The sequence below is a fragment of the Pleurodeles waltl genome, chromosome 9, assembly GCF_031143425.1.
Source record: "Pleurodeles waltl isolate 20211129_DDA chromosome 9, aPleWal1.hap1.20221129, whole genome shotgun sequence".
NCBI lineage: Eukaryota > Metazoa > Chordata > Amphibia > Caudata > Salamandridae > Pleurodeles > Pleurodeles waltl.
The window spans coordinates 778,808,346-779,096,703 of record NC_090448.1 but is presented as its reverse complement, the minus strand read 5'-3'; the positions used below and the strand labels follow the sequence as shown (position 1 = coordinate 779,096,703).

Below are 288,358 nucleotides of genomic sequence, written 5' to 3'. Positions count from 1 at the left end.
GCTCTTGGGGGATGTACTGTTGTGCCGCGGGCCTCCACAGCTCAGGCAGGGGAACAGGTTCGGGCCGTGGTCTGTTTTTCCGGCCGCGAGACTCGCCGCAGACCTTTTTTCCGGCCGCAAATCATCCGAGCCCCAGGATTGGGCGTCGGGCCTGGTCATGTTCGATGGTGCAGCACAGCCTCGGCATTAGGAATGGGCACCCCCCCACCCCTCACTTACTTGGTGTCTTGCCTTTTTGGGCTAGTTTCTTCTTCTTCCTTTTTCTCTCTTTTTCCTTTTTCTTTTCTCTAGTGCAGCCATATTCTCTTTCTCCCAGCGTGCCTTTCTTCTTGTCTTCTTACCTGCATGCATCTGGTCCCCTTTCTAATATGTTGTCCTCATCTATCTCATTCTATTGTCTTTTCCCAATCTTACATGGCGTTCTTGCTTTTTCCTACATGTCACTTCCTGTTCAGGGGTACTTAAGGAGTTGGATTCTTGTTCTCCTTGTGCTGCAACACTTCCTTGGGTGGTGATCACGCTCCAGTTGTTTTCTTCTGATTACAGCCTTTATTCCTGTGTGTTCCAGCTTTATTCCAGTTATTTTTCATGACTTGGAAGTCTGATATTTTTTTTACATGTCTTTTCTTCTATTCCAGGTAGTTCCTGTCATAGAGGTTTTTTCCCTTAGGGTTTTTTTCCCTGGGACTCCTTCTGGAGGCCATGGACTGCCTTTGATGTACCATTGTCAGCAGCACTGTGGCTACCGGAAAGGGCCACCCTTACCTTGGCCAGAGCAGGGCCTGCAAGAATCAAGGTCGTCCTCCAGTTTCAGCTGACAAAGGTTGTAAGCGAAGGGTAGACCGTGACACTATATACTGGTGTCCAGAGCAAATCTTGGCAATATATTTTCTTCATTTGTTGGAGAACCTTGGAGGTGTAGGGTTACTCCCATGAACTGAAGGGTCTTTAGGTGAGTGCCCCATGTTATGGGTGGAAAACACCCAGAAGTTGTTTTGTATGTTGCAGAGTGTTGAAAGGAAGTGCATTTGTAAGTCAGGTTGGATCCCTTCATACCAGGTTTGATAATGGGCTTGTCTGACTGAGAGCTCCACCCGCCCACCAAATGTGTGTCTCACTCGTAGTGAGTGAAACTTTAGGTCTCAGCATGGAGAGGATAGAGAGCTTGAATGGTTAGAACTCTGGCCTGGGGGTGTTTCTTCTCGCTTTGTTTTTCACATGCTCGGTCCAATTCAAGTGATGCAAGATAAAGAATCTACCCAAAAGCCTCACTGACTTGGCCCTGATATATCCAGGATCAAAGACCAGCCTCTTTCTGGAACAAAAGTGTATGAGAGGAAACACAGTTGTCAACAAGAGTGAAGACTTGAGCGGCCATTTTTTCAGGTACCAGTTAGAAGTCAGAAGCAGCTTCTTTTCCAGGTGAACGTCAGACATATTAGAAGGGAGGAAGTGGAAATACAACACTCATGCACTAATGAAACCTCAGGGAGTAAGATTACTTGGGAGGTAAGAATATCAAACAATATTTTGTCTCCCTTCTGATGAGTGCTTCACACTGTAATAAAAATACAACAGTTCTCAGCAGGGTTCTTCTTTTGGTTCTTCTACTTTTAGTTGATCAGTACCAGGTGTTCACAGAAAGTTTTTACCATTATTTATTCAATTATTTTTAGATTAGTGTAATGAGCTCATGCAAATAGATGGCACCACAGTTTTATTTCGAATGATTTTCATGCAGGGTTGTCATCAGGGGTAGCCCCTCCTCTATAGCGGAGGAGCGTCTCCCTGCTACTAAAAAGACGCAGAAAAAGATTATGATTTTATTTTTTGCTTCCTCATCATAGGGCAGGATGGCTCGGGGCAATCCTCCTCAGCAGGGGGTGGAGGAGTAGTGTGCACTCGAAGTACTCATGCTGTTTTGCCCAGCTGTCCAAGGCCGCAAAACCGACATGTGCACTTAGAACTCTCCACCCGGGCTGTGTTTCACAGCCCATGTGAAAAAACAATGCAAAATCCCAGTCCCCAGCTGAGTGGCATTTCTGGCCGCCTAGACCAATCCAGGTGCTTCTCTCGTGCTGGGTAAAAGCATGAGAGAAGCATCTGGATTGGGTGGGGAGAGAAGAAGCAGAGAAGCACTGAGGCGGTAAGGAACACCAAGGCGGCATACTGCAGGTAAGTGGGTTTTTAAGCATTTTTTTGTATTACTCCCCCCTGTGCGATCATCTCCCCCTGTGCAAACACCCTAAACCCCCACCCCACCAAGTGTTAATACAAACAGCTGCTGCTGGTTGTCATTCTTCTAATGTAACACAACAAGCAGTCACCTTCTGGACGTACGTACAAATAATTGAGCATACATTGCTCCTCTGCTTGACTGTCATGCTTTAACTGGCACGGAGACAAAACGTCTCTGCAAGACGTAGACCTGGGAGAGTAAATCTTTATTTGACTGAGGAAGCTGTTGACTTCATAACGGGGTCCTTCTGGCAGGAGTGTGAGAAGGAACTTAGGCCTTGATTAAAAGTTTGGTTGACAGGTTAGCCAGCCACAAATGTGCCACAAAACCACACTCCTCCCACGTTGTTAAACGTCAGAGGGACTCTCTTCAGTCTGAGAGTGGTGCCCCTGCTATCCCTGCTGTCGGAAGACTTACATCACTGGCCAGACAGAGTAGGGGTCTGTTTGAGTAAGGACATCAGGCTAGCCTGTCGTATTTAAAGCAGATGGTCGATGTCCTTTATTCCTGCTCATCACCACAACGAAAAACCTGGTGCTCTCAAACAGAAAAAAGGAAAATTATCCCACACACCCTTGTAAAGAATCCAAGAGAGTGGGAGTCATTCATATTTTTGTTTTTTACTGGCACACTCTTGCTTTGGGAGTTTGTTCTTGAAAAACAAAAAAGGTTTGGTACTCATCTGCCAGAAAGATGCCTTTGCTTGCAGGGGCTTCAGATTTCCCACTGTGATGACACAGATCCTCTGGAGGTGCACAAATTACCCCTGGGCTGGTGGTGATCTCTAAATAATCTTCTGTCCTCCAGGGCGGAGGATGTAATGTCTTCTACCACCACATGGGCTAAGTAATAACCTTCAGAGGTCCAATCAGGCCTTAAGAGCTAATATATTTTTATGTACATTAGGCCAGTAGTATTGGTCAATGATTTATTATAAAAGGTAGTATTAATTTAAGTACATGCGAAAGTAGGATTAAAAGACCTACGTTACATTGGCAGGCAGGAAGACTGTTCTTAATTAAGGATGCATCAAAGACAGCTAAAGTTTAACACTGCATAGTTCTTACTGCATCCTCAATTTCTAAAGGTAATATACATACCTTTGCAGCAGACCTTCGACCCATTGAGTTGTATGGTACGGGAACGTGAATTGTAGGCTAGCACCATATATCAAGAACTCCTTCGCTACAGATTTAACCCATGCAGTGGTGTCACTTGTAAAATGGACTTTGTATTCTGGAGAATGCACTAAAATCTCTGAAACTGAGAGCCAAAACTTTCGAAGTCCATTAAGCTTTGATGCCTAAATAACATAACGTACCCAGTGGAGGTGGCATTCCTCTTTCCGGGTTTCAGTACTATATTGAGACCAACGCCACCCTAGTACATTTGGAGGTGAAGGATCAAGCTGACCATGCTGCCATCTGCATCTGCTAAGAGGTATCAAATGACTCCCTCTGTAATGCTGGGACCACCCTCCCTAGAACCACCCGTGGAATGTTCAAATTGGTTTGAAATTCAGTACCATATGAACCTGACAGGTTGTGGGCGAGGCATTGCTCTTTATGACATTATTCTAATCATACATTTTTAGTGGCATTTTATCTAGCTACCAAGTAGGACCATGATGACGTAACACCTTACGCCGGTTCTGTGTTTTTATCCAACAAAGTGTTAGAAGCGTAGACTTGGATGTTGCCTTTTGCCATTTAAACGTGATATTAAAAACCTCAGCATGGAAGGTGCTGTTGGAAGAAAAACCGAGGCAGGTAGAAGGAGTCCTATTGGGCCTTTTAGATAAGTTATATCAAAACAGGTACGATAAAGGGTGCCAAGTCACCCTAGTGTATTGGAGGCACTTGACCACATATACAAAATAGTAACTGAATATCAAAAACAATACAATGTGATATCTATGAATCCCTATGGGCATCATAAGGAGTATTCACCGCATAGGAAAAAACACAACTGTGTAATAAAAGTAATCATTAAGTTAATAGGTTGGAATAGGAAAAGAAGATATAATTAAAATCCTCATTCTGGTCAGTACAATTCTGGCACGTTGAGGGCTTCACCACCAGGTGGTGCAACGAGTGAGTGCCAATGTCACATATTAAAGCAGCTAACCAAAATCACCTTTCCACCATGGACCTGTTCTTTAACCCCAGTTACTGCTCTATGTGCCCTCCATTTGTTTCTGGATGTCGAGTGTTCTTGATTAGGTCTTTCATATATTCAGCTGATTCTGCTTTCCCCTGTCGGTTGCTGGTATTTCTTTTTCAGTATGTGTTTTAATTAAAGGGTATATGATCATTCACTCCTTTCCTGTATGGCTGCCTCATCAATGCATCTCATCCTTTGTTGTTTCTAGTGTCTCTCTGAAGAATGTAACAACAAAAATACTTCTCATCCTCTCGCTAAACCAGGGGTCTCCAACATTATCTGTAGTGAGAGCTGCTTCTGATCAGTGAAAATCATTGCGAGCTACTGAAGGCTAAGAAACTTGTTCACTGTTACCAGATACCCAATGCCCAACTTTGTTGATTTTAACCCTAGTGTCCATAGAGTCAGAAAGCATGGCTTGAACAAAATACTTTGCCTAGTGGCACAATGATGCGGCCCCAATGTGTGTCAGTGAGAGCATGGTCTTTTGGGATGTATGAACATTTGTGGTTATTTAATCGGATATATGTGTAGGGGTGACTGCGAGTCTGTGTTGGTTTACATGTGGCATAGGACATAACTCTCGCCATATGTTGCACCGTTACACATATATACAACTATGTTTTTTAATGGGAGAAATGTTAGGTGCAGAAAAATGTTATGCAAAAATTTTCAAATTATGGAATATTTTTGTGCAGATTAAATTTATCCTACCTAAAATAATGGCTTTATTTTAAAATCATAAATATGACACCATTTCTACCAGCCACTGGGGGAATGATGCCTGCTGTGAGTAGAGGCAACACTGAAACTGGTGAAAATTAAACTGAAGAGTTAACTTTATGTTTATATGGAATCCATAAAATTAATCATTAAATTTTTTTAATTTCCTAGTGTCACCTTTATAAACACCAGACACCTTGCTCCCAGGGGCCTGTAGACCTGATGATATATTTATGTCATAAAAGTACAGCCAGTTGTTTAAATTAGAGGAATTTAAAATGAAGAAACGTGCATGATAAAAAACAAATAAGCCGCAATTAGCTTAAGTGAAAGTGGAGAAAGACAATAAGACTTAGGCCATCATTATGAACATGGCGGTCTGGACCGCCATGCCGGTGGTGGCGATAATTGGTGCCAACTGCATGGTGGTCCAGACTGCCATATAATGAAGGGAAAGGACTCACCTTTGGAGACACAGGGAACAACCATGACGCCATGGAACCCGAGCTGCAATTCTTTCCAATGATATTTTGCGTCCTGCTCCACCACGAACACCAACAACAGCGAAGACGACCACAGTGAGTACAGCCGCCTAGCACACAGGGGAGCGGGGGAGGAAAAAGAGAGTGACACACACACACGCTCAACACTCACCCCCAATACCATACACAGAATCAGATGCAGTAAGAAAACATATTGACCCCGTACCCCTCAAGAATAATGCAAGGACAACACGAATGGATGAAAGTGAGTGTAATAATATAAATACAGTAAAAATACGAACATTCAATCTAAAAGTATATACATATGTACAGTTCAAGGGACAATGCCCAGTCCTCAATGTGCATAGGCCACAGGGCCACATAACAAAGTCCAAGGCCCCACTTGTCTCCTGCACCAACACGGAGAAAACACTGCAGGGGCATCAGTTGGAAAATAGGCAGGCACCTCAGGGGGACAGGGAACGAGGGGAACACCTCAGCCGGCAGTTGGAACAACACCACTGGTTCTGGAGGGGGCAACATGCCCTGTGTCTGGTCCTGGGAAGTACAAGGCCACAGTCTCTTAAGTGGGTGACTTGCCCACTTGCTCTGGAGTGGGCAACATGCCCTGTGCTTGGTGTTGGGGAGTACCACTGGTTCTGGAGGGGGCATCGTGCCCTCTGCTTCTGATCCTGGGGAGTGCAAGGTCACAGTCTCTCAGCTGGGTGTCATACCCACAGGATTTGCAGGGGGCAGGCCGCACAACAGCCCATGGAGGCAGGTCTACAGACCGTACGCCGGCGGTGACGGCTGCTCAGTGGTGGTGGTGGTGCTGCTGCTGTTGCTGGTGGTGGTTGTGGGGGGAAGCTCCTGCCCATCCCCTGCAGCCTCAGACGGCTGCCCACTGCTGGTGGTGGTGGTGCTGCTGCTGGTTGTGGGGGGGAAGCTCCTGCCCATCCCCTGCAGCCTCGGACGGCTGCACAACCATGGTTGTTGGGGGCTCCGACTGAGTCCCAGCACCAAGCCCCTTGTCCTTCCTGCCTGCTGGTGCAGGCCCCTTGCCCTTCCTGGCAGCAACTGGGGATGGCACCTTGCTCTTCTTGGCAGCATTTGTGGCAGGCTCCTTGCCCTTCCTGGCAGCAGCTGAGGATTGCACCTTGCCCTTCAGGGCAGCACTTGGGGCAGGCTCCTTGCCCTTCCTGGCAGCAGCTGGGGATGGCACCTTGCCCTTCAGGGCAGCAGCTGGGGAGGGCTCCCAGCACTTTGGGCAGGCACTCTTTCCTTGAGGCTGCCTGGTGCCCTGGATCCTTTACGGCCACGAGTGGGTGTGGACACTACTGGGCCCTTGGACTGGGTAGCTGAGGTGCTTACCTGGGTTTTAGGGTTTTAGCCACCCTGGCCAGACGTGAAGGACTGGGGGGAGGGGTAGGGAAGAGGTCAATGATGGAGAGGAAAAGTTGCTTAGGGACTTTGGGGCGGGAAGAAGCAGAAGGTTTAGGAGTGAAGGAAGAGGGAGTGGTTGTGGGAGGTGTCTGTCTGCTGTGTTTGGGTGCAGGTGCATGGGCTAGATACTGTTGTGAGGTGGATGGCTGTTGAGAGTCTGAGTGCTTGCGTTTGTGTTCCTTGGGAGGGGGGGCAGACACAGTGGGAGAGGACACAGGGGACATGTGCATGGCTGTTGTGGAGGTGTCTGCCAGTGAGGTGTGTGTTCTGATAGGTGTGCTGGTGATGGCGGTAGTGGATGAGGATGTAGTGCATGCAGGTGTGAGTGCAGACACAACTGGGAGGGAGGTGAAGGAGAAGGAGGAGGGGGCCACAGTGGAGGCAGTGGATGTTGGTATGTCTGCATCTGGATGGTGTTTGTGTGAGTGCCTGTGGGATGATGTGTGGTGCTTGTGTTTGCCTGTGCCACGCTTGTGTGTTGTCCTGTGTGTATGCTCATCTGCCTGTGTGTTTGGGATAGGTTGGGGTTGAGGGGAATGGGGTTGGGAAGAGGAAGTTGTGGGGGAGGGTGTAAACAGGGACAATGGCTGCCATCAGAGAGGAGGCCAGAACCTGGATTGATCTCTGTTGGGCCGCCAAGCCAGTGTGAATGCCCTCCATAAATGCATTTGTCTGTTGCATATGGGCTGCCAGCTCCTGGATGGCATTCACAGTGGTTGACTGCCCAACAGAGATGGATTGCAGGAGGTCAATGGCCTCCTCATTCAGGGCAGCAGGGTTTACTGGGGCAGGGCCTGAGGTGCCTGGGGCAAAGGAGATGCCCATCCTCCTGGGTGAGCGGGCATGGGCAACTTGATGAGGGGCTGCTGGGAGGGCGATGTTGGTACGGGGTGGTGGCTGTACCTGTAGCTGGGGTGGTCACAGAAGTGTCTGCCACCACCAGGGAGCTTCCATCGGAGGAGGTATCTGTGTCCGAAGAGTCCCCTCCAGTCTCCCCTGTGGTGCTTCCCTCGCCCTCCGTCCCACTGGTGCCCTCACCATTGGTGGGCTCTGCCTTCTGGGTCCTGTAGGATGCAGCTCCCTCCGTCGCCGGTGCCTCTGCTCCTCCGCCAGATAATGCTAATGCACATAAGGACAGGATGACAAAACAAAAAGGGAGGGAGACAAAGGATACACTGGGTCAATGGCTGCACCAACACCACCGTTTGCGTACATACCACCCTCACACACAGGGAACAGGCCTGCGCACTATGCAATGCACTACCAGTAACAATGCTAGCCACCAGGGCATGAGGAGGGACACATACTGCCAACTGCAGCATACCTGGGACCCACACAGCCCTGCCCAGTAGTGGATGCCTACAAGCTAAGTAGGAGCAATATCACATCAGATCCCTGCCCAACATGGGACCTACTCTGCAATGTCAGGCCTGGCCAAGGGGCACCCACAGACACACATCCACCGCCCGGATACCACCCCACCAGGCGTAAGTTGTAATGATGGGCACTGTACTCACCCCCTTGTTGCTGCTGTGATGCCCTCAAGAGCCCATTCATCTCCGGATAGGCCACCGCCAGTATGCAGACCATCAGGGGGGTCAGGGTTTGATGGGCACCCCTTCTGGTCTTCCGTGCCCAGCATCTCAGGTCCTCCCACTGTTTCCGACAGTGGGTGCTCCGCCTGCCGTAGACCCCCAGAGTCCGCATGTTCTTTGCGATGGCATGCCATATACCCTTCTTTTGATGGATGCTGACCTGCAGAGAAATACACACAGGGAAAGGTATTAGTTAGACCATCCTGCCTGTTACTCTTATGGCCCACCATACCCCTTCACATCACTATTTGCACACACAGGGCCCAGCACACAAGCTGCACGCCGCCCAGGGGATATCCACCAAGCCCCCCACACAAGGCCTTCACACACACCACTCCATGCATTCATGCCCCATGCATTGTGCTCACAGTGTACTCACCTGTTGGAATGGAGGCCCATACAGCAGTCCGTACTGGGGTAGGACCACATCCACCAATCTCTCCAACTCCACTGAGGTGAAGGCAGGGGCCCTTTCCCCAGTCACACGCGCCATGGTAGGTTCCAGACACAGGTCACAGCAGCACATGCACTGTAGGTCCTCTCCTGTTGAAGGTCAGGTAGCAAGTGAGTGAACAGATAGAAAATGGCGGTGACGTCCGCAGCGCTGCATTCTGTCACCGCCGGCGTACATCTCCATTGACCACTGTACCCCATAGGGGCCACTATCATCCAATAAGGTGTTGCACGGCGGTTCCCGACCACCTCCCACAATAGCACACAACGTCAGCGGAATTACCTCACTTCTACCTGTCCCTCCACACAGGACAGGCGGACGCCATTTTAGGGGGGGCAGGCCCTGGATTATAATTGCATCACAGTTCACAATTGGACATAAAGGACAAATTACACTTACACATTTCAAATTAACATCATGCATTGTACTGTTGTGGCTACAATGTTTAGTTTGTGACCGGTTCCTCACTCTTTTGCCACTGCGGATGAATAGGAGATGGAGACATACCCCGTGTACAGACCCCTGGTGGACTTGACAGCAATGGAGGACAGGCACATTATCCTAACCTACAGACTTGACAGGGCCACAATCCGGAGCTGTGTGCTCAACCGGAGCCTGACCTGATATCTGCTATCCGTCACCACCCTGGGATCCCCCTCTTGTGCAAGTTCTATCAGTGTTCCATTTCCTGGCAACTGGTTCTTTCCAAGTGACAGTGGGCTTGGCAACAGGAAAGTCACAGCCAATGTTCTCAATAGTGCTGACCAGAGTGTTGTCTGCCCTGATTAAACACATGTGCAGCTACATTGTTTTCCCCCAGGTGGAGGATTTGGCCAAAGTGAAGGCTGACTTCTATGCAATGGGACATATCCCCAACATAATTGGGGCAATTGATGGAACACATATTTCATTTGTCCCCCCCTGGCAAAATGAACAGGTATTCAGAAATCGAAAGAGTTTTCATTCCATGAATGTCCAGATGGTGTGCCTGGCAGACCAGTACGTCTCCCATGTCAATGCTAAGTATCCTGAGTCTGTGCCTGATGCCTTTATCCTGAGGAATAGCAGCATCCCAAATGTGATGGCTTAACTACAGAGGCACAGAGTGTGGCTAATAGGTGAGCCATGGTTCCCACCCAGTGGATGTTGGTGTATGGGTATGGTGTAGGCCATATGGGATAGTGTGTGGCTAAATGTTGTCCCTCCATATTTGCAGGTGACTCAGGTTACCCCAACCTATCATGGCTACTGACCCCTGTGAGGAATCCCAGGACAAGGGCAGAAGAGTGTTACAATGAGGCACATGGGCGTACAAGAAGGATAATAGAACGTACCTTTGGCCTCCTGAAGGCCAGGTTTCGGTGCCTCCATCTAACTTGTGGATCCCTGTGCTACTCACCCAAGAAGGTCTGCCAGATAATCGTGGCATGCTGTATGTTGCACAAACTTGCCTTGAAATGCCATGTGACTTTTCTTCAGGAGGAGGAGGCTGGAGATGGCCGTGTGGCAGCAATGGACCCTGTGGACTGTGAGGATGAGGAGGCAGAGGATGAGGATGAGGACAACAGAACTGTAGTGATCAGACAATACTTCCAATGACACACAGGTAGGACAGTGTTACTTAATCTTTCATTTACATTTTCTTGTTTATCTTTGTCACTGGCATGTTGTTATTTCCCACTTCTATAGCCACTTTCTGTACCCTTTGGTAACTCATTTTGCAGATGTTGGTGCCCCACTATCGCTCCTGGTGTGATCACTGCAGCCAACTACAGGTCTTTCCAATGTGAACATTACTGTACAGTTGAATTGCAATGTTTGAACCTGGTTAAATGAATACATACTTAAATCATTTGACATACACCATGCGTGTATTTTTTTAAAGGGTGTTTATTTAAGTGCTAAGAATTAGAGGGGCAAGTGCATTGGGCTGGGGTGGTGAAGGAGGAAAGTCCAGGGTATAGGTACAGTCTGTTGGTAGCACAGGTGCATGGTCCAAATGGACATAGGAAGGGGAGCGATGGCAGTTCAAGGTGGAGAGGGTGACAGAGTGGGACACAAGGGTGACAATCAGGAGAGTCTCATTTCCTGGTGGGGGTCTTTGCAATAGTCTCTGGCTTCTGCCTGGTTCGCAGGGAACGTTTTCCAGGAGGTTCACCTTCTGCAGGGCGAGGGGTGATGATGCTTGTTGGTCCTGTGGCGGGGCCTCCTGCCCACTAGCAGCAGCAGAGATGGAAGGCAGTTCAGATGTCTGGCTAGTGGCAAGGACCCGCTGTTGTGAGGCTGCCTCCCTCATAATGTTGGCCATGTCTGCCAGCACCCCTGCAATTGAGACCAGGGTGGTGTTAATGGCCTGCAAGTCCTCCCTGATCCCCTGGTACTGTCCCTCCTGCAGCCGCCTGTTTTCCTGCACCTTGGCCAGGATCTGGCCTAGCGTATCCTGGGAAAGTTGGTATGCTCCCAGGATCTCGGTGAGTGCCTCCTGGAGAGTCGGTTCCCTGGGCCTATCCTCCCCCTGGCGCACAGCACTCCTCCTAGTTTCCCTGTTGTCCTGTGCCTCTGTCCCCTGGACCGTGTGCCCACTGCCACTGACCCCAGGTCCCTGATTGTCTTGGGTATGAGGTGTGCCCTGGGGTCCCTGTAGTGGTGGACACACTGCTGATTGACGTGTCCTGGGGACAGAGTTATGGGTACGCTGGGTGGGTGATGTGGTGGTGTTTCCTGAGGGGGGAGGCTCTGTGGTGGTGTGTGACTGTGGCTGGGTTACCGACTGTCCATAGGTCCTTGATGGGCCACGTTGGTCATCCAGATCCAGGTGACCAGAGTCGCTGTCATCACTATGGGCCTCTTCTGTGGGGAGACTGGATATTGCTGGCACCTCTTCTCCACTGACATTGGCTGGGGTACCTGTGGGGATGTAAATGCAGTGTTATTGTTTCTGTGTGTGCATTATAGTGCATTGGTGGGTTGCCCTTCTTGACTGTATTCGCCCTGGCAGCTTTCAGTTGTGTGAGTTGGTATGTGGTGGGCTAGCTGATTCTCTCTAGTGTAAATGCTTTAGTGATAGGTGTCCATGCAGGGCTGTGAGTGGTGTCCATGCATTGGTGGTGCATGCATGGCTTGGCATTGGGATGAGGGAGATGTGATGGTGGGGTGTGTGTGAGGTGGTGGAGTGATGGGAGTGAGGGTGAGGGTGGGGGTATGTGTTGGCATGCAGGTAGGCGGGTAGTAGTAGTATATAGTTGACTTACCAGAGTCCAGTCCTCCTGCTACTCTTGCCAGGCCCTCATCATGCATGATTGCCAAGACTTGCTCCCATGTTGTTAGTTGTGGGGGAGGAGGTGGGGTTACACCGCCTGTCATATGTACATCGAGTTGATGCCTTGCTGCAATGGAACGTTCCTTCCTTGAAGGTCGTTCCACCTCTTCCTGATGTCATCCCTGGTTCTTGGGTGCTGCCCCACGACGTTGACCCTGTCCACGATCCTCTGCCATAGCTCCATCATCCTAGCAATGGATATCTGCTGCACCTGTGCTCCAAATAGCTGGGGCACTTCCCAGATGATTTCCTCCATCATTACCCTTAGCTCCTCCTCTGAGAATCGGGGGTGTCTTTGTGGTGTCATGGCTGTTGTGAGAGTAGTGTGGCTGAGGGTGTGTCGGGATGTGTTGGGGTGTGTGATGTAAGGTGCGTGGGTGGTGTATAGGTGTAGGTGGTGTGTGGCTGTAGTCTTGTCTGTGGTCGTGGTGTCTGTCTTGTACCAATGGTTTGTAGTCATAAAGGGTTGTGGGTACTGTGGGTGTGTGTTTTATAGTGGTGTGGGTGTGGTATGTGTAGGGGTGTCTGGTGTGTGTTATTTAAATTGACCAATGTAGTGTTGTTTTGCATGTGTGTGTGTGTATTTTGAGGGCGGTGGTGTGTACCGCCAATGGTTTACCGCCATTGAATGTCTGCTGTGGTGATTCGTGTGTCATAATGTGGTGGGCGTAGTTCTGTTGGCGTAACGGTGTGGGTTTTGAACCGCCAGTTTATCACTGACCTTTGGTGTGGAGGAATTGTGTATGTGGCTGAATAGTGATGGATTGGTGTGTGTGTGTCATAATATGGTGAGTGGATGTCCGTGGCAGCGGCGGTAGGTTGGCAGCAGTTAGCGTGGCGGTAAGCGGGATTAACCGCCAATGTCCTAATGAGGGCCACAGTCTTCCCTTAACCTTAAAAGGAAAATGTGAGTATGTGCTTATTTAGAAATGAAATCAAGGCTGACAGATACTCTGAGGGTGTCTGTGAGGTACTGGCAGCTTGCGATTGACTGATTGGAGACACCTGTACTAAACCAATTCAGGGTAGGCGCTGGTTCCCAAAGACGGTAAGTATGCCAAACTCGTCTATAGGGGGGGTCACTAATATGACCAATGGGAAACATTTTGGCCCTCATTACGACTTCAGCGGTCTTGAAAAAAGACCACTGAACCAGCGGGCGCCACAATACTGCCAGTGCTGGCGGCATTGGTGGCACCCTATTTTGACATTTCCGCTGGTCCAGCGGATGGAAACAGCATTTCGATCCGCTGGCCCAGCTGAAAAGTCACATCAACATTGAAGCCGGCTCATAATTATGCGGGCGGCAATGTTGATGTGCAGTGGGTGCAGCAACACCTGTCGCCCAATGTGCAAGGGGGCTGTGCCTGGGGGCCCCTGCACTGCCCATGCCAAATGCTTCCGCCAGGCGGTATAGTGGAGGGGCCAGCGGTATGGACGTGGCTAATGCGCCACGGTCATAATACACTGGCGGAACACCGCCAGCCTGTTGGTGGTGTTACTGCCAGTGTTCCGCCGGCCACCAGAGTCCTAATGACCCCCTTTGTTTGCTCACCCACAAATTGGTGTCAGAGAAGTTTCCCCTTACCTAATCCACATGCCCAGATGCTGGAACCCATTATTAAACAAATAAGTAACAATATAAATTATATATAAACTAACTGCAAATTAAGTAATTAATATATATATATATATATATATATATATATATATATATATATATATATATATATATATATATATATATATATATATATATATATATATATATAGATATATATATAATAATGATAAAAAGCTCTACCCACTCAGTACCGTAGTAAACCAAACAACCACCCTCCCAAAATCTAATACAAATAAAGATTAATTAATAAATATCTTAAAAAAACACTTCTCATCTAATCCCCCAATACAACATAACTCTAAATCTATAAATAACAATATTTACTTAACAATAGGAATCAACTTATAATCACATATGTAATTAAATAAAAACATTTATTAATACAATGACACACCATCACACAAAACAATATTACAATAATATTTTAAGCGTATTTATATTAGTAAAAACATATATTTTTTTAAGTTGTACTTTCCTTCAAGATTGGACCACAGTGCATTTGCAGTCATAATATTTTGCCTAAGGCATTATGGTCAGGTGATATTTTTAGTTGATATTTTGGTAGAGCACCATGAGCAGTTATATATGGCATGACCCACACACATAAGGCCTTACCTTCCCTTATTGTGACAATATAGACACATATGACACACCAGCCTTTAAAACGCAACCCCCAAACCACAGAATTGTTGATGGTAAAAAAAAAATCAATTTAAAAAAAATGATTCTCGTTGAAAAGAAAATTCTGTTTCAGGATGTATCCTCCTAGAACGTATTAACATAGCTAAATGCAACTGCAGCACGGCTAGGCAAAGACAGAGGCTTTACAGCACCAATATTTCCACCTGGAAAGAATCTACCAGAAGAACATTTTCATTATGGCATTATTGAAAAAGTATAAGACCGAGTTGTTTAGTGAAATTGGTCTTAAAGTGTTGGCAGGCATTTTGTTCTGTCATTATATTGTAAGTTACTCGGCATTAGCCCATGCACACCATACGGCTGAAGTGGAGAGCGTTACTGCAAAGGTCTTTGCCTATGTGTCTTGGAAATGGCAAGGGAATTTTCAGATACTAGAACTTACACTGAATAACCTACAGGCCTTAGGCTGTTTGAAGATGAATGTCTGTCACTAGAAATGGTTGAAACTGTCGCACCGAAAACATCTGCCTTGCAAATATATGAACTGCCTCAATTCTTGGGCTTGATTCACAGAGACATCTACGACTATGGCCGAAAATTACTCTAAATACACATGACAGTTACCTACAAAAGGATACATATCACTTATAAACTGTTTAGCGTTGCATAATACTTTATCAGGACTTCCTGCTGCAGTAAATCACACAGAAGATATGGAAAGTCGGAGAATCAAGTCCTAGTTTGCCTTGAAAGTTTGTCAATGCCCGAACAAAGAAGCAGATTTAACAGCCCCTAGTGCCTCCTTGCGCCACATTAGTGTATTTTTTAATGCTAATGTGGACCAAAAATCACATGCCAAATTTACAAAGTGGAGCAATCCATGCATTGTGCCACTTTTTAACACCTTGCGCCATATTATGCCTGCGCCACGCATAATGTATGCAAGGGGGGCATTCCAACTTAAGATTTCTTTGCGTCATTTCTTAGGCATTTTTAATGCCTGCTCAGAACAGGCGTTAAAATATGGCACTGATGTTGTTTTCAATGGGTCCCTATGTACTGTTCAGGGTTAGCTCCAAAATGTTGGCACTAACCCTCAGCAGTACATCAATAGCGTCAGAAATTCTGCCTCTATTGCCCCCTTCCCTGGGCCATGGTGCCCCGTATTTTAAATACAGCGCACACATGGTGGCAGTAGGGTGGTGCAGAGGGCCACAAGAAAAGTGATGCTACATGTGATGTAGCTCCACTTTTCCTAAATCTGGCACAGAATCCTCTCCACCCCACGCCCAAACTGGAAACGGTTGGAGATTTACATGAATAAAGACCAGGAGTAACTCCTCTCTACAGTAGGAAGGTGGGCGGAACAACCTTGGGTGGGGGGCTGGAGTGGAGAAGTTTTCGCTGCACAGGGAAATGGTTTCCGCATGAAGAAAAAACATAAGGATAAAAAAATGCTTATTTGCTCTTTTCACAGTGCGGAATTGTACACTATGTACAACCACGCACTTTTAGGGGTCAGTGTACAAGCGCTCCATCCCTGTTGTAATCTCTCTTTGGGCTTTAAACCACGCTATCACGTCTGTCACTTTCATTGGTTCCTGGGCTTGCCTTTTAAAATTCGCTTGATTTCATTAGTGAAAGGCATGCATATGTCACGCCTTTTCTGGTATTTAGCCCTCCTTGAGCGCACCGGCCAACTACTGAAAACATACGAGGCTCCATGTTTTCAGACTGGTTTCTGCATTACTTTACCTTTTTATCTTCCACGCAGCGCGATCGTGTTGGGTTTTACATAGCCCGATCGCGCTCTTTTTTTTTCTCTTTCAATTTATGCGGCAAGAAAAGTCTGGTTAGTAGTTTACAATGCTAATAGCTCTAACTCGACCAAATGCGAGACCCGTTGCATAACAAATGCTTGTTCTCAATGCTACCGTTTGGATAAATCAGATGACTCTCCTAGCAGTATGTCAAGGCTGCAACTGGTGCAGCTTTTAGGTTATATTACTGCTGAGCTTTGTGAATTGGGAGGTTGAAAATCAACACCTGTGAGAAACAGTACTTCTCTGAATGCACATTTACAATACCCTTTCTAAATCCTGTCCCAAATGTATTGCAATGTGCGTGTTCCCTAAAAGTTAGCAGTAGGGTGCTGTGTTTGGGAACATTTTTGTGGGGTTTTGCTACTAACTGACAATGAGATCTTTTTTCAGAGAAAAGGTTAGATTTTGCAGTTTTTATTCTGATGAATGGTTGCGCCTTTCACTGGTGGTCATGTTTGTTTTCTGTTAGCTGCAATAGCACAGTACAAAGGTATTAATGCTACTTTGGAGACTGCACCAATTCCACTTGCCCAGTGAAGTTGCCATTAAGATTCTGGCCTTCCCTGCTTCTCCCTCCTTCTTCCAATGCGCTATATTAGTGGAGTTGCCTGTTGAAGAGAACAATTTTGGGAGGGTCTTCTCAGATTTCCCTCAAGACTTTAATGTTCTCCAGAAAGGTCCACCAGGAAGTCAGGTTCCTACTCATTTTATTATGATGCATTTTGTCTGCATGTTTATTTAGTGCACCCACACGTGCAGTGGTGATGGAGGCTACCCTTACCAACTGGTTGGTCTTCACATTCCCTAAAAAGGCAAGGGATCTATTTCTTGAGTTAAAACTTAGCAAATTTACTTCACATCAGATAAGGTGGTATAACAAATACTGTAACCATTAGCATTGCATAATACCCTATATAGCAAAATACACACCCATACACTGCAGATACAATAAAGTGACTAAATGTTTTGCAGTGTGCTCATGCGATGGCACAGTTGATGGACATTTAGTTGTTGATGTAGAACGTCTCCTCAAATGTGAAACCTAACAGGTGAAAATCTTGTGGATGCAATGGAAACAGCCTGAACTCTGATTTAATGTCATACTTGTCCTTAAAGGCTCCTCTGCCCAGTGCTAGCAGTTTGTTAAGGCCTCATCAAATGACGTGTACCGGAATGCACACATGCTGGAATCTATCCCATTATTGATCGATAGCCCCCTTAGGAGAGGAAAGGTTGTGGATGAATTTGTATTTGCTGACATTTTTTAAATACCAGACACAATGGGAAGCAGACTAGATTCTATAAGGGCTCAAGAAAGGGACTGCCATCATACCCACCTGCATTTCTTCCAAAATCTTTTCTTTGGCAATGCAAGCTGCATTAGGGCAGACGTTTTTATTTTAAAGGGCGTTGAGGGCTGTGATTTACATTGGCTGGTATGCAGAGCCCATCTTTGAAACCATAGCAGAGGGAATGTGCCTCATTGCTCTTGTGGACGTGCATGTGGATGGGGTACACCGCTTTGGTCAACAAAGGCTGCATCATAATCTTGTTTTGGAGAATATTACCGGGGAGAGGCCTGTCTCCTGAAATCTTTTCTTGCTGTTCAGCATGTGACTATTACTGGGCGAAAAAAGCTTTCTGAGCTGCTTGTGTTAAACTAATGAGGTTTATATGCCTTGTGCCTGGGCTTCCTGAATTTCTTGAAACATCTTGCATCAGGGTGCCCTTGCTCAAGGCAGAAGGAACAGATGTGCTTGAATTTATAAGCAGCCTCATTTGCACATTCTTTCTAGATGAGCTGCCACTATGCATTTCTCTTCTTGCCTCCTTGTCTATTGGCCCAAAGGGAATGGTTCGGTTTAGCTGCATTGTTCACAACTTCAAATTCTACATGCCACAGATTAATTATCCTTTGATCTCGTGTGATTTCTGGGCTGAAAGCTTTTATCTACCTAAACTTCCGGTCGGACTGCACCTAGGCTATCATAGGAAAGTTCGATGCCGCACTATGAATGAGGGAAAAATAACTCATGAGCAAAGAAGGGAAACATCTCTGTAAGGATCGCTGCAGAAATGAGGAATCCTGTCACCTAATTGTTCAGTGATCTCTAAACCACATTATTTTGGGTCCCAAATATCCATTCCTACCTTGCCTCCTCCCTCTGGGAGCATCTTTTCATTAATAGGGTAAGAGACATCACAAAACTCCCCCTTACAAATTGTTTTCTTCATTTAAACTGGGACATGACACACTATGGACTCTGGGGGGCAGACTATTGGGTTAACCCTTCTGAAAACTGCTGGTGGCAAATGGGAAGTCTGGACAGATAGAGGGACTGTTGAGCCCACTGCCTACCCATGCGCAGGCATCTGCTGAGAAGTCAACGGTGCTGACACTATATTGGTGGAAGGAGTCCCTGGAATCAGAATCCAACCAGAAACATCTTGCATTACCTAATGAACTGCCCTGCAAAGCACTGGGTATGAATAGCTGGGCTGTCACACTGGATGCTCCAGGCCCATGCAATACCATAGCTGCTGAGTTGACACTCTGTGCTGGCTGTGTAATCCTGTCTGTGATTCTGTCCTTCCCCATATCTGCAGGGATTGAATTTCCTAGTGCAAGCTGCCGAGGGGCAAAGGAACCCACTGGCTGGGCCTGTACAAGTTGGTCACTGGCCCTGTACCAGTTGGGTCACTGTGCTTGGTTTGTTACCCCATGATCCTGCACCACTAGCGACGGGGCACCTTGACCCCTGAGAGCTAGCAAGCAAGACGGTTGCCCCAGTCTCCACTTGGTTGTGTCAGCTTGTTGGGTAGATGAAGTAACAATTGTTTGCAGTTCTAACACACCCAAATCAGTGTTGCTAATTCCATTCCCCTCGGAGGAACCAAGACTTGTGTACCCACATGGCATCCCTCTACTAGACTGGGTGCAGGCCTCTTACTTCTCTTATTAAATCAGCCAATAAGGGTGGGGGCATTGTTCTGCAGTACCTGACTCTATAAAGCTGAGATTCACAGGCAGTTATCTAATGCTAATCATTACAAGCCCCTGAAATCAGATCCACTTTTAGCTATTCAAAAATAGATTTGCGCCATTACGGTTAAAGCTGAAGAGACAGGCTTTTTAAGCCAACTATAGTCTGACTATTTGAATCTTATTGATCCAAGGACCCTAATTTTCTGCACTTTGCCTCAAATTCTTAAGGATTCTGACTGTCCACCAGGTAGGCATACAGTATCCGGTTGTGGTTCGGTCCTTAAACCATTGTGTAAATACATTGACATTTTTGTTAAGGATTTTGCACTGAATACTCACAGCTATGTGCGAGACAGTGGTGAAATGATTTTTCAAATTGAAGGCATTGATTTTGATTACACAGAGGAGTTGCTGGTGTGTATAGACATAGGGGGGCTCATTACGACTTTGGCGGCTGGCGGAGACTGCCCGCCAAAGTCCTGCATCCGAATGATCGCCTATGCGGCCGTCCCTCCACAGGCCCCATGGAGCCCTTGACACCCCCTTTCTGCCAGCCTTCCCATGGTGGTCCGATTGCTATGCAAATGCTGGCGGAAAGGGGACTCGTAATCCGACGGCAGCGCTGCATGCAGCGCTGGCCTGGCGGATTACAAGCGCCGAGACCGCCAGGCTGTTGACAACCTGGCGGTGCCAACAGTCGGACCATGGCAGCTCTGCCACGGTTATAAGGTGGTGGTCACACTGCACTATGGTGGCGGTCGGACTGCCTCTATGGCGCGCGAGTGTGGCGATCTTGAGACCGCCACACTCGTAATGAGGGCCAGAGTCTTTATACACCAACATCCCTCAGGATGAGGGGATTGAGGTGACCAGAGCAGCAATGGACACTTGGGCTGGTCCTGTAACTGTCCCAATTGAATGTATAATGTATTTGTTGAACATATCTGTAAAACAAAATTATTTTGAATTTGATTGTCAGCTGAGTTTTTTTATGCAAATTAATGATACAACAATGGGCGCTGCCTATGACCCAAATAATCCAATATTGTATGTGGACAATTTTGAAAAGGAATGTATAACCCTTTAATTAGCCCCTTCTTTGAGAATATTCACCATTGGCATGAGTATATTGACAACATCTTTTTTATATGGTGAGGCACAATTCTTTCCCTCAATGATTTTTTTATTTGAACAGTTGCTCAGGGGATTTGAGATTTACATCTCATGCGGATAATGCATCTATTGACTTTTTGGATTTAACTGTTATGGCTCCTGAGGGCAAGATACCCACAAGGTTATACACTTAACCTACGGCATGAAATACCCTCCTGCGCTACACCTGCCATCATCCTAGAAGCTTGAAGGATGGATTACCATTCAGTCAGTTTCTTAGAATTCGGAGGAATTGTAGATTTTGATTATTTCAATGAGGGCAATATTTTGGCAGAAAAATTGGAAGCACACGGCTATCCCACCAGATTGGTCCAACACTCATTAAAGCGTGCATGGTATAACCACTGTGAATTCTTGCTGACTCATAAACCTAAGAAACCTATGGAGCAATTAGTATGTCTCACCATATTTTGTACTCAGAGTAATGACATTACAAAGATCATTAAAAGGCACTGGCCTGTGGTTCAGGCTTGTGGAATTACGGGTAAATTACCCGTATTATTTTTTGGAAGGGGGCGTAATCTTAGTCACCATCTAGTGCGTGCTGATGTCCCTCAGAAGACTACACCTGTTTTTACATTATTCGTGGTAATTGAACAAAATTATTGGTCACTTTAGAGGCGGCTCATTTGTATTCTGTGATTGCACATTCAACATTAAGCACTTAATTCATGAATATATTGTGCATGATTTCAAGGACAACACTAATTGTAATTCGCAAAATGTGGTATATGCTTTTTGGTGTCCCTGTCATTTAAATTATGTGGGACAAACTACGCAGATAGTGAAATCCAGATTGACTCAACACAAGAGTCGTATTTGCAAAAAATGTTGTCAGCACATCTTGTTTCCCATCTGGTGGAACAGAATCAAGATTTGTCAATGTTAACTTATGTTTAAACTGATCTAAACATTGTCAAAAGTAATTTACTTTGCTAACGTGATGTGATCTTTATATGAGTTTAAAACGGGAAAAGGCAAGTCTTTTTATTGTTTTTAATGAGGGCCAATACTTACATTTATTGCCAATACCAAGTTTTCATTTCCTATTCGTTTATTACTGATCTGTATTTTGAGCTGTTTGGTTTCGATCTTTATGAAAATGTGGAAGTGGTTCCAATCTTCATGAATATGTGGGAGTGGTTATAGCACACGCGCTTTGAGGTGTGTGTTGTTTATCATGTTGAACAAATAGGGGCATTCAAGAAAAATATAAGCTCTTCTGGAGTAGTGTCTGCATGTACTGAATTAGTAGTTTTTAAATTGCTATTGACTGCAGGGAGGCCATAGTGTGAGTATTTGGCTCTGGTCTCTTTGTCGAATCAATAGCAATTATTTAGTATATGGTGCCTTATCACGGTTTTTATTCTTGTAGACATATTGTTGTGTGCTGATGATGACCCGTGAACAACAACGCCTTTTTTGGACGAATGGTCACAAGCATGGACTGTTGTGTTTTTTGACTTAATGTAATCTTTGTGTATTCTTTTTTTCCCTCATCCTCTTCTCGCTTCCGAGGGCCCAGCCCATTCTTTGCCACTGCCCACAATTTCATGAACTGGATCTGTGCTGTAGGGTCGACCCCCATCTTTAGTTGACTTGGACTGATGCTTCCTGAGCGTGCTTGCTTAGATGCCATCATAAAAGGTAAAGCGCCCTTATTACTGATGGTACAGGACATGGGGGAGGTTACATTATAGCCTCCCCACAGATATCCACCCTGATACATAGCTAATGATATGATGTCTTTTTCCCCCTGCCCATGCCACAATCCCTGTCCTTCCATGCCCGTCCTCAGTGGTGTGGCACCAGGCTGCACACTGGTCCTGATTACCCAAAAGTTTCCATTCACATGAACTATGAATCCAGCTAACATGGACCACTTCACATAGCCAGACTTTTGTTCCGGCCTCTGGGAGCCAGACACCCTACCTCAGGAAATCATTAAATATTGTAACTGAAATACAACAATGAACAGTTAGCAGCATGTAGGGGATTATCTAAGGCTACTACCTCGCTCCTCTTTGCAGCCCGTGGTAAAATGAACTGACTCACTCCTCTTCGCCCGGCCATAAGGCAGACTACTCCCCCCAGCAAGAAAACAACTACTAACTATATAGGATTGTGCATTGCTGCTCGGGGCTACTAGATGGCGCCAACGCTCCATTTGCATTTGCACATACAACACACATTTTTAAATGCAGACAAGTATACCCTATGAGTATACACACTGCAATGAGGCACCATAAGATGCAGGGAGGTTAAATGTTCAGCAGCCTAAATATTTACCGCGGCCTTAGTGACTCATGCCTAACTTACAAGTTGTGCTGCTAATAAAGCAGATGATTTTATATGAATCTCTTTTTAAATGTCTCTTTTGGGACTTACCAGCCTCTTAAAACTAAGAAGTGCTTTAAATTTCTAACATTTTTTGTTTTCCCCTTTTCCTTTTATATATCATTACCTTCGCCCAAGGACATGAGAGTACCTCATTGAGTACTCCATACAATTTTAAACCAGCTCAGGGATTCGAACCTCGGCGGGCATAAGAGATGGGGCAGCGCAACGCCGCTATAAACTGCCGCCCAGGGAGGTTCCATTCTTTTTTTTTTTAAAGGCTTTTCTTAAGTTTTACAATATATACGACAGCTGCGACAAGGTTTGTCGTTCATCATTACATCATTAATAATCATGCCATGTCAACAGAACAAGACACATCAAAAGCACGCAATGGTTCATACACTGTATACATAGTCCAACGAAAACGATGAAGTAGATGTTGTCACGGGCTGATGAATTGCGCCACTCCCTTGTCGCTGTGTCGCTAACTGGGAGGAAACTAGAAACTGTGGAAAGAAGTAGGCAGGTCGGAGATGGCGGCGGCGGACCAAAACTGTGAACTGTGAGTGAAACACAGGATCAAGGGTAGGTGTGTTGTAAAGACAATGTCACTAGGGGGTACAGTTACAAGCTCCTTGCGCCACCTTAGCGCCGCCATAGTGTCATATTTTTGAACTAAGGTGGCATAACTACTTTCATCTCCTAAATAACTCTGCCTAAGCTCTTCCCTCCGCTTCCACATCTAACTCACCAAACCTCACTCTACTACCGTAACCTCCCACACAACCCTACTAAATTCTCCCACATTTATCTCAGCCTGCTACTATGTTCTCCCTAACCCTTCCACATACTCTTTCTTCCTCCATCCCCCTTTACTCATCCCAAGCCTTTGGGTTGAGTAAATGAAGGATATACTCCCAATTAACACTTCTGGATTTCTTTCTTCCTCCACCCCTCCATTACTCCAGTCAATCTAACTAACAAACTCTCATATACGCGGCTCAAATTAACTCATAATAATACTAAAACTGTACTCATTATTTCCAGATACTAATCCATCACTAATTCTTGTTGGGTTCCAAAGTAGAGTGCTACTCACCGAAAAGTGCTTCGACGCCTCGGCAGGGGTGGTAAGCGCTATATAAATACGATTACAATACAATACAATATTTACAAAGTGGCGCAATGCTTGAATTTTGGCACTTTGTGACCCCTTGTGCCACTTATACCTGCATCAGGAATAATGTACGCAAGGGGGGTGTTCCAGCGCAGGGAGGCCCAAAAACAAAATGGTGCAGTGAAATTTACAACATTTCGCTGCACCATTTTTTCCGTCACTTTTAACGCCTGCTCAGAGCAGGTGTTAAAATGGCGCACCCAATATATTCAATGGGCCTCCCTGTGCGTTGCTGCAATACTGCCAACATTTTTGATGCTAGTGTAGCAAAGCGCCACAATAGCGTCAAAAATGTTGACGCTATTGTTTTAATGACCGCCATGGTGTGCCATATTGTAAATATGGTACAACCATGGTGCCGTTAGGTGGCGGTAGGGAGGTACAAGAAAAGAGGCGCATCATCTATGATGCTCCACTTTCTTGTAAATATGCCCCTAAGTGTGGCTGGATGTAAACCCACGGGCAGGCCAGCGGGGAAGCGAGGGGCAGGGGCGGAAGAGAGAGGCCTCCTGGGGGCGGGGTGGCCTCGCCGTACAATCGAGGGGGCAGAGACCCATTCATCAATCTGGGTTTTGAGACAGTGAGTGTGTACCTGTGTGCACATGAGGTGATGACCACTAGGTTGGCCAGTATATCTCACAGTGGGAGATCATCATTTCCTACCCCTTGCAGAATTCTGTGAGGAGGGTAGCCCATTGGTTCGGAAATAGGGTGGAGGGCTTCCTCCACTGCCCCTCTCTACTTGCGCATCACCCTGTACCAAGCTGCCACCAGTGCAGCCGTCCGTGATCACCATTGGAGGGTGCGCTTGGAGAGAAGGAGTTCCAGAGTCGCAAAAGGAAGCATGCACCTTTTCTGCACTTAAATATGCCAAGGGCACATGTTTCCCACATGTTGAGATAAGGTAGCTCCTTGAGTTCCCCTGGGTGGTGGGTATCGACTGCCAGTAACTTTGTATAGCTGAACAGGACCATATCATATGCGTGAGATCTGCGTCAGGGGTGTAACAACGTGGGCAACAAATCTGTGCATCAGAAAAATACTAGTTCAATTGGGCGGGAGTAAAGTATGCTCCGTGTAACATAGAGAACTGAATATTTTTGACCCGGGATTTCAGGTAGAGCTGCTGGGGGAATTATAATGCTTTGGCCTCTTCCCTATCATGAGGTGCCCTCCAAAAGTCATCTTCATATTTACACCTCAATGCTATAAGAGGAATATCTGCAAGTTTGCAAATGACCTTATTCAGCAATGTGATGAGGTGTCGACCATCGCCCACTGTAAGTATGGCCTGCAGGACAGGGTAAGTGGTGGGTTCCACTCCCGATGCTCCCTAAAGGGTTTGACAGGATAAGGAACTGTCCAGATGGGATGCAGGTTCCATAGTCAATTTGTCAAACGTAAGAGGCTGGCCACCAGTAATAAGTCACCCATCGTGATCAGCGTCCACCCCATCCAGGCTCTCATGTCCCTGAAAGAAAATAAATCCAGGAAATGGGGAAGGATGATCAGGGGAAAGGCTGGGCCATATGCCAGAATCCCAAGTGAGACTGTGTATGCGGAGCATGCATGAGTGAGCAGCTGCCACCTGCAGTGGCCAAGGGGATGAAGGTAGGACCTTTGGGAGAAGAATACCCCGTACTGTGGCCACCGGCATGACTCGTTTATCACTTGTTTTGCCCATATAACTCCCCGCAGTGCAACACAACAGCCATTGCAGCTGTGCTGCCAGATAGTACACTTGAAGGAGGGGGCACTGAGTCCTCTGCTGTAAATTCTTGAGGGCGACCTGACGGCATTTGTTACCCCAGATAAGTATACACAAAAGGGAGTTCAGTTCAGTAAAGAACGTCTACGGCAGAATGATGGGCAGGTTGACAAAATAGTAAAGGAGGTGAGGTAAGATGACTCTCCTTGCCAGCTCAGTTTTGCCAGTCTGGAAAAGGGCTTCCAGGAGCGCATCTGCGATCTGATGCGAGCTAGCACTTTGCATGATGGACCCCCAGGTAATGGATTGCCTTCCCGCACCAGCGAAGTCTCGCCAAGATGTATAGTTTGCTGCAGCTGGCTGGGGCAGAATGGGTAGATCGAGATTTTGTCCAGTTAACCCAGAGTCGCACGACTTAGGCAAATGCAGTCAAGGAATCGCGAAGCAGAAAGAGATCATATGTTATGTCTCTTAGGTATACAATTAGATTGTCCTGTCCTCAAGGGGTATACCTCATTCCCGGCCCTCCCTTCGAAGCTAAGATCAGTCCAAGGATGTACAAATGAGCCATAAATGATCATGGCCACACCCCATCCTCTGGGTAAGTGCCTTACCCTGGGGGGTCCTATTATATTGGGCCGCAAAACCTCATCCAGTCCGCTGGTAATGTGCTACTTGAGCTAAAATATGCTCAATTTTCAGACTATACTCCAGGAAAACTCGTGGTAAAAAACTGATTCTGTTGCAACGCTAAGACCCCTGTGCTGCTCACTACATAGCTGCCTGGTTTTCAGTTCGGTTATGTGTGTCATTTTCATTATTTCAGTGCACGGGTGACACTTTAATGTTAGGGAAAGAAGTAGTTATAATGATGTAATCATGCAGAGGTGACATTACTCTCTTCTATGTGAAGCAATAATCTGGAACATTCATGACTGAAGTGCTCATGCAAGATTACCAACATATTTCCTCAGTTCATTTTTGGCATCATAAAACGTATAATCCCACGTTCACCTTGGAGAGGGAAAAGTGATGAAGTGGACGGGCTACCACAGTCACCCTGGCACTGTAAACATCTCAATGTATACATTTATGAGAGTGGGCAAGATTTCTTTACACGGGAAGAAGGGGCCCTACAACAAAACATGTAGCCAAGTAATGCTGAATCGTGGTAATCAGAATCATAAATAAGACCATAGTTCTTTTACTCTATCGGTGTATAACTGTAAGAACCATTTTATATAAGAGCAGCACGTTGGCTCATTGAGCATAGCACTCTCTGGTAAAGTTATGGACATTTCATGCCGTCTTACAACGAAAAGAAAGTAACATATGTTCTACCGCTTGTTTGGAGAACACATACCATTGCAAACTCTTCGGTCTATATTTGATAACAAATAACTCTCACTGTGAAGCAATGCTTTAACGGTCTCCCGCCATAATGGACCACCCAGCAGACAGTCTGTCATATAAATTACCTGTTGCTTACTCTGACTTCGTCACTGATCACAGAAAGCAATCTGCAGCAGCGAGATGAGTTTGCTCAATTAAAGTCATTGCTGTCTGGCCTGTGGGGTCGGTCTCCCTGAGGTGCCCGAGACAGGGATACACTCAGTTCTTCCTTTCTTTGCCTTTTGAAGCTCCCTTGCGGCAGAGCAGCCTCTGATTGGCCCATTTGATTACTTCTGTCATTGGTTTAGCCAGGGAGCCTGCAGCTTCAAGCAAGCTGTCATTGGCTGAAATTGTAGCCACTAAAATAGCTGTTTTAGGAGCAAGATGAAATGCTGATTGGAAGCGGTGCACGTTGACAAAACCCAAATCTGAATGAACATTTTTCTAGCTAATGCGTCAAGAATTTTAGATTCTATTAAGGACACGGAGGTGAGGATTATGCTTTCTCTTACCTTTACTGACAAACAGCAGCCAATAAACAACCATTAAACTTTTAATATCTCTCATGAAGCCATGCTGTCCAATCACGGGCCACTTCTGCCTTCATATATAGCTCCAAAACTGTAGTCCTTCCTCTTTCTTTGCCATAACAGGAATAACAAAAGTCAGTGTAAAGAACTTGCAGAGCAACCGCTTCAGCCATCCAATCCAGAACTTGATGACCACTTCTGTCCCTTATTCTCTGGCGATGTCCTTGAATTCAGGCGCTCGGATTCTCCATAAACACTCTCTCTAGATCCTTTAAGATACAGAAACGTTCATCCCTGAGGAAAATGAGAAACAAAACTAATATCCAACTCTTAAAGGGCTGGGTAAGTCAACAATAAAGCAAGTGCAATATACATAATAAATACATGTCATGCTTAATTTCAAACAAGGGTGGGATAATCCTCGCCTCCGTGTCCTTAATAGAATCTAAAATTCTTGACGCGTTAGCTAGAAAATTTGTAATTCTATGTCAGGACTGGAGGCTTTGGATTATGCTAGTTTAAAGATCACTCACCACCCCTGACACCACATCTACTATTGGTTTCCGGTAAAACACTGTAAAAGTAAAATCACTGGACCAGTCAGCTGCGTTCATGATATTGTCCAAGCTCACACCTGTTGTTAACACCTTGGAAGCCATGGCTCCTCTGACAGAATGAGCCTCAAACATAGAGGTATGAATGCCTGCTTCTGTTAATAACCAACAGACCCAACGAGCCAAAGTTGCCGCTGAAACTGGTCTAAAAGGCTTTTGTAAGGCAATGAGTAATTGACCAGAGACTTCACGTCTAAATTCTCTTGTTGCATCTTCATAAGCTTTTATGCACACACACATAATTTTCTATCATTAGGAAAGGAGGGGTAAGAAATACACCTTGACAATGTTTTTGTACGCCTTGAAATGGTAAAGGAAACTCCAGAAGGAGTAAATACTCTACCTGCTAAGTCCAGAGCTTTGACATCCAAAATACGTCTGCACGAAAGTAAGCATAGTAAGCTTATGTTTCCCGGAAAGGTCCTCATTACAAGGCCAAGTTTTAAGAAAACGTAGGACCACATTAACATCCCACAAAGATGAATCCCTTGATTGAGGAGGCTTAGGCATACGAATAGCCCTGAGGAGCTTGCACACTAAATGGTGTTCACCCACCGGCTTACCTTGAATATGAGGATGACTTGCTGAGATAGCTGGATGGCAATTGCTAATCGTTCGATAGGCCAAACCTTGTGAGGCCAAGTCCGATAAACAATTGCCTATGACATGAATCTCCGATCCCACGGGATCCATACTCCTTTCCCCGCACCAACATAGCCACTTCCTCCAGGCTTGCTCATATCTCTTATGAGTGGAGGGGGCCCAGGATTGAGATAGGAAAAACAATGCAGAGTCCGAAACTCCTGGCACTTGCCAACGTCTCCGGAAAGTCTCCACACCATCAGAGACAGTTGTCCGTGCATGATCAGAGGATGAACTCTGTCCGAAGAGTCTAAGAGAAGATCCCCTCTGTTTGGAATGATCACTGGGAAGTCGCACAACAGCGTCATTGCCAAAGGGACACAAGGCTGAGCTCTCCAAAAGGGAGTCACCTAGTTTATCTCTGCCAATTGCCAACTTATTTGAACCATCATCCTCGGAATCATGGCAAATGGTGGGAAGGCATACAGAAGTCCCTGAGGCCAGGGTTGAAGGAATGCATCCGTCCCTGCTGCAAGGGGATCCGGTCTCCAACTGTAATAGACCGGGAGCTGATTGTTCAACCGGAAGGCAAACAAGTCGATCTGACAAGACGGACTGCTGACACATTGTCCATCCTGAGGAGAATACAACAATGCGTTTTGCGGGGGGAAAGGGATTGAATCGCAAACACCCTCGCCAACAGCTCCAGGCAATTGATGAGGTAATTCAACTCCCCTGGTGACCAACGGCAGCCCGTCTGAATCGATCCACATTGCGCTCCCCAGCCTCAACGGCTGGCATTCGACTCTATCACCAAGTCCGGAGCTGATGAGAAAATCGCCCGTCAAATTCCCGGCATCCATGTGAGCGAGCCACTAAGAAATCTCGTTCTTGGCCTCCTCAGAAATCTGAATCAGTTCTGAATACCGAAGGCCTTTCTGGAGATGTAAAATTTTCAATCTCTGAAGTGCCCTGAAATGGAGAGGCCCTGGAAAAATGGCTTGGATCGAGGATGCCAAAAGTCCCACTAGACGCGCCAACATCTTCAATCATATAGTTGGATAGACAAGGGGTCTCCTAAACACTTTCTTGATCATTATCCATTTGGCTGAGGGAAGTAAAAGCGAGGCTCTGACTGAATCTATTTGGAAACCTAAGAATTCGATATTCTGTGACGACATCAAGCATTATTTATCGGTGTTGATGATGAACCCGGGTTTCTGAAGTAATTGAATCGTCCAGTTGAGGTGACACTTGACATTATCTTTGTCCTGTGCCGTTATCAGGATGTCATTGAGGTAAACAATAAGTCTCACCCCTCTTTCTCTCAGATGTTGAACAACTGGACGCAGAATCTTGGGGAAACACCAAGGTACTGATGACAGACCGAAGGGGAGTGCAGTGAATTAGAACCAGTGAGAACCCCATTGAAATTGAAGAAAACGTCGATGTGGTGCGAAAATTGGCACCAAAAGATACGCGTCTTTGAGGTCTAATCTGACTAGCCAATCGCCGTTTTGCAATAAATCTCTGAGGAGATGAATGCCCTCCATCTTGAAATGGTGATTAACCATCCAAGAGTTGAACTGTTTGAGATTCCAAACCAGTAGGGAGCCGCCTCCTGTCTTTGAAACCAGAAAAATTGTGCTGACAAACCCATGAGGGTGTGGAAGAGATTCTATCACCTCTGCTTTCTGTTTCAGAGCAGCAAGCTCTTTGTGTATAAAAGATTGCTCTTTGTGTGAAAAATGAAGGGGGGGTAAAGCTTTTTGGACCAGAGGTGCATAAAACTCCAGGCGAAAGCCCTGAACCGTCTGCAGAACCCAAGGGTCTTGGGTGATTTCTCACCAGGCTAGAGGACAAAGCTGAATTCTTCCCCCCAATACCACTTCTGAAATATGAATAATCCTAACCTGATGTACTAGATTCCTGTCCTGAACCACCACCCGGGGAGCCAGTGTGGTTCCTGCCACAACCTCTGTACCTGGTGGGGTAGAAATTGGAGGAAGCGTATTATTGTCCTCTGCCTCTCTGCTGTGCAATCCTGGAGGTCTGAAAACCTCGGCCATACGCTCGACCCCTGAAATGACCGCCCGCTCAAAAAGAGCATTATTGATTACTTTCTTAATGGATGACTGGGCCTTACCTAGGGCAGTGATGTGGCTACATATTTTCCCAATTCTTTAAAAAATTTATCTCCAAAGAGCATCCCGTTCGCTAGGGACCCTGCTTCATTAGTTGCCAAGTCTGTTAATTTAGGGTCCAGTCTCATAAGGAAGGAGTGACGGCGGTCCGTGGATATGGCACAGTTAGCGTTACAGAGGAGACAAATAGCGCATTGAGCCCATTGCAGCACTGCTTCTGGGTCCAGGGGACAGTTGGATTATTTTGCTTGGATCGCTCAATCCAATATTTTTGTGAGCGGTTCAGATACATCAAGGAGTTTATCTTGGCAGCCGTCCCAAGCGCGGGCGAAACATTTCTTGGGATCTTTTGCAAATTTTTTGAGAAATGTCGCCATGCTTGGATCTAATTCTGGGGTATCCACCACTTTACCAGTTAAGGATGGCCTTCGGCAGAGGGAATTCATTTGGTGGATCTAGGATGTATAATGTCCTCCGGGGGAAACAAGAGGTTGCGCCCGCTCGGAAGCGTCTCCTCAGAAGCGAGGTGAGATTTGTGCTTTTTCTTTAGCGGAGGGGGGAATGTTGAGATTCATCAGACCCCAAGTTAGACTGTGAGAGTACCTGCGCCTCTTCTTGAGGCTGACTGAGGAATGAAAATTGAATTTTGGAGTCACGAGGGGAAACCCCTTCATATTCATGGTCTCTCAACACAGACGCTGCCATTTGCACAAAAATATTCGATGAAGAGGCTCCTCCTGAATGTTTTCTGGGCAATCCTGAATTGTGTAGGGATTGTGAGCGAGTCAACTGACTGCTTTTTCCTAAAAATTCTCTCCTTCAAAAATTGGTCAGTGATTGAGTAAAAGGATTCAGGGCTTTTATTAAGGCCCAATTCACGGAGTCTTGCACACAGTGGTCTAGTGCCTCCACTAGTCTCTCCCCCATCTGGTGTGTCACAGGCACCTCTTGCAATTCCTGAAATTGCTCTTCATCATCGGTGTAGTACGCCATTATTATAATCAAAAGGAATGGAGGAGTTCAAAAAGGGGGGAAATGAACCCTGTGGCAGGTATGGAGTATTCACAAACTCGCAGTAGAAGAACTGCCTGGCAAGCACTTAATATTTGATATGGGAAGGAGCACCTACACACAAAATACGTATTTTAATATAATTTCCCCTGGGCACAGCCCAAAACGCTTATTACAGCCCCATCAGGCGTTCTCAGAGGCCAAACGTTATGTGCTGTGCTGTGCGTGCATGAAAAGTTGATTGGAAAGCGAGAATCCAAACTTCCTCTTCGCGCATGCGCAAGTGGCACAATAGAAAGAGGACTGCGTCCTCTACAAGTAAATAACAGGCCGAAAACTCCACCGGCCTTGCTCCCGCCCCCTGCTGGCCCTGGTGTGGAGATCGAATGCGGTCTTTGAATACACCGTAATTGCACGCAAAATACACCGCACGTGTATAAATGATCATACAAGATGCGCTTAACAGTAGAAACGATAAAGACATAAACATTTATCTGGCTGCTGCAGCAGCAAAGAAAGAGGAAGGACTATAGTGTTGGAGCTATATATGGAGTGGCCCGTGATTGGACAGCATGGGTTCATGGGAGATGTAGTTAAAAGTTTAATGACTGCTGTTTATCAGTAAAGATAAGAGAAAGCATAATCCAAAGCCTCCAGTCCTGACATAGATTCGGAGCTCTGAATACACCCTCGTTGATTGTGCTTCGTTTTTGGGTGTTCGAAGGGGGCACAAATAAGCGTGACTAATGCAGTGTGGTGACACAGAAACGAGCACTAAAATACGTTAGTCTAACCCTGATGCGTGGTACTTGGCAGTGCTGGTGTCACTAACCTGGCAAGACACAAAATTCCATCGGCAACCTCCTTGTTGCAGTACATCAGGGAACAAAGCAGGGGCTATCAGGTGTCAGCCCACTTTTAAATCCCCTTGCCTCGTCCTTTCCTTGATTACCACAAGACCTCCTCCGATCATGTTCCACTTTCTCTGGCCCCCACCCCTCTATGGTGGAGCGATTAATGACGCCCACCCGCAAATGGCAATGGGATCTTTGTCATTCTGTTAGCTGTAATTGTACTGGACAAACTATTTGTGCTGTTTAAGTCCTCTCACAAATCCCAGAACACTCCTATGGTTTCACAAATTATGATTATTCCTGCTTGATGAGCTTAATGTATTTTGTTATAAATACAAAATATTTGTGCTGTTTAGGCCCTCTCATAAATCCCAGTACACTCCTGTTGTTTCCGAAATTCTGATTATCTCTGCTTAATGCTGGTGGGGTGTGCTGTCCTTCCAGGACCAGAAGTGAGTACATCGAAAACAAGCTATTCCGAGAGGATCCATAGCCCCCATACATGTGCACCACAGATGCATGCAAGATTTGCACTAAATAATCCTGATTTGTATATGAGTTAATGAATTCTTCACATGTTATTTTTTACCTTTTATTGTTGGCAGAGAAAGATATCGATAGTGAATGATTGATAAATGTTTGTTAAGAGCAAAATAATCCAAGGGAAGATAGGATGCGGGGGACGGGGGGCGCGAAGGCAGATGTAGAGCTGTGATAGCCCAACGTCTTTCGTGTTTTTTCTTTGCTTCATAAGATGAGAGGTACAGCATATGTAAAGGGTTCCGGACTTGGGAGTGGGGTGAATGGCGGACCATGGATGTAACAGCCCATTGCTTTTTGGTGCTGTGAACAGCTGATGGTCGATGGAACGTGTTGTGGATTTCAGGTGGCTGTTTGGGGTTTCCCCCCCCCCTAATAAATGTATTTTGTTATAAATAGTTGGGTACAGGAGCTTTCAGTCGGGTATGGTAAGGTGTTGGTCGTATTTCACCATGAATGTTTAAACACACAAACCGCATTTTATTCCCTCTGCCCATAAGACCATCTCCTGCTTGTTTTATGATGCTTTTCTACATTATGCGCCAACGTGAATGTTGGGAAATGTGAAGCTTAACACCCCCCCAACACCAATCTAACTGACTAAGCTACACCCCTGGCCAGCTGTGTTGCCCCTGCGTTGATTGGAGAACTGGAGTGCTGGGTTGATGCTTCAAGGCTGAGTGGGCAGATCAGCAATCTGAGTTGCTGCCCCTCCCTGAACCTGTGGAGTGGGCCGCAAGTTGTGAGGAAGAAAGCCCCAGGGAGGGAGGATACATTGTTGGGCCAGTGGTGGAAACTGGATGAATGGGAAAGTGCCCAATATTGAGGCTTTAGCACATTGTGATGACTGCTTCAAGTCATCACCTGTAAACATACACCTGGATATCATTGCTTCTCTCTGGAGTCTCTGCTCCACCTGTAGGGGTAACTGAGAAGCATTTGTGACCGTCTCCTGTCACAATCTGCTCCATGATATGTATAGTCGACTGGACCGATTACTGATTACAGCTAAACTCACAGAAAGGGTTAATACTGCAGAATATCTGGTACAGTTTCTATAAGGATAAACAAATTAGTTTAAGTCGACAGTGCACTCCTAGGTAAACAGATGTCAGTAACTTTGCCTTAGGTGAGTGTACCTCCCGGATATCACCTCTTGGTCAAGGTGTAATAGAAATTATGTAAAATGCACCGCTGCGGCGAGGGGTGTCCCCTAGGGGCACTACTGTGAAGACTCTAACTGGGTCGTATTAGCTCTTATCTTCAATTGAATTTCATGCATGAACCAATAGTTAGGAGCAGTTTCAATGATGAATTTAATTATAATAAGATAAACAAGACAATTTCCACTTGAAACTTCAATCCAATGTATAGTGGAAAAGATTCATTCAAATCCCGATGCATTTCCGGCCATTGCCCTTCGTCAGGGGAATGATCTAAAAATATAAACAGCATATCCGCGGCTCAAATTAACTCATAATAATACTAAAACTGTACTCATATTTCCCTATACTAATCCACCACTAATTCCTTTTGGGTTCTGGAGTAGCGTGCTACTCGCAGAAAAGCGCTTCAATGCCTCATCAGGGGTAGTAAGCGCTATATAAATACTAATACAATACAATACAGTATATCTCAGGAAGTGGAGTCCGAGCATTTGTGAAACAATCTTCATAATTCTACTAGAGTGTATGTGCTCAATCAATAGAATAGTGTTTGTGTCCATCATTAAAAATAACAAGAATCGTCATGCCGTGCCAGTACAGATTTCATACATAGCCCTTAAATGCACATGCCATGGAGTTGAGTTAAAACAAGTTTAGGTGGTGTCCTCGCGCTGGTAGCGACAATAAACATGCTGGATTATTGCAGACCTGAAAACGATAACATGAAACGTACCATGCACAACTGGTTGCTAGAAAGAGAGCCAATAAGTATAAATCCAAGCGTAGTGTGAATGAAAAAGTGACCCCCGGGTGCATGCTGTGCTTTTGCTGTAACAGAACTTAAGGACGCGTGCTGAAGTGAAAGGTGCAGTCTGCATGCCCCCCCTCTAGAGACTCCAACCGGAGGCTCTGCACGGCACGGTATTCCACATGGTACTGTGGGAAATACTGCAAATACAATGTGGAATGGAAGACTACAGTACAACACTTAGAAAGAGAGCGGAGGGAGCTGACGCAGAGAGGCTGGCTGCGCAACATAGGGTATGTGACAAATAGGATAGATTGGACCAGTTTCACTCAAAGAGATTTCAGACAGAAACCCCACAGGGAAGTGATAAGGTGGGTCCATTGCTGGCATTGCTCTTACTGAAAATCAACATTTTCTGCTGTTGTTGAACTTTTTGCTGAGCCCTATTTTTTTTTAGCTATAGAGCGCTGTGCACTTTACCTCAGCTAGCCAGTGGTAAAGTGCTTTCACTCCTCCTTTCAACATGGTAAAATTGGTATACTCCTGATTGACATATTTACCTTACCTATAAGTCCCTATTATATGTGTCACTGTTTCCTTTCCTCGGGATCTGCACGTTGCTGAACAGAAGGCCCACCTTCCTGCATCACCAACTCAGAAAGCTATTATAGCACAGTGTTATGATGAAGCCAGTCGGGGGGAAGGGAATTAGGGTAGGGAACAGCAGGGAGAGAGATCTGAAAAGAAAAGGTTAGAACAAATATACATTTACTCATTCATAGAAATATAACTCATCAATAGACTCTTGACTGAAATGCGTCTTCGATATCTGATGGAGACCCCTTTTGAAATGAGGGCAAAGCCCCTTCTTTGAATCATGGAACAAGAATAAACTACGACCTCAGAACCAAGAGATGGCAAGAGCTTTGGACTATGATTATCATGGAACAAGAATAAACTACGACCTCAGAACCAAGAGATGGCAAGAGCTTTGGACTATGATTATACTCAGAATATCAATCCTGTAACATCTATGCATTCATAACATAAACCTTTGATCATGACCTAGAAAATCTCAAAGAATTAAATATGCTTTTCACATATTATGCTTTCCAAAAAACAATGAAAACTATGATTTGCTCATCCCCAGAAATATTTTCACATTAACAAGTATAAAGGCCAAAAGTTTTACTCATTGAACTTGAAGTGCTTTACTTATGTGGCCTGAATCACTTTGATTGTTGTACCAAGAACCCTTTACTCCTGTGGATTGAAGCGCTTTGATTGCCGTGCCAAGAGCGCTTTACATCTGTGGACTGAAGCGCTTGAATTGCCGGGCCAAGAGCGCTTTACACCTGTGGACTGAAGTGCCTGAACTGCCGTGCCAAGAGCGCTTTAAATCTGTGGACTTGAGTGCCTGAATTGTCGTGCCAAGAGCTTTGCCACAGGGCAGGCGTCGTGGATGGCCACCTTTGGAGCAAGAGGGGATGACAAGTGGTGGGCAGAAAGCGCTGCCAAGCCGCGCAGCGGAGTTTCGGGCGGGACCTGGACCGCGCATGGTTCTATTCCCGACAATATGGTACCAAGATGTACCCAGGGCCTGTAAGTCAATTGTCACAACTGCAAATTCAACCTGTCAAAATAACCCTTTTTGACAGGCCTAAACCTTCATTTTAAATAATTATAAGTCACTCCTGAGTAAGCCTTACTGCTCATTAGGCAGGGTGCTTGGTATTTAAAACTAGGACATGTAAACATTAATGTTAAACATGTTCTACCAGTGACTAGCACTTCAAAGCGATTTTCAAAATAGCAGGTTTGGCTGTTCCATAGGAAACCACTACAATGCAATAGTAAATAGTAGTGCCAAGTCTTGGCAATGGTACTAGAGATAAAAATAATTGAACAACCATTTTTAATAGTTAGTAACAATCTAATTCAATCATGAACTCAGATTTTATCTACATATCATGGAAAAGTAACTTTTAAATGTGAACTGCTCCTTGGACAGGGACAAAAGGCCTTGGCTGTTGAGAAGTGTTGTTGTGCCCTTGACATGATGGCCTGTGGTCTTGGCCCAGGCACTTGATTAACTTCAAAGAGGCTTACCCTGTCGCAAGCAGATGCAGCTAACTCCCAGACCTATGCCCTTCAGTTGTATCTCCAGCCAGACCAGCTCCCACCACTGTGGGTCTCTTATTGTCACCGCTATGTCAGATCCTGCTGGAGTGTCAAGACAGGCTTGACAGGTCTGCTGGTGTTTTCCATATTACATTTAGGGTGCAGTTCAAAAGAGGGAAATAGAATGACAAAACAATTCGTCCTTACCCTCTGTCTAGTTGCTGAAAGCTGACCTTTATCCTACCAGACGTTTGTATCTAAGTGGTACAGGGACTGCATAGAACTGGAGTTTGTTGGTAAATGAGGAAAGATAAAAATGATTACCATAGTGAGAGAGTGTAGTTTATATAATCTATATTAACATGAAATGTTTATGAACTAATGTGTGATAATGCAGCATATAAACTATATTAATGTATTTTGCTTAAACGTGCACCTGAAATGTGACCACGGGGAATGGCCACCAATGTATTTGGGGACTAATGAAAATGACTAATGCTTATGAATCTTTTGTATTAAAGAATGTTTTTTATACTAATTATTAATGATTATGTTATTGAAGTTGCTAAATAAATCTTGTAGGCCTTAAGTTAGCATGAGCCGAAGCTTAGCTGCCTGGCTCTCATATTAAATGTGTTTTTCAAACGTGCAGTGTGCTGACTTGCAAAACGACATGACCTCTTGTTTTCTTCAACTAGAAGCTGAATGTTACCATAGTAGATCCATTCTCATGAAATTCATATTGCTTGTAGAAATGTTTAGTTAAAATGCAACAGTGTAGATTAGTATAATGCACAAGGTCCTTCAAACCGGTACGGACAATGGAGCTACTGACCAAAGATGTGCAAAGAATTACAGAAGGATGAAATCATACTGGACGTGCTACCTCTGAAGACGTAAATCATATGGACCAATTAAATACCTGTAAACTGTTGTGGGGTGACAAATTTGATGAGCTAATTCAAATTAATTGGGTAGAGATAGTGGGGTATAACATTTGACCAATTAGATTTTAGGGGAAGGTACAACGAAAAAGAGATAAAAACCCATGACACAGGGAACAATTTAGGTGGGTTAGGGATGCTATTGATTTTATCCAGAAACTTTGTCACTCTGTTTGGTGACTTATTGGTTTACCAAAACCATCCCCTTCCTTAGATTGCCCATTTTACACTTTATCTCTTTATGAGGGAAGTGCCCCTTTTGCCCCAGAGCTGAGTTTTGACGGATGGCGAATCAACTGATGTCCTGAAGACGAAGACTGAACCTGAGTGCTGACCTAAACCTTGGAGGGTAACTATGACAAAGAAATTGTGATTTGTCTGTTTGCTTTTCCTTTCTAGGTACCAACTGCTTACTTTTGACAGAGACCATAGCTAGATGTTTTCCAAATTGGTGTTCTAAATGGTTTTGCATGAAGCCCAACATGCCAATGCTAATCTGTGGTTAGGACAGGTGTTCACTAAACTGACGTAAATAGACAAACAACTGAATCCATGCTTTGTTAAACTGATGTGTTGATGACACTCTGCTAAAGTTGATCTATGTTCACGCCGTGTTATGTTCTGATGTTTGTGATTCTTGCCTTAATGAAATCTTATCAGAGTTGCCATATCGTGACTATGCTATTTTGTTTCTTGGTTTTGAGATTAACACATTTGCTTTTAGAATTATAATTAATAGGGAATAAAACTCATAAAATTCTGCTAAACTGGTGTGGTTATTCATGACTGCAAGGTCATGGTGGTGTCTTGAGTAGATTAATGTCTTTGACTAAAGTGAAATGCATTGTGGTAATAAATATTGATGATATTATCGATGTATTGATTGACATATTGATTAGCTATCTCATCCTAAGGTGTCTCTCAACTGGGTCAAAAGATTCATTGGCCTAAAACGAATCCTAATGTGAAATAAATTATCATAAAGGGACGCGTTATCAATAGTATACTCCCGAAACACACCTCCAGTCCTCGGAGCCCAGGTTTAGTGCAGCTGAAGACTTCAGCCATCTTGAAAATTCCCAAAGTTGGCAGGGTTAGTCCCTATAACTTTTTACCCATTGGTTAGGGTGTCCCAAGGGTTATTACTACTCACTAGCTCATGTCAGGCATAAATGTGGCATCTCCAGGCATCCACTTCAAAACACGCCTAGACCCCTGGAAGATCAAAAGGGGACTTAACCTGCTGCCTGAGACCTGAGAAGAGCCTAGAAGATTGAACCTGCTTCTTTGCTTTATTTTTACTTAAAACTTTAAAAAAATGTATTTCTGATTCAGTCTATTGGATTTTTGCCATTTTGGTGTCATTTTATTTATTAAAGTTTACTGTATTTTTCTAATTTGTTTTGGGATTTTTATTGTTTTGCTTTTTGACTTTATTACTGTTTTATAATGCCATCACTACTTTACACAATGCCTCTAAGTTAAGCCTTTCTGCTCTGTGCCATAGCTACCAGGGAGTTGAGCTGAGGTTAATTTAGTGATTTTAAGTGGTGTCCCTGACAAGAATTGTGATTAATACTTTAGTTGGGTACCTACCCCCTCAACTAATAACCCAATGTCTTACAGTTACTGAAGAGGGAGCAGTCCCCACCCCTAATACTGGTCCAAATGAAATCAGATGGCACAGTGGTGTTGAGCAGCCGTGTATCAACAAAACACTCTGTGAACATTTATCAGTTATGTGTAGAGAGCTCGTGGCTCGACCTGTGACACAGAGATGTAACTTCCTGGACCTGGTTGATGTTCCTAGGAATAGTAGGGCACAGTATTCTGAGCTGGAGACTGAGCTACAAGGGGAGGAACTGATAACAGCTATTAAAGCTATGCTGCAATGTAAGGCAACGGGCCCCATGGTCTAACAGGAAACTAGCATTTTATCAAACCTACATGGCCCAGCTAGCCAGAAGCCTGTTGGCAATGTTCACTGATGCCAAAACACTGTCATACTTTCACTGTCCCAAGAGAAGCAATAATTGCTATGAAACCGAAGAGGGGGAAGGACCAGAAGGACCTGGGTTCTTAGAGATCCTTGTTGATGAGGAATGTGAATGCAAAGGTTCTGTTGAAGGCCTTGGCGACATGCCCACGATAGGTAGCAACCTAATTGATTAGTGATGACATGTGGTGGTTTATGCCAGGGAGGGGGGACACATATGAACTTATGGAGACTTTCTCATCCTATGTCTATAACCCAAGAGGAGGAGAAGGAAGGCACATTTGTGGCACTGGAAATTGAGAAAACATTTGACACCCTTAAGTGGGAATATTTATAGACAGTACTAGGTCACATGATTTGGACTGCAGTTCTTCGCTTAGGGTAAGGATGATATACATATTAAATATTTGGCCTGGGTGCGTACTGCTGGACAAGTATAGGAGAAATGGGGTTTGGAGAGAGGTACATGACATAGTTGCCACCTTTCTCCACTTTTCTTTGCCCTGGCAATGGAGCCACTGGCAAAATATTTGCGAAGTGAGCTAATGGATTAGGGAACATTGGTGGGAAACAGGATTCACATTATTTCAACCAGACAGCTGCCACCAACACCATCATCCTCTCTCAGATCCACTGCGATGACCTTTAGAACTTTTTCCACAACAAAATTCTCAAGACCTACTCCAACTTTGCACCTCAGCCCACCATAGAGGGTATCATTACTCAACGCCTCTCCACCACGACCAGGAGCACCCACCTCCAAGGAACTGGAGCCCCCTCCCTACATATGACACCATCAGAATCATGCAAACCATCCACTCAGGGTCCCCCTTAGACCACTGCCCTCATCACAAGTACAATCTGAGGAACACATTGATCAGCACCAACATCACCACTATCAACTCTCCATCCTCAGCGGACACTTCCTGGACAGCTGGAAACATGCAGAGGTCACTGCTTTACTGAAGAAACCTTTGGCAAACCCAAAAGACCTCAGCAACTACAGGCCCATCTCGCTCCTACCCTTCCTGGCCAAACTCCTGGAGAAAGAGATCAACAAGTGGCTCTCCACCCATCTTGAACAGCACCACCTCCTGGACTCCACCAAGTCAGGGTTCTGTGACAACCACAGCACAGAAACACCCTCTTGGCAGCAACAGATGACATCCATTCAATCATGGACAGAGGAGAAAGCACAGCAGTTATCCTGCTCGACCTCTTGGCAAGGTTGGACACCGTCTCTTGCACCCTCATTGCCAGACTTCAGAAATTAGGAATCCAAGGGCCCGTCTAAGTTGAATTACCTCCTTCCTCTCCAACTTGGCACAACACGACAGGTCAGACTCTCCACTTTCACCTCTGAACACAAGAAGGTAGTATGCTGAGTCCCCCAGAGTTCCTCCCTCAGTTCAACCCTGTTCAACGTTTACATGGCACCTCTCGCCCCATGATAAGAACCCATGACATCAAGATCATCTCCTGTGCTGATGACACTTAGCTCATCCTCTCCCTTACCAAGTCAAACAACACCACTAGGAACAACTTGAGTACCGGCATGTCTGACATGACCAACAGATTGCGAGAGAAGTGCCTCAAACATAACATGGACAAAATAGAGATCCTGATCTTCAGTAATAAGAACCCCCCCTCTCCCAGGAATCCATGATGGCTACCAAAACCTGGGTCCCACCCACACAGACCATGCCAGAAACATCAGCATGATCCTTGACAACAAGCTTGTGATGAACATACAGATCAAATATGTGATTGCATCCTGCTGCCACATCCTCAGATGGCTTCACAAAATCTTCAAATGCCTTCCCATGCACATGCTGTATGGTCACCCAGGCCCACAGCACCACAAGTCTTAACTACGGCAAAACACTCTACATCAGCATCTCCAACCATCTCAGGCAAAGATTCCAAACCATCCAGAACACCGCCTCAAACTCATCTTTGACGCCCCCAGAAATGCACACATTACTCCCTACCATGCAGAACTGCATTGGCTACCCATCCAACAGCTCTGAAAATTCAGGTTTCTCATCCACAACTTCAAAGCCCTCTACAACACAGGACCAGCCTACCTCAATGACTGACTGCAACTCAACAAACCGTCCAGACAGCTGGGCTCCACCTCTCTCTCACTCGGACAAATCCCTCACATCTGCAGAGGCAAGACAGGAGGACATAATTTCTCCTTCATGACCTCCAAAAGCTGAAACAAACTCCCTCTACACATCAGGGCCCCAACTCCACTCCTCAAATTCTACAAGAAGCTGAAGACTGGCTGTTTAACTAGGAGCACAGCCAGATCTACGCACCTTCTCCAGCACCTGGATACACTCACAAGTGATAGGCTGTGCCATAAAATAACATAACATAACAATGTATGCCAATGACACCCTCATCTATTTAAGTCACCAGCAGACATTGGTACTCCTCCTGCTACAGGCACTGGACAAATCTGCCACTGCCTCAGGACTCTATGTTAATAAACACAAAACTATGCTAGTCTCACACGCTGGATTGGTGGGCAGGGATCTGGTGAGCCTCCCTATGCGGGCTTCTTATACCTGCGCATTCAGGTTGCTCACAACCCAGAAGATCAGTATGCATATAATTTTTTATTTTTTTTTATTTATTTATTTATTTATTTATTTATTTATAGTTTTATGTAAACAACATACAACATAAAATGAAATGCCACCTTGGTCCTTACAGTAATGGATCAGTCAGCTACTTTAATCTATCTTCGGCTCTCCAACTCACCATGTCTCTGTAACTCTTATGAATCAGGCAGAGAGAGACCAAAAAACATTGCCGAATGTCCATATAGTAGTATGCCCCTGCCGGAGGGACCTAACGGGTCATCAAGTCCAAGGGCAGGACCAAACAGATGTGGCAGAAAGAAAGAAAAAAGGGAAAAGAGGAAAGCAGAAACTTCAAAAATAAAGGGAGAGAGAGTGAAGGCCGGGAGGAGCAAGCACAATTCTCAGCAACCATTCTGTACATCCTTATCCCATTGTAGAGTGAACAACACTCATCACCTCAACATACCCATCCGCAGCAGGTTCTTCAGACAGACGCAGATTCAAGATAGGATCGAAGCAGTGCCCAGATGTCTCGCGGCCTGGAGCCAACCGGAGTCAACTCCAAGTAATTTGTTAATTGTTCCTGGCAAAAAGCGGCATCTCGCAGCCAATCTGATATCTGGGGAGACCGGGCCCGGCCCCAACAGATTGCCACCCTGCGCTTAGCTAATAATAACATCATGCCAACCAGGCGCTTCACTGTAGTCTGCACCTCATTCACCCCTCCCAGCAGCGCCATCAAGGGAGACGGAGGAATCTCCAGCCCAATCATCTCAGAGAGTACACGAAAGACCCTTACCCAATAGGCACATACTGCCGGATAGGTACACGCCAAGTGCATAAAATCAGCAGCAGGGGCTCGGCATCTTACACAGGTATCATCCGTCCGCAGCCCCATAGCACATAAACTTCTGGGGGTGTAGTACAGACGGTGCAAAAACTTAAAATGTATGAGGGGTAATCTATAGTTTGGTGACAACTCCTTCATATGCGTGCAGCACATCCTCCAAACATCTTCTGCGATGTTCTCACCCACATCTTCCGCCCATTTCATCCTTACAGACAGCCCCGTCCACTCTCCCTGCCCTTAGTACTGCCATACAGCTTAGTGATTAGCCTCTCAGGCGTCCGTGCACTCCACAGCACTTCCAACGCGCAGCAAGAAGTTGGGGTCGCGGGCAAGCAGGGGTAGTGAGCGTGCAGCATAGCGCATATTCTCGACACGTGGAACCGGTGGAGAGCAGTGGCCGGTCTATCGCCCAGGATCTCTTCCGGGGACATCAATCTGTCATCAACAAACCAATCATCGAGAGTTATGAGATCAAAGTCCCTTAGGAAGCTCCGCAGCCGCAAGTCCTGAAACATCGCCGCATCTCCTGCCGCCACCACTTGCATAGACGGTGCAAACGGCGCACCTATCCCAGAACGCTTCAGCAAACCCAACCAAGCCCGGACCGTGGAGGCCACCGTATCAATGCCCCGAGGGCGAGCTCTGTCCAAATTGCCCAACACTCGCTCAAGCCCATCCGGCCACACTGCGTCGCCTTCGGGAGCCAAGTGTGGCAGATAGCGTATCGGGTTGATCCAGTAATAGGCAAACAGAGCCTGCGCGCAGAGATAATAGAGCTCTAGATCAGGGGCCGCAAGACCACCCAGCTCAAATGGCAGCACTAGTGTCTTCCAGGCTATGCGAGGCTGACCACCCGCCCACACCAATCGGATCAGCGCGGAGCGAATGCGCTGCAGAAAACTGGCTGTAAGCACCAGCGGAAGGTTGAGAAACAGATACAAAACCTTGGGCAGCACCAGCATCTTAGCCACCGCAATCCGTCCAGTCAGGGACAATGGCAAGGAGCGCCACGTCGTGACTCTGTCGTCCAGCCAGGCCATGGCCCTGCCATAGTTGGCAAGCCAGAGTGTGTCAACATCACAGCTCAACCAGATGCCCAAATATTTAACAGGACCGTCCGCCCACACAATAGGGTAGCGGGACCGGCACTCTGCCATTCCAGACGTCAGAGGCAGCACAACTGACTTAGACCAATTTATCGCCACTCCAGATATGTCTCAGAACCTGACGATTTCATCCAGCAACACATCCAGGTTTCGCACAGGTCCCCTACATACAGTGCCAAGTCATCAGCGTACATGGAAATCAGAATCGCTCTCTGGCGGAACAGCAGCCCCCACTCACTGTGGTGCTGTCTCAGAAAGGCCGCCAGCGGCTCCATCGCAATCGCAAAAAGCAATGGTGACAGGGGACAACCCTGCCTAGTTCCACGCGCCACCTTGAAAGGCTCTGACACGCATCCGTTCACCCTCAAGCGAGCCACTGGCTGCGAATATAGCAAACGTATCCAGTTCACAAAAAGACTACTCATCCCCACTCTTTCCAGGAGCGCAAACAGATATTGCCACAGCAATGAGTCGAATGCCTTAGTGGCATCCAAAAACACCGCCACAGCTCCATCATCGACGGGAACTGAGCCAGCAACAGCAAAGATTGTACGTAAGTTTTGTGCAGTGTACCGCCCCGGTATGAACCCCGACTGATCCAGTAGCACCAGTTTCGTCGTAAGAGGCCGCAGTCGTGCCGCGATCATTTTGGCTAATATCTTATTATCAATGTTAATCATCGACAGGGGCCGGTACGAATCACAGCTAGCTGCAGCTTTCCCTGGTTGAGAATCATAACAATAAGCGCCTCGCGCAAAGAGGCCGGGAGCACTCCATTCCGCAATGCCTCGTCATAGACCTCCAGCAGATAGGGCGCCAAAATATCTGCAAACTCTTTATAAAATGCCGAAGTCAATCCATCCAACCCAGGGGCCTTGTCTCCCGGGAGGCTCTGAATAGCAGCCTTCACCTCTTCTATAGTAAAGGGAGCATCAAAGTACTCCCTGTGTACCCTGTCAAACCAGAGGAGGCTAATGTCAGAGAAATATCTCCGGATCACCTTCTCAGGCACCGCAGAGGGAGCAGAATAAAGATCCTGGAAAAAGGTAGTAAAGACCCTCAGAACCTCATACGTACCTGCCACTCGCTTCCCACTCGAATCATCCATTTCAGTCACATAGCACTAGCCCACGGCCTGCGGAATAGAGTCGCCAAAGTGCGTCCGGCTCTATCTCCCTCTCCATATCGCCTGGCCCGTGCAAATTTCCCCCCAAAATGTACTTCTATCAAAGAAGCCTCCTCATACGCAGAGACCGCAGCCCTCAAGGCCGCCAATGTGGCTCCGGACCAGTCCAACACCAGTCGGGCCTCCAGATCCGCAATCCGACCCTCTAACTCAGCCAGCTCACGACACAATGCCCGCAGCACGCCGTGCTGCTTTGAAATGCAAATCCCGCGTACAACCACCTTAAAGGCTTCCAACAGCGTACCAGCCGACCCCACTGTGCCCACATTCTGTTCAAAGTAAAGAGTGATATCGCAACGCAGTTCCTCATGGAACAACTCGTCTCTGAGTGCCCCAGGTGGCAACCTCCACATATAGGCCTGAGCAGGTCCGCCGGGTATTTCCAGCTTTACGCGCACCGGGGCATAGTCAGACAGTGTGCACGCCATGTGATCGACCGAGCGGGTCCATAAAGCCACATCTCGAGAGCCTATCCAACGGTCAAGACGCGACCAGCTATTGTGTACATAATTAACACAAGTGCCTTCCCGTACCGCAGGGTGTTTCATCCGCCACAAATCTACCAGCGACGCATCGTCCACAATCGCAGATAAAACGCGAGCAGCAGAAGTACGCTGTGCCCGGGCCGAACTTTCTCTATCCAAAATGGGATCAAGGATCACATTGATGTCTCCTCCCCAAAGCACAGTTCCTCCCCCCAGAGACTCGATCAGTCGCCAGACCTCACTAAAGAACACAGGATCATCCGAATTAGGCCCGTACACCGACGCGAGGCGACACGGCCTATCCATCAGCACTCCGCTAAGCAGAACATACCGCCCCAATGGGTCAACAATCACCCTGCGAGTGTGCCACTGCAACCTATTGCGTAACAAAATTGCTACGCCTCTAGCATAACTCGAATACACAGACCCGTGGCATTCCCCAATCCATCCGGCCTTTAAATAATGTAAGGTACTCTCCACCAGGTGTGTCTCCTGTAGCATGCATATATCTATATTCTGCCTCTTGACGTATGCCGACATAAGGCGCACCTTCCGTCTGTCATTCAAGCCACGCACATTCCATGTTAAGCAGCGAATCTGAGACTCTCTCATCTGTGTCATCTGTTCTCCTCAGCGAACATACAGCGCAGTTCCATCACTCCTCCATCCCGGCCAATCTCCCAAACCCACAAAACACAAAATGGGAAACAGAAAAGCACACAATACAACAACCCCAAAGGACCACTCCCCCCCACCCACACAGACCCCCCAAACGGGTCAAAGACATATCCCTCCCCCCAAAAACCACAGTTACCCAAATATGCAAATAATGGGGACTCATCCAGAGGGTGGAAGCTAACCGCCCAACCCACCTAGTATCAGGCAGGGAGGGCAGGCGGGGGCCCAGCACAAAAGGAGTGTCTTCAGGACAAGCGGCACAAAATGAAGTGCATCTCACAACTAGTTGCAGCGGCGCCTTCTCTGCTGAAAAAACAAAAATAATCAGTGACGATCAGTCATTATCGCTCAGCGACTCTCGTTCCGCAGCACTCCCAGCCTCCGGCATCACTTCAGGCTTCAGAGGAAGAGACTTGGCATACCTCGCCGCCAGCTTCGGGTCCGTAAAGAATTGTAGAGACCCACCATGTTGCACCTTTAGTTTCGCCGGGTATATGAGCGAGAACCTAGCAGCAGTTTGGGCCAGCGAGCGCTTCGCCAGTAAGAACGCCCTGCGCGCCGCCTGCATGCCAGGGGTGTAGTCTGGAAAAAAGTTCAATTCAGTGTTTTTGTATATCACCGGACGGCGCTCCCTGGCCAGTCGCAGAATCGTGTCACGGTCTCGATAGTTCAGGAGCCGAATAATGATAGGACGCGGGGGAGCTCCAGGCGGGGGCCGTGGCCCCAGCGATCTATGCGCCCTTTCCACCACTAGCAAACGGGACAGCTGGTCGGGGAACAGATCAGATAGCATCTCCTCCACAAAATCCTCCATTCTGCCCATGCCCGTGGTCTCGGGGAGCCGCATCAACCTGAGGTTATTCCGACACGATCGGGCCTCCAAATCTTCGTTCTTTGCCCGGATGACCTCCAGCACCCTCTCCATGCGCAGCAATTGGTCACTCTCACCTCGCTGCGTGTCTTCCAGACCAGAGGTACGCGCTTCCAACTGGTCAAGGCGGGCGTCATGCTCGTCCACCCGAGTCTTGATACAATCAAGTTGCTCTGTCACGTGGTCTAGCTTCCCATCTATTCCAGCCAGGCTGGTCTTGAGGTCCAGAAACATAGCCTTTACCGAACCATCTGAGTTCTCTTCATCCGTCGCAGGCCCCTCCGACTGGGATGCGGGAGCACCCCCCCCTCTGCCGCCCCCCCTCGAAGGAGAGCTTAGCCTGTCTCTGCTCCGCCTTCCCCATCACTTAACCAGTGGGTCGTTGACAACCACACTCCGCTGACCGCCCTGGAAGTCCAGGAGGGGAGGTCAGATATTCAATCCACCTTCACAAGTCCACCCGGCTCCTGCTAATCAGCTTTATCCAGCGTCAGCGGTGCTATGAATCTCGCCAATGTCCGGGGTCAAATAAGCCTCTGCGTCAACGGCACTAGGTCAGAGCACCCTTACACCAGTTCCCCCTCGGACTTTTCCTTCGCCACCACCGCACCTCCGGGCCCCGGCCACGATCCCGCCGCCTCCACTTGTTCGATCGTCCTTGAGTGTGCCGCCCAGGCCACACAATCGCAGGAGAGGCTCTCAGGCCACTCTACGCCCGGCGCCGTCCGCGCGGCCGTCCTACCTCCAGGCCACGCGCTCTAGGCCTTCAAGGCAAGGCCACGATCCCCAGGCGTGGCGAGAGAAGGCCTTCAATCGTGGAGGAGGAAAGGGGGTGGGGGCCTGCGGCATGACACCACTGCCGATAAGGCCCCCCAAGCACCCCAATGATCGATGCCCCCGAGGCCCTCCAGGTCCCCGGGGGAAAGCGCAGGCCAGTCCCACTCAGCGCGGCGGCTGGGAGCACGCCGCGACCTTAAGAAGCCAGCCTGACCCCCCACACTGCACTGCAACTGCCGCCGCTGCAACGGGGGGAAGCCGTCAACATCAGGCGTCCCCCCATCCTCTCATCGCTCGGCCAGCTCCGTCCTGACTGGATAATATAGCAAACTGGGCCCCCGCCGGAGCAGAGCCTCACGGAGTGCCGGCCATCTTGTCGCTGGCTAGCTCCGCCCCCCAGTATGCATATAACATTATTAGAGCCATTCAGGGTATGGGTGTCTATAATACTCCAGAATACCTTACTGTTGTGGATTATGGACATGATAGCACTGAGTAAAATGGTGCTCCTGCCCTGAAGCTTATACGTCATGCAAAAGTTTTTTTTGCATACTCCCTCACTCAATCTTTCTGGAGCTTAAGATGATTTCCATGGTGTGGGTTAGCAAGAGAAGCAGGGCCAACGCTGAGACCCTGAAAATGGAGACGGAGATCTGTGGTATGGGGCTGCCAGGAGATCTGAGGTATGGGGCTGCCAGATCTGTAAATGTATTGCATCGCTGGTCTACTACAGTTTATGGCACAATGTTGCCCTAGGGGCAAATGTAAAGACAAATCCACTGAAGGGCATGCTGGAGGAGGGTGTGCTCCTTAGGTATCTTATGAGTGGCATCTGTGGCGAGGCAGGTCTTGAGAGCTTGGGAAGTGGTCATTTATCCATTTCAGAGACACCTTTCCCATGCTAAATTGCTGACTATGTGGTGGCTGTGGCCATTCCTACATACGCAGAATGTGCTGAGTGCAAGACAGTGGCTTGATGGGGGTTGCTAGACTCTGGAAGACCCTGCTTGCATGACACATTCCTGGCATCTGAAGAGGCAAGGCTGACATTCCAGCTGGGACCAGAGCAATTTCTCCAGTTTGCAAGGATATCTGGACAGACCTCCCTGTGGAGCCACCGAAGTTGCATAGGTTGGGCTGATACTAAATGTGGGATCCAGCAGAGTTATGGCCACGTGCTTACATGTAGCATTCAAAAAGAACAAAAGAAATAGGCCACTTATGGTACTCAGCTTCGGGGATACCGATCTTTGTGACCTACTCATGGGCAGCAAATGGACCAGGGCTTGAGCCCTGGTACATGTTGTGGCCATTAATCTTGGAACTTATACTTAGCAGGGCTGGACTAGGAACCCAAAGGTAGCCCTGGCAATTTTGTCTGACCAGCCCCAGGGTCGGGGGGATGGGCGAGACTGGTGTGCAAGTGTGAGCTTGCGGCTGCTTTTGTTACTAGGGGCCAATAATGCAGCACCACTGCAAAACCGTCCCCCAGTCATGAAACCGGGTCCCACCACTGCAAAACCGTCAACCACCCTTCTGGCCTCCCAGGAAAATGCCCAATGCTGCTGCGGCCAGTCCGGCCCCGATACTTAGCCTAAAAAATAGATTTGAAAGCCTGGGTCAATTTCTAGATTAGTGGCGAATAGCTTCACATTGGCTCTCACAGGTTGCACCCCGATTTCAATCTTGGACTGTGGCTATGCATGAATGGGCTGTGGCAAAGGAACAATGACTGCATCAGGGGTAAGTGGATAAACATGCAGAGTGGCATCTGGGGCTTTGGGAGGAGATGATTGCCTGTTTGCTGGATCCCCCGATTGACTAGGATACACTGGTAGATACCCAATTTGATAGTTTGTCAGTGGGAGATCGAATTGAGAAGTGCATTAGTGGGTGCAGTTGATAATGCAGGAATGAGCCGAAGGACAGGAAATTATTGATGGTCTGATTGGCATGAGGATAGAATGATGTATGCGCTCTGAATAATTTTTTCTTTTAGCCCCTCCCCCCGAACAGAAAACGTAATGTTCTATCAAACTGTTTTAATAATGTACATCCCAGGTGCGGCTCCTCCGCCATGGCAGAGGAGGGTCGCCCCCTGCCAGCAGCATCTGCTGCAAACCTTTTGCTAAAAACGATAATAAACTACATTTATTATAGTTTTTAGTATAGGGGCGGGCTAAAGACTGTTACGAGCACTGAGAGGGAGTGCACAGCACTCCTCCTCACTGCGCATGTAAGTCTTGGGCTGGCTAAACACACATGGGCAGTAGGCTCTCTCCAGCCCAGCAACACAGTTGTTGCGGTGACGATGGCGCAATGAAGGTAAGTTTAAAAAAAAAAAAATTTCACCCCCCTGCGCGCCGCCCTGCCCCTCTGTTACCACCGCAAGCCACTCCTGGTACATCCACTGATCTAAGATACAAGCTGAGCTTTATGTATGTTTTGCATTACATTGTCAGTGTAAAAAATAGATAAGTTTTCAAAAGAACAAAATAATCCACATGATCAACATAATATCGCCATGTTTAATTTGAGCACATCTTTATGCAAGTCTCTGTTGCAGGACCCAATGCATTTTGTAACTACTTGAGGTTCTTCATCAGGGAGAACGTTCAACTGTTGTATCCTGTCAGGAAATCCAATTGGCTATATGCTACTGTTCCACGTGCCCAGATTCTGGAGCACATGACATTGTCCTCCCACCACAGAGGTTCCCCTGCTGGTCATGCATTTAATGACACACCCTTAGCAGATAGGATTCAGAACCGATGCTTACTTAGAGAAGCTCCCCTAGGACTAGAGACCATCATCTAGTTATCTACTTATCCCCAAACTTCTGGTGCGAGGTCAACAAAGCCTGATGTAATTGTGCATATGACTGTTCATCACAAGACTATACTTGTTGGTGTAACGTACACTTTAGCAGAGCTTATCCCCAGGAAATGAGACCTCTTATATTCAAATGTATCTATTTGTGGTTTTGTATAATAAGAACCACACCCACCAGGGTAGCAGAAAACATTTGAATTATCAAGACTGGATACAAAATGGAGGGAATTGTGAAAAACCAAACCCTGGACTAATTTTAATAAGTATGGATGCCATGTTTAATGGGTGTGTGTGATGTCACTGACCATGTCATCAATTATGTAATCTGTGAGGTCATAAGCAGTGAATTAGAAGGGCACAATTTATAGCTAGCTAAGGTAACTAAAACTGCTGAATTTCTATGGTTTTGTATGCTTGAAATGTGAACCTAACTATAACGTCCCTGTAACCTTTGTTTTTTTCATTAAATTTCTATGCTTTTTCTATCGCATAATAATTTTCATTACTATACGTTGCGCCAGCTGGGCAGTGGTTGGCCAAAGGGCCTAGCCAGAGGCCAGGCCATGAGGCCAACCCCTATAAGCACCCAAACTTGCACCGTGCACAGCCTTCACCCGTGCGCGGGGAGATTGCCTGCAAGACCTAGCCTGCAGCCAGACCCTGCAGCCAACTCCCCCTATCCACGGAACCCCCTGCTGTACACGGGCCTTTGGCCGTGTGTGGCAGAGTTTGCCTTCCCCTCTCTGGGTGTGAGAATAGATGAGAGAGTGTGTATCTGGGGTTGAGAGTGGCTGTCATACTGTCTGTCTGAGTGTGAGAGTGCGTAAATCATTGTTTTAGTGGGTACATCAGTGTGTACAAAGGTCTGTGAGTGGGTGCGTGAGAGTGTGAGTGGGTGCGTGAGTGTCCGAGTGGGTCTGTGAGTGGGGTATGACCGTCTGAATGGGAGCATGAGTGTCTGACTGGGGCTGTGAGTGGGTACAAGAGGGGCTCAGTGGGTCAGTGAGTGGGTGTGTGGGTGTCTAAGTTGGTGTGTGAGAGGTGCGTAAGTGTCTCAGTGGGTGTATGAGTGGCAGAAAGAGAAAGTAAGAGATAGAAAAAGAGTGACAGGGACACAGACAGAGACTGTTTTATGCTTTGATATATGATATACTTAAAATGACATATTTTTGTTTAATTTAAAAATGAAAGTGTTTTTTATTTTTAAGAAATAATATAACCTTAATTTTTTTATTTAAACATTGGTAACTTAAAAAAAATAGAGAGAAACAAGTCCAGATGGACTCAAACCCTCAGTGCTTAGTGTGAAAGCCTCTGACTTTCATGCTGAGCTATCTTAGTTTTTCCCACTCTTTTACGGCTATCTGGGACTGTGGGGAGCCATCCAGGGCTCCCCGCGGTCCCTATATGTAATTTTTTTTAAATTTAAAAACAAGCCCTTTGCTGGCTTTCTGCGACCGCAGGGAGCACTCAAGGGCCCTCCTACGGTCCATACTTTTTTTTTTATTTGACAAAAATGCCCTTTACGGACTACCTGACACTGCAGGAGAAGCCTTAAGGCTTCCCTCGCAGTGCCATTGTTTCAGCAAGCACAGAGCTGATTTTACAGCAGCTCCATGCTTGCTGAAGCATTTCATCTCTGTCCCCTGCATGCGTGCAGGCCCCCCGCTCAAAATTCAGTGTAGCCCTGGAGGCTGGTGGTCCCCGGGGCTTTTTCTTTTTTAAAATATTTGCCCCAGGCAGTGGTGGTACCTGGGGCCAGGGGGACCACAGGCCCCCCTGCATATCATTTCTTAAACACGCCAGGGAGGGTGGTACCCGGAGCAGTGGGAGGGGGCCAGGAGGTCCCCCCAGCATTAAAAAAAAATGCCCCCTGGACTTAGTCCATCTAGGGGCTTTATAATAAGGATTTGCGGGAGACCACGCTTCATTTTTTTTATTTTTATTTTACGGTGGATCCGCAGATCTGTTGCAGATCCAACCGTAAAATTTTAAAAATGCTTTTTATCCCTGGAGTGGTTCTTTTGGGACCCCACCACCAGAGCTAAGGGATAAGGGTGTTTCTACCCCACCCATTTTGTATTTTTTTATATTTTTTGGGGGACTCGGCTTCAGTCCCTAGATGGCTGACAATACTTCTGTTGTTGAAGTGTTATCAGACAATCCGATCGCTGCACAAGATCAGGAGGGGTCACAAATCCTTTGCGTTCCTACATATATACAAATTTGGATTTTCTTAAATTTCTCAAAAACTATTGAATGGATTTACAACAAATAACAAAATGGACCAAGAGCTACCTTTCTGCCAAATTTGGTGTAATTCCATCCAGTGTTTTTTACGCTATTGCTGTTCAATTTATCCTATGGGAATTAACAATGGAAAAGCTTGAAAGCCCCCCCCCTTTATCTCGGCCCCCGCTTGACAGATCACCCTGAAATGTTCCAGACAGCAGCTCACGTGACTGTCGAATTGTTTTGAAAAAATTCATGAAGATTCGTCAAACAGCACCAAAGAATAGGCAAGAAAAAAATGCTTTTTCTATAGAAACTAGGTCTAGGTCCTAACTATAACTACCCACTGGCAACTACCAGTAGGTAATATATATATATATATATATATACACATACATACACACACACACACATATATGTATATATATATATGTATATATATATACACACACACACATATATATATATTTATTTTTATATGTATATATAGCGAAAATGCTGCTCCACTCCCACAGAGCCGGTGCAGTGTCTCGTGAGTGTGGACTCACAATATATTAATTTGTGCCAACAAGGATGTCACGCACTCCCAGAGTTTGCTGTGTCACCAAGAATTTATTTTATTATTTAGACACAAAATGTAAAAAAAAAGGCAATATTCATAAATTCATACCTTTCTATCATTTCAATGTAGACATACCTAATTTATCGAGTATTTTTTGAGCCACCTCACACAACTGACACAATTATATAATTCTTGCCCAATCAAGATTCTCAATCCATCAACAGATAATTTATATTATCTTTCAGACAAAACCTATCATGCCCTGAATAGGCTTTTTGTCACTGCTCACCTCCTTTATCACCTGTGTCCCTAGTGACCTAGGAGATTTAGCTGAACCCTAACCAATGTGGGTCCACAGCACCTCATCCCTGTTCAGCCCCAAGGGGTCTTAGTATGTAGTTCGATAATATAACAGGATTCAAGCTGTCTCAACTCCCGAACCCTGTCCCCCTCTCTCTCATCTCTGCTCACTCGACCTATACAGAAAAAACATGGGTGATTCCTGTTGCTGTTCTGCTCAACCTGAAGGCGCCTGGCCACAGGAAAGGTGACATCATGATTTACAATGGCCTGCATGTGTTCCAAAACCCTTTTCTTTGCTGGATGTACTGTGCTTGCCACATATTTCTTTTCCATGTTCAACTCAGACAATATACTACATAGCTTGAATTAAAATTCAAATATTTTGTGATGGACTTCCTTTCCGGATTCCCCAGGACTTTCTAGTCTTTTTCCTTATTGCTGTATTTCAAGCTTTGTACTGTGTAGAGCTGTAAAAGTGCTCTCGCCCACTGGAAGCGGAGGTTTCATCTCTTTCCCTGCCCGCCAATATGTGGGAACAGAAAGAGATGAAATGATTGCTCTTGCACAGAGGAAACTGCATGTTTAGAAGCTCCCTGTGTGTAGTAGCAATGTCAGCTCCCACAGGAGGCAGGCAGCTAGCCGTACCCGTGGGTGCCTTGAGGCTTCCCCCATGCTCCCCATTGTGCACACTGGGTGCCCAGGGCACCCAGGTGACATGGCCAGGCCCTGGGGGCTGGGGTCCCTGGAGCCGAAATCGGCCCAGGGAGGGGCGCCACGTGTCCCCATTCCCCTACTAAATGAAAGCTTGGCCCTGGGGAATGGGAACCCGGGACCAAGATCAGTCAGGGATGGGGGTCTGTGAGGCCCCCCTATTCTATCACTGATCTATTGGAGTGCAATCTGTATGTGACAAGTAGATTCTTTCTTGTCCTCTCCTGGTGAGAGCAGAGTCCATGGTTCTCCCTTTAAATTGCTATGAGTATGCAACTGTGCAAATCATCCGGAAGCTCCGCCCACTTGGCCCCACACCGTCCACCTTTGAGGTATGCAAAGGTCTTCTGGCTTTTTACCAGGATGGTGGACAGCTTACAAAAGGGCCCCCAGTGCATTTGCCACCAGTTTTGGTGGCATGTTCTTGATGCCGAGGGATATGAGGACAGCTCAACAAAACAAAGAAGCACTTATGTCATATAGATAACAGGAAGGACCCTGATTTGGTGAAGATTTACAAATTTATAGTCGTGTTGGCCTCTCTATGGCAGGATTCACGTTATCACATATTTCTAGATTAAGATGCGTTAGGAACAACCATATTGCCAAAATGCACACAAGGTCACTGGTGACATTTTCTTGTGTTCCATTATGCAGCTGCAGTGTAGAATATGTGCTGGAAATTTACCAAAGAGACAGAAAGAACTCCACTGGGTAGATATGTTGTGCAAAACTGTGGACTCTTGTTGGATAGAAGGGCAGGTGAGGTTCCTTTTTGGTCGAGTCACTCACACACCCACTCACAGACCCACTCTGACTCATGTACTCACTCACAGACCCACTTAGACACTCATGTACCCACTCACAGACTCACTCAAACATTCACGCACCCACTCACAGACCCACTCAGAGACCCGTACACCCACTGACAGATCCACTGAGGTTCTCATGCACACACTCATAGACCCACTCAAAGACTTATGCTTGCGGGTTGGGTGGGGTATTGGAGGTTGGCTGCAGGTCCTGGCCCTGCGGCCAACTCCCACTGTGCATGGCTAAAGGTGTGTGTGATGTGGAGATGAGTAGTTATAATGGGTTTACTGCAGGGCCTGGCCAAAGGAGGCCGTGTGCAGCCGTGGTTGGATGAACATACAGTAATTAAAATTACTTTACGTTAAAAATTATAGTTAGAAAATAGAATTAAAAAACTGAAATTGACTTAAAAAACTGAAGGTTACAGGGATGTTATAGTTAGGATCTGAATTTACTCATACAAAGCCGTAGAATTTCAACAATGACAGTTAGCTCAAGAAACTATGACTCGTGCCCTAAGGTAACTATAACTCGTGCACTCACCATGCACTGCTGATTACCCCACATATTACATCACTCATGACATCTTTGATACCATCATTGATAATATTAATGTAACATTTACTGTAACATTTGCAGTAAAATTATATCAGAGGAAACTGTGCATTACGGGGCCGTAGATATAGTTTCCATAGCACACGAGTTATAGTTACTTGAGCAAACCATAACTATAACTGCTGAATATCTATGGTTTTGTATGAGTAAATTCTGATCCAACTATAACGTCCCTGTAACCTTGTTTTTTAGTGAATTTCTGAGGTTTAAAAAAATTCTATTTCCTAACTATAATGTCTCTGTAGCCTTTAGATTTTTCAGTGAATTTCTAGTTTTTTTTTTATGTTAAGTAAGATGCTCATCACACATAGGATGCAGGGTCTGGCCTGGCATTGTGCTACCCCTACCCAATCTTGCTGCTCCTGCCCCCCTCCTACTTGCCATCAATTGTCACTGTCCCTACTCCCTCACTACAGCCCTGTGTGTCCATTGTTCTGCCACTGCTTTTCCTGCCTGCCCTGAACAGTTAACTTGCTGCCCCATCCACCTCCTCCCTACCTTCTCTTGTTTGAGTCCATGCACCTGCCTCCTCCCTCCTCCCCTACATAGACTGTTGCACTGCCACTGCCATCCATTTATCTTGATGTCCCTGCCGACTCCTCCTGCCCTCTGTTGCCCAATTCTATCCCCCATCATTGCCCTTCTGCTTAGCCACAATGGTTTAGGCAGGAGGCAGATAAAATAAAGCCCCTTTGGCTTAAAAACATCGGGAGTCTCATGCCTGAGCCAGGTCTCTTGGCATGTATGGTGTTACTGGTGCCTCTTTCTTCTGCCCTCAATGGACTGTTATATTGACACAGCCTGTCTTGCCTCTCTAGCATGGTTGGTTTGTTGCCTAAACTTCTCTTTCCCCTGCCCTCCATGGTCCATTGTACTCTCAACTGCCTCTCCCGCATGCCCAGCATAGTAATCTTGTTGCCTCTGCACCCTCCTCCATGCCCTCAATTATTCAAGTCTGTACTCCAGACCTCTGCCTCCCTACAGTATCCTGAACAAATAGATTACAAAAATTCTATATTTATTACTGAGTTGTGGCACTGCTAACATCATCTTGATGTAAACAAAACTAATACCTAAAGCATTTCCTTTGGAAATTATAAAAATTAGAGGGTCTGATTCCAGTAGAAATTATGGTTAGTGCTCCAAAAAATTTAAATGAGGACATATCTTCTGAGGTCTCAAATAGCGGCAAAGCACTTTTGATATATTTGCTATCTTTATGTTTTTTTATCCAGTTGATCACCTGATGATTTTTTACACTTAGGGGAGAGGATACAGCATTACGGCTAGAGCTGCAGACTTTGCAACTGTGGAACCAGGTTTGAGTTTCGGCATCAGCTCGACATTCTGTGACACTGGGCAAATCACTGAATCTCCCCATGCATAAAACCAAAATTAATGTTTCCTTGTGTAATGGAACTGATGTCCATGTAAAGCACTCCAATACCTATGGGACAAGTCTATGCTAAATAAAAAAGCAAAAAAACAAAACAAATAAGTGTTTTGCACACTTTTAGATTGGGCTATGCTTGGGCTACCTTTGGCTGATATTTGTGCTACATTTTGGACCTTTTTGTCTCTGGTGGCCATCTTAGAAGCCACCCAGAACAAATGAAATGGAGCATCCCCTATGGGAAACTGGTAAGGGCAAAACGCAACTTCAATCTGGAGAGCGGCTTCCAGAACAAAATGTCTGACATGTTGACTAGATTTATGGAAAGAGGTTACCCAGAATGGGTGCTGAAGAGACCTGTGACCATGGTACTTTCTAACTCAAGAGATGAGATTCTATTTGGTCCCAGAAATAAGGAATCTGACTTCACAATACTATATGCTTGATCACCACATACAAAGGTGAGAGCTCCAGGGTGAGAAAGGTTTTGAATAAAAACTGGAAAGTGTTGAAATGTGACCAGGTGATTGGCAATTTGCTAAGTGACAAACCTCATGTTACTTATAGAAAGAGCAAATCACTTACGGACTTAGCCATGCATGAGGATATAACTACAGTTATACTATGGAGGATGTCAAGGTAGAGGATCTCAAAGGATGTTTTGCTTGTGGAAAATACAAGGTTTGCTCCCACTCCTGTAGTTGTAAGGAATTTGCAACTGTAAAATCACAAAAGAAACAGATTATTCAATTCATTGCCTGTGCTACCAACTTTGTAGTTTACGTGCTGGAATGCCCGTATGGCCTCAAATATATAGGAGTAACGGTCCATCCGGTACCCAAATGCATACTGGAACACATAAGAGCCATTAATAATCAAGATCAACATTATTCCATACCCAGACATTTTGCACAGATACAAGTTAGCAACTGGAAACTTTTGAAATAATATGGGATAGAAAAAGTGGGTCTAAATCACAGGGGAGGAGATGGAAAATTACAGTTATGGAGGAGAGAATCTTGGTGTATCACTGAATTGGATACCAAGACCTTGAATGGTCTGAATGTTGATGAGGAGTTGTTTGTACATCTAGATTGAATTACACCTATAATTTGTATAGCAATAATAATGTCCTTGTTTCTAACGAATTTCTGTTTTTAGAGTTTGGTCCAAGGGAATGTTTTTAATCTGTCTTTTGTTCTTTTGTATTTTTTCCCTTAGAAGGAGCTGAAAGGACTTTCTGACCTTGTTGGGTAAAGTGAGGTTGTCTCAGCTGAGGCAACCTACCCAGCTCTTCTATGGACAAATGTCTACTGAGTGGTCTGTTCTTTTTTCTTTTATGTGATAATACCTGGTTTATGTTTTGTTCATTTCACTTTTTGTTGGAAATAAGTTGCATAACTAATATGATTGCCCACTTGTGCATTATGCCAATATAATATGAGGTATGGGAGAAGGTATGTATGATTTCTGTTGATTTTAATTCAGGGGAGGATGATACATTTATGGTGTTGTCCCGTTGGCCAACTGGGAGAGAATCCCATCAAGGGAATATGTGTAACACTCATTTTTAGCCCACTGGGGCATGATTGGAGTGTGTTGTAATGGGACATAAGTTGGACATTTAATTGTTTGGGTATTGCTGATATGCTAATATTTGAATATACTGGCCACCCAATATTTCATGTGGAAGAATAGAATCACATTATGTATCAATGCAACAGTCCACTTGGACAATATGTCTGGATGTCTTTTTGATATTAATTTTCTGAATTTGAGCCTTTCTGTTGCAGTTGTTTCTGCTCACATGTTTCATTAGACTCATACACACTTCGAGTAATAACACGGTCAAATGGAAGTTACTCTTTATTTCTTGCTACACTAAAATAAGTTGTTTACATTAGGTCTCTACCTCCTAGTAAAACGAATTGATTGTGTCTTTGATAGACTTATATACATGTATTCTAGTATTTTGTATCAACTGCACTCCTAGGTGGCCGAAAGGAAATATGTTATGTATAGTGCCTTGTATTTTGTGTCCATCCTTTTTGTTTACTATTTTGTGGATCCCTTTAAATGGATGATCTGCCATTAAGTTTACAAGCGTGACCAAGGTTGTTGTGTTTCTGTTGGGTAAATATCTTGGATGCAGAGCCCTGAGGGTGCATTTCCTCGTTGTGAAGGAAAATTTGAATGCTTTAGGATTTATTTATTCAGATCTGCTTCCGAATCCACGTGACACCCCTGTATATATATATATATATATGTGTGTGTGTGTCTATATATATATATAGATATATATATATATATCTATATGTGTGTGTGTATGTATATATATCTATCTATCTATACATAAATGTATATGTGTGTGGGTATATATATATATATATATATATATATATATATATATATATATATATATATACTTATGCCGGACTGAAGAATAAAGCAGCGTATCAATTTTATTGGATGCATTCGTGCCTAAGCTTTTGAATTATCGTTTTGGGGAGAGAGAAAGAGAGCTATTTGTGGCTATTAAAACCACCTTTAGTAGACTGTTCACTAGCATTAAGAAAATTCTGATCCAAAATTGGAACCTTTTACAGGCAGAAAAGGGACTTGAGAGGAGCATTGGGGCTGCTCCAACTGTTAATTTCAGGGGAGTCCACTCATTAAAAGATAGTCTGGTAAGGGTTTTCTTTACTTTTGTCGGCATCTAATATGCATATACAGTTGTCAGGGCTCCATGTGTGCCACAACTGTGAGGCTTGCAACTACAGCCAGGATGGAAGTCAGTACACAATTCCAAACACAGATTGTTAAACAAATAAGTATGTTTATTACTTGTTACTCCGTTTGTTGTTTGCATTCTGGAATGCCAATGTACCAAATGGCATATGGGCAGTACAATTTTTATGGTGAGGAAACACATTTTGAAGCATTGAAGGGTAATTACCAATAATGATAGAACATATCCAGTGGTTAGACATTACCAAAATATACGTGATTTAGATTGTAAGACATTGAAATTCTTTGGGGTACATAAAATCATTAATAATCCCAGAGAAGGTAACAAAGCAATGACATTGAGAAAACTGGAGTCTAAATACATCATCGATCTAGGTACAAGTGGTAAAGCGGGCTTCAATTTAGATGAAAAGTGATGCGTTAACAGTATCAACTGGGTTCTTTTTTGACCAGATTGTTAATATGTGTATGTTTTCTGTGACTATTTGTTCTGTTGTTACTTTACCTTTTTTAATTTCCTTCCGGGGTCTACAAGTGAACATAATACTTTGGAGTGACAGGCGATAATATAGCATGAGCTCTAATTTTGAAGTTGCCAGAGCATAGTGAATAGCCCACTTGGGCTTAATTTCACTATGTGTAGCATGGCTTTTCGCTCAACTTGAACAACTTTGGCAGCATGCCCACTCTCTATCCACTGATTTATTCATATACTTGTTATTGGCATACAATTCCATCGAATGAAGATGCTTCATTGTGACTGTTGTTTTTGCCCACTGGGTCTTTATGATACGTTGTGGTGTTTAGTCTTTGCATATTACTTGTAATAATTGTATTTTCCCTTGCACTATTAGAGGCCTAATAGTGCAGTCCCTGTTTCAAACTTTTCCATGTACCATCACAGGGTCTAAAGCCACTCTGATATTGCTTCATTATGAATTGCCAATTTGAAAAAATGATATTTTTGCCTCGTGTTGTGTCCCTTGTCCAGTTTGATATTTCTTATTCAAATGACCTTGTTGCAGTCACTTCTAGGTGTAAAATAGGTGTTTTCTATCCTTTTTGGATCTGCAGTAGACTGTAACATTTTGTCGTAACAGGATGCAACAAAGTTCGAGGTCTAATTTGGAGACTGACAAAGGGTGCTGGTTGCCTACTTAGACTCCATTCCACTTCATGGAGTATTCATTTTTGGATAGCCCGCACCCCACAGGAATATTGTTACAGCACATATGCTATGGGATTTACTTGTTGTACATTGATTTAAAATGGTTATTTTTACAGAATGATTATGCACTGTGATTGCTGAGTTCCCTCCTACTGGGACTTCATGTTGTTAGGATATAAGACTTTCCTGCACAGGCTGAATGTAATAGTTTGGTGTTCCCCCGACTATCGAATTAGCAATATCGACGTGACAGAACGACTGAGTGAATTAATCTATATTTGATTATAAAATATGATCATAAAAGATAAAGACAGCATATAAAAACACATACACATCATAAAAACCATAAAACTTCACCACAATCATAAAAGTCTGCTTTTTGATGTTACAATTTGTCATTTTATTATTTCTATGGCTTGGATTTATAGGGAAGTGACTATAGTGCAACCACTTCCTACTGTGATCAAGGCGTTCTGCCAAAACGTGCTACCCAATGTTTTTCTTTTAACCTAAATAAAATAATTCGTTCATGAAATATCCTTTGCAATGCCACCACCTCTTTGCCCGAGAAGCTTTTTTTAACCATTAAATGCACACCTCCATGCCAATGGTTTCTGCCTGGGGCTCAACATGTCAATTCTCATACTTCTTTTAACTGATGCTAGTCCTCTGACCGAAATGCCCAGTGGCCTTGATCTCATGGCTGTTAACTCGATCCTTGGATCGCCATGTGAAAGGGCCCAGAGAGGGCAAGAGAACTGGAAAGTTAGGATGAGAGCAATGATTGTGTTCCCCTTGTAAATCAGATCCATACACAAGATTGTGCGCAATGCAGCTCCAAAGCAGGCTACAGTCACAATGCCAGACATCCTTCTTCACATAAAATGATTGCAAGAACTGAATGTACTGGTTCACAGCATCGTACCCACTCAGTACAAAACTGGCCCATTGCACAAACACAAAATCCAGCCGAGTATGCAACAAAAACTTCAACCCATTTCACAGTGCCAGTTAAAGTTTGCCTGAAAGGCCTGGCTAACCTTGCCTTGACCGCTCTCCTCCACTAGTTTATTTTAGCCTGGTTTTCTGGTCAAGTGGAGAATTTGGGAGGAACCACTCCTCTTTCCCTCAAGACTGTGATGTTTGCCAGAAGGTTGGATTTTTGCTCCTTTTATTAATTATTAGGAATTCTTGTCCCCTAGATGATATTTGTTTTTAATTTATGTCTGCATAATCGTATTCTGTCAGTTATAATTATTCTGAACAAATGGATGGGGCATAAGGAACTTTATAAATGCTTCAATACAATTATATAAGTCTACTAATGAGCAAAATGTTCCTCTCTCCCAGGGTAGCCATAAACTGCAAAGTCAGCAAATTACATCAACCAACACCACTGCCACAAGGCTAACACATTCCTAGAAAAGGTTAAGAAAATGTAAAATTACTTGTGGGCATGACTTTACATGGCCTTGAGTCTTAATATACCAAAAAAACTGGCTACTGGCGATATTTATGCAATTGTAAGGTTTATCAAAATGGGACCAAGAAATCAGTAATCAGGAAAGCTAATTTGAGAAATTGCGACCAAACTTGAAATACCGAGTGGCAATTTGAGTTTTGCCTATAAAACATTTACGGGTCCTTGAGGTAAGAGATGAACCAGGTGAACGAAGGCTCTTCTCTCCCCTACAGATGTAAGCTGAAGTTTCCAACAGACTGCACCAACAAACATCCCTGCCAACAAGACTTTTCTAGTCAAAGCTAAGAGTAGTAAACTTACTAGATGGCTGGCTCTGCAGTGCCTCCAGCATAAAAATGCTGATAGAAGTAGGTTGCGGGTATAATCTTTTTATTAGTAAAGGTCAGTTGGATGGGACAAGGCGAACAGAAATCAGTAAAGCCAGCCCTTTGCGGTACGACCAGGATTAAAGTAAACAGGGGGAGTTTCATTTCTCCTCAGAAAGTTCCCTGGGGGCCTCAAGGCCACAGTCTTTGGATAAACAAGGCGAACAAAGGATGTTTTCACCCGGGCCAGATGTGAGCTGCAGTATTCAGAAAACTCAGTCAACACACTCTGCTGGCTGGAGCCAGCATTCGGAGAGTGTGAATCAGGAGTGGTCTAGGATTGGAAAGTTGGCTATTCTTTGCTATTACAACATTTTACATGACTGTTTTGGGCTCCCAGTCCAGCTCTTTACACCACTGCTGCTTAAAGGCTGTTAGGTCCATTTCCCCCTCTTTTCTATGAAGGAAATAAAGTGATTGATGTTCAGCCAATATTTGGTCGTGTGCCAAAGTAGGGTTAGAACCAGAGCCTGCTTCTTAGCTGCAAAAGCTCAATTTATCACTGAGGAAAAAAGAGTTGTCCTGTGGTTATGTGCTGAATCTTCCTTTTTAAACAATGGGACATATATAGTAGCGGCTCGAGGAGCGCTTAAGGGGTGGGGCGGTGCGCGTGTGGGGGGGAGTGAGATTAGTCAGGAGGGAATAAATATTTATTTTATTTCATAAAAAATCAATAAAACACTTACCTTTCCTGGCCGCTCCTCTCCCTCGACGGATGCTGCAGGCACAGGCTCCCATGCAGGATTTTAGCCTACTGTGCATGTGCAGAGACAGACGGCCAAACATACATGCGCAGTAAGCACTTCCCCTCGCTGCTCTTCACCGCCCCCTTTACCAGAAAACGATCATAAACAAAGTTTAATAAAAAAACGACTACGCTCCTCCGCCCAAACGGAGGAGCCGCCACACACAATACTTAAAAATAACAAGTGTAATGGGGTGTGATCTGTTGTGGTTCACGTATGAAAAAAATCTAATCACATATTTAAAACGCATTGCTTCTTGAGGATTTCAAGAGCCACGCAAATGCTCCTAATGTTGTGTTTGCATGGTGCGAAGCATTATTTAGTTTTGTTCTGCATACAAAGGCAAGTGGAGGCTAGCAGGAGATTTTTGCTCAAGGCACATCTTTCAGTGTAACTGTCTTTCACAGCAACGACCATCAAGTGTCAGATGTGTAATGCGTACGTTTTGCAAAAAAACAAATATAACGAATGTAAATATCTTGCAATTTCCATTATCTGCACCGATTTTCATTTGGCCGTTGTATTTCACGCGAAGTCAGGTCTCACTTCACCTTCTGGCTGTAGTTGATCTGTCTCTCAGTGGAATCTGCGAGGTATTTGTGATGTCGCCGACCCAGACAACAGGTACATTGTGTATGCACTGTAGAGGTTTCACACTAACCGTCCCAATGGTCATTTAGCAAGACTGATGGACAGGACACCATTATTTGTGCCCCTTAGTATCACTTGCATCGCTTTGCGTCACAGGAGATTCCCCCCAAACCTCTGGAAATATGGGCAACGTTTAAGCACTTTGACTACTGTAAGTGGCAGCAGATCACATGCGTCTTGTAGGCGTTTATTTAGGATTTTTTACAATAAGAGGTGGGCCTGGACTGTCTACGTCCAGCCTTCCTTTGACAGAGATTGACCACGAGCATGAGCTCGGTGGTCCTGGCTCTTTGGTGCTCGAGCCTCAGTTGCTGTTCGTGGGATGTGCTAGGACACGGAATGTGATCTCTGAGCAAAGGGCGGCATTCTGCTCCTCGAGTTTCCAAACGAGCCCTGCAGTCTCGCAAATGAGTAACTGATGCCGGGTAATATAGCGAGCTATGTGTTTGATATTATTTATCGCTTTATTACCAGCCAGCACCCGACCTGTCGTTGCCTGACGGCTTTATAAAAGACTGAGCCCTACCTTTGCCTGAACTCACTCACTCTGTGACTAGAGGTCCTGGCAGGATGCGCTGGTACATCATCCTTGGGGGCGTCCTTGCCGCAGCGGGGGTCCTGACCATTGGCCTGCTGCTGGGCCACTTTGCCATTCCCAAGCCTCCTGCTCCCGAGCCTAGCTGGCTGAAGGATCTCTCCAGGGACATCGACGAGTCCCTGCTCCAGGAGGTGATGGAAGAAATCAATAACCAGGCAATCGGAGAGCACTTGAAGTAAGATCTCATTTTCTCCATCTGGCTCGGGGGATCTGGTGCTGCCCAACTGTTGCCACTCCTTAATTGTTAAAAAATATAAAGTGCAGATGCCCTAAGTTTTTTCTTCAGAGCTCTGCTGAATGCTAAGGTTGCCTAGTTTGATTCTACCCCATAGCTCTTTCTACAGTCATCCTACTTTTCGGCCTCTTTATCTTATTCCTGCAGGTTATTTTTCACCTCAGCAGTCCCACTTTGTTAATGTTCATCAATCTTTCTCCTTCTCCTATCTGCAATTTTTCTTTCATCTTCTGGGTCAAAGTTTAACCTTGACAAATGAGTTCCGGTCCTCCAAAATGAGTGCTGGTGCCCATCCCCCGCAGCCACCAGTACAAATTAAGCATGAGATTCCCTAAATACAAGTGGCAGGCGTTGTGGGTGGTGAGTCCGCCCCCAGAGCTAATGATAGAGGGGTACAGTGAGCGCTAGGGATGCAGAATTACAGTGAAGTACAAGTGGAACCCTGAGATTCCACTAACGAATGCAGAATTACTGTGCAAATGTGTGATTCGGGGTCTGAGTCCCCACTGTTTTTCTGTCATCTTCCTGCATAATACTTCCATAATTTGTGAGTTATGCTGATTAAAGTATTAATCAGGTTTGACTGAATTACACAGCAAGACACGATTTTTGTTGTTTAAATCTGTAAGTAGTGCCACAGAAGGTGGATTATTGGGTTAGTGCAGTAAATCTATAATTATGTGGAAAACACTGCTAGCACATCATTTAATGGTTCGTGTGGCCCAGAATGTATTCACTGGTTGCCACTGCAAGCAGCTATCTCTTGGGCTTTTATATTATGAGCTATTTTTCTATTATTGTTACTTCATGAACTGTTTTTGTATAAGCATGCTACTCCTGCATGGATGCTTTTTAGGCCTGTCGGAGAGCATGTGGAGATATGTTGGAATCCAGAGAGCACTCACCACTGTTTAGGATAACTTTAGTTTCAGGCAGAGTAGAACAGGTCTTTAATTCTCTCATGAACTTCATATGCCTGCCTTCAGACCAGATGGGAACTGAAGGGAGATCTAGACTGATGAGCCAGTGAGAACCACCTCTTGGTGCTGATCACCTGCCTGTCTGTACCTAGTTCCACATACCGAATTAACAAAAGGGCAGTTTTTAAGCAATTTCCTGAATTTCAAATGTCTGGATTGACTACCACCCCTGCTGGCACAGAAGTGCACAGTCAGCCTCTGCAGATGTAGTAGAGTCTTGCGCGTAAGAGTTTGCGCTGCACTTTCGGGATACAGAGTATGTTTCACTGAAGGAGTGTAGGGTGCTGGGGGGATGATAGTAACTAATCCTCTGGCGCACTTTATGAAGGCGGCGCGATACCTTAAACTAGGTGTCACTGGCATCCATTGACATGATCTTCTCACTGCAGAGTTACAAAGGGGCCCACAATGGCTTTGATCTAAGTGGTTCTTGCCATGTTTCTCACAGATGACACTGTGCATCTGCGTTTTACTCATTTGGCAGCGGTCCTGGGCAGGTGCCTGGCTTGGTCAGTATGATTGGGGGGTGTTAGTTTCAAATTTCCCGACAATCACGCTTGCACAGGATGTTAAGGTACATTATAGGACAAGCAAGGTGCACGTAAGGGGCTTAAGAAGCAGTGTAAAGAGAGAGGAATGTGGATTGGTGTGTGTACCAAGTGAGAGAAAGTGCATAACTTTGTGAAATAACCAGCATTTTTGAAGTATTTCCAAACACAGAGAGGGAGTGTGTGTGTGTGTGCAGTTTTGTCTGTGTGTGTAAACATTCCTGGTGAAATTCAACAGATACCTCACCATACCTGACTGAAAGAACCTGCAAACAAATATTTATCACAAAATCAACTTATTAAGGGGGTGTAACACCCCGCACCCCTTCCCCCCCGAAGCTATGCCCCTGCTCCTGGGCCATATTTCTTCTCGCCATCAACTAGTTCCAGGACCCAGAGGCAAAACTCCAAGACTTGACCACATGGTACTCCCCTGCAACATTAATTTCACAAAAAGCACTTTCAGACTGCACAGGCTGTCACACTACTCGTGGCACATGCAGTAGTATTCTTAATGTTAGTGGACTCCAAAATGACCTGACAGATAAGTTCTACCCCCCACAACGCCAGCTGCATCTTGCTAATCTGTGAAAATGTACATTGAGTATGCATCTCTAGCGGCTTTAATCGTGAGGGCATATATTGCGTACAATTTTCAGGTGACTTTCTAACTACATTTTTGCAAAAATTACATATTTTGCATTGAAAATCTTATGGCGGTCTAGGGCGTGAGTAGTGGAGCTGGTATTCTATAACCCTGCCTGTTCTAACCACCTGCCCTGTGAGTTTACCCTACAAGTTGATTTATAAAAAACAGGTAACTGAGTTCAGCAGGTCTATTATTTGTCTGAACCACACGAAAGAGTTGAAGCGAGACCTCAATGAAATAACTTAGGTGGCAAGGACAGACAGTCAGTAGAACTGTGAACTGAAAGGAACTTGAGCCAGGAAGGTGTAGTCAGTGAACTAATTGAGTAATGAATGGAACTCCGTGTCATGCCACTGGTCGCAGCACGACCTGCGGCTCACACAACTGCCTCCCTGGCATCCCGTGTTACACACCAGTGCACCCTAAACACTTATCTGCAGCCTGGGGAGTACTGAAGAGGGCCGCGGAGGGCCATTCTTCACCTCCCTTGTCGGGTGGACCTGAAGCATTCCTCTTCTTGGGGGCCATATTCTTGCTCTCTGTGGCTTCTCCTTCCCAGCATTCCTGGGGAACAGTCTTTACTCACCCAAGCTGTCATGGAGGCTCTAACATGTATTCCTGCCAGCATTTCCCAATCCATCATGGCAGCCTCACTTCTTCCTCAATGTCACTACGGGTATATATATATATATATATATATATATATATATATATATATATATATATATATATATATATATATATATATATATAATAATTATTTTTCTCCTTGTGTTGCAACACTCTTCGCTCCTGCTGGTATGTCATCACTCCTCCTGCTGGTGTTTCCTTGCTCCTGCTTGTGTGTCCGGGCTCCTGCTGGTGCTTTCCTTATTCCTTACAGAACCATTCTGTACTACTGGTTCTTGGCATTTTTACTTGCCTTAGCTACACCTTCTGTGCCTTGCTGAAGTTCTGGTCTTCTGTTTTTTTTAAAGATATGTTTATTAGCATTTTAAAGAAGCTTAACAGTCATCATAATACAACATATTTGTATACACATACATTAGGCAGCATCCTCAACTGTTTACACTGTAGGCATGTATCACATGCATTACTCCAAGCTAATGTGCAGGTACCCTGTCGGGCAGGCTGCGGCTACCATATTCACTATTTGTGTTCAAGACCCCCAAGAGGGGCGAGGGCTGCTGAGTGTTTCTGTCCCCCGTTGTGGAGCCGGCATCTGTTCAGAATGCAACCATGCCGTATCTCAATGCGTATCGGATTGTTATCCAGATTAATAAACTACATCTCCACAAACAAGGTAACTATGTCCTGGTAGCCTGTGATCTCAGGGGTCCATTCGTTCATACAATGACAAAAACCCACTGTCGATCAGCGCTGAGCTAGTGGGTGCAGGCACTGATGTGGGGAGGGGAGGTTGGAGGGCAGCCCCAACTGTTACCCTGGGACACCTCACAGCAGCAGCAGGCGGGATGCCTCGTGACCACATCCAGATCTCCCCACCCCGCTGTGTCAATAACTTTCGGTGCATCTCCCTTGATTCTTCCCCAGTGTTAGGCTTCAACATTCACTACTTCAAAACTAACCTCTGAGGGAGCATCTTCAGCTAGATGGAGAGATTCCCACTCATCTACTACCTCAGACCAGAGGTGAGCCATGGGAAGATGCCTGAGTCCCTTGGATTCCTCCCTCATTAATGCCCAATCCTCTGCGTGGGCCAAGCATGTAACCTCCCATGTCCATGTGGGTAGACGGGGTCCATCAGGGGCTTTCCAGGACAGCACTATTCTGCACTGTGCCAGAACCAGAGTCAGATCTAAAAATCTGTTTCCCACCTGTTTAGGGGGTGCTCTAACCAACAGGCCCAAGAAGCAGACCTCCATAGTCACGGGCAGAGACCTATCCAGGGTCAAATTAAGGCATGTCATGACTTCATTCCAATAGGCCACTTGAGTGGGGATCCTCCAAACCATATGGCCAAAGTCAGCATCTGGGGCTCGGCATCTAGGGCAGGTCTGGGGTTCACCTCCATATATGGTCTGAAGTCTATGGGGGGGTGACAGTTCCCTGCCCAGATCTGTGACCCAACAAGCCCTAAGGGAATGTAATGGCCTGCCCACCATCCCATTCAGTGCCCTGTACAGCCATGTCACCAAGTGGAAGCCTCCACCCATCTTAAGCATTGCCTGAAGTACAGCGTGGGTATGGGGAACTCCCCCCACAAGTCCTGCAAGGAACGAACCAGAGCTTTGTATCTCAAAAACTGACCCTGAGGAAGTTCAGTCCTCTCCAGGAGATCCTCAAAGGATGCCAGTCTGCCCTGTGTATAACAGTCGCCCTCTGAGGTAAATCCCGTCATGGTCCAGGAGAGCATTTGCCCCTGCGTAAAACAGCAAAGGGGGCCAATGAGTGGTAGCCCCATCAGGGGGACCACAGGGGCAAGGGCCACACCCAGGAGGACCCCAGCCCGGGGATTCCTGAGCCGTGGCCTAAACAGTCTGGCCAACAAACTTCGGTGCCCCATCCACCACAGTCCCAGTCCAGTTCCATCAAGCCATTGTTGATAAGCCATTGCGCTAGCCATTGCAACTGCACTGCTATGTAATAAAGTTCAAAATCCGGGACTCCCAGTCGTCCCGCCACAGAGGTGAGGTGCAGAGTAGCAAGAGCGACCCTTTGATGGCCACCATTCCATATCAGTTCCCTAAGAAGTGCATCTAAAGACTTGAGCCATGTCACCAGGATCGTTACTGGTATGCTAACAAAAAAATACGGAAGTCTCTGGAGCATAATCTTCTTAGACAAAGAGACTCGTGCCATGAAGGGCAGCTTAAGGGAGTTCCAAAAACCGTCGCAGGCCCGGAGGGATGGTAGACCTTACCCAGGTTGCCCTCCCTAATATCACCCTCATCATGGTAAATTTCAATACCGAGGTATTTAAATGTGTGAGGTGCCCACGTATCATCTATTGGGCAGGTAGAGGGTGGGACAGTGCCCGCAACCACCAAGAACACACACGTTTTCCTTCTATTAAGTAGTAGCCCGAGTACCGCCCAAAGTCCTCCAGCATTTCAAGCGCCCAGGGTAATGCCCGCTCCCCATCTCTTATATAGACCAACAGGTCGTCCGCATATAATGATATATTATGTTCTGCGCCTCCTCTACGTATCCCCTTGTCGTGGCCCTCTTTTCTGAACCACTCTATTAATGGTTCCATCGCTATAGCAAACAATAAGGGGGGAGCGGGCATCCTTGTCAAGTACCACAGTGTATGTCATACATGTTGGAAACCTGACGCCAAGTCTTAACTCTCGGCGTCAGAGAGGTATACAGCAATCTAAACCATTTAATTCATGCCTCTCCTATCCCCATTTGGTGCATAGTAACTTCCAAGTAATCCCACCTCACTGTGTTGAAAGCCTGCTCGAGGTCGACTGACACTACCACTGCTTGAGAATCAGACAGGTGAGAGAGACCGTACAGTTTAGTATACAATCTGCGGTTATTATGAGAGGAATTCCGGATAGGTATGAACTCACACTGGTCACTGTGCATCAGTGCCTGCATATAAGGCAGCAGCCTGTTGGCTAAGACCTCACTCAAGATTTTAAAATCTGTGTTGAGCATAGAAAGAGGTCGAAAGTCTGTAACCGCTGCATTCCGATCGGTAGTCTTAGGGAGGGGGACTACCAAGACCTCCCTGGCCGCCGGAGGCAGGAGGCCCCTCTCATAGGCTTCTTTGCACATGTCAGTCAGCTTCGGGGCTAACATGTCTACCAACATTTTATAAAATTCTGGGGGAAGGCCGTCCGTTCCAGGAGTTTTGCCTGCTCCCATGTCTCTGATAGCTAGCTTTATCTCATCTTCCATCTCCGTAACACCTAGTGGAGCGCGGGCCTCCTCTGGGAGGACCCCCAGACGCAATTCGCACAAAAGATCACCCAGTCCATCTGGTAAGGGCATCCCTGGAAGGAACACAGCGTCAGATAATAGTCCAGAAATGCTGCGTTAATATGCGCAGGCAAGTGTATCAATGAGCCATCTGATAACTTGATCCCAGTGATCGGTGTTCCCGCAGAATGAGGGCGAACCAGCCAGGCCAGTAATCGTCCAGCTTTTCCTTCCTCTTCATGTACCCTGTTCATATATCCTGTGTAGTTGTGACATCTAAGTCTCTCAATGGCTCCAGCGTACTCCTCATGGATGCTCAATAAATGCAGTAGAGCCATGGGATCTAGTTCCTGCACATTGTCGCGGTTGTGTAACTTGTCCTTGAGGCGATGAAGGTCTTACTCCATGGCCTGCCTGATGCCTACCGACTGGCCCATACAGTGTCTCCATATCACCACCTTGAGGGCCTTCCATTCCACTCCCCTCTGCAAGGCCAACCCCGTGTTAAGAGAACAGTACTCCGCCACAGTTGAGGACAGTGTATCTCTAAAAATAGCATCCTCCAGCACCACTGGCTGCAAGCGCCACGTCGGGATGGAGGGTAGGGACTCCACTGTTTGCAGGTGGATCAGGAGCAGATTGTGGTCTGAGAACGTGCGGCCTAGATATTCTGAATGTCGTATCTGCTCACTGAGTGTTCTTGTGCAAACAAATCTTACTATTCTAGTGTGGCCATGGTTTATGTGGGAGTAATAGGAGTAGTCCCTATCTAACAGGTGGTGCATACGCCACACATCATCCATGGCCCAGTTGGACCATGCGGCCACTCTAATAGGAAGAGCCCCCTGCACAGGTGGGAGGGAACGATCCAGGTCTGTGTCTAGGGCACCCTTAATGTCCCCACCTATAAGGAACGACCACCGAGGGAAGGCTGCTATACGGGAGATTAAGGTATGAAGATAGGAGACCTGATCCTGATTAGGGGGATATTCTGTTCCCAGTACAATGGGCTTACCACGCAAGTGACCTTCTACAAAGACATACCGCCCATCGTCATCCACCACCACTCTTGTTGCTTCCAGCGGGACCCCCGCCCTCACAAAATTCAATGTACCTAGGCGGACCCAGAGTAAGCAGTCGCAAACAATTGCCCCCTCCAACGCCGAAGGAGACAGTCTGCCTCTGTCTGCGTGAGGTGCGTCTCCTGCAGCATTGCTATATGCACCCCTTGTCTTTTCAAGTATAAAAAAATCTTATGCCTTTTAGCCATGGATCCTAGTCCTTGCACATTCTAGGTCATCAAGGTGAGTGCAGACAGTGGCTCAATCATTTGGAAAAGATTCTTGCACTCCGCTGGCAACCAAATCACCCAGCGGATCTGCACTACCCCACCAGGCTCCACAAAGCAACAGTTGCAGTTCCACCAGAGATCACATAGGACACAACAAATAAACAAAGTCCCAACTCCCCATCCAAGGACAGTCTGACAATGGTCGCCCACCCAAACTGTGCATAAGAGCTATAATGTGTAGCAAACAAAACCCCCTCAAATAGGGTGAAGAGACAGGATGAGGGGTGGTGCAGGTCGACAACTGAGGTATCTCCCCTGAGTCTTACACAGCCCCTTCAGGACAAAGTCCAACATGTGCATTCAGCTGCAGCATTCAGTGAGTCAACATAATCTGTCTAAATGATACCTTCGGAGGTCTGGGGCATTCCTTTGGTGTGCCGGCTTGTGAGTCGGAGTCTGATGGGTGTGTGTCTGTATCGTGGTCCAGGTCACTCCTCACCTCCTCTTTGTCCAACACGTCAGCCCCAGTCACTGAGTCCACCGCCGAAGTGCCAGCAGTTTCCCTTCCAAGACTAGATCGGCTTGGGCTTGGTGAGCCAAGTTCGGCGGGCACGACTCCGTGATCTTCTCCTCTTTTCACTATGTTGGGCAGTTGCAACCACCTCCACCCAGGATCTGTCTGTGCCAGATTTGTGTTTTTCCAGCTACATCCATGCTTCCTCAGGGTCCTGGCAGAAATGTATGGCTCCATCTACCATCAGCTTCAGTCTAGAGGGAAAGAGTGAGGCATAGGATATCCCCTCATCCCGAAGTGCTCTTTTCACTGCCAGAAAGGTGGCACGGTTGTACTGCATGGCTGCTGTAAAGTCTGGGAATAAACTAGCCTGACCCCCTCCACTCCAAAAGGTCCAGCCTCACGGAACAGCAGGTCTCGATTGCGGTAGTGAAGGAGTTTAGCCACAACAGGTCTGAGCGGCCTACCACGTGGAGGTCGACGTGCCGGGACTCAGTGCGCCCTCTTGAGAACATAGAAGGGTGTGAGGCCGTCCCCATCCATGAGGGCTCGCAGCCACGGATCCAGGAATTCCACCATGTTCTTTCCTTCTACGCCCTCTGGCAAACCGACAATAAGGATATTATTGTGTTTACTGCATCCTTCCGCATCTTCTGCTCTACGCTCTAGTCGGTCCACTTTGTCCACTGGGTGTGACACCTGGAGTTTCAGTGCCTGATGGGATGGTTGTAGGTCTGTTACTGAAGTCTCCACATCTCTCACTTTATCTGAAAGTTTCTGATGGTCCGCACGTAACAGACCCAGTTCAGCAGTGACTTTGCCTATATCCCGCTGCAGGGTAAGCTTGGAGTCTTCAATGACCCCCAGTATTTTATTTAGGGTATCACGCGTCCCTTCAGTCATAAGATCCGCATTCATCCCTGAGGCTGGAGTGCCCTGCAGGACCCCGGGGGCTGGTCCTTGCTGTCCTTGCGCTTTGGTCTTCGGTTTTCCCATGGCAGGCACCGTTGGGGGTCAGAGCACCTATGTCCTGTCCCCACTCAGGGAATCAGACTCCTAGTGCCTGCTGCAAAGGGCCTCAGTGGAGGGCCGTCTGGCCCACACAGCAGCCGCAGAACAGCTCGTTCTCCCTAGTGCTTGAGGGTCACAGCTCAACGTCAGCTCTATGCACTCATCCCTCTTGAGCCCGCCAAGGGTACCAGTGTCTTATTCCCCAGCCTCAGGAAGTCTTCTCTTGAGGGGGGCTCCTCCAGGGAAGGCAGTCGTCCTTAGTATCCCTCCAGACTTGGAGAGTCCTCGCATGTGGTCCCTCATCCCAGTGAAGTAGTGCAGGGCACCGGTGTCCCAACAGGGCATGTACTCTGTATCACTTTGGGCCATGGTTCAGGGCGGAGGGGAAGCCAAACCTACAGTTTCACCCCATGTGCGCCATCTCTCCTTGTAGGTCGGTCCAACTCAGCCTCTGCAGTGTTTTCAGTAGTCCATGTGACCTGTTCTTGCTGCCTCAGCCCCGCCTTCAACGGGGCATCCCATACCTTCCCAGTGCACAGCGCTGCACTCACTACCAACACCCTGTTCTATCAGGTGGTTTTCTGTGTGTAGCGGGTGCACCTTCGACCTCCAGTGCTGCCAGTCCCAGACCCCCTGCAGGCCTCAGCCGTCCCTGCCCCGGCAGCCACTCACCGTTTCACGGTGCCTCCTCTGCACAGTAAAGGGTCAACTTCCCTCATCACCAACCCTCCCAGTCCTCCTGTGCTCACCCGGACCTCCTGCAGCATTCTCCCGCCTGGGTCAACAGGGCCACATTAGATCAGGGAGACTCCCCCTGCACCTCGCCGTCCCTCCTCTCTGCCATTAGGCCCTGGAAGTCATGGGCTGAGTAGGCCCTAACTCTTGCTGCCTCCCACCCGTCGCCGCACTGCTTCCAACAGTGGGAGACGCTACTAGACAGGCGGCAGGGGGGCACTATAGTTATTTCCTAACCTCTGCAGTGCCGATCACCTTCTGCAGCTGCCGTAATCAATAGGATTTTGTGGGCCGGTGCGGAGCAACGAGATTACGCATCCTTCATGTTGGCTCCCGTGGCCAAGCCCCCTGGAGTTAAGGTCTTCAACCTTCAGTTCTTGAACTCATTAGCCTCTTGGAAGTCTCCAATCACCATCAGAGCTTTTTCCCTTGAGAGTATTTCCTCTTGGGGACTCTTTCTGGAGGGCACTATCTGCTTAGATGTTCCATTTCAGTGGCATTGTGGCTGCCAGAAGGGGTCACCCATACCTTTGGCAGACAAAGACGGCCAAAACCTGGACTTGTGGATTTTAACATCGATCCAAGGCTGCAAAGAAAAGTCAGTTTGCTGAGGAACCTGAATTCCACTGTGCTAAGGGTACAATAAATGCCTAGGTGACAATGACTATATTCGAGGAGCTCATGCATGGAAGTATTAAGGTTTTCTGTTGAAATGAATAAAAATAATTAGTTAAAGAGAGATTGATACCGTGAGCTAACAAACAACCAAATAGGCATAGACTATAGACACACAGAAAGGAATTTATTGAAAAGATGTAGAAAAAAGATGGAAACATGATTTAAAATGCAGTTGACATATTAAAGATAATGAAGCAAAAATGTGCAAAGATGATGCTTCATTGGAGGTACAACCTGTCTTGAATGAACAAGAACTTGAGTTGAGGTTAAGTCGACTGTCTTAAAATAGGTGTCTAGGGTTGATAGTTGTTATATCTGTCAGCTTTGGGATGGTCTTCCCCCTAAAGGTTTTGCCTTCCTCCTTTATTTTTGCTGATCTCGTATTTGCTGGCCTTAGGACTTTGCACACTTTACCACTACTAACGCATGCTAAAGTGCTTGCACTCTCTCTTCAAAACATGGTAACATTTGCTTATACCAAATTGGTATATTTAATTTACTTATAAGTCCCTAGTAAAGTTGTACTACATGTCCCCAGGGCCTATAAAAGAAATGCTACTAGTGGGCCTGCAGCACAGATTGCTCCATCCACTTATGTATCCCTTTAAACATGTCTCAGGTCTGCCATTGCAGCCTGTGTGTGCAGTTTAACCTGCCATTTCAACTTGGCAAGGTAAACTTTTTGCCAGGTCCAAACCTTCCTTTTTTAAAGATCCTTTTATTGAAGTAAGAACATAGTTAACCCACCACATCTCATCATTGTTTTGAATGGACAAACATCCAATTAATTTTAATATACACTGGACACAGTTTCTCCCTTCCCTCCACCCGACCCCTAAGTTAATAAACAGAAATGCTCCTTTAATGATTAGAATGAGGCTAATTCTCCATTGGAAGGTGGAGGGGTGGAGGGGACACACACAGGCATGCTCTGTAGTCATTCCATTTGCCCCAAATTTTACCCCATTTGTTAGGACAGCCCCTATTTCATAAACCACTCTTTCAGCCACCATGCACCGGCCCATATCACTCTTCCAGTCTCATAGAAATAGTGTCATCTCTGTCCCCCAAAGATTCGCAATATGACGCTTGGCTGTTGTCAGACCCAGAGTCATCAAGGTCCCGACGGGGCAATTGAGATCAGTGTCTTCCCAGGTATTGGATAGGCACCACTTAGCTGTAAGGGGCAATGTACATCCAGGTCGGGTGTTCAGGCAATGTGCGACTGAATCCCAATAGCTGTGCACCTCAGGGCATTCCCAGAGGATATGCAAAAAGGTGCCTCTCCGGCCGCATTTCCAGCGGCAATTTTCATCCTCCATTTTACACATTTTCACTAATGCAAAGTATGGCCTTGCAATATCTTGAGCTGCACCAACCACAACGTAGCTTTAATCGCTACTTCCCTCAGAGAGGTCAGGGCCTCAAGCCATTCATCATCTTCCATCCGACCCATGTCAAGGGCTCATTTATCTCGCAACTGTATGAGGGTGTCTGGGGTGTCATTGATCAGTTTGTGATATGTGAGAGATGTCGCCTTACATATCATGTGATCGTCGAGCAGTCCGTCTTCCAGTGGGGAGGAGTCAGGCAGCTCTTCCCCTCGGGGAATCACTGTCTGGAGAGCTCGTCAAACCTGCAAGTAAAAGTATGTTTCTGTGGGGCCATTTGGTAGGCGTGATGCAACTCAGCAAAGGGAATAACGTCTCCCTATGACCAGTGATCACCCACTTTGAACAGCACAATTAGGTCCCATTTATCAAATCCAGGTAATGTTCCTAGAGTGCCCAATACCTCCGAGTCCCACCGGGGCGTGGCCTGAGTTAATCTACCCTTCTATCCCAATGCTACTAATGCAGTGTACCAGAGTGTGATGGCAACAGCAGTAGGGCTTCGGAAAGTCAGGCATCGTGAGGTTGAGTACAGGGCCTGAAAGTGGCACCCTGGTTGTAAGGTTAGTCGATCCATGCATAGCACCAGCTCATTAGCCGGTTGGTGTACCCACTGATTGATGGTAGTGAGTTGGGGCTGCCCAATTATACTTTTGAATGTCTAAGAGAGCGATTCCTCCATTGTACCATCCTCGTGTGAACTTAGGCCCATATTTATACTTTTTGACGCAAAACTGCGCCAACGCAGTTTTGCGTCAAAAAAATTAGCGCCGGCTAACGCCATTCTGAAGCGCCATGCGGGCGCCGTATTTATTGAATGACGTTAGCCGGCGTTAGCCGCCGGCGCTGTCTGGTGTGCGTTAAAAAAAACGACGTACACCAGGCAGCGCCGGCGTAGGGGGAAAATGGCGTATGGGCGTCCAGAAATGGTGCAAATCAGGCTGAGGCTAAAAAATCGCCTCAACCCGATTTGCGCCATTTTTTTACGACGCCCATCCCCCATTGAAATGACTCCTGTCTTAGCAAAGACAGGAGTCATGCCCCTTTGCCCAATGGCCATGCCCAGGGGACTTCTGTCCCCTGGGCATGGTCATTGGGCATAGTGGCATGTAGGGGGGCACAAATCAGGCCCCCCTATGCCACAAAAAAATATTTAAAAAAAAACCTACCTGGACTTACCTTAATGTCCCTGGGGTGGGTCCCTCCAGCCTTGGGTGTCCTCCTGGGGTGGGCAAGGGTGGCAGGGGGTGTCCCTGGGGGCAGGGGAGGGCACCTCTGGGCTCATTCTGAGCCCACAGGTCCCTTAACACCTGCCCTGACCCAGGCGCTAAAATCCGGCGCTAATGCGGGTTTTTTAGACCCGCCCACTCCCGGGCGTCATTTTTGCCCGGGAGTATAAATCCGACGCAATAGCATCGGAGTCATTTTTTAAGACGGGAACGCCTACCTTGCATATCATTAACGCAAGGAAGGTGTTCACGCAAAAAAATGACGCTAACTCCATGAACTTTGCCGCTAGACGCGTCTAACGCCAACGTATAAATATGGAGTTAGTTTTGCGTCGAATTTGCGTCGAAAAAAACGACGCAAATTCGGCGCAAACGGAGTATAAATATGCCCCTTAATGAGTGTTATACCTGCTGACCCGCCATCCCAAAGCAGGGTACAGAGTCTATAGATTTTAAATAGGTCACTGGGACAGGGTAAGGAGCATTGTGTGATGCATAGAGAAAGGGCGGCAGAGCCATCATCTTTAAGAGTTCTGTTCTGCCTAGCAATGACAGGGCGGGATCTCAAGTGTTGTTCTTTGTTCCTAAGGCCTATATTTATACTTTTTTACGCAAATCAGCGCTAGGGCAGTTTTGCATCAAAAGGTTTACCACCAGCTAACGCCATTCCAATGCGCCAGCCGGGCACCTTATTTATGGAATGACGTTAGCCGGCGCTGCGGCCTGGTTAGCGTCAAAATAAATGACGGTAACCAGGCAGCGGAGGCGAAGGGAAGACTGGGGGTTGTGCGCCAAAGAATGGTGCAAGTCAGATTAGAGTAAAAAATATTGGCTCTAACCAGACTTGCGCCATTTTTTGGCACACAGCCCCCATGGAAATGACTCCTGTCTTAGCAAAGACAGGAGTCATGCCCCCCTGCCCAATGGCCTTGGGCACAGTGGCATGTAGGGGGGCCAAGTTAGGCGTACACGTACAAAAAATGACTCAAACTCCATAACTTTGGCGCTAGACGGGTCTAGCGCCAAAGTATAAATATGGAGTTAAGTTTGCGCTGAATTTGCGTAAAAAAAAATGACGCAAATCAATCACAAACAGAGTATAAATATGGGCCATAGTCTCTCTAAGGGTGGATGTAGATTCCTATCGTCAAAGAGGTCTGGGTCAGTAGTGATGAATATCCTGTGATATTTGAATCCCTCAGTGACTCACCGGACATCGCACCCACAAGGCAGTGCAGGCGCTTGGCCATGCAGAAAGTATATTAGTGATTTCGTCCAGTTTATCACGTACCCTGAGTAATGGCCAAAGAGAGAGAGTTATTATATGCATTATTCTATCATGTGAGGATGTGGGATCAGCTAGATATAACAGGATGTCATCAGAATAGAGGGATATTTTGTCTTCCCACTGTGTAGTCCAGGGGAGCCCACGAAGCAGAGGATCTGTCCGAATCCATGATGCCAGCGGCTCTGACATTAGGGCAAAGAGGAGAGGGGAGAGTGGGCATCCCTGCCTCGTACCACTTTGCAAGTTGAAGTCTCCGGAGGTCCCTCCATTCATCTTGATCTAAACAAGAGGTTCAGTGTATAGGAGGCGTATCCACCCCAAGAACTTAGGGCTGAATCCCATTTTAGCCACACTTCAAAGAAGTATGGCTATTCAACAGTGTCAAAGGCCATACAGGCATGCAGAGAGAGTGCTAGGGCATCTTCCCAGATTTGGCTCGCCCAGCCCAGCACCCCATGGAGTCTCCTAAGATTAAATGCAGTGCTGCATCCCGGCATGAAGCCAGACTGATCCGAGTTGACCAGCCTGAAGATGACCTGTATTAACCAGGAGGCCAGGAGTTTGGCAAGTATTTTAACCATAGATTTGAGGAGCAATATTGGTTTGTATGACGGACAGTCATCGGGTAGCTTGCCCTTATTATGTATCTCCACTATAGTACCCACCTGCTGATCTATCGGGAGTATACCGTGCTCTCTTTGAACATCTTTAATAAGTGCGGGGCTAGTTTTTGAGCCGTGAGTTCTATAGGCATCCCGTTACAGCCAACTACCTAACCAGAATTTAGCTTGCAAATTGAGCGAGCGATTTCTTCTTCTGTGAGGTCAACCTCCTTTAGGGTGTAATCACCCTCTGTCAGGGAGGAGAGTGCTATATCTGTTAGCAATTCGTGGGATTCCTTTTCTGTCGCAGTCTGAGATGGGGAGTAAAGATGGGAGTAGTAAGAGGCAAAGCCTTTGGCTAACACTGATCTATCAGTCACCTATATTCTCTCCCCAGAGCGAATTCTCAGTACCCAACGGCTTTCCCTCTCCTTCCTGTCCAGCCAGGCAATGAACTTTCTAGCTTTGTCTCCCATCGCATAGATGCAGTGTTAAGTCGCCCTTTGTCTGGCTCTGCCCACCTCAGTCACCATGTCTCTGTATTCCTGCTGCTTAAGTACCGGACCCACTCTTGGGCTTGGAGCATCAGTCAAAATGTCACTCTACAGTACTTCCAATTTGGCCTTTTTTATCCCTCTGATGGCCTACTATTGAGGAAAGTTAACACACCCTTATAGGTTGCCCACACTGTCAATGCTGAACCAACTGTTTCCTCATTTTCGGTAAAATAATGTTCTGTGGCTAGTACGAGACCCTCTTTCACCTTGGGAATCTTCAGGTACCAGGGGCTGAAATTAATCACCTGTTGGTCCACTGGACCTCCAAACCCATAAATCACCCAGAGAGGGGCATGATCAGAGATACCGGTGGCCAAGTGACGGATCTCACGGAATTGGGGGAGGTGATAAGCTAAAGTTAGTATGAAGTAAATTCTAGAAACACTACCATGTGCCCCTGAGTGAAAGGTGAAATGTCGGGCCGAGGGGTTAAGAGCACTCCGTACATCTACGAGACCCAGTGCAGTGAGAAAGTCTGCCAAAGGTCGATGTGTCAACGTCACTTGTCGGGGGAGCCATGAGTCCTCAACTTCACTGAGAGTCAAATTAAAGTCTCCTCCCAAAATCAACTCTCCTGTCAGAAGACTAAGTAATAGTGAACTAAGTCATGCAGTGCTGTGTCATGCAGTTGAGGAGGGATATACACACTAAGTATGTTCATGGTTATACCCTCTCACGTACCAGTGAGAGCCATGTACCGCCCATTTTTGTCTTGCCAAGTGTTGTGGACAGTGAGTGGTAGTGATTTTTTAACAAGTATACTTATGCCCCTGGAGCGAGTAGTGTACCCTGCAAGGGCTATCATCCTGTAGCCCCACCCATCCATTGCCCTACAAGTCGTGCCCACCAGATGCGTCTCCTGAAGGAGGGCCACGTCTGGGGAGTGTCTATTGATGTACTGCAACACTACCCCCCTCTTGATCTTGTTGCCTAGGCTATTTACATTCCAGGCCATAAGGTGAATAGGTGCCTTGTCTAGATATCTTGCCTTTAGTGTGGTTTGGGCAGGTCCTCAGAATTGGCACGATTCCTGCCTAGTGCAGTCAGACGAATGAGCCAGGGATACTTCAGTGTTTCGTGTAAGTATGAATTTATAGCAGGTGAGACGCAGGTGTAACCAAACCATACATTCAAATGTGAATATTTGTCAAAGTGAAACTTCCCAACAAAACTCACCCTCCCTGCACCCGACCTAAAACTGCCTGCCCCGCCAACACTGCAGAGCATCTGTCACCCCACAAGAAAATCTTAAACAATAGGTGGCAAGTGTTAAGGCCAAGGCCCTTCCCGTCTGTCCCCTTACTGAGAACATAGTATTGTCATCAATGAGTAGTCATTGCAAATGAATCAAGCAATCGTGAAAAGCAGGCAGTCCCAGCAAGTATGATCCCTGGAGGGTACCTCTAGTCACTGATGTTAGTGTTTTCCGTCTTTCACACTCTAGTTGTTAGTCATTTTTAGACAATCCAGAGCAACTTCAGTCATGAGTCAGGATGGGGTGGGGAGTTGTTCTGATCTTCCTAGCTGTCCCTCATGCTCTGTGATTCCATAGTGCCTGTGGCCCATCTGCCGGTCTCCAGCCATAGATCCAATCCCATGCCGCTTCCAGGGTGGAGAAATACCAAGTCTTGCCTTCCCCCTCGACGGCAAGCCAGGAATATCATAGAGCATTTGAGTTCGCTTTCATGTAGAACCCTCTTGACCTCTAAGAAACTACAACGCATTCTCTGCACTTTTAAGGCAAAGTCAGGAAAGAATGTGACTGTAGCACTTTCATAAGTGAGCGATGGGGCACTGTGGGCCATCTGAAATATTGTATCTCATCACAGTATTTGAATAATCATACTATTATGGGGCAAGGAGGAGCTCCTGGCTTAGGCTGGATGCCCTGGATCCTGTGAGCCCGTTCCAACGAGAAGTATTTGGAGAGACCTTGGGTTGGAAGTGTTTGAAGATTAAAGGCCATATGTACGAAAGCTTTTTCCCATAGACACAGAATGGGTAAAATCCTTTGGTACATCTGGCCCTAAGTCCTCTACGAACAGATCTGTTGCTGGCCCCTCCCATCTCTCAAGTACCCCTAGTATGCAGGCATTATTACATCTCGAAAGGTGTTCAGAGTCTTCAAGTTGGGTCTTCAGGGCGGCTGTCATTGCCCACAGCTGAGTAACTTGCATTTGTAGGACAGCCTTAGCTGCTTTTAGGGCCGCTGTAGTGTCCTCCACCTCCTTTACTTGAGTCTCCACATTACATAGGTCTGCCCTTACCAATGTAAGTTCATTAGTGACAGAGTCTATCCTAGCCTCAGGGGATGTGTGTACCCCCAGAATTTCAGCCAGAATTGCCGCTAGCAGTTGGCTCTTTATGGACAGCATTTTTATCCAGTTTAGTCTGGTGTCCCCCTCGGAAACCTTTGCCCCCCATCATTGTTCAAAGGCAGTGAATACTTCTCTCTTGAACCAGCCTCTGATCCGAGCAGTTGAGGGACAGGGGGAAACCCACAGCTGTATTCACTGCCACCTGACAGAGTGACTTACATGCACCACGCAGCCTGTCGGGTTTCCAGCCGCTACCGTCCCCAGTGTTTGTAGTGATAGAGGGGATAGTAATACCGCAGACATTGACTCTAGGGTGTCTGTGGGGGCTATGTAGCTATAGGTGCCCAGCTTCAAATGGGGCCCCACATGGCAGCTGTTCTACAACTACTCCATTCACCCCATAACCACACTCAGGGTTGATGTCATTTAGGGTCACTTGATTTGTCTTAGTCTTCCTGTGTGAGCCACTCAAAATATCACCCGGCTGCTAGGCTGCCCACCCACCTGTCAGTCTGGCCTCACTTGTCTCTGGGTTCAATTTGGGCCAAGTTCAAGCACTTTAGCTTCTACTCATCGTGTCAACTTCACACAGGCAGACTCTGATAATAAAGGCATCAGTATGGGTGCGTTTCTGCTGGCCACATACAGCTAGTGCCACTAGCTGGAAACGAAGATCAAAATCAAGGCCCTCCAGCTCGTTGGCCTCTGTATTTGCGAACTGCCATCTTACGACCATGAGGGTAGATCTGTTTTACCAATGTTGCTGTCAGCACCCACCCAGAGCCTTTAGCCGGGCACCCCCAGCAGGCGTAGAATGTCTAGCTCGGCTGTCCGCCGAGTCATGGAGGCCCAGGTAAGCGGGCTGGATCACACCCGGCCTTGAGTAAGCAGATGAGTCCCGGAGCTGCTCTAAGAAGTGTCCATCTTAGTATGCGTTTGGCCACACACAAACCTTCCTTTTTTATGCACATAAGTCACACCCTAAGGTAGGCCCCGGTTAGCCCAGAGGGCAGGGTGCAATGTATTTAAAAAGTAGGACATGTATATTTTTAATTTTCCATGTTCTAGTGGTAGTGAAAAACTCTTAAATTCAATTGTCACTACTGCAAGGCCTACCTCTCCCATAGAATAACATTGGAGTTAACTTATTACATTTTATAAATACAATTTCCAAATGGGAAACAGTGATCAGTTCATGTTTGGTGTCTCTGGAATTAGAATTTTGGTGAAGTTGGATTTTAAATTACAATTTTGAAATTCCCACTTTCCAAAGTTCATATTTTCCCGCCCAAGCCATTTAGTTCCTGTAGCCTGTCTCTTGTCACATGACTGTATGTAGCTGACACTGGCAGGATGGGAGGGAGGAGCTGTGCAGAGCCCCCCTTACACTTCAATAGGCTATGTCTTGCCTCCATACAAAGGGCTGCACACTCCTTGCAGTTAGTCTGGAGCCATTGACAGGAAGGCAGGGCACCTGTGTACTTCAAAGTCATGCCTCTAGATGTTTCTCCCTACTTCAGAGGTGCAACTTGGTATATTTACTGGACCTCGGACACTAACTCTTCAGTATACTTTTGGGATTGTGGATACTCTGCCAGGAAAAAGAACTGCTGTGCTGCTGAAGGACTACCACTCTGTTGGCTGCACTCTGCTGGATTACTAAAATGAGTGTATCTTCCAGAATCATAAATTCTTTGAATTAATCACTTCTGATGAAAATTGAAATTATCACAGCTAAAATGTAATTTGTGATGCTATTTTAAGACAAGTCTTTTAATTTGGAACAACACATGCTACAAGGCATCCTTCTTTCTACAAATAAAAAAAATAAAGTAGCTCACTTTTTAAAAATAATTCTGATGGAAGACATTTATTTCTAACATGCTATGGGAACATTTCAGTTGTCATCTCAAGTGATTCATTCAAATGGATTTTTGATTTGTTGGATACACTCATCTTCATCAATACTTAAATTAATAAGAAGTGCTGCTGGCCCTTACCTCACCTGAATGGCAAGTTTTCCTCCAACATTGTATTCAAAGACTCTAACAAGGGTATTCACTGATGGGCCTGGAGTGTGTCGTGCCTCCAAATAGAATTCACACTTTACTGGATTACTGCCTTGCTTTGATGCTGCTTTCCTGTGCAGACCTGCTGCTTGTTGTGCTCCTGCCTGGGTGTGAAGAACTGGACCTCCATTACTTGATCCCAGAACCCCAAAATGACTTCAAAGGCTAGTTGGGTGGTCTCCTGACTTGAGCTTCTAGAACAGAAGGCTCCAATAAATCTGCACCTGCACCTAGACTCTGCCATCTGTGAGTCTACCCTGCTAAGTGGTACCACCACAGTCCTGGACCGTTAGAAGTGCGCCTAAGGTGCTTTGCTAGCTTCTGTGGACCCAGTGGAACTGACGCAACTCCTGCTGCGTGGTGCAACCCCAAAAAGAGCTGAAGGAACGCCGCTGCTGAGTGGGTCAGAATCACCATAAGAACCTGCATCGCAGTCTGTCACTGCATTACAACTGGCACTGGTGGATTCTTCCATGGCACAGGCACTGGCATCTCTTGTCAAGGGCAGTCTTGACGACAATGCAGGACTCTGACTCTAAGCTCCTCAGAACCAACAAACTGTGTGAAGCATACCTGACTCTGGACTTCGCATCGCAAGCCCTCGTTGATGGGATTTTCGATGATGCCGCAAAAGGACCGCACACCACATCTTGGAAATGACGCATCACTTCGGATGTGTGAAGCAAGCCAGTATTCAAGGTACTTTGTTCACTGGGCCTAACTGGGCTCCTGTAGCCGGGCTGTGCTCCATTGTGGTTGTCATGAACTTGTGACTTTGTCCCACTCTAGTGAGACCAGATATCCACAGTTGTCTCTTTACGCCTTTTGGTGCTATTTTTACTAAAATCTTTAAAACTGAATATCTCTGGTTCTACTAATTTGTTTTTTTTCATTGTGGTCTTGTTCTATGTATTACAAATTACTCTGCTTTTCTAACTCTGTTGTTGTCTGCTATTATGGTGTGTGTTCCACCTTATCATTGTTTAAAGTATTGTACAAATAATTTATGAATTACCTCTGATTTAAGCTTCACTGTTCTGTGCCAAACTACCAGAGGGTTGAGTGCAGGTTAATTTAGGGTTTGCTTGTGACTTCAACCTAAGAACAATTTAGGTTGCTGCTTGAGTCGGGTTTTACACCCCTCAACCAGCAACCTAATTTCTTATAATAATAAAGTATGACATCATTAGTTCTGGGTCCATTTGATGCTAAACTCTTCATTTTCCCCCCTCAGACAATTGACCATGAAGCCTCACATGGCCACTACAAAAGGAGATGAAGACCTTGTGAATCTAATTTTGGGCCTCTGGCAAAACAAGGAGACTGGACTGGATGAAGCCAAGGCTGAGTGGTACCATGCTTTCCTCTCTTTTCCCAATGCTAGCCAGCCAAACAATGTTACCGTAGGTAAGTACAAAAAGAAAGTGTTGTGTCTCTGGTTTTGTGGAGTCGCCTCTCATTGGTCTTGCACACTCCCGTCCTGTTGGATGATATGTAGGCTTTGGACTGCTCAATACTGAGTAAGCTTTAGATTCCATTGCCTGGGAATTCCTCAGGCAGGTATTGAGGACATTGGGGTTTGTGAGTTGTTCTGTTCGGTGGATACGGTTACTATATAATGGCCCGATTGCAAGGGTGCGCATTGGTGAGACATTGTTGAGGCATTTTTCTCTGCATTGGGGGACTAGGCAGAGCTGTCCACTGTCACCGATGCTTTTTGCGCTGCCAATGGAGCCACTGGTTTTCAGGTTATAGGCAGTTTTGCGGGGCTGAGGCGTGAAAGTGGGCAGGACCACGCATGTGGTCTCCTTATATGCGGACAATTCTCTGGTGTATCTTCACCAGCTGGAATACTCTGCCCCCATTTCACTGGCTGCTCTGTTGGAATTTGGGGAGCTATCTGGGCTCTGTGTGAACTGAATAAAGTCTAAGCTCTTTCAGTTGGATGATCTGGTGGAGGTTCCACTGCAGAGACTCCTGTAGGTGGGTCTTCTGTGGGAAACCACCAGTGTTAACTACCTTGGGATCCCGACAACCAGGGATTCCGGCTCATTTACAATGCTAAGTATAGGCAGAGTGTTAGATGGTTTGACACCGTTTCTTTCATTTTTGACTACTCTCTGATTGTCTCTGATGGGTAAGGTAGGATTGGTGATGATAGGTATCTTGCCCCAGTGTTTGTATTATTTCCAGGGTACTATGAATTATGTTCCTATATTGATTTTTCTCGAGCTAGATAAAATGTGGAATTGCTTTCGGCTACTGGGAGGAAGCAAGTAAGTTCAGCAATGCTCAGACTGACCTGGAGACAAAGGGGAATGGAGGTGCCTTGCATGAAGCTTTACTACCTGGCTGCCCACAGCATGCAGTACATTGCTTAGATGAGGGAGGCAATAGGGAGAAATGGTTGTTGGAATGTACACATGGGTAGGTATGCCTATCTGAACTTAATATGTTGTTGGTGACTGTCCCTAGCTCCATGGCGCATGTCATTGAACAGTTGTGTCAGATTTTTGTGTGTTGCAGTGAGCGCCCTATGGATCTCATTTGAGCATCTGCTCTCAGAGTCCCTTTGCAAAGATTGCAATGGTATTGTCCATAGTTCACCCGCGGGCCAGGGGTTCGAATCCTTGTGTGACCTCTATCCTAATGACTGATTTGTTACACTACAATTACAATTTGCTAAGATTGTTGCTGCAGCAAGGGTAATTTGGCCAACATTCCCTGAGGTGCCTCTGGAGTCACAGGCACTAGTGGCTTTGCTTAATTTGGCAGTTGCGAGGCGGTTGGTTTTTCACATATACAGGGTCTTGCAGGAGGACTTTCCTTCGCCCTCCCTAGAAGGGCAAAGCAAGTGCATTGAAGCCGTAGGAGAACCAGATTTGGAATGAGGGACTATACATGAGGGGGTAAAGGGAACCTCTACTAATTCTCAATTCAAACTAATACAGTATAACTTTGTGCACCAGGTGTACTTATCCCCGAAATTGTTGCACACTATTTACCCTGGGTGGGCATGCCCGCAATGTTTACTGGCTGATGCTTATTTTCTCCACCTGGGATGGCGTTTCCCCACAATTTAGGATTATTGGCAGGTGGTGGGTTTTAGGCTGGGTAAGGCCTCTGGCTGGAAGATCCCCAAGGATATCAGACAGGGTGTGCTAGGACTACTCCTATTACTTGAAATGAAGAAGAAGCTTAGCCAGAAATTCATACTAAGGGGCTAGTGCTTGCAAAACGTATGCTATTGATCCGGTGGCTCTCCTCAGAACCGCCGCTTGTGGCTTACTGAAAGGGAAATACCAAAGTGAATTATGAGGGATGGATGCTAAAATATTAAGTCCACAAAAATATCTTAAATATTATTGGACATAGGTTATTCTTTTAACCACATATATTGTGCCCCGTGTGTCAATTATATCAAACCACTTCTAGAATGTGGAGTCAGTCTTTTAAATTAATTTTTAAGCTAAAGATTTTCTTGATTGTTCAGAGAGATTTAATCTTCTTACAACAGCAAAGTAAATGCATACATGCTCTTTTAACTCTGCAGTCTCCCCAACTGCAGTCAGCATTTGTTGTACCTATAGCATGCAGCCTAGTGGGGGTAACTTGCCACCTAAAAATCAGTTTAGCTATCTCTTCTAGTCCCTGGAAATGGTAGATCCCTCTCACGTATCTTAAAACATTATTCCTTTTTTTAGAAATACTTGCTTAACCTTAACTTCTTACTGTCTCTTAGGATGCCTCAAACTATATTTTAAATCTTAGATAGTGCATATTTATCCTTGGAGACTTTCGGAGTCGGTGTATTCCAGTTAAGGGAGGATCTGGCCTGGTAGTTTTGCTGGACTGTTCCCATTGGAGCAGGGGAAAGACTGGTTTTCATGTAGCTGGGTCCAAACTGAGGTGGCATAGTGTGCAAATTAACAATGAACTAAGATGAGGCCAGAGTATTTGCCAGTGGCTGAGATTAATTCAAACATTCCATCCATCACTTTTTTGTATATTCTAATTTCTCATATGTCAGATCCAATATCTACAGTGTTGTGTGAGTTATTGAGCATATGGTCATGTGGGCTGGTCTACTTTTGCGATGCAGCCACACAAACTTCCATAACTCTCTCTCTGCAAGTGTGTGGTCAATAAAACATCATTGTTTGTGATAGATATCTGAGAAGGCCATTTGCTAATACTGTGTTATATTTGTGATATAGGAGCCCTGCTGTCTGGTTGATCGATAGGTGAATCTTAGAGAGATCCATGTCCTCTTACCTCCCCCTTTGGGTTGGTTGTGGATATGCTGGCGTTGCCTCTGGGATTGAGATGTAGTATTTAAAAGAGAAATATGATTCTAGGACATTGTCATCTTCGTGGAGACGATTCAGCCTAGCCAAGAAACAATTAAGTTATGCCAGCTCTGTACTTCTTTTCTGATCTTGCCCAGAAGAGGTGAGAAATTGTCTCTGTATGTGCTAGCTATGGTTGATACCAGATGGACTCCTGGGTACTTGATAGTTCCAATGCTTTATTTAAATAAATAGGGAGTATGATTTTATTCATTTGTTTAGTCCCAGTGGTGCATTTATAGCAAGAGTTTCAGATTTAGTCAATATTTATTTCATAGCCTGCAACTTTATAAGTAGAGGTGAATGTGATTCTGTGGGTTTAGTAACTGATATCAAGATATCATCAGCAAACAATGAGACCTTAAACTCATCCGCTCTGAATTTTATTATGTGGATTTGTGGTGCTTGACAAATCCTTTGGACCAGGTGGTACCATGTAAATTGCAAAGAGAAGGAATGAAATGGAGCATTCTTGTTTGGTCCCTCACTTTATCACAAATGGCTGTTGAGAATCAGCAATTCATGGTTAGCCTTGCTATTTGGTCTTTACACAAACTATTTTTAATTTAATCCAAAATTAAATGCAAGGTGAGAATACACATTTATACTCTATCAGTATGAAAGATTGTAATTGTGATTGGATTTATATAATGCTTACTACCCCTGGTGAGCGCATTAATGCTCTTTACTGCGAGTTGCACGCTACTCTGGAACCCAAGGTAAGTGGTTAATCTAGTGGTTATTTTTGGTTATTGTGATTAGTCATGTGCTCTCATTGTATTAATACCAAGAAGCCCCCAGGTGAATGGTTAGTCATGTAGATGTGCTGGTGGAGATTAAGCAATGTTAGACTACAGAGATAGGGTTTTAAAGAGGAGCGATTCTGATCTATGAAGTGAGGTATCAACCAATAGAAGAACTGCAATAAAAGGGATTGGGGCATGCAGGCATGAGGCTGAGAGGAGCTAGTCTCAGAAATAGAAGCTTTGCAGAGGATGTATTGTAAGAAGAGGGTTACTGGTGAAAGAAAGGAGGGGAAGCAAGTGGAAGTATGTCAACTGCTGCGCAACAGGTAAAAAACATTGACAAAGCCGGTAGATTTTGCATAGGCGAAACCCATTGGCTTTGCCAGCGCTTGTTTAATACTGCAGTTTATAATACATACCGGCATAAATATTGATATTTAAGTCAGTCAATATTTTCTCTGGCACAAACAATTTTGTAAAAATTATGATTTGCAAATATTTTGTAGCTTCTAAATTGTCTTGTTATGCAGGTGTACAACAATTTTATTGGGTGAGGGTTTGAGGCAATTCTTGTAATGTTAACTGTAGACCTGCAAGACTCAAAACACAACATGTTTTTGGTTGAAACTCATGACTAATTGAAGGTGTCACCTGTAAAATGGGACCACTTAACAGCTTAAAGGTTTCAAAGAATCACATTGCAATTCTTTCATCAACCTAAATCTGATCTCTGGCAAGAGTCCTGGCTTAGAAGATATATGTTTAAAGCTCATTAGAACATCGGAAAATGAGGTCCCCATTGAAAACCATGGAGTGGCAGGAGTCCAAAAAGAGCTGGTATAGTCCTTCTGCTCCAACAACCCAGTGCTTTTCTTCCTGTTTAATTTAGAACATTTTAATGTCAGTGGATAGAATGTCAAAGCCTCAGCTTTACAAGTTGTTAATGGTGCTTTCTTTTGATATGGGCCCTTGCCTGTGGGTTGCTCTCTAAACTTGGAAAGAACCTATAATAACCAGTATAGCTCTTCACTGCAGACTATTTTGCAACATAAGAATGTTAATGTTAACGGAAGATAATATAGTGCCATAGGTCAAATAATAGCTGTTATAGACCCTATGCTCCAACATTCCAACACTTGTCTTTCTATTTTCCCAGCTTATTTTAGGACATTCTTCCCTCAACTGCCATAATAACATTATTGCCTGACCTTGTGATTCGGCGTGTTAAAGGCCCCCAGCCTTGGAGTAGGAGATAGCCTGTTGCTCTCTCTTACACCTCCGATGAGGGCCTTTATCACTGGTGTTTTCCTCCTATTTTGGCCTTTTTTCCCAAGCTCATTCCGCCATTTTTTCCTGGCAAAATATGTGCAGGGAAAACCACTGTATTAGCGAGGTTCCCGCACCAATGGTATTCCCGATTTGGTTGTAAAATGATATCAGTGGCCAAATCCGAATTACTAGTAAACTCGCAGTGAGGCATCTAGCGTCCTTGAACATTAAAATGTGGGTCCAAAGTCCATTACCACGCCATTCGTCTTCCTTAATTTGGTGGTTAATCATTGTGAGTTCTACTGAATAGCTCATTCCCCTCCTCTGCTATATAAATTCCTCACTAAAGCACTGCATACTGAGGCAGATTCTAAAGCCCCTTGTTCCTCCTTCGCCACGTTAGAGTAATTTTTTTACGCTGATGTGACCCAACAAGGCCAAAATCGCTGCACCAGATTTACAAAGTGGCGCAATGCATGCATTGTGGCACTTTATAACCCTTTGCGCTACATTATGCCTGCGCCAGGCATAATGTATGCAAAGGGAGTGTTTCCCCCATTAGGGGAACTGAAAAAATGGCTCAAAGAAATCTAAGAGAATTCTTGGAGTCATTTTTTTCGGCACTTTTAACGCATGCGCAGAACAGGCGTTACAAGTAGGCACACCATTGTTTTCAACTGGTCTCAGTGGGCTTTGCAGGAATAGAGTCAACATTTTTTACGCTAATCCTGCAAAGCTCCGAGCTAGAGACAAAATATTTGACGTTAGTTCCCTAATTATCGTCACGGTGCGCTATATCTTAGACACTGCGCACACATGGTGGTGTTAGGGGGGGCGCTAAGGGGTGCAACAAAAGTGGCGCTGCCATGGGTGCAGCGCCACTTTTCTTGAATCTGGCCCTCTATTTTTTGTCATATGCTGGCGAAGAGGGTATTACTTCACCTGAGGTGCGGAGTCAAGTAGTTATGGGTCCTGTTAGAATGTTTTTCCTTGATTATAGTCAGGGACACAGGGATAATGCGACTCTGGGAGGCAGCATTATTCACATATCCACAAAAGAGCCATACTTGAGATGTAATCCACCTGCTGTATAATTTAGAGATCTCAACCAAAAAATTATTTCTTCCTCAAACATATCAAATGTTGATTTAACAAGCATTTACAATGCGTTGGGTCTCGCGTCTGCTTGAGTCAGAGCTATTTGCATTATAAATTCTTAACTGGACTTTTCTTGGCACATAAACTGAAAATGAAAAGTAAAACAGTTAACATAAGCAAGCCGATTCAAAGTGCCATGGCCGCCACGAGTGTGAGCACGAAGGAGAAACACAAAGAGAAAAGAAGTTCACTCGCAGTCAGATGTATCTGCAATTGTGCAATTATCTATGTAACAGGGTAGATACCCAAGGCTGTAACTAAACTTCCCCAAGGAGGGACAAACGCAAAGCATTTACCAATAATGATAAAGGATTTTTGAAAGGCAAGACCAAGAACGAGTGATAGCGATGAGTGTGCAGTGGGAGTGGTTAAAAGCCCACAGATAGACTACAACACGTCAGAACGCTTGCACATTCGTCCTAAAAAGCACATCTTATGGTCCTGCACTGTTGCAGGCTGTGATCGCTTTTCAGTTGCTAATGCTGCATTGAAATGGTAAACGGATACTAATGGGTAGATCTTTTGCAGAAATAGTACTGATGAGTATTAAAATGCTAAAATAGCAAGACAAAACTGCAAAAAAAGTTCCTCATTAAGCCACATGATTTAGCCAAACATGCCACATAATTTTGTCCTTCGCTGCCCCATAATCCCACTTGCCCTGATTATATTCATTGATGCTGCTGTCCCCGAGAATAACACTGACTGGACCCCACACTGTTTTAAGGATGCTTCAGAAGACCCATTGCAGCCCTTTAGTCAGTGCATCCTGTCCATCAGGCACCCCTCTAGAGTACGAAGCACGAGTCCTCCCACAGTGGACCTCTTTGCTCATTCTCAGACCACCCTGTCGCCCAAAGTCAGACTGGAACAAAACATAGGACTGGGAACCCAAAGAAAAGAGGCCCACATTGTCAGATTGCAACCTTTTGTGAAACATTGCTGTCTTAGGTTGATTTTGAGGCCAGTACACTGGTAAGGATTGCAAACACTAGTAAACCACTGCAGGTCATCTGCCGGTCTCCCGACGCTCTAGAGATAAACTTTTCATCCTCAGATCATCCAGTTCACTGGTCACTCCTAGGTCCTTTCGCCCATGAAAACTCTTAGATCCCCGAATGCCCTGCCCACCATCAGGCTCAAACTCTCTTGCTCATCGTTCATGATCCTCCCTTCCAACTGAGCGACAGGCCTACATGGGATCAGGCACGTCGTTGGGACTGTAGAATTCTGTTCACCATCTGGGACCCATGGATTGTCCTCACAGGAGGCTTCCACAGAGGCCCTAGCACGGGCCCTGCACAGTTTGTGGCATCAGTGCTCTGGCCAGTGCTTAATTTGAAAATAAAAACTTGCCGGTGCTCAAAGCTCTCCTCTGAAACATGCGGCTGCTGCAATTAAATCTCCGAGCACAGAATACACAGGCAGCGAAATCCTGAAGCCATCTCGGGCTTCTTCAGTGCATGTACAGACACTCCCTGCCCCTGCAGCGCCCTCTTGCAGCTTTCTGCTTTCTCCCTCAGCGCTTTTTCGTTTTTCCTCTTCCTCCGTCTTTCCCATTTGTGTCTTTTGCTTGCAGTAAATGTTTGATGCAGAAGAATAAGCGCTGGTCCTCAAAAATAAGTGCTGGTGCTCTGCACCGGAAACAACAAACACAAATTAAGCACTGGCTCTGGCATACTCCCAATTCTCCAAGGCTCCTTCTACCTTCAGGTCTTTGAGACCCCCGTTCATCCTCGGTCCCCTGAGGCTCCTACTCATCCTCCCTTTGTTATAGCACCTGCTAACACTCAGTTTCTTAAGTAGGAGCTCTAACTCCCATTTTCTGGGGGTTCCTGCTTTCCCTTAGTTTCCAGAGACTCCTTTGTACCTTCATTTTCTCAGAGTCTCTGTCTGCACCTTAGTTCCCTTGAGGCTTCGGCTCACTCTTAGGTCCCCAGAGAGTTCTGGCCATAGAAGGGAAGGGCTGCGCATGCACACAGCAACTGCAGGTCAACTCCGAAGAGCTTAGGGAAACCTGTGAGTATGTATCTTGTGTGTATGGAGGTGCACTGCAGAGATTTGTGTGCACAGATTGATTATATTCTTTTGGGAGTAGGGTCATTTACAGAGTTGTGTATGCACAGTGTACCTGCAGCTCAAGGCTGAGGTGCACTGGCAGAGCTGTGTGTGCACTGATTAGGTCAATTTGGGGTTGGGGCCATTTCCAGAGCTGTGAATGTCCAGTGTATCAGCAGGTCAAGGCTGAGGGGCACTGGCAGTGCACTGGATATGTACAAGTCATCAATGAGGTGCATTTGAGAGTTGAGTGTGCACAAGGTATAGACATGTCAGGATTGCGTTTTACTGATGGAGCTGTATGTTTGTCTTGATTGAGGTGCACCTATAGAGCTTTTTGTGAGCACGTTATCCGCAAAGGCTGAGGTGCATCAGCAGAGTTTCTTTGCACATTATAAATGGACATCCGACGTGGGATGCACTGACAGAGCTGTCTGTGCGCATGGCTTTGCTCAAATCTTTCTTGAGATAGAAAGACAGAGCTGGGTGTGTATATATTAACTGCAAGTCTGAGCTGAAAAAACTGTCAGAGCTGTGTTTGCACACACTTGTGCGCAGGTCAGGTTTAAGGCACACTGCCAGAGCTGTGCTTTCACAAGCATTACACAGCTCAGATTGAGGCACATGGCAAAGTTGTGTATTTACGGAATAAATGTAGTTCAGAGGTAATGCACAGTGGCAGAAATCCGTGTGTGCACAGGATATGTGAAGGTCAGGCTTGTGGTGCAGTGGTGAGCTGTAAGTGCACAGTGTATGTGCAGGTCACGGTTGAGGTACACTGCTAGAGCTTTATGTGTACAGGCTGAATATGCGCAGGTCAGGTTACGCCGGCAGAACTGTGTGTGCATATGGTATGTGCATCTCATGGTTGAGGTGCACTGGCATGTGGGCACATTGCACTTATGTATTGGAGTGTAAGTGCATTGACGGAACTGTGTGTGCACAAGGACATCAGGCACGTAAAATCCGATCAGGGCAGTGGTTGGTGTTGGCCAACATTCTGCGTAATATAGTCAGTGTTATACTGTAAGTAAGGCCAAACTTCACAGCATCTCCTCTAAGTAGGCCAATCCCCTATGGGGGAAAGCTGGCATACTGTCAATTTAAAGAAACCAAAATAATGATAACCTCAAACACAAATCTGATACCAAGAAAACTTACAATAATGAAAAATATATTGAATAGGTTCACTTTTTAGCTTCTGATAAAAATGAAATATTATGTAATAAAGCTGGCCAGGGTTATGTTTAGAGCTGGGGGAGTGAAAGACCGTACACTCGCTAAGAAAAGTGGTGATGTGTGCATGGGACCACTTTGGATCTAACCTTAGTCTAGAATACTACGATGGAGCACGTAGTGCTGCTTCCTAGACGGGATCAGAGATCTGGTACAACTAATGAGTTAAATGCAGAGAAACATCAAGGGGAGAAATAATCCCCTGTCGGGGTTGAGCAGCTGAGTGGAGGAGGTGGCCTTCCTTCCTGGGTGTGAATGGGAATTGAGGCATCACTCTTTGGGAAGCGAGTGGCTGCTCTTCATAGGACGAGGGGTCGCCCTTTGTGGAGAGGGCAGGTTATGGAGGGTGAGGGGTCACTATGGGGAATGAGCGACCATTCAATTGGAAGCAAGTTTCCTCTCTTTTTGGGATTGAAAGGCTGCTGAGTGGGTAGTGAAAAACCACACCAATCGGGAGTGAACTATCTCTTTGAGTAGTCGGAATCCTCTAAGGCCACGATTAATAGTTGGGTGATGCGGGCGGGGGTGGGGAGTTATAAGAGCCAGATTTACTGTTTCTGGGAGGTAGTTCTATCCCTGCCTATCTGTGTACAGGTAAAACGGGCTGGAATATAGAATTACTATGTAGACACGATTTTGTTGGTTAAATTAGTCACAGATTTGCCAATTTTAGCTTTTTAGTGCTCCCATCTGGCAACCGGTGGTGCTAAATGGTAGAGCTCTCTACGTGAGGTTGCAGGGATCAGAGAGCTGCCAGGGGTCTTCCAAGTCTGGGGGAATGACTCTGGAGCTGTCGGTGCTACCCTGTGGTGTCTGGTCTGATGGTAGCAGCTTCGTTAGCTCTTGGCCTCGGCCTCTGGCCATGGGGCCTTCTTCTTGTATTGTAGCTTGGACGGTGGGGCCGTTGGAGGTGGTCTACAGTGGACTGGTTTGTCTGCATATTCACCCCTTCGAGCATCTTGAAGCTGAATAACAACGGTTTATTGTTACCCAACTCAATCATACTCATTTTATCGACTGAAACACAGGGGCATTTCCTTCTTGGGGGCAAAAGGGTGTTGCCCCTCTACTAAGAGCAGCCACAATCGTATAATTAAAAAAAATCCCCAAGTCTCATTCCTGGCCGGTGTGCTTCTTCTGTTCATAAGGGAGGCAGGGCGGGGCCAATCTTCTTTATTAAGAGTAGCATGCATCTGAAGTCAAGTGCTTATGTCGACTTGGATAGGTTTCTGACTGTGTCCAACCCATCATGTGCACTTTGGACCTCTGAAACCTATGCTAAGTTCTGCAGCAAAGGCAACGACAGCACAACTCCCCAGTCTCCCTGGTGGGGAGCTGGGCTGCAGCTGGGCAGCAGCTGCAGTCTCCCTGGTGAGCAGCTGGGCTCACCTGCTCACACCAATCCTGACATTGTTCCCATGCCTCTTCAAGTAGTAAAAGCATGAGAACAATGTCTGGATTGGCTGTGGTCAGGTTGGCCTGTCTCTCCAGTCCTGTACTTGGAAACAGTGTAGTCGCCGGCCCATTAAAGAACGTGACCTATCACTGTGGCTTTATGATGGTGCCATACAGTGACTAGTTAGGTGTCCTTAAGGATGGCATCCAATGCTTTTCCACTGGTCCATAGCAGTCACAGCTTGTCACGGGTGATTTCTTGCCAGGATGGAGGCATGGGCAGCTCACAGCAGTTGTATGTCTGGCTCCTGTCAATCTGCTGCGGCCTGGTTCTGGAAGGTACGTGCCCATCTGTGCCTAGTATTTGTGATCCCAGGCGTATTTCCTACCGATGTAATTTTAAAAGCGGTGAAAGTGTTTTGCTGTCACATAGTCACAGATAAAATGGTCTATGCAGTCCTGTCACTAACTGCATGAATATTAGTTCTCTTTCCAAGGCAGTAATGAAAATTGTGAATGCGTTGGTTGGCTTCTATATTTAACGTTCCTACATTTATATTCAACTAACGTTGCATTCTTTTGAGCACCCGGAGGTGTATTTAAAATGCAAAATTCAGAGAGTGCAGGAACACACGCTTTTCTTGAAATGTTATCTGTGCTCTCTGCCAACCTTTTTATATTACTTTGCTTAATGTCCAGGTGAAATTGTATTTAAATTGGCATTTCAGAGCTTTTCACAGTAAGTTTCACTGAGCACGTTTTGCCATTTTCCGAGCCAACGCAATTACCAAATCACATTATCTGCTGGATTCCAACCACAGCTCTTTGGTGTGTGTTTTTTTTCATTTATGTGGTACACCGGATTATTTGCCGAGTTAGTCTTTGCAACATCATAATTTAGACAAACATTTCAGCTCATGTTATATTTTCACCAGTGGCATGTGGTCAGATTGCTATGTTTTTTGTGTTATCGGTTGATTAACAGTCAGCATTAATGTAGTAGTGAGCCAAGAACACAAGTTGGCGACATTAAGTAACATATTAATGCGCCTTGCTTGGCCAACCAGAAATTGGAACTGCGTTTTGGTTCATTTATCAAAGGAATTATTCTGGAAATCATGCCCTTATAAACCATTTTTTCCCACCCCTGGTTAACCCCATCTTAGAAAGTCGAGCTTACTTGCATGGCTAAATTTATTTGGTCCTACGCCCCACCAATTTCAAACTCGACCAGCCGCAACTGCTGGAAACATGATGAAAGGTTGAGTGGACCAACCAGACCATCCATGTCTGAACCCAGATTTCTGGAATGGATCATTAGTCCACTGAGTCAGTACAAGTGGTCTCATGTCATGTGTGACACATTCAGCTGGTCGTGGCTTTACAACCAATAACGCTTTGCATTCTGGTATTTTTTATATTAAAAAAATACACTGTTAAAAGTGAAACTACGAATCCCAAAATGCAATGCACACTTTTTTTCTTTAAAAAAAGACAGAACTGGCTTTCTGAAGGTGTTACATGTAACAACAGGAATGAAAAACTACAGGGAAGGACTGGCCTTTGTACAAAGAGTGGGACAGCTGAACGGGAAATTAGAGACTTTTCTTTGGTCTTCGCTCCCACTTGTCCCCGGCAAGTCAAGTGCTTCGTCGCCCTTCCTACTTGTCCAAAGCTGCAGCCAACCCCTCCTGCCCCTGCAGCTGCCCGTGCATCAGTTGTCCTTAAACGTGCAGAACGCCTCTGTGCTTCAGTGATTATACCTGCGCTCCTCTCTTTCGGATCTGGAGCGAGCATCTGGCTAGTCTCTGTGAATACCCTGGGGAGTGCCATCTTGAGCCCTACCTGGAGAGGCTCTGTGACTACCCTGGGGAGGGCCATCTTGAGCACTACCTGGCTAGTCTCTGTGAATACCCTGGGGAGTGCCATCTTGAGCCCTACCTGGAGAGGCTCTGTGACTACCCTGGGGAGGGCCATCTTGAGCACTACCTGGCTAGTCTCTGTGAATACCCTGGGGAGTGCCATCTTGAGCTCTACCTGGCTAGTCTCTGTGAATACCCTGGGGAGTGCCATCTTGAGCCCTACCTGGCTAGTCTCTGTGACTACCCTGGGGAGGGCCATCTTGAGCCCTACCTGGCAAGGCTCTGTGAATACCTTGCGAAGTGCCATCTTGAGCTCTACCAGGCTAGTCTCTGTGAATACCCCGGGGAGTGGTGAATACCCTGGGGAGGGGCATCTTGAGCCCCACCTGGCTAGTCTCTGTGAATACCCTGGGGAGTGCCATCTTGCACTTTCCATGACCTTGACAGTTGTTATGGGCCTCACTGTCCACCTTCACTGCCCTAGTGGAGGGAAGAGCGGTACTGTTAATAGAACTGCTCAGTATAAGCAGCCCCCAAGTCCTCACTATCCTAGCTGCCGAGTTTCCCAGGTCCATGCATGACGTGCAACTCCAGTCTAGGATTTTTCTTTGAATGTTGGGAGTTGTAGTCCTGTTTTTCCATTGAAGGTTCCTTTTGGGTGATGCTGCTGTCAGGATCGCGTCTCTGTTTCTCTCTAGTATGTTTTCTATAGTGAACGTGGGGATTGTTTTTCTTATCTGCTCAACAGTTTGATTTATTAAAGGCTGAGGTAGTATAAGACTTTAACTAGGTATATGGCACCCCTACCATACATTATAAGGATATTGCAAGCCACAGAAAAGTTCCTTCACAATGTAGAGGAAAGACACTCTAGACTGGGGGCCTCATTTTCAAAGCCCTAGTGGCACACTGCCCACCAGAGCATAATATTTTTTTGGTGGTGCAGTGTGCCGGCCCATATTCACAAGGCCACATAAAGTGTGGCTTTTCAAGGCCTTGTAAATATGGCCCCCTTTCACGTATGTCTCTGAGTGAAAGGGTTGTTCCATTGGGTGTTGCTGTATGTGTTCTCACACAACACCCATGGAACCTGAAGGAATCTGACACATTCCCAGATTTACAAGACTGAGAATGCGTCAAATTCCTATGCCACCTCAGAGGTGGCGTTAAAGTGGTGCAAAAGGGAGAAATAACATTATTTCTATGTTTCTATGTGTGCTGAATTTTGCAGCAGACATTGAAGACGGAAAGCACCATTAATGATTGTTTATGTACCAGATGGTGTCCCTTCCTGCACATAAACAATAATCCTGCAGCGCAGGCACCATTGCACCATGATGCAAGGTGCCTGCGTTAACGCTAAGATTGTACGCCAGAGCAGAGGAAAGGACAGGGATGCCCCCTGCACTTTCCTAACAATGCAGTGCGGCACAGCAAGCTTGCTTGCAGCAACACACTGCACCACTTCCTCGTAAATGAGGCCCTAGATTCCTTAGTAAGGTCATGGGACTCTGAACTATCTCGCAATATCCTTTTAGAGTACTGCACATGGTATTTGTTTCATAATAAGTCGTCACGCCATCACGCTTCCCCAGGCTGCTGAAATCCTTGGTGTACTGCTTTTTCTAGGGATAAGATAGTATGTTGCAGAAATGTAGAATAAAAGTGAACTCTGTAAAGTGAAATTAAACTCACCAAAAAAGTAGTTATTAATTTCTTTCAAGACACTTTATAATCATTTCAACATAGTCCATATTAAAACAAATTATGTACCTCAGAATATGTAGAATATGCAGAGAAATTCTGTCTTTCTTGTTATAGCCTCTAGCATGCAGAAAACAAGCATACTCCTGTAAATATTTATTTTCTGTGGATTACTAGTCACTTTAGAAAAAACAGATCATGAAAAGGAAAAAAAAACAGTTCTCCTTTTCATTCTTTAAACTGCAGCTGTAAATATTCTCTGTGATTATCCTTTCCGCTTGGCTGATGCACCTCAACCTTTATCCGCAGATACCGTACACACAAACAGCTCTATAGTTCCACCTCACTTAAGACATACATATAGCTCCACCAGTGAAACACAATCCTGACATGTCTATACCTTGTGCACACTCAACTCTGAAAAGCACCTCATTGATGACCTGTACATATCAAATGCTCTGCCAGTGCACCTCAGCCTTGACCTGCAGGCACACTGTACATACACAGCTCTGGAAATGACCCAATTCCAAATGGACATAATAAGTGCACCCACAGCTCTGCCAGTGCACATCAGCCTTGACCTACAGTTACACTGTACATACACAGCTTTGGTAATGACTCCAAGCCAAATGAGCATAATCATTGCCCACACCGCTCTGCCGGTGCACCTCAGCTTTTACCTGCAGGCACACAAACCCTCATGCAACAGGCATTAAGGCAGAGGTCTCAAAAACTTTTTAATGACGCGCCCCCCCAGTTGATAAATACAAATCCTTGGGCCCCCCCTCAGAATTCTTCACAATTATTTTATAAAGATTGCAATGTTTAAATATGTCTAGACCTATTTAAACATTGCAGTTAAGTACTGTTACCTTTTTAACAATACAATAACATGCTTCTGCTTAAAACAAAGCCCTGTTATCTGTAAAATGTTTCTTTTGGCCAGAGCCTGGCGACCCCTTGGGATCACTTGAGGCCCCCCTAGGGGGGCCCGCCCCCCAGTTTGAAGACCTCTGCATTAAGGCATTACATTTCGACTATATAGCCTTTTTAGAGTTAAGCTTCTACATCATTTCTTTACTACAGATGACAAAAAATGTCACAACTTGCCTGTAATAAGGAAATTAGAGGTGGGCAATTTGCAAGGATTGAAGGCTCCCATGTATTATGTATGGGGTATAGTATCCTCTGTTGTACATAAGAAGGATAATGCAAGCCACCAAGAAGCTCAATGACCATACAGATGATTGAGGCTCAAGGGAATCCTGATAGTATGAGCTGACCTGTAATGTCCTTTAAGGTACATCAAACGGTATTTTGTTCCTTATAATACATGATAACTCTATCAGTCTTCCCACAGACCTCTTAAATCCTTGGGGCTGTACTACTTCATATAAAACAGATAATGTTGCTGCAGTCAATAAATATAAAAATGGAATATGTGGTATTAAATTAAACACACCAAAAAGCAATTAGTAATTTGTTGTAAAACATATTGGAAACAGTTTATTGTAAATCCGATCAAAAAGAGTTCTAGATCAGATGGATCAGTAACATGCAGAGATGTGTGTTCCTATATTTAACTATGCACAAACACACATTGCCATAAATCAGTCCTTTCTGCTGATCACTACTCATTTTTGAAAAACAGATCCTAAGTTGGAAAAGACAGTTCTCATTCTCATTGTTTAAACGGCAATAATGCTCTTTGGCCTGCCTTTCACGCTGCTGGATGTGGCAACGGGCATTATCACATCACTGCTCAACTGTAATAAGTTATTATGTTTGAGAAGGTACTTTATTTTAGTATTACATGTAACCAGAGACATCCCAATAAGGAAATTAAAGTTGAGCTGTTATACAGGGGCATAGGCTCCAGTACATTATATGTATATAGCTACATATTTTCTCCACCTCCGAGTTTCAATGTTAGTTACGCAATTCACAAGTCGAACAAAAGTCAGGCAAACAATGACTTGCTTAGACTTTGACCATGCACTAAGGGTTGGGCGCATGGCCTGGTCTCTTCTTTTTTGTGGTCTTCTCTTCTTCAAACTTCTGATTACATTTTCATGATATTTATTTAGGTGGTGGTTCTTTGCATGAGAGATGACCAGTTTGTTCATCTCTCATGAACAAATAATTGTTTTTGTAGTTGTTGCAATATGATTAAAACATCTGCAACCTCCTGTCTTCCTCCAAAAGTTCAAGTACCACTGGTAGAACTGTTTCCTCTCCCACTATGTCACAGCTTTTCCACTTCTGCTCAGGAGTACTCATTTGGGTTCATGCTCTTATGTGTTCATCATTCTGGTTGTGTCAAAAGAGTACATACTGAGATGGACATAGCCCCACAAACTAAGTTTCACCTTTGGTGTATTTACTTTTGTCTCTCCTCTCGGTGTCTGAAAAAGTATCACAATTGTGGTTTTAATGCAGAATGCTCTGCTCTTCTACCCTAGGAAGCTGTTAGCCCTTCCACTATATCACCTTCTTCATGTTTGATTGCAATCCATTGGCCTTGATTGGTTCCTACTGCTTGCTGGCTCTGTCCAACTTCTTGTACTAATATTGTCTTCTCACCAGAAGCTTTCCTCCCTCAGTCTCTGAGTAGAAAGTGGAAATAGTGTCCTCAAAAGGGTGGGCTCCTTTGTTCTAGAGGGTGTTGACTTGTCTTTTGAAAGTGTAGATTCTGTAAACGATTAAATGTTTCCTTCCTTTTTTCAGTTTAAGATTTCAATGACCATGCACAGATTTCACCAAAAGAGAGTTCTTCCATTCAGCAAGTCTATTTTGGGTTCATAGCTTTCGCACAGGTGGGGCATCTGATCTGTGTACTGCAAATCCAAAATGAGTTTTGCAAACAGGGTGAATTCTTAAAAAGTTGTGTTTGGTATGAAAATGAATTATAATAGATTGTAAAATGTTGTTAGAAGATAGGGGTTATCCAGCCACAACTTAACAGTAATGCATGTAGTATTACAATTTAACAATTCCACACTTTACACCTAGTGGGTTCCAGGGTCCCTGGAATCCATATGGCGAAACTATGCTTTCCTTGATTCTTTACCAGGATTCACACTGGATCGGCAAATCCTTATGAACCTTTGCGGAGGTTTTATTCGTTCCTCAAAATGCATTTTCCCGCATTTAAAGAGTTCTTGACTTTCTAGAAGTTTGTGCACTCGTTTCCATTGAATAGCTTTGGAGTAAAGGAGGGTTTATTGTTTATTTGATCATTTAATTTTATGGGGAAGCAAACATTTTCCTACTTTTCTGATGCTTTTGCACAAGTTGAGCTTGGTAAGAGAAATCCAAAAGAAGAAGGGAAAGGAAATGAAGAACTGTAAGATGTTCATGTGTGAAGTTTCCAGGTCACTCCCAGAATCAATTATCTACATTTTTTTACCATTCCACAAGGTGAAAATGCCTTTTAATCCAAATATGTGAGGGGGCATTTCGTGTGACAAGGCGCTAGGCAACCATGGAAAATACTGCTTCAGAACCACATTGATGAACCAGCACCCTAACCTACCACTCCAACAGCAGTTCATTATAGAGAACATTAAGAGAAAGACTAATGCCATAGAGCTCTGCAATTCTTTGGCCATCACTGCTGGGGAGAGGATTCCTGAACATATCTTGCTCGAAAAGGAAAAATAAATTGATACCTGTTTCAAAACTGTGGGATTGAATTGCTTGGTGTGTGGTAAAGTAATCTCTTACAGAGAGCAAAGTGATAGAGCTCGCAAACATCACATGGCTTTATTTCAGAACAAGTGCAAAAACATTTTTGGTGCCTTTTTTAACACATTTTCCTATTTTACACGTTGTCCTTTTGTTTTCCCCAAAAAAGAAACAAAAAATTTAAAAAAACTATTTTCAGAACCAACTTTAAAGATTCAAATAAAGATAAAATACATGTTGCTTGTTTTTTTGTGTGAGTAGAGCTAGTGAGAGTGACTGAGAAAAAGTGAAGGTGATGGACACGAGAAAAGTGGATGGTGACAGACTCCACCCAACCCTCTGCGCGAGGATGACACTTGCTGTGCTTTGAGGTTGCATGCAGAACCTGGCTTTTTTCGTGGCTCTGTGTTTCTTCTCTTAAATACTTGTTCGTTATATTTTGATAGCCATTTCCAGTATCTACTGACATGTGGACCCATCACGATCCTGAATTTGGATTTGTGAACTCTGCAATTACAACAACATGGGCTCTTGAATCATCCTGTAGCCTTTTTGAGACAGTGTCTCCATGTGCTGGAATGGAGGTCACAACATTGTTACTGATCTTGCATCAGCCATAAAGATTGCTTCGATTTCACAAACCTGACTTCAGGTTTGCTGAACCAAAATGGGCTACTGGAGAAAAAGCTTCCTGGTCCAATTTTGTTTTTACTTCTGGATTTATGGAGCTCTGTAAATTAACGATCCATATATCTATAAAATGTAACCTCTTTGTGCCCAACCCCAGACACTTCTTAAATACTAATTACTGAGAGCTTCTGAACAGATATACACCAACCCGAGCAATGACACTTCATTGAGTAAAGCTCCAGCTTCATGCCAAATTTGGGGTATTTACATTCAGCTGGTCTTCTGTATTGAGCAGTAAAGAATCCTATAGGATTTTAAATGGGAACTGTCAGTTTTGGGGCTCCTGCTTGAGGGATCCACAATAAATTTACCAGCAAGAACCCAGACGGATGTACTTTGTTTTGTAACTTTTCATGCAAATCTTTGAATGGCCCCAAAGGTATTCAGAAAACAAAAAAATGCCTTGAGGTGGGTGACTAGCCAGCTCAGGGAATAATCACAACCCCGCACTAGTGAACCCTCAAAGTCACCAAATTAACCTGAGATCAACCCAAGGGTACCTATGACAAAGAGCAGACAGACTTAACTTAGGACAATGTGCAAAATATTTATGCAGTGCCAAAACAGGAATAAAGTCAAAATGCAAAACAAATAAAAATCCCAGACTGAATTGGAACATTTAGTAAACTTTAAAAAATGAAAATACACCAAAATGCAAAAATCCAATAAACATAACTGGAGATGTCAAGTTCTAGTTTCAAGTAGCACCAATGATGTTCACTGGTTGTTGTAGACCAGGACCTTGGCGCAGTTTGAGGCTGACAATGATGGAGCGCGGGTTAGATAAACCCCAAAGATTGTACATTTTGATTTAGTCCTGTACATCCCAAACCACCACACAATTATACTTCTAATGCCCCTTGGGACTTCAGGGGAGGCACCAACAGACTGACAGGGTGTGAGACAGAGGCCAACAGCATGGTTCAAGTCCTGTTCCAGTTGCTACTGGTCAGCTGGATACTTCTAGAAAAAGGCCTCTTGCAGCTTGTTGTCTCCCTGTAGCACACACAGCAAGTCAGCCAACTGACCCTTGAAGTCCACTTCTTTGTCTTAAGAGCAGATTCAAGAGAGCAGGTTTAGTTTTTGGGGGATCTCTCAGGTTACAGACAGTAGACCCAGTACTCTTGTAATCTTCAACAGTTCCAGAAAGTGTTTAGTATTCTGTACCTGGAGTTAACACATGTATGCCTAGCATATGCTAGTGGGTGAGAATGACTCCTGGTTAAAATCTAACCAATAGGGTAGAAGTTCCCAGAGTCACCCTACCCACTTTTGGCAATTTCAAGATGGCGAAAGACTTCGGCCACAATAAATGGGTTCTGAAGGGCTGGGTGTGTACTTGTCATGTACTATGGTAATCCTAGTGTCGCCCCATCTAATACTAATATGAAATTTGACGCATCCACTGGTTCCACAACAAACCCAATTACAGAAGTCTTGTAGGACAGACGCAGAGTCCTTCAGCGACCAGCCAGAGGATCCACAAGAATTGTTTACGTATTTATTATTTCCCTTTACAAGTGTATTCCAGGGGTTATATGCGAATCCAGCAGACCCTTTGTGCAGGATTTGACTGTCAAGCAGGATTCAACACTATAGTGTCAAAAATGATGCCCACAGTCACCATCCTGCATATTTTGTGGACTTTAGAGGGGACATCTCTGAAAATTGAGGTCAGCCTAATGTTTGTTCCTCTGATGGATTTCACACCTATTCAAAGTTAACTATTGGCTGGTAGAAACTAGTGAGCCAATGCAAATTATCTGGGAACTTCAGGAAGGGAAAAGGTAGATTTCTAAAAGTTACTTTTCCTCATAATTTATTAAAATCTGACTTCACTATTGTAGGAGGCTGGACTGGCTTGTAGTGAGTACCAAGGGGTACTTGCACCTTGCACCAGGCCCAGTTATCCCTTATTAGTGTATAGGGTGTCTAGCAGCTTAGGCTGATAGATAATGGTAGCTTAGCAGAGCAGCTTAGGCTGAACTAGGAGACGTGTGAAGCTACTACAGTACCACTTAGTGTCATATGCACAATATCATAAGAAAACACAATACACAGTTATACTAAAAATAAAGGTACTTTATTTTTATGACAATATGCCAAAGTATCTTAGAGTGTACCCTCAGTGAGAGGATAGGAAATATACACAAGATATATATACACAATAGCAAAAATATGCAGTATAGTCTTAGAAAACAGTGCAAACAATGTATAGTTACAATATGATGCAATGGGGAAACATAGGGATAGGGGCAACACAAACCATATACTCCAGAAGTGGAATGCGAACCACGAATGGACCCCAAACCTATGTGACCTTGTAGAGGGTCGCTGGGACTATTAGAAAATAGTGAGAGTTAGAAAAATAACCCTCCCCAAGACCCTGAAAAGTGAGTGCAAAGTGCACTAAAGTTCCCCTAAGGACAAAATAGTCGTGTTAGAGGGAGAATGCAAGGAAAACACAAATCAGCAATGCAACAACGATGGATTCCTGTCTGAGGGTACCTGTGGAACAAGGGGACCAAGTCCAAAAGTCACAAGCAGCTCGGAGATGGGCAGATGCCCAAGAAATGCCAGCGGTTGGTGCAAAGAAGCTCTTACTAGGCTGAAGAACTGTGAATACTGCAGGAACGACAAGGGCTAGAGACTTCCCCTTTGGAGGATGGATCCCCCACGCCTTGGAGAGTTGTGCAGAAGTGTTTTCCCGCCGGATGGACGCCAACAAGCCTTGCTACACGCAAATCGTGCGTTTGGCGTTTTTGGACGCTGCTGGGGCCCAGGAGGGACCAGGAGGTCGCAAATTGGACCTGCAGAGAGAGGGGACGTCGAGCAAGACAAAGAGCCCTCACTGAAGCAGGTAGCACCCGGAGAAGTGCCAGAAACAGGCACTACGAGGATGCGTGAAACGGTGCTCGCCGAAGTTGCACAAAGGAGTCCCACGTCGCCGGAGACCAACTTAGAAAGTCGTGCAATGCAGGTTAGAGTGCCGTGGACCCAGGCTTGGCTGTGCACGAAGGATTTCCGCCGGAAGTGCACAGGGGCCGGAGAAGCTTGCAAAGTCACGGTTCCCAGCAATGCAGCCCAGCGAGGTGAGGCAAGGACTTACCTCCACCAAACTTGGGCTGAAGAGTCACTGGACTGTGGGGGTCACTTGGACGGTGTCGCTGGATTCGAGGGACCTCGCTCGTCGTGCTGAGAGGAGACCCAAGGGACCGGTAATGCAGATTTTTGGTGCCTGCGGTTGCAGGGGGAAGATTCCGTCGACCCACGGGAGATTTCTTCGGAGCTTCTGGTGCAGAGAGGAGGCAGACTACCCCCACAGCATGCACAAGCAGGAAAACAGTCGAGAAGGCGGCAGGATCAGCGTTACAGAGTTGCAGTAGTCGTCTTTGCTACTATGTTGCAGGTTTGCAGGCTTCCAGCGCGGTCAGCGGTCGATTCCTTATCAGAAGGTGAAGAGGGAGATGCAGAGGAACTCGGCTGAGCTCATGCATTCGTTATCTAAAGTTTCCCCAGAGACAGAGACCCTAAATAGCCAGAAAAGAGGGTTTGGCTACCTAGGAGAGAGGAAAGGCTACTAACACCTGAAGGAGCCTATCACAAGGAGTCTCTGACGTCACCTGGTGGCACTGGCCACTCAGAGCAGTCCAGTGTGCCAGCAGCACCTCTGTTTCCAAGATGGCAGAGGTCTGGAGCACACTGGAGGAGCTCTGGACACCTCCCAGGGGAGGTGCAGGTCAGGGGAGTGGTCACTCCCCTTTCCTTTGTCCAGTTTCGCGCCAGAGCAGGGGCTAAGGGGTCCCTGAACCGGTGTACACTGGCTTATGCAGAATTGGGCACATCTGTGCCCAACAAAGCATTTCCAGAGGCTGGGGGAGGCTACTCCTCCCCTGCCTTCACACCATTTTCCAAAGGGAGAGGGTGTCACACCCTCTCTCAGAGGAAGTTCTTTGTTCTGCCATCCTGGGCCAGGCCTGGCTGGACCCCAGGAGGGCAGCTGCCTGTCTGAGGGGTTGGTAGCAGCAGCAGCTGCAGAGAAACCCCAGGAAGGGCAGTCTGGCAGTACCAGGGTCTGTGCTACAGACCACTGGGATCATGGAATTGTACCAACAATGCCAGGATGGCATAGAGGGGGCAATTCCATGATCATAGACATGTTACATGGCCATATTCGGAGTTACCATGGTGAAGCTACATATAGGTAGTGACCTATATGTAGTGCACGCGTGTAATGGTGTCCCCGCACTCACAAAGTTCAGTGAATTGGCTCTGAACAATGTGGGGGCATCTTGGCTAGTGCCAGGGTGCCCTCACACTAAGTAACTTTGCACCTAACCTTTACCAGGTAAAGGTTAGACATATAGGTGACTTATAAGTTACTTAAGTGCAGTGTAAAATGGCTGTGAAATAACGTGGACGTTATTTCACTCAGGCTGCAGTGGCAGGCCTGTGTAAGAATTGTCAGAGCTCCCTATGGGTGGCAAAAGAAATGCTGCAGCCCATAGGGATCTCCTGGAACCCCAATACCCTGGGTACCTCAGTACCATATACTAGGGAATTATAAGGGTGTTCCAGTAAGCCAATGTAAATTGGTAAAAAATGGTCACTAGCCTGTCAGTGACAATTTGGAAAGAAATGAGAGAGCATAACCACTGAGGTTCTGATTAGCAGAGCCTCAGTGAGACAGTTAGTCACTACACAGGTAACACATTCAGGCACACTTATGAGCACTGGGGCCCTGGGTTACCAGGGTCCCAGTGACACATACAACTAAAACAACATATATAGAGTGAAAAATGGGGGTAACATGCCAGGCAAGATGGTACTTTCCTACACAACCCCCCCCCAAACGAAGGACAATAAGACTAGCCATTACCTGATGAGTCTTCATTGTCTAAGTGGAAATATCTGGAGAGTCCATCTGCATTGGAGTGGCTACTCCCAGGTCTATGTTCCACTGTATAGTCCATTCCCTGTAGGGATATGGACCACCTCAACAATTTAGGATTTTCACCTTTCATTTGTTTTAGCCAAAGTAGAGGTTTGTGGTCTGTCTGAACAATGAAGTGAGTGCCAAACAGGTATGGCCTCAACTTCTTCAGAGCCCAGACCACAGCAAAGGCCTCCCTCTCAATGGCAGACCAACGCTTTTCTCTAGGGGTCAACCTTCTACTAATAAAAGCAACAGGTTGATCCTGGCCCTCAGAATTAAGTTGTGATAGGACTGCCCCTACTCCTAATTCAGATGCATCAGTTTGGACATAGAATTTTTTAGAGTAACAAGGGCTTTTCAGGACAGGTGCAGAGCACATGGCCTGCTTCAGCTCCTCAAAAGCTTTCTGACAGTTTGCTGTCCATAATACCTTTTTAGGCATTTTCTTGGATGTGAGGTCATTAAGAGGGGCTGCAATGGAGCCATAGTTCTTAATGAACCTCCTGTAATACCCAGTGAGGCCTAGGAAGGCTCTCACCTGAGTCTGAGTGGTAGGGGGAACACAATCAATAATAGTTTGGATTTTCCCCTGAAGTGGTGCAATCTGTTCCCCACCAACAAGGTGTCCCAGATAAACCACCTTACCCTGCCCTATCTGGCACTTTGAAGCCTTGATAGTGAGGCCTGCCTTTTGCAGGGCCTCCAAAACTTTCCAAAGGTGGACCAGGTGATCATCCCAGCTGGAGCTAAAGACAGCTATATCATCCAAATATGCTGCACTGAAAGCTTCCAGCCCTTGCAGGACTGTGTTCACCAACCTCTGAAAAGTGGCAGGTGCATTTTTCAAACCAAAAGGCATTACAGTAAACTGGTAATGTCCTCCAATGGTAGAAAATGCGGTCTTAGGTTTAGCATCTTCTGACATTTTGATCTGCCAATACCCTGCAGTCAAATCAAAAGTGCTTAGATACTTGGCAGATGCCAGTGTATCTATTAGCTCATCTGCCCTGGGTATAGGGTGAGCATCAGTTTTGGTTACCAAGTTGAGACCTCTATAGTCTACACAAAACCTCATTTCCTTCTTTCCATCTTTAGAATTGGGTTTTGGTACCAGTACCACAGGAGAAGCCCATGGACTGTCAGAGTGCTCAACCACTCCTAGTTCCAACATCTTCTGAACTTCTTGCTTTATGCAGTCCCTGACATGGTCAGGCTGCCTATAGATCTTACTTTTGACAGGTAAACTGTCTCCAGTATCTATAGTGTGCTCACACCAAGAAGTGGTGCCTGGCACAATGGAGAAGAGTTCTGAAAATTGTCCTAGGAGATTTATGCAATTATCTTTCTGCTCAGCAGTAAGACAATCAGCCAAAACTACACCTTCCACAAGAGCATCTTGTTCTGTGGAAGAGAAGAGATCAGGTAGAGGATCACTGTCTTCTTCCTGTCCCTCATCTGTTGCCATGAGCAGGGTGAGATCAGCCCTGTCATAGTAGGGTTTCAGGCGGTTGACATGGAGCACCCTAAGGGGACTCCTGGCAGTGCCTAAGTCAACCAAGTAGGTTACTTCCCCCTTCTTTTCAACAATTGTGTGGGGTCCACTCCATTTATCTTGGAGTGCTCTTGGGGCCACAGGCTCCAAGACCCACACTTTCTGCCCTGGTTGGTACTGAACCAAAACAGCCTTCTGATCATGCCATTGCTTCTGGAGCTCTTGGCTGGCCTGAAGGTTTTTACTGGCCTTTTTCATGTACTCAGCCATCCTTGATCTGAGGCCAAGTACATAATCCACAATATCCTGCTTAGGAGCTTTTAAAGGTTGTTCCCAACCCTCCTTTACAAGTGTGAGTGGACCCCTAACAGGGTGTCCAAAAAGAAGTTCAAAGGGGCTGAAGCCCACTCCTTTCTGGGGTACCTCCCTGTAGGCAAAAAGGAGGCATGGTAGAAGGATATCCCATCTCCTGCGGAGTTTTTCAGGGAGTCCCATAATCATGCCTTTGAGAGTTTTATTAAATCTCTCCACCAGTCCATTTGTTTGTGGATGATAGGGTGTTGTGAACTTGTAAGTTACACCACACTCCTTCCACATGGCCTTTAAGTATGCAGACATGAAATTGCTTCCTCTGTCTGATACTACTTCCTTTGGGAAGCCCACCCTGGAAAATATTCCCAGGAGGGCCTTTGCCACTGCAGGAGCTGTAGTGGTCCTTAAAGGAATAGCTTCAGGATATCTTGTGGCATGGTCCACTACCACCAAGATAAACCTATTGCCTGAAGCAGTAGGAGGGTCAAGGGGGCCAACTATGTCAACCCCTACCCTTTCAAAGGGAACCCCAACCACAGGCAGTGGGATAAGGGGTGCCTTTGGAGTGCCACCTGTCTTGCCACTGGCTTGACAGGTTTCACAGGACTTACAAAATTATTTTGTGTCCTCAGACATCCTAGGCCAATGAAACAATGGTACCAATCTGTCCCAAGTTTTCATTTGACCCAGGTGCCCAGCTAGGGGAATGTCATGTGCCAGTGTTAGGAGGAACTTTCTGTACTCCTGAGGAATCACTAATCTCCTGGCAGCTCCAGGTTTAGGATCCCTATGCTCAGTGTACAAGAGGTTGTCCTCCCAGTAAACTCTGTGTGAGTCACTGACATCCCCATTAGCCTGTTTGACAGCTTGCTGTCTGAGACCCTCTAATGTGGGACAGGTTTGCTGTGCCACACTCAGCTCCTCTCTGGCAGGCCCCCCTTCACCCAAAAGCTCAGCAGTGTCTGCTTCCAGCTCCTCTGGTGTAGGTTCTGCACAGGGAGGGAATTCTTCTTCCTCAGAAGTAGAATCCACTGTAGAGGGAGGGATAGTAGGAAGTGGTTTGCTTCTACTAGCCCTAGTCCATTGTTCCAGGATCCAAGCTTCCCTGTCCTTTTTGCTTTTTGGCCTGAGCCCTTGTTAAAGCAAAAATATGCCCTGGGATGCCCAGCATTGCTGCATGGGCCTCCAACTCCACATCTGACCAAGATGATGTCTCCAAATCGTTCCCTAATAGACAGTCTACAGGTAAATCTGAAGCTACCACAACTTTCTTTGGACCAGATAGCCCCCCCCAGTTGAGATTTACAACAGCCATGGGGTGGCTTTGTGTTATGTTGTGAGCATCGGTTACTTGGTACTGGTGTCCAAGTATGTGTTGTTCAGGGTGCACCAGTTTCTCAATCACCATTGTGACACTGGCACCTGTGTCCCTGTAGGCCTGGACCTCAACACCATTTATTAGGGTTAGTTGCTTGTACTTCTCCAAGTTATGGGGGCAAGCAACCAAAGTGGCTAAGTCAATAGCCCCTTCAGAGACTAAAGTAGCCTCTGTGGTCTCCCTAATCAGACCAACCCCAACTAAATTACCAAAAGTGAGCCCAGCTACTCCCTTGGATTGGCTATTAGTAGGTTTGCTCCCACCACCACTGCTATTAGTAGGGACACTAGGTGTAGCAGTAGGGGTTGTAGTGGTAGGAGCTGTGGTGCCTTTCTTTGGACAACTGGGATCTGTTGTCCAATGGCCTTTTATTTTACATAAATAGCACCATGGTTTCTTTTCCTTGTTCTGATTAAAGGAGGATTTGGGCCCACCACCCCCACCAGAGTGTTTTTGTGGGCCTGATGAAGACTCATTTTTAGATTTGTCCCCACCCTTGTCAGAAGACTTACCATCCTTCTTTTTGTTGCCATCTTTGTCACCCCCTGTATGAACTTTTCTGTTCACTCTTGTTCTGACCCATTTGTCTGCCTTCTTTCCCAATTCTTGGGGAGAGGTCAGATCAGAGTCCACCAAGTACTGGTGCAACAAATCAGACACACAATTATTAAGAATATGCTCTCTCAGGATCAAGTTATACAGGCTGTCATAATCAGTAACTTTACTGCCATGTAACCACCCCTCCAAGGCCTTCACTGCCTGGTCAATGAAATCAACCCAGTCTTGTGAAGACTCCTTTTTGGTATCTCTGAACTTTATCCTGTACTGTTCAGTGGTTAAGCCATAACCATCCAGGAGTGCATTCTTAAGAACTTGGAAATTGTTAGCATCATTTTCTTTTACAGTAAGGAGCCTATCCCTACCTTTTCCAGTAAATGATAGCCATAGGATAGCAGCCCACTGCTTTTGAGGGACATCCTGTACAGCACAGGCCCTCTCAAGTGCAGCAAACCACTTGTTAATGTCATCCCCCTCCTTGTAAGGGGGAACTATCTTATGCAGATTCCTGGAATCATGCTCTTTTGCAGGATGACTATGGGGAATACTGCTGCTGCCACCATGGGTATCTAAACCCATCTTCTGTCTTTCCCTCTCTATTTCTAAAGACTGTCTATCCAAATCCAGCTGTTGCTTCTTGAGCTTCAGTCTGGTTTGCTCCACTCTCAATCTATTGAGCTCCCTTTCTAACAATCTGTCATCAGGGTGGGTGGGAGGGACATTTCTAGATACAGAGGTATGATGGGAATGAACAGAAGGAGACCTGTCCCTTACAAAGGGCACCCTAACAGCTTGGCTACCAGCATAATGTGAGAGCACATCATCAGTATGATGTGATTCAACCTCTGTACCAACTATGCTAGACTGTCTAGTAATGGGCAGGCTGAGAAGTTTCTTTCCTGAACCTTTTCCTGGGGGAGTCCCTGGATCAGATTGAGAACCATTAGCTACTTTTTCTACAGATTGGGCACTTATGGCCTTATCCTGTACTCTAAGCATATTAATTAACAGTTCTAAGGAAGGATTCTTCCCTACACTCAAACCTCTCTCTATGCAGAGACTCCTTGCTCCTTTCCAGCTAAGGTGATCATATGCAAGTTTGGACAGTTCAACTTTTTGGCCTGTGCCAGACATTTTTTAGAGAGAGTTAAAGTGATAGCAAAAGATAAAAAAGTTTTCAGAACTTTTTGGAAAGACAGAAAAAAAACTTTTTAAACTTTTAAGAACTTTTTGAAAGTTTAGAAGTACTTTTCAGCACTTAGAAAAGAGTGAAAAGAGGAAATGCAAAACTTTTTGGCTATGTGTATATACACTGACCTTGTTTTGTATATTTTTCTCTTATGAAAAGTACAATGACAAGAGTGGTAAGTAGTCTCAAAGCACTTATCCCACCGCTGCACAACCAATGTAGGAGGCTGGACTGGCTTGTAGTGAGTACCAAGGGGTACTTGCACCTTGCACCAGGCCCAGTTATCCCTTATTAGTGTATAGGGTGTCTAGCAGCTTAGGCTGATAGATAATGGTAGCTTAGCAGAGCAGCTTAGGCTGAACTAGGAGACGTGTGAAGCTACTACAGTACCACTTAGTGTCATATGCACAATATCATAAGAAAACACAATACACAGTTATACTAAAAATAAAGGTACTTTATTTTTATGACAATATGCCAAAGTATCTTAGAGTGTACCCTCAGTGAGAGGATAGGAAATATACACAAGATATATATACACAATAGCAAAAATATGCAGTATAGTCTTAGAAAACAGTGCAAACAATGTATAGTTACAATAGGATGCAATGGGGAAACATAGGGATAGGGGCAACACAAACCATATACTCCAGAAGTGGAATGCGAACCACGAATGGACCCCAAACCTATGTGACCTTGTAGAGGGTCGCTGGGACTATTAGAAAATAGTGAGAGTTAGAAAAATAACCCTCCCCAAGACCCTGAAAAGTGAGTGCAAAGTGCACTAAAGTTCCCCTAAGGACAAAATAGTCGTGTTAGAGGGAGAATGCAAGGAAAACACAAATCAGCAATGCAACAACGATGGATTCCTGTCTGAGGGTACCTGTGGAACAAGGGGACCAAGTCCAAAAGTCACAAGCAGCTCGGAGATGGGCAGATGCCCAAGAAATGCCAGCGGTTGGTGCAAAGAAGCTCTTACTAGGCTGAAGAACTGTGAATACTGCAGGAACGACAAGGGCTAGAGACTTCCCCTTTGGAGGATGGATCCCCCACACCTTGGAGAGTCGTGCAGAAGTATTTTCCCGCCGGATGGACGCCAACAAGCCTTGCTACACGCAAATCGTGCGTTTGGCGTTTTTGGACGCTGCTGGGGCCCAGGAGGGACCAGGAGGTCGCAAATTGGACCTGCAGAGAGAGGGGACGTCGAGCAAGACAAAGAGCCCTCGCTGAAGCAGGTAGCACCCGGAGAAGTGCCAGAAACAGGCACTACGAGGATGCGTGAAACGGTGCTCGCCGAAGTTGCACAAAGGAGTCCCACGTCGCCGGAGACCAACTTAGAAAGTCGTGCAATGCAGGTTAGAGTGCCGTGGACCCAGGCTTGGCTGTGCACGAAGGATTTCCGCCGGAAGTGCACAGGGGCCGGAGAAGCTTGCAAAGTCGCGGTTCCCAGCAATGCAGCCCAGCGAGGTGAGGCAAGGACTTACCTCCACCAAACTTGGGCTGAAGAGTCACTGGACTGTGGGGGTCACTTGGACGGTGTCGCTGGATTCGAGGGACCTCGCTCGTCGTGCTGAGAGGAGACCCAAGGGACCGGTAATGCAGCTTTTTGGTGCCTGCGGTTGCAGGGGGAAGATTCCGTCGACCCACGGGAGATTTCTTCGGAGCTTCTGGTGCAGAGAGGAGGCAGACTACCCCCACAGCATGCACAAGCAGGAAAACAGTCGAGAAGGCGGCAGGATCAGCGTTACAGAGTTGCAGTAGTCGTCTTTGCTACTATGTTGCAGGTTTGCAGGCTTCCAGCGCGGTCAGCGGTCGATTCCTTATCAGAAGGTGAAGAGGGAGATGCAGAGGAACTCGGCTGAGCTCATGCATTCGTTATCTAAAGTTTCCCCAGAGACAGAGACCCTAAATAGCCAGAAAAGAGGGTTTGGCTACCTAGGAGAGAGGAAAGGCTACTAACACCTGAAGGAGCCTATCACAAGGAGTCTCTGACGTCACCTGGTGGCACTGGCCACTCAGAGCAGTCCAGTGTGCCAGCAGCACCTCTGTTTCCAAGATGGCAGAGGTCTGGAGCACACTGGAGGAGCTCTGGACACCTCCCAGGGGAGGTGCAGGTCAGGGGAGTGGTCACTCCCCTTTCCTTTGTCCAGTTTCGCGCCAGAGCAGGGGCTAAGGGGTCCCTGAACCGGTGTAGACTGGCTTATGCAGAATTGGGCACATCTGTGCCCAACAAAGCATTTCCAGAGGCTGGGGGAGGCTACTCCTCCCCTGCCTTCACACCATTTTCCAAAGGGAGAGGGTGTCACACCCTCTCTCAGAGGAAGTTCTTTGTTCTGCCATCCTGGGCCAGGCCTGGCTGGACCCCAGGAGGGCAGCTGCCTGTCTGAGGGGTTGGTAGCAGCAGCAGCTGCAGAGAAACCCCAGGAAGGGCAGTCTGGCAGTACCAGGGTCTGTGCTACAGACCACTGGGATCATGGAATTGTACCAACAATGCCAGGATGGCATAGAGGGGGCAATTCCATGATCATAGACATGTTACATGGCCATATTCGGAGTTACCATGGTGAAGCTACATATAGGTAGTGACCTATATGTAGTGCACGCGTGTAATGGTGTCCCTGCACTCACAAAGTTCAGTGAATTGGCTCTGAACAATGTGGGGGCACCTTGGCTAGTGCCAGGGTGCCCTCACACTAAGTAACTTTGCACCTAACCTTTACCAGGTAAAGGTTAGACATATAGGTGACTTATAAGTTACTTAAGTGCAGTGTAAAATGGCTGTGAAATAACGTGGACGTTATTTCACTCAGGCTGCAGTGGCAGGCCTGGGTAAGAATTGTCAGAGCTCCCTATGGGTGGCAAAAGAAATGCTGCAGCCCATAGGGATCTCCTGGAACCCCAATACCCTGGGTACCTCAGTACCATATACTAGGGAATTATAAGGGTGTTCCAGTAAGCCAATGTAAATTGGTAAAAAATGGTCACTAGCCTGTCAGTGACAATTTGGAAAGAAATGAGAGAGCATAACCACTGAGGTTCTGATTAGCAGAGCCTCAGTGAGACAGTTAGTCACTACACAGGTAACACATTCAGGCACACTTATGAGCACTGGGGCCCTGGGTTACCAGGGTCCCAGTGACACATACAACTAAAACAACATATATACAGTGAAAAATGGGGGTAACATGCCAGGCAAGATGGTACTTTCCTACAACTATTGAATTGGATTTTTAATAACTTTTTGTAAATTATGTTTTAATTATTTCTCTAGCTGGTCTAATTCCCAAGACAGTATTAGTATTTTAAGCAGTTTTCTACATAGGACAGTTGCCACAGTGAAAATAGTGTGTGTGTGCTACTCATTATAAGGACATGGTAACATTAAATTGCTACATTTCTTACTTTTAAATACCATGTGTACTGCCTTGTGGACTACAAGGCCTTCATAGCTGTGACTTATCAGTATTAAAAGCAAGGTTTTTAAACGTTACAAGGGATTATTTTGACCAGTCAAATTGACGTTATTACATATCTACAGTCAGGTTACAATAGTAGGCCTGAAGCCATGTTTACACTACCACTACAGTTGATGGCAAAATACGTGCTGCAGTTCACTAGTGGCATTTAACTTCCAGGCCCTGGTTGTATTTTGTATCATATAGATGACACAAAATGCAACCAGGGGACCTATAAGCAAGTGAAAAACACTAATTAGGAGTATGCCAATTCAACCAAATTTAAATATGGATGATAGGCTCTTTACTACTGATTAGCGGGGTTAAAGTGTACAGATGTCTAAAGCCAGCAGAAATATGGGTCTAACAAAAGGTGAAAAATCCAGGGTGACCACCCAGGAAAGGGGAATTTCCTGCACAAGCACACACGCACATATGTGCACATACATGATACCTACACACAAGTGAGCTCATATATATATATATATATCTATAAAGTAATGTCATAGTTAGTAACAACATCTTATGTTAAAAAAAACAGAAACAAAACAAGGACTAAAGTGATGTTATAAACCCCCGTAACATTTTGGCAGTTAACATATAATGAACCAACTATAACTTGCGCCCGGTCATGCACTCAGGGGCGGCTCCTCTAAAAATAAAACAATACTAAGCGATATTTATTATAATTTTGTTTTTAAAGGGGCAGGCCATGGGGGTGATGAGCACTGAGGGGAGCGCACAGAGCACTCCCCTCACTGCGCACGTATGTTTGGCCGGCCATCTCGGGCCGGCCAAACACACTTGCGCACAAGGGCTCTCTCCAACCCGGCACTGTGTTGCCGGGTTGCAGAGAGCAAGCCCAGGCTCCCAGTCTGCTTTGGATCGCCCAGCCAGGGCGCTCCAGCCAATCCTAACGCTGCACTGAGCAGCGTCATGATTGGCCATAGGGCAGGCTGGCAGCTTGTGCCTGCAGTGCGGTAGAGAGCAGAGGTGTAGTGGTGCTTATTATCTCACATTGAACATCACTCACCTAGCTAGATAAGTAGACTGGCAAGTTAGTGCTCTTCCAACCTTCACTCCGCCCTTTATTCCCCCTGCCTGTTTCCTGCAGTCTTGGGTTCTTTCTCAGGGACTTTGCTTGGTTTCGTATGTATAGAGAAGCAGTACGCTGTTGCCACGCAAGGGGCATTTACAACATGGTAGTTGCTGGTTGAAAGCTTGGAGTTTTGCAGTTTATTTCAGGCTTGTTTGTGGCCACTTATTTTTGGGCCGAGCTCTCAGTTACTAGGAACCAGATACATTCTCTCCCATCCTAACAACAACAGTCCATGACGAAGGATTTTACGAACCGGAGCCAAAAGCAAGCAATTGACTAACAGAAAAATGTACGTAAAAATGAAAAAAAAGGCTCAGTCATGAGCTGTGGTGTTATATTCTACCTATCTTCTTATGAGTAACGCTTTCCTTTTCAGTTTCGCCCAGCGGATCTATAGCTTTTACCTCCCAACTCACGGAGAAGGGAGACACTGCAGACCAACGAGATCCGGATGTGGTGCAGCCCTACGCAGCCTACTCTCCTCCAGGCAACCCCAAGGTAAAGTTATGGTGCCTTCGAACTAGACCCCGATAACATGATTTATGTTTTGAGGAGCGTAGCTTCTGGGGGCAGGTGTGGGTGGGTGGTGTTTGGGGTGTTACACTCCCCTAATAAATGTACTTTCTTATGCATTTTTGGGTACAGGTGCTTTCAGTCAGTATTGTGAGATATCAGCCGGATTTCAGCGGGTACTTTTACATACACACAGACAAAAAAAGCACATGCACTGTGTGAAATTCGTAAAAAATATTGGTTATTGTACCGAATATTTTATTTTCTCTTTTAGTACTCATACTAAACCGCATTCCTCTCCCTTTCCACTGCCCCTTGGGCCCCACTCATGCACCCTGCTTGCTATATAATTAATTTAAATATTATATGCCAGCCTGACTGTCAGAAAATCTGAAGCTAGACCCCCCCCCCAAATCTTACTGACCAAGTTACAGTCCTGTATATTTAGTGCCGAAATTAATGGCTTTGCAAATTTTCCCTTGGTGAGAACTTGCCCAACTGACCTGTGAAAAAAGAATCAGCTGGATTCACCTGTGGCGTTCGGGTTTTTAGATATTGGGCTTCAAAAGTCATGTAGGAAAAACACTAGGAACTCGACTGGTTAACTAAAAATACCAAAACTGAAAAATCAACACCATGCAACATCAAATATTTCCAAGCTGCAACTCGAATTAGAGTTTTCTCCATAGAGGTGCAATAGACGTCTAAATACCTCCATGCCAGTAACCGAATCCAATAGACTTGATTTGTCCAATATTTCCATTAGGGTACTTCTGCCGCTAGGCAGCCTCCAGAAGAAGTGTGGCTGAGAAAGCTGTAGGGCAACTTGTCACAACTCCTGCTCTTGTGTACCTTGCAACTGCGAACTATCACCAAAGATTCCACACTTATAATTGTTGGAACCAGCGGTACTACTCAAGGGAGAAGTCTGTGACTTCTGCTTTACATTTTGTAGTTTAAAATTATTAATACAGCTCTTAAAATGTTCCTACCAACAATCATTAATACAGCTCTGAAAATGTTCCTACCACCATTGTGGCCAGTCCCTGCGGTGAAGGGTACATGTCATGAAACACTGCAAGTACCATCTATGTGCAGCAGGCTTTGGGGAGAGAGCCCCTAGGGAGATCTGGCATGCACAATGTCATGGATGCCAACTGCTAGAATCTCGAGTTTCAGTCAGGTTTTGTAGGATGTGGCTCTGGGCCAACTGTTAATGAATGAAGATCCGACCACGGAGTGATGTAGTGTCAAATTAATGATGTAGGATCAAATTAAAAACAATGATATAGCCTATTCATACCTACTCTTATTTCCTTGTTGATAACTCCTCGGGGTCCTTGCATCTGTGGCTGTGGAGATCTCAATAACGCGGGTCAGAACATGGTCTCTGAGAATACATACCCAACAAGACTCAGCTGGAAAAGTTGTTACTCTGTTGAGATTGTGTTGTTCAACATCTGTTTTTTGTGCTGAATAAATGTGAATGTGGCGCTAAGGGCATGTATAAATACCACTGGGCCTTTTCTAGGAAACTCTTTGATTTTAGTTATCAGAGTACCACTGATGGGACATGAAAAAGTATTTTTGTACGACATTTTGCCTCAGCTCACCAAGTAAGTTGAGCAGAAGACAGAAGACAGCCAAGAAGCCTCTTCACATATTTAAGTGGCCTTTCTCGTTTCCTTATCCCTCACAATTCAGTTATTTTGTTACAGCACTTTGCATCTGCAGTCATACTTTATGAGACTTGAGAAGAATTTGATAGCTCCCGTATCTTTCACATCACCCTCATTATGGTAAAAAACAATTCTTAGGTGAAGGTCATGGATGAGGCTTACCTAGTGGGCTGATGGAAATCACTGGCCCCATGCCAAGGACCCCACATAAAGCGGCAGAGAAAATATAGAATTTATTCAGTGTCCAACAGGAGTTTCCGCTAAGCAATCTACATGGCGAGTGCCGGGGCCCACTGAGAGGTAGTCATGTTGAGTTCTAGAGAAAGGATTAGAACAGTGGTTCCCAACCTTTTGACTCCTGTGGACCCCCAATGAATCATTACTGGAAGCCGGGGACCCCCAGCAATTCGTACAATTTAATTTTCAAACATTAAAACAGTAATTTGCAAAAGATGTAACAAGTACACACCAAACAAATACTCTAATTACTAAAGAAAAATTATTTTATATTGAAAAAATATGCAACAACTGAGACATTTTATTGGGAAGGTTGGCAGTGCATCTCGGCAACTACCTTTTCAATGTTTGGTTTTATTTAGGAAAGGTGAATCCCCAGGTCGGATTCTACATTTCCGGAGCGATTTCCATTTTTATTTTTTAGGTATGCAAGATCTGAGAAAGCTTTTTCACATCAATAAGTGAAGGATAAAGGAAGTAAACCATAAGGGCCTCTGATCTCTCCCTAGCCTCTTTGTCACATGTACTTGATTTGTTTTATAGCACCTCTCATACCACTGTAGGGTAGCAGGGCACTTTACAGGGGACTACAAGGTGTAGGATTCACATGTCATCCACACTGGTAGGCATTTTCTAAGAGTGCTTGGTCCAGAGAAGCACAAATTTAGGATTCAGAACACAGCACAGTGATTAGCGATGACGTTAGTAATAAGAATGTATTTCTACACAAGCAAACCTTTTTTAGCAGCATAAGGAAAATGAAAGACTAGGAAAAAAAACAACTTTCTAATTTGTGCCATGCGGTCTGCATGGAGCTCTTTAATGGCAGTTCACAGCTCACTGTGCTAGATTACGATTATGAAATGTGCAGTAACCAAATAATCTCTGTGACAAAAGCAGTAACCCACTGTGCCATGCACATAAAATACTGTTCTTTGCATGATTCACGTTCTTTGCAGGCGGGATTTTAACCATCTGCGCTACCTTTGAGTCAAAACTGCCACTGCGCAAAACTCCCATCTCTCTCCAGCAGATACATTAATCACTTGAGTAAGCTTGAAGCTTTTATTTTTGCAGTACAAGGAGCTTTGCAGTGCGTTTAAAACTGCTTAACAAAGGAAGTAATAAATATGAAAACAAGCAGCACGCGTGTTTGTCAGAGGCCCCACCTGGAGAATTGCCTTCCTCCCAGCCGAGGCCTGCGGACCCCTGGGAATGTGTCACGGACCCCTGGGGGTCGGCGGACCACAGTTTGGGAACCATTGGATTAGAAGGCACCTCTGTGGAGAAGTTAAAAGATTTGTAGTATTTTTCACTTTGATGCTGGTTGCGCGAGGAAAGTGTTTCTTACTATCAAAGTTAGAGGGGCATATTTATGTCGGGCTTGCGTTGCTCTTGCATTATGCAATGTGGTGCAAGCGCGATGCAAGCCCAAAGGTGATTTATGAAGCCACATAAGGCCACTTACATGGCCAAGAGTGGCTTCATAAATCTGGAGTCAAGCAACATATCATGAATCGCTGCATTGTGTTACTCTGCCACAGGGAGGCCTTCAATGGGTGTTGCATGGGTGTTCCCACACAACATTCATAGATTTTGATGCATTCCCAGATTTACCAAAAGTGGGAGACCTGGGAAGGCGCCAAAACTGCTACACCTCCTCAGTGTGGTGCAAAGAGAAGAAATATCTTTATTTCTTCTCCTTTTTTTCTCTTTCTTTGTGTGCTGCATTCGGCAGCACACATAGAAAGAGGAAAATGCCCCAGGGATTGCTTTTGTGCAGGAGGGTACCCCTCCTGCCAAAAACAATCCTCCTGTGATGCGATTCCTGTTATGGAACAGGACCGCCTGTGTGGGACGGCAGAACTTCAGAATGTGGGGGACTGTGTCCTTCCACACCATCAGAAAATGTCGGCCCGGTTCCTGTCTAGCTCGCAGTGTCTCACTTGAACCCGTAACCTTACAGGAAGAAGGTGATTGTGGCAACCTGAAACATGAATCTGTGGCTCCCCAGGGAAGCCTTAGAAACAGATCTCACCCTTTCATCATATTACTCATGCACGCCAAGGCGAATACATGGCGAAAATAAATGATGAGTTTTCAATGCATTTATATAGAAAGAATGAGCTGTGATCATTAGACATATGAAACAGAACAAAATAATCAGCATTATTAACAGAGTGAAAACAATGGCCATTTCCACCATTGTTAGATAATTCTAGGAATTCTAGAGATTCCTACTGGCCCTTATACTCTAAAGAGAGCATATTTAGCTCTACCCTTCTTCCTGCCCAATCCAAAGGATTAGCTTTAGCCTTATATCTGAAACTGGTATCAAGAGTCTGCCTTTGGGATGAATGGCAATCTTTGCCAGGAGGCTTGTGGATCAGAGCCAGTTAAGCTGCATTGTCCAGCACAGAGGTCCCAGGAAGGTTGCGGCTGGAATGCCCCTCTGACCCATCCAGTCAAGGCATTTCTTATATAATAAAAGTGTACTGTGCTAGAAGATGCAGCTCTGACGTGATACTTTGTCTTTGTATTAGAATCTGTCACAGAACCCGGCAACACAGCAACTAGAATATTTTGTTCTGTATGTAGCTTTGCACAAAGTCTTCCTGATTGTGTGTCAAAAAAGCAAGCTAGAAGCAGATGTCATGTACCCCACCTTCTCAGGATAATATCATGTATGCTTGTACATAAAAAATAATACTGCTAAAAATGTGATGTAGCTAAAATGTACGACATGTAAAATGTGTGATGCGGAAAAAGCTAAGAAACAGTGGGACTCAAACTCAGTCCAAGACAGACATCACACAGCTGCGTTGGCGTTAGGCAACCAAAATGACACCAGTGCCGGGCCAAAGGCAGGAATGCCCAATGTTCTTTTAAATGCTACACACTCCTGCCCTTTTCCTGTGACGGAGTGCAGCGCAGAAAGGTGACTGGCTGTGCTGCGCTGCACCACTTGGACATAAATATCACCCTCAATTTCTACAGAGAGAAGACTGTCTTTGGAAAAAAGATAATAGCAGACACCTGGAAGGAAAGACAACCCCTGGCAGGTTACAATCCTATGGAACAAACCACAGAACAAGGCGTTCATGAAAAACGAATTCATGGAAACATGTAAGGAACAAATAAAAGGAGGGTGCTGTCAGTGAATATGGGGAAATAAAAATAAATGCAACAGCGCAGTCAACTATGTTACCTCCATGAGGCGGCAAGTACTCAATTCACTCCCGAGCCCCTTCCTGTCACATTGTGCAAACATGTTAGCGACCACAATTGTGACCCCCAATGAAATTATACAGTCCTGATGTCCAAGTTAAATCTGAGGTTTGTTGTACAGTTTGGGGGCACTGGAAATGATTGTGTATATGGATGGCTGTGATATACGAGATTAGCAACTCGTTTCACCATCTTGTGAAGAAAAAGTGGTCAGAGTGAGGGAAGATATTGTAGAAGGCAAGCTGAGCAAGCCATCCCAGGAGTCCCCTCCCAAGAAGAAATGTGGAATTGTTTAGGGTGTTGTCCTCTGCATGTAATGAGGGATCCAAAGACCTGAAATTAGGTAGACAAATTGGAAACCCTTGCGGGAGGGGGTGGAGAAAAGAAGAACATTTTTAGTTTGAAGGTCTTCAGCACTGCTCTGCTGCGTAGGTACAGGGTCAGCAAGTGTGGCTGGCACAAGATGTGGTTGGACAACTGTGGGTCCTTGGCACTAAGGAGGAGCAGATGGATGGAGGCATTCTTTGCACCCACAGGCCCGCTCCTCTCCGAATCATAGGTGTTCTGGGATGCTGCAGGTGGTGGAGCCGAGCCAGGCTTCGAAGATGTAGCTGTAGTAGTTCTCTCTTCACTCCGGGTGCACCAGGAGGAAACATTAGTGACACTTTGACAGCAGTGTCCTACTATACCTCTTTCTCCCCATTGAACAGTGTCAGCAGGAATAACCAGTCACAATGAAAGGCTGACTTTCAGTCTAGTGGGAGTCTAAACACTACTCACAGATCCTTCCTCCTTTTCAGAATATTCCCTTAAGTTTAGCAGATCACTTGACCTTAGAGTGTGGCGATTATCCTATGTTCTTTAAGAATTCAGTAAAATCATTAGACCTTAGCTAGCATAAAGTCTGTACATAGTTACAGATAAGCCCTTTCAGTTCTTGGGTACACCATGTAGTTGCTGGATATCCTACAACTTTGGGTCATCTAGTCAGCAGTGCTGCAGTTAAGTGTGCTCTGGTTTTGGTATAATGAGACATGAGTGTACTGGAATGCATGATTCTTTTTCTATTCAGAAGACAAAAATCACAGCCGTCCTCAGTACTGCCGTGGCTAGGTGAAGAAAGATTTAACGATGGGGCAACAGCCTAAGCGCTCCTATTTTGCCCCAATCAACAGGGTATGATCACAGTGTGGTCCACTGGAAGTGTTGGATACCATAGGTTATAGATACCTCGTACAAATCTTAAGTTGAGGCCCTAAGATGTCACTCTGTCACCTGTTTCTATGGGCACGCATTGGACATTACTTCTGCTACATTGTGAATCTGTGCCTGCTAAGACAGAGAGAAAACATGTATTTGTTGAATATTTTTTAATTGAAAACTAGACTTCTGCTCTCATTCACCATCGGTACTCCATGTCTGACATTATGATGACTTTCCTAATTTCCTGTGAGGTCTGAAATCCCATCTCTCCTTGGTTACCTATGACCAGGATAGGCCCATGTGAAGACTTGCCTTCACAATGACAGCTCAGTGCTGAGAAGCAGCTGCAAAAATGTATGTGAGGTTGCAGCCCTGTAAAGCAAATACTAAAGAAGTCCACCCTTCTGTGTGGTAAAGCTGCCAGGAAGACCCTTATAGGAAGTTGGCAATCAATGGCTCTAAATTGAGGAAGAAAACTCAAAACAAGTGCTGCTCAAAGGTAGGCCATCAATGAATGTTGTGTGTAAGAAGTTGGCCCATAAGGGGCATAGAAGAATAGAAACTGTAACCGGAAATGAGTGTTTTGGAGGTTCCAAATTAAAGTGCAAAGGGCATGGATTCACCAGATAGAGCGTCAAAAACTATCACAATACAATACCAATACCAGAGAGTAGTTGGCATCAGGTGGGGTGCGGGGTAACGTATTCTGGTTGAAACATCTACATGCAATAATGTCATATTCACAATATCAGCAACAACTATACCTTCAAGGTAAGTAGATGTGGAGTTAAGAACAGTAAATCTATACTTTACTTTATTACCTTACTTTGAAGACACAGTGGTAGTCAGTATTTTAGATGCAATATTTTTACAGGTCATTATGGACCTCAGTATTGTGACACACAACCGTCAGGGGATCCCAAAAAACTCCAGCTTTTTGACACTTACATTACATGAAGGAGTCATTCACATTGGCTTCTCTTCTCCTAAACAATGTCCCATCTTCGTTCAGGAGATGCATCAGCATTTAACCCATTCAGCGCCTCAATAGGTTGGATTAAGTTTAGTATTGGTAAAAGCGAAGCATTCATCCTGATTACTATCGGGGTGGTGGATCAGAGAGCAGAGTAATTCCACACTTCTACTCACAAGCCCACTCCAGCAGTGATTTGTTTTGTGGAGTAGGAAATAGCCTCACAATTAGACTGTTACTAAATTTCCAAATATCAGATTCCTGATGCATTTGGACTGGCAGACTGTTCCAAAGTACAGCTACCGTCATTGAAAAAGCATGTCCACCAATTGGTTTTTGATGGAACCTGGGCCCTCCTAAAAGAGACTGTCTGCTAGATCTTAGGATTCTATTAGGTGAGAACGAGTTAAACCTTTGATAGAGAGGAGAGCGTGTTGGCCGAATTATTACTTTATGCACCAAGCATAAAGAATTAAACGTAATCAGTTTCTTCACCAGAAGCCTATGAAGAGTGATCAGAGCAAACGAAGTGGGTTCTCTGCATTTCATTCCACATACGAATCTTGCTGAAAAATTCAGGATAAGCTGAGGTCTGTGGATCAAATAATCAGGAAGACATAGGTACACAGAGTTACAGTAGTTTATCCGAGCAGAAACGAAAGTATTCAGGACCTGAATTTGATGTCAAAAAGAAAATAGCTAAAGGATGCCTCTTAATCTAGCTAAAAAAAATCAAGCCTTTGCCGCTGCGGGTGTCTGTGCCGAACATCTCACAGCGTCTCCAACTCTTCAGCAGTCTATGCCGTGGGTGAGTTGATGGGCTCATCTTCTCTGCGTGAGTCATGCACCCATTTTCCTCTTTCACAGCTGCTGGCTGATGTTTACAAGGGGAGCGCCTGCTCTTATCTAATCTTATCTACATGTGCTCTTCTAAATAGCATGGCATTAAGCAATCAATGTTTTCCTTGGTCCACAGAGTGTCATTGGTGTTGATTAACACCCATTGCGCAATCAGTAAAACCATCAGATGGCAGGTGAGGTTCAAGGATCAAGGCAGTAAGATGAAGGCCCTACCTTCAATGATTACCCACAGGGCACACTGATGTGAGAGCCGAGGACAGGAATGTAGGGAGTGGCGAGCTCTGAAGTAAAACATGTGATGTGAGAAATGACAGTTACTACGTTGAAACGTTTGCGAATAGTGTTGGAATAAGCAGCTTGGGCTTAGTTTATGTTTTGATTCTGTGAGTGGTGTCGGAGCTGAGAATGTTGGCTGGGGATCTCTATGGTGAAATGTTATGGGGTTTCGAGATAAGCCGTGAGTTCGTCTTTATGGAGTTAATTACATTCTTCTTCCAGGGAGTTAACTTCATCGGCGACAAGGTTACCATTGACTTTTTTTTGGTCATATACTCCTTCTGTTTTCTTACTTGATCAGTGGGGCCTGGCATAAATGTTCAAACCAATCCTGCTCCCTTCCTCCCTTCTCTCTTTCCATCCGTTCTTTCTCCAACTCTACCTCTTCTCTCCGCTGGGCCTTCTGCAGTTAATCCTGGCCAGCAGGAACACATGCCAGAAGCACCAAGAACAGCCCCGGGCCCTAAAACGCAGCCTTCAGTGTCTCCACCCCCCAGGCACATGCCCGATGGTGTAGAGAAATGGGCGGTCCGGCTGTGCTGGTCATCAAAGCTACGCAGTTTTGTTGGTGGACTGCTACCCGGGGGGTGCGAGGTGGGGTTTGCCCTGCTTCCAGGAATGATGTTATTTTTTTCTTAGGGAAGGGTCCATTAAGTCCATAGAGTTCACTTCACATCTGTACAAACTTGGGAGTCTGGTTTTAGCCATGACAAGCTTCTCTGCGCGCTCTTAAGCCAGCGGCCGAGTTGAGTGTTTTCAGTGCAGTCTTAAGACGTGTGTGCTGTTGGTGAGGGAAGGTAGCATAGATTCCAGGATGCCTTTTGGCTCTACCAGAACACACAGCTAGTTTTACAGGTCAGTCACGGTTTGAAGTTTTGAGAGGTACGAATACTAACATCACATATTGGGGTGACTGAAAGCATGAAATGGCCGGAAAGGAAGTTTGGCGAATCTTGGTGAACCTAGTGCGGGGAAAGGGGCGCAGATAAAATAGAGAGCAAGCACGGAGGCTATAAATACCAGCAGAAGAGCAAAGGAGTGTGGTATTGTGGTTGGGTGTGGTAAGTCCGAGGAGGCTGGGTATACTTCAGAAGGGTTGCTAATGTGTTCTTTCCTTCGTGTGAAAATCGTGGGAGTAGAATAAGAAAAAAAACAAGCTCTCCGCAATTATATCACATTGTTGACATGTACCTCTGTTTGAAGTTCCGCAACAAGGTTTTTTCAGCAAATTCCTGGTGGCCTCTTACACTCAGTGACACAAATAACGCATCAACCATTTATCAAAAATAGTGCCCATCTTATATATTATTGTAAAAGTATTATAAAAGTGTCACAGATTTCCAAGACTGATGAAGGACCCACTGAGCGTCCCTGGACGCACATATTCAACAGCAGCGCTTAACTTGTACCGGTGCTGGTAAGTGATGGGCACAGGTATTCAGCAACCATGCGTTTGTAGCGCCAACGGTGGGTACCTAAGAAAAACATTCGTCCCAATGACTATGTTTTAAAGAATAAGCACCTGCAATCTTTGACCGAAATAGATTACAGGCGGAGCACAGAGTTATCATCTGTGCGTGCTGTTTTGTACATGTACTCAGTGCTTGAAATGGAGAAATAGAAGTGCAGGTACTCTCAACCAGAGTACCTGCTTGATTCTGAGAAGTGCCCGTACTCTCCAATTAAAAGTATTCCTTTTTTATTGATACGTGCCGGTACTCTCCTTCTTAAAATAAAAAAGTGTCGGTACTCAGTACCGGAGAGTACTGGCCCATTTAAAGCACTGTGTGTACTCACATTTTCATTGTGAGGAGAAAGAACGGTTTGTCCTACGTCTAAGTGTTTTTGTTCTATTCCTGTAAACAATTGTCTGTTCATGATGGGGTGACATAGTGAGGCATATTTACAAGAAAGTGGTGTATCAGCATTGATGTGCCGCCGCTTGTCTTGCGCCCCCCTGCAGTCCCCTAACGGCCCCATGGGTGCGCCGTAGTTACAATACAGCGCACCATGGCGCACAAAACCACAATAGCGTCAACATTTTTTATGCTATTTGGATGCTTTGCTGCACTAGCGCCAACAATTCTGATGCTCTTCCAGCAAAGCACAGGGAGGCGCATAGTAGATTACGGTTCTGCCATTTTAACGTCTGCCTTGAGCAGGGTTGAAAACGACTTCAAAAGTGGCACAGTGATATCTAGTAAATTTCACTGGTCTATTTTTTTGGGCCTGTCTGGGTTGTGCGACTTTGTAAATATGGCCAGGGGAATTTGCCTCCTTAACGCTACATTAGCGTAAAAAAATGACACTAGTATAGCGCAAGGAGTCACCAGGGGCGTGTAAATCTGGACTATTGTCCCTAGATTCTAGCTTGACTTTATAGCTGGTACCAGGGAGGTGAAAATATTGATGGTAGCCGTGAAAGATGGAATGTCGCTCTCCTTCATTAAGCGGTCAGAGATCGCTGTCCTGGGGTAAGGAAGATGTGACTGGGACTTCTAACGCAGTGTATGCTGCTTCGCGTCCAGCAAGGTCAAGTGAGTGGTGCTTCATTGAAGTGTAGTAATACACTGATGTAAGAAGTATTGGCACTCTGTTGAAGTGTACGATCACATTGAGGTAAGAAGGGGTGGTACTCCACTGAAATAGAGAAATAGAGTGATGTAAGAAGTGGTGCACTACTACAGTGTAAGAATACACTGAAGAAAGGAAAAGTAGTACATCATTACAGTGTGGGACTACATTGAGGTAAGTGGGACTGGTGCGTCATTACAGTGTAGAAAGAAATCGATGTAGTAGGAAGTGGTAATCCTATTCCGTGTAGGAATACATCAATGTAGGAAGAAGTGACAGATTATTACAGAGTAGGAATACATTGATGTAGGAATGAGTGGTACATCATTACAGTGTAGGAATACACTGATGTAAGAAGTAGTGGCACGCTGCTGAAGAGTAGGAATACATTGAGGTAAGAAGGAGTGGTGCTTCATTGCAGTGTCTGGAGTTGGCGATGTGAGAATGAGTGGTACTCCACTGAAGTACCTGGATTCAGTTTTTTCTGCAGGAACGGTACTCTGTTGGCGTGTCTAAATACAGTTGTTTGACGGATTGGTGCTACAATGAAGTTCCTGGGTTCAGTGATGTGGGCAGGAGTTTTACTTCACTACGCTCTCTGGATATAGTGATGCGAAAGCAGTGGTAATCAAATGAAGTGTTGGAATACCTTAATGTAAGAAGAAATGATGCTCCATTGAAGTGTAGGAATACACTGATGTAAGAAGCAATGGTACATCATTGGAGTGTGTGGGTGTAAGGATGTGAGAAAAAGTGGTACTCCATGGAGGTATTTAAATATAGAAATGTGAGATGAGTGGTACTCCATTAAACACCTGAAGTGTCTAAAGATAGTGATGTTGGAAGGAGGGGTACTTCAATGAAGCACTCAAATATATTGATTTAAAAAGGCGTGGTAAATCATTGCAATGTCTGGATAAAGTGACATGAGAGAAAGTGGTACTCCATTGAATATCTAGATTCAATTTAGTGAGTAGGAGAGGGACTATGCTGAAGCGTCTGAATACAGTGATGTGGGAAAGTGTGGTACTACATTGAAGTTCCTCGGTTCAGTGATGTCAGTACATGATTTATTCTGTTGCAGTGTCTGAATATAGTGACAGAAGTGTAGGAATACATTGTTCTAGTAACGAGTGGTACTTCATTGATTTGTAGAACACATATATATGAAGGAGTGGTACACAACTGCAGTGTAGGAATGCATTGATGTAAGAAGTAGTGGCACGTGATTGCAGTGTCATTTAAGTGATGTCGGAAGGAGTTTTACTCCAGTGCAATGTTTGCATGTAGTGATGTAGGAAGGAGTGGTACTCCATTGGAGTGTAGGAATGCAGTGATCTGGGATGGAGTGGTACTCTGCTGGGAGTGTAGGAATACATTGATGAAAGATGAAGTGGTGTTCCGTTGTAGTGTCTGGATTTGGTGATGTGAAAAAGACTGGTACTTCACTGAAGTTTCTGGATTCAGTTTTGTGGGTGTGAGTGTTGCTCTTGAGGTGTCTGAACACAGTGATGTTCGAAAGGGTTCTATTACATTGAAGTTTCTGGGTTCATTGACGAGGAAAGACCCCTTAAAACAAATCCGAGAGCGCCTTATTGCGGAAAGCTAACTATGCCACACTCCAGGTTTAAACTGTAACTGAGTCACAGGACATTGGTAGCGCAGTTCGAGGTGTGACCTCCACCATTGCTTAGAATGGTGCAGGTCCTTCTGTAATGTGCCCTTGACTATGGCTGGAAAAGGTTTGTGTTTTTTTGCTTCAGGGACAGCTGGTGTACGCAAACCAAGGGAAGACCAGTGACTACCAAGATCTCCTTAACAAAGGCATCAACTTGACAGGCACCATCGCCATCGTCCGCTACGGAGGGGCAGGACGCAGCGCAAAGGTAAGGCAGACGGAGATATGTTCACTTCTTAAAATCACAAGGGTGGAAGAAGAGGGGCACAAATACCAGCGGGAGATGACAAAGGATAACAGAGAATGAGCTGAAGGGATGAAAAAGGAGAAGAGAGAATTGAAGAGGAGACACCGTTGAAGGACTCGAGGTCTTGAGTGCCTCTGATTGGGAGGGGGGTCTCTGTATTTTACAACGGAGCCGCATTAAAGCTCAAACACACAGGAACTGGAGGAAGATTTAAGGGACTTTTTCAGTCCCAGTTACAGTATTTTGTAGAACAGAGCCTTGAGAGAGAGAGAGTTCATCTTTGACCTAACAGCACTGAAGAGCAAAGAAAATTGCAATAAAAGAAAATGTAAAGGTCTTTCTTACAGTGGCCTATCCACGGGTATATTATTTTATATTAAGGTCAGTAATATGAACATTCAAAATATATTCTGACCTATTCGACGACTCTGTAGTTTCAAACTAAATATATATTTACTATTATAAACTCTACAACCATATAGGTTTTTCCTACCAGACAGAGTGAGTTGTCTGGTTTGCAAAAACACATGTTGTCAGCTTACAGCGAGCTTAGAGCCCACCCATTGCTTAACATTGGTTGACTTTATTGTCACTCTCATTTGCTTGATTTTTATTTGTTACTATGTGTGGGCTTTCCTTCCTCTTCTTATGTTTGTCCCACCCTTTTGCATAGCCTCATTATTTGTGCCATTCCAGTGCTTACTTTTCACCTGCTAGTTTTTTTCTTTTTGGTTAAATACTCCATGAGAGTGCAAGTTTTTTCCAGATGCCTCTCCAGTGTGATTCTCTGTTTCCCCCGCTTCACCCCTTATTGCTCTCTCCCTTGTGTTTCTCCGCTGCTCCCTCCCTGTTGTGCATGATCCTGTGTATTTCTCCCGCTTCATGCTTACTTGCTTGTGTACGTCTCCCTTGAGTGCTGCTTCCTCTTCCACCATCCAACTCCTTGTTGTTGTCTCCTCCCACCCTCCTGCTCCCCATTTCTGCCCCGTTCCGGCCATCAGCGGTCGTTGTTTTTAACATATATTTTTTATGAAGAGGACCAGGCAGCAAATTGCTGTTGCTCCAACCACCTTTAAAGCACTTTTGCTGTGCTTCTAATACTTTTTTTTTTTTTAAACGATTACTAATTCAAGTCAGATCGGCAATAAAAAAAATTGGAGCCCACATCATTTTGTAGACACATGAGTAATAGAGCAACCATGCTCCTACAAAATGATGCAGCTGCTCGGATGCACCATGCTGCCTTTTTAAAAACTTTTTTCCACGATGCACAGCAGAAGTTCCCAAGTTGCCTCAAGGGATACTTGAGTTGAAAGGTGTTCCATTCGCCTGCCATGGTGGGTGTTCCATTCGCCTGCAGTGATGAGGGACTTTCCTGTCCCCTTTGACAGCTGGTGATGACACTCCCCACACATCTTGTCAACTCTCCTTGCAGTGTTTTCCATGTTTAACTATCCTGTAGTGTTTTCTGAGATTCTTCTTAATAGTGTATGTGGTGCCAGAAGCAATGACTCCTGGTGTGTCTTATTTAGATTTCTTCATGACCACAAACTGTATTTCATTGTGCTGCTTTCGCACAGTGGAATTATGTCACACACTGATTCACACACAAAGCTGTGCTCTGCTTCAAACAAAATGTATGTTCCTTTGGGATATGAATCCTCATAGAATGCAATGAGGACCTTCCTGTGTCCACAGATGACGCTACAAAATAATTTTTTAGGTCTCGCCTACAACAGCTACTGTCATAGGATCTGGTGTGTACAATATCAATAGTTAGGCGTTGGCAGCCAATTGTTTCTCATTGATTGTCTTTCATGTCAATCTGTTATCTTCCTCTTCTTGTGTTTGTCCTTCCTTTGGAGCTTGCCTGTTTTGCAGTGTTTCTGGTTTGATGAGTTGTATTTGTTCACTGCTTATAATCAGGGAACTTCTTTTAATGGCCTGGCTTGACATTGCAGCTGTTGACAGATAATTTTGAGAGAAACACTAGCAGTGGGGCTTTGACTCTGCCCACAAGGTTGCAGGCAAGAGTAAGTTTATTGGAAAAACATTGTGTGCTTCCTCAAAAAAGTGCTTGCCCTCCACACATCTGTGATCATTTTGTTTATCTATCCAGTTCCTGACCTTGGACTTTCATGGCATACTCATGCCATTTTAATGCTATTATAGTGTCTTAGATAACTAGATCATTTACATTGTTTTTCTCTGGCAGCAGCGCATACGGGAGGAGGCAGTCATTAACTTACATGGATTTTTAGTTCTGGCTTGACAGTGCATTTATAAGCCAGACCTGTTGGCATTACCAATGCTTGGTTCTTTTTCTTCTTGCACTTCATGGGAGTACATGTATTTCTTCTGTCTCCATAGCACGTTTGTTTAATTTCACAATTTTACCCCAATTTTATGATTACTTGCTGCTTTCCTCTTCACTTCCTCTGTTGCTGCCCCACCCTTCTCTGCTCATCTTGTGCTTTTTGTACTCTCTACCGGTTCCTCCATTGCTCTGCCATTTCTCCCTGCTCCTCGTTTGCTTCTAAACCCCCTGCACTGTTCTCATCTCCTCAACATTGCTTCCCTGCCCCTTCACACTTTTTATTATTCTGCTCTAAAACAAAAATAGATTTTTTTTTGCGAAGGACCAGAAGCTGCATACTGCTACTGAGCTGTTTGCTTATTTACGTTTTCATTACTTTGGTTACATTTTTGTAATTTAATGTACTGTGGAAAATGGGTTTAGGTCATCTTGGAAGGGTAAATTAGAATTACAAAATAGCAAACAAAATGCCCAGCCCACCAAGGCATTAAAATGCATACAAATGCTTAGTGACATCATAAATCATACCCACAAATTGACAGCCATCTTGGAATACTTTTTCATTCAGAAAACCTGTTTCTGATTAGCTGCCCAATAGAAGGCATGTGTCATGACAAAGTTGTGGCCATCTTGGAACAGGTTTTTTTCGTACAGGTAAACCAGTCCAAGATGGCAGCTGATGCATGCAAATACAAAATACAGATGGCCATATTGAATTATTTTTTTAAAGATTTGTTTACTATGCTTTACAAACAAGCATTAATAATGTCAAAAACATAGCTCTCATGCTCTAACGGCAAGGCCTATTACCCTGCCTGTCCTAGTTATCATAACTGCTGTTAGAAATGGGGTTCCTGGTTGGCTAGGGTAGGCACTTCAGCCAGACAGTAACCACCACTCTAGTCAACGCAAGGGAGCTACATACCTAAGATAACCCCTGCTCACCCCTTTGGTAGCTTGGCACGACCATTGCACCGCAAAGGTCCTTCCTCATCCCAGTCTCAGTCCAGAGGGGATAGGGGAGCCGCTGCTACCCTTTTCCTAGGCTATAGAGGCCAGAGCACTCTCCAAGCACTCTCCACAGGACAAAGAGGGCAGTGCTCACCACGAGCCAGGATCCCTCAAGGAGAACCCAGAAGCGTGCTTTCAGCCCTCACAAAGTGCTACACTCCACATTCGCAATTATGAAGCTGAGGAGAAAGAGGGGTACACCACCCAGTCCCTGGAGACAACTGCGGTCACACAGGACAGGGGCAAGCAAAAGACCAGCACACCAGGGTCCTTGTAGAATAAGTAGTCCTTCTTGTGGCTCCTCAGGCCACAGGTCAGCACAACACAAGGCAGTCCAATAGTGGTTCCTTATAGCAAAAGCAGTATCTGGTTCCAGGTCCATACATTGTCTAAAATATGGGGAACAACCTCTGTACTTATACTAATTTTCTCTTTGATCTCAGGGGGCACTTCAAAGGAACTTCAGAAGTACACAACACCCCCCTTCAACCTCAGCTCAGGCTCCAGACATCAGTAGGGGGTAAACAAGCCCTTTGTGTGAGGACAAGACACAGCCTATACAACTTTAAGTGCCTGCCTCTCCCTCTCCAAGCCAGGAAGACCATTCAGTATGCAGATGTAATCCTGTTACACCTCCAACCCTCCCTGTGTAATGGCTGTCTGAAAAGTAAGCACAAAGCCCTGCTGTCACCCAACCCCCATACGTGGATTTGAGTCAGGCTGCAAAGCACCAGATCATAAGCACAGAGAAATGCCCACTCTCTAAAAATGGCATTTCTACAATGGTAATAAAAAATCCTCTTACACCTATAGGCAGCATTTCTCACTTCCATTCCAAACATGGCTATGCTGAGCCTGACAGATCAGAAAAATACTTAGAGATATGCAAGGGCATTTCTAATACAAACCTATGAGAGAGGCCAAATAGGCTGTTTGTCACTACCAGGACATGCCACACAATAAGGCATATGTCCTACCTTTTACCTACACCGCACCCTGCCCATGGGGCTACCTAGGGCCTAACTTAGGGGTGACCTATATGTAATAAAATGGGAGTTCCAGGCCTGGCAAGTAAATTTAGATGCCAGGCCACAGCAGTAATAAGCACACACAGGCCCTGCGGTGGCAGTCCTGTTCAGGTTTGAAAGGCTACTTCTGTGGGTGCCGCAAGCTGCGCTGCAGGCCCACTAGTAGCATTTGAGTTACAGGCCCTGGGTATAAGGAATACCAGTGCACAGTGGACGTACAGGTAAATTAAATGTGCCAATCAGATGTAAGACAATCATACCAAGTTTATAGGGGAGAGCACATGCACTTTAGCACTGATCAGCAATGATAAGGTGTCCAGAGTCCTTCAGCCCACTAACAGTGGTCAGAAAAACAGGAGGCAAAAAGCTTAAGGGTGACCCTGCAAAAAGAGGCAGGTCCAACAGCTGCAGTTTAGCTGGAGTAGAAACAGGCCAGGCTGCCATGCACTACTTTTGAAAAATCAGGTTGTGAGGTAGCCACCGTGCACTGAGTATATAATTTTGTAGTGAACTACCAGGCCAGTGCATTGGACACGTCCCCAAGTAACACACACCTGGCGGCGAGGTGCAGAACAAAAGCGTTTAAAAAATGGAGCAGGGCACGTTCATGGCCAGTTGCCATCAGCTATCCTACAAGAGTGTCTGGTATGTCTTTAATGCACTGGTGGAACCCTACACCAGTCATCACAAGCTCAACAGAAGCCCACATCCTTCAAATTAAAAGGGAGTAATGTTAGTCCACAGTCTACCAGTTGAGGGAATGATAGGAACTTAATATGTGTTGATGGTTGAAGACTGTGGGGATAGGTGCCCATTTGGGTTCAGGAAGTATTTTTCATGATCTAAATTTGGCTCACACGGTTAAGAGGGAACTGCAGAAAAGGAAAAGAAATGTGAAAACAATGACAAATGGAAAATCAGTGGTGAATGTGAAATACAACCTGCATTAGTGAGATGAGTGGAACAAGGAGACAAGAAGTGTAGAGGAGCGGCGACAACTATGAAAAACTTTAGTACCCTGCACTTATTTTAGTTTACTTATTTTTTTTATTTTATTTTTACAAATTAAGCACTGAACTTGAGGAATCATAAAGGACATCTGCAGTGCTTAATTTGAGCTGGTCGTTTCTGTTGTGGGGCACCTGTACCTATTTTTGAAGGCCGGCAGCATTTACTTTGAGCAAAAGACAGCCATGGGAAAGACGGAGGAAGAGAAAAGCAAAAAAGCGCCATAATGGGAGAAAGCAGAAAGCTGCAAGAGTGAGCTGAAGGGGCAAGAAGTAGCTGTAAATCACAGATCTTCAATCTGTGGGTCGTGACCCCCAGGCGGGCCGTGGAGTCCTGGAAAGGGGGTCGTTATTCCCCCAGCCAATGGTTAAAGTACTTCTGCAGAACTTTTATTGAGTGAGTCTCCTGTGCTGTGAAATGAAGCTGCACAGACAGCTAAAATATCCTTTGTGCCAGAGGGCCTGCTTCATGAATGAAATGCAAATGTGAGTTATGAGTTGATCTGCAGATGGTAAAATATACAAACCTAAAGGATGCTGTGGAGCCGGTGCTGGCTTTAATTGATCGAATCACTCAAAGCTTTGTGATGACAAAGATTTGTTCTTTTTGAGTGGTAGTGGAAAGAGTTAACAACTGGGCTGTGAAGTGTGTGCTTTTAATTGTAATTGTATATACATATGGCTTATTAGCCCTGAGGAGGTGTTGAAGGGACAGCTATAAAAGAAAGTATTACATAATGTCTGATATTACCTAAATCTACATTTTGGAAACACCATTTTATCTTAAACCTTTTTGGGGCATTTTGTAGTGGCCTATCTTATAGAGTGTGCAATGTAAATATAAAATAAAATAATGACTTACATTTTCACAGTGCTTTCTGTCACAGGCTGTTACCTTGTGGCACTAAATATATACAAGTCACTATTCTCCACTGCACCAACCAAGATTTAATTCTGTGACTGTCTGGTTACACACAGACCACTGCAGTGCATTAACTAATATAGGTTTCATAATGCACCGAAGTGCATTTCCCAATGAGTGACCACTTTCTGTTATTTATTTTTCTTTTAAGCTGCCTGTTATTTTACATGTAGCTACATGATGGTGAAAGACCTAAAAAAAACATACAGAATAAGTTGGGGATATGAGAGGCTTGCACCACTAGAGCATCACTTTTATTGAGGCTCCGGCAGCACAAGCCTCTCAGTCATACCTAAGAGGCGACGCACAGCCACCCTAAGCGGCTTTGCATGGCCTCATAGAAATGGAGTAAGTCAAACCAATGGGCATTGCAGTGGGTGTTCCCATGCAACACTCATGGATTTTGATGATGCCCAACATTTACAAAATCACATAAACTGGAGCAGTGTCAAAACCTCACACAAGCAGAATGAGAAATGTTTTCATTTCTCCTAATGTTTTCCTCTTTCCATGTGTGTTGCATTCTGCTGCACCCATGGAAAGAGGAAAATACCTCTAAAGATGTTTTTGTTCAGGAAGGTGCCCCCTCCTGCACAAAAACAATCCTGCCTTTGTTGGCGTTACGCAGCAATTTGTGAGCCAGCGCAGGGGAAAAGGACAGGATTGCACCGTCTTTCATAAATTTGGTGCATTCCTACCCTTTTATATTGGGGAAAGGCAGTGTAGCAAGAAGACTTGCGGCGCTGCCCCATGCCAATTCCTCATAAATGAGGACCTTTGTTTTTAGCCAGACCCATGACCACGCCCCAACACTCACTGACCTTTGGTTTGCTAAACGCTGTTTCATATTATTTCCACACCGTAAAAATGATTTGCAGTGGGAATTGGGGATGTTAATGATTGTCGATGAAGAGGAGTACCAGGTTCAAGAAATTTTTATCAGGATGCCTAAAAGGTTTTGAGAAGGGGTCCCGGCATCAAAAAGCTTGAAGACCTCTGCTGTAAATGGATTAAAGAGGCCCGGATGGCTTTAGGATTATGCTGCCTCAGCATTCTGTGCCCGCACATTTAATTGCAGCAGCCGTGCGTTTCAGAGGTAAGCTTTTTTTATTTACAAATTAAGCACTGGACATCCGCTTCCTCACATTTCCATCTGTTTGTGTAAATAGAAGCTCATAAAAGTATGCACTGTATGCAAGCTGCAGAGTCTTGGCCATTGATTTGTTCTTATCCTCAGTTCAGGTTATTTTAGAAATAGACTTTTATAGTCCATATTTCAAAATAAATTACACACATATTCGAATATCATTTAATTCCATTGCAACGGTTCAGTGTAGAGAAAAGTGAGATTTATTGAAAATGTGCTCTTTAAAAAGTGTGCTTCATTTTCTCACTGTGTGAAAAACGTCATACATTTCCCCTTGGCTACAACCCCTAATCCTGTCCATGGCCCAGGACCTAGCTGTCTATGGTAAAGGGCCTCATAGGACTCCACTTCATAAGGACACTTTCTATTCTGAGGCTTTCATTTAGCACATCAGTGCATTCTGGAAAATGTGATTACAGAGGGATATGAGTCATTAAAATGAAAACAAAGAAGAGTGCATTAAAATATATTATATTTTTTAACAATACAAAAACAGGATAGATGTTAGTTATCTAGCTAAGGCTGCTTAATGGGGCTATCAAACATACCCCAAACTAACTGGACATAGTTGGATGAGGTAATATTTCTGGAAACATGACTGTTATAAAACAAATCGGAAAATGGAAAAAATTATTATAATCCCCTATGATAAATACATGGAAAACAGAAAAGCATTATCACCAAATGGGAAAGGTTTTAAAGGTATCAAGCAGAAAATGTTTTAACTTTTGAATCCAACCTCTCTCAATTTTCTGACGGCTCCTGCATTGCCAAAGGGTTTGCTGACATGGAGCCGGTGGAGCTGTCGATGCCCTGGGCCTCTGCCCTTGTCACATCATAAAAAATAGTTTTGAGTTGCATCGGGTAGGCACTGAGGCACTCTAGATTTAAAAAAAAAAATTTGCAAGCTTCTGTGCAGCCCCAGGTATGAGGCTACTTACTAGAAGCTGGGGAGGGGGTGGGGCGGGGGAGACCCCTATCAGTATCAGGAAAGGAATTCCCTGGCACGGATAGTGCCTACAGCCACGGTTTTCGTGGCAGTATGGAAGCTACGAAAACCATGGCGGTTGGCACTATCAATGCCAGGGAATTCCTTCCCTGACACTGATAGTGGTCTTCCCCGCAGGGTTCCTGGGGATCCCCCTGTGGCCCTAACAAAAATTAAATTTGTGGTTGTCCTGGTTGGGACAGGGGCAGCCAAAACCTATTTAAAAAGACAGAAAAAGTTAATAATAAATGAGTGGCCAGAGCAGCTCATTTATGCTCCTAAAAAAGAGCTCTCCATATGCCATATGGCTTTATGGCAATACATATTTTCTTGCTTGTGGTCCCCTTAGATGAGGCAGGCCCACCACCAACATTTGCAGTGCTCTGCATGGGGGCATGTTGTGCAGAAGTCCCTCAGCAACATTGAAAAAACAGTAAGTCCTGGGTCAATAAGTCAATGACCCCAGGAGAGCTTCTCATATTACTTTAAAACACTGCAGCCTTGTGCTCTATGTTCTTCAGCTGGAATGTAGAGCCCCTTTGGATGGCTTTATGGCTGCACTTAGTAACTTGTAAACTGTTCAAAATAGACTCGAATGCATGTTCATTATGTTTTTTAATAAAACTTTATTACATTTTTCATGGCAATCACTTTTATTAAACATCATACTGTTTGAATTAATTAAATCTAAAATGAAGTATATATGTTGATGTGCTAACCCCTTCATAAAGCTAATAGGCCCACATTTTATATTTTGATGTTGTGCCTGTTGACGAAGTCAGTACGTCTGCCTTACTTAAAAGTATCCATTTATATTATAACATCATATAGTCAGACAAACATTCCTGCAGGGGTTTGGGTGCCAGGGCCTGCACCCAACCCTCTGCTGCACACAAGGGGGTATTGGGCCCTAGTGGGGGCAGAGGTGGTTGCATGTAGGGCCTGGCTGCAGGCCATGTGAGGCATGGAGTTGGCTGCACGCAGGGAGTTGGATGCAGGGCATGGCCGCAGGTGTTGGGTTGTTGCTACATATGGTAATAAAATATAACTTTCTGTTAAATGTTATTAATTAACTGAGAAAACAAACATTAAAGAGAAGTTATGGAGGTATGGTAATAATATCCTTCTTTGCATTAAAAAAAACCCTTTAAAAATTCACTGAAAAAAGTATTATAGGGAATTATAGATAGGTGAAAATGTCAATTAAAACACTTAGGGCCTCATTATGACCCTGCGGGATGGTAGTATTTTGGAGAAAGGTACTGCCAACAGGCTGGCTGTACCTTTCCCCAAAATATGACACTGGCGGTTTGTCTCAAGCCAAACCGCCAATGTACCAATCCGTCTCCCAGGGCGGTAACAGCCGCAGGGCTAGAGACTTCAATCTCCAGCCAGGCGGCCGACACTAGCCCGCCCGCGGGATCATGACCCCGCCTACCGCCATAGTTTTCGTGGCTACCATACAGCCAGGAAAACCATGGTGGTAGGCACTATCAGTGCCAGGGAATTCCTTCCATGACACTGATAGGGGTCTCCCCACCCCCCACCCTCTCCCCAGAGTCTTCCCCCACCCTCCCCCCTCCTAACCCCCCACGACATACAAGCACATTCACACACCAACATACACACGCATACACACACTCATACACACATTCACCCACGCATGCATACATACATTCCCACACACATCCACACACACTGACATACCCTCAAGCACCCACGCATTTACACAACACAACATACACGCACCCACTCCCATTCATGCACACACGCATTCCACATGCCACACACCCGCACACACACACGCACAGACATATACCCACACCCCCACACACACAACACCTCCCACCCCCCTCGCCTGTTGGAGCATAAGACTCACCTGCTCGCAGGGGTCCTCCGGCAGGAGATGGGATGTGACGCGGCTGCCAGCAGCAGCGTCCGCCAGCAGAACACTGCCAGGCCGTATCATGGATCATGGTCTGCGGCGGTCCACTGGCGAGGCGCTACTTCTGGCAGCAGCGCCACCTTACCGCCGTCCGCTGCCATGACGGCAGCCGGATTTCTGCCAGGCTTCTGGCAGAATTCCTATTACGGTCATAATATGGCGGATGGTAGGTAGCCGCAGCGCCGGTGTTTTGGCGGCCATCACCGCAGCAGTAGGCGGTCATTACTGCCAATGTCATGATGAGGACCTTTGTGTTAAAACACTATTAATTAACTGAAAAAAATTAGATTAAAGAGAAGGTATAGAGATATGGTAATAATGTCTTACGTTGTATTAGAAAATATCTGATTTTTTTTTAAAGAGAGTTATAGTTAGATAAAAAAATGTAAATTAAAACATAAAACTTTTAAATGAACAAAACAAATGAAATTTACCACTTTCATTTATATTAAGTAAATATAACTTGTGCCATCAAATAACTATAACTCGTGATCTCGCCTTGCACTGCTAATTACCCACCATATTACACCATATTACATCACTCATGACATGTTCTATGACATCAATGATTAACATCACTGCAACATCTGAATGACAAGATGTATGACAACAGTGTGAAGTTAGTTCAGTGGTTTTGTTAGTTTAAAAAGGTATGTTTTAACTGACATTTTCACAGAAGTATAAAGTCCCTTTAACTTTTCTTTTTTCTGTGAATATATATATATATAATAACAACGGTTACAGGGATGTTATAGTTAGGAATTAGAATTAAAGGTCGATGGCTGTCCATGGCACGGGCTGGGTGGTTACAGGGGGTTGCCCGCTGCACAGGGCAGAAGGCCGTATGTGGCATGGGGTTGGGTGGTTATAAGGGGTTGGCCGCAGGGCATGGCCGCAGTCTTCAGCTGTGCGCGGCGGTAGTTGGATTAACATAACGTTATTATAATTACTTTATGTAAAAAAACATAGTAATTCACTGAAAAAAACAAAGGCTAGAGGGACGTTATAGTTAGCAAATAGAATTTAAAAAAACATAGAAATTATGTCAAACAACCAAAGACTACAGGGATGGTATAGTTCGGCTCATATTTCAAGCGTACAAAACCATAAAAAAACAGCTGTTATAGTTAGAGTTACTTCAAGTAAGTATAACTCGTAACCTAAAATAACTATAGCTCAAGCCCTCGCCATACACTGCTAATTACCCCAGATATTACAGCACTCATGACATATTTTATAACATCATTAAAATATCACTGTGACGTTAGCATTCAACTTATTGATGAGAAAACTGTGCATGGCGGGGATGCAAATTATAGTTATCTTAGGGCAAGTGTTATAGTGATTTGAAATAATTCTAACTATAACAAGTGAATATCTATGGTTTTGTACATTTGAAATGTGAGCCTAACTATAACGTCCCTAAACCTTTTTTTAAGTGATTTTCTTTGTTTTCTTTAATTTTATTTCCTAACTATAACATCTAGCAACCTCTGTTTATTTCAGTGAATTTCTATGTTTTTTTTAACGTATTGTAATTTTCATTACTATAGGTTAATCCAACGACCACCGTGCACGGCCAAAGGCCATGCGCCGTGGCTGTTGACTACAGGGGCTGTTCTGTGGCCAGGCCATGAGCCCAACCCCCTATAAGCTCCCAGTCTTGCACCGTGCATGGACTTCGCACGTGCGCTTCAGCAGTTATCCGCAAGGCCTGCAGCCAGACCCTGCAACCAACCTTTCTAACCACCCAAATCTACATTCCACACAGCACTTTGGCCATGCGTGGTGGGAGTTGGCTGCAGCCTGTCCCTCTCGGTGTGAGAATATGTACGAGAGAGTGTATCTGGGAATGAGAGAGGCTGTGAGGGTCTCTGTCTGGGTGTGAGAGTGCGTGCATCAGTGTCTTAGCGAGTGCATCAATGTCTGCGCAAGTCTGTGAGTGGGTGCATGAGGGTGTCAGTGGGTCAGTGAGTGGGTGTGTTAAAGTCTGAGTGGGTCTGTGAATGGGTGCGTGAGTGAGTTTGTGAGTGGGTGTGTGAGGGTCTGAGTGGGGCTGTGAGTGGGTGCACAAGGGTCTGAGTTGGTCTGTGAGCGGGTGCATGAGTGACTTTGATGGATGATATACTTACAATGAGATGTTTCTGGGCAAATTGAAAAGAAAATGTATTTGTCAATTAAACCTTAAACTTTTGAAGTTTAAAGGAAAAAAAATGCTTATAGGCGCAACTAGACTAGAACCCTCAACTGTCAGTATTAGGGTCTGTGACCTTAACCATTAGACCACAGGTGACTTTTTCAGGAACTGTTTCCAGGCATAACTATAACATTCAACCCACACATTTGAGAAGAAATAAATGTGAATGTTCCATTACTAGGAAGGTTTAACAGCCAAAACACTAGTAAATAAACAAACACACTGCCAAGTTATACTTAGCTTTGAAACTTCAGCCTACTGAGTGACAGTACAAAAACTTGCACATTAGGCCAGCAAGTGAGTTTGATTCCACTCGGCATGCAAATTTAACTTTAACATTCATACTAAACATCAAAAAAGCTGTTACACCCCTGGACCCACTAAAAGTACACCTGCTGCAGATTTGATAGTACTCCATGGATATGAGTTGCCGTACAGAGAACTAGAATAGTAGACTAGAAACACACTGAAACTTAATGCCAGAAAATGACTTTTACCAAAGGAGGCGGAAAGAGTGGTCTTTTATATGTGTAGCAATATAAGGGAGTGGGGTGTTGTGTACCATGATTTTATATGTGTAAATGCAGCACCTAGATGCATCTGACTGTCATCGCTATACAAAATGCTAACTAAAACCAAACAAGCATTAGTATCTGAAGTTGCAGTGTTGTAAAACAGACTGACTTTAGGTTCAAGATCTAGAAATATGACACAGATAACAACTCAGATAATATTGATAGCAATTACTCTTCATAGATGATTTTACAAGCAGATTAATCAGTGCAAACATTGACTCGTGTTGAACAGAGGGCATATTTAGCAGATAGATTAATTTCCTATATAAGTTATATGACACAATGCTCAGTGAAGCCCCCCATGAAACATCACTACAAATTTGCGAATATGCACAAACAAAATGTAAAAAAAACATTCACAGAGTTATTCATACACTAATTCATTCAGTTATAGATACACTCCACGTCTCATATGCCCACTCACACACACACACTCAGACACACTCATAGACTCACACACCCACTTTTAGACCCACTCGGACACGGAAGCACCGCTCACAGATCCACCCACAGAGAGAGGCCCTGTGGTTAAACCCTACCATGCACGGCCAAAAGATGTGCCTGACACAAGGTTAGGTGATCATGGGGGTTGAATGTGGCTAGGCCCTGGGGTCATCTCCTGCCATTCATGGCCTTCGTGAGGGTGCAAGTTATAGTTACCTTAGGGAGCGAGTTATAGTTACTTGAAAGAACTCTAACTATAACTGCTGAATTTCTTTGCTTTTGTATGAGTAAATTCAGAACCTAACTGAAACATCCCTGTAACCTTTGTTTTTTTCAGTGAAAATGTATATATATTCTCCTCACCTCTGACAGCCGCTCACTGCCAGACACAGACACACTGTCACAAACTATCTTGCTACTCCCTGGCATCACGACAAAGGGTCCACAGATGCTGTTGAAGTTTATTTCGTTTTCTTCATTCAAAATGGTGCACCACATCGCATGAAAAGGCCAACATGTTTCAGCTTGTGCCTTCCACTGGATATATATTTTTTCAATGTACAAGTGACTTGCAAACAAGTTGTGACTTGCTCAGAACATATGTGATTTGAAATTCCTCTGCAGGTAAAACTCTCAGGGCCTCATTACGAGATTGGCGGTCACAATCCTGACCACCGCCCTGATCATGTAGCCCAACGGACTGGCGGCAGTCGAAGTTGTGGTCAGTAACGGCCATGCTGATCAGCACCACTGTGGTTATCATGCCTTCACTTTCTGCCAGCATTTTCAAGGCAGGGTTGCCGCCATGAAAAGGCTGGTGAAAAGCCAGTGCTGGGAGCCACAGGGGGTCAGTGCAGGGGCCACCCTGCCAGCACAATGAGAATGTGCACTGTCTGCTACTGCATTCTGAGGGTGCTTGTGTGCGATGGCATTGGCCTCAGCTTCCTAAGGAAGCAGAGGCCAATGCCGCCTCCCGACGGACCGGTGGAAACATGGTAACATGACAGCGGTGAGCCCGCTGACTTGACGGCCACCTCACCACTGCCAAATTTTGCCCTCTCAGCGGCAACGCTGTCAAGATCATAATCAGGCCCTTAGTAATTACAATGCTGGAAGAATTGTCTGCAAGCCTACCACCTGGCCACTTGGCACAATACTCTCTGCTCAGTCCCCCACTTGACTCTTCTTTTCCAGGCCATCAATGGTGCACCGTTTGGCGTGATCGGAGTCATTGTCTACACAGATCCCAAAGACATCAATGACGGCAAGGCAACAGAACAGGAGACCTATCCCAACTCGTGGTACCTACCCCCATCCGGGGTTGAGCGGGGATCTTACAATGGATACTTCGGGGACCTGCTGACCCCATATTACCCTGCAAAAGGTTTGGAGAGCAGGGTGGTCTGTATTGTTGTTGGCATTGTGACCCCCCCCCCCCTACCCAGTGCTATGAATTTTTCAAGACACGGAAATAAATCTAGAATTTGACAACTTAGAAAGAACCCATCTCGTTTTCCCCTCTAAGTTCTCCTATATCTCTTTAATCTACAGTTATGCCTTCTCACCAGTGTTAATAATCATACTGTATCCAATATGTTGGTATTCATGTTTGTCCCCTGGTTCTTCTCCGTCCCCTAGTTCCTGAAATGATTGGCCATAGAGCGGGCTGCAAGAGTTCTTTGGTTGTAGAGTACAGTCTTCTGCACCCCTGTTATTTCTACTAGGAATGCCACTACCTGTTATGACATTTGCAGATCCTGATTGTGGTTGGACTGCTCAATGAGCCAGTGTTGGATAGGTATGGGGTAGTATCGAGTGTGGAAGTTAACACTGAAGTCTATGTAGGTACCTCTGCAATTGCATCAAGATGGCACAGATGTCAAAGTCAGAGGATGTGCCTGGATAATGTATTGCTGAAAGTATCCCAGAAGCTCTCCAGGAAATATATATTCTTAACTGCTCTTATTTCTAGAAATAGGCAGCTAGGTAAAGTGACATCCCAGCTAAATAAAGGTCTTAATATCCTCATTTATACTAATAAGGATGATATAGGGCCTGAGTTAGATTTTGGAAGTGGGGGTTAATTCACTACAACCATATTACAATTCCATTATAATCTGTGGAATTTGTAATATGGCGACCAGATTTCCGTCACATTTGTGATGGAGTAACTCCTCCTCCAAGCTCTAAATCAGGCCCATATTTTAGCTCCTGCAAGTCCCCTGGGCCTCCTAGTACCTTATAGTTGGGCTTGAGATCACTGTGTATATCTTGGTCTTTGGATTATAGCTGAAAACGTTACAGTACCACTAGATTAGTGTGGTGCCAAATTAGCATACATTAATCATTATACAACTTCAAAACTAAAATTGCCAATACCTTAGCAATGGCTAGTCAGGGTCATGAAATTCCCATATATTTGCTCAACTGGGGAACCAGCTTTCTCACTATTATTTTAAGGTGATGTAGTTCCAGCCACATAGCTGCTGGCCACATAGCATAAATGGTCCTACTTTCTGGGCCCTCCAATACTGGATGGAAAGGGCTGGCTCTGGATACGATGTAAAGAAAAAAAGGTTTGTAGTGCAAGCGAAGATGGGCGAAAAGTGCAAAAGAGAAAACAAGTCAGGGTGCCAAAAGTTCAGGAGCCAAAGGTGCAGAGGCCAGTTGGTTGGTGAATCTCTGAAGAGGTGGCAAGGAAGGATGTCAACCCTGTTGTGGCTTTAGTGGACTATGTGGCTCCCAAAACAGTGCTTAAGGGGGTGCAGTCACTCAGGATGGAAGCTAGCTGCAGGGTCATTGGTGCATGATTGGGAGGTAGCGTCACTGCCTCTTGCGGTCAACTCACCAGTACTTAATCAATGTCCTCAGGATGTGGACTCGTTAAAGGCAGTCAACCAGCAGCTGGACCGAATCAGCAAGGCTATGAAAAGATCAGTAGGATTGATCCCAACCTTTTGAGGCATGCAGTAGGCAACGTATTGTCTAGAATTCAAAGATGAAAGTTGAAGCAATCTGTGTATGCATTCTAACAACAGATTAAGACCTGTGCTATTGGGAGGAAGAGATCCAGATTGTTGCTCTGGAGCTAACTGAAGGAACTGCTGGTGCTCAATGTTTCTGCAAAGTATAGGAACGCTAAGCCATCAGATTGCCTAAAGTAGAATATGAGGCATGGCAGCCTTGTAGTCAATAATTTGGTTCGATATTGGCTAGCCTTTCTTTCCAGGGAGACTGATTCAGATTCAGGTATCCAGGTCACCATTAAATATTTATCTGTGACTGTTTTTTGGAAATTGTAAACTACACTTGATTTCTCAAACCCATTTACATGTCCACAGTTTCATGAACTAAAGTCAAAGTCGAGAGCAACATTACCCCTGCCATTGACTGCCTCTGCAAAGAGTTGACCTGATGACTCAAATTTAGAATCTGATTCTCTTTCTCTGTCAGTGCTCAGTTAAGTGGCATCATCCTTTGTAAAAATGATGAATGAAATTGAGGCATGTAATACTGCTGTCTCCCATTCTTTCATTCTGGCCCCATGCTACCTATGGAGGTCAATAATAGGTTATCAACAGTAGCAACTGATATCTTGGCTTGTCCTTTAATACCCCCTTGCATTGCCCTTGTGACACCAATATCCCAGGGACATCAAGGAAGTGAATAAACATAAAGTAAAAAGAGGTCTAAGCTCCCCATTCACTCGCTGTAGCTTCCAGTGCTTATCTTATGATGGCTCCTCAACAGGCTTTTGAGGGACCAAGGAAGGGTGGAACAAGAGTTCAAATCCTTAATGTCAGTGGTGTGTAAAAAGGAAGGGTGCGTGATGTCTCTTCCGCTACCTTTGGCATTTTGGTGAATAATCCTCCATGCCCTATCTTTCATCCAGTAGCAGTGCTTCACAGCATTGTCGGTAGAGAAGACTCTGACTAGTGGGAAAGTAGACCAAGCAGTGGACAATCACTTCACTGGGTGAAGATGGAAAACCGTGAGGAAAGATTGTGTGAAAATATTGTTGTTTTGGGGTGTGCAGGGGATGGACAGATATTCAGTTCTGTGTTCACCCTTTGTATCCGTGCTCAAAGACTTTACTGTTCTTGGATGTGGCCATGGGCTTTGTGTAATCTGTTGACTCATTCAGGATGTGTGCATCGTCTTTTACTGCTTGCTCTTTCCGAAATTAGTCTTTACATGAGGAGCGAGAGACAGGCCAGGCCAGGTTCTCATTCACTGTGAGCCCTTTTGGTTTCACGTCTCTGCTATCATTCCTAGTTCTGTACGGCTTTTGATTTCAGAACATACATATCGCATCAACGAGTCCGAGATCCAAGGGATCCCACCCATCCCAACACAGCCAGTCGGATATGAAGATGCCAGGACCCTGATATGGTGAGTGACAGTGGAAACGGTTGTAGGGGACAATATTTCTGTTATCTCTTTCCTCACCGCGTACCCTATAACTCTTAGGGGCAGATTTAAGAATTTTCTTTCGCCCCTTAGCACCCCCATAATGCCACCATGTATGCGCCATATTTAAGATACAGCAAACCATGGCGGTACTTAGGGAACTAGTTTGGCGCTTTGTAGGATTAGCGTCTAAAACTTTTACGCTAATCCTGCAAAGCACATTGAGGCCCATTATAATTAATGGTGTGCCTCCTTATAATACCTGCTCTATGCAGGCATTAAAAATGCCGTAAAAATAGATTTCTTTGCACCATTACCCCCCCTAAACGTTGAACGCACCCCTTGCATACATTATGCCTGGTGCAGGCATAATGAGCGCAAGCAGTTACAAAGTGGCGCAATCCATGCATTGCTCCACTTTGTAAATCTGGTGTGGCAATTTTGGCCTCGTTGGGCCACATTAGCGTGAAAAAAATGACACTAATGAGGCGCAAGGAGGCGCTAGGACCTCTTAAATCTGGGCCATAATGCCTTCACAGACTTGACTGCCGGTCCCAAGTTTATCCCCTCAACAGCTTCTTATTTACTAATGAGGGCCGAAGAGAAAAGAAAAAAGTGGAATTTACAAAAAAGTAAACAGGGTTCTGACTCTCTTATTTACTTTTCTTTTTCTGCATATCCCTTCAGAAGCAGTACCAGGGTCAGTGCTAGGGGTAGCAGCTACTAATCCTGCTTACATATAATTGCCATCCATGGCTGCTAAAGGACTGTTTTCTCCCAGTTCTTGCCGTCTACTGGCGGCATCCTTTTTACCTGGTCTCTCCTGATCTAAACACTGCAGAGGGAAGAAAAGCTGGACTACCACTCTTTGTTAGCTGAAAATAATCCCTCAAAGATATATGGCACCATATCCATGTCAAGAATATTGCTCTACAAAAATGTCGCATCTAATACATTGTCTACTAGTACATCATCATCATCATCATCAAGATAAGTATATTTTTACTAATTCTAGCCCCTCATCTACTCAGCTATTCTTTTCTTGAGATGTAATGGTTGTTTCGAAGTAGTGGTTAGGATATGTTTGTAGTGGGATATATTGTATGCAGTCTAGTGAGTGGACACCTTGTCACGATTTTTGACTGATGAGTTCATGGGCAAAGCAGGGTAGAAGAAGTGTCAGTGGACATTTTTCATCCGTTCCCTAGCAGTAGGCTCATAGTTTATGCTTTTAGAAGCTCTTTATTAAGCAGAGAGTCCACTCGAACCTATGCTGCCCATGTAGTTGAGGCAGTGATTGGAATCTGCATCCCACCCTCTATTCTTTATCACCTTCTAATCCTTTATGTGCTGCTGCTAATAAGTGTGGGCTCATTAGTTTCCACGGTGAGATCTTCAAATGCAAAATGTACAAAAAAAAGTTCAAAGGGCTCTCTGAATGCTGGAATTGTTGAAAAGCAAGACTACTTATCTTAGTCTAGATTCTTCCTCATTCTTTTTTCTTCTACCATATTGCAATTCCTGTATTTTATGTAACTCTGCGGGTTCTTGTATATCTCTTCTTTTTTTCTTTTGCACTTCCTTTCTGTTGTTCACTTCTTTTTTTCTCCTACGTTCACTTTCCTGGTTTGCACTGGGTCAAAGTTTGATGATTAAAATTAAGTCAAGGTGAACCAAAATTAGTGAGGTTTTATGTCATCCTGACGACAATTGGGATCTCACACGTTATGGCTTTCCATGTTTCCATACATTACAGATCCTCTATAGAATAGCTAGGCCCAATGTAACGTTTTTCCAGTTTTATTACCCAATGATCTCTTTAGCTCCATCGCTATTAACAAGGACTAGTTAGGACGTCAGATTACTTTTTATGAGCTTTCAGTTTAGCCCCACACGTAGACATTTAAAATATTTCTTAATGCTAGGCCAATGCATTAAGCCTCAATGGGGATCCAGTTCTCAATTTATCAAGCACTAATCAGTCATGTAGACCTTTATGTTTATATGTCAAATGTTTATTGCTGTGTCCGTCCAAGCAGAATCTCTGCAAGTTCTAGGTAATGGTACCTTTTAACATTGGATTCGGGATCACAGCTTGAGAAAAGCGTGGTCAAAATAAGTTATTCCTCTCTTATGAGCTTAAAGCAGAGTTGACCAACTGTTGTTGAAATGGTTGGTCGTAGCCAGATTTCCAGGAATACTACTACCTAAGCAAATAAGATCCAATGAGATTCTTTGTATTTAAATGTATCCTATGCAGTTACGCAGAAAATCTGGCATGGACCCTGCTCATCCGGAAACACATTCACCATCCCGCCTTAAAGACATGCAGGCCATTCTGTAGTACAGAATTCATAGTATGCACCCCTGCTCACTTCAGTTAACTCATGCCATGCCCGTCTACTAAGTGTGATACGCTTACTTTATACCTTGGTGTCCATAAACTTAACACAAGATACAGATAGTACTGTATGTACTCATTTATTTGTTTTATAAAGTGCCACCTTAGGACTGGGGGTGATTGTGTGTATATGCAAACATTTTTAAAACAGAGAGAAAGTGCTGTTACTCTTATGAAATAAAACTGAAACCCAAACTATAATTCTCGCCGCTCAATAAAAATCACAGTTTGTTCCCCCCAGATACACTGTTCATGAATTCACAATAATTTTTTGGGCTAATTCCGGTAGGGAGATATCGATACCCTTGGATGCCATGGTACGTGCTTGCCAAGGACTAGGTTTTAAACCAATTACAAAAATAAAGTCACTGAGAAACTAGATTCAAGGGAAGTTAAAGTGACAGGTGTGTTCAGTATACTTACAACACAAAACCTAAAAACATGAAAATGAAAAACTTGAAGTAGTACTTTAACATTAACTTCCACCCTGTCCTTTATTCTTTGCAACATCATGTATCGTACATATTTCACATATAGAATACTGTGTAACAGAAACGTCAATAAAAGTAATTAATATAAGAATGATTCCACATGTTTGGAATCTCAGTTTTAAATTAAATAAACATGAAAAGCTAACATACAATACACAAATACAATCACACAGCAGCACATCAGGAGTATTTATTATCCTAGGAAGCAAGGTCAGGGGCAAAAAATAAAGTTATGAATTATGTCTCCTGGTATCTGATACTTTCACAAAATAACAATGTATTTCGACATAAAGAAACAATAGTTTGAATTCTTGTTCCACTCCAGGAACACTTATGCTCTCACCAAAATTCTCATTAAGGGCCTGATTTAGAGTTTGGCAGACAGGGTACTCCGTCGCAGAGGTGAAGGTGTACCCTAGGTCTTCCCTCCTCATTTAGAGATGGGGTGACCATAAGTTTTTTCTGACTGGAGCCCCTGTTGGCTCTGTTGATGGTATACTTCCTCCGAAGGCCCAATGGAGAAGGAAGAACGGATGGTCCAATGTCCTTCTTTTACAGTACGTCCCTGCTTCACAGTGAGATATAGAAAAAAAAAAAAACTCTCTGAGAAAACTACAAAAATGTAGGAGGCATTAGCTTATTGTTTTTCAGAAACAAACCCTGCTTCGGGAGTTTGTTTCTGGAAAAAAAATAAACTTTGGAAAATGATGGTGAATAACCATCAAAACTGACTGCAGTCTTCCACCAAATGTTTGCACTTTGGAAATAACTGCTGTAACAGCGGTTCCTTCCAGTGTACAGAGAGGATTGCTGGACTGGAGGTCATCCTAAAATGTGTTGGATGGTAGTCCTTCAGAGTAGTGGAGGTAATGTCTTCAGCCACCCTAATGCACTGAATCCCGTCTGTCAACCCTTAAATCAGGCCCCTAGTCTCTCATTTATTTCTCACTTATTACTTTCATATATGATAAGAATGCACACATGTTGATCTGTGCTATAAGACATCGAGACGTGGAATGCCAAAGGAATTCACACTGTGTTCCTGTATGACATTATGACCAACCATTTGTTTACTTCTTTAGCCAGCTGAAAGGTCCCAAAGCTGATGAAACATGGCAGGGATCCTTGGGCTGTGACTATTCTGTGGGGCCAGGCTTCCGGGATCCAGGAGCCTTTCCTCCGGGCAGGTATGTAGAGATGCCATTTCATTGCTGTTGTAGCCTGTGAAATGTGCCTACAGATAGGCATAAGTGGCCCAGAAATGTGCACAAATCGTGTGTTGTGTAAATTTTTTGGTCACACGTTCTTTTTTTTTCACCAAAGACTGCTTCATAAGGGGACTTGACATCCACTAAAATTATTAACTCTAAAGTTTCTGAATCTTATGTGAAGCGTTTGTACTTTTTGTAATCTTTGAGATCTCTGTAAATGTACTTAACTCTGTGATGTTGCTGAACTCCCTGTAAAGCTAATGATATCACTGTAGAGCTATTCATAATTATTTAGTTGATGGACTCTGTAAAGATGAGGACTCATCTATAACATGTAAAATCTCTGAGATATTATTGAATTATTTGGAAAGTTGTTGTCCTATCTGTCGTAGGGCATGCTTTTCCTTGTGCACAAAGGCCTTCAATTGTGGTTCTACAGGTCTTGTTTAGTTAGGTACCACCATCTCAGTCATCTTAAGGTTGATAAGGTCTCAATCTTTTCCGCAGGACAATGCCAACATTCTTCTGTGCGTCATTATGTTACACTGCTTTCAGCATGCCACCTCATTTTCTCTGCCACTTCACAGCTACAGCTCCTCTGCTGTATTTACCTCTAATGACACACAAGCATAACTGTACTACACGGGCCAATCTCTTGTGCTCTCAGCCCCACCGCCCAACCATGTTCCTCTTATTTAGAAGTTATAAAATTGACTCAGAGTCCCCAGGTTACCCTTTGAATAGATGGAACTGTTCCTCATCATAATGCCATTTTTTATTTGCACAACCATGAGTTACCAGGACCTCTGCTTCTTAAATTAAGTCACTACTATTTTATTAATTGCCTCCTTTGACTTTTTTCACATTTTTGCTATTTTCCATTTAATTTGTAAACCTTAGATTAAGAGTCATATCAATTGACGACAAATAATGAATGCTTGTCTAATATATCACTGTACCTTTTCCATGCAATAGGCAGATAGTATACTGTGTCTACATCTTCTCGCCTCTCACCATCTTCCTTACAGTGATGTCCAGGTGAACGTCTACAACTACAGAGACATCCGAAAGTCCGCCAATGTGATGGGCATGATCCGAGGGAGCGTAGAGCCCGGTGAGTGTGTTTCTCCTTTCGCCTTAACTGCACACCCAGGAGCTGGATGAGAATATTGACAAAGCAATGTAAAGATTATATACCTTCCTCAATGCAAAGTGACTTCTTCATTGCTATGACAAAAACTTTAAACTTGAGTACTCATCGACACAGTTCCACCATGTGATAATGCAGTGAATTGAAGGGTTATCAATGTCCAACTCAATTTGACTAAGTTTATAAACCTCAGAAGTAGTGTTAACCTAAGGCAGTGGTCTTCAACTTCTTAATGCTGCGCCCCAATGCCCCGGGAAAAAAAACATGGGCCCCCCTTTTTAATTTTTCACAAATGTTCTATCAAATTGGCAGTGTTTAAATATGCCTTAACATACTTAAACATAGCAGTTACATTCTCTTACCCTTTGTACACATTCTCCCTCTCAGGAAATACTTGACAAAAGAAGTTAGTGATGGCCCATTTCAAAGTGGCCCACTGCAGCTCATTGTTTATCACTTAAAACAAAGCATGATGCTGCTCTTAACCAGAGCCTTGCACCCCCCCCCCCTCATCTCACCCCCTAACCACCCCCCCCCCACCCCCAACACCGGCTCACTTAAGGCCCCCCTAAGGGGAGCCCGCCCCCAGTTTGAAGACCTCTGACCTAAGGTGATCTGTTGGTTACACAGGGCTCTCAAAATAAGTGCATCGCTTGCTAAATTGTCTTACTACAAATTAATAGCTAATCCCCACTTCCTTTTGTATTTGTTTTCACAAGCTTGGACCAATTACTGCAACAATGATCATTTGCAAAGGGGAACACAGTTACTCCTGAATAGAACACTATACTTTTATGTCTTCTACTCATTGCAATGTCTAAACAATAGAAAATATAACGCTGTATTTAGATAAAAGGCCGATAAATGGTTCGGCGCGTCAGTGGTTTACCCAGAAGGCATGTTTTTCCAGAACCTTCTTCTCCAGCTTGTTTGAAATCCTTTTTTCAGACCGCTACGTCATGTACGGCAATCACAGAGACAGCTGGGTCCACGGCGCCATCGACCCCAGCAGCGGCACCGCTGTCATGCTGGAAATCACCAGGGTGCTGGGGAAAAGGCTGAAGGAAGGTGAGCAGGTGCTATGAACTATGTGATGTAGCCGTAGGTGTACAACTGCTGACAATATCATCTGTGACTGCTCCCAGCTACTTCGGAGATTAGCTCAAGTCAAGGGTAGGTGTAAATCTAGTTCAAGAATGCTGCTTTGGAAGAGCACAGCTTCAAATTGGTGGGGGTGTAGAGGAAAGTGCACGGAAAGAACGTTTTACCTGTGAAGATTAAAAAATTACAAGTGCCTTTGCACTCGTGCTGTTGAATTTCCTATGCGAAAAAGTATGTGTGTGATTTTACATAGGAAAAAAGAATTTGCACATTTTTCTTGGAAAATGTCATGAGACTTTGAGACTTTGACAGATATCCATGAGTGACCTGGAAAACATCCGTAAATTAGAAAAAGTCAGAAATTTGCACCCTGGCGAGGTCTAAAATCTTGGATGCAGATTTCCAACTTTTTGCGCATCGGACCTCTGTGTGTTTCTAACTGCACCTGCACAGTTTGTTGGTACGTGGATACTCCTTAAATATATATTCCACAGATTTCGAGAAGAGAAGAAAAAATCTATAATTGTAATTGTACGGACTAGCAGAGACCATGAAAGATTTTGCAAAAATATGGAAAGTCAAAAAAGTCTATATTATTTGTTCTTATGTTGAAATTCAGCACTTTTTTTTACAGAATCCCGATTTTTTTTAAACTACAATGTGCTTAGATCGTCTGCAAAGTACTACAATAAAGTTCTGCCATTTTCCAGCAAACACATATATTTTATTTTGGTGAAAGTGATTTAATAAATGGTATTTCCTAATGCCTGGTTTTGGTATTTTTATGAGTTGGATAAAAAATGCATGCTCCCGGGACAAATCCTGCCCAAAAAGTGTGCGTTACAAGTGCAAGACTCCAAAATGGCTTCGAGCAGACCAAAATTGTTCAACGATAGCTCTGTCGGGTACAGACATTCTTAATGGGTCACATTCTAGGTCTGTCTAAAGTGTCCAATTTAAGATGCTTGAACGAGTGGTTCCGCCCTGGCAGTTGTAACCACGAAGAGCATAGGTAGTTTGGTTGACGTTGATTTGCTTCAATGTTCAATTTCTGCCTTGTCATCATATCCCGCAGGCAAATGGCGCCCACGAAGGTCAATCGTGTTCGGCAGCTGGGGAGCCGAAGAGTTTGGCCTGATTGGCTCCACCGAATACACTGAGGTAATTTTGGCTCTGCTACCTTGTTAACTACGAAGTCTAAGTTTTACAGACAATGATAGTGTTCTGTCCCGTTCCACAAAAGACAAAACTTACTGGAAAAAAAATAATGTCCTGTTCAGGTGGAATTGGGACCTTTTGAGCAAAAAACAGTGCTTCATTTGAGCCGGTGGTTGACAGTGCGGTCCACAACACTAGGGAGTAGATTTACAAGAAAGTGTCAAATGGATCCTGATGCCCCACTTTTCTTGCTTCTCCTTTGCCCACCCAAATACACCATGGTTGCCCCATATTTACAGTACAGCGCACCATGGAGGTCGTTATCACAACAGCGTGATTTTTGACACTGTTGTGGCGCTCAGGGCAAGCATGAAAGTGACAAACCCATAACAATCTATGGGCCTCCCTGCATTTTGCTGCACTAGCGCCAACATTTTTGGCAGTAGAGCAGCAAAGCACAGGGAGGCCCATAGATTACTATGGGTGGGTCACTTTAACGCCTGTCCTGAGCAGGCATTAAAAATAGCATAGTGAAAACTTGTAAATTTCAGTGCGCCATTTTTTCAGGCCTCCTTGCGTGGGAAAGACCCCCTTGCATACATTATGCCTGGCACAGGGGGTTGCAAAGTGACGCAATGCATGCATTACGCTGCTTTGTAAATATGGCGTGTTGGAATGGCCACCTTAACGCTGCTTTACCGTCATAAAAAAAGGTGGCACAAGGGGCTTGTAAACATGGCCCTAATTGTTTTGGACTAGCACTTAGTTTTCCATATCACGCTTTGTCCTAAAATAAGAGAGAGAAAACACACACGGAGGAAGAGAAAAACTGAAAAAATGTGCGGAACAGAGAAAGCATGAACCTGCAAGAAGAGTGAGCTGAAGGGACAGGGGCTGTATGGCAGTACATTAAACAGAAATGAAGCGAAATCAGACTACCCATCCTTGGTACTCAGCACTCTCGAAATACAATACTGCAGGCTGTGGGCATCTGATCAAAACTTTGGGCCTGATTTACAAATTAAGCATTTGCAAATACCGTATGTTGATTTGTACATATTTGTCAAATGGAGCAGGAATTTAGGGGCCTGCAGTGTTGATAGATTTTACATTCTAAAATTAGTAAGTCTTAGGGTTTACGCTTAGGCACAGCCACTGTAATTATGCAGCAAGAGAAGCCAAATTATGCAGCATAATGCAGCACCTTTTGTAATATATTGCATTACTTCATTATTATGTCATTTTTAGGTTGAGCGTGCAAGCGCACTGGCCTGTTGTAATCTATGTATGGGCTTTTAATCACACCCACCGCATGACCATCACTATCACTCATTCACGGGCTTGCCTTTCAAAAATCTATTTGGACAAAATTGTGTGGCATGTTTGGCTAAATCATGTGGCCTAATGAGGAACGTTTTTGCAGTTTTGTCTTGCTATTTTAGCATTTTAATACGCATCAGTACTATTTCTGCAAAAGATCTACTCATTAGTATCCGTTTACCATTTCAATGCAGCATTAGCAACTGAAAAGCGATCGGAGACTGCAACAGTGCAGGACCATAAGATGTGCTTGTTAGGTCGAGTGACCAAGCGTTCTGACGTGTTGTAGTCTATCTGTGGGCTTTTAACCACTCCCACCGCACACCCATCACTATCACTGATTCTTGGGTTTGCCTTTCAAAAATCCTTTATCATTATTGGTAAATGCTTTGCGTTTGTCCCTCCTCGGGACAGTTTAGTTATCGCATTGGCTATCTACCCTGTTACATGGATAATTGCACGATTGCAGATACGTCTGACTGCGAGCGAACTTCTTTTCCCTTTGTGTTTCTCCTTCGCGCTCACACTCGTGGCGGCCATGACGCTTTGAATCGACTTGCTTATGTTAACTGTTTTACTTTTCATTTTCAATTTATGTGGCAAGAAAAGTCCAGTTAGGAATTTACAATGCTAATAGCTCTAACTAGAGCGAAAGCGAGACCCATTTCATTGCAAATGCTTGTTAAACTTGGTAACACTCTCTGAGCATTGGTTGCACCTCATTAGTATCAGTTTAACACCAAAATATAGCAATATGCAACAGAAAGGAGACTAGTCCAGCTTTGCAAGGGCCCTTCCACTGTGCTGCAACATATGTTGCTGTATTTTTAGTAACTTTTGAACTGTATGAGCTGCATAAATTTTTTTTGTTGCAATCTGCAAATGATATGGCAGATGGTGGAGTATGTGGCAAATGCAGCAAATCTATAAGTATGAAAAAATTGCCGCAACCGCACAATTGCCTAATTCCAGTAGCCCTGCCCTGCCCTGTCACTCAGGGTTCGTTTAGAAAGCTACAACTTTGTGGTGTTCATCCACGTATTCCACAAATTGCTTTTTTGATGTTGCTGCATCACAGGAATTGGAAATTGTGTTGGGAGGGTGGTGCAAAGGAAAAGTTAGCACAAAATGAAATTCAGGAAGTTACACTCTTCAGCCTGGCTCCACCTGGTGTGCTATCCATTGCTGTTATTCTAACTTTGGAGGAGTGTTAATCCGTCCCAAAAGTGACGGTAAAGTGACGGATATACCACCAGCCGTATTACGAGTTCCATAGGATATAAAGGACTCGTAATACGGCTGGTGGTAAATCCGTCACTTTTCCGTCACTTTTGGGACGGATTAACACCTCCTCCAAAGTTAGAATAACCCCCTTAGTGTTTACTTTCCTTTCTCTGACTTCAAAGTGAGAGGATTTATGCAAAAATCTTGCTGGATCCTGGGGTTAGGAAAGAGTTTTTTCTATCACATGACAACATTTAAATAGACTTCAGAATATATCAGAATTGCACCCTACTCTGTATCACTCCACTTTACGCCACTCCATGCCACTGTTCTCTTCTCCATTCGGAACCACTTCACATTATGCCACTGCTCTCTATGCTACTTCACACTATGCCTCTCTACTCTACTCTGTACTACTCTACTCTAAGCCACCGCACTTTGCGCCTCTCTACAGCACTGCGCTCTGCTCGTCTGCACGCCATACCACTCCAGTCTAGGCAACACCAATCTAATCAGCACAACTCCACTCTCTGCCACTCAGCAACGCTGCACTGTACGCCACTGCACTCTAAGCTAATACACTCTATGCTAATGCACTTTACTCTGTAACACTCAACTCTATGCCCCTGCACTCTACATCAATACACTGTACATCATTCTAATCTACTCTGCACCTCTGCACTCTATGCCACGGCACTCTACACTACTTTACTCTATGCCATCACACTCTATGCCACTTTATGCAACTCCATTCTAACCTGCACTTCTCCACTCTAAGCCACCTCAGTCTACTGTCAAATAATCTACTTTATGCCACTGCACTCTGTGCCACTGCATTCTATGCCACTGCACTCTACCCTGCACCTCTCCACTCTATGCAACTGCACTCTACTCTGAAACAATCTATTCTACGCCACTGTACTCTATACCACTGTGACCACTGCACTCTAGTTCAATGCACTCTACACCACTGCAAGCTGACACTCTGCAACACTGCTCTGGCCGCCACTATACTCTACACCACTCTGCCCTGTACTACTGCATTTTGCACCAATATACTCTAATCCACTGCATTCTCTGCCACTCTACTCTGCCCAATTCTACTCTATGCAACTGCACGCTACACCAGTGCACTCTAAACAACTTCACTGCCCTTTACTCTGCACCACTGTACTCAATGCCACTGTTCTCTGTACCACTCTACACCACTGCACTGTCACTCTACTCTGCAACTCTGCATTCTACACCACTCTACTCTATGCCACTGCACTATAGGCACTATACACTACTCTACACCACTCTACAATACTCCACTCTGCACCACTCTACACCACTACACTCTATGCCACATGAGTCTACTCTGCACTCTATGACACTGCACCACTCTGCATTACTGCACTCTCTGCTACTCTATTGTATGCCACTCTACTCCACTGCACTCTATGTAACTCTACCCCATGCCACTCTATGCCACTGCACTCTGTGCCAATGCACTCTAAACAACTGCGCTCTACGCCACTGCCCTCTACTCTGTAGCACTGTACTCTACACCACTGCTCTGTGACACTCTACTCCACTCTACATCACTGCACTGACACTCTACTCTGCAGTGTTGCACTCTCCACCACCGTACTATACACCAATGTACTATGTACTACTGCATTCTATGCCACTGCACTCTATGCCACTCTACTCTGCATCACTCCACTCTACAGCACTTTTCCCTACTCTGCACCACTCTACACTACACCACTGCACTCCCTGCAATGTGAGTCTACTCTGCAATCTATGCCACTGCACCACTCTACACTACTGCTCTCTCTGCTACTCTATTGTATGCCACTTTACTCCACTGCACTCTATGCCACTCTGTCCCATGCCACTGCACTCTAAACCACTGCACTCTACGCTAACGCACTCTAAACAACTGCATTGTACCCCACTGCACTGTACTTTGCACCACTGGGCTCTACGCCACTGCTCCTATGCTACTCCACTCTACTCCACTCCACACCACTATGCCACTAGCTTTAAGCCATGCTGAACAGCAGCTACTCTGGTGTATAACATGGCTAATGGCTAAAACACATTAGCAAAGCCAATAACTCTTTCGTAGATAAGACCTATTGGCTTTGCCAATGTTTGTTAGTACTATGAGGTACCGAGGTACCTGAAAGAACTGTGAAAAATACAATTACATCATAATAAAGGCTGCTACAAAATGCGCAAATACCTTTCGGTTAAATAAAAAAAAAGTGCTTCTCAAATACAGATTTGAATAATATACAGTTTATACCTAGTGATGAAAATTTTTATAACACTCCATCAAAACCACACACTCCACAGCTCACCTTGGAACACCATTACAATACCTCTCTGAAAGAAATATCTTTGCCACCAGAAAACTTCAAGTGATTCCTTTTAGTAAAGTCAATGCAGTTTTTCAAGCCCCTTTGTATTTTCAGATTTACCAGTTGCCCACATTTGCATGTCTTTAGGGAAGGAGACCCCCTGGCAAGAAGGCCTTTTCTTATATGTCTGCCAAGGAGACCCCCTGGCAAGAAGGCCTTTTCTTATCTGTCTGCCCCTCCCTCCCTCAGAGCACAGGAGACCCCCTGCCTTCCAGCCCAGCTGGGGAAACTCCTCTGCCCCTAATTTCGCCCTGCCTCTGTTGCCCTTTAGGTGAAAGGCTAAAATTACGGACAAATGCCGTCCGTTAAAGCTTTCATCACGGACAACGGACGGCAGGGCGAAATTACGGACAGTCCGTGAAATTTACGGACGGGTGGTCACCCTAATTTGCGAAGCCAATAGGGACGTCTGCACGCTGTGCGGGTTGGGCACGTGCACGGAGCACAAATGTCAAACCCAAGGTCGTATCATGATGCCGTTCAGTGCAGAACGTCGCCGCAATGTGCCCTGTGTCTTTCTTTTTAGTGAAATTGGCCTGCCTGCAGCACATGCCTTTACTGAGAAAAACTCGGAGCTATATGCACGAGCTGCAGATCGCATAGATCTACATACAAAGGGGTAGGGTTCCGAGCTGTGCTGCCTGCACTCCGACACTGACTCAAGAGATGTTCACGATAATTAATGCACTTTAGAGGGCTTTTTCAGGAAAAATAATTTCACTGGCCACATCTTTGTCTTCGCTCTACTCATAATGGCGTGATGCACAAACCTCTGAAAAACGGATGCTGCAGAATAAAAATATGTTTATTTTCTGTAACATCCTTATTATCAGATGCGTGTGTCCGTGCCAGAGCTTTAAATGGGCAGGTACTGTCCGGCACTCAGCACCTGCACTTCTCAGCACTACTGTAATACATTTAATGGGAGAGTAGCAGCACTTCTCAGGAGCAAACAGGTACTCTAGATAGTGAGTACCTGCACTTCCATCTTTCCATTTAAAGCACTAGTCTGTGTTCGCTCCCCAGGGATACTTGACTGCTATTCGACTGATTCCAGACATAAACTATGTCCTCGTGCATTACAATTGATGTGGACGGTCTCATAAGAACAGCCAGTAGAAAACCTGTAAAACAAAATGTTCCTGAGGGCTGAGCCTGTCACGAGCTACTCGTCGTTTATGTCTTTGGCTCACTGGAAATGCAGAAGGGTCTTGATTCTTGTAGGTTCTGCCTTAAACGAGGTAAGGGTGGCCCTTTCTGGTATCCACGGTGCTGCCGACAAAGGAATGCTAAAAACCAGTCCGTGCCCTCCAGAAGGAGTCTCAAAGGAACAAAACCCAAAGGGAAAACCTCTAAAGCAGGAACTCCCTGGAACAAAAAGAAGCAAAAAGATGAGTCTTCCAACAGGAAAAAACAATACTGGAAGAAGCTGGCACAGGCAAGGCAAATAACCGGAGCGAAATTAGCAGGAGTGAAGATCACCACCAAAGGAAGTGTTGCAGCTCAAGGAGAACTAGAATCACTCACCTTATATACCCAAAACAGGAAATGACCAACAGAAAGTAGAAAGTCACCATATTGGATTGGGAAAGAAACATAGGAACATGTAGAGAAAAGACGCCATTTAGAAAAAGGGTCCTAAGGCATGCAGGGAAAAAGAAGGCATGCTGGGAAAAATAAAGAACACGGCTGCTGACTGCACACATAAAAACATGAGGAAAAGAAGAAAAAGAAGAGAAAAGAAGAAAAAAGGATAGGCTCCCCAGGTAAGTGAGGGGTGGGGGGAAGGTGCCATAGTATTATTGAGGGCGCGCTGTGCCCAAGACTCGCCAAGGCCCCATGCCCACTTTGGGGCCTCGTGCGAGAAAGTACAGAACAAAAAGGTGCGCGTCACACCCGGCCACCAAGACGAACCGTGGCCGTGCCCCGAGCCGAATGCTCAGCTCGCGCCATGGTCCACCGCAGCACGACAGAGCCAAGAGGCAAGACACAGTATCTCAAGCCAGTGGCTGGAGGCATTAGAACAAAATAAGCCAGTGGTTTAAGCCCCTTAGAGTGCTTATAGACTACAAAATGTTCGCATGAGTTGCACAAGACATAAAAGTAAAAACTAAAAAAATGATCTCTAAAAAAAAGCAATGCGTCAAGTGTTCAGTTAAAATGTATCTTTTTGTATAGTTGCTTCTTTGAAGGGTGACTTTCCCAATATGTCTGTGATCTTATGAGGGTGCAACAGTATGGCAAGAGCAAGGACTGATACTGCATGTGTATTTCTCTTTTCTATCCCCACCTCTCCCCATCCGACTGCAGGAATATTTCAGCAAGCTGAGAGAAAGAGCCGTGGCCTACATCAACGTCGACATATCAGTTTTTGGTGAGTCAGGCTCTTGCATCCAGTAACTGTCTCAGACATTCTTTAGCTATTATCAGGTTTATTGGTTGAAGTACCAGTTTCTGTGAAGTGATACCAACTGACTTTTATGATCTGAGGTGACCCAGGTACATTTTAGCCAGAATCCTTAACTACACTGCCCCCTTTTGTATACGGCACTGCCTCGTCCTTCATCTTCCTTGACTCTAGTAGTTGTGAACAGTTTATCTTTAATCACATAGTTGTGCTAATTAGGAACCATTTCCCCTTGCTTTAGTTTTCATGCTTTGTGCCTCATTGAGCATATTGTACATATATGTTCATGGGGCCTCATATCTTGTTACAGTGGCTATCGTCTATAAGTAATCAACAGGCTGGTTACAGGAAAGAGTGGCTTGCAGAAAGCAGTGTTATGTTTGCTTTTGCTTGGTAGGAGCTGTCAGCTCTCACCAAGCAAAAGCAAACAGCTACCTCCTGAAGGCAGGCACCTTGGGAGGTAGCAGGAGCTGGCCCTGGGAGGTGGCGGTTCCAGGGCCATCTATGGCTCCACCAGGGGAGGCCGCTCGGCCCCCACCTCCAGTGTTTATTTTAGGTACTGGGAGGTGGTGGTCCTTGGGGCTGAGGATCCGCGACAGACCCTCTTCATTATTTTATTTGAGCCCTGGGGAAGTGGCGGTCCCCACTTGTCCCCCCCAATATAGTTTACTGATTGCCTCTAGGAGGTGGCAGCCAATGGGGCTCCCTACATTCATTTTAGAAGTTTTGCTCTGGGGCGGTGGCGGTCCCCAGGGCTCCGGCAGATCCAGAGGGCCGGCCTGCATACAACATTTTCAGTGCCCCAGGGAGATGGCGGCCCCCACTTATTCAAGTTTTGCCCTGGGGAGGTTGTGGTCCCCAGGGGAGTGGGGGAGTGGGGGGCCTAGCTGGCCCACCCACGCACATATTTTGCAGTGCCCTGGGGAGGTGGTGGTCTCTGGGGCTCTGATAAGCCCTAGTAAGAGGGCCCTGTGTGGCCCCGTCTGTATTTTGTCAATGCCCCACGTACCTGGCGCACTAGGGGCAAACATTCGCCCCGCCTTCGCTTCAGCAGAGGCCCCAAAAAATGTAAAAAAAAATAGGGGCCAGAGTAGAGTCACCCTGACACCTTAGCTCTGGTGCTTTGGTCCCAAAGGCCCGCAACCCCCCACTCCCCTGAGCAAGAAAGCATTTTTTATTAAATGCCACCTCCCCTGGGCACACATTCTCTATCAATGTGGGGGCCATGTGCCCCTGACGCAGCCTCAGGGACCACCACCTCCTTGGGGAAAATATAAAAAAAAGAGAAAGGGGGTCTGTTTCGGAACCCCGCAGCCCCTGGGACCACCACCTCCCCGGGGCTAAATGCGGAGTTGGAGGGGGCCACCTGGCCCCACTTGAGGAGCCATTGACGGCAAGGAGTCACCTGTGGCATAATGGTTAATGTCACAGACCCTCACAGTAAAAGTCAAGGGTTCTAGTCCAGCTGTGTCTGTGGTCATTACCCTACTTTAATTTGTTTTCAATCTTCAAAAGTTTATAGTTAAAAATGAAAGGTGATCTCACTCTTTTAAATTGACATACATTTTTGTTTTTAATTTGTCAAGAAATATCTCATTCTAAGCGTATCATTCGCCAAAGCCTAAAAACTCTCTATCTCCTTCCCTCTCACTCTCTTTCTCTCTCTCTCTCACTTATACTTTTTCAATCTCTTTCACACACTCCCACACCCACTCAGACCGTTACGCACCTATTCACAGACCCACTCAGACGCTCACGCACCCACTTACAAACCCACTCAGACCCTCGTGCATCCACTCACAGACCCACTCTGACTCTCGCACACCCACTCACAGACCTACTGAAACCCTCACACACCCACTCACAGATCTACACAGAAACTGACGCCCCCACTAAGACACTGATGCACCCACTCTCTCACCCAGACACTCTCACAGCCACTCTCAACCCCAGAGACACCCTCTCACACCTATTCTCAGACCCAGAGAGACAGGCCATGGCCAATTCCCGCGGTGCACGGCCAAAGGGCCACGGGCAGCATGGAGTTTGGTGGTTAAGGAGGTTGGCCGTATGATCAGGCCACAGGCCAGGCCTTGCGGCCAACCACCACAGTGCACTGCTGAAGGCCATGCGCGGCAGGTTGGATTAACGTATAGTAATGAAAATTACTTTATGTTAAAAAAACAAAGGTTACTGGGACGGAATAGTTAGGAAATAGAATTAAAAAAACATAGAAATTCACTTAAAGAAACAAAGGTTACAGGGACATTATAGTAAGGCTCACATTTTAAACGTACCAAACAATACAAGCCCGATGTGACGCCGGTGCTTAATTTTTTTGTGCCACATCTGTGGCGCAGATTGCAGACCCATATCTACAAGGCTAAGTAAAGCCACTTTGTGTGGCTTTTGATGGGCTTGTAGATATGGTGTAAGGCAACAAAGCGCAAGTCACTGCATTGCTCACCAGGGAGGCCATGGTACTGCATTCTTCAGCACACAAAGAAAGAGGTAAAAGTCTCTCTGGATTGTTTTTGTGCAGGAACAAAAACAATCCTGCCAACAACCCAGACACCCTTGCACCATGGTACAAGGGTTAATGCGTTCATGCTAGGCATGCTAGGCGCCAGGGCAGGGGGAAATGACAGAAATGAACTGTATCTTCGAAGTACTGTGCATTTCTGCCCTTTTGAATTGGTGTAGGGCAGTGCAGCAGAAAGGCTTGCGGCTCTGCCCTACACTGATTCATTCTAAATATGCACCCAGTGATTTGTGACTCTTGACAATCTCATTTGAATTTTTGACAAATAAGATTGACTGGTGAAGCGCTCTATACATTTTTTTTCCACCATCTTCAAAAGTGGTTCCAATTTTTGACTTTCGTGCTATGGAAAAAAACACCATGGAGAAGGGGAGGTTATATAACACATATATATGCAATGCAAGTAATAGGTCACAATGTGATCACAAAACCACCATTTTAAATAGTGGAGTTAAAAGACAAAGAGCCAAAGACTTTGCCCAGTAGTAACTGTGTGCAACTGTTCCCAGTAGCCTAGTAGTTCCCGTATGCAGCGTGGTCTCCTGCGGTTGATGTGTGCAGAACATAGGTGCAGCTCAGACAGCATATGAGCTTTCTTCCCTCTTTAGCTGTTATCCAAATGACAAGACCCAGGCATGTCTAGTGGACCCTTTTTTGTAGTCCACCACTTATCCTGTCCGTGGCCAGGACGTAGACAGAAAGGCACAGCTTGGCCTAAAAACAGCCAGGAGTGTCAATGTGCATTTTGTATGTTCTTTTGGGTTACATGGTTATCAGGTCGGAGAGTCTTCAGATTTCAGAACTGCTGTAAAACTCAGATGGTCACAACAAGGCACTATTTTGATGAATGCTGGGTTTTGGCTGGAGAAATTTCAGAACTTTAGTCTCACTTACACTCACTTATCACACATTCTCCACAAGCCAACATACTCATTAACAACAAAATTTCCTCAGCAGTCAAGCGAGGCTTCTTTTAATAGAAATATAATTTTTAGGTATTTTTAAAATTATAACTTAAAAACATAATATTAAAAATGAATAGCAGCGTCACAAGTTTTAATAAAAATGGCTTCCTCCCTTTAAATGCTGTAAGAATTATCGTCACGGAATACTGCAATTTCATTAGACAATTAGGTTGAGGACTTGAACAGAAAATTATTATGGGATGAGCATGCATTTTGTCCCTCAGTGGAGCCAAAAATAAGAGCACATAAATGGCAAAATGTATAGGGGTTACAACAGAACAGAGCACGCTGGTCCACATGGTATATACTCAGTGACTAATTGTATAAACATGTGTGTGTGTGCCAAATGAGTGTAAGTAAAAGATATCGCGTTTTATTGCTCCATGTTCTTGACTCCCTTTGCCAGTATTTACATGGGTTTGTTTTGAGGGACTCCTTCTTATTCTTAGTAAATTTACGGATCATTAGTATTTAATGCATGTGTTGCATTCTTTCCTTCTTTTCTTCTGCCCTTTTGTAAATGAAAAAGTTTGGTTGGGATCAGATTCCCCAAATTATTGGAATGAATACGTTGTGCCATGTATTCACTGGTGGGCTCCTGCTCCACCTATCACAGGATATGCACCCAATAACAAGAAACATATTTTGCTACATGTATATAAAACATGCCTTATTTAAACAAATTCATGCAATCATTATGCTTTGGAGTTGCGATTCATGTCTAACAAAGTTAATAAAAGGTTGGCAATATTTATTGATATCAGTTTTCCCTCTTTCTTGTTTATTCGTCTGTATTTGTAGCTAATGCAACCTTTAGGGCGCAAGGAACTCCACCTGTTCAAAGTGTCATCTTCAAAGCATCCCAACAGGTGAGCAAGATGCCTTGAGAAACAATTATGTCCTTGGGGGGGTCTTTGAGTCTATGAAATGTTATCTCTTCGGTGCTCATCTTAATTAACCACTGATCTTTTATGTTGTGTACAGGTCAAAATACCCAATAGCAATTCTGTTAGTGTCTACGACAACTGGAAAAACTTCTTCAATCGGACAAGCCCAACCTATGGACCAATTCCAAGGTGAGACTTGTACATGTATACATATATATATTTATCATAATTTTTATGAGAAAAAGAACCACCTTATTATGTTCATTTCCATGCTTTACGGCTTTACAGCCTTGATTCAATCAAGCTGTCTTTAGAAGTGCCACACTTTTGTCATGAATACAGAATGTTAGTGCTCTAGTTCTTCATTAGAACACTGTGTAGAGAGAGGGAGCAGGGGCACAGACTGGGACAACAGAGGGTAGGAAGCTGAAAAAGGTACAGTAGCTTGGGCAAGCGGGAGGGGCAGTGGTAGCACAATGGATCGTGGGGGCCAGGTTAGGGCTACAAACTTGGGCAATGAGAGTAGGTGAGGGGGACAACAAGCTGCCCACACAGGGCATGCAGCAGAGGTGGTGGCAGCCAGATAGACCACACAAAGCAGATTGGAGGGTATCAGCAGCAGAGTGTTCCTTTTACGCAGGTTGATGCTCATGGAGAATGGAAAGCAGGGGTAGGTGGGCAGCAAGCTCACCACGCAGGACAGGTGGGATGGGCAGTAAAAGCACAGCAGACTATGGAGAGCTTGAGGTAGGGGCCAAATATAAACACACGGACAACCAAGGGTAGAGAGGAGGGAGGCAAGGGCAGCAAGCTGACCATGTAGGGCAGGAGTGAGGGGCAATGGCATCACAACTGGCCAAATGTGCCAGGCTGGAGGAGTAGTAGCAGAACAGTGATCCATGGTGGGTAAAAGGTAGGTGGTAGAGGCTGGACTCAGACAACAGAGGGCAGGGGCACGGAAACAGGAGCAGCAAGCTAAACACAGGATGGGCAGGAGGGGCAGTTGAAACACAACAGACCATGCAGGTCATACAGGAGGGGCAATGGCAGCACAATGAACCATGGGGTCCAGTTAGGAGCAGCAGCATAATGGACCATGGAGGTCAGGAGGGAGGGAATAGGGAAATTGACTCAGACAATGGAAAACGGTGTAAAGGGGGCAGGGCCTGCACACTGACCTTGCTGGGCAGGTGGGAGGAGCAGAGCAGTGGCAGCACAACAGACTTGGCAGATCAGGCAGGTTGAGCAGTGACAGCTCAATGGACCATAGAGGGCAGGAGGATGCCGATGGCACAGACAAAGGAGAACATGGGGGATGAGGGCTGAGGCAGCAGTCTAACCATGGAGACGGCAGGAGGGACAGTGGCAGCACAACAGACCACACAGGGCTGGAATGACGGGACAAAAGCAAAGGTTTAGAGAGGGGAGAGCAGGGAAGGATGGTAGGGAATGAGGGAACAAGATAACCACAGGGGGCAAGCAGCAGGGGCAGTAGCAGCACAGCAGGACAGGTGGGAGGGAGTAGAGGATATGGACAACAGAGGGCAGGGAGGTGGTGGGTAATTGCACAAGCTAAGCGCAGAGGACAAGTGAAAGGGGTTGTGGCAGCATGAAAGGCCACGTAGGGCAGAACGAAGGAACTGGGCACAGACTCAGGCAAAAGAGGGCAGGGAGAAGAGAGGGAGGGACAGCACACTGACCGCACACGAAAGGCCAGCATGGGCAGTGGGAACACAATGGAACATGGAAGGCAGGAGAGAGGGTGCAGGGGCAAGCACATAGAGCATGAAGGGTAGAGGAAGGGGCTGACCACTGAGGGCAGGCCGGCATGAGCAGGGGTCATAAGCTGTCCACAAAGGGCTGGCAGGATGGGACAAGGCACATAGATGGTGAATGGAGGGCAGGCCTAAGGTGGGCAGGGACAGCAATCTGACCATGGTGACCAAGCCAGCATGGGCAAGGTCAGCATAATGGACAATGGAGGCCAGACCTGGGAAACAAAACAGTTCTGGCAGAAAGGCTCAAATCAGACCTGTTTCCTTCATCTCATTGCACAGTCTCTCTTTCAATCAATCAATCTATCAAAAAATGTATAAAGCGCGCTACTCACATGTGAGGGTCTCAAGGCGCTGGTGGGGGGGGGAGGGTTGGGTGGTTTACTGTTCGAACAGCCACATCTTGAGGTTTTATCTGAAGAGCAGGAGGTTCTAAGTTTTGCGGAGGTTGGTAGGGAGGGAGTTCCAGGCCTTGGGGGCGAGGCCTTTCCATTCATCCATTCTCTCTGAAGGGCATCAAGCTGACCACAGCAGGCAGGCTGGCAGGTGCAGCTAAATGGACTATGGAGGGCAGTCAAGAGGTGGCAGTGGCACTCACATGGGGCATAGAGGGCGGGGGAAGGGATGCAAGGGCAGCAAGCTAACCACAGAGGGCAGATGGGAGGAGCATTGACACGTAGATGGAGAACAGAGAGCAGGAAGGAGGAGGGAGTGGCATCAAGCTGACCACAGAAGGCAGGAAGTGGAAGCATGGGCAGACCGATGGAGAGCAAGCAGAAGGGGAGCAGGGGCAGGTGCAGCAAGATGATCCTGGAGTGCAGGCTGCAGTGGGTTGACCACCAGCAGGGGGTAGGCCAGTGCCAACCCTCTGTAGCAAATGACTGAAATCTGTGGACCGTGGGGGTGCTGACTAAATATGTTAAAAAATCTCTAAAAAGTCATGAAAAAACACAAAGGTTACAAATATGTTATATGCTGGAATGTTAATATGATCACACCTAACATAAAAAAAAACAGAAAAGGCAAAAAGTAACACTTTTTTGCAAAGTTTCGCGAAGATTCCTCAAACAGTGCAGCAACACAAAAAGCACATTTCCTATGGAAGCACAATCCTAAACATAACTATCCAATGGCAACTGCTACTGGATAACATATATATATTTCCCAAACTTCCCCTGTTTAGTGATAAAGAAGGCACTTGAAGATTGGAAAATGTCCACCATTTATTGCATTAAGCACCTCCAGACAGAACGCGTTTCTGCTGTCAAGCAGCCTTTCTCAACCTAAAAAGGCATCATATGTGAATATATATATATGGTCGGTGGCATGTGTAGCTGCAGATACACATGCTGTGCATTATCCTGCCATCTAGTGTTGGGCTCAGAGTGTTACAAGTTGTTTTTCTTCGAAAAAGACTTTTTGAGTCACAAGACCGAATGACTTCTCCCTTTCGGATCCATTGCGCATGGGCGTCGACTCCATCTTAGATTGTTTTCTTTCCGCCATCGGGTTTGGACGTGTTCCTCTTCGCTCCATATTTCGAATCGGGAAAGTTAGCTAAATTATCGAAAATTCAACGTTATTGTTATCGTTCGGTACCGGGTTAGTGTTATTGTATCGGCACCGACATCAAGAGCGCTCCGGCGGCCCTTCGGGGCTTCCATTCTTCACCGAGGCCTGGTCGGCCCGACCACACCCGTCGTTGAAGACTAATGGACCGGACCCCCTTCCGCTTCTGTCCTAAGTGTCATTCGAAGTATCCTTATACAGACCAGCACCTGGTCAGTAATCTGTGTTTATCACCTGAACACAGGGAGGATACCTGCAAGGCTTGTCGAGCATTTCGATCGAAAAAGACCCTAAAAGATCGACGAGCAAGAAGACTGCAAATGGCGTCGACACTGAGAGAGCAACTCGATGTCGAAGAGGAGGAAAGCATTTCCATGCAGGGATCGGACTCGGACGAATCAGAAAGTGACCGAACCTCGACGTTGCAGCGAACAGTGAGTAAACCTGCCCCGTCCAAAACTCACACAAAGATATTTAAGGCCAAGGGGACGCCACCGCCAACAGGCCATGGCTTAACCCATCGAAAAGAAGGTGACCAAACATCGGCACCGAAAAAGGCCAGGGATTTGCCAAAGACTTCCGACTCCGGTCGAGATTCCGGCACCGAACGATCTCGACACCGAGAGTTCGACTCACCCAAAGTGAGAAAGATATCTTCGGAACCGAAAAAGACTGTGGGCCTGATTACAACTTTGGAGGAAGGTGTTAATCCATCCCAAATGTGACGGATATACCAGCAGCGTTATTAGGAGTCCATTATATCCTATGGAACTCGTAATACAGCTGGTGGTAAATCCATCACATTTGGGACGGATTAACACCTCCTCTAAAGTTGTAATCGGGCCCTATATCTGAAACCTCGGTACCGAAAAAGCGGCTTCGGAGCCGAAAAGAAGCTCTTACACAGAAGAACAAGGACTTTCCATCCAAATGAAGGAAAGACATAGATGTGAGCAGGAATTAAGCATGGAAGAACCAGACCATACACAAAGGAGTTTCCATATCCAGAAAGAGACTGGAAAAATACAAACTTTACCTCCAATCAAATCTAAAAGGAAACTTGCATTTCAGGAGACAGAAATGCAGCCTAAGGCAAAAGTGGTTAGAGACAAATCCCCACCACCAAGGTTTTCACCACAACCGTCCCCACCTCACTCACCACAACTGTCACCAGTGGGAACACCTCCAATGCAGTCGCCCACACATACAGGGATGACACAGGATGATGCTGATGCATGGGACTTATATGATGCACCAGTATCGGATAACAGTCCAGATTGTTATCCAACAAAGCCGTCACCTCCAGAAGACAGTACTGCATATACGCAGGTACTATCCAGGGCAGCTACGTTCCACAACGTAGCAATGCACTCAGAGCCAAAAGAGGATGATTTCCTGTTTAACACCTTAGCATCCACCCATGCTTCCTATCAGAGTCTGCCAATGCTCCTGGGTATGCTCAAACACGCAAAAGGAGTATTCCAGGAGCCAGTTAAGGGAAGGGCTACCACGCCTAGGGTTGAGAAGAAGTACAAGCCTCCCCCAACAGATCCTGTGTTCATAACACAACAACTTACACCGGGCTCAGTGGTTGTAGGAGCAGCAAGAAAGAGAGCAAACTCTCAATTGTCAGGAGACACTCCACCGCCTGACAAAGAGAGCAGAAAGTTTGACGCTGCGGGCAAACGAGTGGCAGACCAAGCAGCCAATCAATGGCGGATTGCTAATTCGCAAGCCCTACTTGCTCGCTACGACAGGGCACACTGGGACTAGATGCAACACATCATACAGCACTTGCCCAAAGAACATCAGAAACGTGCTCAACAGGTCGTGGAAGAAGGACAGGCCATATCTAACAACCAGATAAGGTCCGCACTAGACTCAGCAGACACAGCAGCACGGACAGTCAACACGGCTGTAACCATTCGCAGGCATGCGTGGTTAAGAAGTTCTGGATTCAAGCCAGAGATCCAACAAGCGTTGTTGAACATGCCATTTAATCAGGAACTGTTGTTTGGGCTGTAAGTTGACACAGCAATTGAGAAGTTGAAAAAAGACACAGACACGGCCAAAGCCATGGGCGCGCTCTATTCCCCACAAGTCAGAGGCACCTTTAGGAAACCACAATTTAGAGGAGGTTTTCTACAGCAAACATCAGAGCCTTCCACCTCTCAAACCAGACCCACCTAACAGGCACAATATCAAAGGGGAGGGTTTTGTGGTTCCTATAGAGGAGAATTCCCAAGAGGAAGGGGAAGGTTCCAAACAACCAAACCTAGCCAGACCAAACAGTGACTTCAATGTCACAAACCCCCACACTTATTACCTGTGGGGGGGAGGCTAACTGCAATGTTTAAAAACTGGACACATATTACCACAGACGCATGGGTCCTATCAGTTATCTAACATGGTTATTGCATAGAATTCACAAAATTCCCGCCAGATGTGCCACCAAGAACACACAATCTGTCCAAACAACACTTAGACCCATTACAAATAGGGGTCCAAGCACTATTACAAAAACAAGCAATAGAACTATTACCCAATCATCAGACAGGAACAGGCGTCTACTCACTATATTTCCTAATTCCAAAAAAGGACAAAACGTTAAGACCCATCTTAGATCTCAGAACACTGAATCTCTTCATCAAATCAGACCACTTCCACATGGTAACAATTCAAGACTTGGGCCCTCATTCTGACCTTGGCGGGCGGCGGAGGCCGCCCGCTAAAGTCCCGCCGTCAGGTTACCGTTCCGCGGTCGAAAGACCGCGGCGGTAATTCTGACTTTCCCGCTGGGCTGGCGGGCGGTCTCCTTCAGACCGCCAGCCAGCCCAGCGGGAAAGAGGCTTCCACGATGAAGCCGGCTCGGAATCGAGCCGGCGGAGTGGAAGCTGTGCGACGGGTGCAGTTGCACCCGTCGCGTATTTCACTGTCTGCGCAGCAGACAGTGAAATACATGTAGGGGCCCTCTTACGGGGGCCCCTGCAATGCCCATGCCAGTGGCATGGGCACTGCAGGGGCCCCCAGGGGCCCCGCGACCCCCCCCTACCGCCATCCGGATCTCGGCGGTCCGACCGCCGGGATCTGGATGGCGGTAGGGGGGGTCGGAATCCCCGCGGCGGTGCAGCAAGCTGCGCCGCCGCGGAGGATTCAATGGGGCCGCGGTACACTGGCGGGACCCCGCCAGTGGTGCCGGTCCGACCGCGGCTTTACCGCCGCGGTCGGAATCCCCATTGGAGCACCGCCGGCTTGTCGGCGGTGCTCCCGCGGTCCTCCGCCCTGGCGGTCAAAGACCGCCAGGGTCAGAATGAGGGCCTTGGTTCCCTTACTAAAAAAGGAGGAAAACATGTCAACATTGGATCTCAAGGTTGCATATTTCCACATACCCATCCATCCTTCCCACAGAAAATACTTAAGGTTTGTAATGCACGGCGTACACTATCAATTCAAAGTACTACCGTTCGGGATAACAACAGCCCCAAGGGTATTCACAAAATGCCTAGCAGTAGTAGCCGCTCACAGAAGGAGACAGCACATGCACGTATTCCCATATTTAGACGACTGGCTAATAAAAAGCAACACTCAACAACAGTGTCTTCTTCACACGCAATACGTCATAGAAACTCTACACAAATTAGGGTTCTCTATAAATGACCAGAAATCAAATCTGCAACCATCCCAAATACAACAATACTTGGGAGCAACACTCAACACACAAAGAGAAATTGCCACTCCAAGTCCACAAAGGGTCCAAGCGTTCCAAAATGTAACATCAAGCATACAGTCAAACCAACACTACCCAGTAAGGTTTGTAATTAAACTTCTAGGCATGATGTCTTCATGCATAGCCATTGTCCCAAATGCAAGATTACACATGAGGCCCTTACAACAGTGCCTAGCAAAACAATGGACACAAGCACAGGGTCAACTTCAAGATCTAGTGTTGATAGACCGCCGAATACACTTCTCGCTTCAATGGTGGAACCCTATAAATTTAAACAAAGGGCAGCTATTCCAAGACCCATTGCCTCACGCTTTCATGATGGGGTGGGGAGCACACCTCAACAAGCACAGCATACAGGGTCAATGGGACAATCAGCAAAAACAACTTCACATAAATCATTTGGAACTGCTAGCGGTGTTTCTAGCATTAAAAGCATTTCGACCACTGGTAGCCACAAACACATCCTTGTCAAAACCGATAACATGACAACAATGTACTATCTCAACAAACAAGGGGACACACACTTGTCACAACTGTGTCTCTTAGCACAAAAGATTTGGCATTGGGCAATTCACAATCAAGTTTGCCTGATAGCACAATACATACCAGGCATTCAGAATCAGTACGCCGACAATCTCAGTCAAGATAACCAGCAAACTCACGAATAGGAAATTCATCCCCAGATTCCACAGGATCACTTCCTCCGCTGGGGAACACCAAACATGGACCTATTCGCAACAAAAGAAAACGCAAAATGCCAAAATTTCACACCCAGGTACCCACACCCTCAATCCAAGGGCAATGCACTATGGATCAGTTGGTCAGGGATATTTGCTTACGCTTTTCCCCCTCTCCCACTCATTCCTTATTTGGTCAACAAACTAAGTCAAAACAAACTCAAACTAATACTCATAGCACCAACCTGGGCTCGCCAACAGTGGTACACAACACTGTTGGACTTATCAGTAGTACCCCACATCAAATTAGCAAACACTCCAGATCTGTTAACACAACACAAACAACAGATCACACACCCAAATCCAGCATCACTCAATCTAACAATCTGGCTCCTGAAGTCTTAGAATTCAGACATTTAAATCTTACACAAGAGTGTTTGGAGGTCTTTAAACAAAAAGACAACCTACAACAAGACATTGTAACGCAAACAAATGGAAAAGATTAGTTTGCTACTGCCACACTAATCAGATTCAACCACTATATGCCTCCACAAAGGACATTGTAAGCTACTTATTAAACTTACAGAAGTCTAATCTAGCATTCTCTTCCATTAAAATCCATCTCACTGCAATCTCTGCCTATCTGCAGATTACACATACAACATCACTTTTTAGAATCCCAGTCATTAAAGCATTTATGGAGGGACTAAAAAGAATCATACCCCCAAGGACACCACCAGTACCTTTGTGGAACCTTAATATTGTATTAACACGACTCATGGGCCCACCATTCGAACCCATCCATTCTTGTGAAATACAATATCTGACTTGGAAAGTAGCCTTTCTAATAGCTATCACATCACTTATTACACCAAGAGCACATTCCACTAGGAAAAAAGGCGCCACAATGGCTTTTCTTGGGAATATACCTATGACAGAAATTTGTAAGGCAGCCACCTGGTCTACGCCTCATACATTTACTAAGCATTACTGTGTAGATGTGTTAGCAACACAACAAGCCACAGTAGGACAGGCTGTATTAAGAACATTATTTCAGACAACTTCAACTCCTACAGGCTAAACCACCGCTTTTTGGGGATATTACTGCTTGTTAGTCTATGCACAGCATGTGTATCTGCAGCTACACATGCCACCGAACTGAAAATGTCACTTACCCAGTGTACATCTGTTCGTGGCATGAGACGCTGCAGATTCACATATGCCCTCCCACCTCCCCGGTATCCTGTAGCCGTTCTTAGTTGAATGAAAATTGTAAATATGTAAATAAATATTCTTTTGATACACGTTAAGTACATACATAACTACTCCATTGCATGGGCACCTCTAGTATACTCACAACTCCTACCTCACCCTCTGCGGGGAAAACAATCTAAGATGGAGTCGATGCCCATGCCCAATGGAGCCGAAAGGGAGGAGTCACTCGGTCTTGTGGCTCAAAAAGACTTCTTCAAAGAATAACAACTTGTAACACTCCGAGCCCAACACTAGATAGCAGGATAATGCACAGCATGTGAATCTGCAGCGTCTCATGCCACGAACAGCTGTACACTGGGTAAGTGACATTTTCCATATATATATATATATATATATATATATATATACTATTCACATACTACAAAGGAAATGAACATTGAAAAAATACTTTAAAAATCTGTTTTGCACCTTATTTTGGTAATTAAATCATCCAAATCAGTTTAACAAGTACTGAAAAATTTCATTACATTAATAATCTCTCGCGCGTGAGCCATTAGAAGTTTCTACATTGTAGAGTCTATTAATATTAAATGTTAAAAAAAAGACAGTGGGCCCTCAATCGGTAATAAATCACCAGTGCTCAAAATTTATCAGTCACAATACACGTGATCTGCACGGATTATATAAATGCACTGAATCACATAATCCTCATCATCATAGTCTCAAATAGCTGCAAATACAATTAAAATACAATGACACTGCCATGAGAATACTTCAATAATCTCTTAATCAGAAAGGGACTCAAGTGTTTAGCCACACAAAATAGTTAATCTCGGGAAGAAAGGCCCCCATCAGTCAAGAGCCATACAGCCTCTGTACACTGTCAATATGTTCCACAATTCATTCAGCTGTGCCTACGGTGCTCTTTTCAGATCCAATAGCTCTTTATCTCAACCAGCAGTATAACTTTTTAATTATTCACATTAAATCTTCTCCATAACTGCAGGGGAAATGTTGCTTGCTTTCATGAATGCCTCCCTATTATAAGTTACAGATAAAATTAGAATCCGCTGAGAGAGCACCATAAATATGCCATTACCTTTCTTCTGGTGTGCTGAATCCACCAAACAATTTTATTACCCATCCTCCACCACTTAGGCATGTGCCAGTGCGATGTCCAGCTCCGAAACACAGCAGAAATCCTTGAGTCATGAAATGGGGCCGATCACAGGATGAAAGTCTCCACCAAGAGAGTCTTCGACCCTCAGCGTTGAATGCTCACTCCTGCTCCAGCCTCTCCCTGTATGAGGGCAAGCTGACCTCCATACTTTCCAACAAATTGTGTGTTTGCAGGCCTACACCTAATTGCTGGTGGTCGCCACTAGGTAGCTATAGTTAGGACCATGCTTCCATAGAAAAAGTGTTTTTGACTTGCCTATATCTTTGGCACCATTTGACAAATCTTCTAAAAATTTTCCCAAAAAGTGCCCTGTGATTCTTGTTGCATCAAGAAAGTTTCGGGGTGATCCGTCAAGCATAGGCCGAGAAAAAGAAGGGTTAAAAAAAGTTGTGTTTCCCATGTTAATTCCCACAGGTCATTTTAGACACGATTACAGCCTGAACTGCTGGACAGAATTACACCAAATTTGGCAGAAAGCTAGTTTTTGGCACACAGATTGTGCTTTTGCTTATTTGGTGTTAAAACATTTAGTAGTTTTGGAGATATTAAAGGGAAAATACATTTAGATATCTGGCTACGGCGACTTCGCGATTATTTTGCAAATATTTCACATAAATTTGTGAATTTTCGCAAATGCGAAAAGAAGTGCTGTAATTGGCTGACAACAACCTGACTAGAGGGTTGCAGACTTCATTTTATTTCACAGGACACTGTCCCCAGGGGCGAAACTCCTAATTGAAAGTTGCATAAGGGGTCAGGGTGAAGGTACCCTGATCCCAGGGGTGTGTTTTTTATGGGCAAATTATGGGTTCAAAATAATTTTGCCTCACTATGTGTGTTATTTGTGAAAATTCACAAATGTACATGAATTATTCGCAAAATATTCACAGATACGAAAAAATGTAAACCAAAAACCACATACTTATTCATACATTAATTCCTTCACTCATACATGCACTCAGAGACTCAGGTGCCCACTCACAAACCCACTCAGACACTCATGCAGCCACTCAGATCCACTCATAAGCTCACACAAGCACCTACAAACCCACTTAGACACTCACATACCCACTCACAGATCCACTGACAGAGACAGGCCCTATGGTCAACCTGCTCTGTGCAATGCCAAAGGCCGTGCATGGCAGGGGGTTGGGTAGGTATAAGGGATTGGCTGCAAGACCTGGCTGTAGGCCAGGCCTTGCGACCAACCCCCACTGCACACGGCCTCCGGCTGGAGTTGGAATAACATATAGTAATTAAAGTTACTTTACATTTTTAAAAAACATAGAAATTCACTGAAAATACCAAAGGTTACAGGGACGTTATAGTTAGGTTCAGAATTTACTCGTGCAAAACCATAGAAATTCAGCAGTTTGAGTTATTTCAAGTAACTATAACTCGAGCTCTAATGTAACTATAACTCGCGCCTTCGCCATGCACAGCTAACTATTATATAATTGATGAGATATTGTATGGCATCTTTGATACTATCACTGCAACATTTGCAATAAAACTATTGATAAATAAAATGTGCATGGCAGGTGCGCAAGTCATTTGGCAATGATTACTGGCACCATAATGACAGATATGTATGTGTTCCATATGTGCTATATACCAGGGTGTCCCCATCCTTGTCTGATCCACTTGTGTCCCCGACATATGCATGTCACAGTAATTTTTAAAAATGAAAATGTACATGTCTGCAGTGGTCCCATGCCCATGTGCAGTGACCCCACAAAGTACTTAGCCAATGCTGGTTGCCTACCTTCTGGTCTAGCGACGAGGGGTCGTAGCAGCAGTGATGGAGGGTCCTGTCCAGTCTTACCCAGCAGGAAATAGAAGCTAAATCAGGAGAAAAGGTGAGTTTTCACCCCTTTTCACCTGCAATTCCGCAAGTCAGAAGTGGAGGTCGGACCGCCACTTTTTGCTTGGCGGTATGGCACATCCAAATCTGCTTGTGGGAAATGTGGCTGGAGTCCTGCTGTCAGCCACACTTTCCTATGGTGCTTTTGATGTGGATGGGAATCCTTGGCAAAGTCGGCAGAACTCAGGCAGGTTACAGTCTATGGGACCACCAGCATCTAAATCTGGCGGGCAGACTGTCATGGTGGCAGACGGGTTTCAGACAGATAACCGATGCGAGACCGTTACCACCAAGATCTAAGCCCTAAATCCACTCCCAACAGGCGGGAGCATTAAAAATTCTCCTGCAAACTGGGAATGGACATTATCTGTTTTCCTGTCCGCAGGGAAAAAAATGAAAAAATGTATCCCACCCACAGGGTGCAGCATCTTTAGCTGCTCCCTGTTGGAGGCAGCAATGCAGACTCCTGCTGGAGGTATGGAGCTGGCTGGGGCTGCTGGGGCACTGCGACTCCCCATACAGCCCCCATCAAAGATGCAGGAGTGGGCTCCAGGGCACCCACTATTTACTTGCCTGGCCTTGGAAGATGGGGTCCCTGGGGCCAATATTGGCGTGGAGAGGTGGGCTCCATACGCCCCCCATTTATGTGGGATTAGCTGCATGCAGGGGGTTGACTGCGGCCAACCTCCTGTCGCCTTAAAAAAATACAGAAATTAACAGCAAAAACCTAAGGTTATAGGGATGTTATAGTTAGGAAATAAAGTTTCATAAACCTTAGACATTCATTAACAACACCAAAGGTTACAGTGACATTATAGCTAGATTTGGAATTTACAAACACAAAACCTTAGAAATTCAGCAGTTATAGTTATACTTATTTGAGGAAATGATAACTCGTGCCCTAAGGTAACAATAACTTGCGCCTTCGCCATACACTGCTAATTACCCAACATATTACATCAGTCTTGACATCTTCTATGACATCATTGATAATATCACTGCAACATTTGAATAAAATAATATTTTTGAGAAAACTGTACAGGGTGATGGTGCAAGTTATAGTTACATTAGGGCATGAGTTATAGTTTATTCAGATAGCTATAGCTACTGAATTGTTATTGTTTTGTGTTTGTAAATTCTGAACCTAACTATAACACCTCAGTAACCTTTGTTTTCTTTTTAGAGAATACGTGTATATATATTCAGTGAACAAAAAAATATATATGTATATACATTTAAATATGGATATATATGTGTGTGCATATGTATGCATACATATGTCTATATCTGTATAAATATATGTAAATATATATTCAGTGAAAAAATAAAGATTAATGTGACGTTGCAGTTAATTGAAAATGTCAGTTAAAACACAGTTTTTCAAACAAAGAAACCACTAAATTCACCAGTTATATGTATCTCAAGTAACTGTAACTCAATTCAGTTCAAATCTTTATTTTGGTCTATCTCAGACCATAAAAGCACATAAACCCATCTCACAATAAAAACGTTTTGCAATTAAAAGCAATCAACCACTCTAAACATATTTCCACCAATTGAGAGATACATAAAAGTAGTAAAATAATAACAAAAATAACAAGAATTAAAATAGAGGACAGCTCTCGTACCTATGCCCGATAATCAATACATTCCTAATGTAATTCGACACCACATAGCATATTTCAGTGGAGGCAAGCTGCTGTAAAAATCATGACAGGTAAACAATGTCTTCTATTTACAGCCAGTTGTTGGAAATGGCCCTTTTTGAGTGGCTACCCCAAACTTTTTGCCTTCCTCATTCTCTTTCTGACCATCCTTTTGTTGGCTTTAAGACTCTGAGCACTTTATCACTGCTCACCAGTGCTAAAGTGCATGTGCTGTCTCCACAGTTGGCATATTTACTACTGCTCGCCAGTGCTAAAGTGCATGTGCTCATTCTATAGTTGGCATATTTAATTTACTTGTAAGTCTGTTGTGAAGTGGTATACCATATACCCAGGGCCTGTAAATCAAAGGCTACTAGTGGGCCTGCAGCACTGATTGTGCCACCCATAAAAGTAGCCTTTCAAACCTGTCTCAGGCCTGCCATTGCAGGGCCTGTGAGTGACATTTCACTGCCATTTGGAATTGGGACTTAAAACCTCTTGCCAAGCCTTAAACTCCCCTTTTATTACATAGATGTCACCCCTAAGGTAGGCCCTACGTAGCCCATAGGGCAAGGTCTTGTGTATATAAAAGGCAAGACATGTACTTTTTACGTTTTACATGTCCTCGTAGTGAAAAACTCCTAAAGTTGTTTTTCACTACAGTGAGACCTACTCATGACCAGCATTGGGAAATCCTTAATTTTATTTTAAGCTGTAATTCCTGATCAGGAAGGAGTAGTTACCTCATGTTTCATATCATTGGAATGATTGTGATAAATCCTCTTTACTGGTAAAATCGGATTTACCATTGCTATTTTAGGAATACCATTTTTAGAAAGTGGGCACTCTGCTCTTGCTGATCTATGTGCCCTGTAGCCTGTCTCCAATTCCAATACATGTCTGGGGTAGGTGATAGCTATACTTTGTGCATTCCCTCTAGACAGCCACAAACACAGGTAGGGTGGGTGTGACAAAGGGATGGGCCTCCCTGGGCTGGAAGGGTGCAGGGGAGCTAACACTTACACTTCAATAGGGAAGTGCCTGCCCCCACACAAAAGGGTTGATTACCCCATCCTGGTAGTCTAGAGTCAGGACTAGGGAGAAAAAGATCTCTGTGCACTTCAAGGAGCTGCTTAAAAGATACCCCCACTTCAAAGGCCCATTTGGGTGTAAGTTCTGGGTCTCTGACCGAACCAAATCAGTACATTCTAGACTTGGGAATAATTCTGCTGGAGTAAAGACTGCTGTGCTGTAAGGATCACCACTTTGCCTGGACTGACTTCTCCAAGGATCTGCTTCTCTTCTTTGCTGAGCTGCCCTTCTGCCTGCTTTTCTCTGCCCTGCTGAAGACAAGGACTGGACCCATCCTGCTGAACCCAAAGTGACTCCAAGGTCTTGTTGGCTTGGCCCCCTGTTCTTCTGCAGTCTCAGGGACATCAAAGACTACCTGCAACTCTCCTTGTGCAGCTGGACTCTGCCATCTGTGAGCCCTACCCTTGCCTGAGGTGCCCCTCCAGTCCTGGGCCTCAGAAGTTGGTTCTGCAACTATTTTCTGCAAAAACCAACGGATTGCCTCACATGTGTGTGAAATTCCACTGCAGCGCTCCTTTGATGCAGAGGCTATTCCACAACAGTGGATTCACAGCTCGGTCGGCCCGAAGACGACACTCTGTGTGGCTTGATGATGATGCATCGCATTCACTTTAGTGGAGCCCAACAACTATGCAGTGACCTGACTGTGCGGGAGATAGCACTGCATAGAGACCTCGACACCCACGCTTTGCTCCATCATACGTACTGTTTCAGCGCTCATGTGTGGGTTCTGTAGCTGGCCTACCCTCCATCACAGTTGGCTTGAAGTTTGGATTTGCGCCGGTCCCTTGCGACCTCAAATAACCTTTTGACCACTAGTGACTTCTAAGCACTATTTTGGATTTAATCTTTAAAAATTCTTATCTCAACGTCTACTGATTGGATTTTTGTTGTTTAGGTCTTGTTTTATTCAGATAAATATGTTCTATTTTTCTGAACTATGTAGTCCATTTTGTGGTGTTTTCATTGTGTTACTGCATGTGTGTTGCACAAATACTTGACTCATTGCCTCTCAAGTTAAACCTGACTCCTCTGTGCCAAGCTACCAGAGGGTGAGCACAGGTTAATTTAGGGTGTGTATCTGAATTACCCTGATTAGAATTCTGGTCCTTACTTGGACAGAGTGCCTACTTCTGTTAACAAGAGATCCAATTTCTAACAGCATTAAATGGGAAGTAAAATATTGTATGTGGACATTTATGTATAGTACAATATAACATAAGGTAGGCAGTACTTTGCATGAACAAAGTATCACGAGGCCATTTAGGGAGTGGCTTGAGCCAACTTCGCTGTGTGGGTAATGTGCATAAACCATGTATAACAGTCAGCCTAAACTTGGACAGATAAACCTATGTTGAGAATTACAAATTAAAACAAGGTATGCCTCCGACCCTGTAGCTCTGACCCCGTTGTTGTCGTCAATTTAGAGTGGGCAATTACCGTCTGCAGATCTTCTGCCTTTTTTCTGCAAACATTAAATGAATTATTAATAAAAAGGCTTCTCACAAGTTCTTTATAGGTGGGAGAAATTGATGGACGGTTTCTGTAAAAATTAATAAGACCTAGTTGTTCAAATGATATATTTCAAGCACAGGAGCTCCCCCTTGACTGATTAATATATTTCAGCCACTGGATCAACCCCGACTCTATCTAGCGCTAAGCACTTATTCACAACCTATCTAATAAAAGTTCTTCTGGGATGCTCCAAATCTAATGTCATAAAAGTAAAGGGGCAAGCTGGAGATGGAATCAGCTAGGTTGTTTAAGCCCAATTCTGCATGGTCTATATACGTGGTTACTGAGTTTGGGACTGATAAAATACAGCTCACAAATCTTTTTCTAACAGTCTGGAGTTGCTCAGCATTTATATCACCTGTATACCAGCAGCATACAGGTCCGCAGGGATGAGTTTGCTTTTATATATTAGATACAACTTCTTTATTGCCTTAGAGACAAACCTAGTTGAGAAGCAAAACACTGCTTCAATTGCTCTCCGTAATTGTTGTGCTCTAATATTAAGTAAACGTACCCAGTTTAGACCACTATCAAAGGGTATCACCAGATAATTAAGAGTATGTGCTCTATCAACTTTAAACCCTCCAATCACATTTCTCCAGGATTTTGTATGTTTAGGTTGAATGACCATCATAAATGATTTAGAATTATTAACCCTTAAATCTAAATCCAACATAAATAGGATATCATTCTCTGGGAGTAGGTGAAGCCCATTAGCTGTTTGTGCGAGGAGTACACCATCATCCACGAATAAGAGGCAAGGAACCGGTTGGTGACTAATCGTTGGCATATCCTTCACACTATCAATTAAATGTTCCATCTAAGCCATTAATATGATGTAGGAATAAAACAATCGCCAATATACATTCCTGATGGATCCCTCTGTTAGATTTAGTTGGAGCTGTACACTCCCCAGTACGGCCATATCAGATTTTAATTGAGGTATTGCAATGCAAATGCCTAAGATGGATGACAAGAGCTCACTCAACTCCCATGGATTCCATCACGCTCCGGAGTCTCGAATGATTAACATTGTGAAAAGCACAGCAGAGGTCCATAAATGCTTAATGTAGAGCACCTCTACTGGATTTGACATATTTCCCAAATATAAGCAATAGGTTGAGACGTTGGTTAACTATGCCTATCCTGGGCGGGAATCCATATTGATCTGTGGAAAGCATCTTGCTAGCTTCTGCCAAAGACTCTAAATGGGGTAGGAGCGCCCCCCCCCCCAGAATTTTGGAAGTTGAGTTTAATAGGGAAATAGGTCTATAACAGCTTGGCTTTCCTATAGATAGGAATAAAAACTGCCTCCTCCCAAGAGGAAACTATTGAGCCATGTGACTGATGAAGAAAGAACATTTGTAATCAGAAGTGCCCACAAGTCAATATTTCCCATAAGGCAGTCCATTGGCACATCACCTGGGCCTATGGCTTTACCTGCAGGCTGCTTTTAATGGTGGTGGCCACTTCTTTAACCTCTATTGATAAACTCAGTGAAACAGTTGCCTATGGTGATCTGTCTATTCTCCTCTCGTTGAAGGTTGGAGAGTTTCTGAATCAAACATTTTGAAAAAGTGCACTACACAGGAGTCAGGGGAAATTAAGTAGTCCATTTTCAGGCATTTTATGACCAGTGAAGAAAGGGCGATTTACCACTTCCCAGAAATTAGTTTGGTTGTTCATCCTTACAGCTGCTTTCAGGTCATTCCACATCTCTTTTTGGATTACTTCCTTTCTCAGAGTAAGTGCTTCTTTATAGGAACTTCAAGCAGATTTGCCAAGATACTTATCTCTGTGATTAGCCATTAGAGGCTTTTTAAGATTACTATGAGCCACGGAGCTTGTGGAATTAGAGAGCTTTCTTGGATTTCCTATCTAGAAAAAGCTTGGACACCCTGTTGCAGAGAGTGGTAAATCCATTGATAATCAAGGATGAATCAGCTTCTGAGGATAGAAAGAGCTGAAAAGGTATCTCTTCGATCTGAATTAACTCTTGAAGGAAAGATTTTGGTTTATTTTGTTCCATTTTAGTTTTATGCCTGTGTTGACTGACTAAAATATCTTTCCCAGATTTTTTGCCTTGTTACCTCCTATTGGTTCTAGATTCAATACTAGAGATAATGGCTTAGGGCCACTCATGCGTTTAGAAATCATTGAAAAGTAAACAATAAGTGGTGGAATGTCATCAGAGATAAAATCAATAGTACTACATTTGCCTTTTCCATGAAAAGTTGGGAGTAACAAACTATGTTTAGGGACTAAGGGCCAGATGTAGCAAAGGGTTCTTCCCATTCTGTGTCAATGGGAAAATGTGTTCGTACATATGGCCCTAAGTCCATTACAAGTAACAAATTATTTTTAACAAGAATTCTATTTAGAGCTTTCGCATAAGGGCTATGGCTAAAGTGAGTAATATATCCTCCTTTCATGTCCACTAAATCACAAACCGGCTGTCCACTACATTTAAAGACCTTAACTATAACTTATGCCCTGTAGTAACTAGAACTCACGCCCCGCCATGCACACTATTGTCTCAAATGATGTCAATGCAGATGTTGCTCTGATGTTATCAATGATGTCATGGAACATGTCATAAGTGATGAAATGTGTGAAGTATTTAGCAGTGCAAGGCAAGGGCGCAAGGTAGAATTACTTCAGAGCACGAATTGCTGTTACTTGAGTAACTAACTGGTGAATTTCACTGTTTTTATTCATTTAAAATAATACTTTTTAACTGACATTTTCACCTAATTGTAATATCCTTTCAACTTTTGTTTGTTTAATTGAATTTCTTAATTCTTTTTAATGTAAAGTAACATGGTATTACAATTCCTAACTATAACGTCACTTTAACATTAGTTTTTTTCCACTGAATTTCTATGTTTTTGTTTAAAGTAACTAAGATATCTATCCCTTTGCATGGCGTGGGGTTGGGCGCAGGGCTTGGGCCAAAGCCCCCTCTACCGCACATGGCTGACTATGTCATGTAACAATATAGAGGGTTTCATTTTATGTGACAAAATAAATATAAAGGCTCTCAATTTAAGTAAGGCTTACCCGACGGCATTGTCAAAAAGTCAAAATATAAAAAAAAAGCAGCATGCCTTTTGGCTTTATCCAGGTTCAGCACCTCAACATATTCATTGCTTTGTCAAAGATATACCAATAACTAAATTAAAATGAATCTATGATAATTTCACACATTGCAATGTTTATTAACCCCTTCGCTGCCAGGCCTTTTCCCCCTCAGGTCCCAAGCCTTTTTTTGGCTGTTTGGGGCAGCTTGCGCTAAGGCCCTCATACGTTTTTGTCCACATAAGCTACCCACCCCAAATTTGTTTCCTTTTTTTCCAACATCCTAGGGATTCTAGAAGTACCCAAACTTTGTGGGTTCCCCTGAAGCAGACCAAAAAATTAGCAAAAATATATCGAAAATTTCGTTTTTTTTAAAAAAAAAATGGGAAAAAGGGCTGCAGAAGAAGGCTTGTGATTTTTTCCCTGAAAATTGCATCAACAAAGGGTTTCGGTGCTAAAATCACCATTTTACCAGCTTTAAGAAACAGGCAGACTTGAACCAGAAAACCCTATTTTTCAACACAATTTTGGCATTTTACTTGGACATAACCCATTTTTACTATGTTTGTGCTTTCAGCCTCCTTCCAGTTAGTGACATAAATGGATGTCAAATCAAAGCTGGATCCCAGAAAGCTAAACATTTCTGAAAAGTAGTATTCAATAAGCGGTAATTTGTGTAGATCCTACAAGGTTTTCCTACAGAAAATAACAGCTGAAATAAAAAAATATTGAAATTGAGGTGAAAGAAACAGCCAATTTTCTCCACGTTTTACTCTGTAACTTTTTCCTGCAATGTCCGATTTTTTAAAGCAATATACCGTTACATGTGCTCGACTCTTCTGGTTGTGGGGATATATAGGGCTTGTAGGTTCATCAAGAACCGTAGGTACCCAGAGCCAATAAATGAGCTGCACCTTGCAATGGGTTTTCATTCTATACCGGGTATACAGCAATTCATTTGCTGAAATATAAAGAGTGAAAAATAGGTATCAAGAAAACCTTTGTATTTCCAAAATGGGCACAAAATAAAATGTTGAGAAGATGTGGTTATTTGCACATTTCTGAATCCCGGGGTGCCCTTGCTAGCATGTGAATTACAGGGCATTTCTCAAATAGATGTCTTTTTTTACACACTGTCTTACATTTGGAAGGAAAAATTGTAGAGAAAGAGAAGGGGCAATAAAACACTTGTTTTGCTAGTCTGTGTTCCCCCAAGTCTCCCGATAAAAATGGTACCTCACTTGTGCGTGTAGGCCTAATGCTTGCAACACAAAACGGAACATGGACACATCACATTTTCACATTGAAATCTGACGTGTTTTTTGCAAAGTGCCTAGCTGTAGATTTTGGCCTCTAGTTCAGCTAGCACCTAGGGAAACCTACCAAAGCTGCGCATTTTTTAAACTAGACACGTAGGGGAATCCAAGATAGGGTGACTTCTGGGGCTCTCACCAGGTTCTGCTACCCAGAATCCTTTGCAAACCTCAAAATGCCCAAAAAAACTTTTTCTCACATTTCGGTGACAGAAAGTTCTGGAATCTGAGTGGAGCCACAAATTTCCTTTCACCCAGTGTTCCCCCAAGTCTCCTGATTAAAATGGTACCTCACTTTTGTGGGTAGGCCTAGAGCCCGCGGCAGGAAATGCCCCAAAACACAATGTGGACACATCACATTTTCCCAAAGAAAACAGAGCAGTTTTTTTGCAAAGTGCCTAGCTGTGGATTTTGGCCTCTAGCTCAGCCGGCACCTAGGGAAACCAACCAAACCTGCGCTTTTTTGAAAACTAGACACCTAGGGAAATCCTAGATGGGGTGACTTGTGAGGCTCTCACCAGGTTCTGTTACCCAGAATGCTGGGTGGTAGGAATTTTGTGGATTCCTGCAGATTCCGGAAGGCTCCATCACACAAATGTAGGGAAAATGTCTGATTTCCAGCAAAGTTGGAGGTTTGCAGGGCACTGTGGGTAAGAGAATTATGTGAGTGCATGTGAAGCACACCACCCTGGAATCAACCAGATGTTTAGTTTTCAGATGTGTCTAGGTCCAGTGGATTTTTCTACATGGTAGCGTCCCAATGTCAAAAAAGTGCAGCCCTCACCATTCCAAGTGGGACCATTTTGAGAGTTAGCCAAGCTCTCATGGCCCAAATTTAAAACCAAAACCCAAAATAATCAAACGTCCTCTTGCTTGCCATGGGATAAGATGTTTTAGTGTGCGGGGGAAGGGCAGAAAGACTGTTACCCCCTTCAGTTGGGGTGGGAGCATAACCATGCCCATACTGGTTGGTAGCCACCACCACACTATTTTTTTTTTAATTCCCTGGCATCTAGTAGACTTTCTGCCCCCGGGGTGTTGATCGGGGGTAATTGCTCCATCTGCCCGCTGGTGGGCAGAACAACTTTGGCCCCATTTATTTGGGGTGGGGGTATGGCCATACCCCCACCCTCTTATTTTGACAAAAAAATCTTCCCTGGTCTCTGGTGGGCTTTCAACCCCCTTTGGGGGCAGATGGGCCTTCCAAAAATAGGCCGATCTGCCCCCAAGGGTGGCGTGAAATAGGCTAAATACAATTTGCCCCCAGAGGAGCGACCCTTGCCTAAGGGGTCGCTCCCCATACATAAAAATATAAAATAAAGAAAAATATATATATATCCCTGGTGTCTAGGGCCTAAAAATATCCCCCCGGGGAGCGGCCATTGCCCAAGGGGCCGCTTCCCTTATGCGAAAGTATAAAAAAAAAAAACCCTGGTCTCTAGTGGTTTCTGCCCCCCTGGGGTCGCTTCCCAAAATGAACACAAAAAAAATTATCCCCGGTTTCTAGGGGTTTTCTGCCTAGTTATATTAGGCTGATCTGCCCCCAGGGGGGCAGAAATAGCCTAAAAATAAATTGCCCCCCTGGGGAGCGGCCTTGGCCAAGGAGCCGCTCCCCTCATGACAATTAGGAACTAAAAATCCCTGGTGTCTAGTTGGCATTTCTGCTGCCCGATCGCATCGCAGTCGGGCAGCAGAAATACTGAGAGAGAAATGAAAGGCATTTCCTCTCCTTTCATGCCTTTCTCGGCCCCTCCAGTGATCGGAAGAGAAATGCAAAAGCATTTCTCTTCCGATCAGCGCTGGAAGCTGAGCTTCCAGGGTGGAGGGGCAGGCCTCTGATGAGGTCACGGGAGGCACAGGGGGTGGGGGTGGAAGGGGAAGCGATTCCCCTTCCATCCCTGCAGTAGGGGCGCTGAGGCAAGGCTCATGGGGGAAGCGCTAGAGCCAGTACCAGGACGTAACGGTTACATCCTTGGCACCTCAGCACCACAGCCAAGGACGTAACTGTTACATCCTTGGCTGCCAAAGGGTTAGTAGAGATTGTCTCTAATTATTTTAATAAAGTATTTTTGAAGTGAAAAATAGGCATATGTTTCAGCCTTTTCTTAACCTATTAAAGCCACAAACTGCAGCCAAAGAACTAACCACAAGAGAGCTTGTAGTGCTCTAAAAAATATGGTAAACTCTTCTTTGGTCGTGGACTTGATGACTCAGGAGACTTATTGTGGTTTTTTCAGTGTTGCTGGGAGGCTGCAGTGCTCCCTGCAGCCTTCCACAAAATTAAAAAGAAATAGTTGGTGGTACTCCTACCTTCTTCTATGGGCACAACTAGATGGAAATAATAACATTTAAAAAAAGCCCTTGTAGGCTCCTGAGGCTCATTTGTTATTCTCTTTTTAGTATATTTTTGTTTTTTATAGAACCCCGGTGACCACCCAGGGCACCCACACATGTTTTTTTGGGGGGCCATGGGCTTCAAGGCTCCTGCTGCCCATGACAGCTGTAAAGCAAGCAACCACAGCGGCTGTCAGAATTAGCCAGCTACTTTTTCCAAAGTGGGTGCCGCCACCACCCACAGGGGCACCCACAAGTTCCATAATCATTGTAGGCCGTGGGGGACCCCCAGTGCCTGGGGTGCCCCAATCGGATCCCCAGCTAGCACCCATTAGGTTGCAGGCAGGCGTGGCTCATCTACTTCATTGCCTTTCTTCTACTTTGCTGAAGGGAACTGCAGTGAACTGTGGTGTCCCGGGGATGGAGTCCCTGGGGCAAATGTCCGGCTAGTGGAGAGGGCATGTGTGCTCCTGCCCCAAAAAAGTCTCAGCCCCAGGGGATAGGGTCCCCACGGCCTCTAAGAGACATGGAGAAGGGGCTGCATGCCCCTCCCCTAAAAACACATTCAGCCCCAGGGACCTACATAAAGCTCAGGGAGGGTGGCTGCCTGTCCCTTTCCAATTATAATTAAGGAGGCCTTGGGATAGGGTCCCTTTTGGCTAAAAAAGGCTTGGGGAGGGGGACCATGCACCCCTACCCATAAAAAATAAATCCGCTCGCCCTCTGGGTACTGGCCCACATGAAGGGCTCAGTTTGAAAATGGATGGAAGCCAGGTTCTGTTCTTTATCTGCATTGTCGGTTTACAAACCTTCGCAGCTATGTGGCACTGATTTTAAAAACAACTTATGTTTTTGACCCCTCGGTTAAGAGGTAATCCCCCCACCAAACCTAGGGGAACAGGGTATCCCTATCCCATCACCTCCGTGTTTTATAACCCGTTTTAACACAGGGGACTGAGTCCCGGAGTCCTAAAATGCTGCCTCCACATATTTGTTAATGTGGCAGCAGCCTATCAGATCATATCTTACATCTTCTGATCTGTTAGATCCACAGATCCCCCATGGCGTGAAAAATACATAAATTTTGAACCCTCATCTTTCACACAGTACCGTGACATTTCAACAAAGCTAGGGCAAACAGGGTCATCTAATTCTACTAACAGCCAGCCCATCCAGACAACCTGGTGCATCACCATTCATGCAGTCACTTTTAATGTTTCCTCTGGAGACGATTGTATTATGCTGGCTGCATTTGAAGCAACCTCTGGGTGTGTCACTTTCCTAGTACTCTTTTTTTCTTAGAAATGCTTCAGCCACGTTTTCCGATTCTCTGTTCAGTGTGTCCTCATTTTTTTCCTCTTTATGCGCCTGGAACCTTGTTCCAAAGAAGGCAACACCTATGGGGAACAGATCTGTATTTCTAATCCTCACAGGATCTACCTATATTATTTGCAAGCATGCCAATACCATCCAATCATTCTTGCTACAGATGTGTTTCTTCTATTCAGGGAAGGCCTCGGGAACTATCTTTCCTGTATTTTTTAATTCAGATAACTTTCTTGATGCACTGATCGCCAGACAAGTGCATGCCAGAGTCATTTGAGAGAGTAAGAATGCTACAAAAGATTTAATATGTACCACAAACAACTTCCAGGTATAGCCTAGAGATGTGGTCTTAATTTCAGGGACATCACCAGAGTGCCTAAGCCTAAGTCCTGGTTCAATGCCAAGAGGTTGTGATCTAATTCTGCTGGCACAGCCAAAGTACTGATGCCTAATTCTGAACATGACCCTCAGTACGGGTTCTGCTCTGTAGTCGCAGTTCATATCCCAGAGGAACCTCCAATCGCTGGAGCCTAATACTCCATTCTCCATCTCCACAGAACCGCCTCGGTAGCATGGTGCATTGGCCCTATCCCATTGTTGCTCCCCATTGTTTATTCAGAGACACGAGAATCTATTGGCCTCAGTTGGGTTCAGAGGGCAAGATGGTGCTTAGCTAGAGCTTCTGTAACCATCCCCATTGTACTGAATTCTCTGAAAGAACGTTCTGCACCAATGATTGGCCTTAACCTTTCACGGGCATGGCGGTTTCATAGCATCTCTTTTCAGGGAATCCTTAGTCTGGGGTGCTAATGAGGTCCCTCCCCTCCCACCATTGAAATTGAGATAATATACATATTTGAGGTGTTCTCTCACGTTGCCGCTGCATTTATTGTGGTCCTGAGATGAAGAGAGGTTTGGCCCTGCATGACCAGCACAGGATTGACCAGTGATCAGCAGGGCAAACCAGTAGGGAGATGAGATTGCAGGGGCATATTTTTACAGGGCCCCACTTTGCCCTCTCTTGCTTCCTCCATCGCCAAGGGATAAAACTGCTTTCCTTCTGCAATAGCTTGTCAATTTGCAGTGAAGGTAGGAGCCAACACCAGCAGGCCAGACTTCCACACTGTGCTTGGACAGGGCAAGATGGACCTGTTGTGCTCTTTATTGTATGGGTTTGTCACCCTACACTCTAAGCTTGAACCACAAACGTGGCCTGTCAGCTCAGCACTGTCTTGGCAATTCCTCCTCAGTCCACACCTTGGTTGTTTTAATTTTGAACTTATTCTCAATGGCATGATGTTTGCTTGACTTGTTACACTAATTTTATTTATAAACAGTTTAGCGATGCGTAATAGAAATATTGGTGATTTGGGTTGAGTTTGGACATGCGTGAATTATATGAAATACTGCAATTATTTGTAGCAGCAAAGAAGCAATTTCTCTCTGGGGCTTGGACAATAATCAGGGAAGACAAAGGAGGTCCTTGCTGGGCGATGTGGAAACACTGGCTTGAGCATGGTGCTCTCTAAAAGGAGCAAGGTATACTGTGGTTTGGCAGTGTGAGCTAGGCATACTGGGCAATGAGTTAAATGCCTTAAATATGCATAATCATGTATGCATTCGACATTATTATATATTAGATACTGTGGGTAGTCTTAGGATAAGTTAACCAGAGCTCTTTCTGCTTAGGAAGATGTATATTGAATGCAGTGGGTATTTCAACGCGGAGCAGGGGTGTATTTAAAACAGCAATCTAGTCAGAATTCTAAATATCTTTACAAAGTGTCTTAATTGAAAATTACTCTAAACAATAATGACAGCATTTAGGAATTATCTTCATATGCACCAATCAGCAAACCGCTTAAAAACTATAATGTATGAAGAAATAACACCAAAAATAAACAATTCATGTTTAAACAAGTATTGTTATGTAAAATAATGTAAATTATTCGATACACACATACATATTTCAGATTAAAAACCTTACTAAATGAATGATAATAAACAGTTAAATAAGTAGCAGTTGTTATAAATTTCTATTCTGTATTTTATTGCTCTGAAATTCTGAATGGTAGTAGATGGCCACTTCCAACAATGTTCTAAATCAATGTAATAGTCTCCCTTTGCTGTCACCTGCAAACTTGGCACATTTGTTTTATGCTGTCTCTAAAACTTTGAATACGTTTATCTTTGCGTTTAAAAAATAAATATTTCCAATATCACGAAAAGCGTGTAGTATATGTCTATAAATATTAATGTTCAAAAAGTTCTCCTTCATAAATGCTTGACGTTTGACGTTTCGCTTTTAATTACGTTGAAATTTTAATAAGCTATAAACAATAGTTTTCACCACAGCCTTTGTGGGTGTACACACATCCTGCTTTAAATCATTGTCCTCTTCAGCAGAATCATGTCAAGCCAAGCATTCTTTCCATGCTCGCCTCCTCAATGCCTGATAATTGAACGAATACACTGGTTAGGGAAAAAACAGAGGTCTTTTTAGAACCTACTGAAATACTTAATGGGTTTTGTACTTTCTTCGTTTATAATTTATCTCTGCAGATCCTTGGCTGGGTCAGTCTGCATTTGTTTTGTACTTTAAACCTCAGACAAGCTCGTCTTAATTTAAAGGCATAGTGTTTGCCTGAAAATGTTAATGTGATAACAGGCACATTTATGTATTCCTTGCATACAAAGCAGAGTAGAAACACTCAATGAACCGGTGCTTTACACGATGGTGAACTGCAAAGTGTCTATGCTCTGTTTGCAATACACGCTGCGTTCGTGCGATCAGGTTCCACTGTTATCTGATGTCCCAGTTAGCTCAGTAATGTGGAGCACCGAGAAAAGGTCCAACTCCTTGAGCAGTTCCTGGCACAATGAGTTGTTTATGTCTATTTGAGCCGCATCACCTGAATAATGAACTGTAGTGCCATGTTTGATCATAAACCTGCTAGCTGGGATACAGACCATCATGTTATTAGCTGCACATTACACTATTTGGGCAGCACTTTTAATTATTAGAGCTAGATTTAGCTATATACTTTAGTATGTAGGCATTCAGTGGCACCAAATTCGTGTGATGCATTGGGGCAGATTTACAAGCCCCTCCCCCTTCCTTGTGCCACATTAGCGTCAGTTTTTTAATGCTAATGTGGCCTTAGGAAGGCATTTTTGCCACGCTGGATTTACAAAGTGGTGCATTGCATGCATTGTGCCTCTTTCCACCCCCTTGCGCCACATTATGCCTACGTCAGGCATAATGTATGTAAGAGGGGTGTTCCGGCGCTAGGAGGCCCGCAAAATGGTGCAGTGAAATCTACAAGACTGCGCCTTTTTTGGCATCATTTTTAACGCCTACTCAGAGCAAACATTAAAATGACGGATGCATATTAACCTATGGGCCTCCTTGCACTTTGCTCCGCTACTGTCAACATTTTTTACACTAGTGGAGCAAAGCACCACAGTAACATAAAAAATGTTGACGCTATTGGCCTAATGTGCAACAATGGTGTCGTTAGGTGGGGCAGGGCTGATGCAAAAAAACTGGCACATCAGCGCTGATGCACCAGTTTCTTGTAAGTCAGCCCCATTGTTTTCTGAACCAATTTTTCGATCAGCCACTAACTGCTACAGGAAGCGTGTTGAAAATAATATTTCCTGCATAGTATTTTAAAATGGTTTTATTTCTTCTGGCCATGTTATAACATTCCTCACTCTAAGATCGGCTTTTTTCCTCTGCCATAACTTGTTTTCTGTTGTACTTATATTGTCTCCTTATGGCACTCAGGAGTCATAAAGGCATATATATTCTTTGTTTTTGCACTGAATAATATGCCGTCTCTAAATGGCTGTGAAAGTAATAGTCTTGTTAGCAAATATATGTGGAAAATTGTGCTTTAAAATGCACTGCGGTTGCCTCTTTTTGTACTGATAGATTTCTGAGGCGACAAACTTCCAACCATGCCTCGTTAAACAGGCTCAGTCTTTTTCTTTTGTTTCCTTTCTTCTTAGTGCCCTGCAAGCATAGCCTCAGACTGGGCACTGTGTGCAGCAGTGCCCCCCAGCACTTGCTGCTGCCTGCCTACGATGGTGTTACCATTCCAATCACCAGCCCAACCACTGCGCCCGTAACACACTCCTATTATCTTCTATTTGTGTTGAAAGCATGTAGTGCTGTGGAGCACCATTAGCAGTGCACCGATCAGTGCACCACTGGTGATACCCAGGGCAGGGGCATAACAGAGGCCCCCGCAGCCCCCTTGGTGTGGGGACCCCCTGGCCTACCCATACTGGCTTGGTCCCCCTCAGCCCCTACTGATATGAATGTGGGGCCCCTTCACCATATGTTGCAGGGGGGCCCTCCCATGATGTGTTATGCCACTTACCCAGGGCTGGACAGCCCATGGTATTATTCACAGTTCCGGCCAGAGCCTTGAAGCCAGGTACGACTCTGCCTTGCTAGGTACAACCAGAGCGGCGGACAACCAGCGCCACCATCCATCAGCACACTAGGCAATGAGTGAATATGTTTGTGGCCCACCAGCTTGTCTCTGAGCAGGACTGGGAGTATGGGAAAAACAAAGGAAGAGAAAGAATTGTGTGCTTGGACAAACTAATATGAGATAAAAGAACTTCCATGGCTAACTTTCTAGTCTACATGGCCATCCCTTGTTTGGAGTAACTCTACTTTTTTGTGGCTTACGTTGAGCACTAGGTGCTCTCTTTTCTCCTGCTGTTGTGTATCTTGTGTATTTCATTTTCCAGCGAAAGGCACTTTGATACAGCTACAATTTAGGAATGATGGCATGTTTGTAAAACCAAAAGCCTTATTGTGAGATTAGTGTCATTTTAGGATTTTTTGAGGCGCTGGTCAAGAAATATTTTGGTGGCCCTGTTCGGAACAAATTTGAATGTTATTACATATTTTCTGCTAATTCAAGCCTACACGATGTCAAACAATTTTGAATTATATTTTGTCAGTCACGCAAAACTGCTGAAAATATTTCCTGGGATCCCAAAATTCCTCAAAGTGGCACTGAGTAGAGAAAGTTAGAGGGAGTCGGAAGGCAGGGAGAAGTTCTGAAGTCGACAAAGGTGTGATAGAGTGGGGAGAATCACTTTACCAGGGGGCCCCTTGGGGTTGAGGCCTTGGCAATTAGCCCATTTGCCCATGCCTTAAAATGTCTCTTAATGGCATTTCTCACTCACAGTTCTATTAATTCACAAATAAATAACGTTCTGTGCCTTCTAACCTCCAGTCAAAACAAATGGCCTTATGAGTGTTAATAGCTACATACTTTGGTAGGAGGAAAAGGCAAAGCAGGCCGGGGCCTTTTTAGTTACTTTTTCAATGAAGTACGTTCACTTCCATCCCACAGGGACAGTGTTGGAACGAAATTTAAGCCCCCTCCCCTGCAATGTACCTGTAGGGGGTCCCCTCACTGCTGGACCCAGTCAGGGGCCTGCCGCCCGTGCACAGTGCTGAGGGGGCCCATGGAGCTCGTCCCCCCAACCACAGGGGCTGCTGGAGCCTTTGTTACGTCACTGCACAGGGATCTCATTGAGCAGTATCAAGCTCTTTGTGCACCCCATTTTAATAGCACCCAGCCCATTTTATCAGCATTAAATAGGAAAAGGCTATGCCTCCAATGCTAAGTATAGAACCTGTGGCCACTGAGCTACCTTACTGGCAATGATTTTGACAATCAGATGGACCCATTACTAGTAATAACCTCCGTTTATTCAGAAAAAGAGTATGAGTGCATCCAGTGACTTGTATACTCTTTGTCCGCCTTAAAAGAAATAAGGGAATGCCCCTTCTAGAGGCTGCCTAATGGTATATGCCTATTGTTGATGAGACAGGCCTCTACAGGCCACAGCTCCGGGACCTGCCCTGGAAACCGAGGATTAATCAGAACCCCGTCGAATAACCACACAACGATCATTGCCAATCGCACTGATTGTTCGGTGAAATAGTCGTGGGGAATGTATATGTTAGATACTGCCTGGCCTTCTCCCGTTCTCCCTGGTCCTGCTGCAGGGATTATTGCCCCTTCCTGATTTTATTTTGTTTTTGGATGTTCTGCTAGTGCACCTGCTCTCAGTCTCATGTAATGCTCGTATTCTGTTTCCATGGTGTGTTTTGCCTTGAGGCCGAATCAATATTGCACGGAGAACACTGTAAAGTCAAACAAGGCTACCAAGTTAAGATTATTGCAATATACATTTTTGCTACTACAAATTACTGTTTTATGTATGTAAATATTTATATAAACAGGGATTAAGATGTTTTCTTATCTTACTCTAGCAACAAGGTGCATGTTGTTGTCACACATAATCGCGCTCATATCCCACTCACAATTATCACACAGCATGGCAGTAGCCTTAAGTTAGGTCTGAAAATAAAGAAAAGACAACTTTGTGCATACAAAAATCAAACTTTGTGGGTTTACAGTCAATCTGGAAAAAATATGACAACTTTGTTCCAGTCAGCGTGAAAATACAACATTTGCCTTCCTCAGGAAGTCTATTAAAAGTAACAGTCTCCAACACGACAACAGTGTAAGCTAACACATGGTTTCACATTCCAAGGTTGGTAACCAAATATGTGTAAAGGTGCTCAATGGCCCATATTTTTGTTCAAAGTATAAATTTAGTTTTCATTAATATGTGATCCAAAGAAAGTATCCACATAATTCACAAAAGGGTTTCTAGGAAGAAGGCTAGAGTAAATGAAAGGGAGAATTCGGTCAGCAAGTACACCTAGATCCAGGCTTGGAAAGAAACTTTCATCATTAATCCCAAGACTAAGAAGTAAGAAGCATTAGAGCCTGAAGTGTCCCCTGATCCTTTCAAGCACTTCTAATTTCCTGGAGCTGTGATATGAGGCAGGGTGGCTTCAATGCGCTTCCATATGATGGACTGAGTCAGAAGATATTTTAAACCTTTAATCAGAGGGCGATCATAGCAGAGAGAAAGGAGTGTGAATAAAAAGGAAATGAAGAGGAAGGTAATTAGAAGCAAGGGGTGATTAATAAAGAAAGAAAGGGAGGAAGAAATATAGTGAGAACAAATACTGTGGGATTCATTAATTATTTGTAGTTCATTTGGCTATTCAATGTCTTAGACACAAATTATCAATTCTTTTTTGCTCGGTCTGTGCAGAAATATGTGTTTACTCTGCCTTGTCTGCTATGGCCTGCACGTCATCCGTTTCAACCTCTGGCAGTGACAGCTCAGGATTTAATCATCGAAAGAGTGATATATTGAGTACCATTACAATGGGAGTAGTAAACCCTTTATTATTATTTTAGGTGCTTAGAAACTAGAAACCTGTGGTATCCGATGGTATGTGAAAAACAAGCTATTGTTGAAGCCCATCATCATGGCATGTCCTCTAGAGGTGGAACAACCCATATACTGAGGTTTTCTATTTCACTAATTTCTTGGGATTCCTGCTGTTCCAAAGGTTGGATCTGCAGGAGCATGTATTTGATAGCATTCACTGGTTCAAACCATGGGAGGATCCACTCTATCTTTTATCATTATCAGGACATTTTGAGATCAATGAAACGAGTATGTTTAAGTTTGTCAACAGTACAGTTACCATTCCCTGACTGTGGCTGCCCTCCAACAATGTCCTGACTTTCTCCGGCTCTCCCCTGAACAAAGAGAACCTTTGTTTGGCTTCACTGTGATTAATATCAAAGCGAAAAGAGGCCACTGGGCCAGATGTACAAAAGATTTTAATGGTCTCAAACACTCGGATTCGGTGTTTGTGTCCGCAAAATTGATTTTTGCAATGTACTAAACGCATTTTAGGATCTGATAACTTTTGTCTGACTCCTAAAGTGGGTTTGGGAAAGGATAAGGAATCCCTGTTTGGAAGGGGCGTGTGCAGAAAAATGTGGTGCTGGAGTTGTACAGCACCCACAGATAACCTCGAGGAAGTTCTCTTTTAAAACAGACCACCGCCTGCATGTTTTTCTTGCAGAAGCTCCTGTTTTTATTTCCAGAGACGGGCTGTCAAATATCAGTTGACTACTTCTGAGAAGCTGCTGGCAATTCTTTTAAGGAACTGTTTACTTTTCCTTTCTCTGACTTAAAAATGAAGGCATTTAGTAAATTGACCCATGTGACACGCTAACAGGGGTACAAGTGAGTGTGAAAGGAGAAGGCAGGATATCCATGTTTGATAACATACATGCAAGTAAAGCATCTGCGTGGTTTACAAATTAACCGTAAGTATTTCAAAAATTTACAGCAACAGTCAAACACAGTTGATCTCATTATAGGAGCTAATCAGACAAGACACCTTAAGGATTTACTAGGGTAATGCAGTCGAGATTATATTAGCTAGGATTCACTCTCTATGTGTATATATCTTGGAGTCAGAGTCCTGGAACAAATAGATTAATTTAAAATGGCCGTCTATTTCCCTCTCCTGCAGTCTAGGGTCTCTGGGCGCTGGAAGTGACTATGCTCCCTTCATTCACTACCTGGGCATTTCCTCCATGGATCTCGCTTATACCTATGACCGTGTAAGTAAGGGCTATGATTTCTCGTAAATCGCTAAGGCATGGTAATGAATGAGATTCCATACAAGAGCATGAGGCCAGTAATGCTTGAATGGGTGAGGCGCCATTGAAGTGTACGTGGTGAGTGATGCAGGAAATGAGCACAACTCCTTTGGTGGTAGAGGCAAAGATGGCGGAAGCAGTTATATTCCTATGCATTGTGTGATGTGAGTGAGGCTCCATTGAGGTGGGCAGGACAGGACAAGAAATCTATAATTGAGTGGTGAGGCAGGGGTGCTGGGGAAGTCGCCGACCCTTTCACTGCAACTTTTCTGTGTATCCTCAACTACTTGCATTTGTTCTGTTCACACAGAGCAAGACGACTGCACGCATCTATCCTGCATATCACACCGCCTACGACACTTTCGACTACGCAAGCCGCTTCATTGATCCAGGTGAGTGATAATGCAAGGCTTTCTTGCTTACGAGACGAATGTGTAAGGTAGAACTGCTGCCTGGCTGGTGGGTAAGGTTCGTTGGTGGGTAAGGTTCGTTGTACATATGTTGAAAGGCAAGCTCTACCTAGGCATGCTTCAGTATTAATGTTTGTACACATCCCTGGACCGTTCTGCAGTGATTCCATCAGTGGCTTAGCAATGGTGCCAAGGTCCCTCTTGCAAGCAAAAAAAATAGCCCCTTCTCCCCCCCATTTAGATAGTTCAAGGTACAAACCATAACTGAGGTGCAAAGGGTCCCTCCGATCCCTGGACATCTGTGTCAATGGATCGGTTTCACTTTTGATAACTAAGTCATTGGATTCCTTTTTAAAAGTGACTTTCTTTTCAGAATGCCTAGTAATTTGTGCTATAGCAAGCATAGCCAATTCCTGAAAACTGCCTTTAGTATTACAGATGACTGATAAAGGAGGATTAACTGGAGATTAACAACTGGATTATTCCCAGAAGGATCTAAAAGATTTTCAGAAATTCACTATTCCTTCCTTGTCACGGCTTTCTTCCCATAGGAGGCAAACAAATTGGTCTGACGGGCAAACCTTCTTAGATACAAACTTGCATTTAAAAAAAAGTTTGCATGAAAACTTTCAAACACTCGCAGCTGAGAGGGAGTGGGGGGGCTGGGTTATCCACACTTACTAAAGGTATGCTTGTCCTCTTTATTTCACCATATTTGACCTCGTTCATGAAACCCAGGCTCATAGCTGCAGGTTGCAAAACCACTCTCCAGATGAAACATAGGGCCTAGCTGCCTCTCTGCGGCCTTACATCCGCTTCTTAGATTGAAGATGTTTGAAGTGTTTTTAATTTCAGAACATGTCTCTTATTTTAATTGTGACTTGATGACATATGTGGAATGAAATATTCGCTTTCTGAAATCGTCCTGTCTGTTTGGAAGTTGAGGCGAGAGCCCCCCTCGAGACCAGGAACAAGAAATGCCTCTTCGCATCCAATATCGACACCTACGCCTTCAGTGGGAGTGCCAAGAAAATTCAAGTTTTTGTGGAAATGGTGGTATGCACTAGAATCCTGAATATTCACGGCAATGAGACTCCTTGGTTTTCGGAAGACGTCTTTGTCAGGTAAAACCTGATGGATAAAGTTAGTGGAAAAAGCCCAGAATGTGGAGGAAAAATGCAGAAATCGGTGCGTGGACATACATTTCCATGTTAACTTCCCATTCTAAATAGCAGTCTTGTTAAGGTGTAGTAACACCGCACCTGGAATAAACCACATCCATGGATTGGGAATTTCCAAGTGCTTGCAGCTTCTGCAGTCAGGGGCCTAGACTCGTGACTGCTTCTGTAGTGTGCACAGACCATAATAAATCTAAGGAAACGGAGTTTTCTTAAAATAAACCAACATTGCGATCTGTCTAAGCGATAAATTCCTGCCTTTGGTAGGAGAATAAACACTTACATTGCGCTATTTTTGAGAGGGCTTGCTGTGTGTTGGGCAACATTGTAACAAATCGAGATGGAAAGTTCTGCTTTACATTTTTTTTTTGGGCTAGCAGCAGGACCATATTTATGTCATTTTTCAGTTGGTGAACCCGTGTGTGCTACTATTTTTTATCCGATAAAATTCAGTTTCTGATTCAGAATAAAGGTGTGACTGCTGATTGGTGCAAGGTACGCCACACCCACTGTAAAGAATCACTAAGGATTACTGATTCATAAACAGTGTTAGAATTGGAAAACAATAACGGTGGGAACCTAAAATAGGGAGGGCTTTGTCAGGCAAGGCAGTGTCAGAAGTTATGCATTCAGAGGTAGGCAACCTAACGTCTAATGTGTGCAAACATATATGCATTATTATTATTATTATTATTATCATAAACTCTGCTCTAAAGAAACTGACAATTAGAAAGGTAATATTAAAGTTTATTTGTCTCATATAGACTATAGTTTAAGAAAACCATCACTTTGCCTAATATAAATATTAATACCGGACATAAATAAATGTGAATACAGATGCGAACAATCAAAGATGGAGATGAGATGGGAAATGCGGTACCTACACCAAGCAAGAGACAAACTATTGAAAAATTATTTGCTTGTGAGCTATGCAGATTTGGAGCCTGGTTCAGATTGAAATGAAAGTCATTATTTGTCAATATTAGCACCTTTAGTTAATAATGCAGCACACCACCGCATAGAGGAGGAAAAGAGCCTCATAAAGCCCCTGCAGCAAGCCAGCTGCTCGGCAAAATCCCCACTTTGCCTGTGAGAGAGGCGGCTGCATTTGTCGAAGACATCCGGGGCATATCTACAAGCCCCTAGCGCCACCAGAGCATCACGCTCCAGTGGTGCTGTGCACTGCGCCGTATTGTCAAGGCAGCGCTGAGCCACTTTTTGTGGCTTTATGCCACCTTGTAAATATGGGCCCTCCAATGCAGTTTTCTGTGGCAGAGGGGCATGCAATGAGTTTTGCTGTGGGCGTTTCACTGCTACACCCATTGCTTTTTGAAACTGCCCCAGATTTATAAGAATTTGTAAATCTAAGGCAGCAGCAAAAACTAACGCCACACCAGGGGTGGCGTTAGCATGGCGCAAAAAGGAGAAATAGTTTTATTTCTCCTCGTTTTTGCTTTTTCCATGTGTGCTGCACTGTGCAGCACACACAGAAAGAGCAAAGCACCATGAGTGATTGCTTACATGTAGGAAGGTGTCCCTTCCTGCACATAAACAATCATTCAATAATGGTGATTTGCTACTTCTATGAGTGCTGCATTGTGCAGCACACACAGAAAAGTGCCAAATTGCCATTGTTGATTGTTTATGTGAGGGAAGGGACACCGTCCTGCACATAAGCAATCACTCATGGTGCTTTGCTCTTTCTGTGGAGAAGTGTGGCTCAATGGTTAGCGCGGCAGACCCTGATGCAGAAATCTGGCCCGGGACCAGGGTTCAATTCCTGCCTCGGTGGGTATTGGGCTCAATTTCCTTGGACCTGATCATTCTCGCATCGGTGCCTAATCTAATTCGTGGGTCACACTCTGTAGCAATAGCTTGCTTAATCTCCACAACAGCACTGAGATGCCTGGCTTCATCTTGGAGGTTGCCCAGGAGTGGGCACCTCACAGGAAAAAGCCAGCAGGGGTTCCACAGCTGTATGTGTACACCGCCTTGAGACCCTAACAGGTGAGTAGTGTGCTATACAAGTACAAAGTTTTCTGTGTGTCCTGCAGAACTCAGCACACATGGAAAATGCAAAAACAAGGAGAAATAAAAGTATTTCTCCTTGTTGTGCCATGCTAATGCCAACCCTGGGGTGGCGTTAGTTTTTGTCACTGCCTTATATTTACAAATTCTTGTAAATCTGGGGCAGTGTCAAAAACCAATGGGTGTTGCGGTGGAACACCTGGAAGGAACACCTCCTTGCACATAAACACTCATTCTCTTCATTACAGACACCCTTGCACTATGGTGCAAGGATGCCTGCTTTGGAGCTGGCTGCTAAACCTAGCACCAGCACTAGGGGAAACCAGGGGTGTACTGTATTTTTGTAAATAGGACGCATCCCTGTGTTTCAGAACTGATGCAGTGCTGCTAATTTTGGCGCAGTACCAGGCTGAGACAATTTCTTGTAAATCTGGTCCTTTATGGGAAAGAAGGGACACCTTCTTGCACATAAACAATCATTCCCTTTAACGCAGAAACCCTTGCACTTTGATGCAAGAGTGTCTGTGTTTGTACTGGCAGCTAAATGTTTGAGTCAGCGTTAGGGAAAACAATTTTTGTAAATACTGTGCATCCCTGCATTTCAGAACGGAAGCAGCGCTGCACTTCTAATTTAGGCACAGCACCACGCTGCACCAGTTTCTTATAAATCTGACACCGATGTCTCTGTACTGGGACAGAGATGAGGAAAGCTTCTGGCACTAGCCAAGATCCCAGTTCCGAGCACAAGCGATAATAGCTGCCAGAACGGGAATCATACACGTTCCCACAACATTTATGATTCATCTAGCCATAAATGTGCAAAATGTACAGGTTGCACCTGTACACACTTAAGTGTGCAGCACCCGCACAACTTTGTGGTGCTGATCATGTTTCCTTAACTCCCCATCGATGATTACAAACTCACCTGCTGGATCTGTGATATTTATCGATAGAAACCGATGCCATGGAGTTCGAAATGCACTTAGTGCAATAAATTCTGCCTTCATGAGATTTGCCATGAAAATTGGGATTTTGTGGATTTTGGTGCTTTCTGAACCAACATCCACACATCCTGGTATTTACCAGGCTTTTCCCACTGAATAGTTTAATAGGTGTGATATCCTGAACTGCCCCTTGGACAATGGTGGGAGTGTGCAGTTTATCGCAGTAAACTCTGGATTATTTATTATTCCGACCACAGGATTCGGAAAGAAACAAGCTCCTTTTATGTTGACTCTTCTCAAAAAGTATGCTTTGCAAGTTAAGTGTTTGTAAATTTGTGATATTCAACATTTATATTTTAAAGTTATTTTTGTCATGAAAAATTCTTCTTCTTCATATTCATTTCCTGAAAATATTGAGAAAAAGTGTCCACCTTTCCTCACTTTTGGTTGTAGTTGCACCGCGATCATTCAGATGTTAGTTCATGCATGGGAAAGCGGGTGAGCGGGTAGGTGTGCACTGCATTTTACTGTTCACGCATTTCAATGGGAAATTAACGTGTAACCTGGCAGGGAATGCAATAGATAATCATGTGGTGAAAGAACTTGCTACCACATGTGTGCATCTTGAGTTTGCTGTAACTGGCCAAGATTTCAAAATGACGCTTCTCCCTACAGGTTTCACCAGCCATCAAGCTGTGGCGAGGACAGCTGGAAACATCCTCCTGCGTTTGTCAGACAGCCTTATTCTTCCACTCAATGTCAGCGACTATGGGGAGACACTGGACACCTTCTACAAAGCTGCTTTCGCAGAGTACAACACTGGCCTGACAACATGCAGCATTACACTGAGTGAGTAGGAGTGGGGTTGTCTACTGTAGATTGGTGGGGAGAGACATAAAGTTCTTTCTTGAGTGAAGAAAGTTATCAAGTTGTCACTTTCAGGGTTGGGGGTACAATGAAGTCATCACCTTTAGGAAAATATAAACTTTGGAACTTTTGTGCCGTTTCCATGGGGATTCTTGGACTAAAATGAAGAAAATAATGCAATCACTTGAAATTATTTCATTGGAAATTAAACATGATGAGTGTTTAAATGCGGAATACAAAAAAGTGATGGGTGGAATGCTTGAATTAATCTCAGCCATTGATAATAATTACACACTGGGTGGCATCTAGCCCATTGTTTTTGTTTTTTGTACACCATGCCACCTTAGACAGGAACAGAGCTCATCTCTGAGCCTTTCCTCTCCCCTCGCTCATTTACGATGGCGGTCCACTCACTGGTGCTCTCTCACATTGATGATAGAAATGAAATGCTGACTGGCTACTGAAGTGTGTTCTGTTTTCTTTGAAGGTCTGCTTAATTCCACGACCTGTCTTGCTATGCAAAGAGGATAGAGCAAACGTATGACTGCTTTCCTCAACTCTCAACACTCTCCTTTTGGAAGTACAATTTACATTGGCCTGCCGCTCTTATAAAGCTTTAGTCCTTTACCAACCCACATTTATGGCTGCCATTTTGCTTCTATCAGGGGCATTATAGTTGTCAGTTACATCAAATCAATCACATCTATAAACTCAATCTTTTTTTAAGCCATAACTAGGCTTACTCCTAGCTTACCTTTCCTCCCTCATTGAGTTTCTATCCTCCAACACATTTCTGCAGGGAATTGTATGAACTATGATTTTAAGTTTCACGACTGATGATTTTTTTCTATTCAGGCAATATGTAACAAAAAAAACAAAGTACAGTGTGTGAGAAATAACATTTCAATATCTCAATTTGTATCCCTTATATATTTTCTCTAGGCTTGCATCTCTTACAACACTGCTACTATATATTGTCAGTCCTCGGACTTCTGAACCTCTGTAGTGGTGCATATTGCACACTTTACTGAAGACGACCCATCCATTGGGAGGCACCCATGCCCTGCATTTCCGGGGCTCTTTGCATTGAAACACTCACTATTGTGTTTTTCCATTTCTAGTCTTACAACTTTCTTGTTTTTCCTTTTGAAGCCCCTCTCGGAGACGCAATTGACAGGTTCAAAACTGCAGCTGCCAGCATTAACCAGCAGATAGTGTCCCTGCAGCAAGATGACCAGAGGTGAGTGGCAGCACAAAGGCGTTCTCCCTGCACATCAGTCTGTCAGCACCATAGTGTGATGATCAGAGAAAGAGAGATCCTGCTTCTATGGCCCTATCATGGGAGCGTGTGTTGGAGGGTGGGATGTGTGTGTGTTCCTGAGTCCACAACATTCATCAGATTGAAATCTCATTGTCCCCATCTGGTCTAAGAAGATCACTATGTAGCTGTCTCTATTATGGCCAGTCTGCTCACCCAGCACAGCCCCTGGACCAGTGAGCTCTCTCATATGTCTTCAAGCCAGTAAGTTCACCTTGTTTCTTTGATGACTTCCAGTACAGGGACCATGTGATCTTTTAGTACCTTCTTGCAGGTCACTAGGTGCCCTTACTATCCCCTCCAAATCAGGGAATCCGGCTTATTTGTGTTGACTATTATATAGGACAGGCCATACTGTTTAGCTGTCCTTCATAAGGATATTTTATTCAGTGTTTCACTTTACTTCGAGGAATTCAACTAGATCTCCAAGGTATATCTGCATCTTCAGGACTGGCTCTGTAAGAGATGATCTGCGGCACACTATCACACTTTATGCTACATGCTATCAGTATCAGAGCAGCAGCCCAGGAGAAGACCATTGCACCACAGACTGGCCTTTCCACTCCCACTAAAGTCCATCTCACCGAAGGTGCAACAATGGCGAACAATCCTTCAGCCACGGAGCGAACAGTGCAGCCAACAAGCAACCAACTTCCAAAGGGTTAGGAAGAGGGAGGTCATCCATTACAACAAATGGTTTAAAAATCAGACAAAAAGTGCATGTTGCAAAACATATACCAATTTATGCTAACCAAATGTCTTTGACTTAAAACATTTTTCTAAAGAGAATAGAGCTCCTCAAGATAAAGTTATGCATGGGGTTGGAATTACCAGGCTGGTTTTATTTAACTCATCAGATAGTACGTGGATGCTTTAAATAACTTGACATTTTTAAATTACAGCTTGTTAAATCTGTGGAAAAACATACTATATTTACGTACCATGCAGATTTTGGTGCGTTAAATACCAAAATCCACATTATCAACCAAAACACTTGTGATAGGTGCTGTTTATCCCACCTGATAAATAACGAACCCCGTAGTATCGTTATTTACCAGGTGCGATAAACAACACCTATGTGGTACCCAGATGTGGAAATTAGAAAAGAGAGTACGTACGAGTATAATTAAGGCTTTTCATTTTACGTTTTTTCTGTTTTTTTACAGAGAAATACAGACAAAAAACATATTTTCTTGTATTTGTTTAAAAAGAAAAAATGATCTGCTTTACCCTTACTTATTATGTATCATTAAAGTCTTCCAGGCCAATACCTCTCCAGAGTGACAGCGCGGAGGGTTTAAAAAGAGCTTAAATGTGCATTTTTTATGTGCACATTTTTAAACTGTAATGCTAATATTGGCATTTGTGTTTATTATGTATATTTGACTGCTCATAGAGCTAAAACTCGACAAGAATCAAGGAACAGGTACATATTTATTGGTTAACTAAAGGTGGAAATATACTATATATAAATGAATTTGATTATGAAACACAAATTAATATTGATATATGCTAATGATGTGGGCAAAAAATAATTATGGCTCAAGGCAGGTGTAAATATTCAAAAACATATACCATAATACCTAGATCCATTGGTATACTCCAGTACTGAATGGTTTATAACATTAAGCCACAGATAATACTGAGTTACTAGTACAAAACAGAGCCATTGATGAGGATGTACCTTTGACAACACGGAGCCTCTAATGATGATGAGTCACGTTATCCTAAGCCACAGATAATTCTCAGCCAAAATTGTGAGTTCCTAATAATACGTGACCATTAATAATAATAAGACATTGACAAAATAGTGCCATCAATAATAGAGATCCACAGATAATATCCGATAGTAGTTTATACTGAGCCAGTAATATTACGTAGCTACTAGTATTAATGGATGTCTAAAGTACTGACCGTTTACTGACACCGAATCTCTCCAGATTTTGAGCTACTAATGTTAATGCATTGTTGGTGGTCAGTGTGCCGAGCTAGCCATGATATAAGGGTTGTGCAAAATGGATTTTTTTGTTACAATTTGCAACATTCTGTTTTTTTTCTGTGAAGTTATGCTTTTGGAGAGAAGTGTAGTCTGCTGATATCTCTCATCTCTTTTTCATGCAATGTTCAATGAACATAACAAGCAATGGCACAGCCAATAGATCTCACCTATTTTAGAGCGATTGGCTTTGGCAATGTGGTTTAACATTGTTGTACAAAGCAGTGTTGCTGCTTTTGAGGGTGGCTAAAAATTAGTGTAGTGGAGTTGGGTAGAGTGGGGTAGACTAGAGTGCAGTAGGTTGGGGTTGATTGGAGTGGGGTAGATTGTGGGAGACAGGGGTAGAGTGGAGAGGGGTAGATTGGGATAGAGTGGAGTGGGGAAGTGTAGGGTAGATTAGGGTAGGTTGTACAGGATAGATTGGGGCATATTGGAGTGGGATAGATTGTTGTAGATTATAGTGGAGCAGAGAGGGATAGACTGGAAGGCGGTAGGGTCAGTAGTTGCTCGCGGGCCACAAAAGGGGCGGGGTGGGGAGGAGCGGCAGGAAAAATAAATTAAATTTAATTAAAAAAAAACACTTACCTCTTCGACGCGGTCTCCCGCGTGCTCCTCTGTCCCTCATCCCTGCTGCAGGCACAGGCTCCGAGCCTGCCTTGCGGCCAATCCTTATGCTGCCCAGAGCAGTGTCAGGATTGGCTGGGAGCGCCCTAATGGGTAGATTGAAGTTGCATGGGGTGGAGAGGAGGGGGGTAGATTGGAGTGAGGGAGTGGGACTTCTTAGGGTAGAATAGGGCAGGGTAGATTGGAAAGGCGTGGGTGGATTAGGGTAGATTGGAGTGTAATGGGTAGATCTGAGTAGAGTTTGGTAGATTGAAGTGGGGTAGATTAGAGTGGGGTAGAGTGGAGTGGGGCAGATTGGGGTAGAGTGATGGGGGGGAGATTGGGGTAGAGTAGCAGTGGGGTGGATTGGGGTGGAGTAGGGTAGACTGGAGTGGGGTAATTTGGAGTTGATGGGGGTAGAGTTGGGTAGGTTGGGGAGGACTGTGTAGAGTGAAGTGGGGTTGATTGGAGTGGTATAGATTGGGGTAGACTGAAGTGGAGTGTTATAGATTGGATCAGAGTGGGGAGATTTGGGTAGATTAGAGTGGGATCGATTGAAATGGGGTAGTCTGGAGTGGAATGTGGTAGACTGGAGTAAATTGGAGTCGGACAGATTAAAGTGGAGTTGTATAGATTGGGGTAGATTGGAGTCAGGTAGCATCGGTTGAGGTAGATTGGTGTGGTGTGGATTGGGGTAGATTGGGTTGTATTGGGTTAATTTGGGTAGAGTGGAGTAGATTGGAGTGGGGTAGAGTAGGAGTGGGGAAGATGTGAGTGGTGTGGGGTAGTTTGAGGTAGCTTGTAGTGGAATGGAGTGGGGTAGACTGAGGTAGATTGGGGTAGAATGGAATGGGGTAGATTAGGGTAAATTAGAGTGGGGTGGGGTATACTGGAGTCAGGTACAATGGATTGGGGTAGATTGGAATGGGGTGGATTGGGGTAGTTGTGGTGTATTGGGTTGAACTGGTGTGGAGTGGGGTAGATTAGAGTGGGGTAGAGTGGGTTGGGGCAGATAGGAGTGGGGTGGATTTGGGTAGACTGGAGTGTATTGGTTTAAACTGGGGTGAAGTTAAGTAGATTAGAGTAGAGTACAGTGGAGTGGGGTAGATTGGGGCATACTATAGTGAACTAGAGTTGGGTAGATTTCAGCAGATTTAGTGGAGTGGAGTGGCGTGGGGTAAATTGGGGTAGACTGTGGTGGATTAGGGTTGATTGAGTGGATTGGGGTAGACTGGAGTGTAGTGTAGTAGATTAGGGTAGAATGAGAGGTTGATAAATTGGGGTGGGGTGCATTATAGTCAGGCAGAGTAGGTTGGGGTAGATTAGAGTGGGGTAGATTGGGATGTATTGGGTTAATTTGGGTAGAGTGGAGTAGATTGGAGTGGGGTAGAGTAGGAGTGGGGAAGATGATGTGAGTGGTGTGGGGTAGTTTGAGGTAGCTTGTAGTGGAATGGAGTGGGGTAGACTGAGGTAGATTGGAGTAGAATGGAATGGGGTAGATTGGGGTAAATTAGAGTGGGGTGGGGTATACTGGAGTCAGGTACAATGGTTTGGGGTAGATTGGAATGGGGTGGATTGGGGTAGGTTGTGGTGTATTGGGTTGAACTGGTGTGGAGTGGGGTAGATTATAGTGGGGTAGAGTGGGTTGGGGCAGATAGGAGTGGGGTGGATTCGGGTAGACTGGAGTGTATTGGGTTAAACTGGGGTGAAGTTAAGTAGATTAGAGTAGAGTACAGTGGAGTGGGGTAGATTGGGGCATACTATAGTGAACTAGAGTTGGGTAGATTTCAGCAGATTTAGTGGAGTGGAGTGGCGTGGGGTAAATTGGGGTAGACTGTGGTGGATTAGGGTTGATTGAGTGGATTGGGGTAGACTGGAGTGGAGTGTAGTAGATTAGGGTAGAATGAGAGGTTGATAAATTGGGGTGGGGTGTATTATAGTCAGGCAGAGTAGGTTGGGGTAGATTAGAGTAGTGTAGATTGGGATGTATTGGGTTAATTTGGGTAGAGTGGAGTAGATTGGAGTGGGGTAGAGTAGGAGTGGGGAAGATGATGTGAGTGGTGTGGGGTAGTTTGAGGTAGCTTGTAGTGGAATGGAGTGGGGTAGACTGAGGTAGATTGGGGTAGAATGGAATGGGGTAGATTGGGGTAAATTAGAGTGGGGTGGGGTATACTGGAGTCAGGTACAATGGTTTGGGGTAGATTGGAATGGGGTGGATTGGGGTAGGTTGTGGTGTATTGGGTTGAACTGGTGTGGAGTGGGGTAGATTATAGTGGGGTAGAGTGGGTTGGGGCAGATAGGAGTGGGGTGGATTCGGGTAGACTGGAGTGTATTGGGTTAAACTGGGGTGAAGTTAAGTAGATTAGAGTAGAGTACAGTGGAGTGGGGTAGATTGGGGCATACTATAGTGAACTAGAGTTGGGTAGATTTCAGCAGATTTAGTGGAGTGGAGTGGGGTAAATTGGGGTAGACTGTGGTGGATTGGGGTTGATTGAGTGGATTGGGGTAGACTGGAGTGGAGTGTAGTAGATTAGGGTAGAATGAGAGGTTGATAAATTGGGGCGGGGTGCATTGTAGTCAGGCAGAGTAGGTTGGGGTAGATTAGAGTGGGGTAGATTGGGTTGTATTGGGTTAAATCGGTATGCAGTGGTGTAGGTTGGAGTGGGGTAGGGTGGGCTGGGGTGGATTGGAGTGTGGTGTATTGGGTTAAATTGGGGTGGAGTGAGGTAGTTTGGTCTGTGGTAGGGTGGAGTGGGGTACATTGGAGTGAAGTGGAGTAAATTGGGATAGACTGAAGTTGACTGGAGTGGGGTAGATTGGGGTAGATTGGAGTGGGGTGGATTGTGGTAGATTGGGGTGGATTGGGTTAAATTGGTGTACATTTGGGCGGAGTGGGCCAGATTGGAGTGAAGTGGGATGAATGGAGTGGAGTGGGGTAGATTGGGGTTAAGTGGACTGGGGTAGACTGGAGTGGGGTGAGGTAGATTGGAGTGGAGTGGGGCGGGGTAGATTGGAGTGGAGTAGGTCGGGGTAGACTGTAGTGGAAAGGAGTGGGGTAGATTGGAGTGGATTGGAGTGGAGTGGATTGTGGTTGATTGGAGTAGAGTGAGTAAGACTGGGGCTGATTGAAGTGAGGTAGATTTGGGTAGATTGGAGTGGGGTAGAGTACACTGGAGTGGGGTAGAGTGGGGACTGGTGGAGTGGGGTAGATTGGAGTAGGGTAGATTTTGATAGAGCGGAGTGCAGTCAGGTAGATTGGGGTAGAGTGGAGTAGGGTAGATTGGTATGGAGCGGGGCAGCTTGGAGTGAAGTAGGGTAGATTGAGGTGGAGAGGAGTGTGGTAGATTGGGGTAGAGTAGAGTGTGGTAGATTAGAGTGGGGCGAGGTAAATTGGACTCAGATACATTGGGGTGGGATAGATTTGAGTGGGGTAAAGTGGGGCGGATTGGAGAGGAATGGGTTAGATTGGAGTGGAGTGGAGATTGGAGTGGAGTCAGATAAACTGGAGTGGAAAGGGTAGATTAGAGTGGAGTGAAGCAGATTGGAGTGGAGTCAGATAAACTGTAGTAGATTGGAGTGGAGTGGGTTAGATTGTTTTGGACTGTTGGAGTGAGGTGGATTGGGGTAGTTTGGAGTGGTGTAGGTTTCAGTGGAGTGGGGTAGATTGAGTGAAGTAAATTGGGGTAGACGAGTGGGTTGGGATGAGTGGCGTAGATGGAGTAGATTGGAGTAGAGTGGGGTAGATTGGAATAGAGTGGGGTAGATTGGAATGGAGTGGGTTATAGTGGGGTAGATTGAGTGGAGTAGGGTAGATTAGGTTGGAGTGGGGTAGGTTACAATGGTGTAGATTGGACTGGAGTAGGGTAGAGAGGATTAGAGTGAGGTTGATTAAGGGGACTGGAGTGATTAAAAATTGGGTTAGATTACAGTGGAGTGGAGTAGAGAGGAGTGGAGTGAGGTAGACTGAAGTGAAGTGGTGTAGATTGGGTGGATAGGAGGGGCGTAGATAAGGGGCAGATACAGTGGGATAGATTGTGATAGATTGGAGTGGGGTAGATTGTGGTAGATTGAAATGGGGTAGACTGGGGTACCTTGGAGTTGCAGTGGAGTGGAGTAAATTGGGTTGCACTGGAGTAGGGTGGTTTGTAGTTGACTGGAGTGGGGTAGATTTTAGTAGACTAGAGTTAGGCCGATTGGAGTAGACTGGAGTGGAGTGGGGTACATCTAAGTGGAGTGGGAAAGATTACAGTGAAGTGGATATTGAAGTGGTGGGATGGACTGGAGAAGAGTGAGGTAGATTGTGATGGATTGGATAAGAGTGGAATGGGGTAGATTGGAGTGTGCTGGAATGAGGTATATTGGAGTGGACTTGAGTGGGATAGTTTGGAGTGGAATAGAGATAGGACTGGAGTTGGGTAAATTGGGGTGGAGTAGATTGGAGTGGGTGAAGTGGGTTAGATTGGAGTGGAATGGGTAAATTGGAGTGGGGTAGATTGAAATGGGGTAGATTGGAGTGAAGTGAACTGAGGAAGAGTGGGGTATAGTGTAGTCAAATGGGGTAGAGCGCTGTGGATTGTTGTAGATTGGGGTAGAGCGGTGAGGAGTGGATTGGGGTAGATTGAGTGGATTCGGGTTGGGTAGATTGGAGTGGAAAAGGTAGATTGGATTGGGGAAGATTGAAGGGGAGTGAGCTAGGTTGGGTGGGGTAGATTGGAGAGGAGTTGGGTAGTTTGTTTTAGATTGAGTGGCGAAGGGTACATTGGAGTAGAGTGAGGTAGAGTGGAGTGGGTTAGATTGGAGAGGAATGGGGTGGGCTGGATAGATTGGAGTGGGGTGAATATGGTAGATTGTCATGGGATGGATTTGAGAAGAGTGGGGTAAATTGGAGTGGAGCAGATTGGGGGTAGACTGGATTGGCTGTGGATGAGTGGGTGGACTGGGGTAGACTGGAGTGGGGTAGATTGGAATGGAGTGATGTAGAATGGAGTGCAGTGTGGTAGACTGAAGTAGACTGGGTTAGATTATAGTGGAGTGACATAGATTGGGTAGGTTGTAATGGAGTAGATTGGGGTAGATTGAAGTGGAGTGGTGTAGATTGGAGTGAATTAGATTGGAGTCGGTGGGGTAAATTGGGGTGTAGTGGAGTGGGGTAGATTGTGGTAGACTGGAATGGAGTACACTGGGGTAGACTGCAGTGGAGTGGGCTAGATTGGAGTGGGGTGGTGCAAGTAGTGTGGAGTGAAGGGGCGTAGAGTAGAGTGGAGCGAGTGTTGAAGAGTGACGTGTTGTAGTGTCTTATGGTGGAGGGACATGTTATTGAATGCCGTGGAGTAGAGTGGCTCGGAGTGGATTGCCATAGCATGGAGTGGCATGAAGTGGCATAGGGTGGCATAGAATAGAGTGGCATAAATAGAGTGGAGTTGTGTAGAGTGGCATATTGCAGACTATGTATGGTGTGGTAGTGCACTATCATTATATACAACACAGTTACAAATGAAATGACAACTACATTTGCTCAGACATGCACTTTTACTGTGCACAAACGATAATGTGTGGAAATGTCATCACCTACTGTACTGATGTGTTTTGATAGTATTCAAATATTTGTTTCCACCACACTTCAGAATATCAAAATAATTGATTCATTTGTACTTTCATAGTTCTGATAAATGCTGAAATATTAGCACAGTTCATTTACAGACATTTAATTTTTGTTTTGTGCTTACAAAAAATCCTTCCTTTCACAGTAAAATTGTCACATAAATGCTCTCACTTTGAAGTCAGAGAAAGAAAAGTAAACACCAAGCTCCCTCAGAAGATAGAACCTAACATTTGACCTCTGGCTTTGAATGCACAGAAAATATGACAAGATAAGAACAACATTTAAATGCTTGTTTTCGGAAAGCGAGCACTCAGAAGATCATAGTAAATAGGCGATGCTCCTCAGGAGGCATGAACTGAAGCTGGACAGCCTAAAAATAATAAAGCCAGCAAATAGATAGCAAGCAACTGTGAGTTACAAACCACAAAGCCATTTGTAAGAACTGGATATAACTCATTCACAGGGAAGCTTTCAGAATGCCCACAAGAAGTTAGAAAGCCAGACAGCTGCACTGTCTAGTCGGCTTCAAACTAAAAAAGACTTGTGAGATACTGGCAGGAGACCGGTTCAAGCAGAAAATGTCTCTCAGCAAGACATTTTCTGCTTAAACGAGATTCCTGTGTGCAAAAAAAAATTGATGTGGGCAACCGCATCAAACATATGAGAAACTGGCTGACATTTAAACATCCCACCAGTAAATTAATCTTTTACACAATGGGTATTGCTGAGAGCCGCTCTCGCTCTGCTTGGCCCCACATTGTGCCCTCTAATACGATAGCATTGCATGACTGTAATTTTTCTATTTGAGATCTTAATATCTTAAGCTGTGACACCAATATGAATGGCAATTGTTGATAAGAGGTCACAACTAGAGAACTGCGTGGTTTAACCCTGCTATACAGATGCCAACCTCCAATAGCTTCCTTGTTACATTGTCTAGCAATAGACCATCTAACAAAAAAATCAACGAATTTCAAGTCCAATCAGATGATGCTTAATAAAGGTTTTATTATTAATGGGCATTGTAATTTCTGATTGTAGTAGCCCACGTTTACACCACATGACACATGATATGTTAATTTACTCTGTGATCAATCATAATAAGAGATCCTTCCGTAAGAGTCATCAAGTTGGCCTGTACCAGTCCAGTTTTCTGGGGCCTCTGTGACTCAAGGGCAGTTAGGCAAACCTTGTGACAAATGTTTCTGCCAAACTTGAAAGCAGAGGGACCAGTTCCTATTGCAAGCTCACTGAATTGTCAAGTACCTCATCTTTAGCTTTGACTTTCAGGTCGTCACAAAGTTTAGAGTCAAAGTTTACTCTTAGAGGGCAAGGTTGGGTAGAATGTCTGGCTCAGCTGGCACATATGGGGCTCACAATAAATAAAGAGCATAAATTAGTGTTTAGCGGATGTCACAATGTGGCGCATGTCCTGTCCGCCACCTTTCAGGTGCGTTATAGCGTATGGCACTTGGAATAAGGAGGATGGGCTATCAATAAACTTTTGATGAAGTAGCCCATCCACCAAAATCCAAGGGCCACAATCTTCATGCAGTATTGTCTTTTTTTTAAAAACAAATCATGTTTATTTTAGTAATACATATTTCTCAGGAACCTTAATATGTTCGATGGCACAATCATGACTCTTAATGCATATCCCATTGCTCAGTAATTTCTCTACCCTCCTGAAGATATGGTTACTTAAAAGCCTGGACACAGCTACAAACATAATTCTCAGCCAAATGCGAAGTGCAGCACAATGGCTTCACTACCTGAATTAGTTGTCCGCTGTTGCACTTCATCTGTGTGGACCAATACTGCTCTGCTTGGCACTGCCAGAGTTGGGCAGGGCTCATGCAATTCTTTGATAGCTGACTGTGGAAAGGTGTGACAGTTACGGATTGAGAGAAAGAGAATGTGAGCAGTGGTGGTGGAGGCACGCTGATCTTCACACACACACACTGACAGCTATTTTATAGGAAGGATTGGGCTCACAGGGGCATGCACAGTGATGGCACAGTGAAAGACACTTGGCTCTCGCAGACTACGGGCTGTTGAAGTTGGTCTCACCAAGCAGCAATAGGGTCTGAAGCGCAATGATTCTCACACAGTGTCCATACCACTTACAAATGAGATCTCTGGCAGCTCGGCAATGGATTGCATGATTTGCTTTGAGAATATCAAGTCCTTCATCTTCCTCTCAGCACCACTGTGAATCACTGGCTTTGGGCTTTTGGCTGACTATAGAAAATCTTAGAAGTAAGGCAAGTCTCCTCCTAGTCTCTTTCTGATACAGCAGCATCAATGTCTTTTCCACAGTCCACAGCCCTTTTCCACAGACCTTATTCCTCCAAGGGAGGCAGACAACAATTCTGCCTTTGTTTTTTTCTTCCTCTGCAGAGGTGCCCAGAGCTTTTTGAGTAAAAGGTAAACACTGAGTAAGCCAAATGGTCAGTTTAGATCAGGTACAGTTAGTCCAAACACAATTGTCCACTGTTAGCATTAAACCTTCTAGGAGAGAGCATAAAGCCACAGGAAAGCTTGCACTCTCAGGTGTGTATTGGCTTCACAGACCACCTTCTGCACAGTCAACTTTGTTGATATAGTGTTTTCTCTCCAGAAGAACACAATGGATGCAGGGATTGGGAGATAACCCTTCTCCTTTTATAAGGTGTAGTGTTTAGCCTTCCATTTGGACACATTCATTTTTCAGGCGATGATCCTGTCAAGCTTCAGCCTAAAGCGGGGGGGGCGTGGCCATGGAGCTGAACATGGCGCGTGCTTAGTCGTTCGGCTCCGGAGGGGCCGACAGCAAACTTTGTGCCGGACGCGCCAGAGCGGGCAATCCCTCATCGGAGGGCGGACGCAGTGATCTGCACGAACGAGCGGAGCTGCTGGGACGCAGACGCAGCCCCGGCGCGGACTTTTGGCGGAGTCGAGCTGCCCGGCACTGGCGGAGACCTGCGGCCCTGCCATTTAACAGAAGCCACGGCCCCGGGTGAAGACGCGCTCGGAACCGGGTGCGGGGGTAAAGAAAAGCAAATAAATCAGCCGGAGAAAGTACCTGCCGGTAACAGGCCAGCCTCTACTTCTAGAAGCAAAGCCCGGCGCCCTTCGGCTGCGGGGACCGCCGGTGCTGCTGCTGCGTGAACACAAAGAGCCCTCCGGAGCTGGCCAGCGAAGAGACAACTTCATGCGCACCCCTTCCAGGGGTGCATCACCGGCGTTGCCATGGCTGCTGCTCGGGGGCCTTCTGACACCGACAACAGAATTCACTCTGTTCCAAGCAGCCCTGCCATTTAACAGAAGCTGCGGCCCCGGGTGAAGACGCGGGACGCGCTCGGAACCGGGTGGACGGCCCGCGTGCGGCGGCAAAGGCGCTCGGGCGTTGCAGCCACTCTGAGGTGCTAGGGGAGTCTGGAAAACGCACTGGGCCCGGGTGGATCCCGATATTAATAGGGATTCCTGGCCTCTCGGGACCGATGGAGTGGGCGAGGCCCAGATCCCTCTGAAAAGCCTGGACATATGAAATGGGGCCTTGGCAGCAAACGGAAGACCCAAGGCGACGATATGAAGGCCACCCAAAGAACTGCTGAGGGGAGTAGTGACCCCTGGTAGCCCCCCTCGGGGGGAGCACGCCTGACTGAGAACCCGCGGTTGAATATCGGATGTGCCAGAACAAAGGGGCTACTGGAGACCCGAGGACACCAGTGACTCTCGACTGGAGATACCGGGCGCAACCATAAGAAGCACCAGGGACATAGAGGTGGTACCCAAAAGAGGGTGAGTGCACCGAGTGGGGAGATAATTAAGCCACAGTAGCAGCATGTGCTTGGCTCCGGCCGACGAAGTGGGGCCCAGCAAAAGAGAAAAGTGCGCGGATGGCCTAGGACGGGAGCAGGTCGCGATCGCTCATGGTTGGCTAACGTAACCCCCCCCCTCACGGGGATTGGGCGCTGGAAACGGCCGGCGGAATGCCTAGGGCTCGCCCTGGAACACCCGGGACCAGTGACTAAGACAGCTGAGGACTAAGTCAGTGGACAAACCAGAAACATGCAGCACAAGTGCTTGGACTACGTGCCGGGCCCCCTGGGGCGCCTCCCCCTGCCTGACCAATGCCCCCTAAGGGCAGACATAAGAACAAAGCCATGGACCCCCTGACACCGCGGGACAATGAGACGACCATACAGAACCAGTCACAAATCAAAGTGCAAGACACCCTAGACAAGATACTGGGAGCCATTGAGGACACCAAATCAACATTGCAGCGCAACATCAATCAAGTGGCGATAGAGGTGGGCCTCCTGAGAGCTGATCATCATAAATTAGCCGACAGAATTAAGGAAACGGAAACAATACTGGCGGATGTCGTGCCAAAACAAAAAGATGTGACAGCAGATGTGACCTCCTTGGCTGGCAGAGTGGCAAAGCTTGAACAGCGAGCTGAGGATGCAGAGGGTAGAAACAGGAGGAACAATGTGCACGTGGTGGGCCTCCCCGAGGGGGCCGAGGGGACGAACATGGTGGAATTCCTGGAGAAATGGTTAAGCACGGTTGTCGCGCCGGGGTGCCTGACCCCCTTCTACTCACTGGAGCTAGCACATCGTGTGCCGTCTAGACCACTGGCTCCTGGTAGGCCCCCGCGGGCTGTAATTGCTAAACTCCTGCATTATAGAGACAGAGACATCCTCTTCCAGAAAGCCAGGGAAACGGGCCCATTTAAGGTAGCCAATGGTGAAGTGACACTGTTCCCTGACTTCACTTTGGAAGTCCAGAACAAGCGCGCCTCTTTCCTGGCGATTAAAAGAGCCTTGCGAGATGAGGGGATACAGTACTCACTGCTCTATCCAGCAAGACTACGAGTTGTTGCAGAGGGAAAGACCACGTTCTTCCAAACCCCAGAGGAAGCATGGGAATGGCTCGAGAGGCATGGGACACAGTCGGCGCGGCCTATGCACGAAAACCATGGTGCGGGTGGGACCCGCCGGGTCCAGAGGGGGAAGAGGCCCAGAGATCGCCCACGACTGACGCCAACGCGGACACAGAGGGAAACTGGCAAGAGGGAGGCCCTGGAGGCGGCAGCCAATGTGGGTGGAGAAGCGTCGCCCCGGGAGGGTTCTGAAGAAGAATCGGATGACACAGTGGTGTCCTCGCCCGATGGCTCCGGAGGCTCGACTTACACACCGAGGGTGACCCCGCAAACCGCTGATGAACTTGCATAGTTTGAACCCGCACTGGCGCCGAGCGGCAAGACAAACTGAGTGGAAGAATGGCCCCTCCGGACCTGGCAACCCCCTCTGACTTGACTCTCACCTGTCAGATTTGGCTGGCGAGTATTGCAGTGATGTGTTTAAACAAGTTGCAGTGTTGCATAATTTGTTGGGCAGCCTACAGTTCCGGAGGTGCCCTGGGGATGGGGAGTTGGGGTTTGCAGTTACGAGTTACATCGGCTATATGTGTGAAATGGATCGACCACAATGAAGGTGCGAGCTTGCGGGGGGGTTGGTCAGGGTCCCGGGCGCGCCGAGCTTACACACAACAGGCCTTAAGAATGAGATGGCAGACCACAATATCATAACCTGGAATGTCAGGGGGATGGGTACTCCAGCCAAGAGACATAGAATTCTTTCCTTCCTAAAGAGAAGAGGGGTGCAGATAGCTATGTTACAAGAGACCCATCTGGCACCAGGAGAGGGAGAAAAGCTTAGACGGAGATGACAGGTGTTTTCCACAGAATATTCAGCTTATGCAAGAGGCGTTCTGATTTGGATTAGGGCGGGGGGCCCCCTGACGATTGATTCCTCCAACATAGATATAGAGGGAAGGTTTGTCATACTGGAGGGGAAATTACAAGGGCTCCCGTTGATTATGAGTTACATATACGCCCCCAATCAGGACCAAACCTCATTTATGATGGGCCTATCTAGACACCTTACTCGTCAACACATAGGGGAAGTACTAATAGGAGGAGACTTTAACGCAGTGCTTGACATAGACATGGACAGGTCCACCCCCCACTGCAGGGGGCAACATCAACCAAGACAGCACAAAAACTAGTTGAGTGGCTAGGCACCTGGGGACTGGTGGATGTCTGGCGGCTGCAACACCCGACTATCAGGGACTACTCGTTTTACTCGGGCCTCCACCAGGTGCACACTAGAATCGACAGGATGGTCTGCACTGCGGGATTGGCTCGAGGTGTGACCCACTCTGAATACCTTGCTCGCACAATATCGTATCATAATCCTCTATTACTGACATTGAGGGTATCGCAGGACAGACCCCCCATACCATCATGGAGAATGACCCCTGCGGCGCTAGAGGACCAGGCATATAGGGAGGAGTTGCGATGTTACCTAACAGAACACATAGAAACTAATAAGGGATCCACCTCTACCAGAGCCATAGAATGGGAGACACTCAAAGTGGTGATGAAGGGTTACTGTCTTGGGCAGTCCGTGGGGGTAAGACGCACACTAGAGAGAGAACTAAACGCACTGGAGAAGGTCATTCACGAGGGGGAGCTGAGACAGGGCCCTGCAGCGCAAGTAGAGGAAGAGTATGACCGCGCACGCAGAGAGCACTCCCAAGTCGAAGAGCGGCTTAGATGCCACAGCATGCAAAGATACCTGACATCCCTACAGTCGGAAGAGGGGAGATCAGGTAAACTCCTGGCATGGCTGGTACGCCCGAACGGGGACAGCGACCCTATCACAAGCGTATTGGACAGAGGGGGAACACGCAGACTCAGCCCAGGCTCCATTAATGACGCATTCTGAGATTATTACACACACTTGTACAGGAAGCCTATCGACTTGGGGACGGGCACTCTTGACAGTTTCCTGACCCGGATCCCCCTACCGGTACTGAACTTAGAAGATAGGGTCAGTCTAGGTGGGCCAGTGACCACGGAAGAGATAAGCGAAGCAATAGCGCAGCTGGCCCCTGGGAAGACCCCTGGCACAGACGGTCTTCCTATGGACTTTTATAAAAAGTATAAGTCCTTACTAGTCCCCAGATTGATGGAGATGTATATGGAGGCGCACAGAGTGGAGAACTGCCACGCACACTACGTGAGGCATTGGTAGTGCCACTCCCCAAAACAAATAGCAAGGAGGCATCAGTAGCTGACTTCCGCCCACTATCAATGTTAAATAGCGACTTTAAGATCCTCAGCAAGATCATGGCCAGCCGGCTATTACCCCACATGCCCACTCTGATACATGATGACCAGAATTGTTCATTCCTAGTCGCAGCACCTCCCTGAATCTTAGACAAATTTTCTCCATCTTACATATGCCCGACGAATTGAAGCCACCAACTGGGACCCTACTGGCGGTGGACTTCGAGAAGGCCTTCGACTCGATCAGATGGGACTACCTGAGGGCGGCAATGTTAAAAACGGGCCTGGGGGAGTGCTGGGTCAGATGGGTGGACCTGTTATACTCATCCCCACTTGCAAGGGTCAGGACGGGTAGCACAATCTCCAGTGCATACCCGGTGCACCGGGGAACCAGACAGGGGTGCCCCCTATCCCCATTGTTGTTCGCCCTGGCGATAGAACCCCTAGCGGCCTGGGTACGTGGTGATGGAGCGGGCAGGGGGATTGAGTGGGGACCAACAGAGCACATTATCTCGCTATATGCAGATGATAAATTGATCTATCTCAGAGATGGAGCGAGCGGTCTCCCTTGGGCCCTGGAGGTCCTAGAGGACTCGGAGAGGTATCAGGATTACGACTCAACCGTGGCAAAACATATGTGTTTCTCTTGACGCCTGGTTATAGACGCCCGCAGTGTGCCCAATGGACTTGAAATGGGCCCCACGGACCTTCAGGTACCTGGGGATTCAAATTTTCCACGAACTGGGAGACCTAAGAGAGGGTAACCTTGGTAAAGTGCTCTGATCCCTGCGGTCCTCAGTGGGGTTTTGGCGCTCTCTGAAACTGCCAGTGATGGCCAGAGTGGCACTGTCCAAGATGATCATGCTTCCCCGACTTCTCTACTATTTTGCCAATTTGCCACTGCTGATCCCCCAGGCATGGTTCCGCGACCTGAATGCGTTGCTCAGAGAACTAATATGGGACGATGGATGTAGACGAACTACACTCACGACTATCTGTAGACCACCCCATACGGGAGGACTGGGAGCCCCTTACTTTGAGGCATACTACCTGGCATCCCAACTACAGTGGGTATCCGGGTGGCTGGCGGGTAGGGGCCAACTGGATTTATGTACTGCCCAAGGAGTAACGGACACGCCATGGATTGCGGCATGCATGGCAAACAGGAAAATAACCCCCCCCCCCCCGGGAATAATATAATGATAAAAGTTGCGATGGCATGCTGGAAAAGATGTACGAAAAGGGTGGGAGTGGGCCCTCCATATTCTCCAGCTTTACCACTGTCGGTGCTTGCCCTGGAATCTGGGGGGAGGGGACTGGGAAATATGGGACTTGGCCCTTGGTCGACAGCTGGAATAGAAACAGCGGGCGGGCTCTTCAAGGAGGGTGTAATGAGGGGATTTGCTGAACTAACGGAAGAGGGTGTTCCCCGGGGTCAATTTCTACTCTATGGGAAGCTAGTACACACTCTTAAAGTTCACTGGGACACAGTGAATGCGGAACCCGCTACTCACGGGGTCCTGCACTTATTGTTGACATTAGGGGAGGAACCACATCTGATCGCCAAAATATACCGGGCCCAAGTTGAGGCTGCCTTAGACCGTTTACAGTCTTTGAGAGGTCGGTGGGAGAACACGATTGGGCGGGAACTGTCTGACTCAGAGTGGAACAGAGTACTGTCCCACCCCCGGGTGATCTCACGTAACACGCAGCTAAGATACATCCAATACAATTATCTACACAGGACGTATCTCACACCCCACAGACTGTTCCGTATATACGGGGGGCCCCTGGGACATGCCCGAGATGCGGAGGAGGAGAGACGGATTTTGACCACATGGTTTGGAAATGTCCAGTGATCCAATCTGGTTGGAGGGAAATATTGCCCATCCTATCTGAACTATTTGGGTCCGAGTTGAGACTTACCCCTGAGCTGTGCTTACTGGGCCTCAGAACAGCTGCGCTATGCGGAAAGGTGAGGGGACGCTTCCTGGACCTATCCCTGGCCCTTTACAAGAGACTAATCTCGAGGGTCTGGAAGGCTGCAGGCCACCCTATGCTAACTGATTGGAAAAGGGATATTTCAGCATGGTCCAGAGCTGAACTACAGGTCCTAAAAGCAGAAGAAGCCAGGGATACCCACCGGGTTCCCATTGCCCCGGGATGGGAAGACTTAATGACGAGTTGGGATGGTATAATCAAGAGACAGGCAAACCCAGTAGGAGCAACAGGCGAAATCTAACCCACACTGGGAAAAGAACTGAGTGGGGAAAATACATAAACAGACGCCCAGAACTGGTCCAAATCACAAATAGATCACACCGGGAGTAGGGATACGAAGACAACTGGCCCGCTGACTCCCACTCCACCATTAGAAGCAGCGAGAGGCGTGAGTGACCTGCCGTCCCCGCTGCACGCTGGTGCGCCCTGGGTTGGCCCCCCCTCCCTCCCAAAAGTTGATACGCTATCGTACCTTAAATACTAACATCTACAAAATCCACTCACACAAAGCTGTAAAGTTGACCTCTTGGGGTCTTTATCTCCCTTCCTCCTTTCCCTACTTTCAATCATCCCAACATCAACGTCCTTTTAAGTTTTATACCCCCCCATCTTTTTTTCTCTTCCTTCCTTTCCTCCCTCTCCTATTTTCTCCCTATTCTTGTCTTTTCACCTTTCACACCTCCACCTCCCTCCCAAGTTATAAGTAAGAAGGGACTTAAGTTTAATATTTGATTATTAGTTCTAGAAAAATAGTGAAATGAAACAAGAGACGCACCATAACATGAAAAAGAGCACAATTTATTAGAACAAGAAGCAAAAATGTCAACAGCATCAAAGCAACAAACAATGAGCAAAAAGTAATGTATATCATAAAAGCGAAATGTTAAAAAAGCATGTGTAACAAATGCGGAATTGTAACATGAACAAGCATATAATTGTAAAACAACAAAATGTTAATAAAAATATATTTAAAAAAAAAAAGCTTCAGCCTAAAGCGGGCTTTGTTCTGGTCAAGTAAGCCACAAAAAGATGTTCTTGCTCCTTTCTTTAGGATGTGACTTCAAGCTGGATGCATTTGGTAATTTACCCATGAGGGTGCTGGTCGATAACTGAGGACAGACATTACTAGGGCAGACTCTTATTCTGCTGGCTCCTATGGCAGATCCAGTCCCACTCACCTGATCAAAACACAAATGAAAAGCAGCGAGGCATCAGTCGAAGCCTGCTGCCTCTTTTGCCTGGCTGTCTGCCAGCATCCACCCAGGCTGAGGCATTTGTTTCACATCTCCTTTGTTTGGACTGGGTTACACCCTCACAACACAGTTAATGTTTTAGCTCTTTTAATTTGTTTTAGTCATAGAATATACAACAAATCCCACCTTCACTCACTGTCCGGTCGGGACAACATCAATAATAAAGTATAGAAGAAGGGAAAGAATAGAGGGAAGAAGAAGGAAGAAGAAGGAAGAAGAAGGAAGAGGCGAGACTCGACAAGCCCAAGAGATACAAGATAACACACCTCCTACTCTCCATGTTGTAACCAATCTGAGCAAGTCTGGATGATTCAGTCGCTTGATGGGGCTGGGAGCGTGACCCTCAGTATGCAAAGATAGGTGGGGCAAGTCAGTTCTTGGAGTTCACCTGACAGGAATTGTATGCAGGAACCGCATGTTTTATCAAATTGAGGTAGAGAGTGGTCGACTGCTTCTGTAAATTTTTCCATCCCTAGGAGTTCCCATAGTTTGTGAAGCCAATCTAAATTCATTGGTACCACCTCAGTACCCCAACAGTACAGCAGGATTTGTTTAGCTGCGCCCGGGGTTATTGCGATAGCTTGTCCTCTTGCAGACTTCAAGCGATAGTTCAAAGCATTTGGGAGACCCAACAGAATGTAGCTAGGAAATCTCGGCAGGTCAGTATCATACATTTTGTCAACATCGGCTAGGACGTCCCTCCAGAATTTCTGTATCTTAGGGCAGTGCCAGAGAATATGTGTTAAAGTGCCAACTTGGCCACAATGCCTCCAGCAACTAGGATTCCTGCCCTACCTCCACTGGGCAACCTGATCCGTTGTGTAGTACCAATAGTGAGCACTTTTAGGAACATTTCCTTACGTGCAGGCTGAGGCACTGCTGGGGGTACAATGTCCTGCCATTGTTGGTGGGTGAACTCTCGGACACACACCAGCTCCTATCTCTTTTGTGCTGCAGTTTTGGCAGGGCCAGTGGCACGGAGCAGAAATTTATAGATATCAATTTTCTGAGTAGCATGTAATAAACCACATTTCAAAGGATGTAAGAGGGTGATTGGTGTGGGGCTGCACATGGGGCTGCATCACCCAATGAGGCATGGTAATATATTGCCAATATACTGAGGACAGGTTGTACTCAGTTTGAAGCTGAGGGAAGTCGACAATAGCCTCCGTATCAAAGAGGTCTCCCACCCTCTTACAGCTGTCCTCCTGCCAACATAGGAATGCATTCCCCTGTGCTTCCGGAGGAAAATCCAGATTGCCTAGCATTGGGATCAAGGTGGAAATACGGAAAGACAAATGGTGCTGTTCCTGGTTGCCCTAATCACTGGGAGATGTAGACACCTGGTGGGTGATGCACTTTAGGGAGCCACGGAATCTTCCATATGTGCATCCCATCCACAGCCTGGTCTATAAATCACCAATGTTTCTCGGTGCTCACCCTGGCTCACTCCACCATGTAACGGAGCTGTGCAGCTTGATAATACCTCAGTAAGTGTGGTACCCCCAGACCACCATCCAATCTGCCTCAAGCAAGTTTGTTTCAGTGCCATTCTGGCCTTTATTCCTGCCCATATGAAGTCATTGATGAGGCATTGGAGTTGATTGAGCACCTGTGCAGGTGGTTGTAGGGGTAGGGTTTGAGTTATATAAAGAATCCTGGGAAGCAGGCTTATCTTAATCGCAGCTAAGCACCCTAGCCAGGATAATATATATTTCTTCCAGGTGGCCAAGTTTGTTTTAGTTTTAGAGAGCAGCGAGGTGTAATTTTCATGGGCAGTATTCCGCAGGATGTATTATATCCAGAGTCCCAAATACTCCGCTCCCTGGGAAGTCCATGCAAAAGAGTCTCTCCAACTTTACTTGGTCCGTTTTTGGGATTCTTACATTGAGTGCCTGCATTTTCTGTAAATTAATTTTAAACCCAGATGCTCGCCCAAATTCCTCTATTTCACCCATAAGGTGCTGTAAGGAAGTAAATGGGTGTGTCACTAAGAGCACTTCATTGTCAGCATATAAGGCTAAATTGTGATCCCTTCTTCCCATGGGTATGCCTGTGATTAATGGGTACTGTCTCAACCTCTCAGCAAAGGGTTCCATGTAGAGGGAAAATAGCAACAGGCTTTTACCATGAGCTATCTCGAAAGGTCGGGATAGCAGAACGTTAACCCTGACCTGCGCTCCAAGGTGGTTGTAGTTGCAACCCACTGTTGGGACCACGACTCAAGCCCAAAACCTGCGAGGACACGCTGGAGGTATGGCCAGTGAACAGGTTTGAGTGCCTTTTCGGCGTCCACAGACAAAAGCAGTGTGGGCAGGTGGGCAGGTGGGCACATTGCGCTTTGCCAGACGATGGCAGATGCACTTGGTGTTGTCACCATAACCCCTTTCAGGTATAAATCCGGACTGATCTGGGTCTATTAGCCCTTGCATGTATGGAGGTGAGATGCCAGTATGCTGGTAAAAATTATTGCATCCACATTTAGTAAAGATATAGGCCGATATAACATGCATAGCTTTAGGTCTTTGCTGGTCTTAGAGACTATGGTAATTATGGCCAATATCATGATGTCTGTGTTAAGGCGAGCCAGGATTGGAGCGAGAATGGCCGCGAAGGTTCTGTAAAAATTAGAATGCTCTGCCCAGTGTCAGGTGTCACATATCTTTCAGGACCTTGGTCGGTTGGATGTCTTTGTCCAGCTTGGAGGACTCTCCCAGGGGGAGCCGAGCAACAGGCTATGTACTCCTCAGCTACCCTTGTGTAGAGTGCATCTGCTGAGTATAAAGAAAAGTAAAAACATTTGAATTCCCATGCGATCTGTTCATCCTGGTGGACTTTAGTACCCAGTGGGCCTTTGCTGTAGGACTTGCGCCTGGACCTGCAGCTCATGAAGGCAGCCTGCTTTATCCCCCGTGGAATATTGTTGCTTCGTGCGTAAAAGTGTATCCTCTGTCCCGTCTAAATCTAGTGCTTTAAGTTGTTTACCGGTTGTTGTTAGTTGATGCCGTGTACAAAGGGCACCTGTACGAATATGAGTGTTTTCTAGGGCCTTCACAGCCTGTTCCAAGTGGGTCCGTTTGTCCCATCGTTCCCTATTGAGACAAGAGGAGATTGTGATAAAGTGACCCCTAATGACAGCTTTCAGAGTGTTCCAGAACAGGGCGACAGGGGTATCAGGAATACCATTACTGTCTAGGGTGCTGCATATAGCTTCAGAAATGTTATATACATCATTGTGGTGGGAGAGTAGTTTATGGTTTAAGCGCCATGAGCGTTTGGAGGGCCCAGTTGATGGTAGCTGCAGTGTATGAAGCATCGGTGAGTGAACGGAAAGTGCTGCTGCCCCAATAATGTGCTGAACTAGTGATAACGCTGTCTCCAAACATCTACCAGTCCCATGTCCGATAGCCACAGCTGGCTTTGTACTGAGAGAACCCCTGCCTGTCCTACCCCGTGTATAGACCTATCCAAGAAGGCATCAAAAACAGTGTTAAAGTCCTCTCCCAGAAGGATATTTTTGTCTGCATGGGCCACTACCCGTCCGATCACGTCTATGAGGAATGCCTCCTGATGATCATTCGGGGCATATAATGTGCAGGTATAAGAGCGTGACCCAGCTCTTCAAGGCGCAAAGATAGCAACCTGCCCTTGCAGCATCTTTCCTTGAATGTGCGTGGCCAGTAGAATGGTGACCCCTGCCCTTTTACCCGGCCCGGATGAGAAATACTGCTGGTCAAACCACTCAGACTTCATGCATTTCCAATCAGTGCAAAGATGGTGGGTTTCTTGGAGGAGGCATATGTCACATGTGGATTCCCTGAGAAACATAAGAAGTGTTAGGTGTTTTGTAGAGGCATTAAGGCTTTGGATATGGAGGCTTAAAATCTTAATTATGTAGAAAAGAGTTTGTGTGTGCTAGGTGGAGTGTGTGGAAGCAGCAGACCCATGGAGTCCCCATGGCAGAGAGTGTTTGGAGGTGTGTACGGCATATATGGTGCGATAAAGGGGATTGTCGAGAAGAGGAAGGAAAGGGAGCACAAACAACCACATGCCTAACTACATCCCCTTTGGGGGATGGAACCAACAAGCGTCCAAGGGTCCGTGTCTCCGACAAAGTTCATCTCCTTTGTACGGTATGACAGCTGTCAGGGAGGTCCGCCGAAGCTATAGTCTAAATGCCTTGAGAAATGGGACAGCAGGCGACTTATGGTCGGTAGTGAGAGCCACCTGGACACCAGAGCGTCTGCGGTCGGGATTGTTTCAATCTGAGTCAGGATCTGATACATTTTCCTGCTGTTGTAGCTGATGCAATAGCTCTGCTCTCTCTTGGCAGCTTTCACTGATTGAGGGATTCCGGACCAGTAGAATCCCTGTACTATAAAGTGTAAACATAACCTAAAGTGTAACTTACCTTTGTAAATCAGACCCATAGTGAAGTAAAGCAATTTACTTTGGATCTCACAATTTGGCCAGTTGTGGAAACTGGGATTTTAGCCCAAGTTTGCTAGTTAAACTTTGTGCAGTTCAGCTACTACAGGATTAAACTGTCTCTTTTATTCACCATCAAAGAGCAATACTTAGTGTTCAGTTATTTAATGAACTTGTACTAGCGCAAAGAGTTCAGTAAGTGCACTTATCATACCTTAAATAAAACTGACACTATACAAACGCCCATGCTTCCATAGAAACCAAGATTAAGCAGTGACAGAACATTTGATGTTTGAAGGCCTGCAACACTTCGCATGCGTCTCTTTGAAGAACTGTTACCCAAGGAGCGAACTCTGCAAAGCCTTCCAGTCCACTTTGTTTTGATAATTATTTAATTGTAGTCATTGAGGTGTGAGCCTCTCCTACAATGCCTCACCTAAAATGTTTCCCCTTGAGAAGTTAGGTGAGCCTTTAGTAAAATGAACATACAAATAACATAATCTCCCTTATATTTAACTCTATATATGAAAAGGTGACAGTGTAATGCAGACTTTACTACATCAAAGGAATTTCAAATCCCTGATTTACTGAACCAAGGGCCAGATGTAGCAAAGAGATTGCGAGTCACAAATGGTGAAAATGCCTCTTTGCTATGTAGAAATGCATTTTGCGAGTCGGATCCGACTCGCAAAATGCATTTCCGACTCACAAATAGGAAGGGGTGTTCCCTTCCTATTTGCGACTCGCAATGCTATGCAATTCCATTTGTGACCGCGAAAGCGGTCGCAAATGGAATCGCAGTTACCATCCACTTGAAGATCCGACTCGCAAAATGCATTTCCGACTCACAAATAGGAAGGGGTGTTCCCTTCCTATTTGCGACTCGCAATGCTATGCAATTTCGCGGTCGCAAATGGAATCACAGTTACCATCCACTTGAAGTGGATGGTAACCCAGTCGCAAACGGGAAGGCGTCCCCATGGGACCCCTTCCCCTTTGTGACTGGACATAAAAATATTTTTTCAGAGCAGGCAGTGGTCCAAGGGACCTGCCCTGAAAAAATCCGAAACAAAAGGTTTTTTTTTTTTCTAAGTGCAGCTCGTTTTCCTTTAAGGAAAACGGGCTACACTTTGAAAAAAAAAAACTGCTTTATTTAAAAACAGTCACGGACATGGTGGACTGCTGTCTCCAGCAGGCCACCATCCCTGTGAGTGCCCAGACTCGCTATGGGGTCACAAATTGCGACCCAGCTCATTAATATTAATGAGGTGGGTCTTTGCGACCCCATAGCGAGTCGCAGAAGGTGTCTGAGACACCTTTCTGCATTTGGTTTTGCGAGTTGCAATTTGCGAGTCGCTATGACTCGAAAATTGCAAGTCGCAAAACCATACTTACCTACATCTGGCCCAAAATTACCTACTTGAAAAAAAGCTAAAGTTAAAGTAGTTTTGTAGTTAGGTGAAATGTTCAGTAACACGTAACGTTTTAAACTATAACAAATACTGAAATTCACTAGTTATAGTTAGTTATCACAAGTAACTATGACCATAACTCGCTTCCACCCCATGCAGTTTTGTCATCAATAATTTCTCTGCAAATGTTGCAGTGATATTATCAATAATGTCATAGATGACTTCATGAGTGATGTAACATGCAGGGTAATTAGCAATACATGGCGTGGGCTCAAGTTATAGTTGCCTTATGGCATGAGTTATAGCTACTTGAGAAAACTGTAACTATAACTGGTGAATTTCAGGCTTTAAAGTGTTACATTGTTACTGAACATTTCACATTTCACATAATTATAACATTAATTAACCTTTGTTTTTTCAGTGAATTTCTACGGTTTTCTTCAAATTAAAGTGATATTTAATTACCATACATAAATCCAAACTCCCTCCGTGCATGCTGCGTCAAAACCCATAGCAGACAGCCAACCCCAATCTGCACCATGTGCAGTGGGGAGTTGGCCACAAGGCCCTGTGGGCAACCTCCATAAACATAGCTAACCCCATACTATGCAGGGCCTTTTGTTGGGCAGGGGTTGGCCACAGTACCTAGCCCTTGGGCCTTATCCCTCATGGCCTTTTTTTCTCAAAACTTGAAGGGGGTCATGTGGCTGGCCCTTCCTGAACCTAACAAGGCCCTGGGGCCCCATACCCCAGGGCCAAATCTATTTTAAATGAGATGGTGGGTCACATGGCCACGCTCCTCAAACCTATTTTGGCCCTGGGGACTCCATACCCTAAGGCCACATATATAGTTTAAAGGGGGGGGCACATGGCCCCTCTCGCTGAGCCTCCTTAGTCCCTGGGGACCTCATCCCCCGGACCTTATTTATTTTGAAGGGGAGGGAAGGCACTTGGCCCTCCTCACCCAGCCTTATTGGGTCCTGGGGACCCCATCCCCCAAGGGGGAGAGCCGGATTTCGATGGGCTCAGGAGCGAGAGGTAGGCAAAATCCTTCAGAGTTGAGTATGACAGAGGGTATTTTGCCAGGGAAGGGGACATTAGAAATCGGTTCTAAAGAAGCGAGCTATCAGCTGGTTAAAAATAAATTGGGGATAATAGAAAAAACAAATAGGAAGTCCTCTCTCACTGGAAGGCTGGAAATAACCAGCTCGTTAAGATCTTATTTTAAAGTCCTTCCTTCTGCAAGGCAATCTGGTGGGCCTGATAAAACAGTAGAAGGAGAAATAAATAAGGAGGTATCCCCCTCACCTATACTTGAGTCTGGAGGTGGAATGGGGAAGTGCATGGAGGAAGGAGTGAATGTGAAGCTTTGAAAAATAAGAAGGTCATTGTTGAGGGTAACAGTGGTGCACTTCTGTATCTGGAGCTTGCGCTCTCTATGGGGCTTAATTCTAGCTCTGCTGAGGTACAGGAGCCTAAGCAGGATCGGTTGGAATTTAAAAATGTAAAGCTGGTGTCACACAATCTAGCACCCCTTTAGAGACAATGGTTATAACAATGTCTGAAGAAAATAAAAAGGGTTTCGCAGTCTCAGAAGTAAACCAGGGATGTATCAGAGAGGCCTGCGAAGTGCTGGAAAAAAGTTTGATATGTTGGCTATAAGAGCACAGGCACTGGAAGAATCGATGGGTGCTATGAAGGATGATTTAATGAAGAACAATCAGGAGATTTGGATGCTGAAGGTCACCGAGCAGGAGATGCAGGATAAATAGGACTGGCTGGAAAATTCCTCTAGAAGGACCAATTTGAGATTTCTTAATGTACCTGAGGGGGCGGAGGGAGACGCCTTAAAAGCATATGTGATTTCCCTTAATAAGTATATAATACAAATAGAGAAAAGTGAGGATGCCATTGCAGTAGACATCCAGAGTATTCATAGAGATGAGTTGTTAGAGGTTATTAAGTTGTGAAGAGCCGGGTTTCCCCCAGATGCATTCTAAAATTGGTTATATCATCAAATCCATGTGGATGCAGGGATGGGTTACACAAGGAGGGTGGAGCTAGGGCTGGAGTCGCAAGGGGTAGTGGTGGGGGTGCACAGGGCGGGGAGTATAAGAGAGAAAGAGAAAAAAATCCTCATTCACCTTACGTATAATAGTTGGTTCAGTTGTTGGGTGATGAATGGGTAAAGTGGATAAAGATCAGGGGGATGACTGTAGTTTAATTCAAATCATGACTTGGAATGTGAATGGGCTACTCTCTAAGGGAAGAAGAGAAAGAGCTTTGCAGTACTTGAAGGACTCTCCAGCCCAAATAATAATTTTGCAGGAAACCCATTTGACTGGAGCTGAAAGCATGGAATTGTTTAAGTCACAAAAGTGGGTTCAATTATTTATTTGGACAGATCAGAATTTCAATATTAAAGGAGTTGTGATTGTGATTAAACATCGGATTAAAGCAGTATAGTTGGGAGCAATGTCTGATAAATTAGGGAGATGGGCCATAGCTAAGCTCCAAATATTTGATTCCGTATTAACCATAATTGGGTTTTAGGGCCTAAACAGTGATGATAATGATCCCATGAGAGAGTTTTGTTCCTGCCTACTGGACTTTTCAGATCCTGTCATAATGGCAGGGAGCTTTCATGTGTTTTGGATGATAAATTAGATAGGTCGACAATGGCCAGGTCAGTGAGCAAGCCAAAATCACAGGCATACCTAAGGATGATGATGAATACATTTGGACTCTGATTTGTGGAGACAGAGAGAAGGGGTGAAGCTGGTTTTTTCCTTCTATAATAAAAAAATATGGTCATGCCTCCCGGATTGATTACTTTTTGGTTGATCAAACATTGATAGAGGCGGTTGATGAGATAGGTTACTTAACAGCCCATCTATTAGATCATGCAGCAGTAGTAATAACAATTAAGTTCTCTTTAAAAAATGAGATTAGGAGGTGGACTTTAGATTGGAGACTTTTGTTGGACAGTGAATTGGTAGCACAACTACGTACAGAGACCAAGGATTTTTGGAGAAAGGGGGAGAAAAATCAGCTTCTTTTATTTTAGAAGTAAGAAGTATAGGACAGAAATAAGTTCTTTAGAAGCGAATATGGTGGAATGTGAGAGACTGTTGAAGGAGGGTGTTGAGCCGCCAGGCAAGTATTAGAGAAGGTTAAGTCAATTGAGGACCCAGCTTAAGGAGATACTGCAAACTAGATTGAGAAAAAAATTGGGAAACAAGTAAACTAGCTCATTTTGAGTATGGGGAGAGATCCATTGTGGGCAAAGTGGACAAGTAGTATTGAGATATGAAGGGCCTTTCAAAATTTCTTTTCAAGGCTTTATACAGAGGATAAGGTAGTATCGGAGGAGGAGGTGAGGGAGTGGTTGAATTCAGATACCTTACCTAATCTAAGCCCTAAAGAGCAGGCTCAATTGAATAAAATAATTTCTCAGGAAAAAAGAAGGTCTGTACTTAAAATGAGTAAAAGGGGCAAAGCTGCAGGTCTGGATGGTATTCTGGTAGAGCTCTATAAAATACTGGGAGATGCTACATTACAGGCTTTGAGAGCTCTATTTGGGGAGATCTTTGGTGAGGGGTCACCATTGCCAGTGTGGTGGAATGATGCTACAATTACTTTGATTTTAAAGCCAGGAAAGATTCCACTGAAGTGTGAGTCATAAAGACGGATATCACTCCTGAATAGTGATTACAAATTATTTGCTAAAGTGCTGGCGGACAGATTGAGTGGGGTGGTGGCAGGTCTCATGCAGAAAGATCAGAAGGGTTTTACTAAGGGTAGAAATCTTCAAGAACTAACTTTCAATTTAATTGGGGCTATTGATCTGGCTACAACTTATGATACCCTCTTGCAGTTATTACATTGGATGCTATGAAGGCCTTCAATAGAGTTAATTGGACTTATTTAGGTACAATCTTAAAGTATTTTGGATTGGGTGGAAATGTTATAGGATGATAGGGCAGATCTACCGAGTTCCATCAACAAGGATATTGATTAATGGAAATGTTACTTACCCCTTCAAAATAAGGCAGGGCTGTATGCTATCTCCAATACTGTTTAATTTGTGTATTGAGCCTTAGGCCAGGATGATTAGACAGGATCAAAGGATTTCTCCCTTTTTAAGCTATCAATGGAAGAAAAAAGTCTCTTTATATGCAGTTGATTTGATGCTTTATTCGTCAGATCTATAATCTGCCCTCCCAGCACTTTTGGATATTTTAATGAAGGGAAGACAGAAGTTATGGTCTGGAATCAGAGGAGAGATAATCCGAAAATTAAAAATGAAATGAGATACCTGGTACTCAAGATTGTACAGGATTTTAAGAAGATGCCAATGGTCAATATTAAAAAGTTCTGGTAGAATGCATTAAGTTGATGAAAGGGTGGATACACCTCCCTTTGACAATTCTAGGGAGAGTTAGCTTGGTAAAGATGGTGATTCTGCCCAAGGTCAGTTTTTTTGTTTAATACAATCCCCTTGCAAATGAGTAAGGTGCAAGTAGGGAAGTTTCAACAAGCCATTAATTATTTATATGGGAATACAGATGGGCCAGATTATCATGGAAGAAGTGTAGAAGGAGGGAGAAGGGGGTCTAGTAGTGCCAAACCTTAGGATGCTGTTTTCATTCCCTGACTTGTCTGATGTTGGGTGTATGTTTACGGCTATGGCAGCGGGTGTACAAGGGGCTGTAAAACATTTTTTTTTAAATTTGGGGACCCCCAACTTCTTCAAAAAATAAAACTAAAAGGGTTCCAAGATATGGCAAAGATGTGGTACAGGATAAGGAGAGCAATAAAGGTAGAATATTATAGCTATTGGGCTCCTATTTGGGACTCTCCAGGTACACTAAATTGTTTTCAAGATAAGTTAGCTATTCCATTTAGGAGGGCAGGTATAGAATTTCGGGGGGATTTACTTAGAGATGGCAGCTTAATTTCTTAGGAGGAACTATATAAAGAAACTGGAGGTAAACTGTCAAGACTAAAGTACATCCTGTTGAAAGGGTGGTCACAGAGAAGTAAAGCAAATTTTGGGTCAAAAAATCAGCTGGAAGAGATGATAATGGGGAAAACCCCTGCCGCAAAGGAAGTGTCTATCTGGTATTGGGAAATTTTGGATTTGGGGGATGGGAAGTTTAGGTTGGCAGAAGGCCTTTGGAGAAATTGCCTGCCTAGAGAACCACTTCAAGATTTGTAGCAGGCTTCAATGCTTTTTTTTACGTTGGTCAGACCTGACTCCTTTAGAAGAAACCATCTGTTTTCCATTCATAGAGCTTATATGTCCCCGTATAAATTGTCAAAAATGAAGGAAGGCGGAGCGGCTAAATGTGGAAAGTGTGGCATAGAAAATGCTACAGTTGTCCATATGTTTGTGGAATGCCCCGCAATATGTCCGTTCTGGGAAGAAATGAGGAAGATGGTTTCGGAAGTTATAGGGGGTTAATGTCAAGATAAGCCTTTCTCAAGCAATTTTTGAAATTATGGAGAGGACTAGAATACTGAATGGTGATAAGCAAAAACTGCTCTTCTATGTTATAGTGTTGGCCAGAAGAGACATGTGCCAGAAATAGGTAGGAGAAGCACCTCCTATATACACAGAATGGCTGGAGGTGCTTCATTGTGTTTCAAAAATGGACGTGGCAGGTGGGATGTCTAAAGCAACAGATTCTGGCTTCCTCTGGGTGGAATGGATGGGGAAATGTAGTATGCGGGTCCAAAGGGAGTGAAGTCAGAAGTATGTGCATGTATCCTATGATTGCACCCTATTCTTGCTCTGGTGGGCTGCATTGTAAACACAGCCCCCCTTCGCTCTAAGTGGGGCATGGCGTGAGAGGTACAGCCCCCTTGGTTATGGTCTAACTGAATGCGAGAGGGTGCAAATTACGATGGCTTAGAGAAGACTTGGAGCCTGAGGTGAATGAGGGCAAAAAAAGTAAAAAATAAAAAAAACACAGAACACACTTTCTGGACCTAGATCTAGCTTTCTGCCAAATTTGGTGAAAATCTGTTCAGTGATTTAGGCTGTAGCTGTGTCTAAAATTCCTAGAGGATAATGAATGGGGAAAACGCATTTTGAGAGTCCCTTTTTTCTCAGTCCCAACTTGACCGATCACTCCAAAACTTTACATGTGCAAACTAGACAAAAAGTAGCACTTTTTAAAAAGGTTTGTGGAGATTCAACAAACGGCGCCAAAGTTATTAGCAACACAAGAAATGCATTTCCTATGGAAACACAATCCTAACTATAACTACCCAGTGGCGCCTGCCACTGAGTTATATATGTATATATATATAGTCACTTAAAAACAAAGGTTACAGGAACGTTAGGTTCTAAATTTGCTCTCACAAAACCATAGAAATTCAGCAGTTACAGTTATGGTTGTCTCAAGTAACTATAACTCTCGCCCTAAGGTAACTATACCTCTTTCCCCCAGCATGCATATATTTGTTTATTCAACAACTTGACTGCTAATGTTACAGTGATGTTTTTAATGATGTTATACATTTTGTCATGAGTGCTGTAATATCTGGGGTAATTAGCAGTACATGACGAGGGTGCTAGTTAGGGTGCGAGTTGTAGTTACTTGAGATAACCATAACTATAACTGGTGAATTTTTATGGTTTTGTGCGACTAAATTCTGAACCTAACTGTTGGACTTTTTTGCTTATGCAGGGTCATCCCCAATCTTTTTGCCCCCTGCCTCCTATTTTTTCTGACCTGTTGCTGTTGGTTTTTTAACTCTGAGCACTTTACCACTGCTAGCCAGTGATAAAGTGCATATGGTCTCTGTGTAAATTGTATTGGTAATTGGCTTATCCATGATTAGCATATTTGATTTATTAGTAAGTCCCTAGTACAGTCCACTAGAGGTGCCCAGTGCCTGTAAATCATATGCTACTAGTGGGCATGCAGCACTGGTTGTGCCACCCACATAAGTAGCTCTGTAATCATGTCTCAGACCTGCCATTGCAGTGTCTGTTTGTGCAGTTGTAACAGTAAATTCGACTTGGCAAGTGTACCCACTTGCCAGGCCTAAACCTTCCCTTTTCTTACATGTCAGACACCCCTAAGGTAGGCCCTAGGGAGCCCCAAGGGCAGTGTGCAGTGTATGGTTAAGGTAGGACATATAGTAATGTGTTTTATATGTCCTGACAGTGAAATAGTGCTAAATTCGTTTTTCACTGTTGCAAGGCTTGTCCCTCTCATAGGTTAACATGGGGGCTACCTTTAAATATGATTAAAGTGTAGATTCCCTTTGGGAGCGGATGGACATGTGGAGTTTGGGGCCTCTGAGCTCACAATTTATAAATAAATCATTTAGTAAAGTTGATTTTGAGATTGTGTGTTTGAAAATGCCACTTTTTGATAGTGAGCATTTTCTTGCTTATACCATTTCTGTGACTCCGCCTGTTTGTGGATTCCCTGTCTGGGTCAGTTTGACAGTTGGTCTGGTTGCACCTCACGCTAGACAGTGACACAAAAGGAGCTGGGGTGTAGTCTGTATTTCCTGATGAGCCATCTGTGCTAGGAGGGAGGGGAGGAGTGGTCACTTACACCTGAAAGGGCTGTGCCTGTCCTCACACAATGCAGTCTCCAACCCCCTGGTGAGTGTCTGGGGCCTGGCCTGGGAAAGGCAGGATTTCACAGTCAAAAGAGACTTTACTTTGAAGTAGGCCTACGTCAAAGGAGAAATTGGGTATAAGAAGGGCACCCAAAACCACAGACTTTAGAAACACTTCTGGAACCAAGAGGAACCTCTGCCTGGAGAAGAGCTGAATAGCTGAGGAAGAAGAGCTGCTCTGCCTGTGATTGTGCTTTGTGGAGCTATCCTGCAGTTGCTGCTTCTGCCAGAGTAAGATGGCAAAGACTGTAATTTGTGTGCTCACAACCTGCGCTGCGGGGTTTTCGGATCATCATGCGGCTGGATTTCTGACTCACGTACCGCCGTGCAGAGTTATTTTTGAAGCACACCCGCCCGTGCGGGGCTATTTTTGACACACACCAGGTACAATTTCATGCTGGCAGCGCTAGTGAGTGTTTAAAACTACTTAAAGACTCTTTTTGCATTTTTATTGATAACTTGACGTGTGTATTGTGGACTTTTGTCGTTTTGGTCTAGTTTTGTTTAGATAAATATTTCCTATTTTTCTACACCTGTGTTGTGTCATTTTGTAGTGTTTTCATTAAGTTACTTTGTGTGTTGGTACAAATACTTTACACCTAGCACTCTGAAGTTAAGCCTACTGCTCTGCCAACTTCCAACGGGGTAAGCAGGGGTTAGCTGAGGATGATTCTCTTTTACCCTGACTAGAGTGAGAGTCCTTGCTTGAACAGGGGGTAACCTGACTGTCAACCAAAGCCCCCATTTCTAACACTAGCTATAACATCCCTGTGACTGCTGCTTTTTATGTGAATTTCAAATTTTTATTTCTATTTCCTAACTATAACACTCTGTAACCTTTTATTTCCAGTGAACTTCTAGGATTTATTTTAATGTATAGTAATTTTAATTACTTTATGTTAATCCAACCACTGCTATGGACAGCTAGGCCCTGCAGCCAACCCCATATAGCCACCCAACCCTGAGTCACGCACCGCATTCGGTCAAGCCCCCTATAATTACCCAACCCCCTATAATCACCCAACCAGGCACATCCTTTGGCCAAGGGTTGGCCTCAGGGCCTGCAGCCTACCCCACAGCACTCATGAAGTGTTTATTTGTTTGGTGGGAATGTAATCATATTCCTGTGCATTGCGTCTCCAAAACTGGTGGGAGTAGCATTTGCAGGGTCCTTTTAATAAGCTGTCCATATTTCTGGGAAAATTGATGGGAAGACTTTGCTTACCACTAATGTATATGGGGTGAGCCCGAAAGGGCGGGGTTTCTATGCTTTTTTTCATACTTATAGTTTTTAGAAGGGAGAACAGGATCTCTGGTCTGAGCAGCAGATGACAAGAAAGAACCCACTCATCACAGTCACTACCTGAGCTATTGTGCTTAAAAAAGCCAAGGATGCAAATACCTCTATCAAGGTTTACAGATAACTTATCAAGATGGAAATACGCACAAAAAACAGTTGCTTTGCCTTGACCATGTGCAACAAATGAGGATGATTAGTACTTTACATAAGTGGAACTTCATCTTGGGCACCTGCTTTGTTTATATCTGTAAGTGCTTCCAGTTGAAGTTTGATATCTGTGAAGTAAGCATAAGGCCAGAATGAATCCTGTCCTGCATATTCATCCAAAAAGATGCCACCGTTTTGTGCAGAATATCCGCCTAACTGGAGTACTTTGTACTGGCTAATTAGTAAGTGCTACCTCGTTGTTAAAACATATAATGCATCCTCTACAGTACAGCTGCTAAAGTATGCCAAGAAATGTCTCCAGTGCCTGTAACTTTGCCTATATGATTGTTCTTGAGTGCTTTCCAAAGATAACTTTTTGATGTACAACTGTAGAGAAAAATCAGAAGTGTGTTTTCTCTGCCATTGCACCTTGAAAAGTTTTCATTTCATTTTTCATGGGTACTGTGTGGGGAGTCTGAGGGCCCCTGTCGTCCCAGCTGTCTTCGTTCCACTTGCGGAAGCCGGCATTGCTCCTGCACAGGAGAAATACTTTCATCTTTTTCCCTGCCCGCATGTCTGCGGACAGGGAAAGTGATTAAAACTCTGCTTCCAGCAAGCAGGAGCATTTCGACAGCTGCCGCTTGCTGGAAGTGGAGGGTTTATTTGGTTGCGGCTCCTGCCAAGCAAAAGCAACAATTTCCCAAGCTGCCTCCAGCTCAGGAGGTAGCAGTAGCCGGTCCTGGGCGTGGCGGTCCCAGGGACACACAAGGCTCCAGGAGGGGGGCCCAACTCCTTTGATCTGCATGGGCCAGCCCCGGGGAGGTGGTGGTCCCTGGGGTTGTATATGGGCCAGGAGGTGGGCCACGTGCCCCCTCCACTAATTAAAGTTAATTGAAGTAGAGTGAAATGGGGTAGAGAAGAGTAGTGTAGGGTATAGCAGCATACAATGGAGTGTTGTAGAGCAAAGTGGGGTACAGCCAAATGGGGTAAAGTGATGTCTAGTACAGTACTGTGGCATAGGGTGGTGCGGCATACAGTACAGTGGCTAGTATGAAGTAATGAAGTGGTGTAGAGTGCAGTAGAGCAGATTTGACTACAGTGGCATAGAGTCACTGCAGTGGTGCAGAGTAGAATGCAGTTCATGCAGTGGCATTGCATAGAGTACAGTGGCATATAGTAGAGTGGTGAAGTGTGCAGTGGCGTACAGTGCAGTAGTATGCAGTCCATTGGCATAGAGTGCAGTGGCATAGACTGCAGTGGCAGCGGTGTAGAGTGCAGTGGCCTACAGTGCGTTTGCCTAGAGTGCAGTGGCTTAGAATAGAGTGTTGTAGCATACAGTTTCACCCAGTGCAATGACATAGAGTACAGTGGTGCAGAGTGAAGTGGCGCAAACTACAGTAGGGTACAGTACAGAGGTGCAGAGTGGAGTGGTGCAAACTGCAGTAGTGTAGAGTGCATTGGCATAGACTGCAGTGGTGCAGAGTAGAGTGCAGTGAAGTGGCCGCGACTTGGTGTAGAGTAAAGTGGCATAGAGTAGAGTGGTGGAGAGTACAGAAGAGTAGCATAGAGTTCAGTGGCATGCAGTGCAGTGGGTGGAGTGCAGTGCAGTGGCATAGATTGCAGTGGTGTACAGTAGAGTGGTGTGGTATGGGGTACAACACACCCCACTACTTGCATGCATTAATATTGCTTTGTTTTAACATTTCTAACTACAGCAGTACTTTTGAAGGAGTGCCACAGTACTTAGAAAACTTTAAAAAAAATATATCAAGTAATCTTAATAATATTACCAACCTGTACACACTATGGTAAGCTTGTCTTCATATAACTTAATATGTAGTATTAAGCTATATCTCAAGTCCAGATGCAGAACACAACCAAAGTGTAGTCTAAACAATATGGCTGCCTTTCACCTTTATAAAGACAGTAGATAGCCAATAATATGGGTTTGTACCATGGTATACCGGGTCCCAAAATATCACTAAGTTTTTATGCCATGTAAGTTTAAACCTACTGAACTAATTTACCGCTAATAACAAAAAGGACCCATTCCACACCATAATATATATTCCTTTCACATTTCATGAATTCTGAACAGCCTTTTCAGCACTACATTTGATACAGATGTCTATGGAAAATGCATTGACGTTTTGGATTCCCTGTTTTTTGTAAACCCTTAACAAATCACCACAAAACTTTGCATCATCAGCTAATGTAGAAAAAGCAACCAGCCTGTAAAGTTTTGTGGAGATTAATCAAACGGTGGCAACTTTATTAGCAAGCAAAAACCTGAGCAATTCCTATCTCTGGGAAGCTTAACTATACTTATAGAGTAGCTATATATTCAAGCAGTCATACAAATATAGTAAAATGGAATTTATTTTGGAATATTTATTAATGGAGAAATAGGTTGAAACGTAAGTGCAGTACAGAATAAAAATTCACAGAGGATCAATCAGGAGATGTTGAATTAGTTTAGAGCTAGAGTAGGGGTCTTTAAACTGGGGGTGGGCCCCCCTAGGGGGACTTAAATGATCCCAGGGGGGCACCAGGCTCTGGCCAAAAGAAGCATTAGGTTAATAATGGGGCTTTGTTTTAAGCTGAAAAAATGAGTAGTGAACTGCTCTATATTGGGCCATCACTAATATGGTTTGTCATTTATTTCCAAGCTGGGTGTATGTGTAAAAAAGAACAGCACTCCAAATACTCTTCAAAACACCCACCTCACCCTCACTTCTAATAATCACTCTGTGAATACATCTACATGCTAGTAAGGCCAGCCTGACCAGAATAGTATGCTTGGAATCATACTTTTGATTGTATTTATAAACAGTAACAGAAACTAACTGCAGTGTTTAAATAAGTGTAGACATATTTAAACATTGCCAATTTAATAGAACAATTGTGAAAAATGCGGAGGGGAGCCTGATGATTTTTTTTCTAGTGGGTGGGGGACACAGCATTAAACAAGTTTGAAGACCACTGAGCTAGAGGATATAGCCAAAGTGATAAGTACTGCAGTGGTGCAATGTAAAAAGCATAAGAGAGTCAAAAGAGAGGATTTTCCACACAAACCACTCACTGAGCAGAATACATTGGTGAGTAGAACAAGCTCAGGATCGTAACCACTTTAGTAACCAAGCACAAAGGATGACAATTATCCTAATACAAAAACTGGGTAGTGTTCAAAAATTAGAAAAGCATCTCATAGAAAATCCTCCTAGTACAAAATACAGGAAAATTAAAAGTATGAAGGACATGATAGTAAGAAGCTATATCCACTTGTCCAGATAGAGGACATGGCCAGGTGAGGACCCTACGGGGTTCTACTCACAAGCAAGGTGTAAAACATATAAATATAGCCTGCAAAAATACTATGATGTTTCTTATAGTCAAAAGCTATACAAGATATTGAAACATATAACTTGTAAATCTAACCTTACCATCTACTACAGAGAATACTGTTTTTTAAGTTAAGATGCAGACACTTCCAGGAATATTGTGAGGGGGATTGGGCCCAACTTTCTTTTTGGATTGTGTAGTGTAACAAAACACCCCAGAGTTGGTGATCCCTGTCTTGAATTACACAAGCTAAAATCAAGGTATATCAACAGTTTGGAAACTTGTGAGCCCTCAGGGCTAAATGTGAGCAAAGATTATCCGCCACGTTCAAATTATTATATGAAGCGGACCTTGTTACACACCCTTTTCAGCTCGCTAACCAGACAGCACTAACTATAACTCGCCACTCTACCATGTAATGTGGTGTGACAAAGTATGTCATTTGAGAAGTTACAAGTGTTGTTATGAATGCTATGATTTCCCATGCTAAATGTTATGTAGTATGCTAGGGTATAAACAGTACATAGAAAAGGCATGAGTCTTAGTTAGTGTACTATGGCGACTGAGATGACAAGACTGTGTTTGGAGGTGCATGACTTATACTAATTTGAAGTTGGTGTGTTGATTATAAATTGGAGTTATGTTTACAACGTTACCATTTTTAATGCTTGTGTATTTTAATTTGGGTTTGCATATAAAGAATGCATAATATATTTTGAAATATAAACTATCCTTAACCTTTGTTTTTAAAAAAATGATATTTTAATGGTTTTTATTTTTTAATAAAAATGTGTCTCATATTGTAGTGTGTAATGTCATTGATTCGGGTGTCGTAAAGTGCAGGGTAGTACAGTACAATGAAGGGTAGTGTCATAGAGTCTAGAGTCATACAATGGAGTATTGTAGAGTGGAATAGTGTTGAGTAGAGTGGCGTGACATAGTTTACAGCGGAGTAACATGTAATACAATGGAGTGGCACGGTGTGTCGTATGGTGGTGTATCCTAGAGGGGAGTGAAGTGTTGTACAGTGTAGTGGTGTGTCGAACAGTAGAGCTGAGTGTTGTGCAGTGGAGTGGCGTGGACTGCAGTGTCATGAAATGGAGTGTGGTGAAGTGGAGTGTGATCGAGTAGTGTCGTAGAGTGGCATAGAGTTGTAGAGTGTAGTGGCATAAAGTGGAGTTCAGTGGAACAGACTGTCGTATATTTCAGTGTTCTTGAGTGTAGTGTCATGCAGTAGAATGGCAGAGAGTCTTGTATTGTGTAGTGTTCTACAGTGGAATATCATTATGTGTGAGAGCACAGTGCATGGTAGAGTGACAAGTTACAGTTAGTGTGGCAAGTAAGTGAGCTGAAAAGAGTGTGTAACAAGGTCCGCTACTTATAATAATTAGAAGGTGGTGGATAAATTTGAAATGAAAGTCATAACTATAACTTTAGAATTGTTTTAATTTGTATATTTTAAACTTGGTTTGTAAAGGGAAAATATGTTTTCCTAACTATGACTAAGCTTTAACCTTTGTTTTTTTTCATTGAATGTCAATGTTTTTTAAAAATCTTTAATAAAAATGTCTTTCAAATCCTAGGGTCCAGTCTCGCAAGTGGCGAGTTATTATGTGGAGTATCATACAGTAGGGTGGAGGAGAGTGTTGTAAAGTCTATTTACATGGACTGGAGTATTGTAGATTGAAATTGAGTGGAGCAGAGTAGAGTATAGAAGAGTGTCGTACAGTGTAGTAAAGTGTTATAAGCGTAGTTGCATGGTGTCTCATATAGTGTAGTCAAGTATTGTAGACTGGAGCGGCGATTTGTATAGTGTAATGGCATGTTGAGCAGTAGGTTAGGTGTCAAAGACTATGAGAGAGTCGAGTAGAGTGTTTTAGAGTGGAGTGGGGTGAAGTATAGTGTTAAAGAGTAGAGTTTTATTAAATGGATTTTTGTAGAGAACTGCAGAGGAGAGTGTCATAGAGTGGAGTGCCATGTCATAAGGTTTAGTAGCGCATCACAGAGAGAAGATGAGTGGCGTATCATTGAGTGTTTTTTAGTGACATCGAGTTGAGTAGAGTGTCATAGAATGGCATACAGAGTTGTAGAGTGGTGTTATAGAAGAGTGTCGGACAGTGGAGTGGTGTAGAGCGTAGTATAGTACAGTGGTGTAGAGTGGGAGAAAGTGTAGTAGAGTGAAGTATAGTGGAGTGGAGCATACTTGGGTCGGGTAGTGTAGAGTGGAGTAAAGTGTCATTAAGTGGTGTGGCGTGGAGTGCAGAAGAGTGGCCTGATGTAGCATACAATTGAGTAAACTGTCATAAATTGGAGTACCATGCTGACAGTAGAGTGTAGTGGGGTGTCATACAATATTGGAAAGTGATGTAGGATACAGTAGAGAGGCCTACAGTCTAGTGGCTTTTTGTTTAGTGGAGTGGTGTACAGTACAGTGTTGTAGAGTATGCTACTGTGGATTGGCGTGCAGTGTTATAGGGTATAATAGCATTCAGTGGTGTAGAGTGAAGTGGCGTGTAGTGGAGTAGAGTTGAGTTGGAGTGTTGTACAGCGGCATGAAGTATAGTACAATGTTGTACAGTGGAGTGAAGAGGTTTAGACAGGAGTAAAATGTCAGAGAGTGGCATACAAGTGTTGTAGAGTGGAGTTGCATAGAATACAGTAGTATGTGAAACGGTGGAGCTGTATAGAGGGAATTGTTGTATAGTATTGTAGTATAATAGAATGAGGTAAAGTCTTGTAGAGCTGAGTGGGGGTGGTGTAACAGTGTGGAATAAAGAACAATGGAGTATATTGCCTTGTTGTACAGTAGAGTGGCATGGAGTTGAATGTACTGGTGTAGCGTAGATAGTTAATTAATATAAATTGGAGTTCAGCCTCGTACAGTAGTGCTGTGACATATAGAAAAGTGCCATATAGTGGGGGAAAAGAAAATCTATCTATCTATCTATCTATCTATCTATCTATCTATCTATCTATCTATCTATCTATACATTAGAGTGTACAGGCTTGAGTGGAATATTAAGTTGGACAGTGGAGTGTATGGGGATGGAGTGGAGTACAATGTCGTAGAGTGCCATGAATTGTTGTAGACTTTTATAAAGTGGAGTTATATAGAGTGGAGGAGAGTGTCATAAAATGGTGCTGTGTAGAGTGGAGTGGCATACACTTTAGAAGCTTGAAGTGGATTACTGTAAAGTGGAGTATCATACAGTGTAATAGCATATAGTGGAGTGTAGGAGAGTGGGGTTGCATAGAGTGGAAAAGCATACGGTGGAGTGATGTACAGTGGAGTAGCAAAGAGTGGAGCAGGGTACAGTAGATTAGCGTGGAGGGCATACATTGAAGTGGCATAACGTAGAGCCAAGGAAACTGTTAAAAATTAGAGTGGTGTCTCATACAGTAGAGCAAAGCGCTATGTTGTACAGCCTTAGTTATATTTTGGGGCACAGTATACCATGATACCATGATAACTTTACAATATACAATGGTACATGGCGATGACAAGCCAGTATATAAATCGGTAATGACTGTTTTTGAGAATGTAAAAGGCAGGCATAATATTTTTACTATAGTTTGGCTGTGTTCAGTGTTAGGGCCTTAAATATAGGTAAGTATTAGGTCCCTACCTATTACCACTTTTTAAAATGGTCAATAGGTACAGAAATGTATTTGTATTTTTTGCATCGATTTGTAAAGCAGTTTTCAGTCATGTATTGCAGTAGTTTCACAAAATTTAGTGAAATTCTGTGAAAATACAGTGGCTATGATATCATCAAGTTTAAGTGCCTTATAATTTAAAAAAACCTACTTATCCTGCTTAACTGCAGTACCCAAAAAGCAACATCTCTGCATCAAAATGTATAATCCTGCCAATTTTCATGCAATTCCATTCAGCTGTTTTTGTGCTATGCCAAATGCAATAGTCTATAAAAAATGCATTGGTGGAAAAACATATTTTGGGACTTCCTTTTATCTTTGCACCCCCTTAACAATTCACCACAAAAAGTACATCCTTTCAAAATGTAGAAGATGCTTTCAGTCTGGAAAGTTTTGCGGTGATTTGTTCAAATGGATAAAAAGTTATTTAGACTGCTAATATCCAGGGACTTCCTATCTGTGAGAATACTAACTGTAACTACAGAGTGGCAATCATATTTAATGTGATTTATTTGTTTTTATTTATTGTATTTGTTATGTATTTGTTTATTTGTTGGCATAATCATGTGACCATAAATGTGTCTTTTCGTTGTTCATGTAGTAATTTTTAAACTTTACGTTTGTAATCTAGTTTACTTTTTGGGCTTCCTTGCTACTTTTAATAGGATTATGTTACAGACAAAGTACAAAGTGAATGAAAGACAATCATTGTTGTTATAAAAATTAAGAGTATTTTTTTTCCAAATGGCCAATTACCATGCTCTCTATATAGTGGTCTGTGTAGCTTACTGCTAGGCTACTTTTCCACTTTGTTGCCCAGTAGTACATAAGGAATATCTTTTTTTTTTTTACTTGTTGGACTCAGTTTTATTTTGTGACTGAGAGAGGATGCAAAGAAACCTTATATAGATTAAGATGTATTCTGTTTGTTGTGTATTCGTTTATAGGTTTCTATTAGGATGTGACCATAAATGGGTATTTCAGTTGTTCATGTAGTAAATCTGAACTCTGTATATACAGTCTACTTTACTCTTTGGTTGGGATTCCTTGCTACTTGTAGTAGGATTGTGCTACTTATGAAGGCCGAAGTGAATGAAAGGCAATCATTGTTATTGTTATAAAACTTGAGATTATTTTTTTCCTAGTAGCCAATTATCATATTTTCCAAATCGTAGTTTCTGTGGCTCACTGCTAGAGCAATTTTTCATGTTGTTGCACAGTGGTGAATAAGAAAGAATATTTTTGTTGGACTTGTTGGGCCATTTTTATTTTGTGAGCCAGAGAGCATATAAAGAAAATTGTGTAGACCAAGATGTATTCTATTCTTTTTGCATTTGTTTTTAGGTTTCCATTAGCATGTGACCATACATGGGTCATTCAGTTTTTCATGCAGTAAATCTGAAACTTTGCATATGCGATCTAGTTTACTTATTGGGATTCACTTACCTGCTACGTATAGTAGGATTGTGCTACACATGAAGGCCAAAGTGAATGAAAGCATTGTTATTGTTATAAGTGAGTGAAAGCATTGTTATTGTTGCAAAAATTGAGTTTATTATTTTTTTGCTACTGGCCAATTATCATGCCCTCCATACAGTAGTTTGTGTGGCTTACTGCTAGGTCAGTGTTTCATTTTAATGCACAGGGGTGCCTATGAAAGATGGTTTTTAGTTTGGCTTGTTAGGCCAGTTTTATTTTGTGAGCCAGACAGCATACAAAGAAAATGTATGTAGATTAAGATGTATTCTATTTGTTATATATTTGTTTATAGGTTTCCATTAGCATGTGATCATAGATGCGTCTTTCAGTTGTTCATGTATTAAATCTGAAACTTTACATAAGCAGTCTAAATTATTTTTAGGCTTCCTTGCTACTTTTAGTAGTATTGTGTTACAACATAAGCCGAAAATCCTTATAACTTAATATCTACTTACTCTACTTAACTGCAGTACCCCCACAGAATCATCTGCACACCATCAAATTTCATAAAAATCCAACTGATATTTTTTGTGCTATGCAAAATAGAAAAGTCTCTAAAAATGCATTGGAGCCTGTTTCAGAACTCCCCCTTTCTCTTTGCACCCCCTTGATCAAATGCCGCAAAACTTCAGTCCTCCCACAATAACATGGGGGCAGCAGGTCTGCACAGTTTCAGGCTCATTCGTCAAACTTGTGCAAAGTTATAAAGGGACAAAAATCCAAAAATATCTCTGGCCACCCTAACTATAACTACAGAACGGCTACTGCCACTCTCTCTCGCTCTCACTATATATATATATATACATATATATATATATATATATACACATATACACACACATACACACACACACTCATATATACATACATATATATAAATATATATATGCCATGCACAGTTTTTTCTTCAATAATTTGATTGCTAATACTTCATTGAAATTTTTGTTGACGTTGTAAAAGTTGTCATGAGTGCTGTAATATCTGGCAGTGCATTACCTTAGTCCGCGAGTTATAGATACTTGAAATAAATCTAACTGCAGAATATGTCTGGTTTTGTGTGAGTAAATTCAGAACCTAACTTTGGCCCTGCCAGCTGGAGTTGGCCGCAGGGCCTGTCTCTCTGGTTGTGAGAATAGATGTGAGATGGTGTGAGAATGGGTGTGAGAGTATCTGTCTCGGTGTGAGAGGGTATATGTGGGTGTAAGAGTGTCTGTCTGGGTGTGAGAGTAGGAGTAAGAGGGTGTCTCTGGGTGTGAAAGTGCGTGTGAGAGTTTCTCTGTGAGTGGGTGTGTGGATCTGTGAATATATGCGTAAATGTCTGAGTGGGTCTGTGATGGGTGCATGAGTGTCTAAGTGGGTCTGTGAGTGGGTGAGTGAGTGTGTACATGGGACTGTGAGTGGATGCGTGAGTGTCTGAGTGAGTCTGTCATTGGGTGTGAGAGTGCTACTATGAGTGAATGAATTAGTGTATGAATGACTGTGTGAATATTATTTTGTTGTTGCTGGTATTCACAATGTTACATGGGGGCCGCGCTGAGCGTCACAATGTATTCGCGAATATCATGCGGTGTGAATTTTTTTTTATTTTTACGGACAAAATTTCACCTTCACACACCCCTATGTAACAGATCTGGGGTACCTCCACCCTGACCCCTTATTTGACTTTTCATTTTATTTTCCAGCCCCAGCGACCTTGTCCTGGGGCTGCAACTTTGTGGTCACGTTGCAACCAATCACAGCATTCCTGTTGGCATGCGCATTCACGAATACGCCGTGATCACTGCAAAAACATTGCGACGGATCCGGGACCCTAGAAATACAAATTTATTTTTTCTTTCATTTCTGAGCGGATTTACACAAAATATGCAAAAGCGTAATCTGCGGACCAAAACCTACCTTTCTGCCGAATTTGGTGTAATTCCATCCAGGGTTTCAGACTGTGGTTGGGAAACACACGTTTTTTTTTACGCTCCTCTTTTTCTTGGCTCCCACTTGACGGATCACCCCAACACTTTTTGTGTGCAACAAGAATGACCAGGGTCTTTTTTTGGAAAATTTTGTGAAGATCCTTCAAATGGTGTAAAAAATATAGGCAAGTCAAAAGCACTTTTTCTATGGAAACATGGTCCTAACTATGAATGACTGTGTGAATATTATTTTGTTGTTGCTGGTATTCACAATGTTACATGGGGGCCGCGCTGAGCGTCACAATGTATTCGCGAATATCATGCGGTGTGAATTTTTTTTTATTTTTACGGACAAAATTTCACCTTCACACACCCCTATGTAACAGATCTGGGGTACCTCCACCCTGACCCCTTATTTGACTTTTCATTTTATTTTCCAGCCCCAGCGACCTTGTCCTGGGGCTGCAACTTTGTGGTCACGTTGCAACCAATCACATATTGCTTAATGTAATGCAATAACAATAGTTTTCCATTTATATGAAAGGTTTTTCATATAAAGCAAAGTCCTTTTGTAATAAGTTCACTGTTAAAGCATGGAGAATTGCACCCATTTGTCCTTGGAATTATTACATTTCTGGAATGTGGACTGAGATCATATACATTTGTTTCAAACCTGTTTGGAATCACACGGAAAGGAGATGTTCCCATGACAAACTTGGGAAATTGTCAGACTGTTGCTGGTGATAATTTATAATTGGATGATTCCCTTTCAACGTAATATGAACGGACACCTTTGACAAATCAGAATATATTTTATGAATTGATATACCAATGGACATTCAAACTTTGGTAAGTCTCAGTCCTGTTCTTGTGCAGTCTGCAGTTTTCTCTGAGCAGTCCTAGTCACTCTCTAGATGTTTCTTGATGCTTGCAGATGCCTTACTGGCCAGATGTTTTGCTGATGATGATTCCCTGAATGCTGTACCCCTGGAAGGGTATCTTCCTCTCTGCTATTTGCCTTTGCCCCTTGAAATGTCCTTTTTAGGTTAGAGACTCCATTACGCTCACACCATACTTTTCTTTCCCTTTTTTTACGTTGGTAACCTGTAGCCCAAGTTATTTTTTTTTCAAATTATTTGTGTCCCTTTTATGCTTTTGTATTTTCTCTGCATGTATTTCTCCCCACACACGTATTTCCCTAATTTGGTTATCTGTAGGATTGACCTGTGCCCAGCTAAATATTATTTAATCTGCTAAATCTGAATTGACTAATGATTGTAAATTCTAAGCTGCAAGTAAAATCTGTGTTTCCAATATTCATATTGATGTTATGTGTTATTCTTCGTGAATGCTTAGTTTTGTAAATCTTAGTTCACCTGAATTTATTTTGATGTCTTGGGCAACCCTGGGTGATTATGCAACTTTATAATTTGGTTTATCCACTGTCTTCATGACTTTGAGCTTGTGGTTCTAATATAGCTTCTAACCATACTCCTGATTGGAGTTTTCCTTCTGTGGCCACATAGGTCATGGTGTCTTAATTGTTTGGGGTGTGGATGTACATTTGTTGATGGTTCACCACACTTCTTTCTGGGTCCAAAGTTCTGTCTAACTTGATGAACATTTGATGCTTGAGAAGTATCCAGGTAATCTCATGAACTCTTCATAGTATCATAAGAAATCAGGGGGCACAGTCATGGCATACCACAAAGATTTAGCAGGGAAAGGCAGTTTTCCACTAGAGTACATGTAAAAAGGACTGTATCTCACTACCGCAATAAGTTGCAACTAAACATTAGCAGGGCAGAATTTAGCATTGGTAGCACCTGGTGTGATAATAGTTTTTGGCACCCCGCGCCATGACTACCTCCTCAGATTCCCTCACTGTTACCCAGCAAAAATGCCCCTCATCTCTCCATAGCCCTTCTCTCACATGCATTTAATTTGTTTTTAAATGCTGGTAAAGGCTGTCATTACTAATTCACCTAGTTATCCAAATAAAATACAGACCTTTTCTTTGCAGCAGGTATATTAGCCATCTGCACTAATTTATGGCGAGTCAAAATTGCCACTAGACAAAAGTTCAATCTCTCTCTCTAGCAGGAATATTAATCACAAAAGTTATCTTGACATTTTTTTTGCTGCCTGAAATCTGGATGCAGAAGGAACTGTGAAAGAGGTGCATTGAAATCTTAAGGTATTTCTAAACACTACATTCCCCCCCTGAAGTCAGTGCACCCCCTCCAGGTCAGTGCACGTTGCAGCCACACTGGTTGTGCTGCCCTAAAGCCAGCCCTGACCATTAATATTGCAATAGCTTTGCACCGCATTGGCATTCACCTGTGATAAGAATAGGATGGGCTAGTATTCCCTGTGGAGGAGATCCGGAAAATCCCCTCCCACACAATTGAGTTCAATAATTATTCTTCAGATAATAGGAGTTGGGGTTCAAGTAGAATGCTTCAGAAACTTCAGCCGCACAACATAAAGGGCCAGATGTACGAACCATTTTGCATGGCGCAAACGGCGATTTTCGCAGTTTGCGCCATGCAAAACGGGCATCGCGATGCACATTCCCATTTTGCGAGTCGGTACCGACTCGCAAAATGCGAATGCGACTCGCAAATAGGAAGGGGTGTTCCCTTCCTATTTGCGACTCGCACAGCAATTCGCAGTTAGCACCCACTTGAAGTGGGTGCTAACTCATTCGCAAAAGGGAAGGGGTTCCCATGGGACCCCTTCCCCTTTGTGAATGTCGCACAAAATGTTTTTTCAGGGCAGGCAGTGGTCCAATGGACCACTGCCTGCTCTGAAAAAACGAAACTAAATAGTTAAATTTTTTCTTTTGTAATGCAACTCGTTTTCCTTTAAGGAAAATGGGCTGCATTACAAAAAAAAACTGCTTTATTGAAAAAGCAGTCACAGACATGGAGGTCTGCTGTTTCACCAGAAGGCCACCCTCCCTGTGAGTGCAGGGAATCGCAAGGGGGTCACAAATTGCGACTCACCTCATTACTATTAATGAGGTGGGTCTTTGCAACCCCCTTGCGATTCGCAGAAGGTGTCTGAGACACCATTCTGCATTTGATTTTGCGAATCGGAAATTGCGAGTCACACCGACTCGCAATTTCCGATTTGTAGAATCCTTTCTAGCTACATCTGGCCCCTGGTTACCAAACAGAACTGCTCTAGCAAGTTCATATTCTTTAGGAAGGTCATACCTATCCAGCTAGCAAAAACAAAAAAAATTGTTTCAGGATCATAGCATGTAATGTTCATAAAAGAGATCTGCGCTCACATGGTCAAGGCTTCCAAGCCACTATTCTAAATGATCCTGACGCTGCTGATTTAAAAGTTTACTGGATACACTGATTCATCCAATGTACAAAATTAGGGGCATATTTATACTCTGTTTGCGCTGAATTAGCGTCATTTTGTTTTTTTACGCTAATTCAGAGCAAACCCAATGCCATATTTATATTTTGATGCTAGACCCGTCTAGTGTGAAAATATTGGTGTTAACATCATTTTGCAATGCGTGAAACCCCCTTGCATCAATGAGATGCAAGGTAGGCGTTCCCATCCAAAAAATGACTCAACCACCCTTGCGCCATATTTAACCACCCGGGCAAAAAAGACGCACGGGTGGGAGACGGACCAAAAAATGACATTAACACTGATTTGCGTAAAAATTTAATGCCTGGGTCAGGGCAGACTTTAGAATGAGGCAAACACGCCACTAATTGCAGCCAGCCTGCAGTCCCCACACAACATGCCACCTATTACAAAGCTGCTCGCTGTTCTGCACATACTGGCAAGGGGCTCATTCCAAACAACGGGTGGACTGGTTGCTGGTGTCTCACAGGCGTCATTCTCTGCATTCCTGCCAAAGGTGTTAGACGCCATCATCTCCCTGACACCCAACCACTTCAGCTTCCCCAACCCCCAGCAAAAGCAGCAGGAGAACAAACAGGGGTTCTATGAAATCCATGGCTTCCTGCATGTGCTAAGTGCAATTGACTGCACCCATGTCTGGCTCGTACCACCTACAGCAACAGAGCACTTATACCAGAATCTCAAGTACATGCATTCCATTAATGTGCAGGGCATAGTGGACCACCGTGGATTATTCATGAACATTTTGAGTTCAAATCATAGCAGTGACATACATCAAACCTTGTGTCATTTTCAAAGCCTTTCATTACACATCTTTGCCAGAATCTGGGTTGATCAGTGGGCCCCCTTCAGGGGTGAAACGAGAACTTATGTCGAAAGATAATTCTATAATCATCAGTGTTGTCACTCCACTACTTTTAATACACTGACTCCACCTCTTCTGAATGTCAAGTGACCATGTGTCCACCAGTAGGTCAGGGAACTCACTAGGGGCCTTATTACGAGGCTGGCAGTCCTAAGACCACTAGCCTTGTGGTGGCAGTCAGACCACCGCAACTGTGGCGGTCCGATTGCCACATTACAACCCTGGGGTAGGACCCACCAGGAGAGTGTTGTTCCCACCAGGTACATTGTTCCTGATGGGGTGACAGTGGTCAGAGTTGTAACCAGCCAGGGTGGCGCTGAACTCAGCGCTGCCGGACTGATTACAACCACACTTTCCGCCAGCCTTCTCATGGTGGGGACCCCGCCTTGAAAAAGGCTGGAGGAGAGCCAGCGCTGGGGGGCCCCCAGCCCCGCACCCTCGGAATGTGCACTGTCTGTTTTCCCTTAAAGGAGCTGAGGCCATTATCCTAGCACTGTTCTCACTGGTCAGCCTGGCGAGAATGCGTATTACAATGCTACCACCAGTCAGCCCAGCAGGAACATTGTAATACACTCAGGCTTGATGCCACCAATACGACAGTGGCGTCTTCCCCACGGCTTTGGCAGTCCTGGCAGTCCATTTTAAGGACCACCAAAGTCGAAATGAGGTCCTAAGTGACTGTCCACCTTTCAGTCAGTGACCTCATCCTGTCTCCTTGTCTATATACAGGTTAAAAAGATCACCCACTGTCCAGGTCAATCGTTCGTTCGTTAGCTTTATTTTGGTAAAAATAAATACCATAAAAGCACACCACAATTCACAGTTTTACAAAGCAGCAGGTTGTGTACAAAAAGTTCAAACATAAAAGGTTAGACTACATAAGAAAATATTAAACATGAGAATTTTCCTTCTGGAAGTTCAAACCGTGTTATAAAATCATATAATAGTGCAAGATTTTGTATGTTAGGCATCAAGATTCAAATACAAGCCTAACCGAACATATCACAAAAAAGGAACATTTCTATTTAAAAATATAAGAATATCTATGCATAAAAAATACTTTTAGACAATAAAAATATATATATTAGACATAAATATTTTCCCTTTAAAAATTCAAACCATATTATAAGATCATATGAGAATGCAAGATTTTGCATAATAAGTATCGAAAATCGGATACAGACTTGGCCAGAAAAAATAAAGTATATAAAAAATGTCTAGACATAAAAATACTTTGAACGATAAAAGGTAATAGGTGCCTACATTAAGATTCACAGGTGAGTTCATCAACATCCGCTCCCCACGTCTATGGTTGAGTTTACCTCTATTTTTTTAAGCATGTTCAATCTACAGTGCCAGATGGAATCTAAGTATTTTGCCACACAGCAAGCCACTAGAGCGGATGGGTCAGATTTAAAAATTCACACGGCCAGTGGACAGTTCTTAAAACCCATTTTCCTACACAAAGGGATAATCCAACGAACTCTCTGATTATGATATGCAGGACATTGATAAAGAACATGGGTTATAGATTCTTCCCTGGCACAACCCATTGGGCACATCTTCGAAGTGCAGCTAGTGTTGGCCCATTTATGTGTCAGAATGCGCAAAGGGAGAGAGCATACCCTAAATCTAATATACAATGCACGTGCACGTGGAGAGAGAACTATGTCCATATATTGCGCGGATTCATAATGGCATTTTATTTGTAAGAAGCTGCCCATCATGGATGATGGTGAAACAACAGACAATTGTGAAAGATGCACATGGAGCCAAAATGCATCCTTCAGTGTCTGTGTTGCATTTTTTGGAATAGATAGCGGATCCTTCCAGTAAGACCCCAAGCCAAGTAGTGTGAAAGTCCCTTCTACGTACGCACACCACTTGATTTTTGGACTAGTATTATTGGCCATCAGGTTAACTAGCCCACATCTATAGGGAATAAGAGAGTCTAATGACCATAGACGTATCCAAAACAACAAAGGCCTGAGAGCAGCAATCTGGCAAATAGGAGGCAAATTTAGGTCCATTCGAATGGGGAGCATTGGGGTACTGGAAGGAACTCTTAGCAAGGACCTTAAAAAAGAGTTTTCCACCTTTGTCAAATCATCTAAATTACAGTGGCCCCACAGCTCGGCTCCATAAAGGGGTCCCCCCCTTGCTTGTAATTTGTAGATTTCGATTGCGGGTGTCACGGCAAAGCTAGGAGATCTAGCTGCAAATCTTACAATACCACTCGTCCGTTGTTTCAAACGGAAATTTGCTTTCTGAAGATGAGAATACCATTTGTGCGAATCTTCTAGTTTCAGGCCTAGATATTAAAAATCGCCAACTCTTTCCAATGCGGCGCCCTCTAAATAAATGGGGCGCTGCATCCTACCTTTTTTATCCCCAAACACCATACACTTAGTTTTTGATCGATTGATTTCCAGGCCGTGATCATTACAAAAGGCCATGAATTTCGAAAGCAGGGTTGTGAGACCTGTGGCTGTTTGGGATATCAACAAGGCGTCATCAGCAAATAGGAGGCAGGGTGTCTTCTGCCCTCCTATTTTGGGGGCGTCATTGGAGCACTCCATACGATACAGAATGCATGCATTTATGAAGAGGAGGAATAAGGTAGGGGCGAGTACACAGCCTTGCCTCACACCACGAGCAGTGGGAAATTTTTCAGTTAGTTCACCTTGCTGACCCCATCTGATTCTACCATAATTACCAGTATAGAGATCTCTGATGATGTTTAAAATAGGGCAAGGGACTCCCGTTTTAAACAAGACCTCCCACAGTTTATTGCGGGGTACCAAATCGAAAGCTGATTTTAGGTCAACAAATGCTACAAATAGGTGGCCTGAATTCACATCAACAACATTCCATTTAATAGAAATAAAGCAGAATATCTGGTCTATTGTGCTGATTTTTTCTCTGAAGCCCGCTTGGAGGTGGTTTAAAATTTGGTTTTCCACTATCCATTTACTCAGCCTACTCAACAATTGATGGCAAAATATTTTTTGGAGATTGTCAAGGAGGCTGATGGGTCTGTAGTTTCCCGGGGAATTCCTCTCTCCTTTCTTATAGATAGGCACAATGATTGCCTCTTTCCATGAGTCAGGGTAGGATCTGGTAGTCAAAATGGCATTAGAGAGCCTATTAATATACTGGCTCCAGATGTTCAGGTCCGCTTTAAACATGTCGGAAGGGATCCCATCCGACACAGGGGCCTTCGCTGCTTTTTGGGCTGTGATGGCCTGCACAGTTTCGTTCAGTGTAAAGAAAGGCAAAGAGGACGCGGGCGAATGAGATGTTGTCAGCTGTCCCAAACTTGGGGCATCAAGGGCCTGTGGAGAGCCATACAATTCTTTAAAATGGGAAAGCCAGGCATCAGGAGTAATATGAGACTCCAAATAAGGGGCTCGGTTCTGATCGCTGCGAGATACCAAAAGCCAAAAACGTTTGGAGTCGTGAGCCCTAGCTGCCTCAAGTAGGTCACTCCAAAGCTCCTCTTCATGCTCATGTTTGCTCTTATTACATATAAAAACATAATTACGTCTAGCATTAATAATACCTAGTCTGTCCTTTGTCCTTAAAACACTAACCAGGGTATTTTTAGCCTCTCTACACCTCTTGTTGAACCATTTGGAGTAGGGTTGAGGACAAGAGTTAGTCAGCGACCTTGGACGTTTAGAAAACAGCTCTTTCAGGGTAGTAAAGAGGTCCAAATGGAGGGACGTAACTTCAATTGGAGAAAAAGTAAGACTATGGTCAAATAACTGGTGAGAAGAAGTTAAAGCACACAATTTTCCTCAGAGCTTTTTCGATTTCTCAAAAGAGTCCCATCTTACCGTGCGCCTGTTGCTAGACAATTCCATAACATCAGGTAAGGCAGAAAGAAATATGGCTCCTGCTAAAAGAGGTCTCTTATACGTAATCTGTAGAGGGGCATGATCACTAGTGTGTGGATTGCCCACTTCCACATCTAGTATGTAGTGCCAGACTCTTAAATAAAAAAAAATGTAATCTAGTTTACTACTATAAGAACCTCTAAAAAAGGTTGGTCTTGCAGGGGTGTCAGCTGGAAAACGGCCATTGCCAAGACGGAGACCATGTGATGTCATAAGATCTATTACCTGCGTTGCCCTAGCGCAGGGTTTGTGTGAGTTTTGCTGGGTGGAATGGGGAGGAATGTTCCATACACTATCTTCAGGCTGCATAACCTCTATAAGATCTAAATTGAATTCAAGTTGGACATTAAAATCCCCTGCTATTATAATATGATATTTAAGAAGAAAGTCTGAGATTAGAGTATTTAATAGCTCAATAATAGTAGAGCAATTGTTAGAGGGTCCCGGCCTGCTATAAATGTTTATACAGAGGACGGGGGAGCCTGAGATTGGTTGGATAGCAATAGCCAAAATGTCATGGGAGTCCACATATATCTCCTTTATTCCTCCCACCTCTGTCGATTTTACCCAAGTACATAAGCCCCCCACTGCCCTACCTGCTAAAGACGGCATAGCTGGTTTAAAAAAAGAACTAAACCCCTGTCTATATGTACAATTTTTGGCCCATGTTTCCTGGAACATACATACATTATAATTTTCAACAAATGCCCCCCACTCAATGTCTGCAAGTTTGCCATTGATGCCAGCCACATTCCAGGACAAAAGTTTTGCTGGTGTCTGGGCAATAGAGCAGCTTGATTTCACGAGAATGTCATCTGAAAGGTCGCTGTCAATAAGCTTCTCCATAAGCGGATTTGTAAATTTGTTAATGTTAACAAGTTGTGAACCCAAAGGGGAAACAACACCTGGACTAGGGGGATAGAGTGAAGAACCTGTAGCCCGTCGGTCTAAACTAGAAATTGAGACGCAGGAATTAGTAGAGTATAGTCAATCAATGTCAGAGGTGGCCCCCTGGAGATCGGAATCAGATGCTGGTTGGCCACTAAAAGTAGGACCGGAGCTGGTCATTGGGGGAAGGTCAGATGATACACCTTTTGAGGCCTGATGGCCTGATGGCCTGGAATCCCGATGGACTATAGAGCAGCTCGAGACCCAATTGGCTGTTCTAGGGGGGAAGTTCGGCTTCATATGACCATCGGTGGGGCGATTGGCGCTGAGAAAAATAGCAGATGACTTCCTATTTATATTGCGTGCTTCCATATCTAGAAGGCCTGTTACCAGATGGGAGTTTTTTAAATTGAGTTTGATAAAGTCTCGACAACCAGGAAGACCATTTGCTCGTTCGGCAGATAAGATGTCGTCGTGGATGACTGAGCCACAACCTCTAACGTGTCTTAGCCAATGCGAGGCCTTATTGGCTAGTGAGGCTTTATCTTCTCGTGTATTTGGGGGCACAGGTGGAACATTACACATATATATGTAATTGTTCTTAGTTGGGTTAAAATTTTGGCGGGAAGCTTTAGTAGTGTCCCATTTGAGAGGGACATTAAAAGAAAGAGGAATATTACGTTCAGAAAAGGACATGTTCTGGCTATAAGAATGCTGCCCTTCCATAGAGGCTGCTGCGCTTAATGGCGGTGGCAGGGGCTCAGTTGAAGAAACAATTTTTACATATGAGTGGTTGGATGTTGTAGAGTTTGGCTTGGGCTTGCCAATAGGGAGAGGAAATTTGCCTTTGAGAAGAGTAGTGATTTCAAACAGTAAGGCTTTCAGCTCACCTATTTCACTCTTAAGGCTAACCACCAGTGCTGGCAAGTCATTTAGAAAAAGGAACACTCTCCGTATGGGACAAAGTCGTAGAAATTGATAAAGGATTTTCCAGAACTTGGGGGGCCAGAGAGGAAAAACGGTTAGAACAAGGAATTGTGAAATGTGTAGCATTGTCGTTTAGTACTTCAGGATCAAGATGAGATGCAGATGGAGAAGAAGAACTGCCAATATTAGTAGGGCCTTGGAGGGCTGACACCTGATGAGGTGAAGTAACAGTTTGCGATTTGGGGGCCGTATGCGAACTTGGAGTCAAAAACTGGATGAGGGTACCAGATTTCGGCTCCTTTCGTCTGACCCTCTCCTTATTATTTAAAATCTGTTCGACTTCTTCAATCAAGTCATCTATTTCCTTAGAAACACAGTTAGTATGTGGTAACGTAGCCTTATTAGTTTTGGGTATTTTAGATTTTGCAGAGCCCAGTGCAGGGCTACTTTTCACCTTACGCTTCCCCATTGAAGATTAAAGCTACAAAAACAATACAAAAAGGAGCTTTGAAAGTGGTTCCAAGCACTAAATAGGCTAGTAGCGTACCTTAGGGCCCAGAGGGGGGCCCAGCCCGGCCTCCTTCGGTCTCTGACGGGCACGGATGGGCACGGATGGGCCCGCCCTTGGCCTGGGCTTTGCCCGGGCGCGTCCCACGCAGCGGTGTTGCGCGGAGCGCTTTATAGCGCCCGCGATCAGAGAAAAGTGGCCCCAGGTGGAGAGGAGCCGGCAGCAACAAGAAGGAGCCTGGGACTTGGAGTCCCACCAGGCTTGTTTGGCAGCAACCAAAAGAAGTGTTGCGCGGTGCGCTTTATAGCGGCTGCGATCAGAGAAAAGTGGCCCCAGGTGGAGAGGAGCCGGCAGCAACAAGAAGGAGCCTGGGACTTGGGGTCCCACCAGGCTCGTTTGGCAGCAACCAAAAGAAGTGTTGCGCGGTGCGCATTATAGCGCCCGCGATCAGACAAAAGTGGCCCCAGGTGGAGAGGAGCCGGCAGCAACAGAAGGAGCCTGGGACTCGGAGTCCCACCAGGCTCGTTTGGCAGCAACCAAAAGAAGTGTTGCGCGGTGCGCTTTATAGCGCCCGCGATCAGAGAAAAGTGGCCCCAGGTGTAGAGGAGCCGGCAGCAACAAGAAGGAGCCTGGGACTTGGAGTCCCACCAGGCTCGTTTGGCAGCAACCTAAATCATTCAAATTAGTCATAAATCAATAATCAAATTAGTCATAAATCCATAATCATCATATTGATTCATTGGTCTATATTGGTCAGTATAAATTAAAGCAATTCAAACCAGCAAACAAAAAAACGGACTGTTTAAAATCATCATAAGCAAATCAAGCCACCTTCAGTTTTCCCTGAAGGGAAATGTCCTAGCGTGCTATATTAGGAAACTGGATGAATGAGGGAGGTAATAAACAAATAAAGCCTGTAAAAGGCAGATTCAAATGAAGATTCAGTCAAACTAGAAAGGAGTCTAACTCTTGGAGCAGGTGCAAAAGTCTTGTGAGAGTGAAAAGAGACATCTGCTGTCAAGCAAACGACAAGAGCATCTACAACTAACTAACACAGAAATGCACAATTAAACATACGATTCTCAAAGGTATGCAACACTTCCCGTTTCTCAGGGAGAGGTGACCAATCAGACTTGAGCATTAGTGATGATACATATGCAGTCTTCTTCCCAGGCATTGCACAACGGAAGTGTTCAGCTGTGTGACCTTCAAGTGATATTTCGTAACAGAATGGTACAGCGCAGTCAGCTTGTCCCATGCAAAAGTATGGAAATTCACTATTCACTATTTATGAAGCACATTCTGATAATCTGTTCTCACAAAAGCCAAAAGATATGAAATGTTTAGTTCAGACTACTACTGCTTGGCCCCCTGATAAGATGGCATGATCATGCCAGGAGCATTTTCTTCAAGCCTTTTTGCAAGGTACTGGGCTAGCCTCCCTGATGCAGGGGCACATGACTCCACCATTAAGTGTTGTTATTTGATTTGCTCGCTGATGCGCACCGTGCGCCCTCAAAGGTCCAGGTCAATCATTTAGAGAGTAAACTCACTGTCTATCTAGGTCACAATCTGTGCAGAGTCCTGATCTCTAGTCTGTGTCTTTTTTTGGTCTTCAGGAGTCCTCTGAAAGTACGGATGATCAATGACCAGCTGATGCTTCTGGAGCGCTCTTTCTTAAACCCCCTGGCATTCCCAGATAAGTTTTACTACAGGTAGGTGCCCTGGAAACAGGGCTAGTAGTTTTCTGTAGCTGTTATGTCTAGTAGAAACTCCATCAAGAGTCATTTAAGGATCATCATTTAAATACTTATGACTGGGATATCACCAAAAAGATGCACCTTTTCTTTTGTCTTCTTCCTCAATGCCAATCTGTCTATTCTCCACTTTTTCACACCTTATGTATTTATTTCCACAAAAGATCTAACTACTTTTAGGTTTTTCCTCACCTGTATTAGAGTGTGCTGGTCTATAGGAGAATTGTGTTGGACTCTTCCACAGTATAGCATGAGAGGGGACTGGACACCTGTCTCCTTTGGGAATATCACTCATTACATTATTGTTTATTACACTGGGAGTCATTACGTTGAGATTAGTACACAGGGAGAAACTTTACATTTAGTTTTTTTTACAATGGGGAATGCCTTTACTTTGCATAATTAACAATCATAGATAGTGTGTATTACAATGTACAACTTAAATATTTTACATTTTGTGAATTATATTTAATTTATATATAGAGGTTATTATACTAATTTACTAAAGTGTTAATGTTATATTCCTAAAAATTTGAATAATTCGATTTTTACTAATATTTAATTTTTACTTAGATCTTTTTAATTTACAAGTAATATAATTATTTCCTGAATGTTCATCTTACTATAACGTTTATAACATATAACAGTTAATTTACATTAGTTTATAAAATTAGATTGTAAAATACTTTAATCTCACAAAAAACAGCCCATCCTTGAACACTAAAAACCTCTTTCAACACAAAACAACACCTGACCGTAACACTAAAAAACGTTTACACTCCAAGACACAACCCACACCCCAAAATACTTTCCACCCTTAAACCCTAAAAACTGCTTACACCTCAAAACAGTACCCCCCGAACCCTATAACCCGTTACACTTAAAGAAATAACCCACATCTGAAATCTAAAAAAGCTGTTATGTCCCAAAACACTACCCATGCTGAATTCTATAAATCCTATGCATCCCCAAACACTACCCACCCCAAAAGCTATTACACCCAAAAACATTACTCACCCTCAAACTCTAAAAAAAAAAACCCTTACACTTGAAAATGTTGCCCACCCCTGAGCCTTAAAAATTCTCTTAACTCCCAAGTTGCACCCCTCCATGGAACTAAAACACATTACCCCTAAGTCAGTAACCACTCTTGAACTCTAAAAATCCTCTGACACCACAAACAGTACTGTTAGAAATAGGGTCTTTGGTTGACAGTCAGGTTACCCCCTGTTCAAGCAAGGACCCTCACTCTAGTCAGGGTCAAAAAAGCGAATCACCCTCAACTAACCCCTGCTTACTCCCTTGGTAGCTTGGCAGAGCAGTAGGCTTAACTTCAGAGTTGTAGGTGTAAAGTATTTGTACCAATACACACAGTAACTTAATGAAAACACTCCAAAATGACACAACACCAGTTTAGAAAATTAGGAAATATTTATTTAAACAAAACAAAACTAAAATGACAAAAATCCGACATACACAAGTCAAGTTATGAATTTTTAAAGATTGAACTAAAAAATAGCGCTCAGAAGCACAAAAGGCTTCGATGAGGTGTTAACACGCCGTCGTAACAGAGTTGTTCCCAACAATCCGACACCAGCGGCGCCAGCCACGGAGTTGTGTAGACCCCCAGGTTCAGTACCTTTGGTGAAGAGTGAAAACAAGCCGATGCGCGAAGTCGTGGATCGCAGCGTCTGTGCGAAACGTTGAATTTGCGCACTTCGAGCGGTGTCGGTCAAGACGTGGTGCGGCGACTTCCACAGAGTCACAGACTTTGGTGGGGCTGCAGCGGTGTCGGGCCTGCGAAGGTCGTCGCGTTCCAGTGAAGGTCATAGAGTCAGTTGCAGGCGGCGTCACCGGATTCAGCAGCGGCGTCGGTCCGGAGACTTCCGAAGTTGATTTCCTTGAATTTTTACCAGCTTTTCCTATCAAGGGCCCAGGGACTGGATAGGGCACCACTTGTCAGACTCCAGGTGCTGGCAGGGAGAAGTCTTTACTGTCCCTGAGACTTCAAACAACAGGAGGCAAGCTCTAAATCTAACCCTTGGAGATTTCTTCTCAAGATGGAAGGCACACAAAGTCCACTCTCTGCCCTCTTAATCTGGCAGAAGCAGCAACTGCAGGATAGCTCCACAAAGCACAGTCACAGGTAGGGCGACTTTTCTTTTTCATCGTCAGCTCTTCAGCTCTTCTCCAGGCAGAGGTTCCTCTTGTTTCCAGAAGTGTTCCTAAAGTCTGTGGTTTTGGGTGCCCTTCTTATACCCAATTTCTCCTTTGAAGTAGGCCTACTTCAAAGTAAAGTCTCTTTTGAATGTGAAATCCTGCCTTACCAAGGCCAGGCCCCAGACACTCACCAGGGGGTTGGAGACTGCATTGTGTGAGGGCAGGCACAGCCCTTTCAGGTGTGAGTGACCACTCCTCCCCTTCCTCCTAGCACAGATGGCTCATCAGGAAATGCATACTACACTCCAGCTCCCTTTGTGTCACTGTCTAATGTGAGGTGCAACCAGCCCAACTGTCAAACTGAACCAGACAGGGAATCCACAAACAGGCAGAGTCACACAAATGGCATAAGCAAGAAAATGCTCACTTTCTAAAAGTGGCATTTTCAAACACACTATCTTAAAATCAACTTTACTAAAAGACCTATTTTTAAATTGCGTGCTCAGAGACCCCAAATTCCACATATCCATCCGCTCCCAAAGGGAATATACACTTTAAACAGGTTTACAGGTAGCCCCCATGTTAACCTATGAGAGGGACAGGCCTTGCAACAGTGAAAAAGGAATTTAGCTATATTTCACTGTCAGGACATATAAAACACATTACTATATGTCCTACCTTAATCATACACTGCACCCTGTCCTTGGGGCTACCTAGGGCCTACCTTAGGGGTGTCTGACATGTAAGAAAAGTGAAGGTTTAGGCTTGGCCAGTGGGTACAATTGGCAAGTCCAATTTACAGTTAAAACTGCACACACAGACACTGCAAATGGCAGGTCTGAGACATGATTACAGAGCTACTTGTGTGGGTGGCACAACCAGTGCTGCAGGCCTACTAGTAACATTTGATTTACAGGCCCAGGCACCTCACATGCACTTTACTAGGGACTTACTAGTAAATCAAATATGCCAATCATGGATTAGCCAATTACATACACATTTTGTAAAGGAGCACTTGCACTTTAGCACTGGTTAGCAGTGGTAAAACGCCCAGAGTAACAAAAACAGCAAAATCAGAGTCCAGCACGCATCAACAACCTATGGAACAGAGGCAAAAAGTTAAGGGAGACCACGCCAAGGATGAAAAGTCCAACACGTGTCCCCCCCAGCCAAAGTGGGGAGCAACTACCCGAACTCATGGGAGTTCTCATCACTAAGGCGGAAGAACCTGGACAGACCATCAGCATTGGAGTGTTCTGTGCCAGGACGGTGTTCCACCGTAAAGTCCATCCCCTCTAGGGAAATGGACCACCTTAACAGTTTTGGATTCTCACCCCTCATCTGCATTAACCATCTGAGGGGCCTGTGGTCGGTCTGAACTCAGAAGTGAGTCCCAAGCAAGTAGGGTCTTAGCTTCTTCACTGCCCAGACCACAGCAAATACTTCATGTTCTAATGCACTCCACCTACGCTTCCTGGGTAGTAACCTCTTGCTAATGAAGGATACAGGTTGATCTAGGCCCTCTTCATTAAGCTGTGAGAGTACTGCTCCAATACCATCCTCTGAGGTGTCTGTTTGCACAACAAACTCCTTGGAGTAGTTAGGTGCCTTCAGCACAGGTGCTGTGCACATGGCAGCCTTCAGGCCATCAAAAACATTCTGGCAAGCCTCTGTCCAGATCACTTTCCTGGGTTGCTTCTTAGAAGTCAACTCGGTTAAGGGGGTAACAATGGTACCATATCCCTTAACAAACCTCCTGTAATATCCTGTGAGACCTAAAAAGGCTCTCACTTCAGTCTGGGTCTTGGGAGGCTCCCAAGCCAGAATTGTGTCAATCTTAGGCTGTAAGGTTGCCACCTGCCCACTCCCCACCTGGTGTCCTAAGTACACCACAGAACCCTGCCCTATTTGGCACTTGCTCCCCTTAATAGTGAGGCCTGCCTTCTGCAGGGCCTCTAACACTCTCCAGAGGTGTTGCAGGTGTTCCTCACATGTGGAACTAAACACAGCAATGTCATCCAGGTAGGTGGCACTGAACTCATCCAGCCCAGCCAACACCTGGTTGACCAACCTCTGAAAGGTGGCAGGGGCATTCTTCATCCCAAATGGCATCACTTTAAATTGAAAGTGGCCATCTAGTGTAGAGAATGCTGACATACACATTTTGTAAAGGAGCACTTGAACTTTAGCACTGGTTAGCAGTGGTAAAGTGCCCAGAGTAACAAAAACAGTAAAATCAGAGTCCAGCACACATCAACAACCTGGGGAACAGAGGCAAAATGTTAAGGGAGACCACGCCAAGGATGAAATGTCTAACAAGTACCCACCTCTGTACCCTAAGAAACACATATAGGCGGTCATTCTGAACCGCCGCCCGCCAGGCGTGAACTGCCATTTGGCCGCTACGCGGTCAAAAGACCGCTGCCGGCATTCCAACCTTCCCGCTGGGCCGGCCTGCGCTACCCATGCTAGGCAGACAGTGAAAAGCTTCATGGGGCCCTGTTAGGGGGCCCCTGCACTGCCCATGCCAGTGGCATGGACAGTGCAGGGGCCCCCAGGGGCCCCAAGACACCCATTCCCGCCAGCCTCTTCCTGGCGGTGACAACCGGCAGAAACAGGCTGGCGGGAATGGGGTCAGAATCCCCATGGCAGCGCTGCTTGCAGCGCTGCCCTGGCGGATTCGCCCAGCTGGGGGAAAACCGGCGGGAAACCGCCGGTCCCGGTTTTCTGACCGCGGCTTTACTGCCGCAGTCAGAATGGGCATGGAAGCACCGCCAGCCTGCTGGCGGTGCTTCCGTCATTCGCGACCCTGGCGGTCAAAGACCGCCAGGGTCAGAATGACCCCCATAATGTTTTGAAAAATAAATGTAATATAATTAGATATATAATTGAAAAATACATTCAGAAAGTTAAAATAATACTTTACTATATTTTTTATTAAATATAAAAATAACTTTTATACTTTAAAATAATTAAATATAAATTACAGTTAATTACCAAGTATTAAACACTTACCTGCAAAGTAAAGGACTCCCGAAGTAAAGGCAGGAATACGCACCTGAAGTGTAATGACTCCCAATGTAATGACCACGATGAAATGAATCATAATGTAAAGCAACTGAAGTAATCATAGCATAAAAACACATATTATCACCCTTCTGGTGAGTTATTGGTGTTTTACTTCTCAAACTGCAAAACACCCTGAGCATTGCAGCAGACCACTCATTTAGCTGTGCAAAGTCTAATATATTACTGAGTAGCATAACCCTGTCTATCATTTTGATTAAGTTTGCAAAGTATTTTTATATGTCTCGTTTAGCCATTAATTACAGTAGTTCATGTATGGCAATTAAAAGAAAAATGTGAATGAAAGCATGGTATAAGCTAAAAACAAATATGAAATGAGAAAAAACATATATCAATGAATTAAGTCAGTAAATCTAACCAAATTAACATCTCAATAATGTTAACACCATTTTATATCATAAATCATTATATTTTTAAACTCTGCTTACTGGGATCAGTATCAATTATTTTCTCTGTCCTGCCATCCCAAATGGTTTGACTTTAGATGGAGGAATCAACCAGTCCCTTATGAGACTTATCTTCCTCAAGTGATAGGTCGGGCTCAAATCAGTTTTTCTTGTTTTTGATCTTGGTAATTCTGATTCTTCATTTTGAAAAATACCCATGGTTTGCTGCAGTTCTTTTTTGGCATTAAAACTAAAATAAGAGGTGTAGCTGTAGGTAATACTTTCTTTTTAACTCCTCTGTAGGCAGTTCAGTTATTTGTGATGTTTACAGCCAATTCTACTCTGTGTGTTAGGACAAGAGCCATGGTAAATGAATATAACTCACTTATAACATACACTTAAAAGTGTGGTCCTTTCATCAAAGCTCTCTTAAATCCCCCATCTTCTCTTCTAAAGTTTCTTGCAAAATCAGATGCCTCTGTCCCATTAAAGGTTTCAGATCCTCAGAAACATCACTTCTAAAATAATGCTTTTGTGTTGTCTCAATCAGTATTGGCTGGCATCCACTTCCTGCCATAATCTGAACTCCATTTTCTTGCACCTGTCTCTGTATTTCAACCATGTGCACTGAACCTCAAAGAAATGATGCATTGAGATTACTCTGATAACAGGAATGTGGATTCTACAGTAATTATTTCTCTTCCAGCCACGTGCTCTGGGCATCAAAAAACTCTGGTGTCAACACTTTTCCTGGCCTGGCGGATGCATATGCTAAAGCTAGCATTAGTCCATGCACCTCAGCTGAGTGGAAGGAAGTGCACAAGCACCTCACCATCGCCATCCAAGCTGTGGAGAGTGCTGCCTCTACCCTGGAAGCTGTAATTTAGCATGTGTTTCCTCATGAGAGTGTGCTCACACATATTCATCATGTCAACACTTCAATCCCACAGAAGCACAGTGGACCCTTTATAGTGGGATTCAGACCCATCCCAACAGAGGTAGACAGGACTCCATCACCTTGAAACAGTCTGCCTTGAATAACAAGTGCACTCAGATTTCTGCATCGTGTCCAAGATCTGATGTTGTCTGCAAGTGTATATGCAACTTTTTATGGTTTCATCTTCCCCTTCTACTCCTCTCTGACACAGAGAGATACACCTACTACTCTTTGGTAATTCGTGGTAGTTTTGAAAACTGAATTTGACTTAATATTTGAATAATATTCTTGCAATTTTGTATTGTAAATAATGCTACTGTGTTTCTCTGTAAATAATTTTACTCACTTTTTAAATGTTTGCCTGCACTTTAAAAAAAAAATTCTGCACACAGTTATTGATACTTTTATTGGTACTGTAAATAATTTCCTGCACTTCTTAGAAATATTTCTGGATGCTTTTTGAAATGTCTCCAGGCACTGATTGAATTAATTTCAGTTCATTTTTAAAGCAATTTCTATGTAATTTTATTTAAGGGATTCAGAACATTCATGCACTTCTCTCTATATTTTAAATACAATTTTGAGCACTAAAAAGATACACTTCCCTTTTTCTAAAAGAACACTTTTAAAATAACTTTTGTACATTCTAAAAGAAATCTTTTCTCCTTAAAAAAAACATTTTGAATACTATTTAAAAAATGCCGTAATGTATCTTTCTTAAGGACTGTGTTCTGATCTTTGTTAGATGTTAATCACAAATGTTAACATATTTTTCTTCTCAAACAATGTTGCATATAATTCCTCACACACTATACTTTTATAAAGACTGTTTTACTCTTTTTTCTGAAAGCTAACCTTTTTTTTTTTAAATAATATTGTACACATGAGTTGAACATGAATATAACATACTCTTTTCAGATTTTGTTCAGCCTTTTCTCAAAAGATGCTCTCTAAACATTTTAAGATTAATTAACCTTTTTTAGAGACATAACTAAGTAGTCTTTCTCTACGCCTTTGAATTTTAATTCTACTTTTTAAAAAATATTTTTGTATTTTTTGGCATGTGCTGTACAGTTTAAAATAATTCATACAATTTTAAAACATGTTTTTAATATTTGTTTTTGAATAATCAGTGTATTTATACCACTATAGAAGAACATTTCCTAGAGATATACCTTAACATGCCTTTAAATATTTGAAAACGTTTAAATGGCAACTCTATTTTCAAAAATACATCATAAAGATAATATTAAGTCAATGCACTGATTTTTCAGATTGCATTTCAGTATGTGCACTTTCATAAACCACAGTTTTAAGATAGATTCAAATCCAAAGAACAGGCCCAAAATTAATACAAAGTCCACAAAACGTTTTAAGAATTTCTTGTTCTTTCATTTATTCTTGACCAGTTCTCTTCTGGTGTTGCACAATCACAGCCAACACGTGTTTCCTGAATCAGGAGTACCCCTATGACTTCGTCAGGGCTTGTTTAAAGGCAACTTCTCGGATAACAACGTCCTTATTATTATAAAGAAGTCAATCATGACAAATAATAAAACTCCTACACCAGAAGATGCAGTATAACGTGTATGGTCAAAATGTATGTAGCCCATCTCTGATGAAGGTCCACATAGGAAATACAAAAAATATGAATATAATATACATTTACACAATCATTTTTACAGTGACAGTATTAAAAGAACAATCTTAAAAAGTGGTGACACACAAACTTGACTACAAGAAGGTTCACACCAATACACTTAAAATGTGCAGGTGTACAAATACAAATACAATTTTACACAAGCATGATCACAACTAACAGTGATGAAACAAAAGGTTTAAACACATTTAAAAAGCATTTGCAAAAGTTAACAAATTTTTGGCCAAAGCATCAGATGGGGGGGCAAATAAATATTGCTGAGCCTCAGCTGCTTAATGTACATTATATTTTAGAAAGATCGGTCTTAAAAAGTGCTGACGTGCAGAGTGAATAGGGGCACACAAAGAGCACATGATTTAAATATTGTACATGTATAGAGCATAATTCTCAAAGTCTCTCTTCCTTTGGTGTGCCTTCCCATTTTCCTGTGATCAAGCACAAAGGGAGTAAATTTAGCCTTAAAAATCAAAATAAGTCTACGCATTCCATGATGGAGATTCCAGGTAAGATAAGGCTGAGACCTTTTTAATATACAGTTTTCTTGAACAACCAAATATCTCACATGCTGCATAAATAGCTAAAGATTCCTTTTCATGCTTATTTTATACAAGGATATTTTCAAAATCAGAAAGAGCACATTGCTCCAAGAGGCGAGAAGGAACCCGGGGAACATGGCGGCCAGTTGAGAGCTAGACTGTGAGCTCTCCGATGGGCGGGCGTTAGAAGGCGTACTGTGACGCCAGCATCAGGACGCGGAACCCGGAACTCCGGGACGGAGGCTTCGGCGTGTGGAGGTGCAGAGGAGCTGAGCCGGGAATTCCTGGCTCTGGACGGCACGGGACAGAGACGGCGGGTGAGGCAGTGGAGTTGGGGAAGGCGTGCGCTCCGGCAAGGGCAGTCGAGGAGCGGTGCTGGAGGCACGTGCCAGCCTCTGGAGTGTGGGCAGAGGCTGCGAGGGGTGTGCGTCGTGGGAAATGCTACACTTCTCACTGTTGCCTCTGTGGAGCACTGGTAGAGAGTCCTGGGCTCTCCTCGAGGAAGGAGCTCGGCGGGAGCTTGAGGAGAGGAGCTGGTGACTGCACAAGACATCCACAGTGCGTGTCGCCGATCAAGCACTGCCCTAGGGGCTTTCAGGCTGAAGTTGGTGAGGCAGGGAGTGCAAGGAGAGGTAAACCGGGCCCCTGGGGCGAACATTATTTCTTCTTCACCTATAACGGCTGTTAACAAAAGAAGGGGTAAAAGCGGAGTCAGGCTCTGTAGCGGGGGTGGCGAGAAGCTGAAGGCTGGACCTAAGGATTTACCTATAGAGGGTTGTCAAATTTCATTTAAACGCAAGAAGGAATTACCCAATAAGGGGGGTTTGGTATATTCTTTGGTGAAAAACAATAGTGTGCCTCCGATTACAAAATACTTTCAGAGTAAGGCTTCTCCCCCACAGGGCGCAGTGGACATCCAACTTCCCTTTGGGGGGTTTGGGGCTGATACAGCAGCCTGTGAGACCTGATAATAGTATGCTAAATCAAACAGCTAAAGATTCTGTGGGACAAATGGAGGCGTCCTCTCCCATATCATCTCTGGTTATAGACGAATCTACTCCTTCAGTCTCCCCTGCATCTCATAGCCCAGTACTACAGGAGTTGTTAGTCTCCCTAACTAAAGAGATTAGGAAGAAGTTTGCGATTTCAGAAAATAATCAAGCTAAAATTCGGGAAGCTTGTGAGATATTGGAGAGTAAAATTAACTTGTTGACTGATAGACTGGGCAAGTAGGAAGCCGCGGCAGAGGACCAGGAGAAGCGACTGTTGGCTAATAGCCAGGATATTTCGCAGTTAAAACTCGGAGAGAAGATGTTACAGGATAAGCTGGAATTCTTGGAGAACAATATGAGGAGGAATAATATTAGGTTGTTGGGGGTCCCTGAGGGTATGGAAGGCGAAGATGTTAAAGGGTATGTGATATCACTGATCAGGGATGTGATCCCGAGTTTAGGTCATCTGAATCTGGAGGAGTATATTCAAAGAGTCCATCGGGATCCCTTTGGAAAGAGCCTCGGAAGGAAAGCTCCTAGGAAGATTCTGATAAACTTTGCTACTTACGTTATCAAGGAGAGAATTTTGACTGAAGCCCTCAAAGCTGGAAGTTTTTCCAAAGGGGGCTGGTCTTTCCGCGTCAGATCAAATGTTTCTAGAGCAACTCTGGATAGACAGTGGGAACGGGGAACTTTGTAGAAGAGCTTCGGTCTCTTGGGGCTACAGTACAGTTGAGGTTCCCGGCTGCCTTACGTATCATGTGGAGGAACACAATGTATAATACAAGAGATCAGGGGGAGGTTCAGACTTTTATAGACCAGATAAAGGCGTCACAGTAGGAAACGGGAATTTTAGCCCTATGGAGAGCTCAATAGGGGTAACAAGATGGTTATCCTAAAAGAGGAAGGGAGGGTTCCCCTTGGGTGATTGGTTGGATGGGAGGTTGGTTTTTGGGTGAAGGGGTGGTTTTGCACTAGGTGTGGGAGCATGTGGGTACAAAAAGATAAAAATAAGAACGTCCTCATAATTTGTCTAAATAGGAGGGGTGGGGGTGGTGCTCAGATTCTTTTTGAAAATGGTTAAGCATGGGAGTCCACAGTTGAAGATTCTCTCATGGAATGTCAATGGTCTGAGGGTAAAGCGAAGAAGGAGGAAGATCTTTGAGTATCTTAAACTGGCTGATGAGGAGGTAGTTATTTTGCAGGAAACTCATTAGCGGCAAGAAGAGTGGGATAGCTGGCTTAAGCAAATGAAATGGGTGGCGTATAGTGTGAGTACTAATCAATCTTGTGCAGTTAAAGGGGTGGCAATTTTGTTTAAAAAATCTATTAGGATAAAGGTGGGTAGTGTGCAAGTAGACTCAAGGGGTGGATGGGCGGTGGTGGAAGTGTGTTTGCACGGGTGTTGGGTCACAATGGCAGGCTTTTATGGTCCTAATGTAGATGATCCGACATTGTTTCAAGAACTGTATAATCTTCTAATTTTAGCTAAATATCCGGTTGTGTTAGGAGGCAACTTTAATATATAACAGGATCCTGTTCTGGATAAATCTACCCCTCGGGTACTGTTAACACTCCTTGAACTCAGTCACAGGTGAGGCAGGCTATGATAGATTTTGGACTGGTAGATATTTGGCATTGGAATGGGGGTGAAGGGTCTAGATTTACATTTTACAATAATAAATATGGTCATAAATCCAGAATAGATTTTTTTTCTGGTACATAAGAGCCTGTGTGGAGATGTGATGCGGGTAGTTCATGTGCCAGCACACCTTTCGGATCATTCAGCGATAAAGCTACATTTGAGTTCTAGGGTTCAGGTCCCTGAGTTTAGGTGGACAATAAATCGATCTTTACTTCTAGACGACTTGATAATGGAAGTATTAAAGAAGGACACAAGAGAGTATTTTGTTTTAAATTATGGATCAGCTAGTTTACGGAATGTATGGGACGCATATAAGGAATACATTAGAGGGAGGCTTATTAGTTTGCCGGCTTATAGGTGTCGAGAGGAGAAAGAGAAATTAGGAAGTATTGAAGCATCTATAGCCACCCTACAAGCACTAATATATAATGCACAAAGGGAAGGGAATGAGGCGGTCATTCCAACCGCGCCCGCCTGGCGGGAACCGCCGAATGACCGCACCGCGGTCAAAGACCGCGGCGGTCATTCTGGCTTTCCCGCTGGGCCGGCGGGCGACCGCCTAAAGGCCGCCCGCCGGCCCAGCGTGAAAGACCCAGCAACGATGAAGCCGGCTCCGAATGGAGCCGGCGGAGTTGCTGGGGTGCGACGGGTGCAGTGGCACCCGTCGCGATTTTCAGTGTCTGCAAAGCAGACACTGAAAATCATTAGGTCCTGTTAGTCCCTACTAAAGTGCCCTAGAGGTGCCAGGGCCTGTAAATCAAAAGCTACTAGTGGGCCTGCAGCACTGGTTGTGCCACCCACATAAGTAGCTCTGTAATCATGCCTCAGACCCGCCACTGCAGTGTCTGTGTGTGCAGTTTTATCTGTAAATTCGACTTGGCAAGTGTACCCACTTGTCAGGCCTAAACCTTCCCTTTACTTACATGTAAGACACCCCTAAGGTAGGCCCTAGGTCCCAAGGGCAGGGTGCAGTGGATGGTTAAGGTAGGACATATAGGGGGTCATTCCGACCCCGGCGGTCAAGGACCGCCGGGGTCGGCGGGAGCACCGCCAACAGGCTGGCGGTGCCCCGCCGGGCATTCTGACCGCAGCGGTTTGGCCGCGGTCAGAACAGGAAAACCGGCGGTCTCCCGCCGGTTTTCCGCTGCCCTCAGGAATCCTCCATGGTGGCGCAGCTTGCTGCGCCGCCATGGGGATTCCGACACCCCATACCGCCATCCTGTTCCTGGCGGTTCGCCCGCCAGGAACAGGATGGCGGTATGGGGTGTCGTGGGGCCCCTGGGGGCCCCTGCAGTGCCCATGCCAATGGCATGGGCACTGCAGGGGCCCCCGTAAGAGGGCCCCACAAAGAATTTCAGTGTCTGCTTAGCAGACACTGAAATTCGCGACGGGTGCAACTGCACCCGTCGCACCTTCCCACTCCGCCGGCTCCATTCGGAGCCGGCTTTCTCGTGGGAAGGGGTTTCCCGCTGGGCTGGCGGGCGGCCTTCTGGCGGTCGCCTGCCAGCCCAGCGGGAAAGCCAGAATGGCCTCCGCGGTCTTTCGACCGCGGAGCGGCCATATGGCGGTTCCCGCCAGGCGGGCGGCTACCGCCGCCCGCCAGCCTCAGAATGAGGCCCATAGTAATGTGTTTTATATGTCCTGACAGTGAAATATTGCTAAATTCGTTTTTCACTGTTGCAAGGCCTGTCCCTCTCATAGGTTAACATGGGGGCTACCTTTAAATCTGATTAAAGTGTAGATTCCCTTTGGGAGCGGATGGACATGTGGAGTTTGGGGTCTCTGAGCTCACAATTTAAAAATACATCTTTTAGTAAAGTTGATTTTAAGATTGTGCGTTTGAGAATGCCACTTTTAGAAAGTGAGCATTTTCTTGCTTATACCATTTCTGTGACTCTGCCTGTTTGTGAATTCCCTGTCTGGGTCAGTTTGACAGTTGGGCTGGTTGCACCTCACACTAGACAGTGACACAAAGGGAGCTGGGGTGTAGCCCGCATATCCTGATGAGCCATCTGTGCTAGGAGGGAGGGGCGGAGTGGTCACTCGCACCTGAAAGTGCTGTGCCTGCCCTCACACAATGCAGTCTCCAACCCCCCTGGTGAGTGTCTGGGGCCTTGCCTGGGCAAGGCAGGATTTTACATTCCAAAGAGACTTTACTTTGAAGTAGGTCTACTTCAAAGGAGAAACTGGGTATAAGAAGGGCACCCAAAACCACAGAATGGAGAAACACTTCTGGAACCAAGAGGAACCTCTGCCTGGAGAAGAGCTGAATAGCTGAGGGAGAAGTGCTGCCGTGCCTGTGACTGTGCTTTGTGGAGCTTTCCTGCAGTGCTGCTTCTGCCAGAGTAAAAGGGCAAAGACTGGACTTTGTGTGCCTTCCATCTTGTGAAGAAATCTCCAAGGGCTTGATTTAGAACTTGCCTCCTGTTGTTTGAAGTCTCAGGGACAGCAAAGACTTCTCTCTGCCAGCACCTGGAGTCTCTGGAGAGACTCCTGCTCTGACAAGTGGTGCCCTATCAAGTCCATGGGCCCTTGAAAGGAAAGCTGGTGGAAATCCAAGGAAATCGACTTTGGACCGACGCCGCTGCTGAATCCGGTGACACCGCCTGCACCTGACGCCTTGACCTTCGCTGGAACGCGACGCTCTCCGCAGGTCCGACGCCGCTGCAGCCTCGCTGAAGTCCGCGACTCCGTGGAAGTCGCCGCACCACGCCGTGACCGACGCCGCTCAAAGTGCGCGGATTCAACATTTCACACAGACGCCGCGATCCCCGACTTCGCGCATCGGCTTGTTTTCACTGTTCACCAAAGGTACTGTACTTGGGGGTCTCCACGACTCCGTGTCCGGCGCCGCTGGTGTCGGCTTGTTGGGAACGACTCCGTCACGACGCCCTGTTAACACCTTATCAAAGCATTTTTGTTTCTAAGCGCTATTTTTGAGTTTAATCTTTAAAAATTCATAACTTGACTTGTGTATGTTGGATTTTTGTCGTTTTGGTCTTGTTTTGTTTAGATAAATATTGCCTATTGTTCTAAACTGGTGTTGTGTCATTTTGTAGTGTTTTCATTAAGTTACTGTGTGTGTTGGTACAAATACTTTACACCTAGCACTCTGAAGTTAAGCCTACTGCTCTGCCTAGCTACCAAGGGGGTAAGCACGGGTTAGCTGAGGATGATTCTCTTTTACCTTGACTAGAGTGAGGGTCCTTGCTTGAACAGGGGGTAACCTGACTGTCAACCAAGGACCCCGTTTCTAACACCTGTACTTACTTATACTTACCTAGGATGGGGTCCCCCATCCTCCGCTGCCCCTCTTGTGTGGGTGGGGGTGTCCATGAGGCCTGGGAAGGGCACCTGTGGGCTCATTCCATTGTGTTCCACCATGGAAATAGGCCCACAGGTCCCCTAACGCCTGTCCTGACCCAGGCGTTAAATAATGGTACAAAGCAAGCTGTGCACCATTATTTGACCCGTCCTTCCCCAGTGCATGATTTTAGCACAGGGGATAAATATGGTGCTAAGGCCATAGAGTCATTTGTTGCCCGGAAACACCTACCTTGCATCTCATTGACGCAAGGTAGGTTTCCGCGTCCAAAAAACAACTTTAACTCCATAACTTTGGCACTAGATGGGCCAAGCGCCAATGTATAAATATGGAGTTAGTTTTGCAGAAATGGAAGTTAAACGTTCTTAGTGTGGCAGCAGGATGTGCTGAGCAAGGTTCCAAAACATCAGGTAGCCAGTGGACGAGGTCCAGTGAAGCTGTTGAAGTTTGGCTGGAAAACTAAGATTGTGAGAAATTTTAATTTTTCTCCGATTGAAGGTCCCTTGCCGGCCACATACTTTTGGCATCTTTGCCTGCTGAACATTTCTACCATTTGACTTAGTCACTTTTTTGTAGCTTGGATTTTTCCAGCGGGACAATGCGCTTTCATCGGATCAGCTTGGAAGGTTGGTTTTGGGACCTTTGGAAGTATTCTGGGAAAAGTTAGGAGTACAGTCTAGTGCCCTCCAAGGGTCAAGGACCTTGGGTAGAGTACTTGGAGGTCAAGGTGCATTGCAACAGAAGCCAGCAACAGGGTCCAGTGGAGGCCCAGCTGGAACAGGTCAGCTGGGGAGTTGAAGGAAAGGCATTTTGTAGGTTCTTGTGTCCTTGTAGCTTGGTAAGGCTGTCAGCCTTATGGCCCTTTGAGCCCACTTGTTTGTCCATGGTGCAAGAGGTAGAGAAGGTTTCAGTCTTCTAGTCTATTCTCAGGTCACATATGGCATGTCCAGTTCTCTTCTGGTCTGTCACAGGTCCAGAAAGTGTTTCAGGGGAGTACTTGGGGTGAAACATTTACACCGGATACCAGTCTGTGGGAGGGTGTGACTCCTGTCCCCTCTCTAACCATTAGGGGAAAAGTTCTAAAATGCAGCCTTTCCATTTTTCATAGCACTTCCTGTGTGCCCTACTGGAAACAATGCAACAGTGCCCCTCACTGTCTGAATCCAAGATGCAGAAACCCTTCTCCACTGGTGAAGAGCCAGTGTGCTCAGGAGAAGCTCCTTCATTATAGCGGAGGAGCGTCACCCCGCAAAAAAAATGCCACAGAAAAGTCCCAGAGATGAAAATTCAAATGGTAATAAAGTATATTTATGACCATTTTATTTTTCACCAACCCGCCCAGAAAAGTGTCAGGACGCATGGGGCAATTGCTACTGAGTGGCAGCAGGGAGCTGTGCACTTATGTTTAAAGTGAGCATGTCCCTTTGGTCGGCCATCTTACGACGGCGAACCAGACATGCTCATTTTAGACCTCTCTAACTCAGCCGTCTAGGACAGCTGGGTTAGAGAAAGCACAGGCCTCCAGTGCTCTTAAGAGCTCTGAGAGAAGCCAGTCCCTCCAATACTAGTGCTTCTCTCCTGCTGGTTAATAGCATGAGATCAGCACCATCATTGCTTAGGGAAGAGAAGACTGGAACACCGGAGGGAGGAGGAAGGTAAGTGGCTTTTTCATGTATTTATTTTACTACCCCCATTTGCCCGTCCCACCACTCTCCTTACCTGCCAGCTGCCACTGTGTGTGCCCACATCAGAGATGTAGCCAAGGAAAAGAGCAACCACTTAGAGATGGTCACTTTAAACCAGTTCTAGGGGCAGCGTCTCTCCCATTGGTATTGGTGCCTGCCTGAATGGGGAACAAAGAAGGCCTTGCCAAGGTACCAGCAACATTTGCCTGTGAGTGACTAGGCCTCTTGGAGCAAGTTCATACCTCCCGGGTGACATTTTTTTGTTAATTTAATTTTGCAATCGATAACAACTCACTAGCAGGTGAGGAACATCATATATGAACTTTCATAGTACCTGTTCTGCATCCCTACATCAAAAAGGGCACACTAAAAAAGGAACATTTTATTAGGAAGGTTATCTCCATACTCTCTGCAACCCACCCTTGCATGCATTTACAAATCTCCAGTGGCATTTGTTTAGTGAGTGTTATCTGACATCGAATAAGTATGCAGTCAGAGGGCTTCATATGTCTTTAGGCCTCAATACTTTCAACAGTTCCTCTGCATTAAGTTCTAGTTGAGACTCACAATAATCCATATCTGACCCCAAGCCTTCTTGGTGGGCTTTACCTTACTGCCCCAATGAAGTACGATCCTTCTCTTTGCTAACACGAGGCACACCAACACAAATCTTAAGTTTGCAGTTTGGAGGTCTTTAATCAATCCCAAGAGGCAGACAGCTGGATCACATCTAACATGCTCTAACACCATATTCATTAAGGCCTCTGTAACCTGTAGCCAGTATTGCATGACTGCAGGGAAACTCCAGGCCAGATGTAGAAAATCTTCCTCCCCAGTCCCACATCTCACGCAAGTGGCATTGTCTTTTAATCCATATTTATGTAGTTTCACAGGGGTATAATACATTTGATGTAAAGTTTTAAAATGTGTTATTCTCAAATTGCAATTGGAAGTGAGTGTGTGTAATTGCTGACAGCAGAAATTCCAGTCCACATCTGTTTGGGTCTGTGGAAGTACATAAATCCATCCCACCAGTGCCTACCTGTCTATCTGTCCTCTGTCCGCTTGTGATGCATTGTTAAGACTGATGATGAAGCTCCTGGTTGACAGTTAGAGCTCATACAATAAGCCTCTGGGGGAATTAAGGCGGGGAAAAAGTAACTTTCTAAAAGTATTTTTGCCAACATATTGATTACAAATTGGACTTCAGTGAATTGTGCTTGAAATAAACATTTCAGAAAGTTCAAAATGTAATGGGTAAGTGTTTCCTAGTTATTTAAAAAAGTAAGGCTTGTCAGCATAGGGCAACATTGAAATAGTCTGGACTTCTCTTTCTATTCATTCCAGTTTCTCTGCACATCCATAGTGGGGAAGGGTGGTCACGGGGATCAGGCTTGGCACCAGCACAAACCTAACACCCAGGCTTGGGAGGGCAACAAGAGGTGGACTAGCAGCAGTGTAGGCCAAGCAGGTGTCAGAGTGCAATCTTTGTGAAAGCTGTGATGTAGCAGAAAAAGCAGCATAATATTTAGCAACATAAATGACACAAGGCACCTAAAACCCCTGTTGGAGAAGGTTTTAAACTACATGGACCATAGATCTCTTGCACACTGTGGTGATCTACATAGAAAAGAACCTGTGACTTCCTTTCATTCTCCATGTTTCTCTACATCAGCAAAACTAGCTTCCGGAACACAATAGGTACAGCACAATCTGCCTCAACAGTGCAAACATCCTTACCAATTTAATATGTATGCTTCAGTACAGTTGTGTGGATTGATAAATATGTGGATGGCTGAGTTAAAGATGGATGGGAAAGTTGGGGGTGATTAGCTGTATCAATGAATGAGGGGAGAGAGAAGTGGGTGGCAGGATGGTGGAGTTAGTTGGCGAGCACGTAGGGGAGTCAGAGGATTGACTGTTGGATTTGTAAGGATGGATGGGTGGATAGATTTAAATGGATGGGTGGATAGATAGATAGATAGATAGATAGATAGATAGATAGATAGATAGATAGATAGATAGATAGATAGATAGATAACGTATGTGAAAATATGTTTGTTCATTCATTTGTCATTCAGCCTGATTGTAGCATCCTTCTTTTTAAAAGTCAGGACCTTACTTTTTTGAAATGTTTATTTTTAAAAAGTGCTCTGCAGCATATTCTTCCAAGGTACTCAGACATATTTGGAGACCTATTGGTGTTAAATCCAAGAGGACTGCTTCATTGTTGTGTAAAAGATAACTTCGATTCATAGAATCAATTTTAGGAGGAATGCCCTTGCCATTCCTACTCTACGTGGCAGATCGTAACTGTAAGGCAAGAATAGCAACCGTGCCTAGAGACACCCCTGCTTCAATCCATTATTTGTCATAACTCTTTGCAATAGACCCCATCAACACTTGGATTCACAAAAAGGAGTAAAGAGCTATGATTATCCAGAGAAGATGTACAGGAATTCCTAGCAGAAGCAGTTTCTCCACAGAGTTCTCAGTCTACTGTATCGAACACTGTGGAGAAATCAATGAATGCAGAATACACGGGCAGACCCCTCTGCTGAGGGTAGTTTTTTCTAACTGTTTGTAGTGTCACAATGTTCTCCAGAGTACTATAGGGTAGACAAAGTTCTGATTTTTTTTAATTCTAATAGACAAATAGCACAAAAAAGCATCAATCGCTGACCACAGTCATCTGGTTGCATGTGACTGGTACCTAGGCGTAAGTTAAGGCCAACTGCAATGGAGCGCGGGTTGAATACAGAAAACAGGTTTGTTAGAAATGGGGTATTTGGTTGACAGTCAGGTTACCCCCTGTTCAAGCAAGGACCCTCACACTAGTCAGGGTAAAAGAGAATCACCCTCAGCTAACCCCTGCTTACCCCCTTGGTAGCTTGGCAGAGCAGTAGGCTTAACCTCAGAGTGCTAGGTGTAAAGTATTTGTACCAACGCACACAGTAACTTAATGAAAACATTACAAAATGACCCAACACCAGTTTAGAAACATAGGAAATATTTATCTAAACAAAACAAGACCAAAACGACAAAAATCCGACATACACAAGTCAAGTTATGAATTTTTAAAGATTAAACTCAAAAATAGCGCTTAGAAACAAAAATGCTTCGATGAGATGTTAACACGGCGTCGTGACGGAGACGTTCCCAACAAACCGACACCAGCGGTGCCCAACTCAGAGTCGTGGAGACCCCCAAGTACAGTACCTTTGGTGAAGATTGAAAATAAGCCGATGCGCGAAGTCGGGAATCGCGGCGTCTGTGCGAAACGTTGAATCCGTGCACTTCAAGCGGCGTCGGTCACGACGTGGTGCGGCGACTTCCACGGAGTCGCGGACTTCAGCGGGGCTGCTGTGGCATCGGGCCTGCGAAGAGAGTCGCGTTCCAGCGAAGGTCACGGCGTCAGGTGCAGGCGGCGTTACCGGATTCAGCAGCGGCGGCGGTCCGAAGTCGATTTCTTTGGATTCCACCAGCTTTCCTTTCAAGGACCCAGTGACTGGATAGGGCCTCTACTTGTCAGAGCAGGAGTCTCTCCAGAGACTCCAGGTGCTGGCAGAGAGAAGTCTTTGCTGTCCCTGAGACTTCAAACAACAGGAGGCAAGCTCTAACTCAAGCCCTTGGAGATTTCTTCACAAGATGGAAGGCACACAAAGTCCAGTCTTTGCCCTCTTACTCTGGCAGAAGCAGCACTGCAGGAAAGCTCCACAAAGCACAGTCACAGGCAGGGCAGCACTTCTTCCTCAGCTATCAGCTCTTCTCCAGGCAGAGGTTCCTCTTGGTTCCAGAAGTGTTTCTAAAGTCTGTAGATTTGGGTGCCCTTCTTATACCCATTTTAGTCTTTGAAGTCACCTTTCTTCAAAGGGGACTCACACCTACTTGTGAAATCCTGCCTTGCCCAGGCAAGGCATCAGACACACAGCAGGGGGTTGGAGCCGGCATTGTCAGAGGCAGGCACAGTCCTTTCAGATGAGAGTGACCAGTCCACCCCTCCCTCCTAGCAGAGATGGCTAATCAGGAAATGCAGGTTACACCCCAGCCCCCTTTGTGTCACTGTCTAGTGCGAGGTGAAAAACAACCCAACTGTCAAACTGACCCAGACAGGGAATCCACAAACAAGGCAGAGTCACAGAATGGTTTAAGCAAGAAAATGCTCACTTTCTAAAAGTGGCATTTTCAAATGCACAATCTTAAAATGAACTTTACTAAAAGATGTATTTTTTAATTGTGAGTTCAGGGACCCCAAACACCACATGTCCATCTACTCTCTAGGGGAATCTACACTTTAATCATATTTAAAGGTAGCTCCCATATTATCCTATGAGAGAGGCAGGCCTTGCAACAGTGAAAAACGAAATTGGCAGTATTTCACTGTCAGGACATATAAACCACATTACTATATGTCCTACCTTATCCATACACTGCACCCTGCCTTTGGGGCTACCTAGGGCCTACCTTAGGGGTGCCTTACATGTAAGAAAAGGGAAGGTTTAGGCCTGGCAAGTGGGTACACTTGCCAAGTCGAATTTACAGTGTAAAAATACACTTACAGACACTGCAGCGGCAGGTCT

At 44.8% G+C, this 288,358-nt stretch overlaps 1 protein-coding gene across 1 annotated transcript; it reads left to right on the top strand.

The window, feature by feature from the left end:
* The first annotated feature begins 66,235 nt into the window (after window positions 1-66,235).
* Window positions 66,236-274,839, top strand: NAALADL1 (N-acetylated alpha-linked acidic dipeptidase like 1). The gene is made up of 19 exons (XM_069207973.1): window positions 66,236-66,475; window positions 87,524-87,696; window positions 121,239-121,360; window positions 134,170-134,292; window positions 149,107-149,296; window positions 152,211-152,304; window positions 156,297-156,401; window positions 157,454-157,539; window positions 158,524-158,643; window positions 159,752-159,837; window positions 167,100-167,163; window positions 171,505-171,572; window positions 171,688-171,779; window positions 204,354-204,444; window positions 204,794-204,875; window positions 209,719-209,892; window positions 211,063-211,150; window positions 267,228-267,323; window positions 273,705-274,839. Exons 1-19 carry the CDS (start codon window positions 66,273-66,275, stop codon window positions 273,883-273,885), a joined length of 2,238 nt encoding a protein of 745 aa, XP_069064074.1. The 5' UTR covers window positions 66,236-66,272; the 3' UTR covers window positions 273,886-274,839.
* Window positions 274,840-288,358: the final 13,519 nt, after the last annotated feature.

Coding starts and splice junctions, on each gene's coding strand:
- NAALADL1 (XM_069207973.1), top strand. CDS start 66,273: ATGCGCTGGTACATCATCCTTGGGGGCGTCCTTGCCGCAGCGGGGGTC. Junction 204,876..209,718: donor AAGCCGCTTCATTGATCCAG/GTGAGTGATAAT, acceptor TTCTCCCTACAG/GTTTCACCAGCCATCAAGCT. Junction 267,324..273,704: donor CCAGATAAGTTTTACTACAG/GTAGGTGCCCTG, acceptor TTTCTCTTCCAG/CCACGTGCTCTGGGCATCAA.